We start from the raw sequence: 288,358 nt of genomic DNA, 5'->3' as shown, positions 1-288,358 counted from the left end.
TGGACATCAAGATTCCCCGTTTATTTCATACCACAAGAAAGATACAACATCTTAACCTATTTGAGACTACCTTTGAATCTCTGGGCTCCAGAATCTGGAATAAACTACCCCTATATTTACTAAGTCAACTTAGAAATAGAAGAACAAGGAACTGACACTATTATGAAAAATAGAGATCCATAATGAACTACATGAAATATTTGAAAGAACTCTTATGAAATATAACTGTTCAAATATGAATATATTAAAAAAAATTATACTTATTTAAACCCCAAATAGAAACATAGAAACATGATGGCAGATAAAGGCCAAATGGCCCATCCTTGGTTCTTAAAAGTAGTGGCTGAGAAGGTAAGGAATAAGAGGTTAGCTTTCATAAACTACAAAAGATCACAGAAAGAGGACGACAGGCAAAAATATCTGGAAAAGTTAAGAGAGGCTGGTTGTGTAGTCAGGAAAGCAAAAATGCAAATGGAAGAAAAAAAATAGCTGACGGTAACATGGGGAGTAAAGGCATTTTTTTAGATATATTAGTGATAGGAAGAAGTGCAAAAGTAGCATTGTGAGACTCAAAGGTGAAGGGGAGAAATATGTAGAAGCTGATAAAGAAAAGGCCGAATTGCTTAACAAATACAGTATTTCTGTTCTGTGTTCACAGCTGAAGCACCGGAAGTAGGACCACAGAATACAAACATGAATAGGGATAGAGGAGTGGTAGACCGTGATCGATTTTCAGAAGGTTGTGTTCATGAGGTATCATAAGGCGTATGGGGACAGACATAACAATCTCAATCTCTATACTTTGGAGGAAAGGCGGGAGAGGGGAAATATGATAGAGATGTTTAAATACCTATGTAATGTAAATGCGCATGAGTCGAGTCTCTTTCATTTTAAAGGAAACTGCAATGAGAGGGCATAGGATGAAGTTAAAAGGTGATAGGCTCCAGAGTAATCTAAGGAAATACTTTTTTTACAGAAAGGGTGGTAGATGCGTGGAACAGTGTTCTGGAAGAGATGGTGGAGACAGAGACTGTGTCTGAATTCAAGAGGGCCTGGGATAGGCATGTGGGATCTCTCAGAGAGAGAAAGAGATAATGGTTACTGCAGATGGGCATTTTAGTAGCCTTCCTCACATTAAGCCTGTACTGTTGGGCACCTCTAGAAACATAGAAACATAGAAAGATGACGGCAGATAAGGGCCATAGCCCATCAAGTCTGCCCACACTATTTACCCACCCTCTTAAATCTACTGACCCCCTAAAGAATAATTGTAATTATACTGTCACTCTACTGACCCGCTCATTCAGTCCTAGTGACCCTATCCCTTGGCATGACCTCGTAGGGATCCCACACAGGTATCCCATTTGTTCTTGAAGTCTGAGATGCTGCGTGCATCCTCTACTGATGCTGGAGAGGAACCCCGGCATGGAGTACAAAGTTTCGCTGATCTTCCAGCGCTCTGCTGTTCTTCTGAGACCACTCAGCATGCCAGGAGAAGCATCGAAAGGGATGTTGGAATGCGACAGCCTCCAGCTGCCGATGTGGTTATCACCGGCGATTGAAGCCCTGGAAGGCTCTGCTATTCCCCCAGCCGAGATTGCATCGAGATGCTTGGTGACGATCCTCAATCTGGAGCTACGTCTGCTATGGTTGCAGAAAGCACACCTGAGATGAAGCCATTGGTGGAGCCACCTGAGATCAGCTTGGAATTGGTTTGGATGGAAGTGGGATTTCTCCACAAGGTGTGTTTTGACTTTTATTTATTTTTTTGCTAACTCCGTGTCTAATGCCTCATCAATTAGAACTTTAGATTCTCAAATGAAGAAACATCAGGAAAAGAATATTAAACAGATGGCATTTTCTGTCTCCCAGGTGAGATAGAGATTAAAGGGCTGCAAGAAACCCATTTAGCATGTCATAACACTGAGAACCTTTTGAATTTTCCATCCATTACATTAAACCCCACCCAAGACACTTTTATAGATTCTTAAAGGAGGTTTTTAAATATCCAGAAGATAGCTTACCATCTTTGCAGAAAATATATTTTTACCATCTTCATCCATCCAGGGGAGAGAGCTTGGAAGAGCTGATGGCCACAGAACTTTCTTCAGACAGCTTAACTATTTCAGCTCTTCTGAAAAGATTGTGGGAGGAAACGGCCTTTACAAGTAGGGTTATGCTCCTGGTTTCCTTCCTTCGTTGCCTTGCAAGGTAAAGAAGCAATGCTTAGGCTTTATTTTAGACCAGCTTCCTCTCATATGTTCCTGGGCGATAAAATATGAATATTTACAGATGTTTCCAGAAGGAAAATATTTTTTCTAATGAGACAAGAGGTTTTGGCATCGGGGGCAAGATTTCAGCTAAAATTTCCTTGTAAATGTGTTGTCAATTTAAACAATGCCATGATAAGAACAGCACTTGTGCCATTCCAGGTCTCCATCTAATGCAGCTTTATATAAGCTTCATCATGTTGAATATAAGGCCGCTGTGGTTCAGTCAATACAAGTCTATCATGCCAGACTTCTCTACCCATTTGGAAGTCATGCCAGGAGCGTGTCTTGACTGGTTAGTGAGTTATCAAATGTCAATCAGCTATCAAAAGATAATCCTTCATTAGATGTTTTTTGGAAGAGGGGGAAGGGGATCTGGTCCAGGTCACATGGGGGGGGGGGGGAAATGGTGATGGCAGAAAAGACCCTTTCAGAAAGCAGGATAATCAGGTGAGAGAGAGGAGGATGCCGTTAAACATCTACTTCTCTCAAACTATCCTTCTACGCTGCCCTGATCCTGGTGAAAAGATTCACATACTAAACTCATATGAAAAATGTTTTTCTGCATGGTTCTAGAATTCGTATTGACTCTACAATCCCTAGTGGACTAGTGATGTAATCAGGGCAGTAGCTATGCCCCAGTTGTGACTTCCATTTTGAGAACAGAGCCAGAAAGGGCAGGAGTAACTGGGGACAGCTCCTGCCCCCAACTACAACCACAGACCATCAGGGATTGTGAGAGAGGCCTAGTGGGTCTATGGAGGGAGGAGGGGGAGGGGTCTTGTTCAGCAGGAGAGGAGGGAAAGAGAAAAATTGAACAAAGCACAACATGTGGACATTTTCAGCTGCAACTGAAAACAAGGACAAAAATTAAATTACGTTTTGGTTGAAACTGAGCAGAAAAAGGATTTTGGACGAGTTTTGACGCTATATGCAAAACCAAAATTTGGTTGTTCTCTATCCCCCAAATCTTTTGGGAAAAGGCAGACAAGTCAAAAGTGGAACTCATTGGACAACACAAATCCCATGGTGTCTGGTGTAAAGCAAATACAGCATTCCACAGTAAGAACATTATACCAATAGTTACACATGGTGGTGGTGTGATGGTGTGTGGATGCTTTGCTGCCTCAGGACCTGGAAAACTTTCCATTATTGAAGGAGCCATGGATTCTGTATTATACCAGTAAATTTGATTCTTACGGAGAATGTCTGGTCATCTGTCCGTGAGCAGAACCTGAAGTGTAATCGGGTTATGCAGCAAGACAATGATCCAAAACACAAAAGCAAATTTACTTCTGAATGGCTGAGGAGAAACAAAATTAAAGTTTTAGATTGACCTGAACCCAACAGAGGTGCTGTGGCAGGACCTGAAACATGTAGTTCCTGCCGGATTCTCTAAATGGTGTCAATGTCGACGGCCACCTTATAAAGTGGCCACCGATCGTGTGTCAATCATGCGACAGTGCAGTTTAGAGCAGTATTCTTCAACCTTTTTACACCTATGGACCGGCAGAAATAAAAGAATTATTTTGTGGACCGGCATCGGTCCGCAGACCGGCGGTTGAAGAACACTGGGCTAAGTCATGGGCCAGACCCTGCCCATCTCTAACCAATCTCCACCCCAGACCCTGCCCCATAGTCCTAATTGTAACACTATTTTTTCCATTCATTTTTCATATATACACACAATATAATCTTATTAACAACTGTAGCGGAGCCGGTACCTGAGCTTTCAGGGGTTCCGGACTCTGCTCACTTTAGCGCCTCTTTGACGTGCTTCCTTTAAGTAGGAAGTCCTGCTGGATCCCACGTGACAATATATAAGACATAATTGGCACAATAGTCAGTTTATGGTTCAAAACAAAACACTTTATTGTGTTCTTGAAATGGGAGTCTACTTCTAGGCAGTCCTGACTCCAATATAAAAAAAAAAAAAGGTTAATCCACAAACCAAAAATATAGCTGAGCCTAAACAGTAGAGCTCAGCTGCCACCTTAATACAGGTAAACAGAAAAAGAAATAACACAGTCCAAAACTCATTGTTGTCAAATGGCCAAAAATATAAGTCCAAAAATACTGCTGTCTTAAATTTCACTGGTCCCACAGCAATATGACTAGCACTCCTAGCAGTGCTCTGCCCAAGCCCTGCAGTGCAACAGGCTTGTTCCTCAATCAGTTTATCTTAGCTGATGAGAGGGGGAAGGGAGTAAGCGAATCCACTATTAAATGTTCTGCTAGACAGAACGCCACGAATGGCCCCACTAACCCACCTATATGGAAAGTGGATTCTCCCCAACTTACTTACTTCCCTCAGGCAAATTATATCAGCTTAACAACCAAATAAACTTCAGTAAGTCAGCTACTTAAAGCTTATAATAAAAACGTTTTTTTTTTTTCTTTTCTGTTCTAACTGAGCCCAGCAGTCCCTGTCTCATTCAGCTCACTAAGCAACTTGCTTTGAACAACATACAGAGTGATTACTACTGCTATATTGCAAACTAACCAGACCTGCCACTTAACTTAGGTCCATGCAGGTATCTTCAGGCAGTCCATTAGTTTGTACCCAGTCCATGGGCTCCGGCACTGTTTGCTGGCTGGCCCCACAGTCAGTATCACCTTCACTCATCTCAATATCCTGAGACTCCAGAGCCCCATCAGGTGAGTACTCTCCTGGAGCTGACCCAGGCAAGACTGCCCTTCTCCTCCTGAGAGCAGCCTCTAAATTGCACAAACGAACCCGCCCTGTTCTCCGAGGAGAAGGAGCCACCTGCCCTGTCTGCTTAGCTTTTCCTGGATTTTTAATTATCCCTTTCAGCTGGGGACTAGCAGAGGGAGAAGTATGCCTCAGAGGCTGTTCCCCTGCACCTCCTCTACTCCCTTCAGATTGTTTGTTTCAGAATTAAAGGGGTAGTCAGTAATTCCTTTTCTACTGTTATCCACTCTATCACGTTGGTTAGTCTTTTGTATCCTTGGGCTAGCTTTAGCACTAGAAAAGCTAGGCACGAGTCCAACTTTGGGGCTAGGATCGTGACACAACGCATCGATCGCACCGCAGACTGGCAGTTGAAGAACACAGTTTTGGGCCTGATGCACATGCCGGCCCTATGTACCGGCAGGAAATTTCTGTGGACCGGCACCGATCCATGGACCGGTGGTTGAAGAACACTGGTTTAGAGAATCACACCTCCGGGAAAAATAGGCTCCAGAAATGTAGGCCAGAATTTCCAAGGCCTACACTTCCAGTGCCTACCTTTGATGTGAATCGCTACTTGATGCCGCTTCCGGCTTTAGCCATGCCTATGGTGGCACTAGGCACTGGTATGCACCTCGAGAGGTGCAATTCTGGCACCTTTTGTGTAGGTGCTGGTAGGCATTTTGAATTTAAATTTAATTGGGTTTCAAACGATGTTTCCGTGTTAACTTAGGTGCCATTTATGGTATTTCCCCTTCCTTGCATAAAAACCTAGGAATGTGACTGAATTAAAGTTGTTTTGAAAAGAAGAGCGGGCTAAAAATCCTCAACAGCCTTGTGAAAGATTGATATCAAGTTAAAGGAAGAGTTTGGTTGCAATTATTGTTGCTAAAGCTGGTGCGACCAGTCAGTGGCGTAGCGAGGGTGAGTGGCGCCGGGGGCGGTGGTGCCCCTCCCTACCCTCTTCTCTCCTCTCCCCTGCTCCTTCCTGACCCCCTTGCCGTGCACGTATTCCCCTTCCCTTCCCCCGTACCTTTCTCATTCTCCAGGTGTGAGCAACATTACGGACTTTCTGCCTGCGTCATGTCGGCTATCCCTCCGATGTCACTTCCTGGGGCCCGGAAGTGATGTCAGAGAGAGGTGACACCGATGCGGCCAGCAAGTTCATAATGCTGCTTTCACAGGGAAGGGAAGGGGCGTGCGCAGCAGGGGGGATGGGGAGGACAGGTGCTGGTGCCCCCACCAAGACTGCTCCCCCACCAAGACCAAGGCGGCCTCCCCCCCTTAGTACACCACTAAAACCAGTTAAGGTTTTTTAAAAAATTTGATTATTTATATACAGTCATGGTGGTTTATATATACAAGTATTATATGCAGGTACTTTCCCTGCCCCTAGTGGGCTCATAATCTTATTTGCTGTGCCCGGGGCAATGGAGGATTAAGTGACTTGCCCATAAAACATTCCGGAAAAAAACAGAAAACCTTCCTCTTTGACAGCTGAACCTACATGACTTTTCAGAAATGAACCTTTCCACTTCTTTCTCTAGATCAGTGGTGTCAAAGTCCCTTCTTGAGGGCCGCAATCCAGTCGGGTTTTCAGGATTTCCCCAATGAATATGCATGAGATCTATTTGCATGCTCTGCTTTCATTGTATGCTAATATAACTCATGCATATTCATTGGGGAAATCCTGAAAACCTGACTGGATTGCGGCCCTCGAGGAAGTACTTTGACACCCCTGCTCTAGATGAAGCTCCTAGTAGAGAATGACACGGGGAAAAAATTTGTCCCTATAACCGTCCTGTTCCCGTTACCACTGTCCCCGCCCCCGCAGCATCCATATAAGCCTCAGTACTGCAATATTTAGCTTATTCCTTATAAATCAAAGTTCTGGCTGCTGAACTACAGAAAGAAATGTTCAGGTGGCAAGGCTTTGTTTATAAATTTTTATCAACACAACTAATATACTACTTTATCCTAAAGCAAATAAATAAATAAATACATTTTTTTCTACCTTTGTTGTCTGATTTCTGCTTTCCTCATCTTCTCCTCATTCATTTCCTTCCATCCACTGTCTACCTTCTCTGTCTCTTCCATATTCTCTGTTACTGTGCTTCTCCCTTTCATCTCTCCCTCCACCCCCCCCCCCCCAATTGGTCTGGCACCCATCTTCTTCCCTCTGCTCCCCCCTTAGTCTGGAATCTCTCTCTTCCCCATTTCCCTTCAGCATCTGTTCCTCTCCACCCCCACCTTCCCTCCCTCTATCTCTCCCCCAGTTCCCTTCAGCATCTTCTCCCAACTCTCTCTTCCCCATTTCTCTTCAGTGTCTGTTCCTCCTCACCCCACCTTCCCCAGTTCCCTTCAGCGTCTGTTCCTCTCCACCCTACCTTCCCCAGTTCCCTTCAGCGTCTGTTCCTCTATACCACACCTTTCTCAGTTCCCTTCAGCGTCTTTCCTCTCCACCCCACCTTTCTTTCCTTTCTCCTTCCCTGCCCCTTACCATCGCGGCAGGCAATTTCTAAATTTGCTTCCTATGAGCAGCCAGAGCGTTGAAATTGCGCGTGGCTGCAGGAGAGGTTGTCTCTGATGCAACTTCCGGTTGCGTCAGAGATTACCTTTATGGTAGCCACATGCGATTTCAATGCTCCGGCTGCTCATAGGAAGCAAATTTTGAAATTGCCTGCCGTGATGGTAAGGGGCAGGGAGGGAGAAAGGGAGATGCTTAGGCGGTGATCGGGCGGCAGTGACAGGAGGAAGGGAGGGAGATGCTTGGGCAGTGGCGGCGATCAGGCGGTGGCGGCTATCAGTAAGGAGGGAGGGAGTGCGATTGGAGACTGCGCACATTGTCGCTAGCCGGGGTCCGCGGAACAGTTGTGGCCCACCCAGCTAGGTGGCATAAACCTTTCTGAGGTGTGCTTCCAATATGGGATAACCCTATAGGGGGTGCTTGGCTCAGAAAAAGATCCAGAAGAAAAAGATCAGAAGATGGACAGGGATGACATCCAGCACACAGAACAGAATACCACTTGAGTCAAAATGGCTTGAATGCAAAAATAATGATTTATTGTCCAGGTCTTATAAGACAAAGCAAAAGTATTTTTCAGGAAAAGAAAACACAAAAGCAAAACCATAAGCTGCAAACTTTCAATAAAACAAAATGCTTTAAGCACACCACAGCAGTACTCTGGGATCCACAGGCTTTTCACAGCAGGAGAGTTGCCACGCCTTGGCTGGAGTAAAGCCACAGCTGTTTCAAGGCTTTTCTCCCAAACTCTCAGGCAGCATTCCCTCTCTTAACTGCGGAGACAAGGCCATTCACTGCTCCACGGGGCAGTGAATGACCTTGTCCCCGTAGCCGCGGTGAACACTGGGTTCCCCCCCCCCCCCACCGTTTTAGCAGGTTACCCGTGGCTTACCGCGGGTAACAGCCACCGTGTCATTCTCTAGCTCCTAGACAACTGAGATTTCTCGCCCTCTCTTACCCTCCCCCCTTTCAAGGTCCCCCCTTTTATTTCCTCCTCCTGATCCCCTTTCAACCCCTCTCTGAAAGTCGCCTAGAGTTTGAATAGGTATGTGCGACACACAAATAGAAGATTAGATTAGATTCTCCAGGTTTTCAACCCACGGTACTAACCATTAGATATTTTACATGAAGCCTTTTCTTGCATGTTCCGCCCACATTAGGGCTTAGCACCCTTGATTAAAGGGCTCCTGAATTTAAAAATCAGCATAAAAGAAGCCTACCTCTATGGTGGGAACCCAATAATATGTGAGTCTCCTAACACTCCAGTAATCTAATAGCTCACATGATGGAATGCATATAAAAATCAATGACCCTTCAATCAGAGGACACAAACATACAGGAACCAGCCATTCCAGCGTTCTGCATGAGAACATCAACAGCCTCATTAACAAGACTACACATCTGTCATAAAAGAAGCAGGAATAATGCAAAACAGTAAAATTAAGGCTAGTAACTGCAGTGCAGGGCATGTCTAAAAAGAAACTCACAAATTAAAGGTGACTTGAAACAGCAAGTCTGTCATCCTTCCGAATCAATAGCTGCCAGCACTGACTATCTCCAGGCAGAGCTCTCTATTGCTTTAGGCTAGCCCTGAAAAACCCTTTCAGCGTTGTTTTTTAAAAAAAAATCTAATAACAGAGGGTGGTGGCTAAGATTTTCATTTAAGAATATAAGAATTGCCATACTGGGACAGATCAAAGGTCCATCAAGCCCAGTATCCTGTTTCCAACAGTGGCCAACCCAGGTCCCAAGTACCTAGCTAGATCCCAAGTAGTAAAACAGATTTTATGCTGCTTATCCTAAGAATAAGCAGTGGATTTCCCCAAGCCATCTCAATAATGGCCTATGGACTTCTCTTTTAGGAAATTAGGCAAACCTTTTTTAAACCCTGCTAAGCTAACTGATTTCACCACATTCTACTATGGCAACAAATTCCATAGATTAATTACATGTTGTGTGAAGAAATTTTTATTTTATTTTTTTTGTTTGCTTTAAATCTACTATTTAGTAACTTCATTGCATGCTTCCTAGTCCTATTATTTTTGGAAAAAGTTAACAGGTGGTTCACATCTACCTTTTCCACTCCACTCAGTATTTTATAGACCTCTATCATATCACCCCTCAGCCGTCTCTTCTCTAAGCTGATAAGCCCTAACCACTTTAGCCTTTCTTCATAGGGAAGTTGTCCCATCCCTTTTATCATTTTTGTCACCCTTCTCTGTACCTTTTCTAATTCTGCTATTTCTTTTTTGAGATATGGCGACCAGAATTGCAAACAGTGTTCAAGTTGTGGCTGTACCATAGAGTACTACAAGGGCATTATAACATTTTCATCTTTGTTTTCCATTCCTTTCCTGATCATTTCTAACATTCTATTTGCTTCCTTAGCTGCCGCCACACACTGAGCTGAGGGTTTCAACATATCCTCAACAATGACACCTAGATCCTTATTCTTGAGTAGTGACTCCTAACGTGGACCCCTGCAACACGTAGCTATAGTTCGGGTTCCTCTTTACCACATGCATCACTTTGCACTTGCTCGCATTAAATGTCAGATCCTAATTTGCATGTTAGCCTACACCAGGGGTAGGCAATTCCGGTCCCCGAGAGCCGGAGCCAGGTCAGGTTTTCAGGATATCCACAATAAATATGCATGATATAGATTTGCATCTCAAGGAGGCAGTGCATGCAAATCCATCTCATACATATTCATTGTGGATATCCTGAAAACCTGACCTGGCTCCGGCTCTTGAGGACCGGAATGCCTACCCCTGATCTACACCAAGCAACTCTGCCTTCTCCCTTAAATAGGCAAGAACAAAACCTCTAAAAAGCTAGACTTAATGGGATCAATATTCAAAATGTTTTCAAAAGGCCAGAAACGGCTCCTGCAGTTTAAATCGTTTGTTCAGGGCATTTTCAGTGGCAGTTATAGGGAAGTTCCTCTAATGTTACCATTCCATCTCCATATAGCAGGGGCTGCCAGCCCAAGACTGAGCGGACTACATGTCCCAGACCATACTGGGCTTTACAGCTCGGTGCTGAGCTGCCTTAACAAGGTAACCCTGCTGGGTAAAGGGGTGGGGTTCAGCAGGGAAGTATTTATCTGCCAAAGAGGGGAATCATTGGAGAGAGGTCCCCGCGAGAGGGAAAAGTGTCCAAGGAAGGAAGGAGCCCCCGGGGAGAGAGAGATTTCCCTATTCCTAGCTGTAGGCTGAGGGAGCCTTGGAAAGGTTTGGGATGTGTGCAAGAACCTCCAGAGATAACTGGTCTCTACTGAAGCAGGGTAAGCCAAGCCCATAAGGAAAATAAATGTGGAAGTGACTTAAGGCCATGAAAACTAAGTTATTGTTTGTGCCTTTCCTGAGTCTTTGAGGAAACAGACTCAGGTCTCTAGAGAAATAAAAGCTTTCTTGCCGCACCTTTTTACAGTGGTTGTTTGTGCTGTTTTGAGCGCATATGGGCAGTGCCCCCAGGTGAGTCTGGACTCGGCTCTGCCACAGGCATCTAAAAGTTAGGTACTGAGTTGTGTGGCACTAAACACAATTCTTTATGTTAGGCACGCTTTATAGAATTGTGCTTAGTGGTGCCTAAAGTAGGTTTAAAAGACCCAACAGCAAGGCAAGAAAGGTCAAGGGTTCCGTGAGTGGTTGCAGGACGGAAAAACACCAATACTCCTCCCTCTCTCCAGCCAGCCTTGGTCCGACTTTGAACTTTGAATCATGGGTTCCTGAGGAAGGGACGCTGTTCCCGAAACCAGGCTTGGTTGAACCTGGTTCTGCGGTGTGTCATCTGTCTTGTTCCCGCTCCCTTGGCCGTCGGATGAAGATTCACTGTAGCTAAGTTGCTTCCTTGATTTTTGGGGGGAGTTGGCTGGGGGGGGGTTCCCTGAGTGATTGCAGTTCGTGATTTCACTTTATGTCACCTGTGTTCATTGTGCACTGTTTTTGGTGATAGTGTTATTTCATTTGAAACACACCCTTGGTACCCCATGATGGTGTGTAGGTGGGGGCTAGCTAGCCTCTACCTTTTCGCATGAAGCGTTGGAGTTCACTCCCGTCGCTGTATTTGCGCACTGAGGGTACCTATCACTAATTTTCCTCTATTTGAGTCAATTTAATGTTGTTTAATGTTGTCAGCATTGAGTATTGGTGTTTTTCCGTCCTGCAACCACTCACGGAACCCTCGACCTTTCTTGCCTTGCTGTTGGGTCTTTTAAGTTTCTGTGGCAATTTTCTTTTTTTTGGAGCTAGTTATAAAGTAGGTTTAGGCATCGGTAGGCATCCTAACCTTAGGCGCTGCCTATAGAGAAACCTATCGAGTTTAGAACTGTTTGTCTTGTTTCATCATATTGTACGGGCAGAGTCATTATGTTCTTTTCACATTTGCATTATTCATCGAATAGACTGTTCTATCACTTAAATTTGTTTTGTTTTATTTTTGATTTTTTTTCATTCTTTCTATTTTCTATTTTTTTGATTTTTGATCTTGGAAATGTATTATATGTTGTTATTACTTATTTTACTTTAGCCAGATTGTGAGCCTTCGGGACTGTTCTGCCACTAATTTCTGTCAAATGGGATGATCAGTGACACTCAGAAAAGCACACAGACAATATAAAGCATAAACAATAACACTTTATTATACTTATATACAGTGGTGCCTCGCATAACGGCCGCCTCGCACAGCGAACGCTGCGCACAACGAACTTCTTGTCTTGATCCGTACAACGGACTTCGTTTCACACAACGAAGTCGCCCGAGCTGCATCGCTTAACTGGCGCTACATATTTTAAACCTCCCCCCGCCGCCACCGCATATGTTTAAACCTCCCCCCGCCGCCACCGCATATGTTTAAACCTCCCCCCGCCGCCACCGCATATGTTTAAACCTCCCCCCGCCGCCACCGCATATTTTTAAACCTCCCCCCCGCCGCCTGGGCCTGCGCTGATCTCTGAATGGCTGCAGTCAGCTCTCGCGAGACTCACAAGAACTAACTGCAGCCAGCTCTCGTGGGACTCACAAGAACTAACTGCAGCCATTCGGAGATTGGCATGGGCCCACACAGGCGTGCAGAGGAATTGCTCCTGATCTCTGCGCTTCTGGCCTGTACGCCACTGGCTGGGAAAGATGGGAGGAATTAAAAAAGGTACTGGGGAGTATGTGGGGGGTGATTATAATACACAGCAAGGATCAACAAAACCCCTGTCTCCCCTCCCCTTCACATATATCCCCTCTATATCATGCTAACAGCTCTAACAAGGTAAATTTATCTTTTTTTATGTCATCTTAGCATATTTTATGCTACAGAACGAATTATTTTTTTTTACATGTATTGTTATGGGAAAATGCGTTTCACATAACGAACTTTTCGCATAACAAACTTGCTCCTGGAACGAATTAAGTTCGTTGTGTGAGGCACCACTGTATATAGATAAATATAAGAATAAAATAGCATCACCGTATCTCAGGTAAACACTCCCTTCACAATTGGGAATCCCTCAATAGATAGGCGAGTAGACACGGGAGACTGCCCCTTTAGACATCTTTTGGATTCTGTTCCTGGAGACGTCTTGGATTCTGATTTTAGGAGCAGAGTTCTGTTCTTATATAGTTCATAGTAATACAGCTGATCTTGCAGTAATCAGCGTCCTTCACTACGATTCAGGCACACCCGATCCTGGTCTTTTGTTCTGGTGTTTTGACAACACCCAGGTCAGGATGTCAGATAAGCAGACTTGTGGATTCATGTAAGTAGTATGCTGAGTTTCAGTTACCCCCCTGGCCAGTCCCTTTGATGTTGTTTTTGGCAACATTCAGGTCAAGGAGGTCAGAATGTCAGTTTACTGTCCTTTGATGTTGTCAAGGTAACACTAAGGTTAAGGAGGTTAGATAAGCAGACTTGAGGAGACATGTCACGTAGTGCTGAGTTCATTTACCCCCGGGCCCTAGGTATAACAGTCCACCCCTGGATTCTCAAGTCTGCTCCTCCCAATAAGAAGTCCTCCGAATAAAGGGAGAGAGTGTCCATTTGTATACACAATAGGTAAACCCACAATTAGAAATGTTAACATAAGGATAGCTAAACAAAATTATAGAGTAAGAAATGAAGAAACACCTTTTGTGCCATAGCACTGCCTCTAGTAAAAGCATCCCACCAATGGAGTGCAGTGGTAGCTTCAATATGATCTGCCACAGAAGGCAAGTTAGTATTTTTTTTTTAATGCCGTAGCAAAGTAAGGTTACATTGCTGTTTTGCTTTATTTAGAATTGCTATATTTTGCATGGCTTTCTTTATAGATGGCAATAAAATACATCGGCAAAAGAAAAATTAATATTTACATTTGATATACACATACTGAAAAGGGAGCTTGAATAGCATGAATCACAAGTTTAACAGTACTGCTAGCAACAAAAACATTTTTATGTGATATTTCTTGTATAAAGGTATAACCTTGCGGTGGAATGGTCCATTGGCACAAATTGTAAAGACACGTTTGTTTTATTTTGTTCATCTATTTGCTGCCCATGATAAGTGGGAAACCCTAATTGGGGTCCCAATGTCAAAGGCATCACCGTAAAAGGACACATTGTTTCATTTCAAAATTACACCATTTTCTATCTAAGGGTACAGAATGTGATGTGGTTTTAAATCAATGAGATAAAGTTAATTCTTTGTGATATAAAAGACAAAACACGAATTTCACAAATAGTCCAATGTAAGGCTGAAGAAACATTACTATCTAAAGTATATTGCTGTATTATAGTATCATTAACAACATGTCGTAGCATTAATTCATAATTATGTACAGTATTTGCACCCATTCACCTTCCCATCTAAATACTCTGGAGCCAAAATATGCTTGTTTGCCAGCCAGTATTTCAGAAACAATAGTATTTATTCTACATTTAGGTAAAGGTAAAATGGGAAAATTAATTTTCCCTTCATAAATTATTTCCTTATGTTCTAAACCTGGTATTCTTGCATTCCCTAATATTTCTTGCTAATTAGGCATTTTACTTGAAAGTATCACGTATAGGGAATCATGAAAATTAATAATCTTATTAATATTATATTTGTGCTCTTACTCATGGCTTACATACATTCAGGGTAGCTTCATATTCACCATCGATCACTGCAGTTATCTGGTATCCCGTTTTTCTTAGCAGCTTTGGTTAGGGTCTGGCTATGCTCCAGTTTCAATAGGCTTGCTATGCCACTCACATGCCTTCACTCACGTAAGATTCACGTGCACCATCCCCAGAGACCAGCCCTAATGTGAAGTGGCAGGATATAGGCTCACTTCTATTCCCAAGTCGGTGCCACATAATAGCGTCATGGCACGGCACTGTATGTCTGGTTGCATGTCATCATCTTCTTGATCTGGTGAAATTTTCTCTTAACCCAGCATGTTAGCCAAATCATCAGAATAAGAGAGCAGAGCTGACCAATTTTATCACAAAAGGATGAAAGTCTATATGGAATAACATTTCCCAGTACGTGATTTTCCAAGGAAAATATTTCATCATGACTGTTTAGCTTCAATGCTTTAGTTACAATAAACACCCCTAGTGGTAAAAGAGAAGATAAAAAAAAAAACCCTTTATGTACAGAATGTGATAACATGTGACACAATATTGGTGTGTAAGGTAGTATTTGTTTGAGATAAAAGAAACAACACTAATGCACTTAAAGGTATTCTGTAGGACATTCAGAAAATACACCTTTTTATGTTTTGGACATAATTATTATGTCACTTAAAAGAGACCATAAACACGTACTGATGGTAATACCAAAATAATTTATGTCAGAGATGTGCACTGCACTGTTTATACCTGGTAAGTTAAATAAAGAGAGACCATTTTTTTTAATTTTATTTAGCAAATATCAAATACCAATGAGCACCATTTTACCAGGTATAAAGCTTTCTAATTTTTTCTCTTCAGATATCCTCTTATAATATAACCCCTAACTAAAATATAATTGGGCTATATGAGCCATAGCATAAAATCATTGTGAGCATGGTTTTCATAAGATACTTTCTTGTAAGTGGGGGAATCTTTTTTGGAAAGGGAAATGGTACCATTTGGACTAATAGAAGGGGTGGAATAAACTCTGGAAATGGCCAATGTGCGATGTTGGGGTACCCCATAAGCTAAAACAGACAACACATAACAGAAACAGACAAACACAGAGCTCCGGCATGCTTTCTTCCATCGGTAATGATTCAGGGTTGAATTTAATCTGTAAATAAGCACACTATTAATCAAAAGAGTCATAAACAAATTTGGTATCCATTGGATTCCCACTATCAGGTCATAGTGCTGGAAGTATTTTAAATGTGGCACAGTGAAATTGGTTCTCCTGACCATGTCTGGATACTAAGCTTCTAAAAGAAAGAGAGATAGAAACTTAAGTTAATTGCTCTATATAGTTTTACTGGTCTTCTTTTCTATTTTCTTCCATTTCAAAGCTCTGTCACACAATCGTAAGAGAATGCAAGCAGGGAAGTTTTAATCTATAAAATATACAAGAGAGGTTTACGTGCAGGTACAGTGGTTCACAATGTTAGTGTTTGAGGTAAAAGACACATTTGCAAAATTACTTGGAGTGCAACTTCCTTATACTATCTAACAAAACTTTATACATTATAAAGGTCACTTAGCAATATTTCTACTTTTTTATTGTCCAACCTACCCCATATGTTACCCCAGATGTGAAATATGTTGCCTCCAGAATCCAAAAAGGCCCAAGTCTGTTTTTTACTTTGGGGAGAAGGGAAGTTTACAATTTTCTGTTTAACTTTCTCTATCACCTCTCGGCATCCTTTTGCCCACTTTCTGCTATAATCTTGTGATAGAAAGTGGGACTATGTAAGTATTTTTGTGGTAGTCTGGTAGATGTATATTGCCTCCTTTGCCAAGTGAATGCAAATTGTTCTGGACATTGCTCCACTATAGGAATAGTAAAAATGCATTGATTCTCATAGGAATGTCTGGCAATTTACCAAAACTATAGATTCCATCGGAAAGCTGTAATGTTAACCTTTAAAATTTGTAATATGTTTTTTTGTTTTTTGTTTTTTTTTCTTCCTGCTTGTATAATTTTCCCCCCAATCCTGATATTTATATTCCTCCACCCCAGTGTCCATTACAGCTTGTACCTTTTGCTCCCCAGATTTCTACTAAATATTTATCTCTACCTGCGAACGCTGTTCTAATTTGGTCCAGGCAAACACTGAGGCTCGGCATTCACATTACTGATCCTCCCAACACTTCCACCCTTTTAAATCAGGATAAAGAATGGAAGCAGTTTCCTCAGGGGGAGCCGTTGGCACCAAAATATCCTCCCTCTCTCCTTTGTTCACTTGTGCTTGTGGCATAGATTTCTTTCCCAGTCCTCTACTTTTGTACATTCCCCATAATGTCCCTGTATCTTTTCCATCTATTTCTTCCCTCTTTACACCATCTTTTATTAATGCCAAAAACATATTCCTCCGAGACACCCGCTTAGCCCTGTTTGAATTGGATTGTCCTTTTCTCTTTTTATCAAAAGTATTTTGAGGTCCCCAGTCCCCCCGATCTCCTAACTGTCGAACCGCTTCTAAGACTTCCAAAATAGTCCTGTCTATTTGATTGATCAACAAAGTTATCATTACCTGTTTGTATGCCGGTGCAGCATACTTAATAATTTTATTTCTCATGGACATAGTAAAAGGTAATGACATATATGTGTCAGCGTGACCTATTACTAAGGCTACCTTCATAGCCTCCTCCATAATTCTCATTTGAGCATCTTTTAATGTATACCAAATTTTATCATTTGAGGGCCAATCAGATTCAAGTGGATATCGCCTCGTGACACCCCTACTAATTATCTCTAATAAAGACCATTGGGCATATTTTGCAGGATAAGGATCCTCCCGCAACGCATTTTGCACTGCTACTTCTTGACTAATTTGAACAAATTTAGGGGCATCTGTGGCATCCAACATAATCCCTGCTGCGCCCAGCTCCTGCACCCGAATTACCCATTGTATTAATGATTCCCCAGGCTGCTGTGTAAAGCGTGCCATCGTATCCATGATTTCATGTGGAGTAACATCCTCCATATCATTATTTCTAGTTAAATTTTCTCCTGCTTGCAGACTTCCCTGTAATCTTTGTCTCCTCACAGGCTCTGCTTCTAAACTTTCTGCCTGTTCTCCTTCAACACATATATCCTCCTCACTGTTATTAGAATTTGAATCCCAAATTTCCCCATCCCGTTTGTTTGGATTCCAATCATCCGGCAGATGATAAATTAAAATTTTAACTTTTCTGTAACTCACTTTCCACCTCCGTTTCTTGTATTTATATCGTGCACATGGCCTAGCTGCCTTTTCTGTTACATTTTGATAGGTGTCTACCTTATCCATTAACAACTTATTCTGACATTGTAGCATTTTAATGGCATGCTGTTGATTATACCTTTTCTTTTCCAGCTCTCCTAATTTCAATTGTAATTCCTGTTTAGCTTCATGCAAATTCCTCCAGTCTGACAAAATCATCCTTCCTTGTCTAGAAATTCCTTCTTGCTCTTCTCCTTTTGAGATTTTCACCTTTTGTAAGGAGGCACATAATTCATGTGGATCCCCACTTCCAAAAGTACAGGATTCACATAATCCTGCTTCTACAGACCACTCAGTGGCCATTAATTTACCTGTACTGTCATTCCTATTCGGAATGGAGGGATTGGGAGCCTGCTCCTCAACCCCCTGTTTTCTAGGTAGCTTTTCTGACCACATTGATCAACCCTACTTCTGGTACCAATTTGTTCTGCCACTAATTTCTGTCAAATGGGATGATCAGTGACACTCAGAAAAGCACACAGACAATATAAAGCATAAACAATAACACTTTATTATACTTATATATATAGATAAATATAAGAATAAAATAGCATCACCGTATCTCAGGTAAACACTCCCTTCACAATTGGGAATCCCTCAATAGATAGGCGAGTAGACACGGGAGACTGCCCCTTTAGACATCTTTTGGATTCTGTTCCTGGAGACGTCTTGGATTCTGATTTTAGGAGCAGAGTTCTGTTCTTATATAGTTCATAGTAATACAGCTGATCTTGCAGTAATCAGCGTCCTTCACTACGATTCAGGCACACCCGATCCTGGTCTTTTGTTCTGGTGTTTTGACAACACCCAGGTCAGGATGTCAGATAAGCAGACTTGTGGATTCATGTAAGTAGTATGCTGAGTTTCAGTTACCCCCCTGGCCAGTCCCTTTGATGTTGTTTTTGGCAACACTCAGGTCAAGGAGGTCAGAATGTCAGTTTACTGTCCTTTGATGTTGTCAAGGTAACACTAAGGTTAAGGAGGTTAGATAAGCAGACTTGAGGAGACATGTCACGTAGTGCTGAGTTCATTTACCCCCGGGCCCTAGGTATAACAGGGACAGATAGGGTCGTTTTTCTCAAGTACCTAATTCAATTTTAGTTTGATACATTGCAAACCGCTTAGGTCAGTAAAATGCAGGAACGGTAGATCAAATCTTAAATAAACATAATACATATTTATTGCAGTTTTCCCTTTTAGAGGTATACGTTTTAAGCGTCAATTTAATTCTTCTTTTACATACGCTGCTATTGTTGTTTGGAATGATTTACCTATGCAAATAAGGACAGAAGTTAGTTATTGGAAATTTCGCAGAGTGTTGAAAACATTTTTCTATGATAGTGGTAGAAAACTGGAAGGCTCTTCCGGAGTCTGTCATAGGGGAAAATACCCTCCAGGGATTCAAGACAAAGTTAGACAAGTTTCTGCTGAACTGGAACGTATGCAGGTAGGGCTGGTCTCGGTTAGGGCGCTGGTCTTTGACCTATGGGCCGCCGCGTGAGCGGACAGCTGGGCACGATGGATCACTGGTCTGACCCAGCAGCGGCAATTCTTATGTTCTTATGTAAAGTTAGTACTTTTAGTTAAAGAATTGTAAGGGCATCTTTTTATCCAAGGAATTGTATTTTCCCTTAGAATTATGATGGCTTCTTTTTGATGTAAAAATCGCCTTGATCTAAGTGGTATTAGAGTGATTCAGAAATCTTGTATTTGTTTAGAATAGATTAATGTCAAGGTTTTCTTGGCCTAAATAAGTGCACATAAGTTAGATACCTACTGGCACCTAAGTCCAAAATAGGCGCCTACGTGAAAAACACACCCATGACCCGCCCCTTAACCATGCCTACTATCTGGTAGGCGTGTTGGAATAGGCGCCTACCACCCAATCAAGCGCAATTAAGGTCAATTACGAGTTGTTAATTGCCAATTATTGGCACCACTTATAGGGCTACCAGATGTCTGTATTTCCCCGGACTTGTCCTCCTTTTGAGGACATGATTGGGAGTCCGGACGGCTTTTCAAAACCTGGCACTTTGTCCAGGTTTTGAAACGCCTCCTCAAATTGCGTCGGGCAGGAAGGAAGTCATCACTTGGCATCTGCGCATGCACGGACTTCCTCCCTGCCCGACAAGGGCAGGACTGGGGGCAGGATTAGGGCATTACAGGGTGGAGATGGGCTGAACTGGGTGGGCCTGGGGGCGGGTCTAGGGGGGTTCAGATTTTCCGATTGGAAAATCTAGCAACCCTAACCAATTAAGCCTTGCATACAATTAAGTTAGGAGCCTAGATTCGCTAGACGTGCCAATCTAGGCGCCTAACATTAGGGGTCATTTTGAAGATACAGCTCCTGATTATTCTTTTTGGCAATGTCAGATGATTACTCTTTTGATGTGGGAACGGAGAGATGTGTCGGACTTTTCTTTTCTCCCAGGCCGGATTTTTCAACGGACTTAGGAACCCTTTTGGACAACAATGACCCTGCTAGCCCGAAGCCGCTTGCTAAACTGTTGAATTTCTGTATTTTGTTTTTCTTTGTTTCACCTGGTTACCTGGTTAAATTTTTCTAGGTTGAAATGTACTTGGAAGGAGGACCCTGGGAGGGAGAGGGGTTATTTATTTTGGGGTGTGGGTTGTGTTGGGTTATTTATAGATACAGATTTTGTTATTCAAAATACTGAGCTTGCTTGTTTTTGCTTGTTACTTAGTATTGTTGAGCTCAATAAATATATTTGAATACATTAGGCGTCATTTTTAGAACTGGGGCCTTAAAGCCTAAACTTAAGCCGGCTACTTCTTAGTTGGTCCAGGGGTGGAGTCAGCATTTAGCCAGCTAAATACCAATATTCAGCACTTAACCGGCTACACAGTTCATTGTAGCCAGATGCTCATCATTACTGAGCATCACACTTAACCAGCTAAATTTTAGCTGGACACATATGTCCAGATGTTTAGTGCTGGAGCCTGGACATGGCCAGGCATTGAATATCTAGGAACAAATTCAACAGCAGCCTACAAAAAGCTGACCACTGCTAGCTAGATAGCAACCCCAATATTTAGAAGTGTGAGTGGAACTGAATATTTTCAGCCCTACATACTGCGTTTTGCTGGAATTTCTTTTGGCACATTCATTTGCTGTGTGTTCTGAATTTTGGACTTGAATTTGATGCACACACACACACATACACCAGTAGCCTAGCCAGACCCAGGAGTTTGTATGGGCCCTTCCACACACCTCTCCCCCTCCTGAAGATATTCTAAAAAATATATAGTTTTTTTTTCATCCATCCCGCTGCCGCATCCAACATCTCTCTCTTCCATGGCATCCTGGTATCTACCCTCCTGACTCTGAACCCTGACCCTCCCCGATGTACTTTACAGGCCTCCCCAACACCTGCAGTGAGTCATTGTTGTTACCTGTGCTTGATCCACATGCTTCCCTCTGCCACATCCCACCCTCACTGATGTCACTTCCTGTTTCCTGTCTGGTCGGACATGACAGAGGGAAACCTATGGGGTTGGCAGCTAAAATGAATCTTTGTGGGCACTGGGTAGGCCTGTAAGGCACACCAGGGAGGGACAGGGTTCAGAGAAAGGAGGGCAGATGCTAGGATGCCACAGAGGAGAGAGGGGAAAGGGTAGTGTGGTGCTGTTGCTGGGGGTGGGGTGGGGGTAGGGTTACTATATGGCTCCAGAAAAAGGAGGACGGATTGAGGCATCCAGATTTTACTTCCATGGAAAGCAATGGAATTAAACCCGGATGTCTTAATCTGTCCTCTTTTTTCTGGAGCCATATGGTAACCCAAGGGGATGGTCTTAGCCAACAATGGGTGGGCCTGTGCCAAGACAAATTTTCATGCTGGTGAGCCATTTCAAACAGAGAAATATTCCATAATATCCAATCTAAAACAACTGATTGACTTCACTGTAGTACATTTTGTATTGCACAGAAGCGCCAAACATGCACTCTCACTGAGGTCATTTCTGCTTTATCCTGTAAAACTCAATTAGAAGCTACTTCCAGATAACCAAAAGAAAATCAATCCACTAAATGCAACTAATACGCTGCAAGCAAGGAGAAGGGTAATGGGTGTTTCTAACATCTTCCAGTGCTGGCACAGAAGCTGCATTGTCAGCTCCATACTTTCAGTTCAGCCTCTTCCATAAACTCTGCTGTTTCAGGGCACATGTACTGAACAAATGTCCATTTCTTCTACATAGTCTTTGCTAGATATATCAACGACACACTCCTGTTAAAAGAAAACTGAAAAAGTTACTCACACACATCCTAAAGCTTACATTTGTTCCGCTGCACATCTGTATAAGGAGGGTTCCCTCGAGAGCAGCCTGCTCAACTGGGCCTTTAGTCCAGGCAGGTAAATTATCTATTGTATGCCTTTTGGTGATAATATGAGGAATTTTGAGTGTGAAAGCAAAATGGGGGTGAGAACCCTGAGGGAAAGCTGTGCTTTGTGAGTGGATTGGTTTATCTTTTCCTTATGTTAATTATGCCCACCAAAGCGAAAGGGAAGGTTTGAATCAGTGGCGTACCTAGCATATATGACACCGGGGCCCATCATTTTTTGACCTCCCCCACCCCCCCATCTATATAAAAAATATTATTTTTAGTAACAATCCACATATCGCACAAGAGTGTACCTAGGAAAAGGCAGCATCTTAAACACTGCAGTGAGCACTAACACCAATACATACATTGTAAAACTAAACAATCCAGATCCCACACAGTCAATTGATCCTGTAGTCAATGCCAACTGAAAACTATGTCCTTTCATACACACAGAACAGAGATACACCCTCGCCCGATATGGAATAATCACAATATGTAGACAAACGTTAAACTGAACCACCAAGAAGCCAGACTCTGCATACAATGCGTCACCACAACACCACAAAAACAGTGACACATGTCCCCTAATACTGTGCAAATTATAAAGACAGTAGATGTAAATTTGAAAAAGCTGATACATAACAATCACCACTTTACAAATTAACAAATAAAAATAAAACAAATAATGAGAAATAAGAAAATACCATTTTATTGGACTAATCCATTTTTCAATTAGCTTTCAGAGGCCAAATCTTTCTTCAGAACAGTACAGTATACTGCTGTTATGGTATCCTGTCCTGAGGAAAGGGGTTTAGTCCAAAAAATTGCCTTATTTCCATTTCCTATTTATAAACTTTTATCAATACAGTTACAATACTACTTGATTCTAAGTAAAGCAACAAAAAAATCTTTCTACTTTTTGTCATTTCTGCTTTAATCATCTTCTCTTTGCTCTCTTCTTTCTATACAGTGTTTGTCCTCTCTCCCTTCCATGCAACATGTGCCCTCTCTTTGCCCCTTTCACCCAGCTTCTGCCCTCTCTCTCTACCCCTTTCATCTACTTCCCACTCTCTCTCTTCCATATGGCATCTTCCCTCTTTCAAAAAACTATATATTTGGGGTCCCTTCTCTCCTTTGCACATGATTCATTTCAGCTTCACCCCCTCTCCATTCTTCTGTCTCCACCCCCTCCCCTATGCTTTGACATCTTTCTCTTTCTCTTCTCCTTTCCTTCTTTCCTTCCTACTCCACACCATGGTGTGGTATCTCTATCTCCTTCTCTTCCCTCATGCCATGGCATCTCTTCCTCCCCCTCCATGGTCTGGTATCTCCTTTCCTTTTTTTCCTTTCCCTCCTTCCCATGGACTTGGCATATCTGGTTCCTCTCCCATGTCTTCCTTCTCCCTCCTTCCCTCTCTCTCCCCAATTGGGTGCTGCAGCAGCAGCAGCAGCATTTCTCTCCCCCCTCCCTGTGCAGCAGCATTTCTCCTCCTTGCCTGTGCAGCATTTCTTCCCCCCTTGCCTTTGCAGCATTTCTACCCTCCCCTTTCCCTGTGTAGTATTTCTACCCTCCCCCTTCCCTGTGCAGCAGCAGCATGTCTCCCCCCTTGCCTTTGCAGCATTTCTCCCCCCCCCTTGCCTGTGCAGTATTTCTATCCTCCCTCCTTCCCTGTGGAGCATTTCTACCCTCCTCCTTCCCTGTGCAGCATTTCTACCCTCCACCTTCCCTGCCCAGCATTTCTACCCTCCCCCCCTACCCAGCATGTCTGGCTGGTTCCCCTGCTGAAAGATGTGGGCGTCTACACCTCACCGATCCGCGGCTGTGTCGGAAGTCAGAGAGAACACTTCCAACACAGCCGCGGATCGCGCGAGGAGCGGACACCCACGGCTTTCAGCAGGGGAGCTGTCCAGAAGCTGAGCAACGCCGGTGAGCACCTGCAGACACCCCTGTTTACTGCCGCTGCTGCTGGTTAAGGAAAGGCAGCAGCGGCAGAGTAGGGAGGATGGCCGGCTGTGTACCCCCTTGGGGCGTGCACCCAGGGCGGGCCTCCCCCCCTTGGTTCTGGTTTGAATCTATTCCTTGGAGCAGGGGTGTCAAACTGCAGCCTTGGAGGGCTGCAAACTACAGTAGTCCGGTTTTCAGGATATCATTAGTGAATATGCATGAGATAAATTTGCCTACAATGGAGGCAGTGCATGTAAATATAAATTGACTAGAATTGAACAAGGTATTCTGTAAATACTTCCATGCCTCGTGTGAACTTGATAAATGCCCTCTGTACCTACTGAAATCTTCCTCAGTGCAATTTTGAGCCCAACTTATGGACTGGGTCCAAACTCTGCTCTCAGTGGGGCAGTTTCCCCTGGAACTCAGTGAAGTAAATATTACCCCAATTGTAAAAGACCCAAAAGCTTCCATAGCTTCACCCTCTAACTACAAACCCATAGCCTCCATACCTAGGGTTACCAGACATCCGGATTTCACCAGATTTCCAGGGGTCCGGACGGCTTTTCAAAACCCGGCACTTTGCCCGTGTTTTGAAAAGCTTCCCAACAGAATCGTGTAGGGAAGGGACATCCATGCATGCGCAGACGCAACATGATGATGCCACACACGCGCATGTGACATCATTGTATCATATCTGTACATGCGCGGATGTCTTCTGGGGTGGGGATGGGGCGGAACAGGATGGGAAAGAGGCGTAACTGGGTGGTCCTGGGGGTGTGGCCATGGGTCCGGATTTTCCCAAAGGAAAATCTGGTAACCCTATCCATACCTATCTATATCAAGATCATGGAAGGCTAAGTAGCCTAATATCTTTCAAATTATACAAAAGACCACAATCTATTATACCTTTCACAATCCAGGTTCAAGGCCAAGTTCAATACAGAGACATTATTAGGGAACTTACTTGCCATTGCAAAACAATTGCTGAGCAAAGGAAGAAAGATGCTGATTCTACAATTTGACCGGTCCATAATCTGGTAGATCATGCTATTCTATTATAAATACTGGGAGCATAGTTCCAAGGATTCCTACAATCAAGAACATACCGAGTTAAAACTAAAAGAGAGAAATCAGAGCCATGGTCCAACCCCTGCAGCGTACCCCAAGGCTCGCCGTTATCCCCTGTGCTGTTCAACCAATATATAGTTTCTCTGGGTAGCATCTTAGATAAACAGCTATGCCGATGATATTACCTTCCTTATACCTATTGACCACTCTACAACTACAACAAAAACGTTGCTAAAGATTTTTGAAATAATGGAAGACTGGATGAAATCTCACAAGCTAAAATTGAACATAGAAAAAACCTAAGATCTTACTGATGGAAAAGGAGAGATTTCCAACTAGAGAATGGCACGGTGACAAAATTCATCACTGTTCCCATCCCCGCGGACAACCGCAGGAAACAATCCCTTGTTATTCTTTAGTGTCTATCTCAACCTCAGTCCTTCTACACCAGCATTCTTCAATGCAAGGTTTGAAGGTCAGTGGCTGCGCCCGTTCATACTCTGATTCTTCCTGCTCTCCTTAAAGAATGACATGAAGATTCACGGTTATCCGTAGGAATGGGAACGGTGATGAATTTTGTCACCATGTCATTCTCTATTACCAACCATAACTAGCATAGAGGTAAACTCAGATACTTACCCACTATTGTCCTGTCTAAAGCTATTAGGGGTTGTGATGGATAGATGCTGTACCTTCCAAAAGTAGATCAACAAATTTGTTCAGAAATCCTTCTTAGTAATGCAAAATTTGCAAACTATACGAAATTTTTTGAAAAGGCGCAATTCCACCTTCTGGTTCAGTCACTAATCTTGGAAATGCTAGATTATTGCAACATCTTGTTCTTGCCATGTCCCTCTTCAATGATAAAATAGCTCCTGACTATACAAAAGTCTGCTCTTAGACTGATCTTTTCTCTAAGTAAATAAGACCACGTATCCTTTGCCTTCCTTGAGACACTGTGGGGCTCATAATTGAAAGAGAAATACGTCCAAAAACCGGCCTAAGTCGGCACTTGGACAAACATTTCTCAAAAACGTCCAAGTGCCGATACTAAAAATGGGTTTTGGACATATTTCTAAACGACCTAGGCCTCCATAGTGCAGCTGAACAACCAAAGCTAAATGGGGCATTTCAGGAGGAGTGTCGAGGGCACGAGTTGGGTGGGACGTGAGCCGGCTTAGACTTAGTCATACAGCATGTATAACCGAAAGTTATACAGCCGACGATCGACGGAACTTGGACGTTGTGACTTAGACCATGTAAAACATGGTCTAAGTCACAAAAAACCACCTAAACTCACCAGATAAGCACTGAAAACACATAATACAGACCCCCACACACTACCCCAGTGATCACCAACCCCCCCACCATAAAAATATTAATCACATCTTTAAAATTCAGCCTCCAGACCATCATCACCTGGCCGCCTGGCATAGGAAAGCCTAGTCGTCCAGCACAGAGGCAGCTTAAGTCATCTTGGGGGTGGATTAGGGACCCATGGAGAGGAGGACCCATGCCCATAAGCCCCTGTAATCACTGCATTGATACTTAAACATGTGCACTCCCCTATACACCCCCAAAACCCTTTTTTACTGGCATATAAGTGGCTCCTGCAGCCATAAGGGCTATTGGGGTGGTAGATAAGTGGGTCTAGGGGATTCTGGAGGTGGTTTGGGGGGCTCACCGTAACCTATAAGGGAGCTGTAGGGAGAAGAACACATGGCACCCTTTTTGTGAAGTTCACAGCAGTGCCCAGTAAGGTACCCCACTATTTAGGTGCCATGTCTGAGTATGCAGTCCATCACTTTGTAGACCCCTCCCATGTCCAACAGGGCTTGTTCTAGGCGTTTTGGACTTGGACAAAAAGTTGTTTGAAAATGTGGTATAAAGACTGACAATTTAGCGACTTGAATGATCAGATCGGCAGGACGTATAATTAGCCGATTTTCGAAATGGAAAAAAAGTTGGACGTATTTTTCGAAAATGTGTCTTAAGCTGGTTTTTACTTTGGACGACTTGCGAGATGGATGTAAACGGACTTAGACATCCCTTTTGATTATGCCCCTCATTGGCTTCCAATACAGGCACAAATCATTTTTTTCAAATTTTACTGCCTATTATTTACAGTTTTGAACGGCTTCACCCCAATCTACCTGAATGAGCATTTCAATATGACATTATGAGCAGATCGAGGAAAGTCAAAAATCCATTTACCTACTGTTCAATCAAAGGTATTAAGCGAAAGAGAACACTCGACAGCCTTTTGTCATTCCCAAGTAGCAAAACTGGACCATGACATCATCAGAATTCTGTCTGCGCTATCAGATTATAGAACTTTCCGAAAGGAAATAAAAACTCTGTTATTCAGGAAATACAAGTATTAGGATGAGCTGATGCCATCATATATTACTTTAGTTGACACCACTCTTTAAACTGTTGCTTCCATCAAGATACTGGGGGTCATTTTAGATCAGAAACTATCTTTTCACGAATACATTAGTAGTGTAATTAAATCCACATTCTTCAGATTGAGACAAATTCGATCAGTATGTAAATGGTTGGAACACAAATCTCTTAATATATTAATTCACTTGTTGGTCATTTCAAGAATCAATTACTGCAATGCCTTGTTCATAGGAATCTCCCTGAAAGAGATCAGATGGTTACAGCTTGTTCAAAATGCTTCAATTAAACTCATATGGAAAGCAAAGAAATTCAATCATGTTACTCCCACTTCTTGAGAAATCTCATTGGCTCCCAATAGCCCACTGAATAACCTACAAGATCTGCCTATTAGCCTTTAAATCAATTCTCCATAAAACCCTGGCCTTTATTGAGCGAGTTTTAATACCTTATACTTCTGTTCGATCACTTAGATCTGATAACCAACACTTGCTGGTTATTCCTTCTTTGAAATCTATAAATACCCGTAGGCAATACATTTTCTCCGTCGTTGCTCTGCAACTATGGAATTCCCTCCCAATATATATAAGGGAAGAGCGTCTCATAGACAGATTTAAAAGCAAATTGAAATGCTTTCTTTTTTTTTTTTTTTGAAATAAATTTTTATTAGTTTTGAAAATATAAAATACAAAAGAAAACACCAACATAACATCATAAAGCACACAAAGCCAAATGTCATAGCTCCTCATCTAAACAAATATCCTTTAGCTAAATACAGCAGACATATTATTCATCATATGGTAAAACAATCCAAACCTCAATATATCCCCCCCCCACCCCTACCCCCTTCCCACCTAATCCAATGTTAGGCTCATGTGGAGTGAGGAAGACCTCCAAGCAACATAACCAGACCATACAGTCCTATAAGGCTCCATGCGCATCTGCCGCATGGCAGTCAATTTACACATCAACTGAATCGTATCCAAACGATTAAGCAAGTATTCTCGCTCAGGAACCTTAGCGGAACGCCAACAACCTGCCAAAGCCACCCTTGCTAAGGTGAGCACAAAAACAGCCAAACGATGTTCCTGGGAAGAAAACCCCGGAAAAGGCAAATTGAGTAAGCAACACTCCAGCAACAACGGAATATGCTTCCCTACAATTTGAACCAATATCTGCCTCACCATATTCCAATAGTCCCGAACCTTAGGGCAGGACCACCAAATATGCCTAAAAGAACCTACCTGACCACAACCCCTCCAACAGAGATCTGAAAGAGTGACCCCAAAAGAAACTAATTTTACTGGTGTCAGATACCAACGATAGTAAAGTTTATACCCATTTTCCAAAAGTAAAGAAGTGAGAGGCAAAGAAAAAAGACTCCGATAGCAAAAACCCCACTCCTTATCATCCAAAACTCTTCCAATTTTCCTCTCCCAAATAGAACGATAACTATCCTCCGGATCCTCCCTCAATAATAAAGCCTGATATAAATAAGAAATCCCTCCCCTCCCAATCCCTTTCTGCAAAGCCACTTCTAATTTTGTATCCCCCAAGAGCAAGTCCCAATATGCCTGTTTATATAGAAAGGTGCTCAATTGCGCATACGGTAACACATCAGTGTGACTAAGCCCATACTCATCCTGTAGTTGTGTAAAAGGGAGCAAAGCTCCATCCTGCCAAATTTGACCAACAGTACGCAATCCTGCTCGAACCCACCTATGCCGAATAGGGTCCACTCCCCCTGGAACAAAACCCTCCAGTAGACTTATGGGAGACAAGGAAAAATGTCTACGCTCCGGAAACATCTTTCGTCTTAACTGATACCAAGTATTTAAAATTACTCTCAAAAAAGGATTGTCTATTTTCAAATGTGCCCTTAAGATGGAAATTGGAGCCCACGGAAGCCTCCACAGCGATATATCAGGCAAACAAGCCTGTTCCAAATACATCCAAAGACGGTCTTCATAGCCAATCCATGCAGCCACTGCTTGTAATAAAGCCGCTTGATAGTAAAGGCGGAAATTAGGAACTCCCATCCCTCCCTGCTGTTTACGCTGATATAAAAGGGCTCTCCGTACCCGCGGAGGTTTACGTTTCCAAATGTAAGCAAACACTTTACGATTCAATATGCGAAAATACCCCATCGGTATCTCAATTGGTAAAGCCATAAATAAAAATAAAAGCTTCGGAAGCAACATCATCTTAACAGCTGCTATACGACCCATCCACCCAATAGTCATACCTTCCCATTTATCCAAATCTTGAAAGAGTCGTTGCTGCAATGGAGGGAAATTAACCGCAAATAACGAATCTGGTCTAGCTGTCAATTGCACTCCCAAATATTTAAGAGATTTCTTCGCCCAACGAAAAGCAAATTGATCCTGAAGTAACTGAACCTGAACCGATGAGAGATTAACATTAAGAATTTCAGACTTATCCATATTTACCCGAAATCCAGAAACCCGCCCATAATCATCCAAAGCCTCAATCAAATACGGTAAGGAATCCATAGGATTCCGCAAAAACAAAAGAACATCATCTGCAAACAGCAAAATCTTATAAGACTGGTTATCCACTACCAACCCCTGAATATGGCCATGCTGCCGTATCAAACATGCAAAAGGTTCCATTGCCAAAGCAAACAGCAAGGGTGATAAAGGGCAACCCTGCCTTGTTCCCCGACCCAATTCTATAGGGTCCGTTAAAAATCCATTGATCTTAAAGCTAGCTAATGGAGCCCTATATAACAATCGAAGCCAAAAAAGAAACTTTTCATCAAACCCTAACTTAAACATAACACCAAACAGAAAACCCCAAGCCACCCGATCAAAAGCTTTCTCAGCGTCCAAAGAAAGCAATATCGCTGGAACATTATAACGAGTTGCATACCAAATCAAGTGGAGGGAAGTTTTAATATTATCGAACGCTTGGCGTTTACAAATAAAGCCTGCCTGTTCTACCTTTATCAAAGTCAGTATCACACGCTGTAACCGCTGCGCCAAAATTTTTGTAAAGATTTTATAATCAGAATTCAATAATGATATAGGCCGATAAGAACCACAATTCTCACTATCCTTATTTGGTTTTAATAACAATGTCACAGCTGCCAAACGCCAAGAAGCCGGTAAAATAGATTCCTCTTCAAAAGCATTAAAGACCCGAACCAGTACTGGGGCAACAATTCCCTGAAACCTCTTATAAAAAACATTTGTAAAACCATCCAATCCCGGTGAAGAGCCCACCGGCAAAGCCTCAATCGCCTCCTGAACTTCATCAAGGGTGATAGGTAAAGAAAGCTGACGGGCCTCTCCACCATTCAGAGAGGGCAGCTGCACCTTATCCAGAAATCCCTCAATCTCACCGACCGACACATCAGCAGCCTGGCCATAGAGAGAGGCATAATAATCCCGAAACTCATGTCCAATGTCCATAGAGCCTGTAACCCGACGACCCTCACCAGTTCTTATTGCGGGTATAAAATTACGATAAACCCTTTTTTTAAGTTTATGGGCCAAAAGGCGGCTTGATTTATTGCCAAATTCAAAAAAGGTTTGCTGGACCGCTTGCAAAGCACTCCGTATCTCCTCTAATTCCAACGCCCTAAGTTGAATTCGCAGTGCCTGCAACCTCTCTCGTTCCTGAGACGTTAATTCCACACGTTTCTCCCTCCTCTCCAATACCTGAATCTCCCCTTGGAGCAAGCATTCCACACCCTCCTTCACTCTACGCTCTCGTACAGTCAAACCTATCACCTTACCCCTAATTACTGCTTTAAAAGCTTCCTACAACAACCCCGGTGAAATCCCATCCAGATCATTAAACTCTAAATATTCCATCATAGCCTTGCCCAGCCATTCAACATTCACAGGATTTAGCAAAAGCCCAGCAGGAAAACGCCAAGGCGGACGTGGGCGCCTTTCTCCACTCCGCTCCAAAATTAAAAGCACTGGCGAGTGATCAGATATTGTACTTGATTCTATAGAACATTGCCTCAAACGCGACACTAAGCCCTCCTCACCCAGCCATAAATCTATCCTAGAGGCCGTATTATGTACTGAAGAAAAATAAGTATAATCCCTCACCGTGGGATTCGCTTTCCGCCAGAGATCACATAAATCCCAATGACACAAAAGAGTTCGTAAACTCTTCCTCTCCATCTTTCCATAACGCACACCTGAGGCAGAATTATCAACCAAAGGATCCAAAGTGAGATTGAAATCCCCCCCCATCACTAACGTTCCTTCCACACAAGTCTGAATTCGAGCCTCTAGCCTACTAAAAAAGCGACTTTGATGTTCATTGGGAGCGTAGACATTGACCAGTGTATACCAGTCTCCATCAATTTGAGCTACCAAAATTAGATAACGACCTTCCCCATCCCGAATGACCCGCTTGCACACTGTGTGAACCGTACTCGCAATCAAGATCCCCACCCCCTTACTTTTCTTATCAGCCTTATTAGAAGCTAAATAAATTCCTGAAAAAAGAGGATTATGCAATAAATGTTCATGACGTGAACGAAGATGCGTCTCTTGCAAAAAAAGAACCTGAGGTCTCAGTCTTCGAGCCTCCCTAAATAAATGCCGCCACTTATATGCTGTATTTAGGCCTCGCACATTCAACGTGAGAAGTCTAAACTCTGGAACAGACATCAAATCGTATTAACATCCATAGCTGCTTATAATGCCAAAGAACTCCACCTCCACTAGCCCCAGAGGTCTCCCCACTCCACAGCTGCCACCAAAAAACAAAACAACTGCCAGCAATCCCTCCCCACCCCAAACCCATCCCCTTCTCCTCCCATCCCTCAACCCCCCCAAACTCCATACCCAGGCCTATCCCCAACTGAAAGACCTAGGTCCAAGGAAGAAGAAAGAGCTACCGCAAACCCCACTCATATAAAACCCAAAATTCCCAACATTCCCAAACATTCACATCCAAATCCCTCCCAAAACACCCCCTTCCTCAAAAGCATAGCAATCCAGCAACAACACAATCACAAATCAAATCCCAAAAGGAGGATCCCCAAATAAAATCACTCCCCACCAACCCAACACACCTGAGAAAGCCCCATATAACCCCCCAACCACACCCCTTCCCAGCAGCCTAACTGACCAAACAGAACATAAATACTCTCCCCAGTAACCCCTCTTATCATAGATGAACAGAGCCCCTGAAATAAACCAAATCTCACTCATATCTCCAGGATATAATATCAGGGTCCAGCAACCAAACTGGCTGCTGCCCCTGGCGAATTCCTAGTGAGACGACCCCCCATCCGGGCAACCCTTTGCCAACGGGGTCGCTGGGGACGTTCACCCAACACAGGAGCCTGTCCCAGCCGACTACTGGATGATGGTATCTCCCCAGTGAATTGAACCGAAGGGAAAATTTGAGCTGCATCCTCCAATGAGCGCACTGTGCGTAATCTTCCTTCTAGATAGAACAATAATGCAAAAGGATATTGCCAACGATATTTAATAGATCGCTCCTTCAGATAGCGAAGTACTGGACGCAACTCCGCTCGACGTCTCAATGTCACAGCAGCCAAATCTTGATATATCTCAATGTCGAAAGAGTCCAATTTCAAATTAGGCTGTGCCCGAGCTGCTCGCATGACCGCCTCTTTAGTTTTAAAGTCCACAAAGCAAGCTATTATGTCACGGGGTTTGTTCCCCCTGGGCGCCATCAATGCTCTATGTGCACGTTCCAAATGAATACCATCAGGAGCCATGACCACCGTATCTGTTGACAATAGCATGCTGGCCACCTGCTGCACCACTCTCTCACTATTAGCATATTCCGCCAGCTCAGACACACCTCGAATCCGCAAGTTAGAGCGCCGTCCACGATTCTCCAAGTCCTCCAGCTTATCAAGCACAAAGGTTTGGTGAGCCTGTAAATCCTTCGTTTTAGTATCCAAGTCCAGCAAATGCTCCTGATGTTGTTCTAATCCCTCCTCCGTCTCAGCCACCCTATGTCCCAGCTCCGCAATCTCACCTCTCAGGTCTGTTGCCAGGGTCGATAATTCAGTACGAACAGATTTAATATCAGTGTGAATGTCCTGAAGCATTAACTTTAATTCTGCCAAAGTCTCCGCTGCCGAGGGCCTCCCCTCCTCTCCAGCTGCAACAGAGATTACCTCCATAGGCCCCGCTGCACTTCCTGTCTCCGCAGCCGCCATTTTAAGCCTACCCCCGTCATGCGGGAGAAAAGAGTAATCTTGCAGAGTTTTTTTCGGCTGTCCCGCCATCAACCTCCACTCGTCGCTCACTGGTTCCAAGATAACCACTTCGGGGATAAAACACGCAGCGAAAATGCTGGGAAAATGCTAAATTATCGCCGGGGCTTGCGGAGCACCCACCTTAGCCGACCATTCGTGTCGGTGACGTCACTTCCTTCTTGCTTTCTTTTTAAAGATGCTTTTAATTGCTAATTTTCTTTTTTTTAAAAGAATTTTATCATGGTGGCGTAGCTTGGAGCTGTTACTGCATGGACGTGTAGCTGTGAAGCTCCTGCCCCCAGGCACACTTTTTTGACGATTTTCAGCTTAAAATTATCCCTCAGTGACAAGAAAACTACGTATAAAATGGCTGCAAGACAGACAAAGGTTGAAACTGGAGGGAAGGCAAAAAGATTAAAGGAAGATCCACTCACGCTATCTGCCGGCTGATGCGCTTGATATGATAGAGTTACTTGAAGAGCTAAGAAGTATTAAAGCTGTGATGAAGGAAAACGGATCAGCTAGCAGAGGTGAAAGGGGAGGTTGTGAATCTGTCTCAGAAGATTGACACGATAAATAACAGAATGGAACAGTTTGAATCAAGAGTGGAGAAAATGGAAGCTGAGCAGGTGCAGTGTCAAAAAGATCACAGGACTTTACTGGATATGGAAAAAAGGATGGCGGAATATGAGAACAGGTCAAGGAGGACCAATGTAAGGGTGCTGGGACTTTTGGAAGGGGGAGGAGGGGAAAGATGCAGTGACATTTCTGGAGGATTTAATACCTAAACTGCTCCCCCTTAACCTGAAGGTGCCACTAGAAATTGAAAGGGCATACAGAGTACCAGCAAGGAGATTCCATGATTCAGCTGCCCCTCGCCTGCTAATTTTTTGTGTCCTCCGTTTCCAGTAGGCTATGGATATTTTAAGGGTGGCAAAAGAAAATAAAAGCTTGAAATACAAGGGAAAAAAAATCATATTTGTCCCGGATTTTGCAAGGGCAACAGCGAATCTCCGGAGGCAATTCTTATCAATGAGACCACAGCTGCAACAAATTCAGGCAAGGTACAGGCTTTTTTACCCAGCAATTATGCAGGTGACATATAATAATAAAACTGTCCAGTTTGATGATCAAGCGATACTTATAGAGTTTTTGTTTCAACAGACGGCACCAATGTGCTGAGGAATTTGAGCACAAAATATGGTGTTTATTGGACAGTGTTGTGGTGTTTGGATGTTCTGGATTTTGATGTTTTTGTGTGATTTGCTTGTGTGATGCCTTGAAATGTTTTAATAGCAAATTTCAAGTTTTATTTTAATTTGATGAATCGCTTAATTTAATTTTTACTAAGCGAGTTACAACATTGAAAAAAAATAACATTTATTTTAACATAATGTTTAAAAATTTTAAAACAGTAGTTAAGACCAATAGACTTACAGATCAACCGAGACACTAGGTAAAAAAAGGGAGGAACTACAATTCAATATTTTTAGAGTGCAGGAGAGAACCATAAATGGAAAAAACATTAGGAGGGGGAAGTGGAAACCTAGAAGGTAATATAAAAGTTTTGAACATAATTTAAAGATTAAAAGCATCTTTTAAAAAAGAAAGCTTTTTAAGTTACTTTTAAAATGACTCAAATTATTTTCCTCTCTCAATTGCTGAGGTAAAGTGTTCCAAAGTTGTGGAACCATCACCGAGAACATATCTTGTCGTCGAGTTCCAATAATTTTCAGGGAGGGAACCACTAAGAGTTTTTGGTTAGTAGACCAAAGGGAACGTGACGTACTATAAGGAATGTGATTTATTGATAAATTGGGGTTTGTTACAACAATAACAATAATAAAGTGAATTGGAAGTTAAAACCCTAACTGTCAAGATGCACAAGGATATACAGTTTGCTTTATTTAAACCTGCCCTGTGATAGGAGCAAGTTCGTACTTTGCTTGGCATCTGACCAATGGCAGGGGTTTGAGAGATCCAGTTTCCATCCTCTGAAGAAACGTATAGGAGCATGATTAATGGGTGTTTTTGCTTCTGACGAATGAGCTTGGTCTAGGTGGATAAGTCCCTCCCTAGGAATGATTCAGGAGCTCCAATCAGAGACAAGTTAAGTCTTCCATTAAGCTACTGAGTTCAAGTCGGCATTGGGGCACAACACGAATCAGTGGGGCTGAAGGGTCATAACTGCACATGGTCTCTTTGTTCAGATGGACCTGTAGCCTCATTGCAGTGATTATTTGCTATTGCTGAGCTTTTTAAAGATTTGCATCATCTGCAGAGAAGTGAAAGTGGTTTGAGTTGCTGCTATGGAGGTAAACCACGTGAGAGTTCCAGTTTCTACAAACGAACTGATTGAGTGCCTGCTAGGTGTATCTGTTGTGTTCAGATTTCTTGGAAATTGCCTGTGGTTTGGAAAAGAATTGCCGTTTTAGCCACACCAGTGGGACTGCATATCTGAGGAAATACAAATTGATTGGAGCTGGATACATTACAGCATAAATCTTTTGCTCAAGCCTGGGGTTCCTGTGTCTGGAGGAGAGCTGCATGATACTTGATATCTTAACGGGAGGGGATATTGAATGTATAGATGCAAGAAGATGGAAGAAAGATGAACATAGAAACATAGAAAAATGACGGCAGAAAAGGGCCAAAGCCCATCAAGTCTGCCCACTCCAGTGACCCTTCTCCCTGAGTTTGCTCACCAACCTACTGCCCTTACCTCATTAGAGATCCCACATGAATATCCCATTTATTTTTGAAATCTGCCACGCTGTTGGCCTCAATCACCTGCCGTGGGAGTTCATTCCAATGATCGACCACCCTCTCAGTGAAGAAATACTTTCTGGAGTCACCATGAAATTTCCCTCCCCTGATTTTCAGCGGATGCCCTCTGGTGGACGAAGGTCCCATAAGACGAAAGATATCCTCTTCCACCTCAATACGACCCGTGATATATTTAAATGTCTCAATCATGTCCCCTCTCTCTCGTCGTTCTTCAAGTGAGTACAGCTGCAATTTATTCAGCCTTACTTCATACGGAAGATCCTTGAGCCCCGAGACCATCCTGGTGGCCATCCGCTGAACTGACTCAACTCTCAGCATATCTTTCCGGTAATGTGGTCTCCAGAATTGAACACAATATTCCAAATGAGGTCTCACCATGGACCTGTACAGTGGCATTATGACCTCTGGCATCCTGCTGATAAAACCTCTACGGATACAACCCATCATTTGCCTTGCCTTGGAGGAAGCCTTTTCTACTTGATTGGCAGTTTTCATGTCATCACTAATGATTACTCCTAAATCCCGTTCTTCCGTGGTCCTAACTAAGGTCTCACCATTTAACGTGTAAGTCCTGCATAGATTTCTTTTACCCAGGTGCATCACTTTGCATTTTTTAGCATTGAAGTTGAGCTGCCAAGTCGATGACCATTGTTCTAATAGTAGTAGGTCCTGCGTCATACTGTCAGGCATAGTGCTTTTACCTACTATGTTGCACAGTTTGCAGGATAACGATAGACTTCGGGGTGTCACATAAGCACTTTAAAGGTTCTTTAAAGTGTTTTTATTTTAGGATTTTAAAGGAGTTTTATAGATTTTTCCTATTTGGATTATGAATTTGAATATTTAAATATAACATAATATGATTAGCATATAAAAAGAAGATATGTGGTCCTAACTAAGGGTTGGTTTTTAAAAAAATAATTTAATAATTCAATGAAGTTTCATTTGGATAAGAATAAGGGGAAAATGTGTCTTAAAATTCAATATTATAATTAATTAATTGAATTAGCTGCTCAGTATTTATTAAATCATAATAGATTTTTATTTATTTATTCTATTTAATCATTTAACTATTCAGTTATTTATTTAAAATATTATATGTTGGGGGAAAATGTTTATTCCTGGGGGAGGGTTCTGGTTGCTAGTCCATATGTGCACCTTCAAGCAGTCACATGATAAAGGGGTTAGGGATTTGGGGGGAGTACAGGGGGGTTGTATTATGAGATTTTGGTCATGTATTCAGATAAGGATGGGAATGGGGAGGGGTTTGGGGTGGAAAACGGATGGGATTAAATTGGGGTCCTGGATGTGGATAATGAATGTATTGAATAATGGAATTATAGGGAAATCGAGATATTATTTTTTAAGGTCCCTTTGTGATAAAATTATACAATGAGTTTAAAATTATTTTCTTTAAATGCCAATGGGCTTAACCATCCAATTAAGAGGAAAAGAACACTACACTTTCTAAAAAAGCAAGATGCGGATATATATTATATCCAGGAAACACATTTAAATGCCATGGAATCAAAGAAGATGGAAGGGGGTGGGTTAAACAATATTTGTTTGCTCCTGCTCTAGGTAAGAAGGCTGGAGTTGCTATTTTAGTTAATAAGAAATGCTTAGCTACTTTTAATTTGAATTCTGCTGATCCCTCAGGTAGATGGATCCATGTGGACATGAACTTGGAGAAAGATACGCTGGCGCTCTTTAACATCTATGCCCCTAACTCAAATCAAGCTGAATTTTTTTAAGGCTCTTCAGCAGTTGATAATATCACTGGCTGCTTCTAATGTAGTAGTGGTGTGGGACTTTAATGCTGTTATGGATCCATTATTGGACAAGAAACCAAGTAAAATAATAAAATCATTAGGGTTAGATAACTTGGTACAATCCTGTGCACTTAAGGATATATGGTGGATTCTCCATTTTAATGATCGGGAATTCTCTTTCTGCTCCCAGGTTCATAAATCATTTTCACAAATAGATTATGTTTTTGTATCAGATAAATTAGTACAGCAGGTAACAAAAGCCATGGTGGAGTTTGGATTGAATTTAAGTTTGCTGACTAAGATTGTAGTAGACCTGTGCTTGCAGACTCAAACTTTCTAGAAGAATTTCAATTAAAAATGAATGAATATTTTCAAATTAATGCCTCAGAGGAAATCTCATTAGAAACATTGTGAGATGCTTTCAAAGATACCATGAGGGGGCAAATCATACCATGTTCGGTACATATTAGGAAACAACTTAAAATGGAATTTACTGATCTGGAACAAAATATTAAAGACTTGGAGTCACAATTGGCCTCGAAATGGGAACAACCTACTTTACAGGCCCTCTTAAAAGCTAAATATAAATACAGTACAATGAGATTTCCTCTCAACTGGCCAGGAAAGAATTGTTTTCTCAACAGGCTCTGTATTATGGAAACTTGAATAAGGTGGGATGAGCATTAGCTAATTATCTTAAAGCTAAAAAAAGAAAAGTAAAGATTGTAGCTATTAAAGATGAGAAGAGTGAAAATCATTCTCAAATTGGAGATATTTTAAAACAATTTTTGAATTTTTATAAAGCTTTATATTCTTCAAATAAAGAACTAGAGGGTTTAGAGTTTTTAAAGTCAATCAAGGGACCAAAAATTCCTGATCATATAAAAGGAAATTTTGAGGTGCCTATTTCATTGAAAGAACTACAAGCAGCGTTGAAGTCCCTTAGAGTTGGATCCGGTCCAGCTGGGGATGGTTTCACTGTAGAGTTTTATAAATCATTCCAAATTTCTCTATTACCTCATTTATTAAATTTATATCAGGCTCAACTAACTAAAGATTGTAATGCTGGTACTATGGCAGAATCTTTAACAATTGTTTTGCCAAAGCCAAATAAAGATCCTACGTTGGTTTCAAATTAAATGCCTATTTCTTTGATTAATATAGATGGAAAACTTCTGGCTAAGTTATTGGCTTTACGCTTGGCCAAGGTTCTCCCTTATATTATTGTTATGCACCAAACAGGGTTCATTGCTCATAGACATTCTTCAAACACTAGACTGGCTTTCCCCATGTTACATTTGACAAAAGCCAGGGAAGATCCAGCCTTCTCTGTATCCTTGGATGCAGAGAAGGCCTTTGATCATGTAGAGTTGGACCTTCATGTATCAAGCAATGGATTAGTTTAGTATTGGATCCGGATTCATACAAATGATTCAAACCTTGTACAGTTCCCCTTCTGCCAGATTATATATTAATAATACTTTTTCAGAACGCTTCTGTCTGGAGAGGGGAGTTAGACAAGGGTTTTCGTTATCTCCTTTGCTTTTTGACATTGTACTGGAACCCTTGTTATTGACTATTCAGCAGGCAAATGAGATTCAGGGTATTTAGGTATTTGGATACAAAAAACATTGGAAGAGACAATGAAAGTAAATGAGAAAGTCACAGAACTGTGTGAGCAATGGAACCCGTTACATCTGTCTTGGTGGGGGAGAATTCAAACAGTTAAGATAATGATTTTGCCTGTGGTTTGCTACCAAATGGGTATGTTGCCAGTGTTTATTTAGGTGTCCTTTTACAAAAAAAAAAATATATAGTATACTTATCAAATTTATTTGGCTGGGTAAAGCAGCTCGAATTGCTTTAGTATCTTTACAAAAACCAATTGTGGCGGGTGAAGTAAATTTCCCAAATTTTTATAGGTATCATCAGGTCTATATACTGCATCAGGGTATGTATTGGATCCTTCCAGAGCTCATGGAACATCTTCCGGATTGGCTGTACTTAGAGTGGCAAATTATTTCCCCATTACGATTGTTTCATATATTGAGTATCAAGTTACCCAGATATGTTAAGGACAATAGTATTTTATTTGACACTTGGAAAACCTTGAAATTTATTAATAAATTAACAGATATTCCAATAGAGAAATTTAATTATCAATCCTTGTGGCTAAACTCCAAGATTCAAATTGGCAAGTCTGGGATCTTTTGGAAACACTGGATGCAGGCAGGCATTCGTACACTAGATGATGTTATATCAAATGGGAAAATGCTTGATTTTTCATGACTGCAAAATCATTCAGCATTTCAAAGTCTCAAAATTATAGGTGGTTGCAGTTGAAGCAGGCCATTCAGAGTGGGTTCCCTGATTGGCGAAATCTAAAACATCATTATAGCTTGCAGGTCCCATGCTTCCAGACAAGACATCAGGCCACCTGGTGGTATAAACTAATTTCTGAATTCTTGAATAAAAAACCCCCAAATAGTCTTAGAGACATTTGGAGCATTGAGATAAAGCAGTATATTTCTGCATCATGATGGCCACAAATTTGGACTTGGAGGATGAGATGTACAACGTCAGCAACTATGAGACAAACCTGGTTTTTCTTATTGCATAGGATTTTTTGGACCCCCAGTTCGTTTGCAAAAGATAGACAGTTCTAATTCTAATATCTGCTGGCACTGTCATCTAGACATTGGGACACTGGATCATCTGTTGTTCTATTGTCCTTTGATACTCAACTATTGGAAGTCAATATGGGGACAGATTAATATCATATTGGAATCAACAATTCCATTGACATTTGAGGTAGTCATATGTGGAATATTACTGCATATTAAGCCCCCCATGGACTGCTATAAATGCTGGCTTTTCCTAATTATGACAGGGATAGCCATGCAAATGGTAACTTGCAATTGGAAAAATTACGATCGCCTTAACTTTCCTATAGGTATGAGAAGATGAATGCTGATATGTTGGGGCATAGCAATTTTATTTAAATTGGTTTGGGGCCTGTTGACATCTTTTATTACTTCATTATAATTGTCTTTTATTTTTGTTTATTTCCATACACATCCAGGACAGAGTGGGGGATATCTCTTTGATTGAATGTGTTGGAAGGGAGAGGGGGATTTTTCTCTCTGCATTGTTATTGATTGAATATAAGTGCTTATTTTGATTATTAATGTTTGTATAATTTTATCACTATTTTAATTTTTATAAGACCTTCACGTGGTCTTTTCCCCTCTATCGTTTTACCCCTTTTCATCTTCTTTACTATCAAACATTGTAGTTCTTCCCCCTTTTGGTTCTGTTCATTGTTTGACTTATGTTAATAACGTTGTTGCCCCTTACTGAGAAATGTACCACATGTTTTAAGATTTGTTCATTACTTTGTTTTATAATTAAGCGATCCATCAAATTTTATTAAAACTTGAAACTTGATATATAAAATACTGAAATGTGATCTGACTGGAAATGATTAGTATATCTCTCATTGTAATCTGCCTAGAACTGCAAGATCTAATCTAATCTAATCTAATCTTTAGTCTTATGTACGGGGTCATTCCCAGAGGGACTTGATCTGGTTAACTAGTATTAAGACCATGCGGGGGTCGGCAACCTGCGGCTCCAGAGCCGCATGCGGCTCTTTTCCACCTTTGCTGCGGCTCCGGTAGTGTGTCACGCAGGCATGCAGCTTAAGTCCGGCGTCGCGGCGGGAAATAGCCATGCTGAGCAGTGAGCTCAGCACATACACAGATGAAAGCCTTGCTTGCTGATTGGTCCGGCGGCCCCGCCCCGCCCCGCCGGACCAATCAGCAAGCAAGGCTTTCATCTGTGTAGTGCTGAGCTCACTGCTCAGCATGGCTATTTCCCCCGCGACGCTGGACTTGTAAGGTGCCTGAAAAAGAAATCATCCTGGCCGGGGTCGGTGTCATGCTCCGGAGATCTACAGCCTTCCTATCTCCCTCTCCCTTCTACCTGCTTCCGGCCACATCCCCTGCTCCGCGGCTCTCTTCGGCAACTCAGCAGCAGCTTCTGACGTCGGGGCCTACCCTCTGCGAGTCCCGCTTGTTTCAACTTCCTTTTTCCACAAAGGCGGGACTCGTAGAGGGAAGGCCTCGATGTCGGCAGCTTGTCTTGATCACTGCTGCTGACGAGTTGCTGAAGAGAGCCGCGGAGCAGGGGGGTGTTGCCAGGTGCAGGTAGAAGGGAGAGGGCCAGATGCAGGACTCGTGGGTGAGGGAGGAGAAGAGAGAGAGAAAGAGAGAGGGGAGGGAAACAAAAGGAAATATTTCATACTGGGCTGGGCCGGAGTGGAGGGAGGGTGGAAAGATTCTAGCTACAGGGTGCAGTAACAAAGGAAAAGGGGGGAAAGCTGAAAATGGAGATAGTGACACAAAGAGGAGAAAGGGTAAGCAGGACCTACAGAATAAGGATAGAGATACAGAGGGAACATGAAGAGGAGGTGAAATAGAGACATAGAAGTAATACTGAAAAAGTGTGTGGGGGGAGATAAAGACATTGAAAGGGCAAATGGTGAACATGGCGTAAAGATAAGGACAGAGACAAATGAAGATTCTGAAAAAGTGGTGAGATAGGGATATAGGTGAGATGGACACAAAGAAGGGTGATGCTGGAAAATAGGTGGAATGGTAATTCTGACAGACACAGAAGGGAAATGCTGGATCAAGGAGAGATGGGGCTCAGGCTGGATGGAATGAGGAGAAATGCCTTGTTGGCCCGGAACTTCCTCTCCTACGTCAGAATTGACGTCAGGGAGCGGAATGCTGGTCAGCGCAACACTTCTGCAGGGAAAGCTTGGGACGGCGGTGGCTTGGGGGGCTGTTCCCCGATTGCGGTGGCAGCAAACCGAGTGGCTTGGGGGACGGCACGGAGACAGAAAGAAGGGGGAACAGGGAGACAGAAAGAAAAAGTTGGGGGAGAGAATGAGGTCTGGAGGAGAGGAAACATACAGGAGGCTGAAAGAAAGGAAGAAAGATTGGATGCACAGTCAGAAGAAGAAAGTGCAACCAGAGACTCATGAAATCACCAAATAGCAAAGGTAGGAAAAATGATTTTATTTTCAATTTAGTGATCCTGTATATAGCATTAAGATAAGAAACAATATATGCAGTGTTAGATTTGTTTTATAATGGTTTTGCGGCTCCAAGTTTTTTTTTCTTTTCGAAAACGGGTCCAAGTGGCTCTTTATGTCTTAAAGGTTGCAGACCCCTGCCATAGATAAACAGTCATAAAAACGAAGAATCAGTAAATATCAACAGAGTTGTCAGTTAGAGAATTCTATCAATTATCAGTAAGGTATTTTGTAAATAGATACGTTTTCAAGGTTTTTCTAAAGCAAGTCAGTGAAGAGAGAGTTCTAATAACTGACGGAAGCTCATTCCAAATTTTGATCATAGTGAATGGCAAAGAATGTGAAAGCCTACCTAAAGTTTGAATTTAAATTTATGTATATTCCTTGTAGACTGAGAACGATAGAAATTAAAAGAAAGATTAAGGCAGAATAGAAGTCAATAAACATAATGTAATGTAAATATTTCCTGTGAATATTCATTAAGAGTAGCCTGAAAACCTGACATGTTTGATATCCCTGCCCTAGAGACCTCACTACTTTCCTGTGCAATGCAGACTGTTTTCTCCTGGGGTTTGAACTGGCTCCAGTCTGGGACCCTGGGGACTCTGACTCCTAAGACATGACAGGGACCCCTGTATCCCTAGGACTTCCAACAGGCTTTATCATTGCGGAGGCTTGGAGACTTTTTTTTCATAATAAGATGATATAGCACTGCAGTGGAGGAGTTGGGGTTTGAACTGGCTCCAGCCTGGGACCCTGAGGACTACAGAGCAGGTGCTCTGACTGCCATGACAGTGGTCCTTGTAGCCCTTGCACTTCCAACAGGCTTTATCATTGCGGAGGCTCGGAGGCTTTTTTTCATAATAAAAAAAGACATTGCATTTGGATGGGATTTGAGGAGCCAGGGTTTGATCTGGCTCCAGCCTGGAACCTTGGGGACTATGGGGTGGATGTTCTAACTGATGAGCCATGACAGGGGTCCCTGTAGCATTTGCACTGCAAGCAGACTACATTATTGTGGTCTGGGTTGGTTTTTTTTAAATATAATAAGCATGCATTGTGTTGTATAGGAGCAGATGGGGTATGAACTGGCTCCAACCTGGGAGCTTTGGGGTCTATGGAGCGGATGCTCTGACTGATGAGCCATGACAGGGGGTCCCTGCAGCATTGGCACTGCAAGCAAACTACATTATTAAGGTCTGTTGGGGGCATTTGGCTTTTTTTTGTTTAAATAATAGAATAAGAATGCACTGTAAAGGAGCAGCTGGGGTTTGAGCCAGCTCCAGCCTGGGAGCCCTGGGGACTATGGGGCGGATGCTCTAACTGATGAGCCATGACAGGGGTCCCTGTAGCACTGGCACTGCAAGCAGACTACATTATTGGATCCATTCAAATTTTATCTCATGCATATTCATTGTGGATATCTTGAAAGCCAAACTGGTTTGAGTTGAGAAACCCTGCACTAAAGCAAAAGCTGCTTCCTGAAGTGCTCTTTTTATTAAAGTGAATTTTTGAACACTCCAGTCAGTCCCACCTATGTATGTGCACTCTGGCATTTCTATAGATAAGTGTTTATTCCTGACACTATACCAGGTGTGAAAACACAGGGACAAGTTACAGTTTTAAAAAGCAACAAATATGCAACTTTTCATTTATACAATGACCCCATTGGAAGTATTTGTATCTTCTCCCAGGCACATTCAACTTTGCCAGTCTATTTGATATGCATTTGTCAGTGGTTCCCAAACCTGGTCCTGGTTTTCAGGATATCCATAATAAGTATTCATGAGAGATATTTGCATGCACTGCCTCCACTGCTTGCAAATCTGTCTCCTGAATATTCATTTTGGATATCCTGAAAACCTTGACTGGCTGGGGTGTCTTCAGGTCCAGGTTTAGGAACCACTGGCTTACGTGCATATTTTATTTAAAAAAAAAAAAAAAAAGGCACATACACTTCCCCCTCCCCATTCGCGGTTTCAGCAATCGCGATTTCACATATTCGTGATTTTTTGGGAGGGGGAATAAAGAAAAAAACTCCATCGTTAAGTCTTCCCCCCGGCATCCCGGCCTTACCTGGTGGTCTAGCGGGCTTTCGGGGCAGGAGCAATCTTCCTACGCTCCTGCCCCGTGCAGATCGCCATTAGGAAATAGCTGTAGGGAGTTCCCGTCATAGTCTCGAGAGACTACGGGAACTCACAGCAGCCATTTCCTAATGGCGATCTGCACTTTGCCAAACTTCATTTTGGATATCCTGAAAATCTTGACTGGCTGGGGTGTCTTCAGGTCCAGGTTTAGGAACCACTGGCTTACGTGCATATTTTATTTAAAAAAAAAAAAAAAAAAAAGGCACATACACTTCCCCCTCCCCATTCGCGGTTTCGGCAATCGCGATTTCACATATTCGTGATTTTTTTGGGAGGGGGAATAAAGAAAAAAACTCCATCGTTAAGTCTTCCCCCCGGCATCCCGGCCTTACCTGGTGGTCTAGCGGGCTTTCAGGGCAGGAGCGATCTTCCTACGCTCCTGCCCCGTGCAGATCGCCATTAGGAAATAGCTGTAGGGAGTTCCCGAGACTACGGGAACTCACAGCAGCCATTTCCTAATGGCGATTTGCACTTTGCCAAACTTCATTTTGGGTATCCTGAAAATCTTGACCGGCTGGGGTGTCTTCAGGTCCAGGTTTAGGAACCACTGGCTTACGTGCATATTTTATTAAAAAAAGACACATAGATGCAAACCCCACCCCACGCCAGGATGCACAAATCTATGGTCCTCTTTTACGAAGGTGCGCTAACCGATCTGCGCGTGATAAATGCTAACGCGTGCATGTTAGTCTATGGACGCGTTAGCGTTTAGCGTGCGCTAGTCGGTTAGCGCGCCTTCATAAAAGAGGGGGTATGTGGGTATAGAGAGGAAGATATGCGCATAAATTTAAGTGTTTAAACCCCAGTAATGTTATAACAGACCATTTCCGTGTGCAAAAGCACTGCTTTATGCATAGAAAGCTTTTCAAATGAACCCCATAATATATAGAATTTTGCCAAACTGGTCTGAAACATTTCAGCAAAAACAGTATTTTGATATTTTTAGCCATAACGGGGTTTAGGCGCCTGGCGCTTCTGTCCAGATGGAATTTGAACATATTTTTGAACCAAATATTTCAAACTGTGCAGCCACCTCTGGAATGAATGGCCAGTCTGCACACTTCCGGTGCAAATGAAGTCTATGTGCTTCAGCAAGGGCGAGCGGGGAGCAGCGTACAAATAGACATTTTATGACTTGATCAAGGTCGCATTGAAAATATAAGTACAATTTGAACCTGCTAGCCAGAATCACTCCTTATTCAAAGCCCCACACTGTCACAGTCATCATGACCTCAGCTTATGTGAAATGAATCATGACAGCATAACCAAAATACCGAAAATATTGTTCATTAGACTGACAAATGCCTGATGTTTCTACCCTCCCTTGTGCAACATGAATACATTCCTCCCTCCCCTCCAATAATCTCAAACCAGACTCCCAAGGTGTTCTAAACTAGAGAATGACACGGTGACAAAATTCATCACCGTTCCCGTCCCCGCGGATAATCCCGGGAAACCATCTTCATGTCATTCTTTAAGGAGAGAGGGAAGAATCAAAGTATAATTGGGCACAACCACTGACCCGCAAGCTTTGCTTTGAAGAATGCTGGTGTAGAAGGACTGAGGTTGAAATAGACACTAGAAAATGACATGGGATTATTTCCCTCGGTTATCCGCGGGGACGGGGACGGTGATGAATTTTGTCACCGTGTCATTCTCTATTCTAAACCCAAGGCTGCTGCAAATTAAACTGGAAGAAAAATCCATGCAAATGTAAAATGAATGTCCTGAAATCACATAATGGCACTATTACCAATTTACTTGAATTCCATGTGTGTGCGTCCTTCCCCCTCTCTAGAAAATTTCCCCCCTTAAATTCCTTCTCCTCTTGTAATTTCTCCTAATGATTCAACTTTGTAACCAGCCCATTAAATTGTAATTCCCCCGAAAATGTCAATTTTTCCTCTGATGTAATCTTCAAACTTCTACCTATCTTACAATTTCTCCTCAAAGACTCAATTATGTAACAAGGCCCCCCAAATTGTAAATCTCCTGGAAATGTCCAGTTATCTTCTGATGTAATCCGCCTAGAACTGCAAGGTACAGGCGGAATAGAAGTCACTAATGTAATGTAATATTTAAGATCCACTGTTGCATTCAACTGAACAGTATTCATTTTGACTATCAACCAGATACAGAGCCGTGCAAAAGTTTTGCATCACCTCCGAGTAATACATTGTTCCGTCTTTCTTGCTGGATCACAGCAATATTCCTGATGCCTACTGCTGCATATTATATATTGACGTGTTCAGAATTTTATGCTCTATCACCCTGTAAATTTAAAACTGATTTAGGACTTCAGATTTAAGACTTGTAAAGCATAAACTGCAGAATGTCAAAAAATGTTGATATTTTGTAAATGGATTACATTAGCTATTTCAATACGTACTAAGTTTATTTGTATTTTAACTGTTACCCCCTTCGAGAGGAAGTAGCCCTGAAAAGGGCTGATTGTTTTCTGTTATTCTAATAACGTATCGGCCAGCCTTTGCTCTTGATAATAAGCTTACAGCTTTGAGGCATGGAGAGAACCGATTTTCGAAGTTCATCTGGCTGTACAACATGATGCCAAAAATTAACCAGTGCTTCAATCAACTCAACCTTTGTTTTGGGGTATTTTCTGAACACCTTGACAGCAAGATTATTCCACAAATTCTCAATTGGATTGAGATCTGGTGACTGCCCTGGCCATTCCAGTTGCTGAATATGGCTCGATGTCATCCACTTTGTCACCATCTTTGCCCGATGACAGGGTGCATTGTCATCCTGGAAGTCACCCTGGAAGAGACTCCTTGTGGATGGAACCATTACGTTTTGCAAAGTGAAGAGAAACTTGGCACTGTTCATCAAGCCATTGGCTGACATACAGCCCCAGACCATGATTTTTGTCAGATGCTTTACAGCATGCGGCCCAGTGAAGTATTTTGTGTGGCCCCGGTCAAGGGCGATGCAGTGTTTTCCTCTGCTGCCCCCGGGTGTTTACCGTCTTGCCGGCTCCCTCCTCTGTCTTGCTGCAGCGTTTGCACGTTTGTGCGGCCACAGAAACATTTTTTTTTGGCCAATGCGGCCCAGTGAAGCCAAAAGGTTACATAGAAACATAGAAGATGACGGCAGATAAGGGCCATAGCCCGTCAGGTCTGCCCACTCTACTGACCCACCCCCAAGTCTACTATCCTAGGGATCCCACTCTTGGTGACAGGTTCCCTTGGCTTAATCCTCTAAGGGATCCCACATGGGCATCCCGTTTGCTCTTAAATTCTTGCACGCTGTTTGCCTCGATCACCTGCACCAGGAGCTCGTTCCAAGGATCAACCACTCTCTCGGTGAAGAAATATTTCCTGGTGTCGCCATGAAATTTCCCGCCCCTGAGTTTGAGCGGATGCCCTCTTGTGGCTGAGGGTCCTTTGAGAAAGAGAATCTCTTCTTCCATCTCGATACAGTCGGTAATATACTTAAACGTCTCGATCATGTCTCCTCTCTCCCTACGTTCCTCGAGTGAGTACAGCCGTAAATTTGTCAGCCTTTCCTTGTACGATAGATCCTTGAGCCCCGAGACCATCCTGGTGGCCATCCGTTGCACCGACTCTACTCTCAGCACATCTTTTCGGTAGTGTGGCCTCCAGAATTGCACACAGTATTCCAAATGAGGCCTCACCATGGTTCTGTATAATGGCATTATGACTTCAGGCTTCCGGCTGACGAAACTCCTGCGGATGCAACCTAACAACTGTTTTGCCTTAGATGAAGCCTTCTCCACATGATCAGCAGTTTTCATGTCTGCGCTGATGATAACTCCCAAGTCTCGTTCTGTTGAAGTTCTAGCTAAGGTCTCACCCCTGCTTTACAGTCGAGTCCAGGCACGGTGGTTTGAAAGCCTCATTCTTAAATTGTCTTACAAATGTGTTGCACTGGCCTCCTAACCCACAGAAAGTACTCTCATCGCTGAAGAGAACATTTTCCCACACCTCTGGAGTCCACATGCTATACTTTCTGGCCCACTCAACCCGTCGCTTTCTTTGCATTGCTATTACCAACGGCTTCTTTCTTGCTATACAGCCATGTAGGCCAAACTTCAGGCACCGCTGACGTACTGTTGAGGCAGATACATTCACTGAACACATTTCCTGCCACTTGGCTGACAATTTTGGTGATGTGAGTTTGCGATCTGCCACTGAAATCCGACGAACAACCCTGTCCGCTCACACAGTGGATTTGCGTGGTCTTCCACTTCGAGCCCTGTCAGTCACATTTCCTGTCTCTTTTTTCATACTGAGCAAGTGTATGGCTGTACTTTGATTGCACTCCACCCTGGCTGCAAATTTTCTGGCTTCAATAGCCTTTTTCATTAAGTACAACATCACACGTTCGTTTGAAAGATTTCTAACTTTTCCCATGTTGCAATTATGCTGTCGCTGGAGTAGCAGACGGTTATGAAAACTGATTTTTCCACTTCGCCATATATGCACGTGAATGCTGCGCTGTGATTGGTTCCTCAAAACAAACGCCATTGGTTGAAAATGTAGTGATCTGATTGGACTGTTTTGATCCAGTTTTGATGCGAAATATCGACATTTTCAACATTCCGTAGTTTATGCGTTACAAGTCTTAAATCTAAAGTCCTAAATCAATTTAAAATGTGCAGGGTGATAGAGCATAAAATTCTGAACATGTCAGTATATAATATGCAGCAGTAGGCATCAGAAATATTGCTGTGATCCAGCATGAAAGATGAAACAATGTATTACTTGGAGATGATGCAAAACTTTTGCACCGCTCTGTATATTGGGGCTGACCTGATGGCATAGTATTTGTATGTGCTTCCCAAACACAGTCTCCAGTACCACCCAGGTTGGTGGCAATGCTCATATAGCCATTTTGAGGTAAAGAGTGATGAGGAAATAAATTCCATTTAGGGCACAATGGCGACACCTAGTGGGTACAGGGTGCACATGCATCAGGCTCTTGGATAAGGCAGTGGTTCCCAACCCTGTCCTGGAGGAACACCAGGCCAATTGGGTTTTCAGGCTAGCCCTAATGAATATGCATGAAGCAAATTTGCATGCCTATCACTTCCATCATATGCAAATCTCTCTCATGCATATTCATTAGGGCTAGCCTGAAAACCCGATTGGCCTGGTGTTCCTCCAGGACAGGGTTGGGAATCACTGGGATAAGGGGTTAGAGCCAGGAGGGGAAACTTGACGTACTGTGAATATAACGCACAAGAAACCAAGAAAAACTGGTGGTCAACAGAGCAGGAAGAACCTGCAGGCCAAAGAAAACAAAGTAAACATTTTAAAGATCTAGCACAGGGGTGTCAAAGTTCCTCCTCGAAAGCCGCAATCCAGTCGGGTTTTCACGATTTCCCCAATGAATATGCATATTCATTGGGGCAATCCTGAAAACCAGACTGGATTGCGGCCCTCGAGGAGGGACTTTGACACCCCTGATCTAGCAGAAGAAAAAGGAAACTACCACTGAGCTCTTATCAATTCCTGGCTATGTAAATCATGAGCCTGGATTGTGCGTGAATTCTCTCTCATTACCCAGCAAGATAAAGCAGCAAGGGGCAAAAATGTTATGAAATTAAAACTGAATTATAGAGCGTTTATCTTCTCTTAAATGAATTAAAACTGAATTGTTGGGCCCACCAATTCTACCAAATTTCCCCTTGCAGAGCTCTGGCTTTCCCTTCAGTTCCTCTTCCTCACCTTTCTGAGCTCAGTTACCATTTCTGTCTCCATCACCTCCTTTGACAGTCCATGCTAAGCTCTTACCACCCGTTCTGTGAAGAAAGAGATTTATTCACTTTTGCCCTGACAACTAAAGCACTGAGACTTCTTAATGCTCCCATCTATTGTGGATATACGGAATGCCATGATTTGCTAAGCTACGGGGCCCTAGCTGAATTTTTCTACATCTGAAGAAACAATCAGAAGGAATTTCATGAGATGAGAGAAAAGCAGCACGATAAAATCAAGACTTGCTGATATATGGCTTTCCGGAACACAAAAGCAGGAGCTAGATGTACCAAGAAGTGCTAGCGAGCGATCTCAAGGATGGCCACAGCCATTGTGGAGGAGTATCCTAGCAGTACAAGCAAAGCTGTAAATCAGGGAAGCCTGGGTTCAAATCCTACTTCTCCCCTAAAGTGCTCTACAGGCCCCTTTTGCAAAGCCGTGATAAATCCACTGAAGCCCACTGAATTGCTACGGGCTTTGGAGCGTGTACTGCAGCAGCATCGCTACCACGGCTCTGTAATTCCCCTCCCAAGTCACTGAACCCTCTTCTTCAGGCACACATTTAAGACTGCAAGCCTCATACTTAGCTAGGAAGCAACTTGCCTTGGGCGCACTGAGTACCTATTCTAAAAGCCAAAACCATCTGAAGAGGCTGAGGAATGACCTCAAGGGTGGGAGGCAGCAGCCACACCCATATATCACAAAAAAGGCTGAAGAGTGACCTAGGAGTAAGCACCCAATTGCATCAAAAAAGTGACCTCAGCAAAGATTTTGGAAATGGGCACAGCAAGCAATAAACACTTCTCTTTTACAATGAAGTGATATGCGTGAGGTCTATTTGCATGCTTACTGGATTGCGGCCCTTATTGCCCACCATCCCTATGGGAATAAGACATATGATGAATTTGTCTAAAGCCTTAAATGATCCAGTTTTTTCTGTATCTCTTGATGCAGAGATGGCTTTTGATCGTGTAGAATGGACCTTTATGTATCAAGCGATGGAGTGGTTTGGGATTGGTTCAGGATTTATACAAATGGTTCAAACGTTGTATAGTTCCCCTATTGCTAAACTGTATATTAATAATAATTTTTCAGAAGGTTTTAGATTGCAAAGGGGGGGTTAGACAAGGCTGTCCCTTATCTCCTCTGCTTTTTGATATTGTATTGGAACCCTTGTTATTAGCTATTCAGCAAGCAGAGGAGATACAGGGTATTCCTCATAAAGATCGGGAATATAAGATTTCGGCTTTTGCGGATGATATATTGCTCTATTTGAGAAATCCTGAGACAACCATTCCTTGCTTACTTGAAATAATTGAGAATTTTGGAAAATTTTCAGGTTATAAGATAAATTGGAATAAATCAGAAATTCTTCCACTCAACGTATATTGTACAAAAGGTTTGTTTGATTCTTTCCCTTTCTTTGGAAGGAGGATGGAATAAAATATTTAGGTATTTGGATTAAAAATACATTAGATGAAACAATGAAAATAAATGAAAAATCATTATTACAAAAGGTTACAGAAATGTGTGAGCAATGGAATCCTTTACACCTTTCATGGTGGGGGAGAGTCCAAACTATCAAAATGATGATTTTGCCTGTGGTTTGTTATCAATTGGGTATGTTGCCGGTATATTTTCAAGGGTCCTTTTATAGAAAATTAAATAGTATTCTTTTAAAATTTATTTGGCTGGGTAAAACTCCTAGAGTGGCTTTGGTATCCTTACAAAGATCAATTTCAGAGGGAGGGGTAAATTTTCCCAACTTTTATAGGTATCGTCAAGCCTATATTCTGCGCCAAGGTATGTATTGGGTCCTCCCAGAACTCATGGAAAAACTCCCTGACTGGTTGTGGCTAGAATGGCAATTCATGTCTCCATTGCGTCTATGCCATGTGCTCAGTATCAAAATGCCTAGTTACAGTAAGGATAATAGCATACTAGCTGATACATGGAGAACATTAAGATATGTAAGCAATTTAACAACTATTCCAATTTATAAATCTACAAATCAATCTATATGGGATAACTCCAAGATCCAAATTGGCGGAGAAAGGCTAGTCTGGAAGCATTGGATGAGAGCAGGAGTACGTATATTAGATGATGTTATTTCTAATGGTGCTATGCTTGAATTTTCAGAGTTGCAGCATAAATTTGGTCTTAACAATTCAGAAAATTTTAGATGGTTGCAACTGAAGCATGCCATTCAGGCGGGGTTCCCTGATTGAAAAAACCTTAATAATCATTATAGTATGGAGTTTCTTTGTTTTCAGACAGACTTCTAGGGTCACCAGGCCGCCCAGTGATATAAAGTATTAAGTGGATTTACTAAAAAGAAATTAAAAAATGGTTTAAGAGATATTTGGAGCATTGAGATTAAGCATGAAATTACTGCATCTCAATGGCCACGAATTTGGTCTTGGAGGATGAAATGTAGTGTCGGCATCTATGAGACAAACTTGGTTTTTTCTGTTACATAGAGCGTTATGGACCCCTGTTAGGTTGCAAAAATTAGATAGTTCTTTGTCTGATAGATGTTGGCACTGCCATCTAGAAGCAGGAACTTTAGATCATTTACTGTTTTATTGCCCATTTATTATGAATTTTTGGAAATCAATTTGGGACCAAATTAATAATTTATTAGATAATCCAGTGGCATTATCCTATGATACTGTGATATTTGGTATGGAAATGAGAGCAAAAAGTCAGATTTCTGCGAACAACAATAAATTATTACTTATAATGATTGGTATTGCCATTCAGCAAATTACATATAATTGGAAGGATTGGAGGAGATTAAATTATAACTTTTGGTGGAACTCTTTATGCCATATCTATAAAATGGAAAGATTTATTGCATTACAACGGGGATATTTTAAGAAATTTCAGGATGTGTGGAAACCATTAACAAAATATTGTAAGGATTAATTGAAATTGTTTCCCTTATATTTATTTAAAGGGTGGGGAGGGGGATATTTTATTATTGCATATTTTATATGATAATGGAATATGTGGTTGGGAGGGATGGGAAAGGGGAAGGGATAAAAATTTATGTAATGTACCAATGATTGTTTTAAAGTGATATATTTATTGTTAATGTGTATGATTATATTTAACACTTAATGTAATTTTGAAAATGAATAAAGAATTAAAAAAAAAAAAAAGACAGATAGCAAAAACTGCAGAGCCAAGCAAAAGCAACCTTCAGAGGGACGCACCGACGTCCTGTGCTTCAGACTTCCTGGATGGAGCTCTGCACACTGCTCACCCCAGGGGAGAAGCCTACGGCTGCATTAAGCTGGAGAGATCAAAGAGGTCAGTCAGTAGCAAACAACAGGCCCAGAACCTATCTACAAAGATCAATTTCTTTTCACTCTACTGAACCAGCAAACCAAAACTGCCTAATCCTAGGTTTATCCAATGGGAGTTTTACACTAGTCTGTCATTTACATCACACAAGTCCCTCAAAATAGCATTTTAAATGGCAGTTACTCCGACTCATAGAAAAGAAGGGGCATCAGTAGTATAAAATGTATCATTTTAATGGTTCTGGCAAAAAAGGGGGGTACATGTAAGAAGGCACAGTGTAAATAACAAGCAAGGATATTTTCAGCCCTTTATCTCTCTGAAAAGCATGTACAGGCTCTCTGGTTTTATAACAGAAAATACTGTAATATTGGCACATCCCTTCACTTTGGGAGGAGGCAAAATTTTCCATCAGCCAAAATTATTCCCTAGCTTGGGGGGGAAGACTGGGACATTCTTGTGATATAAAATTCAACAGAGCCTTCTCAAAGAAATATAATTTCCAAACACTAGTTCAGGACCCCCTGGTTTCTTGTGACAATGACTTAGAGGTAGGCAAACCTTATGTCCCAGAGTTCACACTGAAACCTGTTTCTGAGTTGGGTTTGGTGCAGTTCGTGGCCTCTGTCATATTCAACACACTTCAGAAAAAAAAAAAAAAATCGCTTTTTGATCCACCTCTGCTGCCAAAGCCATCTTCTTCCACACCGGGCCTACATCATCACATGTCCATCTTTTATGACACTTTGGTATTTGTGATTAAAAACAGACAGAGCTAGCACAAGGCTAGTGGGCACCCTAAGCAAAACTTCAGACTTACGCCACCCCCCTCCTCAATTTTAACTTTCAGACCACTAGTCTACAGCACCAATTCCCAAATGTGGGTACTGTAATTAAACTCAGCAGCCATGATCATCACACAATTTATCCTATAAAAATACAGGTTAAGGTAAGTTCTGATTGAATTTGTGTGGCTGTCAGGATCTGTTACAGTGGTACCTCGGAATCCAAACGCCCCAGAACTCGAACAATTTGGAATCCAAACTTAGTTTTAAATTAAATTTTGCCCTGGAATCCGAACGCTGCTTTGGAATCCAAACGTACGGGAACTGCAAGCGTTGCTCAGCCCAAAGCTTCCCCTCTGACGCAAGCTCCTGTTTCCGCCTGGGAGAGAAGCTTTGGGCTGAGCAACGCTTGTATTTGCCATAGCTGATCTTGCTGCCTATGCTGACGGGGGCCCAATCTTGCTGCCTCTGCCAGGGGAACTCGGTCTTGCTGCCTCTGTTAAATTTATTGGAAAATCTGAGTTTGTGGGACCAAGGAATGGATTAATTCAGTTTCTATTATTTTCAATGGGAAAAACTGTCTTGGAACTCAAATGTTTTGGAACTCAAATGGGGTTCTGGAACGGATTAAGATCAGATTTCAAGAACATAAGAACATAAGAACTGCCTTCTCCGGATCAGACCTTCGGTCCATCAAGTCCGGCGATCCGCACACGCGGAGGCCCTGCCAGGTGTACACCTGGCTTAATTTATAGTCCACCATATCCTTATATGCCTCTCTTAAGGAGATATGCATCTAGTTTGCTCTTGAAGCCTAGGACGGTCGATTCCGTCATAATCTCCTCTGGGAGGGCATTCCAGGTGTCAACCACTCTCTGAGTGAAGCAGAACTTCCTGACATTAGTCCTGAACCTGTCCCCCCTTAGCTTCATTACATGTCCTCTAGTCCGTGTCAAATTGGACAATGTAAATAATCTTCTCTGCTCTATTTTGTCGATTCCTTTCAGTATTTTGAAGGTCTCGATCATATCCCCACGCAGTCTCCTTTTCTCAAGGGAGAACAATCCTAGTGTTATAAGTCTGTCCTCGTATTCCAGTTTCTCCATACCCTTCACCAGTTTTGTTGCTCGTCTCTGCACCCTCTCCAGCAGTTTTATATCCTTCTTTAGGTAGGGAGACCAATGTTGGACGCAGTATTCCAAGTGTGGTCTGACCATTGCCCTATAAAGCGGCATTATAACTTTCTCCGATCTACTCGAGATTCCTTTCTTTATCATGCCCAACATTCTATTTGCCTTCTTTGCCGCTGCCGCGCATTGTGCCGACGGCTTCAGGGTCCTATCTATCAGTACACCCAGGTCCTTTTCTTGTTCACTCTTCCCCAGAGTTGCACCTGACATTGTATACTCGTATTCCTTATTTTTATTGCCTAAATGCATTACCTTGCATTTCTCCACATTGAACTTCATCTGCCATTTCTCCGCCCATGTTTCTAACCGACACAAGTCGCTCTGGAGTTTCTCTCTATCATCCTGCGATCTGATCGCCCGGCATAGTTTTGTATCGTCTGCAAACTTGATGATCTCACTGGATGTTCCTTCCTCCAGGTACCACTGTATTTTCCTTTGACTGCAGCTGTTCTTTGCTGCCCTAGGCAACACCTAGTCTTAGCTAATAAGAACATAATAGCCTTACTGGGTCAGACCAATGGTCCAGTAGCCCGTTCTCACGGTGGCCAATCCAGGTCATTAGTACCTGGCCAAAACCCAAGGTGTATCAATATTCCATGCTACCAATACGGGGCAAGCAGTGGCTTCCCCCATGTCTTTCACAATAACAGACTATGTATTTTTCCTCCAGGAACTTGTCCAAACCTTTCTTAAAACCAGCTACGCTATCTGCTCTTACCACATCCTCTGGCAACGCGTTCCAGAGCTTAACTATTCTCTGAGTAAAAACAAAATTCCTCCAATTGGTTTAAAAAGTATTTCCCTGTAACTTCAAATGTCCCCTAGTATTTGTAATTTTTGATGTCGTGAAAAATCGATCCACTTGTACCCGTTCTACTCCACTCAGGATTTTGTAGACTTCAATCATATCTCCCCTCAGCTGTCTCTTTTCCAAGCTGAAGAGCCCTAATCGTTTTAGTCTTTCCTCATAAGAGAGGAGTTCCATCCCCTTTACCATCTTGGTCACTCTTCTTTGAACCTTTTCTAGTGCCACTATATCTTTTTTGAGATAAGGAGACCAGAATTGAACGCAATACTCTAAATGAGGTCGCACCATGGAGCGATACAGGGGCATTATGACTTTGTTAGCTCTACCATTTTGCCCGGCCCCGAAGTGAGGCTTACCGGTCTGCAATTTCCCAGATCTCCCCTGAAGCCCTTTTTAAAAATCAGCATAACATTAGCCATCCTCCAATCTTTAGGTACTACAAACGATTTTAACGACAGGAAGCAAGGGAAGTGGTGGGGCCGTTGGATGACTGTGGAATAAAGGGAGTGCTAAAGGAGGACAAAGAAACTGAACACATTTTTTGCGTCTGTATTTACCAAAGAGGATATACACAGCATACCAGAACCCATCAGGCTATATGCTGGAAAAGAAGATGGGAAACTGATACGGTTGATGGTCAGTCTAGAAGAGGTATGCATGCAGATTGATAGGCTTAAGAGCGACAAATCCCCAGGATCAGATGGCATCAAGGAACTGAAAGGGACTATAGCTGAACTGCTTCAGCTAATAGCCAATCTGTCGATCAAATCGGGAAAGATTCCGGAAGACTGGAAGGTGGCAAATGGTTTGAGGGGAGATCCAGGAAACTACAGACCGGTGAGTCTGACCTCGGTACCGGGAAAAATGGTAGAGGCACTGATAAAGGACCGCATCATTGATCACCTTGACGGACACAATCTGATGAGGACCAGCCAGCACGGTTTCAGTAAAGGCAGATCTTGCCTGACGAACTTGCTGCACTTCTTCGAGGGAGTAAACAGGCGGATAGACAAAGGTGACCCAGTTGACATTGTATATCTGGATTTTCAGAAGGAATTCGATAAAGTTCCACATGAACGACTACTTCGGAAAATTGCATGCCATGAAATCAAGGGTGAAATAATCACGTGGATTAAAAACTGGCTGGAGCATAGGAAACAGAGAGTGCGGGTATATGGACAATTCTCAGACTGGAAGAGCGTCACCAGTGGGGTGCCGCAAGGCTCAGTGCTTGGACCTGTGCTCTTCAACATCTTTATAAACAATCTGGACATTGGTATGATGAGCGAGGTGATTAAATTTGCGGACGATACGAAGTTATACAGAGTAGTGAAGACACAGGGGGACTGCAAAGATCTACAATGGGACATAATCAAGCTCGAGAAATGGGCATCAACATGGCAAATGAGGTTCAATGTGGATAAGTGCAAAGTGATGCATATCAGGAACAAAAATCTCATGCACGAATACAGGATGTCCGGAAAGGGACTTGGGAGTTCTGATCGACAAGTCCATGAAGCCATCTGCACAATGTGCTACAGCGGCAAAAAAGGCGAACAGAATGCTAGGAATGATCAAGAATGGGATCATGAACAGATCCGAGAAGGTTATCATGCCGGTGTACCGGGCCATGGTGCACCCTCACCTGGAGTACTGCGTTCAGCACTGGTCACCATACATGAAGAAGGATACGGTACTACTCGAAAGGGTCCAGAGAAGGGTGACTAAAATGGTTAAGGGGCTGGAGGAGTTGCCGTACAGCGAGAGATTAGAGAAACTGGCCCTCTTCTCCCTTGAAAAGAGGAGACTGCGAGGGGACATGATCAAAACATTCAAAATACTGAAGGGAATAGACTTAGTAGAGAAAGACAGACTGTTCACCCTCACCAAGGTAGGGAGAACGAGAGGACACTCTCTAAAGTTGAAAGGGGATAGATTCCGTACAAACGTAAGGAAATTCTTCTTCACCCAGAGAGTGGTAGAAAACTGGAACGCTCTTCCAGAGTCTGTTATAGGGGAAAACACCCTCCAGGGTTTCAAGACAAAGTTGGACAAATTCATGCTAAACTGGTGAGACTGGACTCATTTGGAGCAATGGTTTTGACCTTGGGGCCGCCGCGTGAGCGGATTGCTGGGCAGGATGGACCATTGGTCTGACCCAGCAGCGGTTCTTATGTAGGTTACAGATCACTAACAGCAGGTCAGCAATTTCATGTTTGAGTTCTTTTAGTACCCTGGGATGTATACCATTCAGTCCTGGCGATTTATCACTTTTTAACTTGTTGATTTGGCTTAGTACATCTTCCAGATTCACTGAGATTTCTTTCAGTTCCTCCGCATCATCACCCTTGAAAACCATTTCTGGTTCAGGTAGATCTCTTACATCTTCTTCCATAAAGACTGAAGAAAGAATTCATTCAGTCTTTCCGCTATGGCCTTATCCTCCCTGAGCACCCCTTTTGCTCCTTGATCATCCAACGGTCCCACAGATTCCCTCACAGGTTTTCTGCTTCTGATATACCTAAAAAAATTGCTATGAGTTTTTGCCTCTTTTGTAAGTTTCTCTTCATATTTTTTCTTAGCTGTCTTTCTCATTGCTTTGCATCTAACTTGCCAGTGCTTGTGTTTCTTCTTATTTTCTTCATTCAGATCCTTTTTCCATTCTTTAAAGGATGTTTTTTTGGCTCTAATAGCCTCTTTCACTTCACCTTTTAACCACGCCAGCTCTCATTTCCTCTTCTTTCCACCTTTGCTAATACATGGAATACATCTGGTCTGGGCTTCCACGACGGTATTTTTAAATAACATCCATGCCTGGTTTACAGTCCTAATCTTTGCAACTGATCCTTTTAGCATCTTTTTAACCATTTTCCTCACTTTATCATAGTTGCCCTTTCGAAAATTAAACGCCCCTACAGTAGATTTCTTTTGCGACGTTAGTCCCGGTATCAGCTCATATTCGATCATGTTATGATCACTGTTTCCCAGCGGACCCAACACAGTTAACTCCCGACCAAATCTAAAATTGTACCCCCCTCTTGTCGGTGCCCAGACCAGATGCTCCAAGAAGCAGTCATTTATGACATCTAGGAATTTTACCTCCCTAGCACTCCCTGATGTAACATTTAACCAGTCAATGTTGGGGTAATTGAAATCACCCATTATTATATTGTTGCCCATTTCTCCAGCTTTCCTAAAATACACAAGAACAGATAAAGACAAGCTTGGTCCATTTAGTCTGCCCTATAAAGTGCCCTCTATGCTTTTTTGAAGTGTGGCCTTTATCTGCCATAAGAACATAAGAAATGCCTTCACCGGATCAGACCATAGGTCCATCCAGTCCGGTGACCCGCACACGCAGAGGCCAAGCTAGGTGATTCTTGATGAAGACCTTTGATTGCCCATATCCCTCAATGTGATTTGCAAGAAGGTGTGCATCGAACTTGCCCTTGAATCCTAGAATGGTAGTCTCCATCACAACCTCTTCTGGGAGAGCATTCCAAGCGTCCACCACTCGCTATGTGAAACAGAACTTCCTGACATTTGTCCTGGGCCTGTTGCCCCTCAGTTTCAGTCCATGACCTCTTGTATGAGTCACATTTGACAGTGTGAATAACGATGTTTCTTGCTCTATTTTGTCGAATTCTTTAAGTATTTTAAAAGTCTCTATCATATCCCCTCGCAGTCTTCTCTTCTCGAGGGTGAACAATCCGTTTTCCAAGGCGTTCTTTGTAGCTCAAATTCTCCATACCTTTTACTAGCTTCGTCGCTTGCCTCTGCACCTTCTCCAGCAGTGTTATATCCTTCTTTAGGTAGGGAGACCAGTGTTGGATTCAGTATTCCAAGTGTGGTCTGACCATTGCTCTGTAAAGTGGCATTATGATGTCCGCCGATCTACTCGTGATTCCCTTCTTTATCATGCCCAACATCCTGTTTGCTTTCTTTGCCACCGCTGCACACTGAGCCGACGGCCTCAGGGTCTTGTCTATCAGTACTCCCAGGTCCTTTTCTTGTTCACTCTTGCCCAATGTTACACCTAACATTTTATATTCATGTTCCTTGTTTTTCCTGCCCAGGTGCATCACTTTGCATTTATCTATATTAAACTTCGTCTGCCACTTTTCCGCCCATTTCTCCAGCTGGTTCAAATCTCTCTGAAGTTCTTCGCTCTCCTTTTGTGACCCAACCACTCGACATAGTTTTGTGTCATCTGCAAACTTGATTATATCACTTGTTGTTTCTTCTTCCAGGTCATTTATGAAGATATTGAATAAGATGGGCCCAAAAACTGAGCCCTGGGGCACACTGCTTGTCACCTTCTCCCAGTCCGAGAACTTCCCATTTATGCCCACCCTCTGCATTCTATTTTCCAGCCATTTGCCTATCCATCTTAGTATATCCCCTTCTATTCCATGGCTTTGTAGCTTCCTCAGAAGCCTTGCGTGTGGTTACTGTGGATGGGCATCATACCATCATGTTTCTATTTGTATTTTGCTTTGAGCAGAAATTCTCTAGAGATACCCACTTACCCAGTTCCAGGCTGGAGATTTTGGAATAGTCCTAGATTTTTGACCATCTCATCCTGGTGCACTACGGGATTTGAAGCATTGCTTTCAATTGGTGAGAACAGGCACTTCAAATTCAACCCTGCTTTGGGATGTAAGTTAAATGCTGGTCTAAAAAGTCTCCAGCCTTGAACTGGATAGCTTTGCATCTCTGAATTCTCTTCACTTTGATTCCCTCCTCCAGCTATGCAGGGGCCTCTGTATTTATCCTACACCTTTTTTAATCCCATCACTGGTTTTGTCCCTAATGCCTTCCCTAGGAAGGCATGCCAAGAAGCACCTACCACATTTTTCTGCGAAAAAGTATTTTCTGAGGTTTCTTTTAAATATTCCCCCTTTAAGCTTTGTGTCCTCTAGTTCTCTGATTTTTCCTCTGACACCTTGGTCTGCTAGATCAGAATTTAACATTGATGTTCTCATTAACATATGTGTTATAAACACTGCAAATTTAAGGCTGTGTACATATGTTCATCTAAGATCTTGTACACTGCTACCCATTAATAAAAATAAAAAGGTGGGCCTTCAGGGATAGACAGATGACACAGAAACAGAGAAAAATGAAGGCAGATAAATGGCCCGTCCAGTCTGCCTATCCATACCATCTATTATCCCTTTCTCTTCCTGAAGATCATCTGTACTTGTCCCAAGTTTTCTTAAATTCATATATTGTCTTTGTCTCCACCACCTCCAGGAGGAGGCCATTCCATAAATTTACCACCTTTCCATGAAGAAGTATTTCATTAGATTACTTCTGTGTCTACCTCCTTTCACCTTCATCCTATGCTCCCCCATTCTAGAGCATCCTTTCAATCGAAAGAGACTCACCTTCTGCACATTTATTCCACAGAAGTATTTAAAAGTCTCTTGTCATATCTCCCCTCTGAGATCTTAGATCTTTGAGCTCACTGTGGAGGAAGGTGTCTGCAGAGGGCAGTAGAGGCAGAGACAGATCAAACAGATGGTGGGTATTCACAGGCCATATAAGACGAGGATCATCAAATTTACACTGGGCAATGGACCAAATTTTCTGCACTGGTAGGATGGGTTTCGACTGCAGGCCGGTTTGTCCGTCTCTAGTCTAGACAATTTCTAAGAAAAATCTCCCTGCTCTTTGTGACCCTGGGCAAGTCACTTAATCTCCCACTGCTCCAAGTACATTAGACAGATTGTGCTTTGAGAGTGGTTGTAAAACTACAAAAAGGCGGTATACAAGTTCCAATTCCTTTCCCCCATTTTAAAATGGAGAGAGAAACATTTTCTTCAGATATTTTGTCAGAGAACTGTGAGGTCTACCAGGTTCCATGGATCAAAATGCATTTACATAAGAACCAACTGAACAATTTAAGAGTTGCACAGACAGGTACGGACTAATGAAAAACACATGAAGAACAGGGGCATTCTGAACTGAATCTACTGACTGAGAGGGTCCTGATTTTGCTCCCACTCACTATAGAAAGAAACCAACTGGGCTTTGGTGATTATATCGCTGCATCAGAGTTAATTCCAACCTGATATTAAGGAAATGGATGCCCTTAAGGGACCGATGAATTAAAAGAGATTTTCTCATTTTGTGCCTTATGTAGGAAACCATTTAGTACATCTAGCCTTAAATCACAAGAAATAGAATAGTGTAAGGAAGACAATAGCAGCTTTAAAATTTAGATTTCACCATCCATGAAAACAGGGGGGTTGGTAATGGTCTTGAAGAAACCCCAGGCAGGCCCCAAAGCCTGAGGCCTACCTTGGAAGGCATGATCATACAAAAGGAATGGCACCATCTGCTTTGTTTACCTGAGGAGTTTGTGCATTCAGAAGAAATGGCCTTGGGCCTGAAGGGAATTTTTAGGTATATTTTGCCCTAGAAGGAAATGGCTGCATAACAGAGAAAGGTAGTGGAGACAGCTTGGAGTGTTGAGGATTATGGCAGATGTGTTGCACTGTTTCCTCTAAGCTGAGCAGAAGTCCCCCAACTGCATTGCTGCCAGTGGGGGGTTCATGCTTCAATTTAGTGTTTCAGGCACTAGGGACAAGCAGGTTTCCTGGAGTCCTGCCGAGCTTGCCTACCTCGCACTAATGAAAATGTGAAATTGAAACAGTACCCCCCACTGGTAGGACTTTAGGTGGAGGAGTTCTGCTCAGCTTAGAGCAGTGGTCTCAAACTCAAACCCTTTGCATGGCCACATTTTGGATTTGTAGGTACTTGGAGGGCCACAGAAAAAAATAGTTAATGTCTTATTAAAGAAATGACAATTTTGCATGAGGTAAAACTCTTTATAGTTTATAAATCTTTCCTTTTGGCTAAGTCTTAATAATATTGTAATTTATAGCTAAAGAGACATAGGATCAAGAAACTGTTTTATTTTACTTTTGTGATTATGATAAACATACCGAGGGCCTCAAAATAGTACCTGGCGGGCCGCAAGTTTGAGACCACTGGCTTAGAGAGAACAGTGGCTGCATCTAATCTCTTAATATAGTCCTACTACTTACAAAGCCAAAACTAGAGTGAACAATGCTGAGTAAACTTGGTCCTGGGCAGCTTGTCTGAAATGTCCTCCTTATTTGTCTAAAGCCACCATTTGTTACCAGCAGCATCTGTCCCTATATCAGTGCTATCTGTCCTTGTACTGGGCAAACTACCTCACATAAACCAGTGGGGAGAAGCCATTTCCATGGTTCAGGCTACAGTGCAAAATATCAGGGTTCGGGACCTCTGTTTATTGAGACCAGTTGGACTTCAGTAAACCCTGGGAATGGTTCGCTCAAGCCTGGGAAAGAGATGACTGCTACTACAATTATGCTTCCTGACAGTGGGCTACAACGAGAGTACCCCTTAGAGCAGTGTATCGCAAACTGTGTGCCTCCTGAAATTTCAGGTGTGCCGCGAGACACTGGGGAGGAGAAAATGCGCTGGGTGCAGGCTGACTGCCTACAGGACGTGCCTCTTGCGGTGAGAGGCACATCCTGTAGGCAATCAGCTGGCGCCGGTGCCTCTCCTTCTCTCTGCATGTCTTCCCCTGCTGGCACCCCCCACTGGTGGCTCAGGGCCCGTCTTGAGGGCCTTCGCGCATAGGGTTACCAGACTTCTGGATTTCCCCGAACATGTCCTCCTTTTGAGGACATGTCCGGGGTCATGGACGGCTCTTCAAAACCCAGCACTTTGTCCGGGTTTTGAAAAGCTTTCCTTCGTGCAGGAGGGCATCCGCATATGCACGGATACAGCGCGATGATGTCACGCGCATGACGTCATTGCATCATATCCGCGCACGCGCAGATGTGCTGCCCAACGAGAATAGGCAGCAGGGGTCGGGGCAGGATTGGGGGCGGCACCGGGGTGTGACGGGTGGGACTAGGCAGACCTGGGGGCAGGTCTAGGTGTCCGGATTTTCCAGATGGAAAATCTGGTAACCCTATTCGCGCATGCATGCCACATCTTCGTGTCAGTGCCCGCAAACTTCCGCATGCCTCGAGCCTTGGCCACTTCATTAGAGAGAGTACTGTCCAGGCCCTTGGGCAGAGGTGAGAAATAAAATGGCAAGAAAAGCTATAATTTTAAAAAATTCTAGAGGAAGGAGAACTACGCACCTGCCAGCACTGAAACCGCAACTGTCTACTAGCCCGGAAAGTTAAAATATTTAACCATTGACAAGATGTAGTGTCATGTTTACAGGATTCGTTTGGCTGGCCTACTGGTTCTTCTCATGGCGCCTGCCCGTGAATAGTCTTTGTAAACCCTGCTACTGGAACTGGAATATTCTAAATTAACAACACTAAACCAGGACAACTGTTAAAATGCTCCTCTCAAGTCAAGTCTCTTGCCTTTTGTGGTCCGTGAAATGGACAATCTTTGGACCTTTTCTGTAATTAGTGCAGAGATTATAGCACAGCAGCCGTAGCACATGATGGGAGGTCCATAAGACTGTCCAGGACACCGAAAAAGATCTTTTTATCTTCCATTAGAATTCTCACCCCTCTGCTAACAGGTGAAATGACCTGCCTACAGTCTCGTAAACTCAATCCATTCTCCCAACCATGATGGCACAAAAGTCACTGCTCAGAGACATTTCTAGATGAGCCACCCTCCTAGAAAGAAAGAAAAAGGTCTCTGCTGTGTCCCTTCACACTGCCCGAGTGAGCAGAGGCCTTTGTCCTTGGTTGTACAATGATGTCACTGAGCTGGTGTCAGATGCCTGTCTGCCTGGGCACCCAGGGCTGTCCTGTCATTTAGATGGGCTCTCCACTGCCACCCTCCCGTCCTTCTCCTCTTTCTCCTGCTGAAAATTGAAGGCACTGTGAGGAGTTTCCGTACTCCCTCCCCTCCCCTAGTTGACCGCCAGGCTTTCATGGCGGCTTCTTATGGAGTCCTCAGCTGATCAAGGCTGGTGTAAACATCCTCGGTTTCACTGAGCTCTTCAAAGATAGGAATCAAGCTGAGGAGTTCTGTGTCAGACGTATCATCGAACCAGGACTGAACAGGCACCTGAAAACACAAGAATCCCATTAGCTAGGCAGGCCAACAACAGGGTAATATTTTGAATATATGAACATCAAGCTGAGACAACACTGGCAATAGATCTGTATACTTCCATGCCTGCATTCTGGATTTATTTTATTTATTCAATTTTCTATACCATTCTCCCAGGGGAGCTCAGAATGGTTTACAATGAATTTATTCAGGTACTTGAGCATTTTTTCTTCATCTGTCCTGGTTGGCTGACAATCTATCTAATGTACCTGGGACAATGGAGGGGATTAAGTGACTTGCCCAGGGGTCATAAGGGGCAGCGTTGGTTTGAACCCACAACCCCAGGGTGCTGAGGCTGTAGCTTTAACCACTGTGCCACACTCTCCGCCCTAACGCTGAGTGGCAAAGATTTCCTTGTCTACACATCATGTGTATAATTGTTCTACTGCCTCTAAATCAATTGAATTACAGAGCATGGGTGAAAGTTTCAAGCAGAGCAAGAAACAGCACCTTTGACACCATTAGGATATCTTTTCAATTGGTCACCAATCACGATTTTAATTTATTTTTTTTTTTTGTCAAAGCTATATCTTAGTAGAGTAGAGTTTACATAATCCGCACCAAATGCAGAACAAGCACCCCCTGTACCCTGGTATTAACTGGGGGCTTACCGCATTCTCCGGATGGAAGATGTAGGATGCAGGCGAATTGTCAAGGATGATTGTCTTCTTCAGGTCCCTCCCTAGGCGGCTGAGGTCTTTGACGTAGCAGCCCTGATGGAAAACGCAGGACTCCCGGAAGAGTCGTGCCCGGAAGACGCCACACTTGTCCAACAGGTCTGTCACAGGGTCAGCGTACTACAGAGCAAGCAAGAAAGTGATATGTCATTTCTGTATGAGATTCTTGTGGCTCAGCAGGGAAAGTTACAAAATTTTAAACGATTGAAATTATATCTATTTAGCAAAATGAAGTACGGGGGCTGAATATTTTGTTGTAGGATTGCGTGCTGGACGCCAATTAATGCTTTCATTGTTTGTGTGAGTGATGTTGCTATATTATTATGTATGTATTTGCTGTGTCCCACTTTGTAGAAAGCGGGATATAAACGAAATAAACTATAACTATAGGGTCCTTTTACTAAGGCGAGCTAACCGAATTAGCACATGCTAAAGATTAACACACACTAAATGCTAACGTGCAGATCATCAAGGCCAAAGAGAACACGAATTGCAGGTCAGATTGGGTTATATATATAATAATATGCCCGTGTCCCCTTGTTTACGTTGGTCGCACTAAACAGCCGGTCCATCTACGTCTGAACGAACATAAGTCCAGAATAATCACCCAACTCTTGACAGCGCCCTGGGTCCAGCATTGGATCTCTAAAAAGCACATCATAGAACAGATCAAATGGAGGGTGATTGAAAGGCAGACAGTACAGAGGGTGGAGGGCGACTTAGTGGCCAAATTAAATTACAGTGAACAAAGGTGGATTTACCGCCTGAATACTGTTTCACCCATTGGGTTAAATTTGGAATTAGAGTGGTCGTCTCTTATATGAAGTCTCATTAGGGTTTGCAAACTTTGATCTCCTTGATCTATAGTTTAGGAGTGCGCGTGATAAACATAGTATTCAGATCACACTGGCTTTCAGATAGTTGGGCTCCCCCGGGAGCTCGTGTCGTTGGCCCACCCCGGAGCCGACGTCATGATTAGCGGTGACTCCGCTTAGAGGCGGGCCCGACACCCGCATGGGGGGGTATATAGGAGAAGCTGAGCACGCCGCGGCCATCTTACAAGATTAGGAGTGGTCGCGTTGTGGGAAACAAATGGTGTATAGAGGTAAGATCCCTATTAAGCTTTTTAGGGGTATACAGATGAGGAATTTTCAATATTAGGTATACTTTTATTAAGAAATTGAACATTTTTATTATCATTTGAAGGGATTTGAGCTCTGATGAAACCCGTTCAGCGTGAAACATGTTGGCGGAGCAATCCCTTGAATGAACCACTTTAGCTAAGTATTAGCTTCATATTTAAAATTAATTTATGTGTAAGGAGTTGAAAGCACATCACTATTTAAAATACGTATAAATATTAATGACCCGGTGAGGATCCAATGTGTAAATCCAACCACTATGAAGTTTATTGGAGTGGATGGTGGCATTTCTGAGGGTCAGAAGAAAGTTATTGTTTGAGTGGATTTACAGATGGTGGCCTCCATTAGACCATTACCCCCTAGAAATTGATGTTATTGATCCTCTCTTGAACAACATCCTTTAATATTCCTGGGTACATATCAGTTCGCATATAATATAATGGGCGCATTAGTATTTAGCGTGCGCTAAATCGGTTAGTGCACCTTAGTAAAAAGACTCCTATCTTTTCTAAAGGCTTCCTCCAAAACATGCACTCATTAGACTTAGGGTGTTAGATCCTGTGTTCTTCTAATTCTTATGTAATCTAATCCACTGTTCTTCAACCGCCGGTCCGCAGACTGATGCCGGTCTGATCGGTGCTGATCTGGTGCTGTCTTCGGGCCGGCTCCCTCTTCCTTACTGACGCATAAAGATGCTCCTACGCGTGTCCCACGCCTGACCCGGAAACCTTCTCTCTTGACGTCGCAAAGTCAGAGGGAAGGCTTCCAGTTCATAGAAACATAGAAAAAGACGGCAGATAAGGGCCGCGGCCCATCTAGTCTGCCCACCCCAATGAACCTCCCCTATTTATCTCTGTGCAGAGATCCCACGTGACGATCCCATTTCTTCTTAAAATCAGGCACGCTGCTTGCCTCGATCACCTGAAGTGGAAGTCTATTCCAGCGATCAACCACTCTTTCGGTGAAAAAGTATTTCCTGGTGTCGCCGTGCAATTTCCCGCCCCTGATTTTCCATGGATGTCCTCTTGTCGCCATCGGACCTTTGAAAAAGAAGATATCTTCTTCTACCTCGATACGGCCCGTGAGGTATTTGAACGTCTCGATCATGTCTCCCCTCTCTCTGCGTTCCTCGAGTGAGTATAGCCGTAATTTATCCAGCCGTTCCTTGTACGGGAGATCCTTGAGTCCCGAGACCATCCGGGTGGCCATTCGCTGGACTGACTCAAGCCTCAGTACATCCTTGCGGTAATGAGGCCTCCAGAATTGTATGCAGTATTCCAGATGAGGCCTCACCATGGATCTATACAATGGCATAATGACTTCAGGCTTGCGGCTGACGAAACTCCTACATCCTATGATCTACCTAGCCTTAGATGAAGCCCGCTCCACTTGATTGGCAGTCTTCATGTCTTCACTGATGATTACCCCTAAGTCCCGTTCTGCAACAGTCCTTGCTAGGATCTCGCCATTTAGGGTGTAAGTCTCGCATGGATTTTGGCTGCCAAGGTGCATGACTTTGCATTTCTTGGCATTGAAGCTCAGTTTCCAGGTCCTAGACCATTGCTCCAATAGGAGTAGGTCGTGTTTCATATTGTCCGTTGTGCTCTTGCTTGTTATGTTACACAGTTTGGCGTCATCGGCGAATAACGTTATTTTACCGCGAAGCCCCTCAGCCAAGTCTCTTATAAAGATATTGAAAAGGATCGGGCCCAAGACCGAGCCCTGCGGCACTCCGCTGATCACTGCCGTCGTTTCGGAGGGGGTGCCGTTCACCACCACCCTCTGAAGCCTACCACCAAGCCAGTCCCCAACCCATTTAGTCAAAGTGTCACCTAATCCTATAGAACTCATTTTGCACAATAACCTGCGGTGAGGGACACTATCAAATGCTTTGCTGAAGTCCAAGTATACAATGTCCAAGGACTCTCCAACATTGAGCTTCCCCGTCACCCAATCAAAGAAGCTGATCAAGTTGGATTGGCAGGATTTCCCCTTGGTAAATCCATGCTGACGGGGATCCCGCAGATTCTCCTCATCCAGGAACATATCTAATTGGTGTTTGATTAGAGTTCCATTAGTTTGCTCACTATTGATGTGAGACTCACTGGTCTGTAGTTCTCAGCCTCTGTCCTGCAACCTTTTTTGTGGAGTGGAATGACGTTAGCCGTTTTCCAGTCCAACGGGACTCTACCTGTACTAAGGGAGAGATTGAAGAGCGCGGATAGTGGTTCCGCCAGGACGTCCCTTAACTCCCTGAGCACCCTGGGGTGTAGGTTGTCTGGCCCCATTGCTTTGTTAACCTTGAGTTTTGACAACTCACAGTAGACACTGCTTGTTGTGAACTTGAAGTTACTAAACGGGTCTACTGAGCCATCCTTTTTTGTAGTTGAGGGCCGGAACCTGGCTCCTCGCGGGTGAAGACCGAGCAGAAGTATTCGTTTAACAGTTCAGCTTTTTCTGAGTCTGCTTCTACATAGGTCCCGTCTGGTTTCTTAAGGCGTACTATCCCGCTTGTGCTGCGGTTTCTGTCACTAATGTACCTGAAGAAGGATTTATCGCCCTTCTTGATGTTCTTTGCTAAAGTTTCCTCCATTCGGATTTTGGCCTCTCTAACCGCTGTTTTGACGTCTCTTGCTCTAGTCAAATAGACTTCTCTAGAGTCCTGAGATCCCGTATGTTTGTAGGAGATGAACGCTTTTTTCTTCCCTTTTATGAGGTCCGAGATCTCCGCAGAGAACCATTGTGGCTTATTGTTCCTACGCCGTTTACTCCCTGATTTTATATAGCGATTGGTCGCCTCCTGAATGGTAGCTTTCAGAGTCGACCATAGTTCCTCTACGTTATCTGTTCCTGCTTGGTTTTGTAGTGCTTGATGGATGAAATCCCCCATACCCTCAAAGTTGGCGTTCTTGAAGCTAAGGACCCTGGTCAATGTGTTAGTTTTGGCGAAACCCTTCCTGAGCTTGAACCATATCATATTATGGTCGCTGGAGGCCAACTTGTCGCCCACTGAGACCTCAGTGACACTTTCACCATTGGTAAGCAACAGGTGCAGTATTGCCTGTTCCCTCGTTGGCTCCAACACCAGTTGCCTCAGTTTAGCTCTCTTCATAGAGTTCAATAGTCTCCTGCTGCTGCTGGATGCAGAGGAAAGTGTGTTCCAATCCACATCAGGCATGTTGAAGTCTCCTAACAACACTGTATCCCCACGCAAGGTGATATTCTCTATGTCACTGATTAGTTCTATATCTATGTCATCCTGTTGCCTTGGGGGTCTGTAAACTATGCCAAGATACAGGTATTTGTCATTCCCCCTGGCCAAATTTACCCAAAGGGATTCCCCTGTGTACCTGATATCTGTGATTCTGGTGACTTTAATATCATCCTTAGTGTATAATGCTACACCACCTCCCATTCTGCCCTTCCTGTCTTGGCGAAGGAGGTTGTATCCTGGTATCACCACGTCCCACCCGTGGGAGTCGGTGAGCCAGGTCTCAGATATCGCCACCACATCCAGGTCAGCGTTTCTCATTTCAGTCTCAAGTTCCAGGATCTTGTTGCCCAAACTATGGGCGTTGACGTACATAGCCCTCCATGTAGCATGTTTGCTATGCCTCCCTGGGGCTGTTCCTGCTTGAGCTGCGCGGAGCCACTTCCTGTGTCTTTGTTCACTGCGTCAGTAAGAAAGAGGGAGCTGGCCCATAGATAACACCGGGGGAAGCATAAAATGGCCAGAAGTTAAGGCACAGCATGGAGGGAGGGAGATAACAAAGGTAGGGGGAATGGTTTTAGTTTTTAATTTAGTGATTGAATTGTGTTAATTTTGAGAATTTACCTCTGCTGTCTGTATAATCTGTTTTGGTAGGAATTAATGTTGAGAAGCATATGTACAGTGTGCTTTGTATAGTTTAATTTTGTGGTTAACCATTATGTGTTAATAAGATAATGTTGTGTGTATATAGTGAAAAATGAATGAAAAAAATAGTGTTACAATTAGTACTATTATGGGGGGCGGGGTATGGGGTAGAGATGGGCGGGGTCTGGCCCACGACTTAGCTCAGTGTTCTTTAACTGCGGGTACACAAAATAATTATTTTATTTCCGCCGGTCCTTAGGTATCAAAAAGTTGAAGAACACTGATCTAATCTAATTTAATACAAGATTTCTGAATCCCTCTAATACCACTTAGTTCAAGGCGATTTACATCAAAAAGAAGCCATAATAATTCTAAGGGAAAGTACAATTCCTTGGATAAAAAGATATCATTAATTCTTTAACTAAAAGTACTAACTTTACAATCTATCATATAAAAATGTTTTCAACATTCTACAAAATTTCCAATAACTAACCTCTGTCCTTATTTGTATAAGTAAATCATTCCAAATAACAATAGCACATTTCTTAAGCTACTTTTAAGGGGAATTTTAACACAGGTATGCCAGAAAGAGGCCCATAACCCAAAGTCCTCCTGACGCATGTAGGACTGACTGAAATTATTATACAGACCAGAAGCAAAAGAGGGCACCATTCTTAACCACAATTAGGGACTATCTCACCCAAATGCAAGAAGATTTACCATCCCACATGGTTCTCGTCCCTCACCAGGCAGGGTATAAAAAGTAAAGAACACATGCATGTTGGAGACCCTTGGGGGTGCCATAGGCTTGAGAATTCATATAAGTCAGCTCTGGTACCTTGGCAAGGCTGGCAGTGAATAGCACACATTCAAAGAGCTCCCCCATCCTCTGCAGAAACTCATCCACATAAGGCCTCTTTAATACATACACCTGGAGTGAAGGAAGAAGAGTCAGGTAAGTACAGAGGATGATGCAGACACTGCTCCAAGTTCTTACATTGTAACATACATAGCACATGATAGCAGATAAAGACCTATATACCATACACTTTTAAACCCCACTCTTCTTATTGCAAAACCCAAAGGTTTAGTTCTCTTTTAATGGTTATATAGCCATTAAAAGCCATTATATAGCTTTGATCTAGCCTCTGTGTAGCCTTAATATTTATGGGATGAAAAAAACCCTCAGAATTTGGAGCTTTCCACCTAATCGGGGTTCCAGACATGATTACTCACTTTTGCTCCCAGTACAGTCATTGGCAAAAACAAAAAACAAAAAAACTTTAGTCTAGAACAGTGTTTTTCAACCTTTTTACACCCGTGGACCGGCAGATATAAAAGAATTATTTTGTGGACCGGCAAACTACTAAGACCGAAATAAAAAAACATATTTCCGCTCCATCTCCGCAAGCTCGGTCCCAACAAACCATCTGATCCCATCTGCACAAGCCTCAGTTATGATTTTATATTGAATGTATTTTATTAAAGTATAAAAAGAAACAATATTCTGTACAATTGTCATTTTATAAATATAAATATTCAGAGCAAGGACCAACAAAACCCCTGTCTCCCCTCCCCTTCACATATATAAGAACATAAGAAATGCCTCCGCTGGGTCAGACCCGAGGTCCATCGCGCCCAGCAGTCCGCTCACGCGGTGGCCCAACAGGTTCAGGACCTGTGCAGTAAATTTCTATCTATACCCCTCTATCCCCTTTTCCAGCAGGAATTTGTTCAAACCTTTCTTAAACCCCAGTACTGTACTCTGCCCTATAACTTCCTCTGGAATTGTATTCCAGGTGTCCACCACCCGTTGTGTAAAGAAGAATTTCCTAGCATTAGTTTTGAATTTGCCTCCTTTCAACTTTTCCGAATGCCCTCTTGTTTTTTTATTCTCTGAAAGTTTGAAGAATCTGTCCCTCTCTACTCTCTCTATGCCCTTCATGATCTTGTAAGTCTCTATCATATACCCTCTTAATCTTCTCTTTTCTAGGGAAAAGAGTCCCAGTTTTTCCAATCTCTCAGCATATGAAAGGCTTTCCATCCCTTTAATCAGTCGTGTTGCTCTCCTCTGAACTCTCTCGAGCAATGCCATATCCTTCTTAAGGTACGGTGACCAATACTGGACGCAGTACTCAAGATGTGGGCGCACCATTGCCCGATACAGCGGCAGGATAACTTCTTTCGTTCTGGTTGTAATACCTTTCTTGATTATACCTAGCATTCTATTCGCTCTCTTAGCGGCAGCTGCGCACTGTGCTGTCGGCTTCATTGTCATGTCTACCATCACCCTCAAGTCCCTTTCTTGGGCACTCTCATTCAAAAACTTCCCTCCCATCGCATAATTATACCTCGAGTTTTTGCTTCCCACATGCAATACTTTACACTTCCCAACATTGAATTTCATCTGCCATCTCTCTGCCCATTCCCCTAGTTTGTCCAAGTCTCTTTGTAATTCTTCGCAGTCCTCCTTTGTCCGAGCTCTACTAAATAGTTTGGTGTCGTCCGCAAATTTTATTATCTCACACTTCGTCCCTGTTTCTAGATCATTTATGAATATGTTAAAAAGTAGTGGCCCGAGCACCGAGCCCTGCAGAACACCACTCGTGACCTTTCTCCAGTCTGAGTAGTGGCCCTTTACCCCTACCCTCTGTTTCCTACCTTCTAACCAGTTTCTGATCCATCTATGCACGTCTCCGTCCACCCCATGGTTCTTCAGTTTCCGGAGTAGACGTTCATGAGGCACCTTGTCAAAGGCTTTCTGGAAATCTAGGTATATGATGTCTATGGGGTCTCCTCTGTCCATTTGTTTGTTAATTCCTTCAAAGAAGTGCAGTAAGTTAGTCAGGCACGATCTTCCCCTGCAGAAACCATGTTGGCTGGTTTTTAGAAGTTCGTTTCTTTCAAAATGTTCATCGATGTTTTCTTTTATCAGTGCTTCCGCCATTTTCCCCGGAACCGAGGTCAGACTCACCGGTCTGTAGTTTCCCGGGTCCCCTCTTGATCCCTTTTTAAAGATGGGCGTTACGTTGGCTATCTTCCAATCCTCCGGAATCACACCTGTTTTCAGAGATAGGTTGCAAATTTGCTGCAGTAGTTCTGCTATTTCCTCCTTTAGTTCCTTCAGAACCCTTGGATGGATTCCATCCGGACCCGGCGATTTGTCAGTTTTTAGTTTTTCTATCTGCCTGCGCACCTCATCAAGGCTCACTTCCATGGATGTTAACTTTTGTGCTTGATTTCCCTTAAAGATTTGTTCAGGTTCCGGTATGTTGGTTGTGTCTTCGCTTGTAAATACCGATGAAAAGAACATGTTAAGTCTTTCTGCGACCTCTTTCTCTTCCTTCACCGCTCCCTTCCGGTCTCCGTCGTCCAGTGGTCCCACCTCTTCCCTAGCCGGCTGTTTCCCTTTAATATATCTAAAGAACGGCTTGAAATTTCGTGCTTCCCTGGCTAGCCTCTCTTCATACTCTTTTTTGGCTTTTCGAACCACACGATGACATTCCTTTTGATACTTTCTGTGTTCTTTCCAGTTTCCCTCAGATTTGTCCTTCTTCCATTTTCTGAATGAGTTTTTCTTATTGCCTATCGCTTCCTTCACTATTTTAGTTATCCACGCCGGGTCTTTTGTTCGACTCTTGTTGCACCCTTTTCTGAATTTGGGGATATACAGATTTTGCGCCTCGCTCACTGTATTCTTGAAAAAGGACCAGGCATGTTCTACCGTATGCCATTTTTTGGAAGTGTTCCTAAGTTTCTTCTTTACCATTCTTCTCATTGCTTCGTAGTTTCCCTTCTTGAAGTTAAAAGTTGTCGCTATGGTTCTCTTTCCTTTCAGTATTCCTATTTCCACCTTGAACTTGATCATATTATGATCGCTGTTTCCCAAAGGTCCCACTACTTCCACTTCCTTTGCAGGTCCCCTTAGCCCATTTAGGATTAGATCCAGAGTGGCATTTCCTCTCGTCGGTTCTCTAACAAGCTGCTCCATGAAGCAATCTTGTACAGCCTCCAGAAAGTCTGCCTCCCTGGCGCATCTTGAGCTTCCAAGACTCCAGTCTATCCCAGGGTAGTTGAAGTCTCCCATAATAACTGTGTTACCGCTTTTACATTCTCGCTTCATCTCGGCTTCCATTTCTTCATCGATTTCTCTGGTTTGCCCGGGTGGACGATAGTATAGACCTATCTTTATTTCAGGCCCTTTCCTTCCTGGTATTTTAACCCATAGCAATTCTAGCTTGTTGGCCGTCTCTGCTATGTCCATTCTTGTCGATTGTATGTTTTCTTTTATGTATAGTGCTATTCCTCCGCCTTTCTGTCCTAATCTGTCTCGGCGATAGAGTTTGTACCCCGGCAGTGCTGTATCCCATCTGCTTTCCTCATTCCACCATGTTTCGGAGATTCCAATGATGTCTATGTTCTCTGCAATAGCCATGGCTTCTAATTCTCCCATTTTGTTTCTTAGGCTCCTTGCATTAGTATATATGCAATTTAGCTCCTGGAATTTTGTTGCCTTCATTTCCTTTCCCTGTGTTTTGGTCATTAGATTCTTCTCTTTGGTTGTGATCTTTCTAATCTCCTCTCCTTTGTTTGTCGACTCCTGTAATTTGTCCCTTGTCTCATCCCAGCCTTTTATCTCCTTAGTATCTTCACAAGATACCTTTTTCCGAATCATCGACGCTTGGTCGACTGTCGGCTTTCCCCTTCTTGTTAGTTTAAAGCCTGTTCTATTCCTCTCTTGATGTTGTTTGCTAGAAGTCTAGTTCCCTCTGCGCTCAGGTGCAGTCCATCTCTCCTGTAGAGCTTGCTCTTGCCCCAGAACGTCGTCCAGTTCCTCACGAAGTGGAATCCTTCTTCCTCACACCATCTCCTCATCCATGCATTTATTGATTGTAGTTCCTCTTGCCTTTTCACATCTGCCCTCGGCACTGGTAGGATCTCTGAGAACGCTATCTTCTGGGTCCTCATCTTCAGCTTCATTCCCAGAATCTTGAACTGTTCTATCAGTGTGTTTCTTCTATAGTCCCTCCTGCTGACATCGTTCGTCCCGATGTGGATCATTACTGTAGTCTCTTCCGTCTCCGCTCCTTCCAGGATCTTTCCAATTTTGTCCACGATGTCCTTGGCTCTCGCTCCCGGGAGGCAGGTCACCAGTCGGTCCTCTCTCCCTCCTGCTATGTGGCTGTCCACCTGCCTCAGGATCGAGTCCCCCACTAGGATCGCTGACCTTCCCTTCTTCAATGTTCGCTTTGGTCTCAGGTCGATGTCCTCGGTATGTTTCTCTCTTTCTTCCTCTGGGCATCGACTGGTCAATTTCTCGCCTTCTTGCGTTTTTCCTCCGTCGGTGTCTTCTTTGTGGTCTTCTGTTTCTTGCTCTCCCTTCGATGTTGCTGTAACTTCTTCTTTCATCTGAAGTTCGTTCTCTTCCACCCTCTTTCTGTATGCCTCTTCAATGAATTTCTCGAGTTCCCTGACTTCCTCCTCGATGTGCCTCTCGCTCATGAAGTCTTCAGTTGTCCTGATTGGGTCGTCCGTGGTGTAAAGTCCTTCTAGCTCCTGTATCCTGTCCTCTAGTCGCTTGACTTCCTTCTTCAAGCTTTCCAGCTCCTGACACCGACCGCATACATACGACTGTCTCCCCGAGGGGAGGTAGTCATACATATGACAGTCGGTGCAGAACACTGGAAAGCTCATCTTCTGGTTTCCCTCTGCTTCCATAGTTGTTCCTACTTTAATATAACACTTAAGACTACGTGTTCCTTGTGAGCCTGCTTCTTTCTGCACCTGCTTTTTGCCTTACTGCCTACTTCTTGTGTGTGCTGTGTTTGTTCTACCTTACCTTACTGTTGCTTGTGTGTGTTCGTTCCTTCTGCGCCTGCTTCTTCTGTACCCTTCAGTCTTTCTCTGGTGCTCCTGGGTGTAGTAACTTGGCCCTTCTTAAGGCCCTTCTTAAGGCCCTTCGCAAAGGCCCTTTCGCTAAGTATCCCCTCTACTATCAAGAAAACTGAACAAGCCAAATTATTACAGAATGCTATACAGAAATATCATGCTAACAGAATACTGCAGTCACACATGACAGGAATAGTGTTAGGCTTTGCAGTCCCGTTATGTCTCTAGCAGGATATATATTTCAAATCTGATATATTATATTGACAAAATAGAAATAAAATGATTTTTTTCTACCTTTTGTGGTCTCTGCTTTCATCTTCTTTTCACTCTTTTCCTTCCAGCGTCTGCCCGTTCCATCCACTTTCTGCCCTCTCCCCCTTCCATATGTATCTGACTTCTTTCTATGCCTCTCTCCCCTTTCCATCCAGCCTGTGCCTCCTCTCTCCTTTTTACATCATTCATTCCAGCTTCACTGCTTTCTTCATTTTTATCTCTCCTATACCAGATCTAGTATCTTTATCCCTCTCTCATTTCTCTGCTGACCCCCTTTCCAGCATCAATCTCTCTCTACTTTCTCATTCCTCTTTCTCTCCCCTTTCCCTCATCTGATTTCTCCATTCCACCCTGACCCCTGACCCCCTTCCCCTCCTGTAATCTCCCTGCCAGCTGTTTCCTTCCTTTTTTCTTTCTCCCTTCCCTCCTCCCCTCTATCCAACATTAACTCTCTTCCCATCCCTTTCCCTCCTCACCTCCCAGTAGCATATCTTCTTCTATCTCCCTCCAGGTCCAGTAGCAGCTCTTCCTTTATCCAACAGTTTCCCAGCCTCCAACAGTAGCTTCCTCTCCTTCCAGCAGCTCTCAGTACTTGCCTGCAGCAGTGATTTCCTGAGGCAGCCTTGGGTCCGTTGCTACCTCTGAGGAAAGGGGAAGTTGCCGAAGTGAATCACTGCCCTGGTAAGTACAGAGCTGCTAGGAGAGGAGACAGCCACTGTTGAAGGCTCCCTATGATCTTACTCCTGCTGTGCCCTGCACATTCGCGATCCCCCCAAGCCGGCAAAAACAGTGTTGCACCGCAGGCCCTGCCGCCCAAGATGAGCCGGAGGCGCCTACCCGCCGCATCCTGCACGTGGGTAGAATCTCAGCAGAGACGCTGCTGATGGCCCCAATTGACACGCTGACCTCCCCGCGCAAGCTGACCATCTCCTCTCTGCCTGCACTTTCCCCGCGGCCCTCTTCGGCGACTCGGCAGGGGCAGCGATCAAGACAGACTGCCGACGTCGGGACCTTCCCTCTCTGAGTCCTGCCTATTTTGTTTCAACTTAATGTTTCCGCATAGGCGAGACTCACAGAGGGAATGCCCGACTACGGCAGCCTGTCTTGATCGCCCGAGGCTGGGAGGAACAAAAGATTTCCACGAACACCACTGGGGCAGGAAATTTAACGGCGTCGATCTCGCCGGCCCTGTGCGGACCGGCAGGAATTTTCTGCGGACCGGCGGTTGAAAAACTGTGGTCTAGAAAGCTCCAAATTCTGAGGGGAGACTTCCAGGTTAGCGGCAGGCTGCATGTGAAAGTCACTGCCAATACCGTAACCTGAAGAAGCAAGCCTTAAGAGTATTGAGGAAGAGAGGAAGAAATGTTGTTGGAAAAAAAAGGAAGGGGTGAGAGGAAGGAAAGTTGGTGGCACAGGGAAGGGGAGGGAAGGGATAAGAGGAAAGAAAGGGGAAGGTGAGAGGAAGGAAAAATGCTGGCACAGGAGGAGGAAAGGGAGACATGCACGGTGAGAGGAGAGGATGAAATTGCATATAATGGAGGGGAGGAAGGGAGAGATTGTGCATGGAGGGGAATAGATAGATTTGACAGAGGGCACAAAGAAGGTAGAGAGGGAGAGAGGTGTTGGACATGGAGGTAGGGAGGGAGAGATACACAGAAGGTGGAAGGGGAGAAGGAGGGAAATGTTGGAATCAGGAGCAGAATGGAGTGATGGAAAGATGCCTGGAAATGGGAGTGAGGAAAGAGAGTGGAAAAAATGCTGGACCATGATGGAGAGTGCGGCAGGGAAGAGATAGGGAGATATCAGTCTATGAGGATGGGAGAGGGAAGAAAGAGAGCAGATGCTGGATTATAAGGGTGGAGGAAGGAAGACACTGAGAATGGTAGAATCCTGAGGGTGAGGAGAGGATGGCAAGGAAACAGATGAGAGGACTTAAATAACAGAGGGCATATATTACAGAATCATGCTTAGTGGTACCTAACTTAAACTTAGGCGCTTGTAATGTAGGCCAGGGTTTAAAAAGCCTACTCTATAGGCACCTAACTTCTTTAGAGCAGTGTTCTTCAACCTTTTTACACCTACGGACAGGCAGAAATAAAAGAATTATTTTGTGGACCGGCAGTTGAACACTGGGCTAAGTCACGGACCAGACCCCACCCCCATAATAATACTAATTGTAACACCATTTTTTCCATTCATTTTTCATATATACACACAATATAATCTTATTAACAACACATAATGGTTAACCACAAAATTAAACTACACAAAGCACACTATATGCTTCTCAACATTCATTCCTACCAGAACACAGATGACCCCTATGCAAATATGGGACCAAAAACTAAAAGTACTAATATATACACAGGAAACCCTAAGATTCAAAGCCTCTGCATACAGTACAACCCCAGAGAAATAGAAACAAATGCATTTCTTCCTGAGCAGTGCAAAATACAGACAGCAGATGTAAATTCTCAAAATTGACACTATTCAATCACTAAATTCAAAAATAAAATCATTCCCCCCACCTTTGTTGTCTCCCTCCCTCCATGCTGTGCCTTACCTTCTGGCCTGCTCCCGCATGGCCGTTTTATGCCGCCCCCAGTGTTATCTTCGGGCCGGCTCCCTCTTCCTCACTGACACAGTGCACAAAGCCGCGGGCAGCAGCTCCTTGCATGTCCCGCGCCTCTTCTAGAAGCCTTCCCTCTGACATTGTGATGTCAGAGAGAAGGCTTCCGGTTCAAGCGTAGGACACGCATAGGGGCCACTGCCCGTGGCTTTGTGCACTGCAGCAGTGAGGAAGAGGAAGCCGGCCCGAAGATAATGCTACATCGATTGCACTGCGGACCGGCGGTTGAAGAACACTGTCTCGGGCCTGATGCACATGCCAGCTTTGCGGACCGGCAAGAAATTTCTGCGGACCGACACCAGTCCACAGACCGGCGATTGAAGAACACTGTTTTAGAGAACTGTGCCTAGTGGTGCCTCCATTCCTAAACACTCCTACTTTGGTGCTAGACATCATGCAATAGGCACTATCTTTTGTAGAATCGAGCCTAAGAAGATAAGCGCCTATGTCCCAATTTAACTAATTACCTCCCTCCCTCTTATGAAGCTGTGTTAAGCTTTTTATTGCCGGCCATGGCAGTATTAGCTCCTATGCTATTAGAATTACTATGAGCACTGAAGCACTTCTCGTACCTTGCCATCCTGCAGTAGAAACCTCTAAAAGGGGGAATGTTAATATTCAGACTTAGTTGGCCATGAGTTAGCGCATAGAGATAGGATAGATACTTATCTGGTTCTATTTATGTTCTAAATCTGGCTGGCTATGTCTGAATATCAGGACCGAACCAGACTCTGCCCACGGATCGCCTCTGACACAGCTGGCTTTAATTTCAGCACTAACTGGTCATTTTCAGCCAGAATGACAGGTTATGTTCTGTGAAAATGACCGGAGAGCTGCAACCTAGTGAGTTAACTGATTGATACATGGCTGAGCTTAAATGTTGAAGCATAAATACCGACTTATTCTAGTATTCTATAACAGCAATTACATGCATTAATTGCATTCAGAAAATCTGCACTTGGTGCGCTACATCATAGCATTTAGAATTTACCCCCAGGTGTTTTTAATATACAATAACTCAAGATACACACTTTAAAACTGTTTTAAGTCTCCTATCTAAACTCATTCTCAAACAACCTCTGCTCCTATCACAAACTAGCTGCCCCCATCTCGATGAGAGTCTTTGTACTCTGCTGTGCACTGGCCGCCTCCCGGAACAAGTAATCGAGAGTAGGCCGCGTTGCCATGGAAACAGCCTATCCTGGATTACTTGAACCTGGCTGTGGTCACCTTTGAAGCTGTGTCTTTGTGTCCAGTCGTCAACTACTGACCTTCGGTACCGTCTGCACCTTCAGGAGTAAGGTGGAGGAGCTTGAGAAACAAGGCCACTTTGTCTTACCGGGACTGACAACAATCCTGCAATGTTTTATCCATATGTGGTTGGCCCATTTTCAGGAAAGAAGCAGCGGTCTGTTCACATCTTTATACATTAGAGCTAATGCAAGCAATCCCTCTATTGACTCAAAATATTACTGTCAAAATTATGTGTGTCCCCAATACACTTTCAACATGAGAACCTAGAGTAGCTAAGTTACCCAGTTCCAGGGTGGAGATTTTTTGGCCAGTTCTGGTATAAAGATCCTTTTCAGGACTCTCACTAGTCCAATATGCACCATGCTAATGCTACAAACCCCCCCCCCCCCCCCACACATCCCTGATGGGATGGCTGCCATGGTTCTGCCTGCATTGTGGTGGATTGTTGCATTAACTGTAAGAAGTAGTGTTTGCTGGATCATGAGCAGGGCTGGTGTAAGACATGATGGGGCCCAGGCAGATGCTAGGGAGGAAGCCCCAAAGCTTGCTTGCAGGCTGTCCCTCTTTAATCTTCAGGAAGGTATGGGGGCCCAGGGGAACTGCCCTGTTTGTCCACTCATAACACCAGCTCTGATTTTGAGTTAGTGTCCTTGTGTGAAGTGTGTGCGCCGGCCAGAGGTTTTGCCACCCCTCTGCCTGGCTGCCAGAATTCAAAGAGTGAACTGGAGAGCTTGGGCTACAGGCTGAGAGAAAGGAGCTTAACTGCAGGAGAAGCAATTGTGTGGAAATATTCCCACTGAGAGAAAGAAAGAGGGTCTGTGTGGAAATAGATCTCAAGGCAGAAGGATTGTGAAGTTTCAGTTAAGAGGGGACTAGTTGCCAAGCATGTGAAAAACCCATATTCCAGAAACCAACCATTATTTAATGGGATCACAGCCACAAGTAAAGGGACTGGGCAATCTTTGATTTTACTGTGTTCACTTAAACTATCTCAGAGAAACATTTGTTTTTGCATCAATCCTTCAGTAAAGTCCATGGTAGAAAGCTGCATGGGAACAGGGTTGGCAGGGATCCCACAGGGCTCACCCTGGGTCCACGGGGATGAAAGCACCTCTTGAGGGGCTCCCGCAGTGTATACCTGTATCCTGGCGGCCTCCTCCTCCTTCCTTCCAGACAGCCGAACATGTTTATTCACAAAGCCGTGGGCAGTGGTTCCAACATGCTGCCCACGGCTGACCTGGAAGCCTTCCCTCTGATGTCAGAAGGAAGGCTTCTGGGTCTGCTCGTGACTTTGTGAAGAAACACATGCAGCTGCCTGGAAGGCAGGAAGAGGAGGCAGCCAAGAGACAGTTATATACCACGGGAGGGAGGGCATGAATTTGTGCCACAGAATGGAGGGAGGGAGGGAGGGAAGGAAGGAAGGAAGGAAGGAAGGAGAGTGGCACGTTGGGACATTGGAGGGACACAGCGGAGGTGGTAAAAACTAGGACAGTGTGTGAATTCAGTGCCACTATAAACATAGCACATTAGCCCCGCTGAGATCTTGTTCTCCCTTTTAATTTTAAATATCTCAGAATACAATTGAAATTACATATTGTTTGTGTTTGGGCAGCGTCACACCACTTTTGGTTTGGGTTTGGCAATTTTTGATATGGTAATGGGTATTTCATCCTTTTCCTATTGTGATTTCAAGAAAGCCTAGGGATAAGTATATAGATGGTAGAACAGAGTAGTTGATGTGGATGGGCAGACTAGATAGGATAGGTATCTGCATTTATTTTCCATATTTGAGTAAATCTCATTCTCGTACTTGGGATCACAAAGCTCTTTTTTTTTTATCAGCGGTGTATGCTAACACATATAGGCCCTCTTCTACTAAGCTGCGGTAGAGGTTTCTACCGCTGCCCGGAGCGCTAAATGCTCCGTCGCTCATAGCATTTAGTGCTCCGGGCTGCCGCAGCTTAGTAAAAGGGAGGGGGGGGGGAAAAGTGATTGTGATTCTTCTTTTTCATTTATTTAATTTGCATGAAAATCTGGTGAATTTTGCTACCCGGTTTATGATGAAAATGATCAGTGCATGAAGAATATAGGTTTTGAGAGCAAGTTTTATTGTAGCTCAATTCAAGTATTATAAGCTTCCTAGAGAACTCTGCCCCTTAAGATGGAGCTGAAAAGCTATTTATTCAATTTTCTATGCCATTCTCTCAGGGGAGCTCCCAGGGGAGCTCAGTTTACATCAGTGGTCTCAAACACGCGGCCCAGGAGCCACTATTTTGAGGCCCTCAGTATGTTTATCATCACAAAAGTAAAATAAAACAGTTTCTTGATCATATGGCTCTTTAGCTAAAAATGGCAATATTATTATTAAGACTTAGCCAAAAGGAAAGATTTATAAACTATAGAGTTTTACCTCATGCAAAATTGTCATTTCTTAATAAGACATTAACTATTTTTTTCTGAGGCCCTCCAAGTACCTACAAATCCAAAATGTGGCCCTGCAAAGGGTTTGAGGCCACTGGTTTACATGAATTTATTTGGGTACTTGAGCATGTTTCCCTTATTCTGGTGGGCTCATAATCTATCTAATGTACCTGGGGCAATGGGGGGGATTAAGTGACTTGCCCAGGGTCACAAGGAGCAGCGTGGGTTTGAACCCACAACCTCAAGGTGCTGAGGCCTTAGCTTTAACCACTGCGCCACACTCTCTCCCATAGTAATCCATAGTAACAGTAATCCAAGCCACAAGACCAGAAGAACAATTTGACAGCAATTTTTACACATTACAATAACATTGTCTGATCTGTCAAATAGTAAACTGAACTTGAAAAATTGGCAGTGGGACAGAAGATTTGCAAGAACAGTAAAAGTGCTACTTACGCATGTGCATTATCTCTTAGTTCTAAAGATTTCTCTTTTAGACTTGCATAGCTTGAGGCTTTAACGGGGGAAAGGGAAAGGAATTGGGACTAGGGCTTGTCTAATGCCTTTTTGTAGTTATACAACCACACTCAAAGCGGTTTACATATATACTGGTAATTATTTTGTACCTGGGGCAATGGAGGATTAGGTTACTTGCCCAGGGTCACAAGGAGCAGCCCCAGGCATCAGAGGAAAGTCTTCCAGGTCAGCCATGGGCAGCGTGTTGGAACTGCTGCCTGCAGCTTTGTGAAAAAATATGTGCGGATGCCTGGAAGGAAGGTGGAGGAGGCCGCCAGGTGACAGGTACACTTCACAGGAAGGGGGGCATACAGTAGAGGGAGGGAAAGAAAGAGATGGTAAGGTGGGGAGGGAATAGAAAGGGAGAATTGTTGAGCATTAGTATCTGAATAATAGGGGAAGAGAGACGGTGGACATGGGGGAAAGAAGAAAGAGAAGAATTGTTTGGCATAAGGAGGGAGAGAGAATTATTGGACATAGTCGTAGGAGAGGAGTGAGGTAGTAATGCATGGGGAAGAGAGAGATGAGAGGGAGAAATGTTGAATGTGGTGGTGGAGAGGCAACAGTGGGACAGATGAAAAGAGATGCAAGACGAAGGAACATTGGGCATGGTGGTGGAGGGAATGGAGGGAGAGATGCGGCATGGTGCTAGAGAGGAGTGATAGAAGGAGGAATGTTGGGCATGGGGATGACAGAGGGAGAAATGTTGGATGTGGCAGTAGAAGGGATGGGAAAGATGCATCCTGGATCTATTTCTCTGTTTTTCCCCACTCCCTTTGCAGCAAGGGAGGGAATGAGAGAAAGAGAGATGGTGGACAGTGAGAGAGAGACATTGCACATGGGGGTGGAGGAAAGAGAGGAAGAAATGCTGTTTAGGGGTGGGAAGGAAAAAGGAGGGAGATTGATCTAGGAAAGAAGGGAGTAAGGATGCTATATAATAGGAGGGAGGGAAGAGAGAGGAAAAATGCTAGACAGTGGTAGGAGGAACCAATGGACAGCAACTAAAGAAGAATTTGCAGAAAAAAAGAGAAACTGGAGCCAACTTGATGGAAAAATAAATCTTCAGACAACTAAGGTTTAAAAAAAAGGAATTTATTGACTGAAATATATTAGCTTTGGTAAATGTAAATAGTAAATGTCTTTCGTATCATGTTCAACAGAAAAGGAACTGCATTTGGCTGGTAAGGATCCCCAAGCACTGCCAGCTGAGATTCTCCTCCAAAGGTGGCCAGAACTCCCTTCTACCAAGTGTAGCAGTCACTGGCAGCATTCTCGAGTCACTGAGGTGCAGTATCTATGGCTTAGAGACATTGCTGCTGCCTGCCAAGCCTGGTAAAAGGAATTTTGGGCACCTTCAGAGGAAGTCTTCAGCTGACATAGCCTGACGATCCTCATCAATTGGAGTATTTATATTTTATATTTACATTAGACAGGGGTGTCCAATGTCGGTCCTCGAGGGCCGCAATCCAGTCGGGTTTTCAGGATTTCCCCAATGAATATGCATTGAAAGCAGTGCATGCACATAGATCTCATGCATATTCATTGGGGAAATCCTGAAAACCCGACTGGATTGCGGCCCTCGAGGACCGACATTGGACACCCCTGCATTAGAGGATCTGGCAGAGACCCATTTACAAAATATGTATTCTTCCCAATTAATATTTCTAAAGTAATACAACGTCTTTACTTATTTGTAAATTGGTTTCTACCATAGCCTCTAATTCAGTAGCATAATTTATCAAATAACTACTTCTGAAATCTATGGAGACGGATTTAATTTCTGTCCCCGCACAACTCTCTAGTCCAGGGCTGCCCAAGTCCGGTCCTCGAGATCTACTGGCAGGCCAGGTTTTCAGGATATCCACAATGAATATTCATGAGAGAGATTTGCCTGCAATGCCTTTTTGGTATGCAAATCTCTCTCATGCATGTTCATTGTGAATATCCTGAAAACCTGGCCTGCCAGTAGATCTCGAGGACCGGACTTGGGCAGCTCTGCTCTAGTCCATTGGAGCACCCCATACCTGGACTTGTGAAAGGATCTTCTTCCCCACCATTTCCTCAGAGAGAACTTGCTCCTTTGCAGAAGAGTGTGTGCTGAGTGATGGAGGGGACAAAAGCAGGAGTAAAACATCCTGAGGGGCCCTTTGGAGTGAAAGCCACCTGAAGGACTTCTCCAAGACAGGATACCCTGTCCCTCATCTGGTTTTAAACTTACATCCCAATTCAGTGTCATACTTGTAGTTCCCAATTCAGCCTCTTGAACTCAGTGGTATAGGTCCCCATAGTGCATCAAGATGGGTTGTCAGAAGCCCTGGACTGGCCCCAAATCTCCCTCTTGGAACTGGGTAACTTGACAGCTTTTGAACATTCCAACTCATTTGCTTTCTTAGGGATCTCCATTTTGTGGTGCAGGTGTGATGGCAGCATATCCCACTCCTTACCAGACCACACCGACTTTACTGATGTCCTTCTACAAAATAACACAGTCCCAGGCACCTTACAGCCAAACCTGCACAGAATTATGCTTCCATGGGAAGATTAATTTCATTTTTTATTTTGACTTAAAAGGAGACATATTATAAAAATAAGTAATATATACGTTCTGTTCTGTAGGAGTGACATTTTATTTAAATAAGGTGACATTATAATAATTATATCTATAGCTATATGTTAATTATTTAATTTATAACATTTTTATTGAAGAAATCAGTAAATATACAATATTATAATAGAATTAAATAGTCATTAAATTAAAATTCATCATATTAATTTCCATCAAATATTTTTTATTTCTTCAAAATATATTTCCAAAATACCCATTACATCTCTCAATACCCTCCCCCTAATTCCTACCCCCCTTCCCTTTTCCTATTGACCTCTCCCCCCTATCCTCCCTATCTTAATTATTTAAAATGCTTATTTAAGTAAAATGTCACCCCTACACAGCAGAGCAGAATGTTTTGGTGGCTATACTCATCTGAAGTGGTGCCATTTATTTCACCACAATCCTCCATGGTAAGAACAGCAAGGTGGAGAAAGAGTTCTCTCCTGATAACTTTCTGATATGTGAGGTGGGGGTTGGCAAAGAAAACCATATCGTACAACATTCAGTTAGCAGTTCACAAAAATAAAATTAATATTCTTATTAACCTGTTCTTTTTTCATTCTAATTTACCCCCTCTTTTATCAAGCTGCACTAGAGGTTTTTAGCGCGGGCCGGCAAGGTAAGCACTCCGATACTCATAGGAATTCTATAAGTATCAGAGCACTTAACGCTCTGGCCTGCTTGATAAAAGCTGGCCTTACATTTCAGTTCTGTGGACATTTTAGCATTTATGTCAAATATTTTTATTGAACAGTTCAATAAACGTTTCAACAAACCATACAATGTCTCATTTTTCTTATATCTTACAAAACATTGTTAGTGCCTAATATACCCCTCCCAGCATCTTCAACCCCAACCCATATCCTCCCTTAAAGGTCACTGTGAAGCACAGACTTTGGTATGAAAACATCTGAAACATATACAGGAGCAGTAATCTGACACCATTAAATACAAGCATTGCAAAATATACAATATGAGGTAACCCCAAACCCAATCCAGAAAAGCAATTCTCTGAATCCTCTAACTCCAGAGGGGTAACCTGAACTCTTATGGGCTCCCCCATCCTACAAGACCAACTATAATCCTAAACCTCCCTAAAGGAATTTTAGCATTTAAAGACAGTGAGGGGCATAATCAAAACTTTGAAACGTCCAAAAACCATCCTAAGTCCTTGGATGTCCTAATAGCAGGGACATCCAAGTGCTGATATCAAAACCAACATTCTGGATGCGCAGAAGCACTTCTAAGCTGCGTACGTCCAGAGCTCAAAGGGGCATGTTGTGAGGTGTGTTATGGGCAGGAATCGGGCGGGCTTAAACCTGGACGTATAGCAGCGATAATCAAAGCTTTCCTAGAGGGAATTTAGACGCCTGCAGTTAGACCTGTTTTATTTGTGGGAGGGACCTAAGGCCTTGAATGGTTCAAAATCGCCATTTTGAGCCAATCAGGGTCTTAGGCCCCTCTCATTGCAGCCCAAGATGCAATGGAAGGGAGAAGGCCCATCATTCATAGCACACGTTCCTGTAGGCAGGAGAGAGTGAGCTTCCCTCCTGCCGATTTTGCAGCAGAAGGTACAGGGGTGTCGGGTGATGTGGGGAGGGGGGGAAGGTGTTCTATGATGTTGGGTGGTGTTAGGTGATGTTGGGGTGGGGGGTATTCACTCCCAGTCCTTGAGGCAGTATGCATGCAAATTTTTCTCATGCATATTCATTAAGGATATCCTGAAAACCCAACCTGTTGGCAGCCGTTGAGGATGGGGAGCAAACAGCACTGTTTCAAAGACTTTGAAAGCCCCTCCTGCTGAACTACTCTCTCCACTATCATTTAACTTAAACAGGAGATGTTGCTGTACTGATCATTATCAGAAAACATAACTGCCACTCCCTCTCATACAGTCATAAAGCAAAGATTAGATGGGCTTTGAGAAACAGTAGTTGCTATATACATCCATATGAGTCTGAAACCATCCAGAGACCTGGCAATCCTAGCTCCCGAGTCCAAAGTCCATCTAATCTTTTGGGCTCCAGGGGCTATTTAATAGCCACATCATCTGTATTCCGCTCTGGAATGAAGGAGGTCATCAGCATAAATATATTTAATGCTGTCAAGGAAACTGAGGTTCAGGTTCAATTTGTAGTGAAGGGAGAAAGTGTGTCATACATTCAGGGGAAAGTTTTCGAGAAAGAAACAGTGAAGCCTAAGGACTCCTGAGGAAGGCATAGGCTACCAAAACACGGACCGTGTTGGGTCCTTAGTATATCCACTCATCTGGATTTTGATGCCTTATTTTTTATAGTATTTTTAATAAAGTGACTTTATTTTGAACTCCTGCTCTCATCCAGCTAATCTGTGGCTTTTCCACTCTTTGCATTTGTAAGTATGAATACAGCACAGACAGCTGATAAAGAAAACAAAATGACCATCTGATACTTCAAAAATATTAAACATGTTAGTAATGAAATGTTAGAACAGAAAAAATGGAATAAGACCATAAGAGTTGGGTTACCATATGGCTCCAAAAAAAGGAGGACAAATTCAGACATCCGTGTTTTACTTGCATTGCTTTCAATGGAAGTAAAACCCGGATGTCTCTATCCATCTTCCTTATTTGCGTTGCTTTCAATGGAAGCAAAACCTGGATGTCTCTATCCATCCTCCTTTTTCTGGAGTCATATGACAACCCTACATAAGAGAAAAAAAAAAATCCAAATATCTGTTCCAAAATGCTATGCTGTCTGCATATGTGTGTCTCTGACTTTAGATGGCAGAGTAAGAAACAGAAAATATAAATAGATGAAATTCTATTACCTGATGTGTGGTCCCCTCTATTTCAACAGGCACGATAAAATCAGCATTACTGATGGGCTAGGAAAAGGCAGGAAGCAGACGCAAGAATCAGAGCCATGTGTGAAAGAGTTAAATTCAAAGACAAGAAAGCCAGCTGGAACTCTTGGACAGGGAAACTCCAAGGGCCAGCGGCAGTCACTCAGCATCCTCCTGAGACACTGACACAAGCTGTGAGAGCTACAGGTCCCCTTTTTATAAAGGAGCAGAAGGGCTCCATCGCCTCTTCTCTGTATTTTTAGCAACACTGAAAAACAAGCCTGCACTGCCAAAAATAACTGAGATTATGGGCAAATTTTCAGCAAATAATAGATAGAAGACGAGTCTTATTAACACAAGTTTCTGCTGTTGTGTCTTTCTATTGCAAATCTTCTCTCACCCCTCATCTTCATCTCTCAATGATTTTAGCAAATACCGATGTTGCTTCCTTGTATCCTTTGAATTTTTTTAAACTATTATGTCATACCCTTGCCTTCTATCATTTCTATGATGTCATTTTCTCCCCACCACCATTTTATGAACACTGTGAATGCACTAAATTATGGTGATATTAGATCCTTTTCTTTATCCAACAATGCAATCTCATTTCTAAAATCCTCTTTACCTTGAAATTTTTTTTATATAAATAATGTGATGATCTCACCCCCCCCTTATGTTTGATCTTTATTACATGATGTCATTTCCTCTTCCTGTTATCATGGCACCCTTTCCTTATATCTGGTGGGAGGATAGACAGAGAGAGAGGACATGGCAAAACTATTTTCAACAGTCCCTATGTTTCCCATCCATGAAGAACTCAAAGTCACATCATGTAGTAAATGAGCAGTTGAGATGTAATTAATAGGTTGAGATGGTATAATCTTATGATTTTTGCTGATGTATGGGATCTTTTTGTTGTGCAAATCCTGAAATATGTATGTAATACTGTGAGCAGCCTTGGATAAAGGCAGATTAAAAATGTTTTAAATAAATAAATTGCATGTGCAGGACAGATACTCCCAACCAGTGGCCTAATCAGAATGAAATTGTTGTGGCGCCCCAAATTCAAAATGGTGGTGGGGGCACTAAGCATAGAGATTTGCCTTTCTCTACCTCATGCCCCCTCTCCGCCATATCTGCCTTCTTCCCACCCCCTCACCCTTTTTATCTGATAGTACCAGCATACGGTGAAAAGCGGTGTCTCTGCTTCCTACTGCTCTGTTCTCCAGCTTTTGCAATGTCTGCATCTGTGCGAGTCAAAACCTTGCGGCCGCCACACCTCTTCAATGTTCTCACAAGATCACCAACTTCCACTGCACACACAGATGTAGCATTAAAGGTAGGGTTACCGTATGGCTCCAGAAAAAGGAGGACGGATTGAGACATTCGGGTTTTACTTTTATTGAAACCAATGGAAGTAAAACCCGGATGTCTCAATCCGTCCTCCTTTATCTGGAGCCATATGGCAACCCTAATTACAGGAGCCGAGGAACAGAACATTGGGAAATACTGAACTTGCAGTGCTGAAATATCTTCAGCTGGTAGTACAGCATTTTTTTTTCAAAAGCACCAAGGAGTCAAAAATGCAGGTGCCTGTACCCCAATGGCTTCCCCCCCCCCCACTACCCCCCTCCCCATAGCTAAGCCTCTGCTCCCAACACAGAAGAGAGCCCCAGACTGGCAGGTTTAGAGCAGACACAGAGAATGTAGTCACCTTAAAGGAGCTGTGGACCAGAGTCTCGTCCAGGTCTATCACGGCACAGATCTTGCCCACGTCCTGCTGATTCAGCTCGGGGAGTAAACTTGCACCTGGAAACTGAGAGACAGACAGACAGATCTATGATTCGGTGTACAAGGAGGACTACCCCTGTCTTCAGGCTTTTTTAAGGGGTTTTCAGCCACATTGTTCTATAGGTTAGCAATTGTTTGCCTGGCAGAGAAACCTTTGATTATGAACTGCAACCAACAAGTCTGTTTTCTTGGAATTCAGCATCTCCCCCCTACCAGTTGCAAGCTATTTTTGGAGAAGCTTGAACTGGCTGCTCCTTCTCTCTGTTCCATACACACACACACACACTGTGACAGACTGGAAGGGGGCAATGGAAACCTATTATAAACTGACACTCTCCTGTCACATATACCTGGACTCAGATCTCCTTCCTCTGCATCTCATACAGGCTCGATTTTAGTAAAAGCGCATCAAAATGTCAGTGTATCAAGAAAGAGAATTTTGGCTTACGATGAAATCCATGTCATTTTTAAAAGCCATTTCTCTGAGTTCTGTATATATTCAAATATAAACCCATTCGAATGTAAACCGAGGTAACTTTCTCCCCCCCCAAAAAATAAAAGGTTGACTCGCAGCAATTAGAGAATGACACGGGGAAAAAATTTATCACCGTTCCCGCCCCATCCCTGTGAGCTCGTCCCCATCCCTGCCCCGTCCCTGTGAGCTCGGTCCCTGTCCCCGCGAGCTTGGTCCCTGTCCCTGCCCATCCCCGTGAGCTCGGTTTGTAGTTTCCTGGATCTCCTCTCGAACCTTTCTTGAAGATCGGCATAACATTTGCCACCTTCCAGTCTTCCAGAATCCTTCCCGATTTGATCGACAGATTGGCTATTAGTTGAAGCAGTTCAGCTATAGTCCCTTTCAGTTCCTTGATTACCCTCGGATGGATACCATCCGGTCCCAGGGATTTATTGTTTTTAAGCCTATCAATCTGCCTGCATACCTCTTCTAGACTGACCGTCAACCCAGTCAGTTTCCCGTCTTTGTTTCCCGTGTTTAGCCTGTTGGCTTCCGGTATGTTGTGTATATCCTCTTCGGTAAATACAGACGCAAAAAATGTGTTCAGTTTGTCGACGATGGTTTTGTCATCCTTTAGCACTCCCTTTATTCCAGGGTCATCCAAAGGCCCCACTGTTTCCTTCACGAGACGTTTCCCCTTGATATATCGAAAGAACGGCTTGAAGTTTTTTGCCTCCTTGGCTACTTTTTCCTCATAGTCTCTTTTCGCCCCTCTTACCGCCTTATGGCACCTGCTTTGATGTTATTTGTGCTTTTTCCAGTTTTCGTCCGTTTTTGACCTTTTCCATTCCTTAAACGAAGTGTTCTTGTCTCTGATCACTTCCTTTACCGCTACAGAGAGCCAAGCCGGTTCCTTGTTCTTTTTCCTCTTTGATCCCTTGTTGATACACAATATATATTGATTTTGTGCCTCAGTGACCGTGTCCTTAAAAAGGGACCATGCTTGCTCTATGGTTTTTACAGTGCTTATCCTCTTCTTAATCTTCATCCCCACCATGAGTCTCATCCCTTCGTAATTCTCTTTTCGGAAGTTCAGTGCCGTGGCCGTAGTTTTAGATTGATGTTTTGCCCCAGTGTCCAGGTTGAAGCAGATCATATTGTGATCACTGCTTCCCAGCGTCCCTTCTACTTCTACACCTTGCGCCAGTCCTTTTAGAATTAAGTCCAGAATTGCATTTCCTCTAGTATTTTTCTTGACAAGTTGTTCTAGGAAGCAATCGCCTACAGCATCCAGGAACATGGTCTCCCTACCGCAGCTGGAGGCCCCAGAGCTCAGGGCTGCATCTCAGCATGCGCATTTGTCAACATGATGAGGTCACGCACATGCGTGTGATGTTATCAGTTGACGTCTGTGCATGCTCGGAGGCCCTCTAGATACAGTTCCAAAAAAGTTTGCGAGACACTGCTCTACTGCATGCACTAGGCATGAAACACATGCAACTGGAAGGGATCTTATGTGCATTAGCAGTGAGCCCCTCCTCTCACACACTGGAGCTCTACCACCAGAAGCCACTAGAGATTCCCAGGTCTCGCCGGCGCTGGGATTGGAGCAACCTGAGGTGAGTGTTGGGTGTGGATGATATTGCTGAGTGAATGGCAGAGGCTGGGGGGGTTGTTGATGTAGGCAGAAGACGATGCAAAAGAGGGGTGCTAGAGTGAGGAGGAGAGATTGATATTAAGGAGAATGATTAATGCAAAACTGTTAGTCTGGGAGGAGACATTGATAGTGGGGTGTTTGCTGGTATTGAAGGATAAGAACATAAGAACTGCCATCTCTGGATCAGACCTTCAGTCCATCAAGTCCGGCGATCCGCACACGCGGTGGCCCAGCTAGGTGTACATCTGGCGTATTTTTAGTCACCCATATCCCTCTCTAAGGAGATGTGCATCTAGAATGATGTCAACAGGGAATAGTGGGGGAGGAGGGAAGTCATTGATGTCATAAGTAATAAAATACTCAAGGAGGGAAGACATTGATTCCAGAGTGATAAAATACCCTAGAAGGGAAGACACTGATGCCAGAGAAATAAAATACTCAGTCTTTCCACGTTTAACTCCAGATATGCCACCTGAACAATCTCACTCTCTTGGTGGTACAGTAAACCTCCGCGAATTTGTAGTTCGCAAATCGCAGACTCAGGAATTCACAGTATTTTCCGACCGCCACTTCCTGGTACTAAAGTCATGGTTACACCAATCAGGAGCTGCTTTGACACGCTATCTGATGTGTCAAAGCAGCTCCTGATTGGTGTAGCCTGACTTTAGTGTCAGGAAGAGGCGGTTGGAAAATACCGCAAATGATTTTCAGCACCTGCTGGTGCCCCAGCTGCCCTCTCCTGCCTTTGATCATCCCCTTAAACCGCATTCGCGTTTTTTTTGAAATTCACGGGTGTTCCTGGAACGGAACACCCATGAATTTCGGAGGAGTACTGTACATGGTATTCTTTTGGATGGATCACCCATGCTGATCTATCTCATGCATATTCATTAGGAGTAACAGAAACAGCTCTTGAAGATTGCCATTCAACACCTTGGGTACACAGAGTAGGGATTACATACCTGGTAGAAGTGATATGGGAGGCACTGCAGCAGATCTGACTGAAAAAAAAAAGGAAAAATGAAACATTTATCCATACTGGAAAAGTCTGTACATCGAAAAAAAAACAACAAACCCAGGCTTTTCAATCTGAATAGATTCTATGGAATAAAACTATGTTAGGGATGTTTGTAAGTTTCCAAGACATACATGTTTTGTTTTTAAATTTGGGACCCATATATTCAAAATCTTTCCTCTAGAGCAGTGGTTCCCAAACCTGTTCTGGAGGACCCCCAGGCCAGTCGGGTTTTCAGGATAACCCTAATGAATATGCATGAGAGCGATCTGCATATAATGGAGGTGCCAGGCATGCAAATCTGCTCCATGCATATTCATTAGGGCTATCCTGAAAACCCGACTGGCCTGGGGGTCCTCCAGGACAGGTTTGGGAACCACTGCTATAGAGCATGAAGTATGATTGTTAATATTTTACACTGAAGCTTTGGAAACTTTTAGAACTTTGTAATACTTGGTAATATGTCTCATCTTCCATTCAAAAGAAAGGGGGGGGAAATTGGGTGGTGTAGGGGTAGGATGAAATAGGTCATATTGAAATGTATATTAAAGGAATAATAAATTTAATTTTATATTATAATTTTATTAATTACTTCAATACAATGTGAATTGGAGGGATAAAAGGGAGGGTGGAAGGGAGGTGGGGGGTTGATTTGGGTCATATGGAAATATATTTTTAAGGAATGATAGAAATATGTTTGTAAATATTATAACTGTGAATCTATTTGAAATGAAATCTATTTGTATTATATTATATTATTTCCTTCAATAAAATGTTATAAATTTTAAAAAACCAAAATGGTGGGCCTTCCCTCCTCGGTGCATCATGTGATGCACGGGAAGGGGTCCAAGGCCTTGATTGGCTCAGATGCCTTAGGTGTCTGAGCCAATCAGGGCCTTGGGCTCCTCCCTCTGTATCCCATGTGATGCACGAGGAGGGGCCTAAGGCCCTGATTGGCTCAGACGCCTTGGGAGGGGCCTTAGGCATCTAAGCCAATCAGGGTCTTAGGCTACTCCCTGTAGACTACAGACGGAGGAGTCCAAGGCCCTGATTGACTCATAGGCCTAAGACCCCTCACAAGGCATCTGAGCCAGTCATGGCCTTAATCCCCTCCCCATGCATCACATGTGATACAAAGGGAGGAGCCCCCTTCAGAAAGTCCTTAGGCATATGAGCCAATCAGGACTTTGGACCCCTCCCCATTTATCACATGATGCACAAAAGAGGGAAGGCCCACCATTTTGGATTGGCAGGCCTTGAAGGTAGAGGGAAAAAGATACCGGAGGGGTTCAGGGGGTTTGTGGGAGCATCTAGTGGCAGGATAGAGTGGGTATCCCTCCTGCCTTTTTCTGGATTGGGAAGGGGGAGGGTAGGGGATGGTTTGGGTGGGGGCTCCATTGGAAGGAGGGAAGTGGACATCCCTTCTGCTAATTTTATCTCACTGGAGGGGGAGTTGCCATGGCAGTAGGGTGTGTCCCGGTGCCAGCTTGCCATGGAGACTGGAGACGATGGAGAGGGCCACCTTCGGCAGAGGGGGGTGGTTCTGTTTGGTTTTTAATGGGGCAGATATTGTGCATGGGTAACACACAGCATCTATGCCCATTAAAAGAAAAAAAAAAAAGGTTTTTTTGCTCCAATCAGCTGAGTGGCAGGAGGCTGCTTTGGGGCTCCTCCTACTCGACTCTGCACATGTGTGAAAGTCATTCTCATAGCAATCAATTGGACAGGAGAGTCAGGGATTGTGATGAACCTCCGCGCACATCATTTGCATGCAAAATTTTTAGTGCATCAATAGCTCTTTTAGAATTGGCCAAAAATCGGTTCGGAGCAGACCCATGCGGTCTTACCGATCCTGTTTAGTGCATTTAGCTCTTAGAGACAGCAAGACACCTTAAAGTATTTGAGACATGCAAAATAAAAACAGGACGGTAGAAAGAGTGTCCAATCCAAGGTGGTATTTGGGCTCTTCCTTCAAGTTACCTTTGCAATGGTGCCATTTTTCTCCGTCTGTGGCACGTGGTCAGCTGTGCAGCCTGTCTGTCCGCCATTCCGTGTGCCAAGGCAGCAGAAGAGAGCTTTAAAGAGGCTTTTGCTGCGAGGTTTCTTGAGAGAGGACTTGGACACCAGCCCTGAAAGCAAAGGAGAAGCAAAGGATATTATTATTGGGGCTTCTATTCTTAGGTATTTATGAATGGTAAATTAAGGCATTTATTCTCCAGTTAACTAGGGGGTTCTTTGAGGATACAAAAAAAATTGTATTTAATTGGTGTTCTTGTACCACATGAACTATTGCTGAGTGTCTTTTCCAGTGGAATCAAATAGGTACATTTGTGTCACTTAGAAGTCATCAGCACAGATAAAGACACAGAATTGAGTGGAGGATACAAAACAAACCACAAGAGAGGGGAGATAGGGCTAGGAAAAGTAGTGTTTCTCTGAGGTTTATTAGATAAACGTTCAGTTTTCTGCATTGGGAATGTTTTACTGATGTTTATTAGTTAAAATCTAAAATCAGAAGCTCTTTGTGTACATTATAGACACAGGCCCAGTGCTGGTGTGTGTGTGTATGGGGGGAGGGGACTCCAGCATCATAATGGCCCCCTCCTTCCCCGCAGCAAAGTTGGATGATATTACTGAGGTAAACTTCCAGGGCACGATCCTTAGTTTCTGCCCTGAGCATGCAGGGGGGAGGGTTGGTGATGGCTCTGGGACACTGCTGCATGCTGCCCAGATTGGAAAAATTCTGGCAGGGAAGAGGTCTTTGGCTGGTGAGGTTTGAGGATCCTGCCAAGTACACAAAATTTTGGGTGGACCTGAGAACAAAGTGGGTGGGCCCTATGCCATTGGTTAATGGTTTAGACAGTGGGCTGAGAATTAGGGAATCCCAGTTCAAATTTCAATGTGGCTCCCTGTGATCTTGGACAAGTCATGTAACTCTCTGTAGTCTCTAACCCTGGATTCTATATAGGCCATTTAAATTTGGGCACAAATCGCATATCCACGTGCAAATTAATTAATTAGGCAGCATCAATCAATAATTGGAGTTAATTGGCACTTAATTGGTAAAATAAAGGATTTGCGCACGATATCTGCAGAGTGCCCATTAGTGAATACGGTCTTAGCACAGAACTTTCTGTCTGATAAGGTTTGCCTCTTTGCCAATGATACCAAAATCTTCAACAGAGGAAGGACCTAGCGAAGCTTGAAGAATGGTCTGAAATTTGGCATCTAAGGGAGAAGGGAACCCTCAACCTTGTGCCCACTTTGTCTCTACTTCTAGAATTTATGGGAGTGTATTCCCAACCCTCCACCACCATGCAACAGAGGATCCTGAGCGCAGTACATATCAACAATTTTTAATTTTTTACAGCCACCAAAGAGATCTTTCTCTTTAGTGTTTTTTTAGATCGCATATCACTTTTTTTAAGTGAAGTGATGTGGAGGCTGTGTTAGTCCACTCTTCAAGGTAATATGTAGAAATACAACAAAAACATAAAGGGAAAAAAATATATAATCCCTTTTTTATTAGACTAATTTATTCCCTCCCCCTCTTTTACAAAACCATAGCATGATTTTTAGCGCCGACTGCGATGGTAACAGCTCCGACACTCCCCATCTCACCCAACCAAGTCTCCCTATTCTTTTAGACTTTAATCTTTATTAGCACATTCAACAAAACAGTCCAACTGGGACAGAAAACACTGAGTAAAAAAAATCCAAACATTCATAACACCTTATAAGCCCACTGCCCAGCTCAAAATGGAACAGCAAATAAAAGCAGCAATAATTTTCAAGTTTTCCCTTGCTGCTTTATCCCTATCCCTCCCCTGATCCTTGCAAGTTACACTACACTGTCAATAGGGAAGGTTGACAACGAATCCAGATTTGCAGGACAGAGTTGATCCAGTCCTGGGTTTATCCCAGTTTATGCAGGGACCTGTAGTTCTTCTGATTTCCCCACTTCATTTCCTTTTAAAGCAATACTACAAGTTCCAGCATGCACTGGGGTAAACCCAAGACTGGATCAACCCTGTCCTGTGACTCTAGATCTAGTTGCTAACCTTATCCTGAGTTATAAAAAATTAACAGACCATCAATAACCAATTATACATATTTATTACTCCTGTATGTGTACAAAGGATATGTTCCCATTTAGAGAGGAATTTTTCCCTATGGCCGTGAAAATCTTACACTGTTTTCTCAAACAACTAGCTGGCCCATTAATGATGGGCCTTTTTCTTGCTTCCAGCTGTAAGGTATTGAAGTTTTTGCTGTTAGAATTAACACTGAGGCCACAGTATGCTCACATTTGTTAGCTATCTTAGCAGGAAGTAAACCTAACAGGTACCTCCCAGGGCTTCCTGTTCACTTGTCCAAGCACATATCTCATTTCTTACTAGCACTGGATAATTCTACAGTCCCACCACAGAAACTCAAAGGTGCCTATATCTCCACATAGCAGGTATCAATTCCTCTCATTTCCTTCTGCCCCAGCTTGGACTTTGTGAAAAAGAGTCCAATACAGTGCTCCCCAGGTCATTTGCAGTCGGCGGCGATTCGCGGTCCTGGTCATTCATGGTATTTTCCGACCGCGAATGATCCGGCAGGAATGTATTAATCAATAAGATCCAAGTGGTCCTCTTCCAACTTCACAAATCTTCCTAACTTGAATACACATCCCGCTAATAGTTTTCAAACACAGTTCACAGAAATAAACCATAGCATAATAATCCAGCCTCCCAATATCTGACTATGTGGATTTTTTCCTCCCCCCCCCCCCTATAATGAGCACTACTGGAAGATTTGTTAGTCAAAATAGTGCCTCATCTCAGAATGATGGCTGTCTTAATTTCCTGGCTACATTTTCATTTTGAGCAGATGCAAATTTTTCTTCTAATGGATTGACCTTAACCTAAAAGAGACAAAAAAGAAAATCCACAGTATAGTCAAACAGTACCTTATTCGTTCCACCTGATGGCGCCAAAGATTCACCCTTAGTACTAGCTTGCCACTGACAATACAGTTATCACCCACAAGGTCTTTCAATACAGTGGAACTAGGATTACCAGATGCCAGGATTTACCCGAACATGTCCTCTTTTTAGAGGACTGTCCGGGTGCCTGCCTTTTGGAAAGCCCTAGCTCTGCCAGGGCTCGGGGCCGTGTCTGAAGGGCCTCCGAGCATGCGCGGAGGCAATGCAATGACATCACATGCAGCATGTCTGCGTGCATGCATGCTCGGAGGCCCTCCAGACGCGGCTCTGAGCTCAAGGAAAGAGAGCAGATGAGGTTTGTGTGGGGGCAAGACAGGGCGGGCTGGGGGTGGGGCAGGGCCAAGTGTCCTATTCTTTACTTATACAAATATGGTAACCCTGAGTGGAACTTGCTGTACAGTTCTAATCTGAACTCCTTAAATATAAATCACTGATCTTCTCTTTAGAGGTTTCTATCAGCTGTACAGTGATATTCTGGTGGTAATGTGAGTGTGAGAGGAAGAATGAGCCTCAGTGTCAGAGAAGTAAGAAAGCTTGCTTATTCATCTCTCTAAAATGGTAGGCAGCAACTTCCCAAGGGCGTCAGTTGACTCCTTTCTCCCCACCTGTCCCCACTTTGTCTGGTCGCAGTGGGCCCAATAGATCCTGTGGGACCATGAAGCCCTGCAGGGGACAGACTACAGAGCCAATATTGCAAAAGGATTGGGAAAAACCTTTGCATCACCAAATTTAAATGAAGATGTTACATCAATTGTTGTAAATGATACAACTTATAGCATCCAGTCGACCATAAAGATACTTGGCGTAATTTTAGATCGTACTCTTACAATGAAAAATCAGGTTGACTTGTTGGTTCGAAAGGGCTTTTATACTTTGTGGAAATTTAAGAACTATTAGAGCATACTTTGATGTTAATTCCTTTCGATTGCTGGTTTAATCACTTATCCTTAGTCAGTTAGACTATTGCAACATTGTTCATCTTGTTGGTACCCAGAAAAACCTCAATTCAGAATGTGCACAATTCAGAATGCAGCAGTCAGACTGATTTTCAACTTGAGGAAGTTTGACCACATTACTGATTCTTATCGTCGACTGCATTGGCTTCCAGCTGAGGCGCGGGTTAAGTTTAAGCTCGGCTGCATTTGCTTTAAGGCACTAGAAACAGGGACGAAGTGCGAGATAATAAAATTTGCGGATGACACTAAACTATTTAATGGAGCTCGGACTACAGAGGAATGTGAAGAATTGCAAAGGGACTTGAACAAACTAGAAGATTGGGCGACGAGATGACAGATGAAGTTCAACGTTGAGAAATGTAAGGTATTACATGTGGGGAGCAGAAACTCGAGGTACAACTATACAATGGGAGGGATATTATTGAATAAGAGTACCCAGGAAAGGGACTTGGGGGTATTGGTGGACATGACAATGAAGCCGACGGCACAGTGTGCAGTGGTCGCTAAGAAAGCGAATAGAATGCTTGGTATAATCAAGAAGGGTATTACAGCCAGAACGAAAGAGGTTATCCTGCCGTTGTATCGGGCGATGGTGCGTCCGCATCTGGAGTACTGCGTCCAATATTGGTCGCCGTACCTTAAGAAGGATATGGTGTTACTCGAGAGGGTTCAGAGGAGAGCGACACGTCTGATAAAAGGGATGGAAAACCTGTCATATGCTGAGAGATTGGAGAAACTGGGGCTTTTTTCCCTGGAGAAGAGGAGACTTAGAGGGGATATGATAGAGACTTACAAGATCATGAAGGGCATAGAGAGAGTAGAGAGGGACAGATTCTTCAAACTTTCGAATAATAAAAGAACAAGAGGGCACTCAGAAAAGTTGATAGGAGACAGATTCAAAACAAATACTAGGAAGTTCTTTTTTACCCAACATGTGGTGGACACCTGGAATGCACTTCCAGAGGACGTGATTGGGCAGAGTACGGTACTGGGGTTCAAGAAAGGATTAGACAAATTCCTACTGGAAAAGAGGATAGAGGGGTATAGATAGAAGATTACTGCACAGGTCCTGGACCTGCTGGGCCACCGCGTGAGCGGACTGCTGGGCACGATGGACCTCGGGTCTGACCCAGCAGAGGCATTTCTTATGTTCTTATGTTAACAGGCTCAATTCCTGAGTATCTCATGGAATCTTTTATTATTACAAGTTCTAAACATCTTAGAAAATCGCATCCACTGTTTTCATTCCCCTCAGTTAAGGGATGTAAATACAAGAAATTTCAGGAACGACTGCTATCTTTTCAGGCAGCCTCAAGAACTAGGGATTTAACTCGTATATTTACATTTCCGATTTCATACCAACAATTTCGTCGTGCCTTAAAAACGTATCTTTTTAGGGAATCTTTTGGAAGTTAGAATCTGGATCCTTATTCATTTGTATTACTAATTTTTGTGAACCGCATAGAACTTAATGGTATCTGCGGTATATAAGTGAGTTTTATGTTATGGTTATGAAAGCTGGCGCTAAAATTAACGCTAACTGTCTGTCCCTGGACATAGAGAAGAAGTGTGCTCAAGACTGGGAGTGCTCAAACGTGGACTGAAAAGCTTCTGCAGCAACAGCATCAGGTGGGCAAACCCCATCCAGGCAGGTTCAGGATAGCCACAATGAATATTCCTAAAATCAATCTGCATACACTGCTTCTACAGTACGCAAATTATTTTATGCATGATCATTGCGAATATCCTGAAAACTTGACTGGCTCCCAGGACAGGTTTGGGAACTCCTGAGGTAGAGAGAAAAATATCAGTAGTCTCCCATGCAGCTCAGTAGGAAAACTGTCAGACAGCCAAAGGGAAAAAAACAGGCTAGACATTGATAAGAACAATATTCTATAAGTAGGTGGCATGTATCATAAGAACATAAGAATAGCCGTACTGGGTCAGAACAATGGTCCATCAAGCCCAGTAGCCTGTTCTCTCGGTGGCCAATCCAGATCACTGGCCAAAACCCAAGGAGTAGCAACATTCCATGCTACCAATACGGGGCAAGCAGTGGCTTCCCCCATTGTCTTTCTCAATAACAGACTATGGGCTTTTCCTCCAGGAACTTGTCCAACCCTTTCTTAAACCCAGCTACGCTATCTGCTCTTACCACATCCTCTGGCAACGCGTTCCAGAGCTTAACTATTCTCTGAGTGAAAATTTTTTTTCCTCCTATTGGTTTTAAAAGTATTTCCCTGTAACTTCATCGAGTGTCCCCTAGTCTTTGTAATTTTTGACGGAGTGAAAAATCAATCCACTTGTACCTGTTCTACTCCACTCGGGATTTTGTAGGCTTCAATCATATCTCCCCTCAGCCGTCTCTTTTCCAAGCTGAAGAGCCTTAACCATTTTAGTCTTTCCTCTTTAGCAATGTAATCCAGAAAAAATATACAGCCTTGATCAATTAAATGTAGGGTTACCAGATTTTACTTTTGTAAAATCCTAACCCATTCCACCCAGCCCCGTCCCATTCTACCCAGGTCAGGCCCTGTTCCGCCCCAGCCTTGCCACCCCCCCCAACCTCTCGTGCTCGGAGCTGCGTCGGGATGGCATCTGCACACCTCCTTTCCTTCCCCAGTTTCTCTAGTTGTTCACTGCTGCGAGCAATAAGAACTTTCACGTGCTCCTTGCAACCCCGTCGGCTCTCCTTCTGATATCACTTCCTGTTCACGGCACCTGGAAGTGACCTCAGCGGGAGAGATGATGCGGCTGCAAAGAGAATGCTTAAGTTGTTGCTCGCGGCGATGAACAACTAGAGGTATGGGGGAAGGGAAGGGGGCGCGCGCCTGGCAAGGGGAGGAGAGGGAAGAGGTGGGGAGTGGAGGAGAGAAGGGCTGCCGGCGCCCCCACCAACATGGCACCCGGGACAGACCAAACCCCCCCCTTACTACACCACTGTTTGTATGCACTGTCTCCACTGTATGCAAATCTCTTTCATGCATATTCATTGTGGATATCCTGAAAACTGACTGGGAAGAAGACACTCCAGGACCGACTTGGGCAGGCCTGCACAACTCCGGTCCTCAAGGTCCGAATCCAGTCGGGTTTTCAGGATTTCCCCAATGAATATGCATTGGAAGCAGTACATGCAAATAGATCTCATGCATATTCATTGGGGAAATCCTGAAAACCCGACTGGATTGCGGCCCTCGAGGAGGGACTTTGACACCCCTGCTCTAGTTGAAGAAGTTGCTCATGGCGGTCAACAATGCGACCCCATTGGCTCTCCCGCTGATGTCACTTCCGGGTGCTATGCAGAGGAAGTGATGTCAGAGGGAGAGCCGACAGGGTCACGAGGAGCATGTTATTGAACGCTGCGAGCAACAACTTCAACTAGAGGTGCGGGAGAAGGGAAGGGGGAATGCGCTGCAGGCAGGAGTAGGGAAGGAGTGGGTAGGGGGAGCGAAGACGAGGGCAGAGGGGGGGACGCTTCCACCCCGGGCACCTCTCACCCTCGCTACGTCACTGATCAAACCCAATATGGCTACTACTGGAGAGGGGTTATGTTGCTCATACTGAGATGAAACCAGAATCAGATTTTTTTTGGGGGGGGGATACGGTGATTTCTATGGGGGAACGCAGCTCTGCATGCATCATTATATGAAGAAAGCTCCTATGGATGCAGAATATATGCTTGCATTTAATACTGTGACAATGCAGAGTCAGAGGTCAGTATTTTTTTTTAATTAGAGTTCTTGGCAAGTAATTCCACTCAAATCATTTTTGTTGAGTATAATCACTATTAGCAGTTTGTTTTGTTTTTTTTATAGCTTGAGAGTAGAAATTGCATTCTTTTTTTTTATTGGGGACAATCGCCTAACTAGTGTTTAGAGTGAGGGGACTTCCTTATCTTCCTTCCTGAACAGAGTTTTAAGGGAGCCCTCTCTTTTGGGTGTCTGGGGAGATGCCAGTTCACCTCTTGCCTCAGGCAGCAGATTGCCATGAACTGCTCCTGGAGGTAGGTGCAGTCAGTGGAGGGGAACAAGAGGAAAAAAAAAGTTACGCCTGACAAGTAAGTGTTGCCTCAGGCCTAGGGGAGGGGGAGAGGGAAAGTGCACTCTCATTTTGCTAGTAATTCATGTGAATGTGAGGGGAGGGGGTCCTAATAAGAGATATTTACTATGGTGCTGGCTCATTTCAGTTAAACAAAGTTATCATATATCGTGTGTATGGGTTTTTTTTTAAAAAAACCATAATGACTATGTATGAGATGTATGCATGCAAATGAAAATGCTAATGCGCAAAGCCCCACCCCTTGTCTCCCCGCCCCCCACAAATGAAATAGTTAAACCCTTTTGAATGATGGCATGTCTCCTATTTGGATCATATTCAACAACTTTGCCCAGGTACAAATGAAAGCCACACCTTTCAGTACAGTAAGGGCTAGATTCTGTTAATGACACCTGCATTTGTAGGCATTTAGACGTGTCGATCATGGCACTGAGCATCTATAACAGAATCGCGCCTAGACTGTGTAGACACCTACATTGTAGGCGTCTCTAAAGTAGGCCAGGGTTTACCATGCCCACAATGTAGGCAAGATTCTGTTAGAGAAGCCTACCAACTCCTAACTTAAAAAACGCCCTGATCTGCCCCGAACCGCACCTACACAGTGGTAGGCACCTGGGTCTATAGCGCCTACCAGCTAATTAACCTTTATTTTTTCATCATTAATGACATCACTAACTCTAATTTTGAAACTGATTTTTACTACTGTAGGCACGACTTATAGAATTTGATTCACTTACTCTGTAGAAGCAGCTCTCCAACCCCCCTTTTCCTTCCGCTTTAGATTCAGCTAACATATGACCAGCAGATAAATTGATACCAAAGAGCTATCTGAGGACACAGGGAGGCTATCAATACTGAGACGCTTAATGCTTACAAAGACAGCACTGGTCTTCTAAAATTTGGAAAAATATGCTGTTTTGAAAAAAGAGGGCCCCCCCCCAATACACTTCTCCCTCCGTATTTGCGGTTTCGATTATTCACGATTTTTAGCTTGCTGGCTCCTCCCACCCCCCCACCCCCCCCCCCCAATTACATCAGCTTGAATAGAGAAATTGCTGATTCCAAGCATTTACAGAGAAAACCACTGATTCCTAGCACTTTCTTCACCGTATTTTGCCTCTCCTTCAGGAACAGGCCAGGTCTCCCACCATGTTATTCGTGGCTTCACCATATTCATGATGGTTTTTAATAGAAAATAGCGAATAACATGAAAAAGTTATTCACGGTTTTTCTGTATTTGCGGTTCTGTTAATCCCCTATCACAGCGAATACGGAGGGAGAAGTGTATTCAGCTGGCACCTCCCCTGACCTGCCCACTTTTTGGTTGGGTGGTCTGTGGAGATATTCAATGGGACTCTCCGGTTAAGTACCACTGAATATCCCCGTTTAAGTAGCGGGAAGCAATTTAAGCGGGCAGAATAGGCTCCTGCCCACTTAAATCGCTTTAAATATCATCCCGAATGCATTTAGAAGGACCAGCGGTATTCATTCCGAGTCCTCAAGGATTGCCATTGTGTCAGCTTTTCAAGATATCCCTTATGAATTTGCAGGAGAGAAACTGACATAAATGGAGGTAGCAGGTATGCAAATCTCTCCTGCATATATCTTGAAAACCTAACCCACTGGCAGTCCTCAAGGACTGGGATTGGCAGAGCCCTGCTGATTTAAAAGTATCTACTGATTCTGCTGCAGTTTTGAAGATGCAGAATGCAACAGGCTGAGGCACTCCTTCTGCCTCAGAGCGAACAGTCTTACAGTTGGTCAAAATCGGCACCTGACTCTAAGTTGACCCGATCCTATTTTCTCCCCCTCCTCTTTCAATGTACGTATTTTGCTTTGAGATAATGCTAGAGTGCCTAAGACAAGGCTTGAAAACCCAGAGACTAATATTAGAGCAGTGGTTCTCAAACCTGTCCTGAGTAAGCACCAGCCAGTTGGGCTTTTATGATATCCCTAATAAATATGCATGGTCATATTTGCATTTCTCTTACCTCCGTTATATGCAAATCTCTCTCATACATATTGATTAGGGATACCCTGAAAGCCCAACTGGCTAGTGGTCCCCTAGGACAGGTTTGAGAACCACTGCATTACGGTGAATAGCTGCCAAATTATCTTGGTCCAAGAGGGAGATTTTAGACCAGTCCTGGGTTTCAGGTAGCCCTATCCAGGTGCCATATGAGGCCTGTGGCACTACAGTGAATGGGTAGAACTAGAGACTGCAAATACCACAATACACTGGGATATATGCTCAAAACCAGGACTGGCAGGACTAAGCAGCTTTGAGGGTGCCGAATTTACCAGGCTAATCTAGTCTTGGTTTTATCCTACTGCATGTACAGAAATGTAACTCTCATTTCTCCATGAAAAACAGGAATATTAACCCATGCATGCCATGAAGTAAAATCAGGACTGCATCAACCTGTCTGTTTAGATTTGTAGGGTTACCATATGGCTCCAGAAAAAGGAGGACAGATTGAGACATCCGGGTTTTACTTCCAATGAAAGCAATGGGAATAAACCCCAGATGTCTCATCTGTCCTTATTGCTTTCAATGGAAGTAAAACCTGGATGTCTCAATCCATCCTCCTTTTTCTGGACCCATATGGTAACCCTTGATTTGGGTAAGGTTGACAACTCTACTGACACCATAGTTCCCGCAGCTACCAATGTTTCTTTCTGAACTGGCGTCAAGTGGTCAATCTAAGGCAGGGCTTCAAACACCTGCCCTGGAGACCTCACTGATAGTTTTCAGGATATCTATTATGAATATTTGTGAGATAATTTTGGATAGCTGCCATAATACCCAATTCCAGGAGGAAGACTTTTTTGGCCAGTCTGTGCCAATCAGGGGCGATATTATGTTATGTTGTTTGTACTTCCTAATTCAACCTGTAGTTCCTCATTCAACACTGTCCAGATCTCCCCCGAATTAACCCGCTCTACTTTGCAACTCTCCCGGAAATGTCCACATAACCTCTTGTGTAATCCGCCTTGAACCGCAAGGCAATGGCAGAATAAAAGTCAATAATGTAATTTAATGTAACCTGTTGAAATATCAGCATAATGCACCAGGATGTCACTGTTAGAAATTCGGGACTGGCCTAAAAACTCCCCCCTTGGAACTTGGCAGATCTGAATTTGCATATATTAGAAACCCAGAAATAAGCAAGCTTATATCTTACATGTTACATGACTAGTTGTGGAGTGTCCAGGACAGATCTGGGATGCCTGTCCCTAGAGGTTTATAAGTGCTGTAAAGGGGCTAAATTCATCAACATTTAGTAAGGGGAATTCCATGCACAGCTAATGAAGGGATGCTTCTCGATGATACCACTTCTTGTTTCTCTGGCTTGGTCACTCGGGCTGGGATGCTACACAGAGCCACTGTCACAGGATAATCCCCCTTCAGTCATTACTGTCCCCTGGGGCAAGCTTATGATTATTGTAACACCACAGATGAGATCTGCTATGTATAAACCTATCTGCCACACACAATACATTTCATAAGCAGCGGAGGCGGAAAAACATCCCTCCAAGGCCCATACAAAGGTTTCAAAGTCATGTACCATTTAGGTCAAATATTAACCAACAGTTTCAAAGAGTAAACAGTAACACAGAGGAAAAACCACCACCCCTGCCTATAACACAAACAGTTTGAAAAAGCCAAGGCCAATGTTCCCTCTGAACATTGAGAAACATGACATAGCATAGCATTTTTGATCCCGCAAAACCTTGCAGATCCATGCGGCTAACAATTAAGGAACAGAAGAAAAGTACCGTATTTGCCGGCGTATAAGATGACTTTTCAGTACCTTAAAATCCTCCCCAAAGTCGGGGGTCGTCTTATACGCCGGGTACTGTTTACATGCCCTTACTTTACATGCCCTAACATCTCCTTCCTTACCTCCTTACGGTGCTTACGGTACTAGTAAACCTGCCGGGACATCAGCGGGGCCATGGCGGGACATCAGTGTGACAAGGGTGCCAGCTCCTTCATCCTGCGCAGCGGGAAGCAGCGGCGCTCTGGCCCCACCCCTTTACGTCTCTCGCACATGCGGCCGTGTGTGGAGTCTAGCCCTTAAGGAAGTTGCGGGGGCGAGCAGGAGGCGTGCCGCTGTGTATGGCTGTGTAGGGCTGGCACTCCTGTCCCATTGATGTCCTGCAATTTTACAGTTTACATTAAAGGCAGTGTGTAATAAAATACATAGTGCAACTATAGTACTGATAAAGTACCGTATGGTATGGTACTATCCATATATGGATAAGGGTGGACCAGACTGCTGCTAGTGAGATGGAGACAGGGAGGGCACCAATCAAATCAGGTTTGTATACAGCCAACCACAGTACGGTACTTATTTGTTGTGCAGAAGGTGTGCGGAAGAAGGCGTAGTCTTATACGGCGAGTATATAACAAACTCTATATTTTAAGTGTAAAAGTTGGGGGGTCGTCTTATACGCCCAGTCGTCTTATACGCCGGCAAATACGGTAACAGCGAACTACCAATGAGCTAACATATTGATCTTTACAAAATATCTTTCATGCAAGGTTTCATAAGAACTTGCTGAATTGGACTTTAATGATTTCCTAAAATTCATGTAAGATGCTGATGTGATAAGAAGATTACAAAAATGGGGTCCCAGAGCGCTGATTGATAAGCAAGATTGTGCTGTCTTTTATAGTGGCAACCTCTTACGGAAGGGAAAGTCAAACACGGTTGAAATTTGCTGGGAGCGTCTTGAGACTGGAAAAATAAAATGTTCCACCAAATAACTGGGGACCATGCCATGCAAGACTTTAAACATAAACAGCCTAGTTGAAAAATCACTCTGGCCCCCATGGGAAGCCAATGCAGAATCCTGTAAAAATATAAGAACATAAGAATTGCCGCTGCTGGGTCAGACCAGTGGTCCTTCATGCCCAGCAGTCCGCTCATGCGGTGGCCCTCTGGTCAAAGACCAGCACCCTAACTGAGACTAGTCCTACCAGCATACGTCCTTATTCATTATGAACTTGTCTAACTTTGTCTTGAATCCCTGGAGGTTGTTTTCCCCTATGACAGACTCCGGAAAATAGTTCTAGTTTTCTACCACTCTCTGGGTGAAGAAGAACTTCCTTACGTTCGTACGGAATCTATCCCCTTTCAATTTTAGAGATTGCCCTCTCGTTCTCCCTGCCTTGGAGAGGGTGAGCAACCTGTCCTTATCTACTAAGTCTATTCCCTTCAGTACCTTGAATGTTTCGATCATGTCCCCTCTCAATCTCCTCTGTTCAAGGGAGAAGAGGCCCAGTTTCTCTAATCTTTCGCTGTACGGCAACTCCTTCAGCCCCTTAACCATCTTAGTCGCTCTTCTCTGGACCCTTTCGAGTAGTACCGTGATATGTTCTGATTTATTCAGTTTAAAGCCCAGGCGAACAGCTGTATTTTGCACTAAGAGCCTGTTTTACAAAGCCATGCTGCCGGCGGCTGCGCAGTAACGGCCCCAAAGCCCATAGAGATTTAAAGGGCTTTGAGGCTGTTGCCATGCGGCAGCCGCTAGCACGGCTTTGTAAAACAGGCTGTAAGTGTAGGCAATCAAGATTTTTGCATAAACCTCCTACCTGGATGAACAATGTTACAGTAGTCCAAAATGCTCAGTATCAATAATTGAACTAATCTGAAAGCACTGTCATTGAAAAATGGTCTGATTACCCTGAGTTTCCAAAGTGCAAAAAAAGCATTTCCGAACTAGAATGTCGATCTGTTTCATCATCGATAAATTTCCAACTCCCAGTACTTTGATACTTGAAATAATGGGATAGGGAATTGCGTTTATAGTTAAGATTTCCTCATTGTTTTCAAATGGGGAACAAAGACAAAACCTTAACTTCATTGATCAACTGTAGAAATGATGGAAAAGATGTAATGGGATGCTGCATGTAATTGAGAAGTTAAAGCGACGATGATAGTAATATCACCAGCATAAATGTATAGTTTTATTCCCTTGATAGTTTTTGTCCAAGTGAGGCAAGGTGGATGTTAAAAAGAAGTGGTGAAAGAGGGGAGCCCTGAGGGACCCCACAAGGATTGCTCCATGTTCCTGAGTAAATTTTGTCAAAACGGACTTGATAGGTTCTGGATTGGAGGAAATCCTTAAACCAGCTGAATACATTACCTGAGAAGCCAATATTGTCCAAACAATTCAATAATATGCTATGATCCAGAAGACTAAAAGCACTATTCAGGTCGAATTGTATAATGAGGGCTTGATGACCTATTGAAAACAAAGTTAGCAAATAATCCAACAGAGATGCCAGAATAGTCTCTGTACTATGTAAGGGACGAAATCCAGATTGTGATTCTTGCAGGATTGGAAATTGATCTAAGTATTCTTGTAGTTGCAAGTATACCAGTCCTTCTAATATTTTCACAAATAGTGGAATGGAGGCAATGGAAACAAGTATAATTGGTTCTTTCTGATTTTTGATGATCGGAGTTATAACTTTGTGCCCTCTGCTCTGTTGGAAATTTACCATTTTCCAAAATATGAGCTAACCAGTCAAAAAGACTTTTCTGAAAAGATAACACTGATGTTTTAAGTATTGGGGGGGTGGGGGGGGGACAAGCATCATGGGTCCCAGATACCATGATTCTGCATGTTTCTTGTATAAGAACTTAAATTGGCTCCACTCTGGGTACTTAAAAGAACTCCAATTGAGTTCTTCACTGGAGTTTACTATCATAGTAGGTTCAGCGACACATGGTCCCTGGCAGGAGTTTTTTTTAAAATAAGAACCTTGAATTTAAAAAATTGAGCTAAAGCCTCGGCAGCAGGGGAATATCCTGGGGTGCTTGTTCTCGAGGAGAAATATTGAAAAGTGAGGATACCAATTTGAACAGCTCTTTAGTATTAGAGTAAAAAATCTTTTGGGTTTTGTTTTATTTTCTTTTTATAGTTATGCACTTCTTTCCTCCATAATTCACGATCCTTAATATATTTAGGGCTCCTTTTGTCAAGCTGCGGTGGGCGGTTAACGCACGGAACACCGCGCCGTGCTAGTCGTTAACGCCTCCACTGATGAGGCGTTAGTTTTTTGGCGTGCCGCGGGGTTAGCGCGTGATGAAATGTCCAACGCGCTAACCCCCGTAGTGCACCTTGATGAAAGGAGCCCTTAGTTTTGTGCCATAATTTCTCTGATTTCCTTAGTGTAAGCTTAAGATCTGATAGTTCTTCATCAAACCATTGTTCTGATTTTCTAACCCTTCTTGTATGTAAATGTTTAGGGGCAATTTTATCTAGAATTTCAGTACTGATGATGTCCCATTGATAAAAGTCAGCTGGAGTTGATGTTCTACTATTCAGTTCATACTGAGCCCAGAAATCCATAGGATTTACTGACCCCCTTGACATAATCTTAAGTCTTAGCTTATCCTGATTATCTTATTAAAGAAATGACAATTTTGCATGAGGTAAAACTCTTTATAGTTTATAAACCTTTCCTTTTGGCTAAGTCTTAAAAATAATATTGTAATTTATAGCTAAAGAGACATATGATCAAGAAACTGTTTTATTTTACTTTTGTGATTATGATAAACATACCGAGGGCCTCAAAATAGTACCTGGCGGGCCACGAGTTTGAAACCACTGCTTCAGAGGGGGGGGGGGGGGGAAGGGGAGGGGAGTGGGGGGTATCAGACGTTTTGCAATGGGTCATTTGGAAATATATTTTGAAGGAATGATAAAAATATGTATGAAAATATAATAATTGTGAATCTAAATGAAATGAAAATCAATGTATATTATATTATGTTTAATTATTTCCTTCAATAAAATGTTATGTTTATTGAAAGTGAAAAGGTCACAACCAGGCAGAATACAAAATAGACGTCAGGAATAGAAATACATCCAAATACAAGCGTAAAACAGCAGTAGCATTAAAAAAAAAAAATGTTATAAACTAAAATCATATTTAAAGTGGTCAGATCAAGTAGTTGTGTCCCAGATATCATGGGCTCCTTTTACAAAGGTGCGCTGGCGTTTTCAGCGCATGGTCAGGATTAGCATGCGCTAGCCAAAAATCTACCGCCTGCTCAAGAGGAGGCGGTAGGGGCTAGTGCGTGCGGCAATTTAGCACGCGCTATTCCGTGCGTTAAGGCCCTAGCGCACCTTCATAAAAGGAGCCCCCATGTGTTATATTTAGAGAAGGGTAAGGTGCTTTCTTAGAGGAACAGTAACTAGGTCGAGATGATGGCCTTGTTCGTGAGATTTTGCAGTCTTTGGTATTTCATAGTCTAGGGCAGTGTTCTTCAATCACCGGTCCACGGACCAGTGCCGGGCCACAGAAATTTCCTGCCGGTCCACAGGGCCAGCATGCGCATCAGGCCCAAAACAGTGTTCTTCAACCGCCGGTCCATGGTGCGATCGATGCGGCGTTATCTTCGAGCCAGCTCCCTCGTCCTAACTGATTCAGTGCACAAAGCCACGGGCAGTGGCTCCTACGGGCATCCTGCGCCTGAACCAGAAGCCTTCTCTCTGACGTTGCAACATCAGAGGGAAGGCTTCTAGATGAGGCACGGGACATGCAAGGTGCAATTAGTACTATTATGGAAGCGGGGTCTGGGGTGGAGATTGGGTAGAGATGGGAAGGGTCTGGCCCACGACTTAGCCCAGTGTTCTTCAACCGCCGGTCCACGGACCGATGCCGGTCCACAGAATAATTATTTTATTCCTGCCGGTCCATAGGTGTAAAAAGGTTGAAAAACACTGGTCTAGGGATGCTAAAAACATTTTTAGGTCTTTCACTGCTTTTTAATCTTCGTTTTCCAAATGTAAGTTGATATTGCCTAGAAGAAGACAGTAGATAGAAGTGGAATTGTAAAACACAAAATTATAAAAGTCATCTTTAGCCTTTGGCCAACAGCCAGGGGGAATATAAAAAAAAAATACAAGAAAGAGAATCCTTTAAATTATGAGCTGACAATTGGCATGATAAGATTTCTAAGGGCTCCTTTTACTAAGGTGCGCTAGCGTTTTTAACGCATGCAGGATATTACCGCACGCTACGCAGCTAGAACTAACGCCAGCTCAATGCTGGCATTACGGTCTAGTGCGCGGGGCAATTCAGCAAGTGCTATTCCGCGCATTAATACCGTAACGCAGCTTAGTAAAAGGAGCCCTAAATGTTTTGATTATTTGGAATCCAAAATTTTAAATTCAAAATGGTCTTTAAAAAACATGGCTCACCCGCCTCCCCTTTTGCCTTCTCTATATAGTGTGGCAATTCTGTAGTCTTTTGGCAAGAGATCTATCATTGGATCATTTGGAGATGTCAAAAGCCATGTTTCTGTCAGAAAAAGACAACTCCATTCGTCTTCCTCTATCCCAGTCCCTGATAAGCTGAGATTTATCTCTTACTGATCTAGAATTTAAATAAGAGCACAGAAAATTAGAAGAGTCTATAGGGCAGTGGTTCCCAACCCTGTCCTGGAGGAACACCAGGCCAATTGGGTTTTCAGGCTAGCCCTAATGAATATGCATGAAGCAAATTTGCATGCCTATCACTTCCATCATATGCAAATCTCTCTCATGCATATTCATTAGGGCTAGCCTGAAAACCCGATTGGCCTGGTGTTCCTCCAGGACAGGGTTGGGAATCACTCTATAGGGGATTGATTAATTAATGGAGAGATGACATTTAACACCCTGGATCATTTCTTGATTTTTCGCTGATAATTTCGTCTGCCTGATATTACCTTAATAGGATGTGCGCCTCATTCACTGCAATCAACTAAAGTTCTATAAGACAGTAGAAATTTTACTCATCCTGTTCGCAGAATAAAGAATTTAGATTGCTAAAGATGAAGATGCATCTGTTACCCACCAGCCTGACCTAATCAGGAATAGTATTAGGCAGAAGTGTAATTCCATAATTACCAATAAATAAATAAAAATATAGATAATCCACTAAAAGGCAGCTCAATTACTTTAAAAGATTTCCAAGAGCTACAGCTAAAAACTAAAAAGTCTTACTAGGTCATTGTATGTTGACTTCAATAGTGAAAAGAATACCAGAGGATTACAGTCACCACAGCAGGTGCCACGCTAAGGTGTGCGCTAAGGCAGTGCGTAGTTAGGCGCTGTGTTTAAATCCCATAGCATTTAACCCGTAGTGAAAACGGAGCTGACTCACTCGCCCAGTCTACAGCAAAATCAGCTGTGAAGCGGGCTTGCAGAGGGAGATTGTCGAAATAGTTCTCCCAGTTACAACTTTGTACATTTTATAAGACCTACCTCTTATTATAGAAGACACAGCAGATCAGGCATGTTCAGGAAAGACTTTTTTTTTTAATTTTGTGGTTTTTTTTGTATATTCCACAGAATAAACACAGCACAGCAGTGCAAGCTTCCCTCAAACATAAACATATACACAAGAGAATTATTATTGAAACTTGAAACACACTACCCCCTACCATAGAACGGGTATAGCATAGGCAGCAGCATGCCAACTTCCTTCAAATACATGCCCACGCAGAGCTTCCACGTTACCCAGTTCCAGAAGAGAGGCTTTAGACCACTCCTGGATTTTTGTCAACTTCAACCTGATGCATTATGGGGACCTGCAGCACTGATTTCAATGAGTGGAATCAAGGACCACAAATCCCACACTGCTTTGGGGTGTAAGTTTAAAACCAGGGCTGGACAAAAAGTATCCCTCCTGGAGCCAGGTAACTTGGTAGCTCTCCTGCAGAAATGCAGGATATGTAGTATCCAATTCTGGCCATTGAATTAAGTGCACGAAGATGGGAGTGGTCAAAAATCAAGGACCGTCCTAAAAATCTCCAGCCTCGTACTGGGTAACTTGGCACCTCTGCATACAGACATGTACAACAGGCACAGAACAGGCTGCAGTAGTGCAAATATCCCAATTAATACATTATGAATAAAATACTCTTTTCCACCTTTGCTGTCTTGAGCATTTGTTTTTCTATTTGCTTTCGACCCAGTGTCTCTTGTTTTTTTCTTGTGTCTTATCCATTTGACATTTCTTCTCTTTCCATGTCCACCATTCTCCTGCATCCTTATGTGTTCGGTCCAATATCTCCCCTGTGTCCCTGTCCCTATCCTTCCTGCAGTTTCAGCACCTGCCATCAAAGTGTCCCATCCCAGCCTTTATACTGTACTAGCTGATGCCCCGGTGTTGCACGGGTATTTAATTATAGCAATAACACTGTAAATGGATTCAAATAAAGATACTTTATAGTGGTGAATGAAATTATTTTTTTACAGCTTTATAAAAAGTACAATATTCAAATTATAATGTGAAATATTTGACAAAATGAATACAATACAACTAACACAAAACTTGATTATAAACAACATTTTTAGTTTCAACTCCAGGAGCAAGAACATATAAATTCTTGGGTGAACCCACCCTTGAGCAAGCAACATAGTTGACCATGGGAAAAACAGGGGGATCTTAAATCCACTCCACAGTATGTAATAGTCTGTCCCTGTGATTTGTTGATTGTGATAGAGAATGCAAGTCTCACTGGAATTTGCAAGCTCTTAAACTGAAAAGGAAGATGTGTTGCAAGTTTCGTTCAAATCGGGCAAGCCGTTTTTTGCGTTGGCAGCTTTTTACAATTTTTTCCATTGACATGAATGGGTGAAATCAGATTTTCTGTTTGTAGCTCCGCCCACATGTGCAGGTGGGCCGCGAGACCCCCAGAACATATCACCCCAGGTAGTGAGGGATCTGCATACCAAGTTTAGTTCAAATCGGGCAAGCCGTTTTTGCGATGGCAGATTTTTACATTTTTGCCATTGACATGAATGGGTGAAATCTGATTTTCAGTTTGTAGCTCCGCCCACGTGTGCAGGTGGGCCTCGAGACCCCCAGAACATATCACCCCAGGTAGCGAGGGATCAGCATACCAAGTTTCGTTCAAATCGGTCAAGCCGTTTTTGCGTGATCGCGGCACATACACACACACATACATACACACATACATACCTCCGATTTTATATATATAGATAGATTTAGCAGTTTCCTCGCTGTGTCTTAGCCTTGCTCTGTCCTGAATGTTACTCTATGTTCCTAATCCTGCCTGTGGTCAGCATTACCTCTCTTTGTCCATATCTTCCACCTCCACCCCTACCTCATGTCCAGTGTTGCCCCTCTGTGTCCCTATCCCTTCTCTCTCCATACCTAGCATCCCTTATGACTCCCTGTTTCTCCACTTTATTTTTCCTTCTTCCTACTTCCAATCTCCACCTTGGGGCCAAGATCTCTCCCTCTCTCATCCCACCTCCCCCACCACAATTCAGCATGTCTCCCTCCTAAGTCTCCAAGGTATCTCCCCCTCTCTTCCAAGTTGGTCCAGCAACTATCCATGTCCCTCCAACAGCTCTTCCTATCTCTCTCTCTCTGTTCCTCCCTCCCTATCTCAGTCCAGCTAAACAGCACTTACGGTACTTCTTCCTCCCTCTCACCCGCAGGTCCAATGGTTCTCCCACTTTCCCCTGCAATTCCAGCATCTCTCCCTCCCACCAGCTCCTCATGGTCCAATGGTGTTTGCTAACCTGCCTCAATTGCTGCTGGCAAGGGCATTGCAGTGATTGAAAAGAGTTGCCATGGGGCCTCAGTCTTCCTTGTGACATGTCCTGCCCACGAATAACAGGAAGTCACATCAGAGGAGGCAGGATGTGTCACAGAGAAGACCGAGGCCCCAAAGCAGCTCCTTCAATCACTGCAGCGGCCCTGCTGGTAGTGATTGAGGTAGGTTGGCAAGCACCAGGGTTACCATATGGCTCCAGAAAAAGGAGGACAGTTTGAGACATGGAAGTAAAACCCAGATGCCTCAATTTGTCCTCCTTTTTCTGGAGCCATATGGTAACCCTAGCAAGCACCATCAGACTGCAGGGAGAAGGTAGGACAGAAAGGGGAAAGCTGCTAGCAGCCCTAGTGGAATGAGAGTCAGAGGGTCCTCTTGTGGAGGTCGTGATTGCTTTTGGGGCACCTATGCCACCTCTCTGAAAACACATAAAGACAGGCCAGCACATATCACAACACTGCAGCATGTGTAGTTCAAGGTCATTCCTCCTGGTTCTGATGAGGGAATGCTGAAAGTTTTCATCCCAACCAAATTCCTAAATTCTGAGCGTTATTTTGCACTGTAGCTGAAAAGAGTGTTATATTATTTTGCAAAGTGCCAATTTGCAGAATTGTAATGCTATGTTTTGACATTGTTTCAGATCATTGACTGAACCATGTCAACAAAAAGTGTGCAATTTTCAAGTGTGGAACTCCAAGCCGTCATGAAGTTCCTATTCCTGCAGAAGAAAACGCTAAAGGAAATCCATGAATGTATGATGCAAACATTGAGTGACAAATGCCCATCATACTTCATAGTGAATAAGTGGTGTTTAAACTTTCAGTGTGGAGATTTTGAGACGAAAGATGCAGCAAGGTCTGGGCGGCCTCAAATGGTGTCAACTCCTGAAATTGTTGACCATGTCCATGACTGTATTTTGGCAGATTGGCAAATATCAGCTAAAACAATTGCTGAGACACTACAGATATTCAGGAAACATACTGGATGTATAATCCATGAGCAGCTGGGTATGCAGAAGCTGCTCAAGTGGGTGACCAAATGTTTGCATGCTGATGAGAAACAAGGTTGAGTGGACACTTCCAAGTTGATTTTGTAGCATTTTCAGCAAGCTGGTGCCAAAGTTTTAGAATGACTAGTTACAGTGATGAAACATGGTTACATCACTATGATCCTAAGACAAAATAACAGTCCATGCAGTGGTGGCACTCAGGTTCTCCAAGGCCAAGGAAACTCAAGAACAAAAAGTCAGCAGGAAAGGTCATGGACACTGTGTTTTGGGTAATGATTGACTATCTTCCAAGGGGCCAAACAGTTAATGTAGAATACTACTGTAACTTGCTGTACCAATTAAAGGAGGTATTGAAAGAAAAATGGTGAGGGGAGCAGAAAGGAGTTTATCTTTTTGCAAAGCAATTCACCTGCTCTTAAGGATGACAAAACGATGGATGCTTTGACATAGTTGGGGTTACAGTGCATAGACCATCCACCCTACTCTACCAGATCTTGCTCCATCTGACTATTTTCTGTTTCCAAACCTTAAAAAGAGTTTGAAAGGGTGACAATTTTCAAGCGGAGCAGTATTTCAGTGACCAGACATCAGAGTATTTTTTGGAAGGGTTACAGAAACTTCAGACACGATGTGCCAAGTGTGTTGAACTTAGGGGTGAATATGTGGAATCATTTGTAAGTTTTATGGTTCCACATCATTCCCTTCTTGGTTCAGGGACTCCCTCATAGATCTATTTTAGCCCCTGACAGCCTCATTCCAGCGCATCCTGTCTCGTTTCTAGCCCAACATCACGTCTTCATGGAAACCAATCCAAGTCACAAGAATCTGGCAAAAACCCCAAATAGTAGCAGCATTCCATGTTACCGATCCAGGGCAAGCAGTTGTTTCCCCCCATGTCTGTCTCAACAGCAGACTATGGACTTTTCCTCCAGGAACTTGTCTAAACATTTTTTTTAAACCAGCTACATTAAGCACTCTTACCACATCCTCTGGCAATGCATTCTAGAGCTTAACTATTCTCTGAGTGAAAAAATATTTCCTTCTACTGGTTTTAAAAGTATTACTCTGGAACTTCATTGAGTGTCCCCTAGTCTTTGTAAATCTTGATGCAGTAAAAAATTGATCCACTTATACCCATTCTACACCATTCAGAATTTTGTAGACTTCAATCCTATCTCCTCTCAGCTGTCTCTTTTCCAAGCTGAAGAGTCCTAACCTTTTTAGTTTTTCCACATATGAGTGGAGTTCCATCCCCTTTATCATCTTGGTTACTCTTCTTTGAACTTTTTCTAATGCTGCTATATCTTTTTTGAGATAAGGAGACCAGAACTGAATGCAACAATCAAGCGATACAGAGGCATTGTAACATTCTTAGCCTTGTTAACCATTCCTTTTCTAATAATTCCTAGCATCCTGTTTGCCTTTTTGGCTGCCACCGCACATTGGGTGGAAAGCTTCAGCATATTGTCTATCTACAATGATACCCAGATCCTTTTCTTGAACGCTGACCCCCAAGGTGGTCCCTAGCATCTGATAACTATGATTTGGATTATTCTTCCCAATGTGCATCACTTTGCATTTGTCCACACTGAATTTCATCTGCCATTTGGATGTCCAGTCTTCCAATTTCTTAAGATCTTCCTGCAGTTTTTCACAGTCCGCATGCGTTTTAACAACTTTGAACAGTTTAGTGTCATCTGCGTAGGTCCAATTTCTAGATCATTTATAAATAAGTTAAATAGCACCAGTCCCAGCACAGATTCCTGTGGCACACCACTATTTACCTTCCTCCACCAAGAAAAATGGCCATTCAACCCTACCCTCTGTTTTCTGTCCGATAACCAGTTCTTAATCCACAACTGAACATTGCCTCCTATCCCATGACTCTAATTTTCTCAGGAGCCTCTCATGAGGAACTTTGTCAAAAGCCTTCTGGAAATCTAGATACACTGCATCAACTGATTCGTCTTTATTCACACCTTCAAAGAAGTCAAGCAAATTGGTGAAGCAAGACCTTCCTCAGCTGAACCTATGCTGACTCTGTCTCATTAAATCATGTTTATATACATGTTCCACAATTTTATTTTTTTATAATTGTTTCCACTCTTTTGCCCAGCATTGAGGTTAGTCTTACCAGTCTGCAATTTCTCAAGTCTCCCCTGGAAACCTTTTTAAAAATTGGTATAAAATTTGCCACCCTCCAATTTTCAGGTACTACAGACGATTTTAACAACAGGATACATATATGATGGTATTAGCACAACTTTCTATAAAACATCCCCCCAATGTGAGCGGCCAAAGAAAAAGAAAGTTTAAAACTCCAAAAATTCATTCTTATTATTCAAAAAAAAAAAAAAAAAAAAGGAAAAAAGGGAAGGTTCTGGTCACTGTTCCTGCTGCATAGACCTTGATTCAGGACTTCTGTTCCCTGGGATGGCCAGGGACACTATGGAGACAGAGTACAAGCTCTGGGAAGAGGGGATACCTCACATCACACAGGAAGAGGAAATTAAACAAAGGAAAACTCCCAGTGAGTTGGGAATAAAGATTAATGGTACCATAGTGAAAGCAGCCAACTCACTGATGAAACAGGCTTATCCAATCCTGGTTTTTCCTATGCAGGGAATTAGCTAAATTTTATCAATGAACTACAACTCCCTGCATGCCACGGGGCAACTCTGGACCAGGTCAACTTTATCAGATGTCCAAAGTTCATGAAGGAACTGCAGGAAAGTGTACAAGTAGAAAAAAATACATAAAGAAAGAAAGTGATGACAGGATTACAGGTTATCTCTATTTTAGTAGTTTATAATCTTATGGAATTGTAGCTAAACTGAATCCCATAATAATTTACATTTCTACTTAAGTCTCTTTAGATAGCTCAGTGTCAGACAATTGAATCCACTCCTGGTTTTACCTCTAGGGTTGTAGTTCATGCTGTTAATTTATAACATTTTATTGAAGGAAATAATATAATATAATACATATAGATTTCATTTCAAACAGATTTACAATTATAATATTTACATACATATTTCTATCATTCCTTCAAAATATATTTCCATATGACCCAAATCAACCCCCCTACTACCCCCACCTCCCTTCCCCCTACCCCTCCCTTCCCCCCTTCCTTTTATCCCTCCAATTCACATTGTTTTGAAGTAATTAATAAAACCATAATATAAAAAGAAATTTATCATTCCTTCAATATACCTTTCAATATAACCTATTTCATCCTACCCCCAACTCCCCCCCCCCCCTCTCATTTGAATGGAAGATGACACATATTATCAGGTATTACAAAGTTATAAATATTTCTAAAGCTTCAATGTAAAATATTAACAATCATACTTCGTGCTCTAGAGGTAAGATAGTTCATGCTGTTAAGAAATTTACATTTCAAGTTTCAAGTTTCTTTAAAATATTTGATATGATCACAATATCCAAATCCAAGTTTAGGACTACTATATGGCTCCAGAAAAAGGAGGACGGATTGAGATATCTGGGTTTTACTTCTATTGAAACAAATGGAAGTAAAACCCGGATGTCTCAATCTGTCCTCCTTTTTCTGGAACCATTTGGTAACACTACTATAAATGCAATGGGGGTATACCCACATCTGGTCCAGTCTGCCCAGGATATGTTTATTATATGGCTCCAAAAAAAGGAGGATAGATTGAGACATCTGAGTTTTACTTCCTCCTTATTTCCATTGCTTTCAATGGAAGCGAAACCCAGATAATTCAATCCGTCCTCCTTTTTCTGGAGCCATATGGTAACCCTAGCCCAGGATGACCTTTAACCTTCTGCTTACCCTGACTATTCATTTTCAGAAACATCACCAAACCATAATGAAATAACACTGCCAGCAGCAGGGCACAGGCATACAGTGGTTTCAAGTGCTCCCTGCTATGGGACCACACAGAAGAAAAAGCCTGGAAGGGAAGCAGGATAAATTAAGACCTTATTTATTCTCTTGTCTGTCTAACTTGGCTAGATTAAGTATTCCCTCACAGAACTGGAACCAAGGTGCAGGACAGAGGTTCTCAAAACCACATTTAAGATCTTAAGTAGATACTCTGATCTGAAGAAGAAGGGTTACCTTCGATAGCTCAACATAAAATGCATTGAGTTAGTCCAATAAAAAAAGATATTTACCTTATTTCCTTTGTTTTGTTTTTTTTAATTATTATTTCTATATATTACCTTGGAAAGTGGACTAACACAGCCACCACAGCATTTTACTCATGTAGATACTTGAAATTCAAAACCTCCCAGGGCAGTGCTCTTAGAAATGCTCTCTATTCCATGTGCAAATCCAGAAGCAGGGGGAGCTCTAGAATCTCTGATGGTACAGGGAAGTTTGTTAGGAATGGGACAACATTATGGATAAGGAGGAAATTATTCCAAAATGAGGGACTCTACCTTAACTGGCATGGAGCACGGCTGTTAGTGCTATTTAAAAAGGACAAAGAATAACTTTTTAGATTTTGCATAAAGGTTGACAATAACTCAGGAGCACATTGTTTGGCATAAGGTGAGATACTGGCATATGGGAGATGTCCTTCATAACGGATAAGAAGTAGATCTTCATACTCTACGTCTTGGATGAAATCTCCCTAGAGCACAGATGTCATCTGCAGAAACAGCAGAAGAATCCAGCCTAATGGAATGTTGCAATTATATTTACAGTAAGAGACAACCTGTGCTATGCAGATAATACAACGCTCATCACCAACAGCAAAGAAGACATGCTGTATCTACCGAGAAAAGTCAAAGTTGAAAGTCATAACATGGGAATAGAATTGAACATAAACAGGATAAAGATCATGAACATGGAAAATGATGAAGATTTTGAGCTTGAAGGTGATAGAATAGAATTTGTAAAGGATTTCAATCTCCTGGGCTCTTTTGTAAACAAAGTCGCAACTAGCAGGGAAGAAATGCTCCACAGAATAGCACTAGGTCGCTCTTCAATGAAGGCTCTTGACAAAGTATTCAAAGGCAAAGAAATAACACTTCAAACGAAGATCAGACTTGTCCATGCGACTCATTTGAGCTTTGGCACTGGAGAAGGATTTTGTGCGTGTTGTGGACCACCAGAAGAACTAGCAAATTGATTCTGGAAGCGATCAAACTGGCTATGTCACTAGAAGCCCAAATGATGAAGTTACGACTGTCTTATGTTGGTCATAGTGTCAGAAGAGGAAGATAATTGGAGAAGGACATCATGTTTGGAAAAATTGAAGGAACCAGGCAGAGGGTGACCTGCAATCAGATGGCTGGACACATTGAAAACAACTATGGGGATGACACTGGAGGACCTTAACAGATTAACACAAAGTCAATTTCTTTTTAGATCTGTAATTCATCAAGGCGCTAGGACTCAAGCACGACTTGATAGCACCTAAGAAGAAGAAGGGACACACAGCGTCCCTATATCATGCAGAACTTAGGAGGAGGAAATCTATGGATACTGAGGTTAGAAAGGTGTGGGGAGCATGAATTTGGTATCCTCTCACTTACACAATTGAACTTTTTCTGGAGGAGGACAGTTTATCATTTCTAATCTGCCTCTCAGTCACTTTATTTTCTCACACATGGGGCACTATCACACCAGTTTGATCTTATACCAGTTTGATCTCTGTTACATGGGACCAAATTCTGTTGGTCCCATATAACACTACGCATATATGGCATGCCTTTTACCTCATATAAATACTATAATGATGAATAATACATAATAACCAACAACTCTGCACATGTACTGTGATATGTGAGTAACAAATGCACTCATGAGCACCTGAGCACCAATTTCACAAACTCCCGCTGAGCAGCATCAAGAAAGATAAGTAATTTATCATCACTTAATGAACTTATATAAAGTTAACCAGCTGAAGGGACTGAAAAGTGATATGATGGTCCCAAACATATTCTCCAAGCAGCTCTAGTGTGGGAGATAAGGACACTGAACACTTTTCACATATTACAGTACATGTGCAAGTACCAGTCTGTTATATGGGATCCAATATACTATAAGAGTACAGTATCTTCAAACTCTACTCATATATGGCATGCCTTTTACCTCATATAAATACTATTAAAATAAATAACAAATAATAACAAACAAATTATTTATTATTCCTCATTATACTGGCATTAAGACTGGTGGATGATACAGAAAATATTTTGTGTACATGTGCCCTTAGCATAGGAGATTGTGATTTCTCAGTTGGTATCAACGTAGATTAAACATTCAAATTACAAGATGTCATTCCCTGGATAATCTGTGTTCTTTCATGTGCTTCTGTACTGGAGCTCATATTATAATGCACCACTCAAGATGCCAATGCCAAGTTTTAAAAAGAGTTCCAAGGATTATCCAGGAAATTACAGACTTAATAGTTAAAACTATTATAAAACATAAAATTATGAAACAGGTGGGGGGCCATTTTCAATAGGAGTTCTGACTTTGGAGAAGTGGAGAAACAGCCATTTTCGAAACTGGCAACATTGCAAGATATCCATTTTTTTTTTTTTTTCAATCATCTACTTAGACCTCTTGGCCATCAGAACATCCAACCCTTAGGAAGTCTAACTTTATTCGCCATTTTCAACCACAAAACCGTCCAAGTTCAAAACATTCAAATCCAGGCCATTTGGACATGGGAGGGGCCAGCACTTTAATGGACTGACCACACAAACATGCCAATAGAGCAGTGGGGCACCTTAGAGGGCACTACTGTGAACTTCACATAAAGGGTGCCAGATGTACATCTCCCCATAACCCCCTTATAATTTATGCTGAGTCCTCCAAACCCCCCCCCCCAAACCTACTAAACCCACCTGTCTACTACCCCAATAGCCTTTAGGGCTACAGGTGGCACCTATATGGCAGTATAGTAAGTTTCTTTGGGCTCACACTTTCCACCATAAATACTATGATTAGTGGCTTATGGGCCTGGGTCTTCTTCGCTATGGCTCACTAGCCCACTCACCAGGCTACTTAAGTCACCTGTGTTACTTAAGACACCTGTGAGATGTTCTACTAGGATTTCACAAACCAGGTGCTACTGTTTTAGAAATAGGATTGTATTGTTTTATTCAGATTTTTTGGGGGTGGGAGGAGGTCAGTGACCACTGAGGGAATGTGGTAGGGTCATCTGGTCAGCTTGTGTATACTTTTGCCACTTAGATGCTCTTAGAACAGGTCTAGCTCATAACATCTAAGTTCCACCCAGGACGTCCTGGGAAAGGCTAGATTATCGCCGTAAGGCATCCAAGACAAAAGCCCGCCCACAGTGCGACTCCAAAATGCCCCCTTTACTCTTCGAAGCACAGTGGGAAGAACGTCCACAAAAAGACAGTTTAAAAAAAATGGCAATTAGGACATCCTAACTTAAGGCACCGTTTATAGAATATGGGCCTTACTTTTTATACCTGAGTAAATTTTTAATTTGTTTTTCATTATACTTTTCACCCAGAGTGTGGTGGAAAACTGGAATGCTCTTCCGGAGTCTGTCATAGGGGAAAACACCCTCCAGGGATTCAAGACAAAGTTAGACAAGTTCCTGCTGAACCGGAACGTACGCAGGTAGGGCTAGTCTCAGTTAGGGCGCTGGTCTTTGACCAGAGGGCCGCTGCGCACGATGGACCACTGGTCTGACCCAGCAGCGGCAATTCTTATGTTCTTATGTACTTAAGTATTAAAATATGAATTACCTTTACTTAAGCACTTTGACCTAATATGTTAAATAACACTGGTGTCACGTACATGCATGGATTGTGAAAGCGTGTCTGTTGTTTCTAGCATTTCTAGTCCTTCTTTATTTTGGGGGTTTTTTAAATTAGATTTTCAATTGTTACACAATATTTAAAAAAAACCAACACATTAAGAAAATGGATATCACTACAACAAAGAAAAAAAAATACATTATAAACAATCCATCAAGCCCTTGTTAAGAGAGAAGTTATTACCCCCCATCCGTAGTGTGACCATATGGCTCCAGAAAAAAGGGGACGGATTGAGACATCCGGGTTTTACATCCATTGAAAGCAACCAAGATGTCTCAATCTGTTCTCCTTACTTCCATTGCTTTCAATGGAAGCAAAACCCGGATGTCTCAATCTGTCCCCTTTTTTCTGGAGCCATATGGTCACACTACGGCCATCCCCCACTTTTACAAAAGCATAGCGCAGTTTTTAGCAACAGCCACGGCAGTAACTGCTCCAATGCTCATAGGAATTCTAAGAACGTTGGAGCTGTTACAGCCATGGCCGGCGCTAAAAACCACGCTAGCTTTAGTAAAAGGGGGGCTTAATAGAAAATAACAATTAGGCTTAATATTCCTTTAAAGACTGATTATTCTCAGTATCTTTCAAAGACTATTCTAGCTGCAGTGGATCCCCAAAAACATAATCTTTATTCTGAAAATTTATTAAACATTTACAAGGAAATTTAAGAAAAGAGGTAGCTTTCAGAGCCAATACTCTAGACTTCAGAGTTAAAAAATAAAAAAAGCCTTCCATCTCATTTGAGTTATTTTTTCTTTCTTTCTCTTAAACTTTCTTTCTCTTAAACTGCTTCCCTTATTTGTCTGTTCGTTCTTTCTTTACTAAAACATTTGTAGTTCCTCCCCTCCTCATTTTGTATCAGTTATGTTATTTATAAGTCAGTCCAAATTTCACTCTCCCCTGTTTTTAGATTTGTAATACGCTTTGAAATTATGACAATGCATGTATATCAAACTTTGAATAAAGCTTGAACTTGAAACTTGAGTTGCCCTACCTACATCAGGAAATAGCATTACTTTAGCCCCACAGAAAATCTCACCTTTAATATAGTCCTTTAGAATATCTTCCTGTATGAAAACGAGCTTTTCTGTTCTGTGTAGTGCCAAATTTATTGGCTTCTTCATCGGGCCTCAGCTAATTTTGTAAGTTACACATTTGCTAAGAATTTGCTGAAATTCTTTTTTGAATGAAATGACAAAACACTGGACAATTATATCACAATACAGCATTTTTGTGACTAACTGAATAAACCATCAGAACTTCAACAGAAAGAACCAATCAAATACTTCTACACCCCCCCCCCCCACACACACACATAAAGAGCATGCAGGACTCTATGGTTAAGATCAGCAGCAAACTGTCAAACTCTGGAGTCTTATCAGCCTAAGCTCCCCCCTCCCCTGAAGCCCAAAGTGGCACACTATATGAATCCTGAAATATATTGAAAACGTGTGGCTAAATATTTAATGAAATACTAGTGCAGTTTAGTTGCAGTACTTTTATGAAGTGTAACACCCCACATTTTTTTTTTGTTCTCTCTCATAACATTTTCACACCTTTCCTTCCCCTGGCTTTATAACATGGGGGCCTGTGTAAATGTATGCATCAGGCTCCCAGACCCTGTCCAAGTATCGTGCCAACATCCGCGTACACATTTATGCCTGCTCTAAAGAAGGGCTGTGGAATTGGCACACCAAACCTCTGACTCTGACCCCTCTCTTTTTCTATTAAAAACATAAGAATAGCCATATGGGTCAGACCAGTGGTCCATCTAGCTCAGTATCCTGTTTCCACAGTAGACAATCTAGGTCACAAGTACGGTACCTGCCAAAAACCAATATTCCATGCTACCGATCACAGTGGCTTCCCTCATGTCTATTTCAACAGCAGACTATGGACTTTTCCCAGCAGAACAGATAGGGAGAAATACTTGAGTACCTGAATATAAACCACTTAGGGCTAGATTCACTAAGTTTCCAAGTTTCCAAGTTTATTAGTTTTTAATATCCCGACCATCAAGTGAATATCTGGCCGGTTAACAATGTTTTGTATAGGCTAAATATGTTATAAGATAGAGTGAACATAGATGACATAGACTAGACAAACTGGATAGTGAGGAAAGTGAGGGGAGGAGGGGAGAAGTTACAAAATTTAGAGAGAGAGGGGGGGTGGGAAAGGATAGAACGAGAGGGATAGGGTGGCATTGTTGAAGCAAGTACTTATTCGCAGTAAGAGGTAGAAAAAGGAGAGGGAGAGACAAAAAAGAGAAGATTTGAAAGGAGATAAAAAGTGATTTAGGTTCAATTGAAAGCATCTTGAAATAAGAATGTCTTTAAGCCAGACTTGAATTTAATTAGATTTTGTTCGTCCCGTAGAAATTGTGGGAGAGAATTCCATAGTGTGGGGGCGGTTACTGCGAAGTTGGTTTTTCGGGTGTAGTAGAATTCTTTTAAAGAAGGAATAAACAAGAGTTTTTGGTCGGTAGATCTTAGTATACGAGGGGAACTTTGTGGAATTAGTAGTTTATCGAGGAATAGTGGTTGATGGAAAAGTTTAATTTTGAAAGAGAGTAGGATGATTTTGTAGGTGATGCGATGATTGATGGGAAGCCAATGGGCCTCTTTAAGGAGGGGAGTGACATGTTCAAATTTACCTTTTTTAAATATTAGTTTTATTGCGGAATTTTGTATTAATTGCAGTCGTCGTAGTTCTTTTTGAGGGAGTCCGTTAAGGAGAGAGTTACAGTAGTCTAACTGGGAGATGACTAGGGAATGGGTCAAGATGTTGATTGAATCAGTATTTAGGATAGGACAGAGTGATCGAATAATCCGAAGTTTAAAATAACAAATTTTAACGACCGTGAAAAGATAGTTCTCTGTCGAAGATGACGCCGAGAAGTTTAATTTTGGTTAGCATTTGTAAAGGTAAAGATTTGATTGAAATTGTTCCTAATAATGATTCAGATGATTTGATGGGAAGAAGAAGTCCACAAGATTTATCAATGTTGAGTGAGAGTTTGTTTGAATGTAACCAGTCGCTTATGGTGTTTAATTTATTGTTTATTTCGGTTATGTCTGATGCGTTAGTAGTATTGATAGGGTGAAGGAGTTGTATGTCGTCGGCATAAGCGTAGATAGTAAATCCTATGGATTGCGCCAAAGTAAGAAGTGGAGATAGAAATATGTTGAAAAGTAGAGGAGATAAGATTGAACCTTGAGGAATTCCAAATGTTTGGGGTATGGTAGGAGCAGTTTCGTTTTTTGCTTGAACTTTGGAGCAACGTTCGTGAAAATAGGATATGAACCAAGAGAGGGCACTTCCTGTTATACCACTGTCTTTTAATCTGAGGAGAAGAAGGGAGTGATCAATAGTGTCAAAAGCCGCAGACAGGTCGAGGGAAATTAAAATAGTAGATTTCTGATGATCTTGATAGTAGTGTATGGTTGAGATAATCGTGTACCGATCGGTTTGCGACCCCTTTGCGACCCGATTTTACTCCGGCCCAATTCACTTACCTCTGTGCCGATCCGATTCCGATCCGTGCATGCAAATGAGGGGAACGGCATGCAAAGTAGGCAGGGACGCAATTCACTAAAGAAATCTTGGAAACTGACTGGGCTGGCCAATCAACACAAGAAGCGACTGCTGGGGATCAGTCGCAAACGTCCTTTCCAACTATCCTCGGCCTGAAATCCCAGCCCTGCAGCCCATCTCTGCCGCTCTGCTCTATGCCCCTTCCAGCTGAGCCCTGCTTTTGACTCTCCTGCTCTCTGCCACCCTTCCTCACAGTGCGAGCCCGTCGTTTTAAAGCGGGGCTTCTCTGCGGGGAAGGGTGGCAGAGAGCAGGAGAGTCAATACTTGCCTGCTTTTAAAAGTCCCCTGCTACAGAGCGCATGGCCAGACCACTGCCCTGCTGCAGAGAGTTCCAGCAGCAACTTTTCCACGCAGCGGCCAATTGTCCGCCTCCTGCCGCCACAAGGAGGAAGAGGCTGCCGCCGCCAGGGATCGCTCTTCCCTGAGAGAGAAGGAGAGTCAAGGCCAGTAAAAAACCCCCCAAAAAAACAATCCAACCAAACGCATGCATAGACTACCTACAGGGAAAGCAGATATGGTCTGCGCATGCGTCAGGATTGCACACTAGCGATCCGTGCGGTCGGAGGGGGGCGTTCCTCCAAGCGCCCTCATTTTAATTTTTTTGTTTCATGAATTGGTTGGGCCTGCACGGTTCAGCCACAGATCAAGCACGGAGAGTCAGGTTAGTGCAGGGGTGTCCAATGTCGGTCCTCGAGGGCCGCAGTCCAGTCGGATTTTCAGGATTTCCCCAATGAATATACATGAGGTCTATTTGCATGCACTGCTTTCATTGTATGCTGATAGATCTCATGCATATTCATTGGGGAAATCCTGAAAACCCGACTGGATTGCGGCCCTCGAGGACCGACATTGGACACCTCTGGGTTAGTGAATCTAGCCCTTAGACCACTGGTTCTCAACCCTGTCCTAGAGGACCACTAGGTCAATCGGGTTTTCAGGCTAGCCCTAATGAATATGCATGAGAGAGATTTATATATAATGGAGGTGACAGGCATGCAAATCTGCTCTATGCATATTCATTAGGGCTAGCCTGAAAACCCGATTGGCCTGGTGGTCCTCCAGGACAGGGTTGGGAACCACTGCCTTAGACTATGTGGTCTATAAATACTAAAATAAATAAATAAATAAATCTAGGGCAAAAATATGTGCATGCATAAGTATAAAAAGACAAATTTACCATAACTGACCATCTCTGGAAAAGGGTGAGTAATGGTGAGGTAGCTGATTTTTCATGCCCTGGGTCTATAACAGTGGTTCCCAACCCTGTCCTGGAGGAACACCAGGCCAATCGGGTTTTCAGGCTAGCCCTAATGAATATGCATGAGAGAGATTTATATATAATGGAGGTGACAGGCATGCAAATCTGCTCTATGCATATTCATTAGGGTTAGCCTGAAAACCCAATTGGCCTGGTGTTCCTCCAGGACAGGGTTGGGAACCACTGGTCTATAAACAGCCTAAAAAAGTTACACATTTGAATTTCTACAAATTTTTTAATTTTTCGCCTAAAAGGAAGGGGCTTGGCCTTTTATTTTAAAAACTGTTTGCACTAACAGAATTCATTAACCACACACACACACACACACACACACACCCCTTTACAAAACTGTAACATGGTTTTTAGCGCTGGCCATGGCGGTAACAGCTCCGATGCTCATAGGAATTCCATGAGCGTCAGAGCTGTTACCACCATGGTGTAACGGACAGGGTAGAATGGTCTAGAATGCCCATATCCCTTGGCAAAATACTACAGTGGACCTGTATTACTTGCCCTGATAATACCAAGACATCTCAAACCCACACAGGGGGAAAACAGGCGGGCAAAAGTAAAGGTTCTCAAAGGAACAGAAAAGAGGCTAGTTGCCAAACCAAACCTTGGACTGCAGTTTCCCAGGGGAAAGTAAAAAGAGCAACACCAGAGCCCATAGAGGTGAATAGCAAAGCCAGATTCACAGCTGAGACTGATGAGAGAAAAGGTAAGCCTTTTTCAGGCAGTGCTCCATTACACCCTTGAGAGGGAACTTAAATGTAAGCCTAATGCTTTCAGGAGGGAGGACTTAGGAGAGAGCACCAGCCTTCCTGAGCAGACAGATGAGGAGATGATTGAAGCTCCTGAAAGTGCAGTGCAGTCCTCACCAGGTGAAGCCTTTCAGGAGGGAGTTGCTATGGAGTGTGAGGATAGCAACCAGAACGGGGAAGAAGGAATTTCTATGGAAGTTTGTTTGGCAAGTGAAAAGTAGAACTGGAAATTGCTATGTTCTGTTTAAAGTTTAAAAGTGAAGTGCTTTATTTTTCTGCACTGTGGAAGAAGTGCCACTGTGCTGCAGCCCGTGCTTCAAGAAGGAGGCAGGGATAGAGCTACTGAGACAATTCAATAGGGGCTGGTGGGAAGTTGAAAAGCTTGGGTTTAAATTCTATACCCTTCTGCCCTGACCTGGAGGTTTTGTAACAGTCTGCAAAGAAAGCTGAAGGAAGTAAAAGTAAGACTGTTCTAGCCAGTTGGAAATGGTGCAAAGTACAGAAACAGAAAGCTACAAGTGCCTTTTTGATGTGAAACCTGATTTGTTGTTTTGGACTATAAAATGCTAAGCTCCTTTCCAGGAAGGAGGGAGAAAAACCAAGCTGATTAAGAAGTGAAGTGCTGGAGCGCAGGGAAAGGCTGTTTTGTAAACTGAAGAAAGTTTGTTTTCTTTTTGCCACTGTCTTGAGGATTTAAAAGTGGTTTTGGACTTTAATTCACACTGGTAAACCACTGTGTTGTTCGGGTCCTATTTTGAAGATTTGGTGGATTTTTTTACACAAAAAATATAAGGAATTGTGTGAACCTTTGCCTTGGACCATTCTGACCACTTATTTCTATGTTTCCTGACTGAATTGAACTAGGGAGGTTCCTTGAGGAGAATAACCCCGTGCCCATCCAACGATTCCGAAGCTTACATGACCGCTGGCAGCACAGCAGCCAGCGTTAAAAAAACACACTATGATTTTATAAAAGGTGGGGAAAGCTTTTTTGGTGCTTTAGTCACCTTTCCCAGAAATGGTCATGTATTTGCCTGCTTGGGATTAACTGCTAATTTTCAGTGCCATTTAACTGATTAGGGCCATTGAAAATAACTGATTAGTACCAAACTGAAAACTAGCTATGTGATGTCGCTGACAGTGATCTCTTCTGATCACGTAAATATCACAATGGGACACTAAACATGTCATTTTTGACTGTAAAAACATTTATTCTTTTTACTCAGTAGTAAACTTAAAGCAAGTCAAAGAAAATACTTTTTCACTTAATGTGTAATTAAACCCTGGAATTTATTGACAGAGAATGTGATGAAAGCAGTTAGCTTAGCAAGGATTAAAAAAGGTTTGGATATTTTCCTAAAACAGAAGTCTTAAGCTATTATTATGTTGGACTTGGGAAAACTCACTGCTTATTTCTAGGATAAGCAGCATAAAATCAATTTTACTCTCTGGAATCTTGCCAAGTATTTGTGACCTGGATTGGCCACTACTGGAAATAATACTGGGCTTAGTGGACCTTTGGTCTGTCCGTACGGCAACTCTTATGTTCTCTTATGGTTAAAATATTTGGTCCAAAATTTCAGCAATAATGGAGTTTAATGAAGAGTTAATTTTTAAGTATATTATATGGAAATCTCTGTCACTCTTTTAGATGAGGAAGCCGCCTTACCCTAAAATTTCTATCGTACTGCAATTAATAATAAAGTACTGGAAGGATAACTTTCATCTCTTCATTTTCTTATGTTGTTTAGGAAATATGAAGATATTTCCTTAAACCTCACTACTCCATTTTGTAAGCATTAAGTGGCTCAAACTGGATAATTTTTGGTCTATGTCTAAATGTTATCAATAATTCATTTTAATTAGCCTATGTGTATGCTCATGTGTTTTTGTTAGTCTTCCTGCTGGAAGTTTCACGTAAGTGTACATTTACTCAAATTTGGCTCACTACATTTCATTGTAACTTTTAAATAAATTATAAAACAATAAAAATTATATTGGAAAATCAGCTATTTTGGGGGCATTCTGAGGGCCGATATTCAACACTTAACTTACCAGGCTAAATAAGACGGTCAGTCCTATCTTTACGCAGTTCGCCATAACCAGTTAAGCGCTGAATATAACAGTTAATCGTCTATGCATTAGCCGGCTCAACGAACCTGGAAATTCAATGAAAATGGTCTAGCACTGAATTTCCAGATTTAACAGCGGTGGTGATCAGCAAAATGCTGATTGCCACCAGCTGAATACTGGGCCTCTGGTGTAACTGCAGTTGCCAAAATGTGGCTGGAACATGCATAACAGGGAGCTCCGCCCATGCTTCACCCATAAACACACCTCCTTGCAGTGACTCACCATAACGAAATAGCACTTAGGCCCAGATTCTATAACAGATACCTAAAGTTAGGCATCTATATCAGCTTACTTAGATGATCTAGGCTCTTAACTTAGGCCCCGATGCTCTAAGCCTACTGTGCATTTAACGATCGACACTAAACCAGATCTAACTGGCTTAGCGACAAAATATTTCAGCCATAGGTGTGAGAATGGGGGTGGTCATAGGGGCCATAGCCCCACCCAAAAACTGGCAGTCGATCAGAAGAGATGGCTCTCCTGTCTCCCCCAGTCTCTCTCGTTTTAAATCTTCAGGCGGCCGCAAAGAGTGAGCCTGCTACCGTCGGCGTGCCCCGGAAGTCTAGTTGCTGCAGAATGAAGACTTCCAGGGCAGGCTGACGGCAGCAGACTCACTCATTGCCATTGCCCAAAGATTTAAAATGAAAGCAGCCAGGAAGGAGGTGGGTGGGGGAGCCAGAGAGAGAGAGATCTAGGGTGGAGCTTTTGGGCCTCCCCCCTAATAAAAAGCATTCCGCTGCCTATGATTTCAGCTACAGATGTCCAAAATGGCTAATCCCGGTCTTTTCTGTGATTTGTAGCAGCTTCTGATAATCGTATGTAAATGGATTACGAGTGCATCGATATTAAAATGAGTGCTCTGATCAATGCCCAGATGATACACAAAATGAAGCGCCAGCCTTTAGCAATCCAAAATTAGTGACAGGTGAGAAGGCGTTGATACCGTTGAAACGCGTGTGTTAGAAGCGTATACCAGCAGGCCTGGGATACTGATGGCATGTGGAAGTTCATAAAAATAATTTTTATGGGATTGGGGACCATATAATGTAAAGAGTACATCTCATGTGCGTATGTTAAAGATGCATCTCATGCGCAGCCGTTAAAAGCGTATACCAGCTGGTCTGGGACTGCCGACTGCATATGTCCTGCTGAAGCAGCGTAGAAAAAAAGGATATACAGTATATTTTGTGTTTTCACATTTGCATAGTTTGCTCTTTAGTTCTCCGCCCCTCCACTCTTATGACATGTGCCAACGATGCGTTTCAAAAAGGCATGCCTAAGATCCACGCTCACACCTCCCTGCGACGTAACTATTCTGCGCATGTGTCGGTTGCTTTCTCCTATGACTGATCGGATGGGATTAGGGTGGACCTCCACATTTGTATGTGACGTTGTTTGAACATTGATTGCCGTTTTCCAATCAAACAAATTTACTGGCACCACAGCGACTCGCAGCATTTTAACGGCAATTTTAGAGCATCGGGGCCTTTATTATTTTTTTTTTTATTAATTCTTTATTCATTTTATAACTTACATCAAGTACATCAACATTGGTATTATCATTTTAACACATGTATATCACTTGAAATTCTAGAAATAATCTTATCAAATTAAATTTATCCCCTTCCCTCCCATCCTTTTATATTGCCGGATCGTGGGGGGAGGGTGCCGGATCACGGGGGGGCGCCGCTCGCAAATCGAGGTACGCTCGGTTTCTGAGGCGCCGATTTTGCGAATGTTTTGCTCGTCATGCAAAACACTCGCAAAACGGTGCACTCGTAAACTGAGGTGCCACTGTACTTTTCATGCTCGTTTTATAAAATACACACGTGATCATAATTCTGTCTCAGCTCTGCCCCCAAATGGTCTGGGAACACCTGCACACAGGACCATACACAAGCATTCACCTATTTCTTATGGACGTGCACCTCTGTGCCAGTGCACAGTCCCTTTTTTTTTTCTAAAAACCTCAAGTTGAAAGTGAAGAAGAGCCTAGTGTGCTCTGGAAGTGCAGAGGCACCATCTTCGGCTAATTCTGGAACAACCTAATGACTGAGGTAAGCATACAGAAAACTCAATAAAAACACAATTAAACCATCATTTTAAAATAAGACAGAGACAGTTCACAAGATAAAGAGTGTGTCGCAGGGGGTTAAAGCTACAGCCTCGGCACCCTGAGGTTGTGGGTTGAAAGTCAAACCCAAGCTGCTCCTTGTGACCCTGGGCAAGTCACTTAAGCCCTCCATTGCCTCAGGTACATTAGATAGATTGTGAACCCACTGACACAGACAGGGGAAAGTGCTTGAGTACCTGAAAAAATTCATGTAAACCATTCTGAGCTCCCTGGGGAGAGTGGTATAGAAAATTGATTAAATAAGTTTGTACGCTGAATTGACAACAAAGACAAACCCAGGGTGCATGGACCTACTGGACAATTGGCTTGGCAGCAGTTAGTCCCCTCATCGATATGGCTTAGAACAACCCAGTCTAAGTCCTGAAGGATGTTGCCTGGAAAACGCAGATTGCAGAGAGTTCCTTCAGATTGAGCTCTCTGAGTGCTGAGGAGAGAAACAGGGAGAAGCAACAATAAAAACCAAAAACCTCCAAAGTACTCTAGCACCTCATAAATATTCTGCTCGATTAGGTATCGATTTCCTGAGGATAAATTAGCTCCCTACAATAAGCCATTATTGAAGAAATGTATTCGAAACAAGTTACTGTTCACCATCTGGAAAGTAATAACTCTCCTTTCCAATGTGACGAGGAAATGATCTAGGGGAGAGGGGGGGACACTGATAGGGAGAGAAGATCTGCACTGGACCCCTGGGTCAACAGCGAGAAATGTCAGCAGGAGGATGAGTCAATCCTGTGATCCCTTCCTCTCACTGCACACTTGTATCTGATACAGGAAAATTCACCCATAAAGGATTTTTTTTTTTTTTAAACACTTTTTCTTCCCAACAGTTTCAAAGAGTCTGCCAGAAAGTAGGACGCAAAGAAATTTCAGGGAGAAAATAATAAAAATCAGTACCTAAAGACCAGCCCAAATTGCTAATGTGTACAGAGTCACTGCCCCAGCCACCTCCCTCCAGATTCTAGGAACACCCCCTTTCTCATCAGCCGCTAGAAGGGCAAGGACTGTAATATTTTCATCACACAGAGGCTGCAACGCTCAGAATGCCACTTTACATAGATACACACATTGTCATCCACGGGACATGTGCAGACAATTGCAATCCCTACGTGTCCCCTTAAAAACATTATCCTAATTCTTATACATGGTGCGGATGACGCTGGAGGACATTTCCAGATTAGCACAAAACCAATTTCTTTTTAGATCTGCAATTCATCAAGTCGCTTGGACTCAAGCACGAGTCGATGGAACCTAACAGCAACACTCAACACACCAGGGACACTTGATAACCAAACATGTCACCAACATGTAACAATGTAACAACCAAAAAGAGCCCTCAAATGGTTATTAATTCAAATACAATGTAACATGTCTCAGAGCTCCAGCGGCAGGAAAAACTCTCCTTTTTCAACATAGCACATAACATGGCTTTGCATTTGATAAGTTATCAACATCTTGCAAGTTAAATCTTGCATCAGATACTGTAAAAAAAAAAAAAAAAAAAAACATCTGCACTGGAGCAGAACAAAGGCTTAGACGGGGTCTTGACGCATTTCAGATCCAGCTGCCTCAGAAAACCCAACACAGACTTTATTGGTGCTGGTCTCACAATCTGTTGCTTCTCTTCACTTCTCACACAAACACTGTCCACAACTAGAGGCACTGATATTTCCACCCGGAAGTGACATCATGCATCTGGGAGGAACCAATTCATTCAGAAATTAACTTCCTAACATTACTCCTCAATCTGCTACCCTGCAACCTCAAGTTGCCCTCTAGTTTTACCATTTTCCTTTCTCTGGAAAAGATTTGTTTCTATATTAATGCCTTTCAAGTATTTAAACATCTGTATCATATCTCCCTTATCCCTCCTCTCCTCCAAAGTATACATATTTAGGTCTTCCAGTCTCTTCTCATACTTTTTTTTGGCTCAAACGTGAAAAACTAGATTCTATAAAAAGTAGGCATCTAGCCCAAAGCACCTATGCTAAAAATGGCCATGGTTAGGGGGTGGCTCATGGGTGTTTTTTCGATTTAGGCACCTCATTGTGAATCAGGTGCCATTAGGCTCTGATATCGGTGCCTAACTTTAGGCATAGAAAATCCTGGCATAAATTGAGTACGCTTAAATGTTAGGATGCTGAGAGCTACCTAAATGCATGCTTAGGCAATGCTAAGTGTGATTCTATAATGGGCAAAAGAACATAAGATTTGCTGCAGCTGGATCAGACCAGTGGTCCATTGTGCCCAGCAGTCCGCTCATGCATCTGTCCTTAGGTCAAAGACCAGTATCCTATTTGAGTCTAGCCTTACTTGCGTATTTTCTGTTCCAGTAGGAATTTATCCAACCTTGTCTTGAATCCCTGAAGGGTGCTTTCCCTCCGGAAGAGCGTTCCAGATTTCTACCATTCTCTGGGTGAAGAAGAACTTCCTTACGTTTGTACAGAATCTATCTCCTTTTAACTTTAGAGAGTGCCCTCTTGTTCTCTCTACCTTGGAGAGGGTGAACAATCTCTCTTTCTCTACTAAGTCAATTCCCTTCAATATCTTGAATGTTTCGATCATGTCCCCTCTCAGTCTTCTCTTTTCAAAGGAGAAGAGGCCCAGTTTCTCTAGCCTCTTATTGTATGGCAACTCCCCCAGTCCCTTAACCATTTTTGTCACTCTTCTCTGGACCCTTTCGAGTAGTAGTATATCTTTTTTCATGTACAGCGACCAATGTTGGATGCAGTATTCCAGGTGGGGCGTACCATGGCCCGGTATAACGGCATGATAACCTTTTCAGATCTGTTTGGGATCCCCTTCTTAATCATTCATAGCATTCATTTTTCCCTAAACATGCATTTAGGGGAAAAAAAACCCCGATGTTCAGCTACAAAATGGGGGGGTCAGTGCTAGGGGAAAATAACCTTGAAAAAGACTTGGGTGTGCTGGTAGATACTACAATGAAACCAATGGCACAATGTGCAGCAGCCTCCAAGAAAGCAAACAGAATGTTGGGTATTATTAAGAAGGGCATTACAACCAGGACGAAGGAAGTCATCATGCCGCTGTATCGTGCGATGGTTCGCCCGCATCTGGAGTACTGTGTCCAGTATTGGTCACCGTACCTCAAGAAGGACATGGCGATACTTGAAAGGGTCCAGAGAAGAGCGACGAAAATGATAAAAGGTATGGAAAACCTTTCATACGCAAACAGGTTGGGAAGGCTGGGGCTCTTCTCCCTTGAAAAGAGGAGACTCAGAGGAGACATGATTGAGACTTTCAAGATCATGAAGGGCATAGAGAGGGTGGAAAGGGACAGATTCTTCAGATTATTGGGAACCACAAGCACAAGGGGGCACTCAGAGAAGCTGAAAGGGGGCAATTTCAGAACCAATGCTAGGAAGTTCTTTTTTACGCAGAGGGTGGTGGACACCTGGAATGTGCTTCCGGAGGTTGTGATAGGACAGAGTACACTACGGGGGTTCAAGGAAGGATTGGATAAATTCCTGAACGATAGGGGGATTGAAGGATACATATAGAGGTAGAGATAGGATTTAGATAGAGTATGGATAGAAGGATAAAAGGGATTAGAGAAGGATCACATTACAGGTCATGGGCCTGATGGGCCGCCGCGGGTGTAGACTGCTGGGCACGATGGACCTCGGGTCTGTCCCAGCAGAGGCAACTTCTTATGTTCTTATGTTTGCCCTTTTCGCCGCCACCGCACATTGCGCAGACAGTTTCATTAACTTGTCTACAAGTATTCCCAAGTCTCTTTCCTGGGGGCTCTCTCCGAGTTTTATAGAATCAGTGCCAATACTGGCGCCTAACTTTAGGTGGATTTACAGACTCAGGGCCTTAATGACAAAATTTGACAAAATGGTGTGGAGCTAAAGCAGAAGGGGGGACTTTTTCTTGATACAGCCTTCGGGCGAAACATGTCGGAATGGCAGGTCCCTTCCCGATAACTATTGACAAAGGGATAACTCAGAAAATGCAGAAAAAAAGATAAGTTGAAAGATTATTTATTTGTTTACTCAAGCACAGAAGTATAGAAGCACTTTATATAAAACATAATGGTCTGATGAGGAGGCTAGTGCCACATAGTATTTGGCCATTCAAACCAATTGGCTAATACTGGCACTTCTGAAGACCAATGAATAAGTAAAAAATATAAATGAATATGTTATGAAGTACTCTTTGTGGAGAACACGAGTGATAGCATAACAGTACAAAGGACTGCTGTACACATTACTTATTCAGGTAAGATTCTTGGGCACATTAAGTTTAAAACTCTTTTTTTTTTGAGTACTTCCTCTTTTGAAACATGCATTCCATATACTCCTATTCCCTTGTCCACTTATTCAATATTATCCAACAACCTGTCGGTCCTATTTATGTCGGATAAGCAAGTCTCTACTATACCCTTAGTTTTTGGAGCCTATTAGAGTGATAGAGTGGCCAACACACACATGTAACATGAAGGCTAGCATGTAATGGAGGGGGGGGAGGGTTAGAGTGGTGATGAAAACAAGTAGAGAAAGCATGCGGCAGGTTGTATGTACTGTATGTGACTTACAGAACACCTTCCAACATAGGAGTATTTATGAGGGGGGGGTTGTGATGGAAGTATGTTTGGATGAATAAAAGGTATGGGTGTGTGTAGGGTCATATGTATATGTGAGTAAATGAGGAACTGGAGATAAAATTTGTGACAGACATAGGAAGCAACATTGGGCAGGCTCCATCATCGTATCTAGCAAGAGGTAATTTGTACTGTGTTTGTCATTCCTCCATAATTTTGAAAATTATGGTGACAGAGGTGAAAGCACTTTTTTATGCCATCTGTCACCAAATATTTATTTATTTAAAAATGTATATACCGCCTAGGCTCTAAGCGGTTTCCAATAACAAACCATAAAAAATAATAAAATCATAAACAACACCTAGACATGATCTAACAGTGGTCAACATTCTACAACTTTAACTGTTTCCTATTTTAAAAAAGTGTATTCTTGGGGGAGGGAGGGGAGATTCTTGATTCTCTTAAAATCCTGATCTGACGTTTCTGGATTTCACACTTATCTGAGATATTAACACTGCCTTCTTGCATGCCAAATCTGGTAAATGTATATTCTCTTTTTTTTTTTTTTTTATAATCATCATACCTAAAGGCAGATGTAGATTGATCCATTTTATGTAAGTCCTTCTAACATTCCTTTTTCTGGAAAGCCAAAAGGGGCTTTTTCAGTGCAAAGGCTAATCTCCAACAAAATCCCTTTACTGGAAAATTATAGTCTGGGCCAGACATTTCTGGAAAGCCCCTTCTCAGTAAATACTGGCTTTGTCTGAGCTTTTCCGAAGATATAACAGGTCAGGTGGAATATGAGACACTGACGTGGAGGAAAGAGAGAGCTGATGCTCAACATCTTTCCCCTTATGATGGCTGCAAAGTAATGTGACCCATTTCACATGGTGACACCCCACTGCAAAGTCTACACTCTAGCAATGCATTTACACTATCAAATCTTCATAGACCTGGAGCAAGGAAGCAGGACCACTGAGAGAAGGGGCTTAGCTAGGGAAAACGCCCGAAACCTCTATGCCACAGGAGGCCTCCACTGGCAGAAACTCAAAATCCATGGTGTTAAGACACCCAACTGTAGGTTTCACGATCATTTCTGGGGATGCAATCATCATGGCAGGAAAAAGAGAGATCCATGGTGAAGAGAGAAAAGATATGGAAGGGAGGGGGAAACCTTAAGAAAGAGCCAGGAGCGAAGGAGGCAGAGAAAGAGAAGGAGGATTCAGTCTAGAGGCAAAGTATGACAGAGGGTTAATAGAGTAGAAAGTGGAGAGAGAGATGATGATGTAAAAGAGGTGAACAAAAGACGAAATGAGATGGGAAAGAGAAAGTGAGGGGGGGGGGGCAGCAGAGGGTTACAGAAAATGATGGGTGATTTAAGCATGAAAAATAGCATGCTGAGTTTGAGAGACAAAGGGGAGAAGGGAATGGTAGCTAAGTTTGTATAAGAAGGGATGAACGGGAAAGACTTGAGAAGAGAACAGTGTCACAGGGTTGATGGGATGAAACCCGCATAAAAGAGGGTCCAGTGACCAATGATAGAGAGAGTCTGGTAACATATGAGGATATTAAGAGAGAAGAACTGAGAAATGGGGGCAAAGTGTGACATGGCGATGGGGTAGATAAAACATGACAGAAAGCATAGGAGATGACAAGAAAGAGCGTTACCAGTGGGGTGCCGCAGGGCTCAGTGCTTGGTCCCGTGCTCTTCAACATCTTTATAAATGATCTGCACATAGGTATGACGAGCAAGGCGATTAAATTTGCGGACGATACGAAGTTATTCACAGTAGTGAAGACAAAGGGGGATTGTGAAGATCTGCAACGTGACATAATCAGGCTCGAGAAATGGGCATCGACATGGCAGATGAGGTTCAACGTGGATAAGTGTAAAGTGATGCATGTCGGTAACAAAAATCTTATGCACGAATACGGGATGTCCGGGACGGTACTTGAAGAGACTCCCAGGAAAGAGACTTGGGAGTTCTGATCAACAAGTCGATGAAGCTATCCTTGCAATGTGCAGCGGCAGCGAAAAGGGCGAACAGAATGCTAGGAATGATAAAGAAGAATGCTAGGAATGATCAGAGAAGTTTATCATGCCGCTGTACTGGGCCATGGTGTGTAGGGGGGGAGGGGACATTTCCAATAATGGTGAGATGGAAAGAGGAGATAGATAGTGCTATGAGGTATAAAGATGAGGGGGTGGGAGAGAGTAAAATCCAGATACATGGGGATATAGAAAAAAGGGGAAAGGGAAAGATCAAATAGAAAGGACAAAGCAGAAAAGAAACCAAAACCAGAGAAAACATCCAGAGAACAAAGGCAGAATAAAGTACTATTTAGTCACTGTAAGAGGGCTACTCATAAAATGATGAACAGTATACAGTGGGATGTAAGCAATGTCCAACTCACACTCCAAGTGTGTGCAAGTGATACATGAGCGTGATACATGTGTTTACGTGTGTAAGTGGGATGTGGATTACTATGAACGTGAGTTGCTATGAGTGTGGTTTTGGGGTGGAGGATAAGGTGAACAAGAGGAATATACAAAGCCCCACCATCTGCCCTTTGCGCTTTCCAGCCCCGGGGGTCTCTCATTCCCCAAGCCCATCTCCACTATAGCTCCCCTTCCTTTCCCTTTATCCTACCCAGCTGCCACTTCAACTCTAGCACCTGCATCACTGTTGGCTTCCTTCCTGTCCCACCCATTACTCACCCTCTCTGGTGTTGCCTTGGCGGGCAGATCCTCAGCATTCCCCCACCCCCACCACTCATTGCCTCCGTGGTCTTCGTACTTGTGGGCTGTACCTGCGTAGACCATCCTGATTTCGACAAAACACCAAAAGCACATCATGTGCCTTTTGTTATCATATTTTGTGGATGATAGGAGGTTTTTTTTAAAGACAAATCACTTTACACTTATTTGCTGACATTACCTTTGCAAACTTGGGCTATCTGCTGCTAGTCCAGAGGTAGATACATGGTCTTCGTAAGGGATGGATTAAAGGGAGAAGGATGTGCTGTCACAAGACAGACATGATCTGTGGTGAGATGGAGGTGGCAGCAATGAGCCCCCCCCCCCTCCAGACACTGGACTCCTTGGTGAGAAGCAGGTCCCTCACTTATTCTGTATTTGATTGCTGGAACTAAGCCAGCAGAATAAGGTAGGGTGAAGAAAACCAAAAGTGGAGAATCAGGGAAGAAAGGTGGGGAAACAAACACAATCTGCACAATCTGAGGATCAACTGGTGGGGTGGGGGAAGGGAGAGACTACTAGACTACCAGGGTTTTTCTGGGAATGAGGGGGAGGGAACGAACTACCAAGGGAATTTGTTTTGAAATGTAGGTAGAGGGAGGGGACTATTCTACCAGCCTGGTAGTCAGGGGATTTATTATTTTTTTGAATGGTGGAGGGGCTTAGTAAAAAAAAAAAAAAATAAGGAGGGGGGAGGTAAATTATTATATATATTCTGACTGGATAATATCTGGGTGGTCCTAAGAATTTCCAGGCTCTATTGGTATGATGAAGATGTATAGGGGCATAATCGAAAGGAACGTCTAAGTCCGCTTTCGTCTAAGTTGCAAGTCGTCCAAAGTAAAAAACAGCCTAGGACATATTTTCGAAAAATACGTCCCCAAATTTTTTTGTTTCGAAAATCGTCTAACTATACATCCTGCCGATCTGATCGTCCAAGTTGCTAAATTGTCCATCTTTATATCACATTTTCATCCAACTTTTCGTCCAAATCAAAAACGCCTAGAACAAACCCTGTTGGACGTGGGAGGGGTCTGCAAAGTGATGGACCGAACACCCAGACATGGGGTACCTTACAGGGCACTGCTGTGAACTTCACAAAAAGGGTGCCATGTCTTCTCCTCACTACAGCTCCCTTATAGGTCATGGTGAGACCTCCAAAATCCTCTAGACCAGGGGTGTCCAATGTCGGTCCTCGAGGGCCGCAGTCCAGTCGGGTTTTCAGGATTTCCCCAATGAATATGCATGAGATCTATTTGCATGCACTGCTTTCAATGCATATTCATTGGGGAAATCCTGAAAACCCGACTGGACTGCGGCCCTCGAGGACCGACATTGGACACCCCTGCTCTAGACCCATTTATCTACCACCCCAATAACCCTTATGGCTGCAGGAGCCACTTATATGCCAGTAGAAAAGGGTTTGGGGGTGTATAGGGGAGTGCACATGTTTCATTATCAATGCAGTGATTACAGGGGCTTATGGGCATGGATCCTTCTCTCCATGGGTCCCTAACCCACCCCCAAGACGGCTCAAGCTGCCTTTGTGCTGGACGACTAGGCTTTCCTAAGCCAGGCTGCCAAGTGATGATGGTCTGGAGGCTGAATTTTAAAGGTGTAATTACGATTTTTATGAGGTTGGGGGAGTCAGTGATCACTGGGATAGTGTGTGGGATAGTCTGTTTTATGTGTTTTCAGTGTGCTTATCTGGTGACTTTAGGTGGGTTTTTGTGACTTAGACCATGTTTTACATGGTCTAAGTCACAATGTCTAAGTTCCGTCGATCCTGGGCTGTATAACTTTTGATTATACATGCTGTACAACTAAGTCTAAGCCAGCTCACGTCCCACCCAACTCCCGCCCTCGACACTCCTCCTGAAACGCCCCGTTTAGCTTTGGTCATTCAGTGGCATTATGAAGGCCTAGGTCGTTTAGAAATATGTCCAAAACCCGTTTTTATTATCAGCACTTGGACGTATTTTGACAATGTTCGTCCAAGTGCCGACTTAGGCCAGTTTTTGGACATTATTCTCTTTCGATTATGAGCCCTGTATGAGACTATGATGGGAGCTCAAGGCAGCCATTTCCTGTGAGCGATCTGAATGGAGCAGGAGCGTGGGAAGATCGCTCCTGCCCTGAAAACCCACTAGACCACCAGGTAAGGCTTAAGGGGGGGCTTACAGGGCTTAAAATAGCCTGAAAAATGAAAATGCAAAACTGTGAATAAGCGAATCCGTAGATATGGAAACTGCGAATACAGAGGGGGAAGTGAAATCAAATTTTAATAAACTTGAAACTTGGACCATTCAAGTCTTTCTTTATATGCTGTCATTTATTACTTTCCTATGTTACTATTATGGATTATGCATGTCAGACTCCTTTACCCTATATTAAAGTAAGAATCTATAAGATTTCCTCAGTTAATCATACTTCTTTATATCATATGATTTATGATATAAAGCCAGCTATCTCCCACTGAATATCTGGCTCACCCTCTAGCCCTGTGACTGGCTATCATGCAACACAGCCGGTCAACACTGATTTTCATCGTCTGGCCAGCTAAGGCATGCAGCCAGATAGATCTTTCTAAAAAGCAGGTCCATCTTTGGCCGTTAGCCTTAGCTGGACAGCCAATGAAAATCAGCTTTGCCGGCTGTGAGATGTTGAACTTCGACCTGGATATTCAATGCTGATGACCTTAGTATTAGTTTTTAACCTTTGGTGACTTTTGGCTTCATTTTCTGGCTCTGTTTCTCTCTCTTTTTACTCATTGTCTGCCGTGGTCTATTTCTTTTTCTGTTTTCTTTATCACTCGGGCATCTATTTCCTTTTTCATTTCTGTTCTGTCTGTTCCTTTTTTCTTTCATTCAGTTTCAGATATTTTTATATTTATCTCTATCACATACTCCTCCTCCTTCCCTCTTCTCTTTCTCCTTGTTATCTCTTCTTATTTTTCCCACCTGTTCTCTTTTTCTCATTCCTCAATCTGCTTCCTCCTCTCTTCCACCCTAGGGACAGGGAAGTGCCTACAGATTACATTCACTTGATATATCGCTAATATACAAAAGCAATCAACGCGGTTTACAATAACAATTTAAAGACATTTCAGAAAGGAATTACAAAATTTAATAAGAACGACTAGGGTTACCATTTGGCTCCAGAAAAAGGAGGATGGATTAAGACATCCAGGTATTATTTCCACAATGGAAGTAAAACCTGGATGTCTCAATCCGTCCTCCTTTTTCTGGAGCCAAATGGTAACCCTAAAGACCACCCCCCAAAAAAAAAGATTTCTTAAAATAAATACATTAAAACATACACTCAAAAATTTAATGAACTAGAAAACGCCAACTGAAATAATTACATTTTAAAGTTGCTCATGAAAATGAGTTATGGAACGATCCTCCTGTAAATATACAGGGAGCGCATTCCAAAGCAACAGAGCTTGAAAAACCCAAAAACTTATTGTATGTACTCATTAAACGTGGACAGGTTCAGGAATAGCAAGGAGATATCTGCCACTAGATCGCCACTGACTAAACGTGGCTCACCTTAAGCTGCTACTGAAAAGGTGTGAGCAAAATCCAAATACATAAATAAATAAATAAATTCCTCCTCTTCCTGCTATGTTGTTTCACTGGATCCCATCGCTCTTTCCAACCTAGGTCCTTGTCCTCTCCATTCCTTGGACCTCTCACACACACTCCTTGGGGTTTCACTCCCTTCTCATCATCCTCACCTCTTCTGGGTCCTTACCCTCTCACATCTCCTTCCTGTATTCACAGTTCTCTCTCTCTCATATTCATCCTGAGTCTTCTACCTAGAACCAAAACCCAGTATTATTATTATTTTTCTTAAGTTCAAATATTTTAATCTTTTTTTAATATAAAGGCCAGTATTATCTTCTTCCATCCTGGGTCTTCTCTTTCTCTATTCCAGTTATTTTCAACTTTCCTTTCTCTTCACTACCTGGGTCGCCTCTCCCTTTTTAAAAGACAAAAGACCCTCAAGAAGGCCTGGGTACTACAGAGTCAAATGAATGTTTAAAAATCTACAAATCCACGCACACATTACAGCCTCATAATCTGAGTCATAGATTCTAGATAATGTTGAGTGGACTCCAGACCCAAACCAGAAGAGGTGGAGGAGCATAATCAAAAGGAATGTCTAAGTCCATTTTCATCTAAGTCGCAAGTCATCCAAAGTAAAAAAAAAAAAAACAGCCTAGGACACATTTTTGAAAAATACGTCCAAATTTTTTTCCATTTCGAAAATCGGCTAAGTATATGTCCTGCCGATCTGATCATTCAAGTCCATCCTTATACCACATTTTCGGCCAACTTTTTGTCCAAGTCAAAAACACCTAGAACAAGCCCTGTTGGATGTGGGAGGAGACTGCAAAGTGATGGACTGAATACCCAGACATGGCACCTAAATAGTGGGGTACCTTACAGGGCACTGTTTGACCTTCACAAAAAGGGTGCCATGTCTTCATTTCAATACAGCTCCCTTATAGGTCATGGTGAGCCCCCCAAACCACCTCCAGAATCCCCTAGACCCACTTATCTACCATCCCAATAGCCCTTATGGCTGTAGAAGCCACTTATATGCCAGTACAAAAGGGTTTTGGAGGTGTATAGGGGAGTGCATGTTTCAATATCAATGCAGTGATTAACTAGGCTTTCCTATGCCAGGCTGCCAGGTGATGATGTTCTGGAGGCACAATTTTCAAGTTGTGATTAATATTTTTATGGGGGTGGGGAGTCGGTGATCACTGGGGTAGTGTGTGGGGGTCTGTTTTATGTGTTTGCAGTGCTTATTTGGTGACTTTAGGTGGGTTTTTGTGACTTAGACCATGTTTTAAATGGTCTAAGTCACAACATCCAAGTTCCGTTTATCCTGGGCTGTATAACTTTCGGTTATACATGCAGTACGACTAAGTCTAAGCCGGCCCACGTCCCACCCAAATCCCGCCCTCGACACTCTTCCTGACACAACCCGTTTAGCTATGGTCGTTCAGAGGCACTATGAAGGCCTAGGTCATTTGTAAACACGTCCCAAACCCGTTTCCATTATCGGCACTTGGACGTCTTTCATTTATGATCATCCAAGTGCCGACTTAGGACAGTTTTTGGACGTTTTTTTCTTTCGATTATGAGCCCCTTACTGTATACACTCAAATATAAACCTAGAATTTTGGGGCCAAAAAATGGCCCAGAAATGGGGGTCTTGATTTATATTCAAGACTTCCCCTTCTCAGACCTATCGCAGTTCTCTTCCCAAGCCTATCTTAAGTCCTGCTGATCCAGTGGTGAGCCAGGGCAAGAGCCATTCTCCTATGCTCATGCCCTGTGCAGTCTCACTACTCAAAATGGCTGACGTGAGTTCCCACTGTGGCTGCTATATTTATTTACCACCTTTTCATGAAGAGATTCACCCAAAGCGGTTGCAATACATTAAATAGTAATCAGGTACTCTTTGAAATATTTTCCCTATCTGTCCCAGCAGCCTCACAATCAAACTGTGGTACCTGGGGCAATGGAGGGATTAAGTGACTTGTCCAGAGTCACAGGGAGTCTTGGATAGAACTCACAACCTATTAGGCCACTTACTCCCACATTTACTTTGCAAGACCGACATCAGTTTGGTTTATATTTGAGCCAACCCTTTTTCTCCCTTTTGGGAGGGGGAGGAAAAGGTTATGTTGGTTTATATTCGGATGGGCTTATATTCAAGTATATACGTTAATATTTTGGCCTGAGTTTGTCATCTCCAGAGCATGACCACAGGACAGTGAGCCTAGCAAGAAAAGAGTGACACATACTCCCATGGTCAGTGTTTATACACTGGGACTCAGGGCAGAAAGGAAGGAGTGGACCCCTTCAGTTGTGGAGTCCTTTTCCCCCTCGGCTACGTTCTCAAACCTGAACCCTCTAATTCCACATCCCCATACCTCCTGATCTGGATCTTCACCCTCTTCTCAGCTTATGTGAATCCTTCTCCCTCCACCCTTTTTCTCCTGTTTACCCTAATCCTGGGAATTCACTCTTGCCACCCTGATCCCAGTCCTCATCCTCCTTTTAGACCCTTTCTAGTGGTCATTATTAAACTGGGGTCTCTTTCCCTTCCTTCTACAGTCCTAAGTGTGGATTCTAGAAAAGGGGAAGGATGCCCACATCCAGAATAACCTCTACCCTCTAAAAACACTCATCCCTCCTACCCTCTCACTGTGATTTTACTCTCATTGCCCATCCCCCCTCCTATAGTAAATCACTAGTTTTTAACTTTATTAAATCCACTCAATTTGTAGCATCTTTCAATCAATGTTAACTGGCAGAACATTGTTAAATCCATTCAATCTGTAACATCTTTTAATTATTGTAAACCGCATAGAACTTCATGGTCTTGCGGTATATAAACTGTTATATTATTATTATTATAGTAATCCTCTGTGATTTTTTATGTATTCCTCCCCAGACCCCAGCAATTCCCAGTATAATTCTGCCTTTCAGATGACCCTCTTCGATTAGATCCCAGCCTCCAGGGATCACCCTGCTGCTTCTGGACCCAAGGTCTACCTTTGAAGCTGGACACTTGGAAAGAGATTTAGCCTGACAACCACTGTATAAACAGGCCTCACAGGAGCCTGGCCAATTCCTGCTTCTTCCACATAGGCTTTTTCTTTAAACACATGCAGGAGATTGCCACTTGTAAGCAAACACTAGCTGATGAACCTCAAGTGATTTCTTCTCACTTCCAGTTCTCACCACCATCTGAAAACATACCTTATCCCAGTGCCAATGAGCAAATTCAGAGTGAATCCCCAGAGCCCTTTGTGGAACTAAAGCCTGAGTGCTGCCTTTCCCTGTCCCCCAAAATGCCCTGGCAATATCCTGCTACCCAAGAGAATACAGCAGCAGGAAGACTGGTGACGCTGAGCCCAAAAGAATTCCCGGCTGGAGTACAGAATAAAAAGTAATCTTTCTGACCTAGAGTCCCAACATGACGTTACAAGCACTTTTCCCAATGAGCTCATTTCCCAGCATAGAGTTAGGGGTAGGGGTACCAGATTTTCAGAAGTAGAGACCCAGACATATGACCTCCACCCCATTCCCCCAGTAGCCCCGCCTTCTTCCAACTCCAGCCTCGCCCTGCCCTGCCCCACACAGCCTTGTCTTTCTTCTCCGACCTCCAGGCCACGTCTGGAGGGCCTCTGAGCATGTGTGAATGCATATGACATCATCCGCGCATGCTCAGAGGCCCTCCAGATGCAGCCGGAGGTCGGGGTTTTCCAAAACCCAGACAAACTACTGGGTTTTGGAAAGTCCATCCTTTTAAAAATAATCTTGAGTCTGAAATGGTTTCTTACTAATCAAGGCCCTGTTCCCCTAAGAATAAGCCAATAAAACATTCATTTTGAAGTGCTAAACCCCAGATTTACCTCAGAAAGAGAGCTCAGAGTACTGAGAACCCCTCCCCCCCCCCGCCTCATGTACACCACATCAAATATTGAAAGTACTAAAGATGGCAGGGATGAGGAGTGCTCTGCCAATCTTAAAAGCAGATTCATAACATGCCAACAACAAACAAAATCTTTTTCCTCAGACTTTTACATCCTCAGCACTACAGACTGCTCCATCAAGTAGCCCACAACCATTAAACCAGGTACACTGAACTCCTCACTCAGGAGGCCAAGCTCAAAAGTGAACTGCTGGCTAGAGCAGTGATTGCCCATTCTGAAAGGCCTGAGCATAAGTGCTAAAAACAAGCATTTTGTAAACCTAGGGCAAAAGCATCCACAAATAATTTTAGAATCTTTCAGTCGGAAGGGAGGTAAGTCCTCAGTGAGTTCAGGTGAAAAAGTCATAAGGAGCAAAACCCTTTGCATCTATATTGGATAAGAAGGTGATGGAGGTGCAGTGGCAGAGTAAGAGAAGATGGTACTATTCCCCACTCCCAGCAATGGGGTGGCCTTTTAACTGCCTTCCCCTCCCTCTTCCCGGTACTTCTTAAATCTTTCTGTTCTTCATTGGCAGTGAGCAGGATTCCTACCTACTGCTCATGCCAGCTCGAGCATTCCCTCAGATGTAACTTCCTGTTCCCACAAATAGGAAGGTACTTCAGAAGGGCTTGGTGCCTGCAGAGTGGGTAGAAGTCCCTGCTCATTCTCGGCAAAGGATAAAAGGATTTATGAGACTGGGGAGGGGGGCGTGCAGTTAAAAGAACTTCCCTGGTGGGGGAGGAGAGATGCCTGGCGTCTTCAGCTGGTGGGAGATTCCCACCAGCCACTCCTCAGCCTGTAAATCTGCACAAAAAAATTCAAGAATTGGGGCTAGACTGGCCTGGGGCTAGACTGGCCTGGGGCATCCATTATAGATGATCCTTAGGAGTTTTGAGGGAGGAAAAAGCACTTTGAATAAAAATCACTTAAAATCCAAGATGGCTGCTACCAGAAAATTTGCACAAATGGCCCATGGAAGCTCAACAGAAAAATAAAAAATGTCAAAAAAGGGGTTATGGAGGAACCTGACTCTAACCCCAGATACCTTTAAATTTGACTTTTTCAGACCCACCCAATTTTCTCCCTAGGGAATAAAGGGAGTACTCACTGTGACTTCTAGTGCCTGTCTACAGGGAAAGGATTTCTGCCTCAGAGAATGCCAGTAACAAGTCTGCCGCTGGAGATCTTCTGGCTGCTGTCCAGATGACCATGACCACAAACTCTCACCCCCCAAAATTCTATGTGATGCATCGAGGAGAGAAACTTTGCAGCCGGCTCCCTGATACCCTGAGGGTTGTTACACAGGGGCCCCACAGCCTGTGCTCAAGCCTCTAATAAATCAGCAGGTGATCAAACTTCCAGGGCAATGGACCATGAGCTCCTGAAGGGACACATGAGATTGGCCTGAGAGCAGTTGTCTTCCCATGAGGAACTGCATCCTTTCTCCAACAGAGTAAGCCTAAGAAGGGGACCTCCAAGCATCAAAGCCATATAAGAAAATCAAAAGTCAACAGCAAAAATACCCCAAAATAATAAAAGAAAGCAGAGCAGAATACACTTTCTGAGTTTGCTTGCAGAAGGAAAAATTGAAGAGGGAGCTGTTCTCCGCTGCAGAAGGGGAAGAGTTCAGAGTTATTGAGTGACATCCTTCTGCAGATTCACAACTAATAGGAAGCAACAGCTATGGTACAGAATCCTACGTCTTCACTACAGAATAATCAGTTAGTGCATCTATATCACCACATGCTATCTGAATAGCGCAGGATTACTGCACGATCTCTTACTGCTTAGCTATTATATCATAGGGCAGTCAGAGATACCTGCCTGGAAGCTGCTATAGCTCAATAAGTAAAAGCCCTCTGCTATTCTTCCAGAGGTCATAAGTTCAAAATCCAACCAGCTCTCCCAGCACTTATTTTAATTGTGGCATTCTACCTTGCAGGTGCACCTTGATGATCTCACAATGAGGTCACCATTGTGCAGCTTCAAACCTCCATTTGCAATGAAGTAGAAGCCATGCTAAGGTCTGTATCTGGTTTTTTTTCCTGGTTTTTAAGCTTTTGCAAATGAAGTTATGTATGCAATCTATATATTTTGTCATGTGCTTTCTTTGCTTTCAAGAATGAGCTGATTGGAGAACTGTTTAGTCAGGAAAAAAGGGTAGCTTTTTAGCATGGAAGCTCAAGCTATGTTTTTCATGTGCTGTGCTTCAGTTAATGGATCTTTTCCTCTAATTAGCAAATAGCATTGCTGTTTGTCCACAAAAATAGAAGGTTTTGCATGCAATATATATATATATTTTTTTAAATTTATTTTTAGGTATTTATATACTGCCTATCAAAGTTATCTAAGCGGTTTACAATCAGGTACTTAAGCATTTTTCCCTATCTGTCCTTGCAGGCTCACAATCTATCTAGTGTACCTGGGGAAATGGGGGGATTAAGTGACTTGCCCAGGGTCACAAGGAGCAGCGTGGGATTTGAACCAACAACCTCAGGGTGCTGAGGCTGTTGCTTTAACCACTAGGCCACTCCTTCCTCCCATATCTATTTTGATGTGCCCCGTTTATGTGGGGCCTTATTAAATGTATTTTGAGCTTAATAAAGCAAAAATAAATCCCAGAGTGCTATTTAGCAGATCGCATTAAGAACATCCAAAGAGTGTCTAAGTTCCATCCATAGAACTCAGATCTATTTGAAGCCCAAACTAAGCTCAAAAGTAGACCTGGTTTTCATTCGCCTACAATATAGGCATCATATGGATGCCCTAGGTCGCTCAGTGTTATGTAAATGAATCAAAGGATGCCTAAATTGAGTCATTGCCCAAACCACACCCATTCTACACCCATATCTATTGAGTTAGGCGTGAGTTTTAAACATGGGCGTCCATGAAATTGTGGCTGCGTCTACAAAAAATGTCATCTACATCCTTTGGATGCCTAAGTACCAATTATCACTTGTTAAGACCCTTAATTAGCTCATTAACTATTTAGATTGGATGCCTAAACATGCCTAACTTTAGGCATTACTTAGGTGCCCTTTATAGAATCGGGGCCTAAAGGTATACAAAGAAAGTGATTTTGAAAAGTCAACTCATAGGAAACCTTGAAAACACTGATGTTCTCTGTGCTATCAAAACAAGTTGTCTGCATTTTCCCAGTTGGTGAGATAAGAAGGGGGATTATTCATATTTTGTGTGTTGTAAGATCAACTGATGAGTTGTGTAACCCTGTCAGGATTCCTGTACCACAGGGGTAACTTTGGGCTAGATTCACTAAGCAAACCGATCGTGTACCGATCAGTTTGCGCTCACTTTCTGACTCTGGCTCGATTCACTAACCTTCCTCCAGACCCTATATGCTCCCGATCCAATCTGTGCATGCAAATGAGTAAAAAGGCATGTAAATTTCTTAACACGTCGATTCATGAAACCATTTCGTCCAAAGCAACTGGCCTTTCCTGTCCAAAAAGTTACGACTGCTGAGGACCAGTCGTTTACAGCCTTGCCGACTATTTCTGCCTAGCAACTGCCGCGTGCATGTTAAGAACCCCATTAAAAATATATATCTACCCCTCCAAAAATCCAAAATATATCAAAACTTTTAAATATATGTAAACTTTCATGTACATAAGCGTTAGAAATATTTTTTTTATTTTTTTGGAATGAGCATAGCGAGCGTGGGAGTGAATCTCAGATTTGTAATGCGCATGGCGAGAAAATCACGGATTAAACCTGTGCTCTCCTTGCGCATTGTACATTTCAAATATCAATGCCAAATAACAAAAAAAAATCCAAAATCAAATAAAACTTTTATGGGCCAGCTATCCCTCCCCTATCCTAAAGAGCTTGCGCATACATTATGAGCTTCAAAACCAAGAAGGATACAGTGCGTACGTGCGTCGATCAATGTTTCAGCGCTAATAGCGGCGTGTTTACGATTTACTGAATCGATCGCCTACAATGACTCGGAAACAGATAGGACACGAATCGGATAGATTTTCAGAACTTTAGTGAATTCTGCCCTTTGTTACTAGAATCAAACTTATTAAAGGACACTTTCTAACCAAATCAGTATCTCTTTCAGCTTCCTTATTTTTCCAACACATTAGTGTTGACGCTTTTCTCACTGCTACAACAAAGCTCTCTTTTCTCATTTAACACAATGGAGTAACTTCAGTCTCCCAAGAGAGGGCAAGCTACCCAGTTCCAGGCTGGAGTTTTTTTGGGACAGTTCTGGATTTCTGATCATCCCATCCTATTGCTTTATGGGTCCTGTCGCACTGATTTCAGTGGGCAAGGATTGGGTGTTACAAATCATACATTGCTCTGGGATATAATTTCAAAATCAGGATTGGCCACAATGTCTCCAGCCTGGACCTGGATGACTTGGCATCTCTGGTCTCCATGCTGCAGGACCAGAATTATTTTCCCATGGTGCAGGAAAAGAAGATTATTTGGCTGCATCCCATGGAGATGGACTCCCTTGGTGTGCTGTTTAAACAGACCTCTAAACTGTTCAGTTTGCAAGTAGATCCCACTGTGCGCTGGAAAAGGCACACATTTCCAAGGATAATATTCACAGACAGGACCACCAAGAGCAAATTAAAAAGCCACGAACATTGTGTGAGTGAGAAAAACAGTCATCAGCTTTCCAAAACCAACAATTCAAACTGAATTTGCACCAATGTGTTTCAAAAGCAACAGCACGCTGGAATTCAGACAGGCTCTGCTGATGACTGAAATTTTTCACTGCTTCTTTTTTTTAAGTTCCAAACTTTTTATTGAGGAATGAACATACACAAGAAAGACATTCGAGAACAATCAAAGTTCATAAAAGCCAGAGAACTTGAATTTGTAAAACATAACAGACAAAAAAGAACATGTTATATCGTATATAGCGAAATAGTTACAAAGATTGTAAGTACACGTCACAATGGGAGACCAAAGATTTGAGTCAAATCAAAGTCTGCACTTGTGATTAAAACAGTGCTGTGGGTAGGGGAGTTCTGGGGGGGTGGGGAGAGTGAGGAAGGATGTAGGGTCATGTGTTCAGACTTCTCGTGGAGTCTTTTTTGTAGGGTTACCAGTTGTCCGCATTTACCTGGACATCTTTTTAGACGACTGTCCAGGTGTCTAGACAGCTTTGAGCTCGGGGCCATGTCTGGAGGGCATCTGTGTATGAGCAGATGCAACGTGAGGATGTCACACACGCATGCATGCATGCATGCGATGTCATCGTCTCACACGCTCGGAGGCCTCCAGACGCGGTTCCAAGCTCAAGAAGAGGTTCGGGACGGGACTGGGGTAAAATGGGGTGTGACTTGGGCGGGGCTGAGTAGGGTATGAATGGGGCAGGGCCACGTGTCCTGATTTTACAATCGTAAAATCTGATAACAGTGTCAGGTCAAAAGCGCGCCGGGACAAAGGTGCGCCCAGACAATTCAGCGCAGCGCGCGCTGCTGCGCCGCTCTAAATTACTGTTTTTAGTGCTCCGACGGGGGGGGGGGGCGTGGGGGGGAACCCCCCCACTTTACTTAATAGACATCGCGCCGCATTGTGGGGTGTGTGGGGGTTGTAACCCCCCACATTTTACTGAAAACTTCACTTTTTCCCTGTTTTTAGAGAAAAAGTTCAGTTTACAGTAAAATGTGGAGGGTTACAACCCTCAAACCCCCATAACGCCGGCGCGATGTCTATTAAGTAAACTGGGGGGGTTCCCCAACAAAAACCCCCGTCGGAGCCCCTAAAAACTGTAATTTAGAGCGGCGCGATGGCACGCGCTGCACTCAATTGTCGGTGCGCACTTTTGTCTTTCGCGCCGTTGTCTATGAACCTCTGATAACCCTACTCTTATGTTCCCCCTTATTTGCATAAGTCACTGGGGTTGAAATGAGGGGCCATGAGCAAAAAAAAAATGTAGCTGCTCTTTGCTAGGGCTGGTCCTCCTTGAGTGCTGTGGCACAGGGGATTTGTGTTCTATGCAGATTAAGCAGGCCAGGGCATGCCCTAGAATCCATCAGGAAAAAGGTGACGGTGCCTCTGTGTAAGTCTCCAATGAGACTGTGGAAGATTCTGGAGACTTACACATATACTGTAAACAGAATAGAATCAGTGGTCTTTGTCATAAAGCATATGGGGACAGACTTAAAAATCTGCATATGTATACTTGTGAAGAAGGCAGGAAGCTACGACAGAGATATTTAAATACCTTCATGGTATAAATACACAGGAGGCAAGTCTCTTTCAACTCAAAGGAAGCTTTGGAATGAGGGGGCATAGGATGAAGGTGGCAGGGCACAAACTGAGAAGTAACCTGATGAAATATATATATATATATATATATATATACACAACTGTATATATGACAGTAGAGAAATTTGCGCAATTTCAAGAAATTGCTGAAGAAACATTTGTTTTGCAATATGAAATACAGTGGTACCTTGGATTACGAGCATAATCCGTTCCAGGAGCATGCTCGTAATCCAAAATGCTCGTTTATCAAAGCGAGTTTCCCCATAGGAAATAATGGAAACTCGCTTTGATACGTTCCCCCCCCCCCCCCCCCCCCGCGTGATCCGGCACCCCCCGTGAGAACAGGCCCCCCCCACTCGACCAACTTTAACTCACCCCCCCCCCCGTCTGGCACCGGCACGAGAACTGCTCCCCCCGCTTGCAAAGGCCCCCCCCCACTCGAATCGGCACCCCCCGCGAGAACAGGAACCCCCCCACCCGACCAACTTTAACTCACCCCCCCTTTGGCACCTGCACGCAGCCCACAAGTGCCAGTGCCGCTTGAAGATCTCCTTCTTCCCAGTCTCTGCCGGCTTTGAGCATGCATCTGTGCATGCTCAAGCACTTCTAATTCTCCCTCTCGCCGAGATTGGAGGTGATAGAGAAGTACAGAAGATCTCTAAGGAGAGAGGAGGAGATGACATGTTTGGGCCAAGTTATGTTATATGTGGTCTTATATCCCTGCCAAATCCTCTCGAGTTGGATTTTGAGATGGGAGTTACAATTAAAGGGGAATAAGTTATATGGTCAGTGAGGGTCAGGAATGATTCTTAAGTTAAAAAGACTAGGGGGACACTTGATGAAGTTCCAGAGTAATACTTTTAAAACCAACAGGAGGAAGTATTTATTTTTTTTTACTCAGAGAATAGTTAAGCTTTGGAATGCATTGCCACATGATGTGGTAAGAGCGATTAATGTAGCTGGTTTAAAAAAAGGTTTGGATATGTTTCTGGAGGAAAAGTCTATAAACTGCTGTTGAGACAGACATAGGAGAAGCCACTGCTGGCCCTGGATCGGTGGCATGGAATGCTGCAACTCGTTGTTATTTTTTTGCCAGGTACTTGTGACATTGATTGGCCTCCGTGAAGATGGAATACTGAGCTAGATGGACCTGTGGTCTGACCCAGTGAGGCAATTCTTATATTCTTACATGGTAGCAATTTACAGTCATGGATCAGAAAAAGATAGATTTATAGATCTGTTACCTAATAGATGGATACTTTGTAACATACTTTAGTAGATGTGGTTAGAAATGAGTTTCATATGTTACATATTTGCAATTATAGTGGTAGATTAGAGAATGGTTTTTAACATTCCATCCTGGTTTTCTAAAAGACTAACAGATTGTTTGCAGTCTTTATCTGCCTTCATTTTTCTGTCTCTGTGTTCTTGCACCTGGAAAACAAGGAAGGGGACCGTACGTAGCTGCCATTTTCATTTTGGGGCAATATTTGTGCAGGATCACTGAACAGGCACAACATTTTTCATCAAGCAATATTAAGTACTAGTCTTTAAGCATTAACGGGTGCTAGAATAGATGTGTGTCTGTCTTTCTTTCTTTCTCTCTTCTTGGCCGTTGTCTGTCTGTCTTTCTTTCTTTGTTTCCCCGGCTGTCCACCACCACCCTTTGCTTGCTCCCCCTGTCCATCAGTAGCCCTTCTCCCTTCCTTTTACCTCCCCCTGTCCAGCAGCACCTCTTCCCTGCCCCCCTGTCCAGCAGCAGCCCTTCTCCCTTTCTTTTACCTCCCCCCTGTCCAGCAGCACCCCTTCCCTGCTCCCCCTGTCCAGCAGTAGCCCTTCTCCCTTCCTTTTACCTTTTACCCGGTTTTCGTGGTGGTCTGCAGTGGTTTCGGGGTCGCAGCATCGTGGAAGAAAGGCAATGTTAAAACCTCCGCAGACTCCTACTGATGGGGAAACTGCCCACACTCTACTGCGCATGTGGAAACCGCCGAACAAAACAGTCGCACTCTCCTTCTTCTGCCTCCTTCTGCCCCACATGCCGCAAGCCGTCCCACGCGACTCATATCGAATTTGGCACGGAAGCAGAAATCACAGCGGCAGGATCACGTCGTTTCAACAGCGCATGTGCGGGTAAGGGTTTTATTATAGAGGATTAGTGCACATCGCCAATCACACAAAGGGTGAGGGGAAACTATTTCTAAGGAAAGAACAATGAAGGTTCTGGGGATAATACTGGACCAAGGCCTAACCATGAAAGACCAAGTGGGCTCTCTAGTCAGAAAGGGTTTTTTTTTACTCTCTGGAAGGTCTATTAGAGCACAGTTCTTCAACCGCCGGTCCGCGGACCGGTACCGGTCCGCAGGAAATTTTTGCCGGTCCGCGCAGGACCGGCAAGATTGACTCATTTGAACTTCCTGCCGGTCCGCGCAGGACCGGCAAGATCAGCATCGGAAGCGTGCGCTGGGCCGGAGAGATCTTGGGGAGCCTCCGACAGTGGCTTTCTCCCCTCTCTGCAGCTCTCCTTTACTTCCCAGCGCAGCGATTCACGAAGGCAGCCTCGGGGCTTTTGCTGAGTCGCGGCTGCCTCTGATGATGCAACTTCCTCTTTCCTCAGAGGCGGCGCGACCCAACAAAGGACCCGAGGCTGCCTTCGTGAATCGCTGCGCTGGGAAGTAAGAAGAGCTGCTGGGAGGGGAGAAAACCACTATCAGAGTCTGGGAAGCTGCTGGGCAGGGGAAAAAAGGGACAGCTGCTACTGGAAAGGGAGAAGGAGAGATGCTTCTGGGAGGGGAGGAGGGAAAGGAATCTGGGAAGCTGCTGGGCCAGGAAAAAAAAGGGACAGCTGCTACTGGAGAGGGAGAAGGAGAAGGAGAGATGCATCTGGGAGGGGAGGAGGGAAAGGAATCTGGGAAGCTGCTGGGCCAGGAAAAAAAAGGGACTGCTGCTACTGGAGAGGGAGAAGGAGAAGGAGAGATGCATCTGGGAGGGGAGGAGGGAAAGGAATCTGGGAAGCTGCTGGGCCAGGAAAAAAAAGGACAGCTGCTACTGGAGAGGGAGAAGAAGGAGAGATGCTTCTGGGAGGGGAGGAGGGAAAGGAATCTGGGAAGCTGCTGGGCAAGATAAAAAAAGGGACAGCTGCTACTGGACAGGGAGAAGAAGAAGGAGAGATGCTTCTGGGAGGGGAGGAGGGAAAGGAATCTGGGAAGCTGCTGGGCAAGGAAAAAAAGGGACAGCTGCTACTGGATAGGGAGAAGAAGGAGAGATGCTTCTGGGAGGGGAGGAGGGAAAGGAATCTGGGAAGCTGCTGGGCTAGGAAAAAAAGGGACAGCTGCTACTGGAGAGGGAGAAGGAGACGGAGAGATGCTTCTGGGAGGGGAGGAGGGAAAGGAATCTGGGAAGCTGCTGGGCAAGATAAAAAAAGGGACAGCTGCTACTGGAGAGGGAGACGGAGAGATGCTGCTGGGAGGGGAGGAAGGGAAGAGAGTTGGACAGGAGGAGGAGGGAAGGGAGAATGAAAAAAGGAAGGAAACAGCTGGCAGAGAGATTAGAGGAGGGGAAGGGGAGACACAGGCATGAGAAAGTAGAGAGACTGATGATAGGAAGGGGTCAGCAGAAAAATAAGCAGAGGGACAACGATGATAGATCTGGTGTAGGAGAGATAAAAATGAAGAGAGCAGTGAAGCTGGAATGAATCATGTAAATAGGAGAGAGGGGCACAAGCTGGATGGAAAGGGGAGAGGGACATAGAAAGAAGACAGATACCATATGGAAGGGGGAGAGGACAGATAGTGGATGGAAGGGGCAGATGCTGGATTGAAGAGACAGAGAGGGCATACGCTGGAAGGAAGAGAGTGAAAAAAAGATTGAAAGCAGAAACCAGAGACGACAAAAGGTAGAAAAAAATAATTTTATTTCTATTTTGTGATTAGAATATATCAGATTTGAAATATATATCCTGCTAGAGCTGGTGTTAGACATAACTGGGGACTGCAAAACCCAGGCAGTGCTTCTTTAGCTTTCAACTGGCTTAGGGCGCTCTCTGACCAGGGGGCAGTTGCCCTAGTTGCACTCCCCTAAAACTATTCCTGTCATGTGTTACTTCAGTATTCTGTTAGCATGATATTTCTGTGTAGCATTCTGTAATAATTTGGCTTGTTCAGTTTTCTTGATAGTAGAGGGGATATATGTGAAGGGGAGGGGAGACAGGGGTTTTGTTGATCCTTGCTCTGAATTATTTGTATTTATAAAATGACAATTCTACAGAATATTGTTTCTTTTTATACTTTAATAAAATACATTCAATATAAAATCATAACTGAGGCTTGTGTGGATGGGATCAGATGATTTGTGGGGACCGAGCTTGCGGAGATGGGGCGGAAACGGGATTTTTAAATTTTAGTCCTAGTAGTTTGCCGGTCCACAAAATAATTATTTTTTTTCTGCCGGTCCACGGGTGTAAAAAGGTTGAAGAACACTGTATTAGAGCATACTTTAACGCTTCATCATTCAGAATTCTCGTACAATCCCTAATACTAAGCCATCTCGATTATTGTAACATCGCCCATCTGGCAATCTCCCAGAAGAACATGCAGAGACTGCAACTGGTGCAGAATGCGGCGGTCAGATTGATCCTTGGGTTGAAGAAGTCAGATCACATAACCCTTTCCTACCGACTCCTGCACTGGCTGCCAATGGAGGCACGTGCGAAGTTCAAGCTGGGATGCTTTTGCTTTAAGGTACTAACCGGTTTAGCCCCTCAATATATAACTGACCTCTTCCACTTCTCAACCAATAGACACAAGAGAGGTACGCACCCGAAGTTCATCTCCCCACCGGTTAGAGGATGTATCTTCTCTCTTACCAGGCGGCATTATGGGGCAAAGACTTGGTGAATTTAGGAAACACCTAAAGACATACCTGTTCTCGAAATACCTAGGTAGCGAATCTGCACAATCTCCCACCTTAATCCCCCCCCATCACAACTGTTCCCTTAAACTGCATAACCACTATTCTTCAACTGTGTAAGTTCTACTCTATTTGTAGCACCTTTCTAATCATTGTAAACCGCATAGAACTTCACGGTCCTGCGGTATATAAACTGTTATTATTATTATAGCCCTACTAGGCTTTTAACTCCTGTCTCCCATTCACTTCTAAAGTACCCATGTCTGTTCTATCATTCCCTCTATGAGAAATTCCAGTTTGCCTGTTTTAATTAGATTGTAAGCTCTAATGAGTCAGGGACTGTCTCTTAACGTGTTAATGTACAGAACTGCATATGTCTAGCAGCGCTATAGACATGATAAGAAGTAGTAGTACTGGGCAGACCACAAGGGAGACACATGGAGGCAGTTAGGGACAGCAGATTCTCATCAGAGGAGAAAATTAAGAAAACAACATCTCTACACTAGAAAACTTAATTTTCCGTTGTAGCTCCAACCTTATGGAACGCCATGCCACCTCAACTCTGCCCTGAAAATTCACTCGATAAAGTCAAGATTAAACTAAAAATGTTTTTATTCCAAGATGCATACCATAGCATTTAAATATTTCCTCTCCAACAGCTAGAAAAAATAAAAAATAAATAAATATGAACTGCTTTTAAGAAGCGATCCCCTTTCCTGATGTTTATATCCTCCCCTCCTTCCTAACTTTCCCCTCCCTCTTCACCCTCAAGCTCATGTTCGTATTTGTAATTTGTCCATTTAATGTTTCCCATTTAATGTTTGTCCATTTCCCTTCCCCCTTTCATTTTTAACTTTGTAAATCGGCCTGGTGCTCATCGATGGTCGGTACTTTAAAATTAATTAAACTTGAACTTGAAACTTGAAACTCTGTTTGCAAGCAATGACCGCAGTACTTAAGACTTTGCTATCCAACTGTGAGTGTTAATAATCAAGAACAAAAAAAAAAAGAGTCTTGTATTGTCTAGAAACAGATTTTTTTCTGAAATTAAAAATAAATATATCAGCAGTAAAAATATAAATTCAGCATAAATAAGCAGATGCTCAGCCATCAAAGTTTGAGTTGAGAAACTGGCAAACTGAAAAAGAAAGGCTCTCCAAGGTACAACTTGTAAGGTTCCAATTGCCTCTTTTGAAAATGTAACATGATACCATGGATAACATGAGGAAGAACTTAGCAAAGCTTGAGGAATGGTCCGGAATTTGGCAGCTAAGATTTAATGTTAAAAAATGCAAGGTCATTCATTTGAGCTGCAAAAAAAAAAAAAAAAGAGGAACTGGTACAGCTTAGGGGGGTGAAGAACTTTGGTGTACGAAAGAGGAGCGGGACTTAAATGTGATAATCTTAAGGCAGACAAACAAGTAGAAAAGGCGTTGCTGAAAGCTAGAAGGATGCTTGAGTACATGAGGAGATGAATTGCCAGTAGGAAAAAGGAAGTAATGATGCCTTTGGTGAGACCTCATTTAGAATATCGTGTACAATCCTGGAGACTGTACCTTGAAAAAGATACAAACAGGATGGAGTCGGTTCAGAGGAAAGCAACTAAAATGGTTAGTGGTCATCATAAAGCGTATGGGGCCAGACTTAAAGATCTCAATATGTATACCTTGGAGTTAAGGAGGGAGAGGGGAGATATGATAGAGACATTTAAATAAAAAAATTCCAAAAAATGTCACTCACCAGCAGTGGGCAACCTCTCTAAGATCCAACATTGAAATTCCAAAAATGGGTGGAGAAAAAGCCTCAAAAACGTTTTTAACATGCAGTTATTCTGTGCCGTTGTGCACGTTTGAAGCTGGTGTTAAACTTTCTGGCTGTGGAAGCTGTTTGGTGAATTTCTAAAGACGAATATTGTGACTGTTGGAAGCTTTTTGAGAATCCCTGAAGAAACCAAATGTGTTGGTGAAACGAGGGCTTGTTGGAGGCTTTGTCTCTGTCGTGGACTTGACTGTGTACTGTGAGAGTTTTTTGTCTGCCGCTGAAAAAAGAAGTAGTAATTCTTACCGGTGGATTTCCTCCAGTTCCGTCCTCTGGCGCCAGAGCGAAGTATTTTGCTTCCTTATTCAGCGATGTTGCATCTAGAACTTTATATTTCATATATTTATTTATAAAAAGTTTAAAAAGTTTTTACAGAAAAAAAAATATATATATATATATTTATATATATATATATATAGGTGTCAGGTCAAAAGCGCGCCGGGACAAAGGCACGCGCAGACAATTGAGCGCAGCGCGGAGGCGCGTGCTGTAGAAAATTACTGTTTTTACGGCTCCGACGTGGGGGACGTGGGGGGGAACCCCCCCACTTTATTTAATAGAGATTGTGCCACGTTGTGGGGGGTGTGGGGGATTGTAACCCCCCACATTTTACTGTTTTTAGGGAAAAAGTTAAGTTTACAGTAAAATGTGGAGGGTTAAAACCCCCCACACCCCCCACAACGCCGGCACGATCTCTATTAAGTAAACTGGGGGGGCTCCCTAACAAAACCCCCTGTCGGAGCCCCTAAAAACTGTAATTTTCTTCGGCGCGCACCTCTGTCTTGCGCTCAGTTGTCGGCGCACGCCTTTGTCTTTCGACGAGTTGTCTATGAACCACATATATATATATATATATATAAAAGAATTAAAAATACTGTGCACAGTAGTGGGGTTTCCCCTTTTAGATCTTTTTACATTGTGATGTGGGTGTGAGTTTTTTGCCTGTGATAAGAAAAGAATGCCAGCTGTGAATCATCAATGATTGCTGCATGCTAAAAACATTTTTGAGGCTTTTTCTCCACCCGTTTTTGAATTTCAATGTTGGATCTTAGAGAGGTAGCCCATTGCTGGTGAGTGACATTTTTTGGAATTTTTTGGTTTTACTGTCACTACTTTTTTTTGATCTTGAGAGACATTTAAATACCTACATGGCATAAATGAAAATGAGGCGTCTCATTGAAAGGAGGCTCTGTAATAAGGAGGCATAGGATGAAGGTGAAAGAGGACAGACTAAGAAGTAACCTCAGAAAATACTTTTTCATGAAAAGGGTTGTGACTGGTTGGAATGACCTCCCAGTGAAGGTGGTGAAGACAAAACGTAAATCTGAATTTTAGAAAACTTGGGACAAGTACGTTGGATCTTTAAGGGAGAGGAGGGAATAGTAAATGCGGTTCATAGACAATGGCGCGCGCCGACAATTGAGCGCAGTGTGGAGGCACGCGCCGCACAAAATTACAGTTTTTAGGGGCTCCGACGGGGGGTTTTGTTGGGGAACCCCCTCCCAGTTTACTTAATAGACATCGCGCCGGCGTTATGGGGGGTTTGGGGGGATGTAACCCTCCACATTTTACTGTAAACTGAACTTTTTCCCTAAAAACAGGGAAAAAGTTAAGTTTTCAGTAAAATGTGGGGGGTTACAACCCCCCACACACCCCACAACACGGCACGATGTCTATTAAGTAAAGTGAGGGGGTTCCCCCCCCACACCCCCCCATCAGAGCCCTAAAAACAGTAATTTAGAGCGGCGCGCGCCTCCACGCTGTGCTCAATTGTCTGGGCGCGCCTTTGTCCCGGCGCGCTTTTGACCTGACACCAGTAAACGCACCAGAGACTTTTCCATTCTATGGAAAAAAAAAAGACACCAACTGATTTTTCTCCACCAAAATTCAAATTGGTGACCAATGGACTGGCCTGTTCCCAATCAGGTCAGTGGACCTACTATTTACAAAAACAAACTGCGGACCTCACAGCATACCCTGAAGAAAGCCACAGCATGATGGCTGAAATGTTGGTTTCTTCCTGACAAGATGCAGCGAGACCCGTAAACCTGCAACAAGTGGGATAGTACCTTGTAGATGGCATGGTTAGGCAGACTAGATAGACCATATGGTATCTGCCTTTGTTTTTCTCTGTTTCTTAAGTAGCAGCATTAGAAATGACGCTCCACCCATGCACTTCTACAATCCGTTCTCATTATTCATGCTTCCGATGTGCGATTTTGCATATCCGCGGTTGCATCCATTGTGACAGATATTCCCCATTTGCGCCACTGTGTTTGCATAGTCACAGACAAGCAAAACATTCGCAAACTTGGTGCCTCATAAAACGAGCTTGCCTCGCTGTATGAGCGCCCCGCCCCCCCGTGATCCGGCATCCCCCCAGCGATCTGACATCCCCCCCCCGCTCGCGTTGCCCCCCCCTCCACCGCGATCCTTCTTCCCTCCCCCCGAGCAGTCAATGACACCCTTTACCCGACTTGGCACCAGTGCCGGTGCCCGAAGATCCTCCCTCTTCTGGCGCGGCCTGGGCTGGGCGGTGCGTCGGAGATCCTCCTTCTTTTGGTCTGGGCTGGGCTGGACTGGCTTTGAGCATTTGCGCATGCTCAAAGCCTTCTGGTCTCGCTCTCAATCTTGGAGAAAGCGAGACCAGAAGGCTTTGAGCATGCGCAAATGCTCAAAGCCAGTCCAGCCTAGCCCAGACCAGAAGAAGGAGGATCTCCGACGCACCGCACAGCCGCGCCAGAAGAGGGAGGATCTTCGGGCACCGGCACTGGTGCCAAGTCGGGTAAAGGGTGTCATTGACTGCTCGGGAGGGGGGAAAGTAGGATCGCGATGGAGGGGGGGCAACGCTAGCGGGGGGGATGCCGGTTCGCAGGGGGGGGAGCTGGATCGCGGGGAGGGGTTTGGAACAGCGTCGGATTCCTCAAGGGGGGGGGAGAATGGAGCAGCACCGGTAGCCTCGTGGGGGGGGGAGGAGGTGGAACCAATCAAAGCAGTTTCCCTTACTTCCTATGGGGAAACTTGCTTTGATATACAAGCAATTTGGTTTACGAGCATGCTTCTGGAACGAATTATGCTCGTAAACCAAGGTTCCACTGTATATCTAGTACCGCCACTGTGAAACGATAGAACAGGTGACAGAAGAAATCAGTTTGTGCACCCCACTGAAAACTACAAACAAACACACAAAGAGCAAAACAGCAACAGTGAGGCACCAGGGATAAGTAATTATGTGGAACTGTGTCTATGGCAAAATCACACTTCTATAATACTTTTAGGCCCCCTTTTATGAAGCCACGTTAGGGGGTTTTTTTTATCAGTGGCCGCTGTGGTAAAAGCTTTGACGCTCACAGAATTCCTATGAGTGTCAGAGCTTTTACCACAGCGGTCAGCGATAAAAAAACAACCCTAATGCGGCTTCTTAAAAGGGGGCCTAAATTGACAGCTTCAAGATATCTCTTCACTGGACATCCTTCATCTCCAACAGGTAAACGACATAAAAATAAGCTGATTTAAACAAACAAAAAAAAAAAAGGATTACAACAAATAAAGCAACTCTTTGAAATGTATAATCTCTCATGCATACTCCCCTCGTGTGAAAACACCACAGATTTCATCTAGGAAACGTTTATATCCACAAATTATAAAAAAAGATTTAGGAGTCTAAAACATTATGTTGTCTCTACAGACTCTAGAAACCTCAAATACAGTTATGCTCTAAAAAAAAAAAAAAAGTTTTCTACATTATTTGTTTTTGAAAATCTCTAGACTAGAGTTCACTGAATGTCACATTTACCATTTTAATGGGTTTTGCTTGTTTTTATTTTTTTATTTATTTAATTTTATATACTGTTCTCCCAGGGGAGTTCAGAACGGTTTACATTCATTTATTCAGGTACTCAAGCATTTTCCCTTTCTGTCCCGGTGGGCTCACAATCTATCTAATGTACCTGGGGCAATGGGGGGATTAAGTGACTTGCCCAGGGTCACAAGGAGCAGCGCGGGTTTGAACCCACAACTTCAGGGTGCTGAGGCCGTAGCATTAACCACCTCGCCACACTCTCCCCCACAAACAATTTTCGCACCTACTAGCTGACCTGTGCTTTATCTGCGCTGGGGATTTTCTGCAAATGAGTACTCTATTAGGATTTTTCCTCCCCTTTTACAAAACTGTAGCGCAGTTTTTAGTGCTGATCGCGGTGGTTAACAGCTCCGACGCTCATAAACTTCCTATGAGCTTCGGAGCTGTTACCGCCGCGGCTGGTACTAAAAAAAAAAAAAAAAATGCTACGGTTTTGTAAAACGGGGGATTGGGGTTTACAAATTAAAATGTATGCCCAGACGGGAATCGATGCTGAGAGTTTGAAACTGAACTAAATTTTGATGGTTAAGTCTGATGCCGGTGGAGGCCCACTGTGAAGCAGGTTCTAGCGATTTCCACTACTGGTTCCTTTATCTGTGGTTCCTAATTCTCACATTTCAGAGTGTTTTAGCAAGACTAAGGCCTCCTTTTACTGAGGTGCACTAGCCGTTTCAGCGCGCCCTAAATGCTAACGCGTCCACAGTCTTATAATGGGTGTGTTAGCGTTTAGCACGAGTGTATATTTAGAACACGCTAAAACGCACAGCGCACTTTAGTATAAGAGCAACTTCTGTTTGCAAAATATTTTCTTATCTATGCATATCTGTTATCCTGTATTTATCTAGCAAATCAAAATGCAAGAATCAAGTTACCCATAATATAGGCAGGGCTGGTTGCCTAGGGCAAGGGGTGGCATAAAGTAACAGTCCAAGCAAATGATGGGCCTTGACATTCGCACAAAGAACTATCCGCGTGTCCTTTTAGCTAAAGGGAGGGTAGGTAGAAGTAGAAACATAGAACATAGAAAAGTGATGGCAGAAAAGGGCCAAGGCCCATCAAGTCTGCCCACTCTATTGACCCACCCACCATCCTAACTACCCTGTGAGAGATCACACTCTGATGTCCCATTCCCTCTTAGAGATCCAACATGAGCATCCCATCTGTTCTTAAAATCTGGCATCTAAAAGTATATCCCCAGAGGTATATATTCAGACCACAGGAGGGAGGCCAGCTAACGCCTGTGGTCAGGCACTGAGCCCGAATATTCAATTCTAGGTCATTTACGTTGACTGGCATTGAATATCCAGTCTATCTCTGGCTGGCACAAACTTAGGCGGCTAAGTCAATTTTAAGTGCCAGCTGGTTAAGTTACAGTGACCAAAGATAGACCAGCTATTTGTGTGGCCTGATTGGCTGCTAAACCTGGCCTGTCAGCACTTAAAACCAGTTAAGTTTTAGCTGCTAAACGCTAATATTCAGCAGAGATAGCCAGCTCTCACCTGCACAAACACATTGCAACATATATCGAAACTGATTGAGGATCTAAGTGCATGGTCGCAACGAATCTTCCTCAAACTATACAAAGAGAAGATGAAAGTGCTCTTGTTCGGCGACCACAACTCACTACCACACTCAGAGTTAACTCTATCCTCAGGCGAGAAACTAACGATAAACAAAACATTGAAGGTACTAGGCATGGCACTCGACTCTGATCTTGCCATGGAAGAGCAGATCACCTCACTGGTCAAAAAATTTCTCTTCAGACTGAGACAACTGAGGACAATAAGATCAGCTAGCTTTAGGATAGTAGCTCAGGCAGTCCTATTTCCATATCTAGACTACTGCAACATCCCAATGAAAGGTCTTAAGTGACTGCAGTTACTCCAGAACACAGCAGCTAGACTGATCCATCGCAAGACCCGATTTGAAAGGGCCAGCCCACTATTGGCAGAGCGACACTGGCTGCCAGTTAAGAGCAGAATCCAATTTAAGTCGCATGTATAGTCCACACTCCAGAAGGCTATATATGGGGAATACCCGACCAGACTAACTTCTGCCATTCAGGTCACACATTCTTTCTACAACTCAAGAACAACCCAGCGCTTCCCTCTCCACACCAAGTCTGGAGAAAATCTCTCTTCGAGTCCATCTTTGAGTTCCAAGGCCCCAAAATTTGGAACTGCTTCCCAACCTGTTTACGCCAGATCCCTTCCTACTTTCAATTTAGGAAGGCATTAAAAACACATCTCACTGTAGTCCAAGACTTAAGCTCTATACTGTCTGATTCATAATGTTCCTGTTTTGAATCCTTATTAATCTTATGTAAGCCACAATGATGCCTAATAGACAATTGTAGAGTATAAGAAACAATATGGTCTGGTATCTCCCGCTGAATATTAGTGCTTAGCCGGCCAAACACTATTTAACCAGCCAGGAGCCATTCTGGCCAGTTAAATAGCGCTGAATATTGGGCAGTCAGATTCTATAAATGTTGTGCAAATTTCTTCACGAAAAACTGCACATTATCCTGAGATGCGCACACAATTAAGCTGGCTAATGAGTCAATTGGCGCCAATAACTGGGCGCCAACAATCAACCGTCAACGTTAATTGGCAACAATTTAAATCTGCATGTGCATCTCGTTGAGCGCTATTCGACAAAGATCTGCGTGTGAATCTTATGGCATGTAGCTCAAAGGGGGAGCATGGCTGTGGGAGGGGCACGGACGTTCACTCAAGATGCGCACAGTATTACTGAATTTCAGGGGATCTGTGCCTAAACTACGCGCCAGGATGTGCACCAGGTTTTGTTTGGCTTATATCCTGGTACCCAGAGTTTAGCGTGGGAATGAGGCCCTAAGCGCTGTTCCATAAACGGCACCTAACTCAGAGCACGGTTTATAGACGGCGCTCCATGAGGATTTTTCCCAGCTCCATTTACTGAATCTAATCCATAACATTTCTACAGGATTACATAGTAACACAGTAAATAACGGCAGAAAAAGACTCCCGTGGTCCATCCTGCTTGCCCAATGAGGGGACCAGAGCCCTGCCCACCACTCCTTGTAGGCCCAGGTCACCCATATTTAAAATGCCGGCTATGAAGTCACCACCATGTCAACCATATAGGCAGCCAAACATGATGGGGATGATAAGAAGAATACTGCCAGCAGTAAAGCACATATCAGTCATGTTGCCTTCCCCTACCCCCTAGACTGCACAGTCCCCCCCCCCCCCCCCGCTCGCAGTATGTGACAATAAAATGATCAGCACGCAGGAGTTGTCCAACATTCACCTATCTCTCACCACGTGCAGGATACAGACTGTAAAAGTCTGCCCAGCATCGGCCTCCGTTGCCCCAGTCTGGATTTGGCTCCCCCTATGGGAATGGTGTTGTAGGGCAAAATCTCAGTGGAGGAAAAGAGGAATAAGACTAATTACCCTTGCAGCGGACATTGTAATCCCCATCTCCCCACCCATCTGAGGGCACAAACCACACCACACCCTTGATGTTTGGGCCACGGTCTCTTTGGTCAACATACCATAAGCCTTTACTGTGGCCAATATTTTAACCAGCAGATCCCTCATCCATCCCCAGGTTCTCCTCTCAAGCCGGTATCTGGGAAATCACTCTGCCACAGCCCCCATCAGCTAACTGCCTTCAAGGGCCGCGATTTCAGTGGTTACCAGTCAACTAAGCAGGAAGTGCATGCCACCACCCAGCGTGCAACCCTCTTCCCCAGGGCCACGTCTCACTGCTGCTGGCTATTCCTTAACGCCTATTAAGCCTGTTTTTCTGCCATCTGAGATCTAACACAGCCATTATAACAAACCATGCTGGGTGGGAGCGAAGCTTGTAGCGAATCAGAGACATTGCTGGGGAGGGCTTCATTGGCTGGGAGGGTGTAGATGGACTGGAGTAGGTTTTAACGGAAATTTCGGCAGTTGGAACCCAAGCACAGCACAGGGTAAAGCTTTGGATTCTTGCACAGAAATAGATAAGAAGAAAAAAATTAAAAAATTTAAATTGAATCATGTTGGGCAGACTGGATGGACCATTCGGGTCTTTATCTGCCGTCATCTCACAGAGCTACTGAACAATCCCCCAGCTGCTCAGACATCCCCCCCTCCTAATATACTTTTCAAAAATATACCTAATATACTTTTCAAAAATAAGCCCCAGACCAATTGCATAGTAAGGGTGAGAGGCGTCCGGGGCAGTGGCGACCCTCCCCTGCCCCTCTCTACCATGAGTGCCCCTACCCTCCCCCATCTGCACCTCTTTAACTTTCTCAGCACGAGCAGCATCATGAATTCGCTGCCCGCATCCACATCGTTTCTCCCTCTGATGTCACTTCCTAGGCATGGGACCCGGAAATGATGTCAGAGGGAGTGCCGATGCTGGCACAAGCCGCAGGTTGGAGTTGCTGCTCGTGCCAGCGAAGAGCTAGAGGTATGGAGGGGGGGGGGGGGAGCGTGGGAAGGAGCGAGAGGTGGATGGGTGCCCAGACCCTTATTGGGACGCTTATCCTAGTGGTTAGAGCAGCTGCCTCAGTAGCCTGAGGTTTTGAGTAGAGAATGATATGGGGACAAATTTTTCCCCGTCGCCCACGGAAACTCATTTTCACATCCCGTCCCTGCGAGTTCTTTTCCGGCCCCATTCCTGCAAGCTCCATCCTCATCTGCCCAAGTCTCAAACACTTTAAAATCATAAGCATTCGAGGCTTGTGTGGTTAAGGCTGAGCCTTGGACAGCGACAAAACTCACGGGGACGGGATGGGGAACCAGAGTTCCTGTGGGGATGGGGACAAATTTGTCCCTGTGTCATTCTCTAGTTCCGAGCTCAATCCCACTGCAGCACCTTGTGACTAGAGGTCTGCACGAGAACGGGAATCGCGGGAATCCCGCAGGTCCCGCGGGAATCCCCCCATAACCCACGGGACTCCAAGGGGATCCCCCCTCTGGCCAACGGGACTCCCACGGGGATGGAAGGCTTTGGAAGAAGGGTTCGTCCATATAATATAATGGACACATCAGCCTTAGTAAAAGAGGGGGTTTATAAGTTAATTACCTGAACAGAAAACAAAAAAAGGATTCCACCAAAGAGATTCCACAAGGAAAACAGCAAAAGAAACTGTGGAATTGATGATCCTGACAGAAGTAATTGCTGCTTTTTATGGGGCGGGCGGGGATGGAGGTAATTCCTTGCGGGGATGGGTGGGGATGGAGAGGATCCTGACGGGGATGGGTGGGGACGGAGAGGATCCTGGCGGGGATGGGTGGGGACGGAGAGGATCCTGGCGGGGACGGGTGGGGATGGAGAGGATCCTGACGGGGATGGGTGGGGATGGAGAGGATCCTGATTGGGACGGGTGTGGATGGAGAGGATCCTGATGGGGACGGGTGGGGATGGAAAGGATCCTGACGGGGACGGGTGGGGATGGAGAGGATCCTGACGGGGACGGGTAGGGATGGAGATGATCCTGATGGGGACGGGTGGGGATGGAGAGGATCCTGGCGGGGACGGGTGGGGATGGAGAGGATCCTGATGGGGACGGGTGGGGATGGAGAGGATCCTGATGAGGACGGTTGGGGATGGAGAGGATCCTGGCGGGGACGGGTGGGGATGGAGAGGATCCTGATGGGGACGGGTGGGGATGGAGAGGATCCTGATGGGGACGGGTGGGGATGGAGAGGATCCTGATGGGGACGGGTGGGGATGGAGAGGATCCTGGCGGGGACGGGTGGGGATGGAGAGGATCCTGATGGGGACGGGTGGGGATGGAGAGGATCCTGGCGGGGACGGGTGGGGATGGAGAGGATCCTGATGGGGATGGGTGGGGATGTAGAGGATCCTGGCGGGGACGGGTGGGGATGGAGAGGATCCTGATGGGGACGGGTGGGGATGGAGAGGTTCCTGGCGGGGACGGGTGGGGATGGAGAGGATCCTGATGGGGACGGGTGGGGATGGAGAGGATCCTGATGGGGACGGGTGGGGATGGAGAGGATCCTGATGGGGACGGGTGGGGATGGAGAGGATCCTGGCGGGGACGGGTGGGGATGGAGAGGATCCTGATGGGGACGGGTGGGGATGGAGAGGATCCTGATGGGGACGGGTGGGGATGGAGAGGATCCTGATGGGGACGGGTGGGGATGGAGAGGATCCTGGCGGGGACGGGTGGGGATGGAGAGGATCCTGATGGGGACGGGTGGGGATGGAGAGGATCCTGGCGGGGACGGGTGGGGATGGAGAGGATCCTGATGGGGATGGGTGGGGATGTAGAGGATCCTGGCGGGGACGGGTGGGGATGGAGAGGATCCTGATGGGGACGGGTGGGGATGGAGAGGTTCCTGGCGGGGACGGGTGGGGATGGAGAGGATCCTGATGGGGACGGGTGGGGATGGAGAGGATCCTGATGGGGACGGGTGGGGATGGAGAGGATCCTGATGGGGACGGGTGGGGATGGAGAGGATCCTGATGGGGACGGGTGGGGATGGAGAGGATCCTGATGGGGACGGGTGGGGATGGAGAGGATCCTGGCGGGGACGGGTGGGGATGGAGAGGATCCTGATGGGGACGGGTGGGGATGGAGAGGATCCTGGCGGGGACGGGTGGGGATGGAGAGGATCCTGATGGGGATGGGTGGGGATGGGTGGGATTTCTGTCCCCGCGCAACTCTCTACTTGTGACTGGGCAAGACACTTAACACTTCATTGCCCTAGGTACAAAATAAGTAAACTATAGAAAAAGCAGTACACTCCCCCCTCCGCATTTGCGGTGATAGGGGAAAAGCATAGCAGCGAATACCGAAAAACCGCGAATGTTATTCAAGGTTTTTTGGTAACACACCCCTAAAAAAGATTAAAAACCGTGAATAACCTAACATAATTTGCTCCGGGAGCAGCGATTTCCTCCGTACAACGCCGGGAGAAGCGATTTCTTCTGTTCCACGCCGGGAGCAGCGATTTACTGTGATGTAAATTTGGGGGTGGAGCCAGAGAATGAAAAACCCGTGAATAATCGAAACCGTGGTTAACAAAACCGCGAATACTGAGGGGGAAGTGTATATTAAGACCCATCCCCCTTTACCTCTCCACTAGGGGGAAGGGACAGGATCAATGCCATGTTATGGCCATCTGAGGGATACCAGTCCCTCACCCACCTCAACCCCAGAAATTTACTGATTAAAAATGGGTGGAAAAATACCTTTTAAATTTCCTCTATTCTACAATATTTTCTCTAAAATGTGTTTGCATGATGTGAGAGGGTTGGTTTTGTGGGGTTTTTTTTTTAAACTGATTGGGAAAAATAAAGGAGTGCAGAAACAAATAACAAGACAAGTAAAGGGTGGATTACTGCAGCTCCCAAAGGAGGAATGCTTAGGAGACAGGGAGAGGCCAAAAGCATAGGCTGTTTAGGAAGAAATAAGATGCGTTTCTAGAAGGAGAAAGTGGCTTAAAACGACAGCTGGCAGGAGAATTTGCTGCCTGCATTTCTATCCTTAATTGTAGGGAGGGTTAAGAGCTCAGGCAAGGGGTTTGTCCCCTCATCATCGCTTTGACACTTGCTCCCTTCAAAAGACCTTATTATGCTGATGAGGTGTGGAAATCCTCCATTCTACTGAGCTTGACAAGTTAAAATGGTGATCACTTCTGCCCAGGGGCCTCTCCTTTCTGTATCCTAAAGTTCAGGTCAAACCTCTGCAAAAAAAAAAAAAACAATCTCCCAAGAGGGAAGCCAGCAGAAGGCAAACAAGGAAACCTCTGTGCCAGATGAAAAGACTCCACCTCCTCTCCCACCCCAGGCCAAGATCAAGTTATCCTCTCCTCACACAGTCGACCTGTTTCAGCTCCACAACATAGCTCAAGCAACCACAAATATGGCAGCAAAGCCCTCGTCATTCGAGCCTCAACCTTCCTTCCACAGAATTTGTGGATTTCAAGTGCTGTACTCTGGCCTCTACCGCAAAGCCTTAGCTAAAGAACACATCAAATTCTTATCCCCCACAATCAACAAGTTTTGGATGGTAACAGCATCCCACAAGCTTCAAACTTCTGTAGGTTTGTTAAACTAAGGTAGGGTGGCTCCAGGATCAGACCTGGGTTCGACTCCTACTGCATCTATGGACTCCAATATGGGAGTCACTCAAGCTCTATAAACAGCACCAAAAACATAGGCGCAAAGGAACACTACACTTAGTACATGTCAATCATAAGTTACCGGTAGGTGCTGTTAATAGAATTGCAGCTAATGGCGCTTAAAAGTGGACTTAGCACCTGCAGGCATCCTAACTTTAAGCACACCCTATGTGTCAGGCAGAGAATGACACGGGGACAAATTTTTCTCCGTCCTCGCAGGAACTCACTTTCCCGTCCCATCCCCGTGAGTTCTTTTCCTTTCCTTGCCCTATTCCTGCAAGCTCTGTCCTCATCTGCACAAGCCACATTTTAAAATCATAAGTAACAACATACTAGAGCTCAGATAGTGATGTCATAATGCCTCATTCCACCAATGCCTAAGCTCTGTCCTCATCTGCACAAGCCTCAAATACTTTAAAATCATAAGCAACAACATACTAGAGCTCAGATAGTGATGTCATAATGCCTCATTCCACCAATGCCTAAGCTCTTTCCTCATCTGCACAAGCCTCAAACACTTTAAAATCATAAGTGTTCGAGGCTTGTGAGGTTAAAACTAAGTAATAGGTCCCCTAAAAACTAAAAAAAAGGAGGGAGGAAAACCAAAAACAAATGTCCTAGGTGAGAGGGATGAGAAAAGGCATCTAAGCTAAAGCAGGAGTTTAAGCGGGTGAAGCCTAACTTGAGATAATAATTTTCCAGTCAATATTCAAAGCAATTTAAGCTGGGGGCTGGGTAAAATGCGGACATCGCAGACCCCAAGGGCCTCATGGATCATAACCGCACACCCTTAAAAATGTGCTCACCCTGGGGGTGAGCGGGATCCGTGAGGTTTGCGGGAGTTAAAATGAGTATCTCTGCATTACTCATTTCATGGCTGCTTTCTAGTTAAGGCTGTTGCGCTTTAGCTTCACGCGACCCGTGGAGCCTCCAGGCAGAAGGCATTTGGGACAGCGGGGTGCAGAAAAGCTGGGCACAACAAAAGGGAGAACTAGAGTGAGACTCCAGTATTCAGTACCAGCAATCCCAACCACCAATTGAGATTGAATGTCTCACGTGTAACTATGTTTTCCTGTAGGGGCCCCCAGGAATGGAATCGGCTGCCTTTGTACATTAGATAGTAAAGCAATTTAAGAAATTACTGAAGAGGCATTTATTTTGCATGATGAAATATGGGCATTAAGAAACTTGCATTCGTGAAAACTCTGGTCACTTACCTTGTTTGTTTTATATGCATTTTATGGTTTATTTTATTATGTATGTTAATATTGTGAGCCACCTTGGGGGAAAGGCGGGTTATAAATAAAAATTTATTTTTTTTTTAAACCAACAACAGAAAAGAAGCCAGCAAAGGTAGAAGTTAGAAAGAGGATCTCACGGACCCTTCAGAACTAAAAGCGCATGGCCTTAATAAGAAAGTGACGTGGGGTCTGCAGAGATCCCTGTTTTAACTCCCTCGGACCTCGCAGATTCTGCTCGCCCCTGAGGTGAGCAGATGTTTAAGGGCATGAGGTTAAGATCTGCGAGGTCCGTGTTCTACCAGGTCTCTTCAAGCTGTTTTCTCTGGGACAGTTGTCTCAAACTTGCGGGCCGGGGGCCACATGCGGCCCGCCAGGTACTATTTTGAGGCCCTCGGTATGTTTATCATAATCACAAAAGTAAAATAAAACAGTTTCTCAATTATGTGTCTCTTTAGCTGTAAATTACAATATTATTATTGAGACTTAGCCAAAAGGAAAGGTTTTTAAACTATAAAGAGTTTTACCTCATGCAAAATTGTCATTTCTTTAATAAGACATTAACTATTTTTTTCTGAGGCCCTCCGAGTACCTACAAATCCAAAATGGGCCCTGCAAAGGGTTTGAGTTTGAGACCAGTGCTCTGGGCTATCTGCTGATATTCAGCAGCGCTTTACCTGGAGGCAGAGTTGGCACTTGCGCGGTTCAGTGAATATTCAGGTCATGACGGCCTACATTAAGCGGCCAAATCGGACCACGTAAAACTTTGTGCAGCGTCGCTCAAATGGTTGATTGCTGAATATCACAATTAATCACACAAGGGGATAATCAGCTGCGCAAACTCTGTCATTTAATGCCAGTGCCTGGCCCGGCTATAAAACCACACTCATTGCCGCTGACTGAATATCAGCCCTTTCGAAGCCAGTCTGTTATCCGGACATCAGTGGACAAGCGGCAGTTTTATAAGGGAGATCAGATGGAAACCAATAATGCTGTGAATTTTACAGCCCCAGAGAACGTTACAGATTTAGGGCTCCTTTTATCAAGGTGCGCTACGGGGGTTAGCGCGTCGGACATTTCATCCCGCGCTAAACCCCCGCGGCAAGCCAAAATACTAATGCCTCGTCAATGGAGGCGTTAGCGACTAGCGCGGCAGGCGGTTTAACGCGCGTTAAACCCCCCCCTACCGCACCTTGATAAAAGGAGCCCTTAGTAAAATTCTTCTCCCAGTCCATATTTCTGCGATCTGAGATTGCGAATCTTGAAAATGCCACCTGACGTACAAGGGCTAAAGACTCACAGTCACAATCTGGAGCTGTGATTTTCACCCCCATCTCTTATTTTCATCACTTTCTTGTTCTTGTAGTTGTTATGATGTGTTCTGGGAAAGGATGCTGTCTTTTAAAACTTCTACATTTTCTCAAACCTTAAAAAAAATGCATCCAGTTATTTCTTTGAGCATAACTTGGACAGTACAAGAAAGTCCTTATTTGAATTAAATCTGTGCAATTGACTACCTTGCTCCACACCCCCCCCCCTGACAAGAGGTGAAAAAAAAAAATGCTGGGATTATTCCATTGTAAATCACAAGGTTTACAAGTCTTGGAAAGTGAAGGTATTGGGGATTACAAATCATTTAGATATACCCAGAAGCCTGTAGAACTGAAAAGGCAACAGATACCAGGCATAACTCAAGATCTGACACTGACCTGACTTTCTCTTTCATAACCATGCCAGCTTTGGCATTTATAACAAAAAAAAAAAAAAAAGAAAATCTCTCCATTCAAGAAACACTGCCATTTTCCAAATGAGGATATTAAGTTTATTAATCATCAATTTACATAAATAGTCTCCACCCCTTTAATTCCATTGCCTTTTTCTGTGAGTGCAAAACGCCAGAAAAACAAACCCCTTACTCTCTAGTTGTCAACAGCATGAACACATACAAAAATATCAAAAGCACTAACTGAGCTACAATAATAACAAATAACGATTAAAATTTCACCAGATACTACGAAGCTGGTGGGGTTGTTGGTGAATTATTCTCCTTCAACCTTCCAGCAAAACATGCTGGAAGGAACTAGCTTGAAGCCAGAATGTCTGAGAAAAACAAGCAGCGCCAGCACCACCCACCATGCCAAGCGTCTCCCTAGTCTGACTTTTCATGTTGACCAATAAAACAAACGGCACTGAGATGTGCCGAATAAACGCAAAGTTTCTGTGACAGAACTCTGATTGCGATTTACAAGTTATTTTCTTCTCCTGGTCGAGTTCCTCCCCCCCCCCCCAAAAAAAAAAAAAAAAAAAAAATATGTCTAACCACACTTTTATCTACAAACTTCAGAGGCATATTTACTGCTGGAAATCAAACATTTGGAACACCACACGGAATTGTGCCTTTTCCCCTCCTCTCTCTGCCAAATAAAATTTGGAACACTGCATAAACAAGTCAAGTAGGAAGTAAATACGTATTCTTATTTCGGGGGGGGGGGGGTGAAATCGCGCTTATCCGGATCGAAACAAAACAAGAACCAGGAAAAAAAAAATGGAAAAAGACATTTTAAGATAGTGTATGCGGATCTTTCTACAGAGCAGATATAGAAGCTATTAAACATAATTGGTATATTACATTGTTTATCATTACTCATTGTATGCACACAGACGATTACATGCAAACGCTTTATTTGGCTAGCAATATCTGAGATACAATGATCCCACGATTCCATTTTTTTTTTTTATAATACATCAACTTTTATCATGAATTAAGGGGTGAATGATGACATTTGTAATGCACATAAGAGTAGCTTCCAAACAAGAAGCATAGACTAAATAAAGCCTTAGGAAACCAAGCAGAGATACTGTTGCAATAAAATATTCTCCGATTTATGGCGGGGGGGGGAGCATTTTGACACGCAAATTTGGGATAAATGAGGTGAAAAGCATGGAACACAGTAAATAAAGGAGGGGAAGGTAGGGACAGACTGATGTTCAGGAAGACATGGACACTTTTTTTTTTTTTTTCTTGCTGCACAACTTTGAAACTTATTTTTCCTACCTTGTTTTGACAACACAAACGCTTCTTGCTTCTGCACTTGAGAGATGATAGAACTTCTGTCCATCTAAGAGCTACAGATCCAAGGCTGGTCCTGTCTCTCTCTGTTGGGTTTATTCAATTTCCCCCACCTTAGACCCCCCTCCCCCTTCCTTAGTCTGCAAAATCAGATCGAGGGGGGAAAAAAAAAACCAAAACAACCCTCGCTCTTGGAAAGGGGGGAGCTGGATTTTGTAAAAGGCAGGTCCCCGTCTTACAGTTGGTCCAACATGGAGAATCCAAGCTACAGAAGCAAAACAACAGAGGAAATGGGACACGGGCGGTTTCAAGATCCCCCTACTATAGATAAACAACCCATCCCCAGCAGCTCTTCTTAACCAGAAATCGGCATTCTTCCTGCATTCCCGACCTGGCTGGGCTATGCAATGTTGGCGAAAGGACTCAGGGTAAGGCAAATGCGGGACTTTTCATTTTTATAACCCCCTTTTTCTTCTTCTTGTATTTTTTCTTCGCAAAAAGTAAGCATTGTTTTTGCAGTCTAGGGCTGTACAAGGGGGCGCCTTGAAACTGCCCTTCAGCTCTGATTGGCTGGCAGGGCAGTGGGCGTATAGAAAGGGCGGGGTTTGAGCGGGCACACTGTTACCTAACTGCATTCCAGTGTACTGTCTGCCTTGTATTTAAGGCATTACTATGCGGGGTGGTTCTTTCTCACTACTCTCTGACTTGTTTTTTTGTAGCAGTCCTGTAGATGACAGTACGTTCAATTCCCCGAGCTTGGTTGGAGACACGGGAGTGCACTGAAAGGGAGCTATTAAGATGGGGAAGGGAGGGCTCTTTAAGGCAGATGCATATGATATTAAAGATCTAAAGTCCTGCTTTGCAGTTTGTACCTGGAAGGGGGGCTGACATCAAGGGTGGTCCATCCCAAAGAAGGAGTTTTACCATCTCAAAGTCTGAGATTTCTGTCCCAGTGCTTAATACTTCGTGCAGTTTTTCCCACTCAGAGTATTGTATTGCTTTGCAAATTAAATGAACAATACAAACTGATAGCTTTCTTTGGTTTTATTTCTATCATTATTTGTTTACCCTATATGAAAAATGGATAAAGAACAACACAAAGCGAAACTCGCCCAGTCGTCAGAGACTGTCAAATAACTCGGGGAGGGCTGAAAAGTTCTCAGCCCAACCAACCAACTTCCTGAATTCCCAGCGTTCTTTTGCCACTGTAGCTGAAAAGAGTGTTATCTTATTTCTTTAAATGCCTATTTGCAGAAATGAAATTCTATTATTTTGACATTGATTCAGATCATTGATTGAACCATATCTAATTCTCTTCTTCATCGGGCTGAGAACTTTTCAGCACCCCCCTCATACTCTCCTCCCCCCAGCCAGTGATGATCATTGCTATAATGGTGGCCTTGCTACCATTACCTATCACATCAAATCCTGTGTTCCACTGAAGACTAGGATGGCATATCTACAAACAGGTGCCTCCTTGTGGATGTTCTGCCTATTCTAGAAAAGCAACTAGGCACCCAGATTCCATTATACCGGGTGGGCCACGAAAAAATAGCCCGCCTCTAATACCAGTGGCAGAAAGATGGTGTTCTCCCTGGAACAGCGAAATAGTGATTGTGGAAGGCTATAGACGTGAACGGGGTCCACTTCCACCATCTATTGTAACTTGTGGGTAAGTGAATAAAAACAATCCACTTGCTCGCTCATCTTGTCATACTATCGCCGGAGGTGGCCTACTTTGCTTTGGCCCACCCTGTAGAATACTAATGTATACTTGAAAGATATTAACATAGAACAAAATCTTTTCCAGAGAAAGGAAAATGGTAAAACCAGAGGACATAATTTGAGGTTGAGGGGTGGTAGGCTCAAGAGCAATGTAAGGAAATTCTTCTTTACGGAGAGGGTGGTGAATGCCTGGAACGTGCTCCCGAGAGAGGTGGTGGAGAGGGAAACGGTAGCAGAGTTCAAAAAAGCGTGGGATGAACACAGTAGATCTAGAATCAGAAAACAATAGTAAATAGTGAAGAACTAAGACCAGTACTGGGCAGACTTGCACGGTCTGTGTCTGTATATGGTCATTTGGTTGAGGACGGGCTGGGGAGGGTGTCAATGGTTGGGATGGTGTAGATGGGCTGGAGTGAGCTTTCACAGAGACTTCAGTAGTTGGAACCTAAGCACAGTACCAGGAAGAGCTTTGGATTCTTGCCCAAAAATAACTAAGAAGATAAAAAACAATTTATTTTTTTTTTTTTAATTGAATCAGGTTGGGCAGACTGGATGGACCATTCGAGTCTTTATCAGCAGCCATCTACTATGTTATTATGTAATCTCGCATCAGTGCACCTAACATTTTGGTGCCCGCAATTCACCAGTCTTAGAGACAGAATAACCGAGGGCACCAAAGGAACACAGGTTTACCTAAATATCAGATCTGGCAAAATACTGAAGCCACATTTTTATTTAATGCAAATAAATTTGATCACATTACACCTTTGTTTCTGAAATATCACTGGCTTCCCATTCAATTCCATTTTCAATTTAATGTTCTCACTTTAACACATCATGGGCTGGAGTAAGCTTTGACAGAGACTCCAGTAGATAGAACCTATGCACACTACCGAAAGATAACTTAGTAGAAGACCTGTGAGAAGCACATTGCAGTAATCCAGGCGAGAGGTGACGAGAGCATGGATGAGGGTTTTGGCAGCATGCTCAGATAGGAAAGTCCAGATTTTAGTGACATTGTATAGAAAGAAGTGACAAGCTTTGGTAGTGTGTTGGATAAGTGATGAGAAAGAAAGCAATTAGTCGAAAATGACCCCGAGGTTGCGTGCCAACAAGACAGGGAGGATGAGAGCATTATCCACCAAAATAGAGAATGGAGGAAGGGGAGAGGCAGGTTTAGGAGGAAAAATAAGGTATTCAGTCTTGGCCATGTTTAATGTTTGATAGAGGCGGGACATCCAGGTCAGCCAGGCAGGCTGAGACTCGGGTCTGGATTCCTGAGGAAATTTCGAGTATAGAGAAGTAAATTTGCGAGTCATCAGCATAGAGATGGTACTAGAAGCCAAGGGAGAAGATTAGAGCCCTGAGGGAAGAAGTGTAGATGGAGAAAAGACGAGGTCCCAGGACAGAGCCCTGAGGTATGCCGACCGATAGTGGAATGGCCGTGGAGGAAGATCTTCCAAAGCATACACTAAAAGCATGAAGGGAAAGATAGGAAGAAAATGATGAGCTAACAGAGCCCTGGAATCCAAGCGAGGACAGCATATCGATGAGTAGGCAATGATCTACAGTGTTAGATGCCACAGCTAGATCAAGGAGGATGAAGACAGAGTAGAGGCCTTTGCATTTGGCCATAAGTAGGTCACTGAGACTTTAGCAAGGGTAGTTTCTGTAGAGTGGAGAGGGCAAAAACTGAATTGAAATGGATCGAGAACAGCTCAAGAGAAGAGGAAGTCAAGACAATGGCGGTGAATAGCATGTTCAAGTAGCTTGGATAAAAAGGGGAGGAGGGAGATGGTGATAATTGGAGGGAAGGTGGGTTTTTTAAAGAGCAACATAACTATGGCATGTTTGAAGGCATCAGGTACAATCCCATGGAGAGGTTGAGGATGATAGTGATCAGTAGACAGGTGGGAATGGGATCAGAACAGGTAGTGAGTTTGGAGAAGAGAAGATGTGCAGTTTCCTCAACTGTGATTTCAGAGAAGGAAGAAAAGGCAGCAGGGGACAGCAGAAGATCGGTGAGGCAGATGGGAGGAGGGAAAGGCAATTCGGTCAAGAACTCAAGGTTAATCTTGGTCTGGAGTTGGAAGTGAGGGAACATTGATTAGAGAGTTGAGCATGGCAAAGAGACGGCGAGGGCTGGATCCAAGAGAATCAGTCAAGCGGGCATAGTAGTCTTTATTTACTTCAAATTTCTGCTGACCTCCTTCCAAACTACCCTTCAAGGTTCAAGAAAGATGGAGAGCCAGGAGTCAAGGTCAGTGAGAAAGGAAGATAGGGATTTCTGAGGAGGTCAATAAATGACCGTTATATGGAGATGAAAGGAAGTGAATAGGCAGACAAGGTGGACTTCAAAGGAGGAGAAGCAGTGAGACTAAGGTAGGTGAAGAGGTTGAAATCTACAGGCGGCTGAGAGTAGCAGCCCATCTCCCTCTTCGCGCCCTACTGGGTGAGGTGTATGGGATAAGTGGTAACCTCCATGACTTAGGGCAGTGACTGAAACAGAGTCTTCAGGGCAGAGCCAGGTTTCCATTAATGCAAGCAGGTAGAAAGAATGAGAGATAAAGAAGTCATGGATATAGGTAATTTTGTTGGAAATAGAGTGGACATTCCACAGGGCACATGCGAAAGATAGAGAAGAAGGGGAGAGGAGAGGAACAGAAATAAAGTTAGAGAGGTTGTGATATGAACTGCTTGAGTTTGGTGGGAGTTGAACAATTGAGAAGGAACTGAAAGGGGCTATAGGTGAACTGCTTCAACTAATAGCCAATCTGTCGATCAAATCGGAAAGGATTCCGGAAGACTGGAAAGTGGCGAATGTTACGCTGATCTTCAAGAAAGGTTCGAGGGGAGATCCAGGAAACTACAGACCAGTGAGTCTGAACTCAGTACCAGGAAAGATGGTAGAGGTGCTGATAAAGGACTGCATCATTGATCACCTTGATGGATACGATCTGATGAGGACCAGCCAGCACAGCTTCAGCAAGGGAAGATCTTGCTTGACGAACTTACTGCACTTCTTTGAGGGAGTAAACAGGCAGATAGACAAGGGCGACCCGGTCAACATTGTATATCTAGATTTTCAGATGACGTTTGACAAGGTCCCGCATGAACGACTACTTTGAAAAATTGCGAGCCATGGAATCGAGGGTGAAATACTCACATGGATTAAAAACTGGTTGGTGGATACGAAACAGATAGTGGGGGTAAATGGACAATACTCAGATTGCAAAAGCATCTCAAGTGGAGTGCCGCGGGGTTCGGTGCTCGGACCCATGCTCTTCAACATATTTATAAACGACCTGGAAATTGGTACGACGTGCGAGATGTTAAAATTTTCAGACGATATGAAGTTATTCAGAGTAGTGAAGATGCAGAAGGATTGCGAAGACCTGCAACGGGACATAAACATGCTCGAGAAATGCGCCGCGACATGGCAAATTAGGTTTAACGTGGATAAGTGTAAGGTGATGCATGTCAGTAGCAAAAATCTTATATATGAATACAGAATGTCCGTTGCAGTACTCGGAGATCCCCCAAGGAAAGAGACTTGGGAGTACTGCTCGACAAGTCGATGAATCTGTCCGCACAATGTGCGGCGGCGGCAAAAAGAACGAACAAAATGCTTGGAATGATTAAGAAGAGGATCACGAACAGATCGGAGAAGGTTATCATGCTGCTGTACCGGGCCATGGTACGCCCCCACCTGGAATACTGCATCCAGCACTGGTCGCCGTACTTGAAGAAGGACAAGGTACTACTCAAAAGGGTCCAGCGAAGAGCCATTAAAATGGTTAAAGGGCTGGAGGAGTTGTCATACAGTGAGAGATTAGAGAAACTGGGCCTCTTCTCACTTGAAAAGAGGAGACTGATAGGGGACATGATCGAAACATTCAAGCTAATAAAGGGAACAGACTTAGTAAATAAAGAAAGGTTATTCATCCTCTCCAAGGTAGGGAGAAAGAGAGGGCACTCTCTAAAGTTAAAAGGAGATAGATTCCGTACAAATGTAAGGAAGTTCTACTTCACCCAGAGAGTGATGGAAAACTGGAACGCTCTTCTGGAGGCTGTTATATGGGAAAACACCCTCCAGGGATTCAAGACCTATGAAGAGGGTGGGCAATAGAAGGGATAGTGAGGTAGTGAATTCAAATAGGAAGCAATGTGGGCTTGAGTGTAGTGATTTCGGAGAGAGAGATTGGGTAAGGTCAGTAATGAAAGAAGAAGGTGTAATGGAGCCATAGACTAGGAGAGGGAAATAAAACCTGGGGAGAGGTTGATGTTGGTGGGTCAATAAAGTTAGGAGGCCAAGATTACCCCAAGTAGCAGAAGCTGTCCACTGGTGTGATTTTATTGCCAAAGAGCTAAAGTGGCTCGATTGGGTTTTGAGAGGGCACCTGTGAAAGCGTTCATGTCTCTAGTCTGGCAGACTAAAGTGAAATGCTAAATTCAATTATTATTAGAAATAAATCCAGCACCATGTAGAAACTGAAACATAAAAGATAACAATATGCTAGACGAAATCTGCAGATCAGAATTTGGGAAAAAGCTTGCTTTGTTGAGCTCTTCAACATGGTCCAATAACAATTTTATATTAAAAGATTGTTGAGTAACCATATGAATGGGCAAAGTAGGGAGCGCAAAACAGTTGAGAGCCTGAAAATATGAAAATTGAGCTGTCTCTGTATTTCTATGTGATGGGTACATGGGCACATGTGTGATCTTTATTGCTGTTTGTTATATGACAATAATGAAAAGCTTTAAACTTACCCTCCCCCCTCTTTTTTTTTTTAATTAAGCCATGGTAGAGGTTTCTACTGCAGCCTGGGGCGCTAAATGCGTCGACGCTGCTCTGACTGACGCTTATAGGAATTCTATGAGTGTTGGGAGCATTTAGCGCTCCAGGCCCCATGAGAGAAACTTCTACCACGGCTTTAGTAAAAGTGTGTGTGTATGTGTGTGTGTGGGGGGGGGTAGTTCTGGAAAAAAAAAGAAGACTGAGAAGAGGAAACTACATTTAGAAAAGTAGGTCAGCTGATGAATATGTGGCTTAAACCAGGAGAAAAATGACTGGATATACTGGATAAGCAGAGGCCCCTTTCAAAAAGGATTGGAAGAATATTTGGGGGTCTCCCTATCCATGAGTCTGAAAAACTTATCAAGTGCAAGGTTTGTGTCTTCAAGACCCAACTGTTTGAAGTGTACACAGAAAAATCCTTTGCTGATTTTTTTCTCTTCTTTTACTGCTGTTTATTATGGAACCAGTTCAACAGTAAATCAGTTTTTGTTTTGAACAGCCAAACTCATGTGTGACTGGATTTTGTTTGGACTTGACTAATCAGGATTTAGTATTGTTAATTCCAGAAAGTTAGGGCCCTTGAACACAGTGTTTTCTCCTGGTCCAGCAGTGACCCATTGGGGTTGTGTGAGAAATAATTTCTTCAGACTTGGTGAGCAAGTAACAGCAGGGTTACATCAATTAATGCGTGAAACTTGGCATGTCTGCATCTTTCTTTCTGTGCCCCACCCATAAAATCATCCTTCCATCTTATATACCTTGTTGGTCTTTTCTCCATGGTCTCTCTAATTAGGAAGAACCAGAAGAAGGCAGGTGGCGTAGAAGTGATGTACCCTATCATCTGGAAGGTGAGAGTTACCCCTAATTTTTACTGTGAAATATTTTTATTGGTTTTCATATCCACAAACAAACAGTGGCGTACTTGGTGGGGGTAGGAACCCGGAGCAGAGTACTCCCTTCTCTGGCCAGAGCACCTCCCTCCTTCAAGCAGTGGGAGGGTGCGTGGAGCAGTCGCAGGGCCACACAGCTGCCAGCACATGGCCATCAGTTCTGCTGGTTCCCCACTTCAGAACAGGAAGTTGACATCAGAGGGAAGAGAGGCCTATGGACCTCAGCTCCATGACCACACCAGCATCCCCAGCTTCCTGTTCCCGAGGCAGACTACCCCGCCCTTGGTATGCTACTACAAGCAAATATCACATGCAATACACTTCAACAAAAGACAGTAAGGCATTCTTTCCCTTCCTCCCCTGCTTCCCTAAATCAGACTCCCCTAATCCTTCAGGAAAACACTATAAATCTGTTATCACTTTTAGCCTGGTTTTCTTATGGCTTCTGGTGATTATGGTAGGAATAATGAAGGAAAAGATAGAGGTAAGGAATTATGAAGAGAACAAATTATTATTGGACCCTTATTCCAATTTAATATAATAAAACCCTAAGCCGCGCATGTATACTCCCACCTGCGTGCTCCCATTTTCCGTGCGCTGTAGGGCACCGCAGGTAGGAGTGCGCATGCGCGCTTAGCTGTGGCAGTGGCCAATTGACAGAGGCAGCAAACACGCCGCGACTCCCCCCTCCCGCCCTCACTCACCCACCATCAGAGAAACATCACTATGGCTGACCGCATTGGACTGCGAGGAGGTCATTAGGAGTGCTGGCGGCGGACACATGCACTGAATTGGCGATTGGGGCAAGTAAAATGGGAGATGGGCCTTAAACTGCTGGCCTACCTGCTATCCACCTCGTGCAAATCTAAATCCAGGAAAAGCGGCACTACCGGTAGAAGTTTATTGTTAAGATTAAACATGCTGCAGCGACTCCTCTCACGAGCCGCACCTGCATCAGAGAAGGCTTCCGACGCAGGCATCAATCGTGAGAGGAGCCACAGCAGCAACTTTAAACTTAAAAATAAACTTCTACTGGTAGTGCCGTTTTTCCTGCTGTGGCCTCTCAATCTCCTTGACCACTGTGAGTGCGATGGTAGGCCACACTGCGGGAAGCAAAGGGGGGGGGGAGGTTGGGGGAAATACTGCTGCACAGGGACCTGCTGCTCAGAGAAATGGATGCAGAGGGAAATACTGCTGCTGTTGCTGCACAGGGAAGTGAGGTCGGGGGAGGGAAATGCTGCACAGGGAAATGAAGGGGGAGGGAATGTTACATATGGAGCAGGGAGAGAGACAGATAGAAATAAAGACAGACAGACAGTGGGAGGGAGGGAGACAGAAAGAAAGGAAGAAAGACACAGGGGCAGGAAGAGGGACAGAAAGACAGACAGAGAAAGGGGGTCAGGGAGAGAGAAATACAGCAGGAGGTAGAGAGACAGAAAGAAAGAAAGACAGACATCTATTCTAGCACCCGTTAATGTAACGGGCTTAAAGACTAGTCAGATTATAAAGCATTTAGAATAAGGCTTCTACCCCTTGAAAGTTGTTTAATTTTTATAATATAGGGTCAGCATTAGCATTTGTGGGGGAGCCCACTTGCATGGCTACTTTCATCTGTCTCTCATGTATGTGTTTCCCCTCCATTTTACCTGCCACTTGCCAAGGAAGCACTGAGAGTTAGTCCCTCTGATCCCTTCCCTACTGCTCCATTATCTGTTAAAGTGCAGGCACTGTAACAATCTCCAGTTCTACAGGGTAGGGCTTCCTCTTTTTAATGTGTAATACCTTATTCTGTAGTTGCATGAGGGTTTGTATGTATTCTGCATTATGAAGGCAATTCTATAAGAGGACACCTCCATTTATGTGGCTGAATATCATGGGTAGTGAACCAGTTCTATAAGGATGCTTGCAAATGTCTTTGTAGACCACTAGTGTAAACTAGAGAGCTGCATGGGAATGGGGATTGTGGGGATCCCATGGAACGTACAGGATTCCCACAGGGATGCAAGAAATTACTGTGGGATTCCCACAGGGTTTGAAGAAGTCTCTGTTGTATTTTCCTGGAGTGTAGTCAAAATCTCTGGCAATACCACAATGAGTTTGGAATGCTCCAAGAACATAAGAATAGCCTTATTGGGTCAGACCAATGGTCCATCCAGCCCAGTAGCCTGTTCTCACGGTAGCCAATCCAGGTCACTAGTACCTGGCCAAAACCCAAGGAGTAGCAACATTCCATGCTACCGATCCAGGACAAGTAGTGGCTTCTCCCATGTCTGTCTCAATAACAGACTATGGGCTTTTCCTCCAGGAAATTGTCCAAACCTTTCTTAAAAACAGCTACGATAGCCACTCTTATCACAATCTCTATAAGAACAAAGATAAGCATGTACTTACCTGTGCAGATGGCAGTACTATAAATGTAGAAACAAAAAAAAATGTGGAGAAATGATGTTCCTGAGATGGACTTTATTAATATTAAAATAAAAGTACACGTGAAATCAGCACATAAATTTAGTTGACCTGTTTTAGACATAAGAACATAAATGTTGCCATATTGAAACAGATCAAAGGTCCTTGAAGCCTAGTATCCTGTTTCCGACAGTGACCAGTCCAGGTCAGAAGTACCTAGCAAGATCCCAAAAGAGTAAAAAACAGATTTGATTCTGCTTATCAGAGAAATAAGCAGTGGATTTTCCCAAGTCTATCTTAATAATGGCTTATGGACTTCTCTTTTAGGAAATTATCCAAATCTTTTTAAAACCCTGTTAAGCTAACTGCTTTAACCACATTCTCTAACAACAAATTCTAGAATTCATTTATACTTTGAGTGAATAAATATTTTCTCAAGTTTGTTTTAAATCTACTACTTAGTAACTTCAATGCAAGTCCCCTAGTCATACTAGTTTGGAACAATACCCTAAGCAACCTTCTGAATTCGCCATCATACCAATCTTTCAGAAAAAAACAGGAAAACCCACCTGTTCGACAAGTTTGTCTGATTTCCAACCTCACCTTTCAGACCAATTCACCCTTCTTTCCCTCCTCTCTCTCCCCTCATCTATGGCCCACCCTCCCCCTCTCTAAGCCTACCCTGTAACTTCACTGTTCTCATGTACCTTATTCCCCTCACATGTATCACTATCTGTATGGACAGTGCCCACAGTGCTCTCCTTTATTGTACACCGTCTTGAACTGAAAAGGTATGATGGGATATAAATAAAGCTATTATTATTATTATCATATACAAATGATTCACATCTACCTGTTCTATTGCATGAGTATTTACAGACCTCTATCATATCTCTCCTGAGCTGTCTCTTCTCCAAGCTGAAGAGCCCTAGCAACTTTAGCCTTTCCTCAGAGAAGTCATCCCATCCGCTTTACTATTTTCAGCGCCCTTTTCTAATTCTGCTATATGTTTTTTGAGACATGGTGATCAGACTTGCACACAGTAATCAAGGTGTGGTCGCAGCATGGAGTGATAAAAAGGTATTATAACATTCTCATTTTTGTTTTCCATTCCTTTTCTAATAATTCCTAGGATTCTATTTGCTTTCTTAACCACTGCTGCACATTGAGCAGAAGGTATCAACGTGTCATCAACAATGACACCTAGATCCTTTTCCTGGGTGATGACTCCTAATGTGTAACCTTATATCACATAGCTATAATTTGGGTTCCTCTTTCCCACATGCATCACTTTGCACTTGCTCACATTAAACATCATCTTCATTGGGATGTCTAGTCTCCCAGTCTTTTAAGGTTCTCTTGTAATTTTTCACAATCCTCTTGTGATTTAACAACTTTGAATAGCTTTGTGTCATTAGCAAATTTAATTACCTCACTAGTTATCCCAACTCTTGATAATTTATAAGTATATTAAAAAGCAGTGGGCCCAGCACAGATCCCTGGGGAACCCCTCTATCTATTCATTCCAAAAATACCTCTCCTTTGTATATTGTAAATATACTCATTATCAGGGAGAAAATGGTAGCAAAATATTTTCTTACCCACCCTGTCTTCAATGTGTGTCAATATGTATAATATTTCAAATAGAGGAAGGAGCCTCAGATCCCCGTGCGTTGTGAAGTGTGTTAACCCCTCTATCTACCCTTCTCTATTGATAATACCCATCATTTTTTAAAGACCACGGCGGTATATGATGGTTTCTTTTATTTTATTCAGATTATTATTGTATTATTCATATTCTTTATACACATCCAGGAGGGGTAAGGGGATTAGATGGGAGGAAGTTTGGGTTGTTTTAAGAATTTGATGTAGTATGAAAGTGCTGTTTGTTTAATTTTATTATGATATTTTCTTGCACTTTGTATAAGTTATTAAAATTATAAATCTTAATACCCATCATTTAACCCCACTCTCAGTTTTCTATCCTGTAACCAGTTCTTAATTCATAATCCTATCTCATTACTTTCTAATTTCCTCAAGAATCATTCATGACATACTTTGTCAAATGCCTTTTGAAAATCCAGATATACAATATTGACTGACTCACCTTTGACCAACTCAAAGAAATGTATCAGATTGATGAGGCAAGATTTCCCTTGACTAAATCCATGTTGGCTTTGGCTCATTAATCCATGCCTTTTTGTTCTTTATAATAGTCTCTACCATTTTGCCTGGCATTGACGTCAGGCTCACCAGTCTATAATTTTCCAGATCAGCTCAGGAACACTTTTTAAAAATTGACTTTGCATTGGCCACCCTCCAAACTTCCAGTACCATGCTTGATTTTAAAGATAAATTACATATTACTAACAATAGCTCTGAAAGTGCATTTTTCATTTCTATCAGTACTCAGAGATATATACCATCTGATCCAAGTGATTTGCTGCTCTTCAATTTGTTAAATTACCCCGTTACATCTTCCAGATTTACAGAGATTTGTTTCAGATTCTTTGACTCATCAGCATGAATGAGGGAGTAGATGCCATGGTGGAGGATTCTTACAGCAGAGAGTTTCTGTGTAGGGATCTGTTAGTCTGGTATGTTCTGTTCTTCCTGGGGAGAGGTTTATTGGTGGATTGCTGCACAGGCAGTCCCCGAGTTACAGACGCCTGACTTAAGTACAACTCGTACTTAGGAACATGGATGTGGCTTCATTCGATTTCACTGAGTAGTATTTTCAGTGGCATGGACTCCTGCACTTCTCCTGTAGCAGATTCAGGAATTATACATGGCCACATTAAGAACAGAGTGTGGTTGTTCATGCTGTACCTTAGAAAGAACACTGGTAGGGACAGTTGGCCCTTTTGTCAGCTGAGAGCTGAGGTAAGCAGCAAGAATCTTAAAATCTACAAGTTCTGAATTACATACAAATCCGACTTAAGAACAGCTTAAAAAATGTAGCTCGTTCTTAACCCGGGGACTGCCTATTTATAGTTAACTATAGGAGTTGATTCTGTATTTAAGTCAATGGCAATTTTGGGACTGAAAATCACCAAAATTTATGTAGTATAAGTCAAGGCCGCATACCCAGCCAAACTTGAGCCCAAGATCTGCTGCAGAACACATCCTTTTACTCATCCCGCCCCCTCTGACTCAACTTTCTGTTTCCGCACAGATAGGACAGAGGGCATGCACTTGAGCAGAACTCAGGTGGTATACCATTGTAGTGCTGGTGCTGTATGCCAGACAATTGAAGATATACACCAAGTGGGTGGGTGGCCAGGCTGGAGGTTGGTTTGCAATGCCGCTCATGTCATCGACAGGGGGGGGTGGGGGCAGATTACCCCTAATTTTCTTACCTTAGACTGGTGTTACCCATAAATAAGGCAATCCCCCTTTTTTAAAAAGGGATATTTTGGCCTAAATTTCTCAACTTATATTTTGAGAATATACTGTATAGCAGGTCCCCGTATAATATTTGCAGTGTTGTCTTTGCATGAGTCTTAGAAGTTAGTGCTGTTTGGGAATGACATGTTTTCTACCTAGAAATGGAGTGCTTTTTTTGTAGGGGTTTCACTAAATATTTTGATTGTTACCACAGCAGTGCATGACATACTTTGACATACGGTACTTTGTTAAAATACAATACATGTCACAATAATTGATAGTTTCACTTCAGAAGATGACTGTACTTTTAAAAAATTTAATATTTATAGCAGTTTTAAAGATATAATTAACATTCACAACTGACTCACAAGTCAGTTCAAAGATAAAGGAATGAAGGATCCATTCCAATTCAAATATAGAGGAAACAAAGACATGTAACTCCCATTCTAATAAGAAAATCACAACAGCATTCCCTGGCTTCAAAAATAAAATGAGGAGAAGGGAACATACAAAAGAAAATATAAATAGAAGAAAAAAATATTTAAACATAAATCCAAAATATTCTAAACCCCCAAATGATCTCTAAATCTCCTCACTAACATTGCTAGAAACTATCTACTGGGATTGAATTAATGCCTTTAATTAGACAGGATTAAAAAATATATATTCCTTCCCAAACTTCCTAGAGAACCCTACAAAAAGTCATATCCAGAACCAGAGCCTGAGGTTGTAGCTATAAAAACTCCTTCTTCAGGCACTGAGTTCCAGGAGACAAATGAGATAAACATATATTTTGGCACTGATTCTATGAAGTCCGCCTAAAGTTAGGTGTCAGTATTGGCACTGATTCTATAAAACTTAGGCACCTATTATATAGTCAAACTTAGCATTCCCTAAGCATACAATAGCATACATCCTAACACGTAAGAGTCTCCAATTTATGCCAGGGTTTTCTATGCCTAAAGTTAGGCACCGATATCAGAGCTTAATGGCACCTAATTCATAAAGAGTGTCAAAATCAAAAACACCCCTAACCACATCCAATTTTAGTGTAGGTGCTTCGTGCTAGGTGCCTACTTTCTATAACATCTTTGCTGGGTGTTTAGTTTTCATTGGGTGTCTGAGAGTCTTGTTTAGAGAGCTTATTGTGGCTACGCAAAGAAGTACACTAAGAAGCGTGCCTGTGGCTTGCGCCATCCAAATAGGTGGACCTGGTGATATAAGCAGGGGGTAGAGTTTTGACTCCCACGCCTGTCTCCTGCCTCATGGGCCCATTGGGGCAGCTCCAATGTGAACTGGAAATGCCCTGAAGAACTTAATTGGGGATTACTGCGACCTGAGAAGGTGTTGTGAATCTGTTTATAAAACTGACCTCGCAACAACTCAATTGCTGTATATAATATAGGTTTATTAATAATAGACAAATGTCAGCTTAAATGAAACAACAAAGTACAGCACATTGAGCTAATGGATAACATATAGAGTGGCCATCCTAAAGTTCATGGATCCTAAAGTTCATGGATCCATCCTAAAGTTAAGTCAATTGGTATGCCACTTATGTACTTTAGTAGCCTAGAGTAGCACCCAGTTATAGATTACATACTCACTTTCTATTGGGTTGACACATCTAACATATCTATTGATTGTATAGTCTGCATATTTATCTCGGAGCCATATTGAAGCATGATGTCATCTAGTGTCAAAATCTGATTCCTCTCTATTTCCCTGAGAATACATTCTTAATACTAAGTTCAATAATTTCTGAGAGTAGGCCCCCCCTACCTTCCTAAGCTTGATTGTCCTTCATTAATAGTTTAGATAACTTTTGGTAGGACCTCTTGTCCTGCAGTACTGGTGCTTATCTTCTTGCTTGGGTTTGTCTTCTTGAAAAGTCCCATAATGTCCAAGGCTGTTACCATCAGCAGATAACCAATGTTGTATTAGTCAGCAGATGCTTGCCAGCTTTCTGGGACAAAGATGAATCTCTTACAGAGCATATTGTTTCTTGCTGACAAGGAGAGATATGATTGTTCAGAAGCTTGAATTCATAAGCACAGTGTCTCTCTTAAAAATATAACTTTTAGGGTCTCATAGGGGTCTTCACCTTCATTCTCATGAAGGTCTTATTTCTTATTCTTCCTCATCCCCTCATGAAGCCTAAGGAGGCTTCACCAATCTAGATCAAGGCATAGATAAGGTTTATTGTTGCTCCCATGAAGTCGTCCACATCCAGGAGGAGGAAAGGAGGAAGACCCATTACTCAAGAATTAAGCTTAGTAAAATTAAGAAGACAACTGTCACTACCACTCCCAAACTAATAGGATACCAGCTTCATTAGGACTCAGGATAAATCATGCATATGACAATAATACATGAAAGCAAAAGAAAACAACCAACAAAACAACATTAAGCATAGACAGCTAACCAGAAAAACATCTGGAAAATTCTTACATTGATTGTACATTTGACATTTAAAGGCTTCATCCTGTCAAGAAATCTATCAGGGTTTCCCCTCTAGGGGAATAAATTAACAAAACTTTTAACTGCAATCTTTTCTGGACCTTTCCAAGAGAGCTGAGAACAGTGCAGATCTGGCTGACTGCAAACATTATCAAGGCATGCTCACAGGTTAAGATGGAAGTCCAGGTAAACACATTAGATCTCCTTATGCTATCATATTTCATATTATACTGTTCAATACAGAAACCTCTACCCCTGGATCAGAAAAAGTAGATGGGTTAAAGTCATGAGGCAGCATCTGTAGCATCAGGCATGGTCCCCATTCTGTATCAGCCGATGGTATCCTCATCCTTTCTGCACAGCACTACATTCTAATTGGGCCACAAGAAGGGCATAGGAAGAGCCCCATGAAGTAGGGAATGGTAGGGTACAGTTCAAGATTAAAAACCAGGATGAAAAAAACATATAGGCATTCTAAACAGTACACCAAAGAAACACATATTGCTTTCAATAGGTCTAGCACTTTCCCGATAATGCACATACTTAGGTATATAAATAAATAAGTAAATCAGTACTTCAAAAGGTCCATAAAAATCTAAATCAGCAACAAGTCCATAGTTGCAAAGAAAACAAAACAAATTAAACTAAAACTTTAAAGTCCAGTCTTATGCATTTCACTCTGCCATTTTGGGCTGATGATTCCGGTGGCAATAATAAAGCAGGCAATCAGTCCTTTTGTGGTGGCCAAGGAAGAAAAATCCTGATGCATTGTGTCAAACCAGTACTCATCTATGGACAGTCTTTCCAGAAATCAGGCAGTCGTTAAGCCTCTTTCTTTGCAGCTCAGTCTTCTCTATGTGGAAGAACTCATTCTTCCTTTGGATAATCAATGATCTGATGCGCATTTGTAGCTTTCAGACCCATCAAATCTGGAAGCTAGTCTATGATGATCTCTCGTTCAGCGGTGCGCTTTTGCACACGCTCAATGCTACGCCTCTGCCAGTCAGTCCAGTAAATATCTCCTAGCAAAGTGAATCCAAAGGTATTTTATTTATTTATTTATTTAGATTTTTATCCCATCCTCCCAGTAGCTCAGAACGGTCTACAAGCAAACATTCATAGTGGAGTACATTTGGACAATACAAAGACTATACAGTAGTTTAAATACAAGGACTATACAGTAATTTAAGTACAGGTTAAGAATGGACTGTACAGCAATTTAAATAGAAGTTTTGAATGGAGAAGAGAGGGTAGAGGGGAGGGGGTCTGGGGGGGGGTGAGGCGTAGACTGTGGTTTAATTTTAGTTGAAGAAGAGGGTCTTTACCGCTTTCCGGAAGGTCATCAATGAGTTCTGTAGTCTGATTTGTGGGGGAAATTGGTTCCAGAGTTGGGGGATGAAGTGGCTGTAGGAGCGTTTGTGGGCGGTTTCTGACAGGAGGGACCTTCCTGGGGGGATGCATAGGCGTTTCTCCATTTCTGAGCGGATGGGGGCAGGTGGGGGTGTACAGGGTTAGCTTGGATTTTATGTAGGTAGGGGTGGTGGCGTAAATTCTTTTATGCGCTATTACCAGGGCCTTGAATGCACAGCGTTGGTTAATTGGAAGCCAGTGCTCAGCGCAGAGGGCTGGGGAGATGGGATCGAGTATCGACCAGCTGTCATCGATGATATCCAGGAGTACTGACTCTGTGCTGTGGCCTATTCGGAAGCCATGAGGCAACTTAAGGCAATATGAGGCAACTTGTCTTCTACCAATACTTTCCTCCCAGTTCCATTTGTCATCATGACCTCAATTTTATCTGTCTTTGCATCACCCCAATAAATTTTGCCTTCTGCATAATCCAGTGCCAATCCATTCGGCCAACCAAGTGAGGTATTCACCAGCACAAGGCGATCAGAGCCATCTAAAGCAGCACGCTCTGTCTTCGGAATCTCTCCCCAGTCAGTCCAGTACATGTACCCAACAACAGGATCCAGTACTATGGCACAGGATTTATCCAGGTCTTCGGAGATCAAAATTTTTCACATTGTCCCATTGAGTCATGTTACCTCAATAGAAGTTCCTTGCTATCCAGTCAACTGTAATGCCTTCAGGGTGGGCAACCTGTGTTGTAACAATAAATTGGCTGCCAGATCCATCAATAAAAGAGCGACGAATAGCTCTCACTTCAGAATCGGTCCAATAGATGTATCCTTCCACTGGATCATAATCAATGGCAATAGAATGGTGGATATCATCCAGCTGCAAAACAATGCTAGTAAAATGTGGTGTGTCCAAGGAAATGCGCCTCAAGTCTGTCCGGCGAGCAAGAAGCAGCAATTCAGTAGCACCATCTTTGCAGGTTTTTCCATTATCCAGAAGCTGCACTCCTGTCGGACAAGCACGCCAATAAAAAGGCTTCATTGGTGATATCAAACACAAATGTGAACAGTCACCATTATGATTACCACATGGGTTTGAGGCATTAGGCTGCCTCTGCTGGTTGAAAGCATGGATGTCCATGGAAGAGAAGATGTTTGAATGAACTTCACGACAATCTTCCCCAGTATACTTATTACAAGCCAAGATAGAGTGTGTATTCCTGTCTGTCCAATACAGAGTATCCTCAAACAAAGTTAAGGCAAAAGGATGCGGGAGTGATCCCTTAACCACAGCTTGCCGATGTGATCCATCCAGGTTTGACTTATGAATAAAGCTCAGTTTTGCATCAGCCAAGTACAATTTCTGCTCTTCATAATCTAGTGTCGGACCATTTGGCCAAAAAATGTCCGAGTCAATGATGACTGACCGGCTTGAGCCATCCATCCCAGTTCTTTCAATCTTTGGCACTTCTCCCCAATCTGTCCAATACATGAATCCTCTTCCAGGATCCAAGGCGATGGCTCTAGGTTGATCCAGTTATTGCCAAAACAACACTTTCCTCAGAGATCCATCAAGATTAGAAACTGCAATCCGATTAATATAAGAACTTGTCCAGTATAGTTTTTCCCCCAGCCAGTCGCAAGCCAGCCCATTAGGCGACACAAGGCCTGAATCAACCACATTCTACAAACTCCCCGTTTTGTTGAATTCTATCCTTTTAATGGCTTCTTCACTAACATCGTTCCAGTATATTAAGCCCTGTACAAACACATAGTCCACAGCAGCGGCATCCTCCAAACCACTGACAACAACCGTGGCATTTCCTTTCCCACCAGCTGCATCCACCAACTGAAGATTGCGTCGATTGGCATACATCAAGAGAAGTGATGCTTGCAGCAGACAGGACAGGCTCCTCAGCACGGCGCCCATGGCTCGTTTCCTTCAGTGGCCCCGGCAGGGCATGTCACTCCTTTTGCTCGAGGGCTTCTTTTTCCTTTTCAGAAGGTCCGTGGACTTCTTGCGGCTGCGAGCAAGAACAGCTGTTTGTGTCCCAGAGCTCCTCCATGGCTACTGCTGCAACGGCATTTACCCATGCCTCGGCTCCCATCCACCACCCTCCTTCTATCCATGGCGCACGAAGATGGATGGAGCAGGGGGGGAGCTCACAAGGAGTCCACGGACCTTCTACAAAGGAAAAAGAAACACTAGAGCGAAAGGTGATGTCGGAAGTGGGCAGAGCTTCAGCTCCCATGCCTCTCTCCTGCCTCGTGGTCCCATTGGAGCAGCTCCTGAGTGAATGGGAGCTGTCCTGAAGAACTTAATTGGTGATTCTTGCGGCCCTGGTAATGTTATCGAGAAGGGGGGAGCATCAGCTCACATGCCTCTCTCTTGCCTTGATGTCCCATTTGGGCAAGAGGGAGGAGTGTCCAGTACTTATGATGTCACTGTGGGTGGGGCTTAATACCCCACAGTTGGCTTCCCGAGGTTAGCTCATCTAAGTGGTGATGATGCAGGTAGTGAGGAGGGTAGAAATAGTTACCTCTCTCATTTCAGATGGTACTGACTAGTGCTGCCCGATTTCTGATTCAAATTGATTCACTGATTCACTTCAGGTGAATCGATTCAAATCGATTTGTTGGGGTTGTTTTTTTTTAAAATCGGCTTCCTGATTCGGTCACTGACCATCCCCCCTCGCCCTCTAAAGCAGGAGTGGCAGCACTGCCTCTTGCTGGCCAACTGCTGCCGCTCCTGCTTTAGGGGGTAAAGGGGGGAGGTTCAGTTGGGAAGTACTGCAGTGTCTTCTTCCCTGGCCTCCCACTCTACAGTGCAGACAGCATGGAAACTAGCTATCGCAGCAGCCCTAGAGCGAGCATATGCCCCGCCAACAGTGCCTATATGACCACCATCACCTTTAACCCCCAGGGACAGAAAGAGCCAAAGAACTGCAAATGCCTTTTCGGCCGCATCTGCACCAAGCAGGGCGCTCTCCTATAGCAGATCCTGGAAGTGGACCTCACGGAACCCGCCCCATAGTCTGTTGGCTGTACCGCATAGCATGCGGCCGCTCTTGCCAGTGAACGTCGTCAGGTACTCCATGACGGTGGTGAAGGGGGGCCGTCAAGGTGAGAAAGTGGGGATGAGCTTAGAAACGTGAAGAGTTCCCGAGACCCAGACAGACTCAAAATTAACTCCGCGATTGTTGGTTAATAAGCTGAAAGCAATGGCGTGCCCATGTTTTTGTAGCTACCGCCGACTTCGGTCTCTCTCTCGCTAACGTTTCACATCTCGTACACAAACAGTACAGTAGAAGGAACAAGGTAAAACCAGGATTTCCAGGAGCGCGAGACACAAACTTTACTCACGCAATCATGCCCCTTCACCCTTTAAGAGAATGCGTCTCCTGTCCCGTCTCCCCCCCCTCAAATGGAGAAACTCCAGTCCTGCTGTCAACAAAAGTCAAGCAGCCACCCTGCCCATCTGCGCTCCAACCTGTCAGATTTCTCAGAGGCCCGTGTAGTCCTCCGGTTTCTACACAGAAAAAGTAGAGAAATCTGACTCGTGCCCACCACTTCCCTCTTTGGGATTATTTGGGCTTGGCTCTCCTGTAAGTGGTTGCAGAAGACGGGGCATGTTAATTTTGTCGCAGTTTAGTAGAAAGTTCATTTATGTGTACAGCAGGAAGAAGCTCAGTGCAAAGCCAGGGCCTACTATTGTGTGTTCTAGGGCTAGGCCAGCCCTCAACTTTATGCTGGTTTCCCACACTGTTTCTCAATTAGTTGTGAGATCCCTAGCCTAGCTCATCTGCTCCTTCCTCCAAGATTTGGAAAATTGAGCTCCACAATCTTTATCTCTCTAGGACAGTTCTATATAGAAAATAGAATTAGATGGATGGTTAGCATGGAGAAAGAAGGAGACCCTGATTAGAAGACAACCAGAGCCTGGGACCAACATGATCTGAATAATGACGAGACAACAAAAGGTAGAAAAAATAATTTTATTTTCTATTTTGGGATTACAATATGTCAAATTTGAAATGTGTATCCTGCCAGAGCTGGTGTTAGACCGTAAACATGAGCTAGGATTTAACAGAGAGAGAGAGGAAAAGTCTTTTTTGTTTGTTTATTTTGTTTACACCATAGCGCCAATGTGGGTAGGAGAGGGCAAAGGAGGTGAAGAGGCTATAAAATAAACCCACCAGGATGTCTGTAAAAAAAAAAAAACAACCCCACCCAATTGGGCAGGAAAATCGAATCGGAAAATCAATTCAATAGGCTAAATTGAATCGAAATTTTTTCCCCTGAATTGGGCAGCACTAGTACTGACAGATTGACTGCTTTAAGCAAGTTTGAGAAACAGATCTTTACAGCTGTAAATTCAGACCAGGTCTAGGAGATCAAAGCCTTCTAAACAACTAAGAAACAAATGATGGTACTTTACACTTATGTGTGAATTTCTCTGGAGACTTGATGTCGAGGTGGTTGATAGCAGATTTTAGCTTCATAGAATAGAATCTTAAAATAGTTATATAGTTAAAATAAATCTCAACTCACAGCAGTTATGCACTTTGTAGTTTCTGGTTCTGATATCTTTTGATGGTCCAGTTGAGGTAGGCTACTGTAGGCTTGTTTTTTATTGTCCAAGAGGAGGGTGAAATATAAATATAGATCCAGTTCAAATCACAGGACATGAGGAGAATTGTTTGTAATATGAAGAGAAGATAAATTTTTCCTTTCTCCAGACAAAATAAATGGAATAAGTTTGAAATAAAACCGAAGAATGGTGTCTCGACACAGACTGAACAAAAGCCTGTAAAAGTTTTAAGTTGTAAATAAACAAAAAGTGTGATGTTTAATTTGAATTACAGGAGCCTGATGTGAACACAGTCAACATCCTTTTTAAGAGATGTACAATACAGTAAGCATAAAAAGTGACAAATTACTGAATAAATGCTATCTTCATGATTACCCTGGTTTGCTGGGATCTGAACTCATTACTTATGTACCAAGGACCAATTAGAAGAGCAAAATGTTTTCTGTGTAAGCAAAGGCCCTACTTCACATGAGCAAGAAAATCTCCATTATATTGCCTTGTGATAATCACACATATGATTATATTCTGTCTCTTAATCTCTCTCTCTCTCTCTTTAGATAAAGATATATATATATATATATATATATATATACACACACTGTATCAAAAAATTAATTGAACTAATATAATAATAATAATTTTATTTTTTGTATACCGCTATACCAGAAGTTCAAAGCAGTTCACAACAAGAGAATACATACAATCAGTAAATAGAATACATGATAAGACAGTCATAAGAACATAAGAACATAAGAAGTTGCCTCCGCTGAGGCAGACCATAGGTCCATCCTGCTCAGCGGTCCGCTCCCGCGGTGGCCCATCAAGCCCATTGCCTGAGTAGTGGTCTATATCTATCTATACCCCTCAATCCCTTTTTCTTCTAGGAATCTATCCAAACCCTCTTTGAAACCATTTAATGTGTTCCTTTCTACCACAGCCTCTGGAAGCGCGTTCCATGTATCCACCACCCTCTGAGTGAAAAAGAACTTCCTAGCGTTTGTTCTAAACCTGTCCCCTTTCAATTTTTCCGAGTGCCCCCTTGTACTTGTGTTGCCCCATAATTTGAAAAATCTGTCCCTGTCAACTTTTTCTATGCCCTTCAGGATCTTGAAGGTCTCTATCATGTCTCCTCTAAGTCTCCGCTTCTCCAGGGAGAAAAGTCCTAGCTGCTTTAATCTGTCGGTATATGGGAGATTTTCCATTCCCTTTATCAGTTTAGTTGCTCTTCTCTGTACTCCCTCAAGTACCGCCATGTCTTTCTTGAGGTACGGCGACCAGTACTGCACACAGTACTCCAGATGCGGCCTCACCATTGCACGATACAGCGGCATGATGACTTCCCTCGTCCTGGTCGCTAAGGTTTCGGCGGCGGTTCCACTCGGACGGGAGGGGCGGACCCTGGACAAGTTTGGTCGTCGCCTCTATTCCAACTCATTGATGGCTACCAGGGTCCGTAATTATGCCTTTACATTCTCCTTTTATCTTCGAAGCATGGTCAAGGACTTGCCCCGTTATCAAGGGGTCATGCCGGATTCCCACAAGGAGGGTTTTGCCACGTTCATGTCCAACTTATCCCAGCTGCGTCTGTACCTGTTTCACGCTGTCTACGACGCATTTGAACTGGCCTCCAGGGTATCCGCCTTTGCTGTGGCGATGCGCCGGCTCGCCTGGCTACGTACCCTGGACATGGACCCGAACTTGCAGGAACGTCTGGCCAATCTACCCTGTGTTGGCTCTGAATTATTTGATGAGTCCCTGGAGGCGGCGACCAAACGTCTGTCGGAACAGGAGCGCTCCCTTGCCTCCTTGGTCCGTCCTAAACCTCGGGCCCCGCCGCAGAAGCCTTTCCGGCCTCCCCCGAGGAGATACCCCCAGAAGTCCACGCCGGCCTTCTCGAGACCTCCGCCCCGGCGCCCTCCGCAACAGGGCAGGGGAGTCCAACAAAAACCTCAGGCGCAGAGGGCGTCCAAGCCAGCACCGTCTTTTTGACGTGATGTGCGGATGGGGGCGGGCCCCCTCCGCACTCTCGCCGAACCCCCTTCCGATCGGGGGTCGGCTCCGGGCCTTTTATGCGGCCTGGACGGGAATCACATCAGATGCTTGGGTGCTTTGGATTATCTCCGAGGGATACTCGCTCAATTTCTCAGCCACACCGCCGGAACATCCGCCGGGGGCTTACCCATTCCGTCAGGTCCAACTTCCTCTTCTTCTCGCGGAAGCAAGGGCCTTGTTGAGCCTTCGGGCGGTGGAACCTGTACCCTCCGACCAACGAGGGCGAGGGTTTTACTCCCGTTACTTTCTGGTCCCAAAGAAGACCAGGGACTTACGCCCCATTTTGGACCTCCGGAAGCTCAACAAGTTCCTGGTCCGGGAGAAGTTCCGTATGTTGTCGCTTCCGGTGTTGTATCCTCTTTTGGAGGAAGGGGATTGGATGTGCTCCCTAGATTTAAAGGAAGCGTATACTCATGTTCCGATGCATCCTGCCTTCCGCAAATTCCTACGGTTTTAGGTGGGGGAGTTGCACCTTCAATATCGGGTCCTCCCCTTCGGACTGGCTTCGTCCCCGCGAGTCTTCACGAAGTGTATGGTGGTGGTCGCTGCAGCCCTGAGATCTCGGGGGCTACAGGTCTTTCCCTACCTGGACGATTGGCTAATCAAGGCGTTGACCAGAGAGGGGGTTATCTCAGCGACCCAACAGACTATCATCTTCCTTCAACGTCTGGGGTTCGAAGTGAACTTTCCCAAGTCGCAATTGTTCCCAACTCAATCCCTCCAGTTTATCGGAGCCGTGCTGGACACGGTTCGTCTTCGTTCGTTCCTCCCCTCTCCTCGGTTGGAGGCCCTGCTTTGATTGAGTCGCCAGGTTTCGATGATGCCCGTGGTGTCGGCTCAGCGCATGATGGTTCTTCTGGGACACATGGCATCGACGGTCCACGTCACTCCGTTCGCCCGCTTGCATCTGAGGCTTCCTCAGTGGACCTTGGCCTCGCAGTGGCGTCAGGATCGCGACCCAGTCTCTTCTCCGATAACGGTGACTCCTTCTTTGAGACGCTCGCTCCGTTGGTGGACCAACTCTTCCAATCTTTCCGGGGGTTTGCTCTTTCTCGTTCCTCCGCATCGCAGGGTCCTGACCACGGACTCCTCAGAGTACGCGTGGGGGCTCATCTCGACGGCCTACGGACTCAGGGTCTATGGTCGGCAGAGGACCGTCTTTGTCACATCAATGTGTTGGAGCTTCGGGCCATTTTTCTGGCGGCTCAAGCGTTCTGCCACTTGCTACACGATCAGGTAGTCCTCGTGCAGACGGACAACCAGGTGGCAATGTATTATGTGAACAAGCAAGGAGGAACGGGCTCTTGGTCCCTGTGCCGGGAAGCCCTGTGCCTTTGGGAATGGGCGGTCTCCCAGAACATCTTTCTACGGGCGGTTTACATTCAGGGAGAGAGGAACTGTCTGGGAGACAAACTCAGTCGTCTCCTCCAGCCGCACGAGTGGTCGTTGAACTCCCGGGTTCTGCGAGAGGTCTTCGACCGCTGGGGGACTCCTCAGGTGGACCTGTTTGCCTCCCCAGTGGGCAAGAAGGCATGCACATGCGTGGTGCAGTGTAGCAAACTTGAAACTTCAATCAAGTTTGCTTGAAAAGCTCTCCGCGCTGGGGTTCCGTAGATGACATCACCCACATGTGAGAATATATGCCTGCTGTTCCTGGATAACACCTGTTACGGTAAGTAACTGTGCTGTATAGGTTTTCCAAGCCAAGTATTCAGTTTGGCGGCCTGGAATGAGAGAATTCTGTCGAAGAACTTCTAACTAAGTTACAAATATGTCACCTCATAGAATGCGTCAGGGGTCTGAACAGAATAAAAATGTACAAATGTAAAACATGCATATTCGCATGACCCCCTTCTCTCTTACCCCCATCATTCGATCATCCAGTGTCTCACCTATCCAGGTGCTGGCAACGCATACCTAACCTCAGGCCAGCTTATGTCTGCGCCCAAAATGCAACCAAATAGTGCAATATTCATCCTGCTACACCAGTGGTCTCAAACTTGCGGCCCGGGGACCACATGCAGCCCCCCAGGTACTATTTTGAGGCCCTCGGTATGTTTATCGTAATCACAAAAGTAAAATAAAACAGTTTCTTGATCATATGTCTCTTCATCTATAAATTACAATATTATTATTACGACTTAGCCAAAAGGAAAGATTTATAAACTATAAAGAGTTTTACCTCATGCAAAATTGTTATTTCTTTAATAAGACATTAACTATTTTTTCTGCGGCCCTCCATGTACCTACAAATTCAAAATGTGGCCCTGCAAAGGGTTTGAGTTTGAGACCACTGTGCTACACAGGCAGTGGGCTGAATAACAGGTTTTCTATCAGGTGGTGCTCCTCCCAAGACCCCTCCAAGAACCTTTCCTCCTCCTGAATCCCCTCACAAAAGCTGACTCCTTTCATTAATACACCTTCAAGATCAGCATCTCAAGATCGAACCACTCTCCATACTTGCCCCTGCAATCCTTACTACAGCGACGATGCCATAAGTAAGCTGCGCAGAAGGAAAAATAGTCATATATTAACCAGCAGATGGATCACCACCAGCCAGAGTAGGGCAGCACTAATGATCAATTTACTCCCTTTCAACTTACCAAATACCAATAGTAGGGTCACCATATTTAATGACGGACAAACCCGGACTAATGGCCCTGGCCTGTTTCTCTCCAGCCCCATCTCATTCTGCCTCCAGCCCTGCCCTATTCTGCCTACAGTCCTGCCCTGTTCTGCCTCTAGCCACGCCACAAAAAAGTCTTGCCTCTTTCTTCCCCAACTTCTAGGCCACGTCTGGAGGGCCTCCAGCATGCGTGGATGAAGGCGACATCATCCACGCATGCTTGTTGAAGGCCCTCTAGACGCAGCCAGAGCTCAGGACTTTCTAAAACCCGGTCAAACTGGGAACCCAGACATGTCCTCTACAAAGAGGACATGTCCAGGTTTTCCCAGACGTTCGGTAATCCTAACCAATAGAATGCTTCATTTAATCTAAACATTTTATTCTATGCTCTGATATACTAAATTTAAAAAAAAAAAAAAAAAGTCACACCATTCTGGCAACACTGAGGACCTCACCCTAAAGAAAGTAAATAAACATTTAGGGCTAGATTCACTAACCTTACTTTCCATGTACGATCCATGTATGATTGCATGCAGGCCAACAAATTCACAAAAGGCCTGCATACAAATGGGGGCGATCACTGGCACGCCCCCCCCACCGACCGCACGGATCGCTGGAGAGCAATCCTTGAGCATGCACAGACCATCTTCCTTGACTGTAGATGGTCTGCACATGCACTGGCCAGTAATACATTACAGTTATGACAACCATCATAATATCAACACCTTGTACATTTTTTACTGAGTTTATTTTAAGATGAAAGGCTGTTGTTTGTGTGAGGAGGGGGATTCCTGTGTTCCCTGAATGTAAGTGCAAATACTCAGGAGAAGGCAGGCCTCTGATGTCATGGCAACAGTGAAGCACTGTTTAGGCTCCTCCCACTGCCAGGGGCAGAGAGATACTATTGGCTCAAACAGGCCTTTGATGTCATGGCAACAGTGAAGCTATCACGCACACTGTGTGGACTCCTCCCACTGCCAGGGGCAGAGAGATACTATTGGCTCTTTTGAAAGAGTCAGAGTTTTTTTCTGCTTGATAAATAGTGTAGAGAAAAGCATAGAGAGGCAGAAGGGGAAGGGAGTAGGGAGAAACACTTTGGGCTCCTTTTACAAAGCTGTGCTAGGGCCTTAACGCGCGGAATAGCGCACGCTAGATTGCCGCACGCGCTATCCGCTACCGCCTCCTTTTGAGCAGGCGCTAGATTTCCGGCTAGCGCATGCTATAGCGCGCGCTAATCCGTTGCGTGTGATAAAACCGCTAGTGTGGCTTTGTAAAAGGACCCCTTTGTCTCTCTCTGGCTAATAGCTTTGTGGGAACTGGCAGAGAATTTCTCTAACCAGCAGGCTGCCTCTATGCATATAGCTCTGGGGATCAGCATCCCAGTACCCTGAATATACTGGCAAAGGAGGAATTTTCTATTTGTTCTTTTTACTCTCCTTTACCTGATAGTGTTCTTCTGGCCTGCCTCCTGTGCACATAACCAGCTGCAGGGTACTATAGGAGGCCAGGGGCTACATTTGTTTATATGGGTGATCACGAAAGCTAGAAGGACGCTGGGGTGCATAGGGTCTGGTCAGTAGGAAAAAGGAGGTATCGATGCCCCTGTATAAGACTGATGAGACCTCTGTAACCCCAAGGGTTGATTTATGTAAAGTTCAGCATCTTTTGTGAATTTTAATTTTATTTGATAGGCTAGAGACTTAGACTGTCTCTTGAATTAATGAGAACAGTCTATTTAAGTCTAGTGACTGTATTTAAAGAAATATTGGAATTCTTTTTGGTTGCTTTGGTGATTTGTAATTGCTACAGGTGGTTCAGTTTAGGGTCCCTTAATTATTTGTTTATTTTTTAAGTAGAGTTAGTAGAACTATTGTTTAAAAGTATAAAAATATATTTTAGGGCAGACATAGGGTTTTGCCTTAAAGATTTTTTAAACATAGGTCAGGAGGCATCATCTTTGAAGAACTACAATCAAGCAGGTACCCTCCGCAAGACAAACAAACAAGGAAAGGACAACTTACCGGGTCCAGAAAATCTGCCAACTTCCATCTTCAGCGGCACCTGCAAAAAATTAAAAAATAAATAAAAATAAATAAATATATATATATATATATATATATAACAGAAAGAATCAGATTCTTACTGGTATAATTTACTCTTTTGAATTCAGTACTAGGAGGAAGTGTAAACAATAGAATAAAATTTAAGTATTTCTTATCTGAGTTAGATTTTACTGAAAAGAGCTGCTAATTCTGAACTTTCAAGGTACTCTGTAAGAACAAAGAAAGCAACTTTAAAATTGTTATTACTATATTCTGAGAATATTTTGTTTATAAACAGGATGAAGTTGATCCAGAGGAAGGCTACTAAAATGGTCGGTGGTCTTCGTCATAAGGCATATGGGGACAGATTTAAAGATCTCAATATGTATACTTTGGAGGAAAGGCGGGAGAGGGGAGATATGATAGTGATGTTTGAGAAGCGAAACAAGGCACTTGTTGGATCTGGGCATGGTTTCTGGACGCTTCATCTCATAGCCGCTGTGTTGTTTCATCAAAGTCTGGCCAAACATTTCCAGCAACGGTGATTTCAGACCATGGTTCTCAGCTAAGTAAAACTTTTTGTTTTCCATGTGCACAGTGATGGGTGCAGTACCCTATTACATTTTTGTGGTGGTGGAGTTTTTTTTGCCAATGATATGAAATTAAGCAGATTTAAAACATTAAATCATTATTGATATGTGACTGCTGAATGTTTATGGAAATTTGGAGGCTTTTTCTCCGCCTTTTTTGCATGAAATGTTTATCGGAGGATCACAGCCCATCTCTGGCAAGTAATATATATTGTTTGAATTATTGAGTTTTTCTAGTGATGTTTAAATACCTACATGTCATAAATGCACAAAAGGTGAATCTCATTTGAAAGGAAGCTCCAGAATGAGAGGGCATAGGATAAAGTTAAGAGGTGAAGGGCTCAGGAGTAATTTAAGAAAATACTTTTCTACAGAAAGGGTAGTAGATGTGTGAAACAGGCTCCCAGCAGAGATGATGGAGACAAAGACTGTTTGAATTCAATAAATTATGGGATAGGCACATGGCATCTCTTAGGGCGAGGAGGAGATAGTGAATGCTGTGGATGGGCAGACTGGATGGGCCATTTGGCCTTTATCTGCCATCATGTTTTATGTAATTTCCTACCTCAGCTGTCCTGTTTGTCTGATTAGATTGTAAGTGCTGTTGAGCAGGGATTGTCTCTTACATGGTTAATGTAATGTACAGCGCTGCGTGCATAGAAATAAGAGGAGGAGGAGTACTAATGGATGCAAGATGCTAAAACGGGACAAAACGGCAGAACCATATGAAAACACACTTACACACCCATTTATACAATAGCGTCTCAGTGTTTCTGCATAGATCTGCAAAAGGAGCCTGGCTGTTGGAGGAGCATGGGCAGGGCAGAGGCAGGTCAGGGGCGTTCCCTTAAAATGCAGTGTTATAGAATAGTGTGGATACACACACAACTTGTGCACTGGGGTTTATACCTGATTTAAGTTGGTGCAACTCCTTACGTCCAAAGTCGAGCATGGATCCTGGCGCCATTCTATAAAGGATGCTGATCCTGAAATGCCCATTCTACTACGACTTCTATTTATCACTTCCATAGCGCTGAACATTTTGACCTTAAATAGAGATGGACCCTGCTCGGAAGAGCTTACAATCTAACTTGGACAGACAGACATGACATAGAGGGTTGGGAAAGCAAAGTCCGAGGTGAGAAGAGTTAGGAGTTGAAAGCAGTCTCGAAGAGGTGGGATTTAACTTGAACTCAAACACTGCCAGAGACGGAGCCCATCGTAGGGATTCAGGCAGTTTGTTCTAGACATATGGCGCAGCATGAGAGAAGGGACGGAGTTTGGAGTTGGCAGTGGAGGAGAAGGGCACGGATAGGAGGGACTTACCAGTTGAGTGGAGCTCGCTGGGGGGGGGCATATGTGGAGATAAGTGAAGAGAGATAATGAGGGACAGCTGAGTGAATGCATTTGTAGGTCAGTAAGAGGAGTATTGTAGAATACTATTCAGCTGCAATTTTTTTGTTCCACACCTAATTTTGAATGCCATTTACTAAATTCAGCTCTATAGCCTCCTGCATTAACCAGTTAGTGTGCGCTAGTGAAAATGCACTATCTGGTTAACACTTCCACGTCCACTCTCTGCCATGACACTCTCCCAGCAAAAAAATATTTTTCCAAAAATAGCTAACACATGAGTTAGCATGCACTGACAGGCAAACTACTGCAAAACACGGTAAGCTTTTTTACCCATGTTAAGTATTTAGGCACTACCTTATAGAACAGTGCTTTGTGCACACAGGCACCTGTCTGTTAATGGCGCCTTTGATGTGCCTAAGTGGCGCTTACCTTTAGATAGCAGCTTAAAGAATTACCCCACATATACTTTTAACAATTCAACTACAGCAGTACTTTGAGCTATCGGGGTAGTATGGCTGACTAACTCTGTGATTTCTAAACACACTGGTCCATTAGTGTGCCAGTCACAATGGTTTACTGTAAACATAAGATTTTAGATGTGAAAACAAACTGAGAAGACAATTGACAAAGACAGGGGAAAACAGAAAGGGAGCCCCACGCATGCTGTGGTTAAATGGCCCAGTTAAAAATGAAGATATTTGCAGGATTTTAAGAGATGTTCAAGGGCCCATAAAGGAAGTAGCCCAGAGTAAGTGAAGAACAGGATTTCCATCTACATACTTCTAAGGTCACTAAGATCCTCCCAAGGAGTATCCCTAATCATACCCTCTCCAAAGGACATCATGGGGATGCGATACCCACCAATGAGCCTTCTCTGGAGTACCCCACCTTGCTTTGGCATATACTTCTTGAAAAGACAAGACAACAGATGCCGGGATGCTGTGGAGGAGAAAGGGAAGAGATGTTGGATATGGTAAAGGTGAAAACAACCTGTAGTTTTTATATATCTGGGAGGGTGTGTGGAAGGGCTCATCCAAGTTCACTCTGGGCTTGTCCAAAATACTGGGTCTCCCTACTCCACTGGATATAGTATATGCAGCCTGTGCCACTTCTTGTGTTTGTGTGATTAGCAAGTTACTTACTTCTTCCATTAAAGGCCTGGTTGAACAGCCAAGTTTCCACCTGCTTCCTCTGTTAAACGAAGCCTTTCTGGGATTGTATTCCAGAGTGTGAGGGCCACCTTGGAAAAGGCTCACTGGTGGGTGTCATATCATGTGATGTCCTTTGGGGAAGGTCGGTTAGGGATACTCCTTGGGAGGACCTTAGTGACCTTAGAGGTGTGTAGAGGGAGATCCTGTTCTTCAAGTACTCTGAAGCATTTCCTTTGAGGACCTTGAAGATCAGACACAGAGTTTTACATTTCAACCTGTATTGTACTGGTAGCCAGTGAAGTTTTTGCAAAACTGGTGTGATGTGATCATGTCATTAACAACCTTCTGTTAGTCTTGAAGCAGTATTCTGAATCAATTAGAGCTGGTGCAGACTCTTTGTAGTCAGATCAGTGTAGAGTGCATTAATCCATATTGGCATTCTTTTCCTACTTTATTGAAACAGTTTTTAGATTGCACGTACAGAAATTGCAATATAGCAAATGTTAAATAAAACAAATCATGGCATGCACAACTGAGACAAGATGTGCCTTAATGTAAGGAGAGAGGCCGCATAGTTGTCACAAATGATAGAAACAGCTCTTAAAGGTTGTTTGGATTTGAAGGATTAGAGTAAGAGTTGAATATATATGACTGAATAAAGACAGTATTTCTTCATATGATCTGCTTCTCTTCTATTTTCCACATGGGATCTAAAGGACTATCTGCTTTATTGTTTTCTTACTCCTGCTGAAAACCTGGGCAAAATGTAAACACTGCAACAAAGAAATGCAAGGCCTGGTGGCCCGAATGGAACATCATGAGAAGTGCTTTGATGAAGATGATAAAAGGAACGAGTTTGAACAGACAGGATCTTCAGATTGGTAAATGTTTCAATTTCATCATATTTCTTAAAGACTGCCTTGAAGAATTGTCATATTTGAGCAAAAACATATTTGTTATTATTATTACACATTACTGTCATTTTGATACAGTTGTCATGAAGAAATAAAGAGTTGAAACAAGCAAATATTCCTTTTTTGGGCAGTACTGAGTGGCAGTGAATACAATGAGTAATACTATATAAACAGAAATAGTATCGATAATACAAGGGATCTTCAAAAGTTTCCACACTTATTTTTTTAAATACTGTTTATTAAATATCTTAAAAGCAAATTACATCACTGTTCCACATAATCATTCTGTTTTGTGATACATTTTTCCCAGCATCCTACTAACCTCTTAATGCCATCAGAAAGAGGACTTGTATACCGCCTTTTGCATTCAAAGCTGACATTCAAAGTGTTGGGCACTGAAGGATTAAGTGACTTGCCCAGGGTCACAAGGAGCTGCACTGGGATTTGATCTCCCAACTTCTGGGTGCAGAGGAAACAGCTCTACCAGTGAGCCACACCTTTTTGAGTGGGTGTGTAGCCACTGATGCACCGCCACTTTCACATCATCGTCACAGGAAAATCTTCTGCCCCTGCAAATAACATCAAGTCTCCTTTATTGGCGTTAGCCTTGGATGCTGAAAAAGCATTTGACCGGGTTGAATGGCAATACCTATTCTCTGCTCTAAAATGGTTTGGATTCGATGAATCCTCTATGGCTATGATCATAGTCCTCTACACATCTCCTACTACTAATGTTCGGATCGATGGTATGACATCTACCTCATTTCATCCCACACGTGGTACAAGACAAGGTTGTCCACTATTACCGCTCCTTTTCAACCTAGCATTAGAACCCCGTCTCCATTCCATACGGAATAACGCTAACATAAAAGGAGCACAATGTGGTAATGCAGAAGTTAAAATTCTCAGCATACTCGGATGATGTGCTGCTATACACTACTCCTGAATCGCTGCCAGCGTTAATGTCTATTAAAGACACTTATTCTACCATTTCAGGCTACAAACTTAATAGCACTAAAACTGAACTCATGCCTTTGAACTCCTGGGTCCACCAATTTGAACTCAATCAATACAAGTTTCAATGAGCTGGTAATAAACTCAAATATCTAGGTGTTAATTTTGGCAACACTATTGACTTAACCGTGGAACATTGTTCTGCTCACATCTTAAAGTTAATTAAAGAACAACTTGTTAGATGAACTCCACTAAATCTATCATGGTGGGGACGTCTAGAATCAATTAAGATGGTTCTAACCCCGAAGATCACATATACTCTAAGTATGCTACCAGTGTTATTGCATCCATCACTATACAAGAAAATAGATTCAGCCTTAACTCAATACATATGGAATAACAGCTCCCCTAGGATTGCACTTAAAAAATTGAAATGTTGCAAAAGTGATGGGGGTGTAAGTTTCCCTGACTTCTTTGATTATCATTGCGCATTTCTACTGAGGCACATTGGCTTCTTTCGGATCCTACCTCGCTGACCAATAATATCTGGTTACCCTTTGAAAGCAATCGTTGTCATCCTCATGCCTTACACTGTCTGCCGTTCATGGAATTCAGCAATACTAACAACGATAGGGATCACATTTTACTAACCATGAAAACGGTCTTCAAGCATATTGAAAAGTCGCTTGGATGTCATTGGTTGAACACATTCCAAGCACCATTATGGAACAATGAGTTAATCAAGATCCAAACTCATATGGTCGATTGGAAACCCTGGCAAAATGTTGGTATCTGGCAAATAAAACAACTACACGATGGTGATAGCTGGATATCATTCAACAATTTATGCAATAGTTCAGGTCTGCCCTCAAATAAACAATACCAATGAATACAACTTAAGCATATTATACATGGTTTATTACATTCCAAAAGAATATCTAATGTGACATCGGATGTACTTAACTTATGTCATGCCTTTGCGTTCAAAAGGAAAGAAGCATCTCAATGGTATACCATGAAACAGCAGGAGGACCAATGAGATTCTGAACTTATGTGGCTGATTTAATGTGGTTTGCAGCTACTGTATTGAGCATAACGCCTCTTGGTAACATCTATGAGCAAGTTATTCTCATCAAACACCTTATCATAGGCTAATCTCTCCTCCTCAACCCACAATAAATGTCAATATGTTAGGCTGACAAATTTATGTTTCAAGTTACAGAAATACTCATTAAACCAGTATCAACCACTTTTCTGATTGCTGATGAACACAAACAACTGTGCATTTACCTGTGGGAAAGATAAATCAGCAGATTGAAAAGTATCTGTCAAATCTGTACTCAAATTTCATTTTTGAATTTTGGGTAATGGCGGAATAGAAATCACTAATGTAATGTAATTGCTTATGCTATAAACCATTCTTTTTCTTGGGAAAACAAGTACAGTCAAACCTTGGTTTGCGAGCATAATTTGTTCCAGAAGCATGCTTGTAATCCAAAGCATTCGTCTATCAAAGCGAATTTCTCCATAAGAAATAATGGAAACTCAGATGAAAATACAGAGCTTCCATTGCATTCAAAAACATATCACTGGGACGGACAATGGCAAATCTAATAAATGCAGGTAAAAATCTTCAAATGCAATTTATTCAAATCTATGTTCACATTAAAAAGTCTGCTCACAAAATCTAACAATTGCAGTTCAGTAACTAAAAAAAGAGTGCAGTCTCAAAAACTAACATGCTAAAATAAGCAAAACAGGACTCTACAAAATTCAATTAAAGGCTGTTTGAAGCAGAAAAGCTTTAAGCAGTTTTTGAAAATGCAACTTGCTCTTTATACTATGTAGTTCTCAAGAAAGTGAATTTCATAATCAAGTACTCTGCATGTAACATATTGAAGATCCGTATGCTTCCAACTGGATATGCTGATAAGAAGAAACATCCAAAATTAATTTATCTGCTGATTATGTGTCAGGTCAAAAGCGCGTCGGGACAAAGGCGCGAGCAGACAACTGAGCGCAGCGCGGAGGTGCACGCCGAAGAAAAAGACTGTTTTTAGGGGCTACGACAGGGGGTGTGGGGGGGAACCCCCCCCCACACTTTACTTAATACAGATCGCGACGCATTGTGGGGGGTTTGGGGGGTTGAAACCCCCCACATTTTACTGAAAACTTAACTTTTTCCCTGTTTTTAGGGAAAAAGTTACGTTTTCACTAAAATGTGGGGGGTTACAACCCCCCAAACCCCCCACAACGCTGCCACGATATGTATTAAGTAAAGTAGGGGGGCTCCCCAACAAAAACCCCCGTCGCAGCCCCTAAAAACAGTCTTTTTCTTCGGCGCGCGCCTCCATCTTGCGCTCAGTTGTCGGCGCGCACCTTTGTCTTCCACGTTACTGTCTATGAACCGCTGATTATAGTGGACAAGGAGGACAATAAATTCATAGTGGAGTGGTTAAAGGTAAAGAAACCTCATTATTCAATGCTATAAGCACAAGTTATTGTATGCTTTACTTAACTAGATTCCTTGAATGAATGGCTATACAGAAACTGGAATTAATATATAAGTTATGCCAAAAAAGAATATTCCAGTATAATAATACTTATACACTCCAAAATCATAAGGAGGAATGAGATACGCGATCCTCAGAGGGTCAAAATACCCGGAAGTTCAAATGGGTAACAACCCATAGAACCCGATCTTCATGGGATCCAAATGTATCTTCTTTAATATATTTTTTCTTTATATGCTTAATCTTCTATCCAATAATAGATCATGAATAATTTTTACTTAGCTTGTATTTAGTTTATAACAGGGAGCGCCTCCACCAACATGTCCATGTTTCAGACACTTTCCTCAAGGTCGAGGCTCCCAAATCGTACCTATAAAACATTTGAATATCAAACATTACTCCTAGGCTATAGTTGATTTGTTTTCATTTATTTGATTAAACAACACTTGACTATACTGTAACATGTCTAATCAAGACTATTTAAAGCCGCAAGCAACTTACTCATGCACACGGTAGAACTCGCTCCATTCGAGAAAATTTCATAGTGAATTGGGAGCGTCTGATGTCAGTTCCGGTATTTAAACCCTAAACTAGCTTACTCAGCAGCTCTCATACCGGAAGCGACCAGAATAACAAAAGGACACGTTGTTCCATTCAAACTAGAGACATCCAGTCGATTTCCTCATTTAACCCATTGGGTGATAAAGCATTCAATTCATATATCCATCTTTGCTCCTTAATATTAAGAGCTCTTTTATAATTCCCACCCTCCTTCCCTATTATTACTAAATCAATAATGCGCCATTTAATATCCTGCCAAGAATGTTGTTTTTCCCGCCAATGATTTACTATAGGTGCTGTATCAGTTTCCGTATGCACTCTCGATTTATGCTCATTCAAACGCGTCTTGATGGATCGCTGTGTTCTTCCAACATAAATTTGATCACACGGACATTGGATAATGTAAACAACATTGGTAGTATTACAGTTGGTAATGTTCCTTGCATGTATGATTCTTCCTGTAGAGGGGTGAATCCAAGTTTCCCCTGCCATAGTGAGAGTACACCATTGACAATTCCCACAACCTTCGTGATATTCTTGTTGGGGAGAAGGAATCGAACTCCGAAGTATTTCTTCAATGTTGCGATGTCTTTGATAGGCAAACATTGGTCTGTCAGGTATACCCTCCAATAAACGGACCACATGCCAATGTTTGAGTAAGATATTTTTTATTTGCATAGATAGAATAGTATATTTCTGAACATATACTAAATCACTAGCATGTTGTTGTTTTTTAGGAATTAGCAATAACTCTCGGTTAGCAAATTTGGCCCTAGTATAGGCCCGCTTAATGATATGCAAGGGGTAACCCCTATGTACAAAACGTTGCCACCTACTTAACTAGATAGCAATGTAGTCCACACAGCAGTGGTGAGATGTTATTTAGTGACAGAACAGGGGCAGGAGAAAAGACTCTCTCAAAAACTAGGGCCTTAAATAACCTAAGGAACCCCCTAACTCCTTCCTTGGGTTAGTGGCGTACCTGGCATGCTGGCTTTCCAAGGAGGAGTACCCCCTCCTCCAGGCAGTAAGAAAGTGCATGGAGCGGTCATGAGGCTGCAGTCCACATGCACGCAGCTTCTGGCTCTGCCGGTCCTCCATCCTGGAAAAGGAAATTGACATCATAGGGGATAGGGGTCGGTGGAGCTGACCAACGCATGCACCCCAACTCCCTGCACTTGGGGTGGACTGCCCCCACAACCCCGTGGGCACACCCAGTTGGATACCTAGCTAGAAAAATCTTGGATGTTTATCTCTCTCTGTTGCTTCCAGGATAGTTTCAACCCTGGGTCACATTAGCAAATAGGTCCCATTGCATAAAACAGGACCACTTTGGTAATACCTTTAAGTAAATCTAGCACTTAGGGCTCCTTTTACTAAGCTGCGATAGCAGTTTTAGCGTGCGCTTAACGCGCACTGAATTGACACGTGTGCTAGATAACGCCAGCATTGAGCTGGCATTAGTTTTAGCTGCGTAGCGCTGGTTTAGCGCGTGCTAAAATCCTGTGCGCGCTAAAAACGCTATCGTAGCTTAGTAAAAGGAGCCCTTAGATTATTTCCTTCTCCATAGCAGGTTTACACTTACTGGACATGAAGGTAAGCCGCCTTGAACCAGCAATGAAAAGGAATGAGCTAAATTCAAATACTTTCCATCTATGCTATTAGGCCAGCAAATAATTTATTTTATAATCCAGAACAGCTGATGGGTGTGAAAAACTTTGAAAGTGCCTTAGCAATTAAGCTGCTAGGACATTCGTGACCTAGTTTCTGGCCTCCCAAGTTCTAAAAAAATTCAGTCAGCCAACCCTTCCAGATTACAACATATTAGGGAATTTAAGGAGATTTGTGCTGTATACTTCAGGAAACCAATTCTCATCATTATTTTGATATTTAGTTCCAAAATTTTACTAACAGCAAATGTATGCAAGTCGGTATAGAAACCAATGCCAAAGATTCAAATTGTTCAACAGAGCCCTTCAGTATAGTGAACATTTCCCCTTCCTTCTCAAGTCTGTACTGTTCAAGGAAACACTGGAAATTGAAGTTTCTGGTTGCTAGGCAACCATCACATGAGAACACGCATAATGCATTCACGATTTCATAGCTCAAGAAGCTGAGATGGTGGCCCGTGTCCTAAATAAGTCACAGCGTTAGGGAAAGCAGAGGGGATCGTGGAGAGGCCTGCAAAAGGAGGGAAAGGGAAATAATTTTTTTTTTTTTTTTTAAATCTTCTTCCAGCAGCTTAGGACCAGAAGCATTCTCATCTGAATGAGATTTGTTTTTACAGTTTTATTGAACAAAAAATGAGAAAGTACATGTGGAGGGGCATTTTCGATATGATGTCCAAATCCGAGTTTGGACATTTTGCAGAAGACACATAAAAATCCAATAGCAAACATGACCATTTTTGAAACTGCAAAACGTCTATCTTGGGTTGTTTTGGGGTTGTTCTTTTTTGGGGTTTTATTTTTTTTTTAAATAGCCATTTTTCAGATATGCATCCATCTCTTTGAACCATTTTTAAAAAACCACACACATCCAAAAGAAAAATGCACAAACTAAGCCATTGGGATGTAGAAGGGGCCAGCATTTTTAATAAATTGGCCACACAGACATCCCAGCAGAGCAGTGCGGCACCCTAGGGTAGGTTACTAGAAATCTGGGAAAACCCAGACATGTCCTCTTTTTGAGGACTGTCTCGATACCTGGAGGGATTTCCATAACCTGGCAGTTTGTCATGTGATACGTGATGTCATCGCGTTGATGTCCATGCAAATGCCATCCAAATGCGGTCCTGAGCATGGGGAGGTTCCTATGGGGGCAGGGCTGTGGCAAAACAGGGCAGGACCATGTGTCCTCTTTTTTTCATAGAGGCAATCTGGCAACCCTACCCTAGGGAGCACTATAGTGAACTTCACATAAAAAAGCCCAGGTACACATCTCACCATAACCCCATTGTAGTGTGTGGTGAGCCCTCCAAAACCCACCTAAAACCTATTGGACCCAACTGTACATTACACCAATAGCTCTTATGCCTGAAGATGTCACCTATATGTAGGTACAGTGGGATTTGTGTTGGTTTCGGAAGGATCACATATTCCACCATAAGTGTAGTAAGAGTGGGATATGGGCCTAAGACCCCCATCACTATGGTTGACTACACCACCCACTAGGTTACTCCAGGAACTTGTGTGCTGCTGTATTAGGACTGGAAATAATATCTGAAGCTATCATACAGGCAAGTACATATTGTTTTATTCACATCTTTGGTGGGGAGGGGGTGTTGGAGTGGTCAGTGACCACTGAGTGAGTGTGGGAGTTCATGTTTACGTTTACATACATACATCCAGAGGTCATCTGGTTAGTTAGGACACCTTTTTGGCACTCATTTGTTATTAAAACAGTTCTAGCCACAAACGTCTAAACTGTGCCCTAGACATATTCCTAAATGTTTGATTATGGCAGAAAAATGTCCAAAATATACAAAAATTGAAGACCATTTGCAAAAAATCAAAAATGGATACTGCTTCTAAATTCCAATCTTCCATTAAAATTACTACTTAGACAATTAAATTTATAGGTCAAACTATTAGCTTTTAATCAAATTAAGCTAGCTACATTCAAATGGGGCAAGCCTCAGACTTAGGAGAATGTGTTTCCCAAAAAGGGATTACTCAAAGAGAGAAATACATTACTCTCTTGCCTCCTTATAACATCACCAGCTATTACCCCCACCTCCCTACCAATATAGATAAATTAAGTCAATATTTAATTATCTTTTTTTAAAAACTACATTAAAAAGATAATTAAATATTGACTTAATTTATTTATATTGGTAGGGAGGTGGGGTAATAGCCGGTGATGTTATAAGTAGGCAAGAGAGTAATGTATTTCTCTCTTTGAGTAATCCCTTTTTGGGAAACACATTCTCCTAAGTCTGAGGCTTGCCCCGTTTGAATGTAACTAGCTTAATTTGATTAAAAGCTAATAGTTTGATCTATAAATGTAATTGTCTAAGTAGTAATTTTAATTGAAGGTTGGAATTTAGAAGCGTATCCATTTTTGATTTTTTGCAAATGGTCTTCAATATTTGTATATTTTGTGAATATAATACCATTTGAAGTTTATATTGTTTTGTAGAAAAATGTCCAAGTCATAAGCCTGCCCTAGTTCCGCTCATACCATGCCTCTAACACGCCCCCTTGAGATTTAGATAAGAACATAAGAATTGCTGTTGCTGGGTCAGACCAATGGTCCATCCTGCCCAGCAGTCCGCTCATGCGGCGGCCCCAAGATCAAGACTAGTGCTCCAAATGAGTCCAGTTTCACCAGTTTAGCATGAACTTGTCCAACTTTGTCTTGAAATCCTGGAGGGTGTTTTCCCCTATAACAGACTCTGGAAGAGCGTTCCAGTTTTCTACCACTCTCTGGCTGAAGAAGAATTTCCTTACGTTTGTATGGAATCTATCCCCTTTCAACTTTAGAGTGTCCTCTCGTTCTCCCTACTTGGAGAGGGTGAACAGTCTGTCTTTCTCTACTAAGTCTATTCCCTTCAGTATTTTGAATGTTTCGATCATGTCTCCTCTCAGTCTCCTCTTTTCAAGGGAGAAGAGGCCCAGTTTCGCCAATCTCTCACTGTAGGGCAACTCCTCCAGCTCCTTAACCATTTTAGTCGCTCTTCTCTGGACCCTTTCGAGTAGTACCTTGTCCTTCTTCATGTACGGTGACCAGTACTAGGCGCAGTACTCCAGGTGAGGGCGCACAATGGCCTGGTACAGCAGCATGATAACCTTCTCTGATCTGTTCGTGATCCCCTTCTTGATCATTCCTAGCATTTTGTTCACCCTTTTCGCCACCACAGCGCATTGTGCAAATAGCTTCATGGACTTGTCGATTAGAACTCCCAAGTCCCTTTCCTGGGAAGTCTCTCCAAGTACTGCCCCGGACATCCTGTATTCGTGCATGAGATTTTTGTTCCCGACATGCATCACTTTGCACTTATCCACATTGAACCTCATCTGCCATGTCAATGCCCATTTCTCGAGCTTGATTATGTCACGTTGCAGATCTTCGCAATCCCCCTGCATCTTCACTACTCTGAATAACTTTGTATCGTCCGCCAATTTAATCACCTCACTCATCGTACCAATGCCCAGATTGTTTATAAAGATGTTGAAGAGCACAGGTCCAAGCACCGAGCCCAGTGGCACCCCGCTGGTGATGCTCTTCCAGTCTGAGAATAGTCCATTTACCCCCACTTTCTGTTTCCTATTCTCCAGCCAGTTTTTAATCCATGTGAGTATTTCACCCTCGATTCCATGGCATGCAATTTTCTGAAGTAGCCGTTCATGTGGAACTTTGTCGAATGCCTTCTGAAAACCCAGATATGCAATGTCAACTGGGTCACCCTTGTCTATCCGCCTGTTTACTCCCTCGAAGAAGTGCAGCAAGTTCATCAGGCAAGATCTGCCTTTACTGAAACCATGCTGGCTGGTCCTCATCAGAAGGTGATCAATGATGCGGTCCTTTATCAGCGCCTCTACCATCTTTCCTGGTACCGAGGTCAGACTCACCAGTCTGTAGTTTCCTGGATCTCCCCTCAAACCTTTTTTGAAGATCGGCGTAACATTTGCCACCTTCCAGTCTTCCGGAATCTTTCCCGATTTGATCAACAGACTGGCTATTAGCTGAAGCAGTTCAGCTATAGTCCCTTTCAGTTCCTTGATGACCCTCGGATGGATGCCATCCAGTCCTGTGGATTTATTGCTCTTAAGTCTATCAATCTGCATGCATACCTCTTCTAGACTGACCGTCAACCCTGTCAGTTTCCCGTCTTCATTTCCAGTATATAATATGATGGGTTCCGGTATACTATGTATATCCTCTTCAGTAAATACAGATGCAAAAAATGTGTTCAGTTTGTTGGCGATTTCTTTGTCCTCCTTTAGAACTCCCTTTATTCAATGGTCATCCAGCGGCCCCACCGTTTCCCTTGCAGGTTGTTTCCCCTTAATATATTGAAAGAACGGCTTGAAGTTTTTCGCCTCCTTGGCTATTTTTTCCTCATAGTCTCTTTTGGCCCCTTTTACCGCCTTATGGCACCTGCGTTGATGTTGTTTGTGCTTATTCCAGTTTTCATCCGTTTTTGACCTTTTCCATTCCTTAAACAAGGTTTTCTTGTCTCTGATCGCTTCCTTCATCTCTACAGTGAGCCATGTCAGTTTTTTGTTCTTTTTCCTCTTGGATCCTTTGTTGATACGTGGTATATATAGATTTTGTGCCTTGGTGACTGTGTCCTTAAAAAGGGACCACGCTTGCTCTAGTGTTTTTACGGTGCTTATCCTTTTCTTAATCTTCTTCCCCACCATGAGTCTCATCCCTTCGTAATTCTCTTTTCGGAAGTTCAGTACCATGGCCGTTGTTTTGGACCGATGTTTCTCACCTGCATCCAGGTCGAAGCGAATCATATTGTGATCGCTGCTTCCCAGTGTCCCTTCTACTTCTACATGTTGTGCCGGTCCTCACAGGTCAACAACATATTCACAGATCAACAACATCGATATCAGTCTAGAAAATAGGTTTTAAAAATAGCAAATTAGAAGTGTTTGGTGAGAAAAATGTCCATATGCCCCTTTTTGGACTTTTTTCTTTATTGAACATGAGCCCCATATACTTCAAAGGTAAGAGGGTGGTAGCACCCTCCCCCTCCCCCCCCCAATATTAACAAAAAACAGAAAAAAATCTTTAAACTTTACCTTTTGGTGCTGACTGTAGTATTTATTGCTTTACAATGCCATACAGAGAACCTAAGTTCAGGTCCTGACTATGGCTTCTGCTCCCTATAGCAATTCCCATTGATTACACATAGGATGCAATCACTATACACTCCCTCCCTTGGGGAACCAGTGTAGGCCTCCCCTTAGGCATACCTTAGTCTCTGGTGGTCCAGCAGGCTGAGTTGGGACAGCAGCGATCCTCTTACATTCCTGCCCTTGCAGTCTTGCTGAAAAAAATGGCTACTGTGAGTTCCTGCAGCAACCTCACATTGACAACCTGGCTAGAAGGTTATAAAACATGCTTCAAGAAAGACCTGGTGCAGGCAAATTGAGGCTAAAGTAAAATGGCTCCACCTCTGCATGAGTAATTTTACTGCAGCTGCTTTGGACCAACTGCATTGGAAAATACTCACTGTGATGTCCTTACCATGGCCACCAGAGCATCTACAGGACTGCCCTACCAACTAAGGGACCACCCTACAGGGCTAGAACTGATTCTACAAAGCCAGCTTATAAACATCTAAAAACTGAAGAACATACATCTGGCACCAGTTTCCAAAATGGCGCCCCCCCTGCTTCCTAGCATTACAAGGAGACAAAGGCACCATCTTGGATCCTAGTTCTGTCCTGGGCAGCAGAGAGGGGAACTGCTGCTACTTGAGAACACTGGTACAAGGTATTTACACCTTGGGTAGGTCCCAGGAGCTGAGGGAGATTAGGGCCCTGGGGAGCCATGGCTGATGTGCCTGGAGTGGGATTTGGTGTCAAGAATATCAGAACTTGGGGTGTGTGGAAGAGGAATCAACTTACATGGAGAGGTGGAGGGGGAGCAGAACTAATGGGGGGGTCAGAAAAGGAATTAAATTCTTGGGGGGGGGGAGGAGGCTCAGGAAATTTTGATAGGAAAGTCACGTGTCAGTTTGGGCCAATATGAACATCTATGTTGCTATTTTCCAATACAGATGTTCATGTACTTACTTCTCTCGTCCATAATTTGGACGTAGCTGGCACATAGATATCCATTTCACCATGTATTCTAGAATAGGCTCTGCATCATCTGATCTTCTAAAATACTTGTAGAATTTCAGATATTCCAAAATGGATATCTAATTTCCGATCTGAAAGCCCTTCTAAAATGCAACTCCACATGTTAGGATGAATTAATGCAAGTACCTTCAGAAAATCCCTACCATTCCTCTAAAACCCAAGTCATACACTCTATCAGCTGCCATGATCAATGTCAGATCAGTGAATAGCAAAGACATTATACTAACAGATTCCCTTACAGATTATAAGTGAGATATTCTCCTGATTACTGAAACATGGCTAAAAGACAATGACGGTGCTCTAGGTATACTATGCCCACCAGACTACCAAGCACGTGCCTGCTCCTGCCCCAACAAAAAATGTGGAGGAGTAGCTGCCATTATTAAATCCAACACAAATCCTTGAATCATCAAGTCAATTGTATTAAATGCTCTTGAATGCCTTATCTTCTCAATAGGGCATGACAAGAAACCCATCTTTGCTCTAATCTACCAAGCTAAGAGCACTCTAGAACAGCTACTAGCTATCATTAGTAAACTGGTGGTATCATACAACCAGATAATAATCTTAGGTGATTTCAACTTCCAAGACTACCCCGACAATTCTATTGGATTTAGGCTTTTCCCAGATGGTGAGCTCACCACGCATTCATCAAGGTACATGCTAGACCTGATCTTCACCCTTGACGTTCTCCCATAAGACCAAATACCAACCACTAACATCCCAGTACCATGGTCTGACCACCACCTTATCACATTCAACCTACCAGCCAGAGTTAAACTAACAATCCTGGCTCGGTCAACCTTGAGTCCTTTTTTTCTTGGCATTTCCAAATTGATTAAGGACTTGGAACCTATTGGAAACATAGTAACATAATAGATGACGGCAGATAAAGACCCGAATGGTCCATCCAGTCTCCCCAACCTGATTCAATTTAAATTTTTTAAATTTTTTCTTCTTAGCTATTTCTGGGCAAGAATCCAAAGCTTTACCCGGTACTGTGCTTGGGTTCCTACTGCCGAAATCTCCATTAAAACCTACTCCAGCCCATCTACACCCTCCCGGTCATTGAAGCCCTCACAAGCCCATCCTCCACTAAATGGCCATATATAGACACAGACCAAAGGGCCACCAAATGGCTACCCCAGCCCATCCTCCACCAAATGGCCATATACAGACACAGACCGTGCAAGTCTGAACAGTACTGGCCTTAGTTCAATTTTTAATATTTTCTGATTCTAGATCCTCTGTGTTCATCCCACGCTTCTTTGAAGTTTTACTCTCTACCACCTCTCTTGGGAGCGTATTCCAGGCATCCACCACCCTCTCCGTAAAGTAGAATTTCCTAACATTGCCTTTGAATCTACTACCTCTCAATCTCAAATTATGTCCTCTGGTTTTACCATTTTCCTTTCTCTGGAAAAGATTATGTTCTACGTTAATACCCTTCAAGTATTTGAACGTCTGAATCATATCTCCCCTATCTCTCCTTTCCTCTAGGGTATACATATTCAGGGCTTCCAGTCTCTCCTCATATGTCTTCTGGCGCAAGCCTCCTATCATTTTCGTCGCCCTCCTCTGGACTGCTTCAAGTCTTCTTATATCTTTCACCAGATACGGTCTCCAAAACTGAACACAATACTCCAAGTGGGGCCTTACCAATGACCTGTACAGAGGCATAAACACCTTCTTCCTTCTACAGGCTATGCCTCTCTTTATACAGTCCAGCATCCTTCTGGCAGCAGCCACTGCCTTGTCACACAGTTTTTTCGCCTTTATATCTTCGGACACTATCACCCCAAGGTCCCTCTCCCCGTCCGGCATATCAGCTTCTCTCCTCCCAGAATATATGGTTCCTTCCGATTATTAATCCCCAAATGCATTACTCTGCATTTCTTCGCATTGAATTTTAGTTGCCAGGCATTAGACCATTCTTCTAACTTTTGCAGATCCTTTTTCATATTTTCCACTCCCTCTTCGGTGTCTACTCTGTTACAAATCTTGGTATTATCTGCAAAAAGGCACACTTTTCCTTCTAACCCTTCAGCAATGTCACTCAAAACATATTGAACAGGATTGACCCCAGCACCGAACCCTGAGGGACTCCACTACTCACCTTTCCTTCATTCGAGCGACTTCCATTAACCACCACCCTCTGGCGTCTGTCCGACAGCCAGTTTCTAACCCAGTTCACCACTTTGGGTCCTAACTTCAGCCCTTCAAGTTTGTTCAACAGCCTCCTATGAGGAACTGTATCAAAAACTTTGCTGAAATCTAAGTAAATTACATCTAGCATATGTCCTCGATCCAGCTCTCTGGTCACCCAATCAAAAAATTCAATCAGGTTCGTTTGGCACGATTTACCTTTTGTAAAGCCATGTTGCCTCAGATCCTGTAACCCATTAGATTCAAGGAAGTACACTATCCTTTCTTTCAGCAACACCCTAGAAGAAGTTGCCTCAAAGTGGCACAAAGGAGGACAAACCTGTTATGAAAAACTACTGAGAACAAAGAAACTCAAATTAATTTCAAACCAAAAGACATCTCCATGGTTCACCAAAAAGCTGTGACTGAAAAAAAGAAAGGTAAGAAAAGCTGAAAGTACATAGTGTAAAACAAAAAGTCAAGAAGACAAATCCCTTTGGAAAAATCTACTAAATGACTACAAAATGACTACCCTACAACAAGCAGATCTAGAAGAATTTTTGCATTAATAAATTTCTTTATCTCTTCTCAATGCAAACCTCTGCAATCAAAACTAGACAGCGAAACATTATCCACCTTCTTCCATGAGCAAATACATAAGATTCACTCCAACCTAGATTCTGAGGTCAATTCCCTGCAAAATACCACTGCCAACAAAGCACAGGGTACAATAACAAGGACCGGCTCTAGTCCAGATACAGAGGCCAAATAACTGCAAATCATTCCAGTCGGAAATGTTTCTACCAGCTTTGACTGATACGTTCTCTAGCCAAGTTGCTCAACCCACCATCATTAAATATCCTCATCCATTCAATGGTAATCTCATATCTGGACTACAGTAACGCCCTTTATAAAGGAATCATGTAAAAAGAAATCATACAAAATTCCGCTATAAAAGTCATTTCCAAAGCAAGAAAATTTGACCACGTCTCTCCCCTCTTGTATAACGTGCACTGGCTACCCATTGAGCATCGAATAACATATAAGATAATGCTGTTGTCATTTAAAACAATAGCTGCAGGCCAACCAGAATTTATTAATAAACTCCTGATCCCTCACTCTACTCAGCGTACACTCCGATCTTCTAATCAAAATTTGCATTCCATTCCATCAATACCATGAGAACTAATATATTTTCCATTACCGATCCCTCACTTTGGAACTTGGCCCCAAAGCATTTAAGAGAGATAACGTCTTTAGATAACTTCAAGTCCAGTCTAAAAACATTTCTTTTTAAAGATGCTTTCGAATCTTGACTATCTTTCTAAGGACATGTTAAGACAATATTTGAGCTAGCCTTTTGGCTGTTCCTCCTGGTTACTCATCCTTTTCGTTTTTCCCTTTAATTGTTCTTTACTATCCAAATATTGTAGTTCTTTCCCCTTTTCCCTCTCATTCCAATTAGTCTTTGTGATTTTCGTCAGTCTATGTTTTATATCTTTATGTTTGTTGAGTCTATTTTTCCCCCTTTTTTAAATTTTTACTTATTGTTGTAAACATGCTATTTTATTTTTGTAAAACCGCTTTGAATTTGGATAAGGCGGGACATCAAATTTTAATAAACCTTAAACCTATCGACGGAACACAGGGCACCTCATCAGGGACCAGTAGCCTCAACCTCTTTAAAACAGTTTCCCTTAATGACCTGAGCAAGATAATAGACTCACTATAACCCAAAAGCACAACCCTAGACCATTGTCCAACTAACCTACTAATATCAGCTAAAGTAACCTTCCTACAATCAATTCTTCCTTTAATCAATGAATCTCTACAGTGTGGAGTAGTACCTTTGAGTTGGAAACTAGCCGTAGTGCAACCTATCCCAAGGAAACCCAAATCTGACCCCAACTAGACAAGCAGCTTTAGACCTATCTCTAATCTCCCATTTGTATCAAAGGTCCTGGAAAAAATCATACTACATCAGCTACAAGATTTTGTGGATAAACAAAAAGCTCTGTCCATCTACCAATCAGGATTCAGGAAATTCCACAGTATCGAAACAATATTAATTGACATTATTGACAACTGCTGAAAATTCTTGGACAAAGGAGATGTACTGCCCATTCTCCTTGACCTAAGTACAGTGTTTGGATAAGAGAAGAGTGTGGTCGATGGTGTCAAAGACTGGCAAACATTAGACAAAATATCACAGATGGTGTTACTAGGGTCAGACAACTCACAACCCAAACCACTTAAATATGATGTACTCCAAGGCACTTTATTATCATCGCTGCTTTTTAATCTGTACATTAGATCAATACTCGACATCTCCTCAAGATATGACATTAACCCCCCCATTCACAAAAGCGTGGAAGAGGTTTTTAGCACCACCTGGCATGCTGAATGCTTTGCGCCGCTCCGATGGTCATAGAGTTCCTATGAGCATCGGAGCAGCACAGAGTATTCAGCATGCCGGCCAGAGCTAAAAAAAACTCCTCTGTGCTTTTGTAAAAGTGTGTGTGTGTGTGTGTGTGGGGGGGGGGGGGTTAAGATTCACTCTTTTGCTGATGATATCCAACTTTACTTTCCGCTGGGAAAGAACCGAAACACTCAAATCACAAAACTACAACACTGCCTATCTGAAATCAAGGATTTGATGACAGTAAACAAACTACAATTAAATGCATCCAAAACAGAACTGCTATGGTTTCAAAAGAAAAGCTGTACCTACCCTCGTCCTTCTCTCCCCTGGGATAACACAACCCTTACAGCTAAGGATCAAGTACGCAGCTTTGGGGTTATACTCAACTCTGATCTATCACTTATGCCCCATGTCTCCCAAATAGTATCAACCTCTTTCTACTATCTATGCCAATTATGAAAAATACAACTATATTTCTCTGAAGCAGAATTCACTCAACTACTTTATGCCTTTGTACTATCCAGCATGGACTACTGCAATTCACTATTCATAGGGCTATCCTCAAAGCACCTGCAATGACTACAACGTGTGCAAAATGCGGCAGTTCGCCTACTCAAAAATCTGAATATCTGCGATCCCATCACTCCAGCACTGGCTGCAGTACACTGGCTGCCCATTTGAAACCAATGAATTTTCAAAGCCCTAACATTAGCTTTCAAATTCTTTGACAATATGATCCCAGCCTATATGCCTGAAAAATTATCAACATACATGTATATCCCAAACCAACCTCTAAGATCACAAGCCCATAGAAAACTCTCTACTCCTCCAGCACGAACCCTCCAACTAGAAAGCACCTGCAGGTGCACTTACTCCAACTTCCTTCCCAGATTATAGAATGAAATCCCACCTACTATCAGATCACTAACTAGACTACTTAACTTCAGGAAAGCAGTAAAAACCCATCTCTTCCCTAGTACAGTCACATAGACTTCTTCCACCTGTAAACCAATGCAGACCAGAGTCTCCACACATCCTAACCCACAAACCAAATGCCTATCAACTGTATGAAACTACCAAACCTGTCTTGCTACCATAAATAGTACCAGCACCTATATTGTTATGAAAAATTGTTTAAACCAATTGGTTTGTATTGGTACTGTATTTATAAGAAATTGCTAATAATGGGAGAAGTTGCCGAACCTATCCTGTTCTGTAAATAGTCCCAACACCCATGTTCGTTCACAAGGAATTATTAAACTTCCATCTCTTATTATGTATGTAAACTTGTAACCCATTCTGGGCTCTTCTGGGAGGATGGGCTAAAAAATTGAACTAACTAATATATAAATAAATAAACAAACAAACAAAACCCACTGTACCTACATATAGGTGACATCTGCAAGCATAAGGGCTAGTGGTGTGGTGTAGAGAATGACACGGTGACAAAATTCATCACCGTTCCCGTCCCCACGGATAACCGCGGTAAACCATCTTCATGTCATTCTTTAAGGAGAGAGGGAAGAATCAAGAGTATGAATGGCCACAACCACTGACCCTCAAGCTTTGCTTTGAAGAATGCTGGTGTAGAAGGACTGAGGCTGAAATAGACACTAAAAAATGACATGGGATTATTTCCCGCGGTTATCCGCGGGGACGGGAACGGTGATGAATTTTGTCACTGTGTCATTCTCTAGTGTGGTGTACAGTTGGGTCCAGTAGGTTTTGGGTGGGTTTTGGGAGAGCTCACCATACACTATAAGGGGGTTATAGTGAGATGTGTACCTGGGATTTTTTTTTATATGAGGTTCATTGCAGTGCCCCCTAGGTTGCCCACTGCTCTGCTGGAAAGTCATTATGACCAGTCTACTAAAAATGCTGGCCCCTCCTACATCCCAATGGCTTGTTTTGTGTGCTTTTCTTTAGGACGTGTATTTTTTTTTTTTTTTAAGGTTCAAAAAGGTAGATGTGCTGAGGAGAAGCACATCTGAGAAACAACCATTTTTAAAACAAAAAGATAAGGCCTTTTTCTGTTTTGAAAATGGTCATGTTTCACTATTGGACTTTTGTGCGTCTTCCATAAAACATCCAAACTTGGATTAGGACATATCAATAATGCCCCTCCACATTATTTCTAAATCTATCCAGTTCATACTTTAAAAAATTGTAATTTCCATTTGGGTAGAGTCCTCACATTCCATTCCCCAGGGTGATTCCTCCCTTTCCTTTTCTTCCTATAAGTCTCAGCTTTTTTTTCTCCTTCTTCACTTGGGAATTCAGTAGTACACTTATCACTACAGCCCCTACTCCCTGAGGACATAGCACAGTCCTTGTTGATCCAGGCAATGACTGAGCCACCATTTCCTTTTTCTTTTTTGTATTTTACAGCAGTGGAGTAACCTGCCAACCCTCCTCACTTTATCTAGGTTTGGGTTCAGCAACTAACCTCGCTCATAAGGAGTTCAGCTAGCAGGTGAAGTTGTCTTTCTCTGTACCCTTTCTAATTACACCATAATATTTTGAGATGTAGCGACCAGAATTGCACACAATAGTCAAGGTCATACTCAAGGTCATAGCAAAATCTCCAAAACATGAATAATGTGAAAAAATATGCAAAAGAGCTTTTTTTACTTAACTTAGCAATATCAGGGTTCCAATGATTATGGGGCTCCTTTTACGAAGCTGCGTTAGGGCATTAACACGTGGAATAGCGCGCACTACATTGCCACGCACGCTAGACGCTAAAGCAGCATTGAGCTGGCATTAGTTCAAGCCACTTAGCGCGCGGTAATATCTTGCGTGTGCTAAAAATGCTAGCGCACCTTAGTAAAGGGAGCCCTATATCTTGAGCCTAAAGTTGAGACTAGCAACGCTTTTGCTGTCTCTGGGCACACTTATAAATATTTTTGTATTCTATGCATCCTTTTGATATGTCTGTGTTGTTCCCATATTCCTATGCTCCTGATGGGTATCATTGAGGCCCCTATCAGTAAATGTCTCATGTCTGCCATTAGCTCTGCTAGACTGGCTGCCTGTGCTCTTTAAGAAGGGAGGCTCCCTTTTATTCATAAACAATGCCATATGTATATTTTCCACCATATCATTCCCAAACGATCTTTGGCTCTCCACCAGTGTACTTCAGTGGTTTGCAGTAGACATAAAAGGACTGAATTATTTAAGAAAGGGATGTGGATTTTGACCTGGCAGTTTTTTCCTGCTCTTTTTTCTGTCCTGTTCAATCAGAATCATGCTGGGAACTAGCATTATGAACCTTCAATTGCAATATCCAGAGATTTATTCCCTTATTTTATATTCTCTTTCCCATTCCTGCTCTCCTCCCCCCCCCAAATATACTCAGTTTGTTCATGGCAGCATCTATGATGTCACTGACCCTGAGAAGTGGATAACAGGCAGAAGGAATGCAATAAGAAGGGAACAGATGTAAAAGAAGAAAAAAAAAAAAAGAAAGGAACAGGTAAACAGGCCAGAGAAAAATGAAAGATAAGCCTGGAAAGTGTGATGGAGTCACTGAGAGAGAGAGATCCAAGAACGGGAAGAAGGAAGAGAATAGGAAAAGTAGAAGTGAACTAAAAACTGCCTCTCTCTCCTCTTGGTTTTTATTTCACTGCCACATTTTCTTTTCTTCTCCTCTTAAAGATCTGAAGCTTGTTTTGTACCACAGAATGTAAAAAGGGATAATGCAGTTACCCCGCAGAGCTGATCAGAGAGGGAGCCAGCAGTGTCATTTAGCCCAGCTGGGCCTCACACAGAAAAAGGTGCCTCTGTCTGGGGGGAAAAAATGTTTATCTGTTTAATATTCTTTCTAACAAGAGCACAAAATTAATTTGGCTACTAGATTTTTCTTTAATTATAAACAACTTTGTACATTCCTACTGCTAAAAATTTACTTTAACTGCTTTTACATCTACTTTTTAAATGACTTTTTTTATGAGTTCCTGGTCTCTGTGATTCTCTGACAGTTTGGTTCCTCTGAGACAGGGGCATAAAACAAAAGCAAACTGAGACAAATAAGAAAGAAGAGTGCAGAGGCTCCAGAGAGCCTATTGGCAGAATCCCTGGAATGTCTGATAACCTATACCAGAGAGGTCACGTGACATCATACCCCAAGAGTCAGGAGTGAATATAGCAGCACACAGCTGCCTATCTCCTAAAAAGGGAAGCCCTAGCACCAGATAAGGTTACCCTGGCCCAGGCCCTGTTTGATGTGTACACTTTATCCCAGGCAGACCCCAGCATATTTGTTATTGACGTGCTACTGTAATACAGAAGCACTCACCCCGTGTGCTCTAGATCAGGGGTAGGGCACTCTGGTCCTCGAGAGCCGTATTCCAGTCGTGTTTTCAGGATTTCCCCAATGAATATGCATTGAAAGCAGTGCATGCGAATAGATCTCATGCATATTCATTGGGGAAATCCTGAAAACCCGACTGGAATACGGCTCTCGAGGACCGGAGTGCCCTACCCCTGTCCTAGATCATGTGAGCTTCTTGGGAAAGTCCTGTCACCCACAAGCCTTTTTTATATTCTATGAAACTGAGCAGCTTCCATCCTGTACTTGTATGAACACCCCACCCTCACTTTCTTTGCTTATTTACCTCTCTGTACAATGAGTGCACACTGTTTTGAGAGTAAAGCTGAAATTAAAATATCTCATTAACTTCCAATTGAATTTGGGAATTAATTATTTGCCTTTTCAAAACCTGAGCTCAAAATGGGTTATATTCAGGTATTTTCCTATCTACATTTGTACCTGAAGTACCAGAAAGTGAAATGGCTTGCCCAAGATCACAAGGAGCATCCACGGGCACTAGGCATTAATTCCTCAAAAATGATCTTAGTTCAGCACCTAAGGGGCCTCTTCATGCCAGTCGCTGTTTCATTATAAACATCATGGCAACACCTTTAAATAAATCCCATTGGCATAGTTTATGTGCTTTATTTGAGATAAATCAAGGGTAGGAGGTCAGATTAGTGTGTGTGTATGGGGGGGAGGTAAACTCCTTTTCTTCCAATCCCCTTAAATTGGCATGGATTAGCTTTTTTTTCCCCCTTCATTCTCCTGTGACTCCACTCTCTCTTTCATACATACACATTATCACTCTTTCACCTCTCACATAAACTACCAGCTGCAGTAGGGTGACACAATAAAATATTTTCAGACCTTTATGTTTCTTAATCTATTATTATTTTCCTTTGTGATTCTTTGTAGTCTGTTATTTAGATTTAGATTTATTTTTGTTTCTCTAGCCTTCAACAGAACCTTCAATAGCCATACTGGGTCAGACCAATGGTCCATCTAGCCCAGTATTCTTTTTCCAGCAGTAGCCAATCCAGGTCGCAAGTACCTGGCAGAAACTAAAATAGTAGCAACATTCCATGCTACTGATCCAGGGCAAGCAGTGGATTCCCCCCATCTCTGTCTCAATACGAGACTAAGGACTTTTCCTCCAGGAACTTGTCCAAATCTTTTAAAAACTTATCTAAGTTAGCATTTTACTTTTCCCACATTTCATTTCCCATCTCATTTCTAAGGGCCTAACGTTTAACTATGACAGCCAATGGTTAAGCAAAACGTCACTTTAGAACAACAGAATGAAAATGGAAAAAAGACTGAACTCTGGCATCACTATCATTCTTTAAATCACGAGCATCCCACTTTAAGTTGGACATCCAACAGGCTAAAAAGAAATATTATTCATCTCACATCGCCAAAGCTGGGAACTCTTCAATCTTATATTCCATCTTGCATTCACTCACCACCACACCCATTCTTTCTAACCTTGACTTTCTTCCTACTGCCTTCACAAATAAGATCCTTGCAGTATTCTCTACACTGCTCCCTTCAGTTAAGATATCTCAGGCTCACCTAGACAAGTCATCACAATCTGGGAGTACACTATTGGTATTCAATATGCCCTCCTCCAGCATAGTCAATAAAGTCATATCCAACATGTGACTCTCAACAGCCCCTCATGATCCAATCCCAGCTTTGATAATCAAACACTTTCTAACAATCTTCAGTCCTTACATTCCCTCCATGATTGTAACCAGCCTCTCCAGTGGGGAGCTTCCAACAGTTTGGAAACATGCCACGATATGGCCATAACTCAAAGACACTAAATTGTCAAGTGCTTGTGATAATATCACCCTATTGCCAATCTAAGTTTTTAGGAAAAAATAGTCAAAAAATAGACTTCTAACACCTTACAGATTTCCTAGAAAAAACAAACATGCTTTATCCACACCAAACAGGATTCCAAGTTTATTTAAAATTTTATATCCCACAATATGGTTTATAACCATCTAAGCAGCTTACAATCTAAAACATCACAACCCAAGCATAGTACCAGGTAGTTGGAACCCAAGCACAGTACTGAGTAGAGTTTTGGATTCTTGCCCCGAAATAGCTACGAAGAAAAAAAAAAAAAAAAAATTAAATTGAATCAGGTTGGGCAGACTGGATGGACCATTCAGGTCTTTATCTGAGATTGAGAGGGGACATGATCAAAACATTCAAGGTACTGAAGGGAATAGACTTAGTAGATAAGGACAGGTTGCTCACCCTCTCCAAGGCAGGGAGAACGAGAGGGCAATCTCTAAAATTGAAAGGGGATAGATTCCGTACGAACATAAGGAAGTTCTTCTTCACCCAGAGAGTGGTAGAAAACTGGAATGCTCTTCCGGAGTACGTCATAGGGGAAAACACCCTCCAGTGATTCAAGACAAAGACAAGTTCCTGCTGAACCAGAACGTACACAGGTAGGGCTAGTCTCAGTTAGGGCGCCGGTCTTTGACCAGAGGACCGCCGCATGAGCGGTCTGCTGGGCACGATGGACCGCTGGTCTGACCCAGCAGCGGCAATTCTTATGTTCATATCTACTATGTTATAATAAAGAGGGGATCATGGTAAGAACTACAATTTTATAAGATAGGGAAGAAAAACACATAAGTAAATTCCACAGTAAAGGTCCTTGTACTGAAAAAATTGTGGGACATGTTCATGAATAATTATTCTATGTGATGGATTTCGCCATTGCTATTCCACAGAGGTCACTTTGATAGGGATGATCACAAACATGCACTATCACCTTGACCACCGCCAAGCCGCACTTTTATTATCATTAGACCTTTCTGCAGCTTTTGATACTATCAATTATGATCTGATTCTATCTAGACTGAAAAACATCAGTATCTCCGACACAACCTATCAGTGGTTTGCCTCTTATTTCAGTAGTCGTACCTACCAAATTCTCTTCCAGAGATACCCATTCAATGTCTTTTCCCTGCAGAGTACCGCAGGGGTCCATCCTTGATCCAATACTGTTTAATATATTCCTTGCCCCACTTCTGACACTTCTGACACTTGCACAATCTTTAGAATTTACCCCCTTTGTATATGCAGCGACATCTAACTGCTGTGTCCCTTCAAACCCTCAAGCGTCACAGAAATCTTAAACATGAATTGCTTACTCATTCATATAATGTCATGGATTAAAGAGAATAAACTTTCCCTCAACCTTTGCAAATTAAAAATTGTTATATTCACTTACACCGATCCTTTGGACTTGGTATCCCTGAATCAGCTAGACAACTGTATGATCCCACAAGTATCCTCCACTAAAGTTCTCAGCTTCACTATTGATGACAAATGTTTTCCACAGTTCAACATTGCTTGTATAAACTTTGTATGATCCAGTCCATCAGCACCAAACATTCTTATTCACTCATTGATAATAACACACTTAGAGCTAGATTATCAAACAGTGCCATAATCTGCAACCGCTTACTTAAGCGGCGCCAGTCGTGTGTGAATCATGTCATGACGCTATTTGGAGAATTGTGGTTATGTGAAAGGTAGGCGACTAAAATGTAGACTAGAGTTTTAAAGTCCTACATTTCCGGCATCTACCTTTGACAAGAATCACGTCTACAGAAGTCATTTCCGGTGTTAACCATGTCTACAGTGGTCTTAGGTGCTGTAAGGCACCTCCTTAGTCTGGATAATGACACCATTTTCAATGAAGGCTTTTGAAAATGTATTCAAAAGCAAGAAATAACTCTCCAAAGATCAGATTTGTCCATGCACTCATTTTCTCAGTAGTCAATTACGTATGCAAAAGCTGGACACTACAGAAACAAGACAGAAAGATGATTGACTCATTTGAGCTTTGATGTTGGAGAAGGATTTTATGTATGCTGTGAACTGCTAGAAGAACTAACAAATCGATTCTGGAAGAGACCAAACCAGCTATGTCACTCAAAGCCCACATGATGAAGTTACGACTGTCTTATTATGGTCACACCATCAAAAGAGAGAGATGACTGGAGAAAGACATCATGTTTGGGAAGATCGAAGGAACCAGGCAAAGAGGGTGACCTGCAATCAGATGGCTGGACACGTTGAAAACAACTATGAGGATGAAGCTGGAGGACCTTACCAGATTAGCACAAAACCAATTTATTTTTCGATCTGTAATTCATGTAGTCGCTATGACTTGAACACGAATTGATGGCACCTAATCAATCAAATCAATCAATCACAGGTGCTTCCATTTTTTTTAACAATGTCTTAATAGTTTTTTAATTGGTGCTGTCAATTACTGTGCCAATTGAACCAATTAAAACAAGTTAGGCATCAATAGAGCACCTACTGCCGCCTATTAGAATCAGGGCTTTAGACTATTGTAACTCTATCTACTATGGACTACCACAAAAAGAACTGCACAGACTTCAACTAATACTAAATACATCTATCAGACTGATAACAGGAGCACACAAATTCAACCACATTACACCTTTGCCAAAAGCCTCACACTGGCTTCCCATGAATCACAAAGTAGCATACACAATTCTTCTTCTAGTATTCAACATTAAACAAACTTGTACATTCTCCATCCTAGATCGATACCTTATACCCTACACACTGCATTCATCACAACAAAACCTTATTTATTTATTTAATACAGGTTACAGGTTACAATTTGCCATAGTTACAATGCAAGGTTTTTCAATATAAGTTTTTATTCTAACTCGACACATACCGAGGATCTAGTACCAATATACATTTCTTTGTAATCCATCAGTTGTAGGCAGGTAAGTTAGGTGAAGAGATATGTTTTTATTGCTTTCCTAAAGTTGAGGAGTCCTTCAAGGGATCTGATCTGTGGGGGCTGTTGATTCCAGTGGCTTGGTAAGAAGTAGAAGTAGGAACGTCGTTTGGTGGTTTGAAGTTTAAGGGCTCGACTAAGGTGTGTTCTGAGGCCTACAGCCAATGCCCCTCCTTTTTGTGACTGGCCTAACGCATCAACTATTTCCTTTCCCCAGGACCTGGTGTGGCTTACAATGCTGGGCAGACAGCTTTCCCCTCTCTCCCTCCCATCCCATTATCCTATCAATGATTGTAATTCTCTCTTTTACCCTGTATTATTTCCCATTTCAACGCTGCTACTGACTCCTCTGAAACTTTACCTAAATTATAATTAAACTAGTTTTTTAGCCCATTACATTAACAGGTGCTAGAATAGATGTGTAGACTTAGGCATTTCTTTATTTATTTATTTCTGTATGTCTGTCTTTCTCTCTCCCTGCCCCCTTTCTTTCTTTCTGTCTGTCTTTCTTTCTGTCTCTCTACCTGGCCCCCTGTCTGTCTTTCTTTCTGTCTCTCTCCCTGCCCCCTACCTGTCTGTCTTTCTTTCTTTCTCTCTGGCCTCCTGCCTGTCTTTCTTTCTTTCTGTCTCTCCCCCTGTCCAGCAGCATCCCTTCCCTGCTCCCCCTTTCCAGCAATAGCCCTTCTCCCTTCCTTTTACCTCCCCCCCGTCCAGCAGCACCCCTTCCCTGCCCCCCTGTCCAGCAATAGCCCTTCTCCCTTCCTTTTACCTCCCCCCTATCCAGCAGCACCCCTTTCCTGCTCCCCCCTGTCCAGCAGTAGCACTTCTCCCTTACTTTTACCTCCGCCCTGTCCAGCAGCACTCCTTCCCTGCCCCCCCCATCCAGCAGTAGCCCATCTCCCTTCCTTTTACCTCGCCCCTATCCAGTAGTACCCCTTCTCATCCCTAGCCTGGGCAGCCTCGGGGCTTTTGCTAGGCTGGCCCGCCTCGCATTATCGAAGTGGGCCGGTCTAGCAAATGCCCTGCGGCTGCTTGATGAAACCACCGCTGCTGCCACTACTGGCCCAGAGGTGAGAAGAAGAGGCATCCTGGCAGCGGCAGCATAATCAAAGGAAGAAAATCAGCCGGCATCAGAGAACGGGGCAGGAAATCAGCTAAGGCAGGCACTGCGCATACATGGCACGGAGTCACGGATCAGGAAAGCGCTGAGTTTGAAGTGTGCATGCACGCTAAGGGTTTTATTATAGCGGATTGTAAACCTCAGACTTCTCTCTATGGGTGGTATATCAAATCTAAATAAAATTTGAAAACTTGAATAATCAGTGCCAATACCCAGATACCAGCTGACATTGAAAATCCAGATTCAGTGTTGACCCAGAACTGCTGTCTAGTTAGGGGCCTTATTCAGACCCTTAATCAGATAGCCTAAAGTTAGGACAACCTTTTTGCTTATTTTGCTTAAGTTCCAGTTTCCATTTCTTTTGTTTTCCTTTTTTCTTGTGTTTTTCTTTATCCTGATCTCTTACACAGATCCCTTGCTCCTGGCACACATTCTGCCTCTCCACTCACTTACAACTGCCCCTGCTTCTCCACAATTCCCTCTTTCCCTTCTCTTGGTCCACATCTCCTTCCTCTCTCCTCTTCATCCTTTCCCTCCTTTTTCTCTCTAGTTCTTCCCCTTCCCATTCATTTTTCCTCCCCGTCATCATCTTAGCTCATCTTTCTCCCCTCTCAGCTCTCTTCTATCCCCTTACTTTTTCCCATCTCTTTTCCCTCCATTTCTCTCCCTTTCCCTAGCTATTTTGTTCTCTCTTCATCCTTTCTCCTCTTCCAGTTCTCACCACCCCCCCTTCCCAGCACTCTCTGCTCCTAGGGTACAAAAAAAAAATCCAAAGAATTAACTGCTATAAGAAATGGTTATAGGAATTGACTTTCACAGTATTCTCAAATATATTTCAATAATTTTGCCATTCATACTAGTGGCATAGCCAAACCTATCATTTTGGGTGAGCCTTTCAAAACTCTCCCTCCTTTTTGTCCTGCATCTTTTTCCTTCTTCTCTGCACCCAGATCTGCCATTTGTCCCCTGCCAGTGGCCTGACTTGACGCATCTGCTGCCTGCACCAGCCTTGCAGGCTCTCTGCCACATCCTGTCAGAGAGGAAACAGGAAGTGACCTCAGTGAGGGCAGGACACAGCAGAAAGAAGCCTACAGGGCCAATGCAGGCAGTAGACATGTGTTGCTGCTGCACTGATGATGATGCTGAGGTAGATTAGAGAAAGTGAGGTGGGAGTTGCCAGGTTGCAGCAGTGGGGGGGGGGGGGGGAAAGGGAAATGCCAGATCTGGGGGCAGGACAGAGAAGAACGAGGTGGCTACTGTAAAATACTTTGGTGGGCCAGACAGGGTGAGCATGAGTCAAAAATGGATAGGCCTGTGCCCACCTAGGCCCACCCATAGCTACTCCTTATTTCCACTAAACCAAATCACTGTCTCTTAACATAACCTTTTTCAATCAACCTCACTGGCTCATATAACATTTAACATATTCTTAAAACAATGCTTCCCAATCTTTGTGGCTGTGACTCATGACTGCAGCCAAATAAAGCTGTGTGACCTCCCCACTCCATAGAAATGCAGAATAATGATGCACTTATGGAGAACCCATCTATGTTGTGACCTAAATATGGGTTTTGTGATCCCTTTTGGGGTTCTGACCTAAGGTTGGGAAGCTTTGTCCTTTTTTGTGGTGTTTTAGCTATTATGTATGTACATATTTGTAAACCGCCTAGGAATTAGATGGTATAGAAATGTTTAAAATAAATAAATTAATGCAACAATGGAAATGTACTGAAACAACTGGGAGAATGAAAACTCTGAGGAACCTACTTCTAAGGACGTATTAAATTTTATTAACCAATTGGATTATAGTATACCTAGCTTCTCCTCTACTCACTGTAAAGGTCATCACTCAGACCTAGTAACACTATCCTATATAATAAAACCCTAGAGTGCGCATGCGCTCTTGAAATTTTGTGATACCTGCCGCTGTGATTTCTGATCCGTGGCCGCGTTCCATTTTAGAACGAGAAGGCAGGGATCACTCTAGCCACTCCCCTCCTCCCGCCCTCACTCACCAACCGCTGGAGGAAGCGCAGGCAAGCTCTCTCCCTGCCCGCGTCCTCGCCGCCCCAATTGGTGCTGGCAGCGGCTGCCGGGAGGAGGGCTTCGTGGAGCGCCGCCACACACCAACACCTTCACAGTTTCCTGAGCCGCGTCCTCGCTACCCCGATTGCCGGCGTTCAGTCTTCACGCTTCCGCGACGCAGGCGGGGATCGGAAAGGGTAAGGGAGCCGAGTAAGTGGGGGTTGGGCTGGGAGGGAAGAGAAGCGGTCTGCCTCAGGTTTTTCAAGGCCTGGCTTCTTCGGGCAGCGGCAGCGTTTACAATTCGCTGCTGTTGCCGGCTTCAGGCCTTCCTCTCAGGCGGGTCCTGCCTACTTTCTGTTTCAGAAAGACGACCCGACAGAGAGGAAGACCTGAAGCTGGCAACAGCAATGAATTGTGAATGCTGCTGCTGCTGCCCGATGAAGTTCAAGGAGGAAAGGGAGCAGAGGGGGAGAGAATGGCTTGGAGGGAAGAAGAGATGGCAGGGCATGGAGGGAAGGAGGAATGTATGCCAGACCAAGGGAAAAGGAAGAGGGAAAGGAAGGAGGAGATGCCATATGGAACAGAGAGAGAGAGGGCGGTCACTGGATGGAAAGAGAAGAGAGGGAAGTAAATGGAAGGGGCAAGACAGAGGGTGAACAGTAGATAGAAGGGGTAGTGAGAGGGAGACAGACACTGAATGGAAGTATGGGGGAGAGGAGGGACAGCCACTGAATGGAAGTCTGAGGGACAGTGGGAGCAGACGTTGAAAGGAAGTGGGGAGGAGAAAGAAAAAAGGGCATATGCAGGATTGAGGGAAGAGGATAGAGTTAGAAATAAAGATAGACAGACAGGGGGCCAGGGAGAGACAGACAGAAAAAATGACAGACAGACAGCATCCAAGGAGAGAGAGACAAATAAAAAAACAACAACAGACAGACATGTACTCTAGCACCCATTAATGTAACGGGCTTAAACACTAGTCAAGGAATAATTCCCCTTTTCCTGCTATTTCAATATCAAAGGGAATATGGACACCATCCTTGTACTCAGATCATTATCAATATCAGTTCAATCTGAATTGGCAGCTAACCAAGAAATGTAACCAGACCAATACATGGCAAGTATTCACAAGATCATTTTGGAATAAATATGATTCAATCTCCACTATTGTGCCCACAGCTAATTTCAACGAGCAGTGGAATTTCATAAGTCATAAAATACTCAATATCATCCCTAAACGTAAACATTTATGTACATAAATCAGATAAACAGTTCGATTTGGAATTGTTAACATTAAAATACTCAGTAAGAAGAGTGGAGTGAGCATAGTGTAAAGATCGATTAAGTGCTGTTGAAAAACAATGGAGCAATTTAGCCCGAGATTATAAACAATTGCTAAAGGAAAAATGCAGAGCATATTATTCTGCCCAAATTGAATCAACTGTGATAGACACAAAGTTATTGTTTAAACTGGGCACTGATTTGACAAGTGTCACTTCATATCGTTGCTCACAACACAAAAATCCACCGTCCCCGGATATGCTAGCTAATTATTTTAAAACAATAGTATGCAATATAAGGGACTCTTGTAATCCTAATTTATGCTATTCTGGCAAATTAGTTAATAGATAGGATGATTCATGTTTAGTGGACTCGTCTTGAAACACATTCAACAAACCAGATTGGTTTTCTTTTATTAGATTATATAAGAAGTACAGTACTCATGGTCTTATTGCCCTTTAGATAGCTGCAGTCCAGCAATCATGAGCAAAACTTCTTCAAAGCTTTTAATAGAGCTCTATGAATGGATTGTACTGCTCGTAGATAAAGGTATTTTCCCAAAAGTATTAAGTCAAATAATTGTCACTCCTATTGTTAAAGATCCCAAAGAATCTATTAGTGAAGTTTCAAACTAGTGACCAATAGCTTTAAACCCTTTAAGAACATAAGAACTGCCGCTGCTGGGTCAGACCAGTGGTCCATCTTGCCCAGCAGTCCGCTCACGCGGCGGCCCTCAGGTCAAAGACCAGCACCCTAACTGAGACCAGCCCTACCTGAGTACGTTATGGTTCAGCAGGAACTTGTCTAACTTTGTCTTGAATCCCTGGAGGATGTTTTCCCCTATGACAGACTCTGGAAGAGCATTCCAGTTCTCTACCACTCTCTGGGTGAAGAAGAACTTCCTTATGTTCGTATGGAATCTATCCCCTTTCAGCTTTAGAGAGTGCCTTCTCGTTCTCCCTACCTTGGAGAGGGTGAACAACCTGTCCCTATCCACTAAGTCTATTCCCTTCAGTATCTTGAATGTTTCGATCATGTCCCCTCTCAATCTCCTCTGTTCAAGGGAGAAAAGGCCCAGTTTCTCTAATCTTTCACTATACGGCAACTCCTCCAGCCCCTTAACCATCTCAGTCTCCCTTCTCTGGATCCTTTCAAGTAGCATCATGTCCTTCTAAACTGTTAGAAGGGCTGGTCAACATTCAATTAGATTATTTAGATCAATTTACATTACTATCTAATTTTCAGTCTGGTTTCAGATCACTCCACAGTACAGAAGTGTACTTGTTTAGAATTCATATGGGTGTCAAAGTGGTGTCAGAGCATTTAGCGCCCCAGGCTGTGGTAGAAACCTCTACTGCGGCTTTGTAAAAGGAGCCCTTAGTATTTTATCTTCGGGATGAAATACCTTAATTTTACAATTAGATTTGAGTTGTGCCTTTGATTTAGTTGATCACGATGTTTATTGCACTGTCTGGATTCATTGGGTCTATCAGGTAATGTCCTCTGTTGGTCTTAACAGTTTTCTGCGATCTCGGATATATCAGGTTAGAAGAGATGACATTTTCTCTCATAAATAGAGTATACTATGAGGAGTTCCTCGGGGTTCTCCCATTTCTCCTTCCCTCTTTAACATCTGTCTTTTTTCATTGAGTAAGGAATTAAGCCCCCACCCCCTTTTACAGAACCGCGCGAGAGGTTTTGAGTGCCGGACGGTATGCTTTGGAACTGGAAAGCATTACCAACTAATATTAACCAGCAATCTAATTTTAAATGTTTCAAAAAAGGCCTAAAGACCTATCTATTTCATGAATTTGTTACCAATAATTCCTAAATATTGTAGCACTAGTTTTTAATTTGTATCACTGTAATTACTTATGTAAACTGCTGTGAACTTCATGGAGGTTTTGGCGATATACAAATAAAATAAAATTGCATTGTATTGTATTGTACTTTCCTACCAAGTGACCAAATATTCTATAACTAATCTTATAGCCAGTTACATTAATGGGTGCTAGAATATATGTGTGTGTGTCTGTCTTTATTTTTTTCTCTCTCTCCTTAGCCGCTTTCTGTATTTCTGTCTGGGTTTTGTTTGTTTTTTTTCCTTGGCTGTCCACTACCACCCCTTGCCTGCTCCCCCTGTCCATTCTCCTTTCCTTTTACCTCCCCTTTGTCCTCCACCACCCCATCACTGCTCACCTTATCCAGCAGAAGCCCTTCTCCCTTTGTTTTACCTCCCCCTCTCCATCATCACCTCCTTCCTGTTCCCCCTATTCCCCCTGTCTTCATTTTTCTGCCCCCCTCCCTGTTCATCAGCACCTGTTCCCCTGTTCATCAACCCCTTTTCTGCCCCTCCATTTCCGTGTGTTGCAGCATTTCCCTCCCACCCCACTTCCCTGTGCAGTATTTTCCTCCCCCATACCTTCCTGCTGAACTCCATGGCCTACTTATGTTAACGGCCTGCAGCCGCCGACAGCAGCCGCCGCAGTCGACATCCGCCTGGGGGGGAGGGAGGAAGATAGAGAGCGAGTTTCGGGCGGCCAGCAGCCACCGCGGCCGACATCCGCCTCGGGCCGCCAGAGAGAGAGCGAGCTTGGGGCAGCCAGCAGCCGCCATCGTGGCCGACATCAACTTGTCTTGCCTTGTGAGGCCAGACCGTAAGCCGCGCATGCGCACTTCCTATGTGTGCTACAGCTCACAGAAAACGGACGCACGCTTAGGAAATGCGCATGCGCGGCTTACCGTTTTATTATATTAGATTTAACCATTAATTTCACTTTCATTCTCTTACATACATTTTAGAAGATTAATGAAAACTTATTTATTTAGTATATTTGGAAAATGATTACTGTATGGTTTTAATTGTAAATTCAACAGTTAATGTGCTGGTTTTATGTTTATATTATGAGTATGTTATGTTACAGCATTAATTTTTCTGCAACCTTTGAGAAATTTTAGATCTGCTATGATATTATGATTGAGGACTTTTATAAGACTTACAGTTCTGGCTGTGGTCCCAAATATTATTGAGATGAGTATTCAGGACAAAAATGGCAGAATGCTTTGCCAACATTTGGTTCTATTTGGATTTATTTTATTTAAATATTCATATCCTGCATATTCCTAAGCAGGTTACAAAATAAAATATATATATACATTATTAACACATGAACATAATCCAGTTATCTCACAAACATCAATATTCACATCAAATTCACATCTACATTCCTCTTTTCCATATACAATCCAATAATCCAAAAAGTGAAACCTTCCCAAATAACTAACCTCAGCTACCCCTCTGAACCCACCCTTGACCTTCCCTTTGCCCATGTGTTCAAGCACTAAGTAGCCAAAATCTACACCTAAGAAGGAGAGGGAGGGGGTAGATTTCACCCCCACTACCTATCAGCCCCCCAGAAAAAAATAACAATGGCTGGTTATACTCACTTTCTGGGAACTCTGGCCCATGGGCTTCCTCTAATTCAAGCAGCTGCAACCGCCTTCCGTTCCCTCAACACATCAATAATCACACATACACTTTGTCATTGGTTACACAAGGTTTACCTTTATTGATCCATTTGGTGATATCCAGGAGAGGCTTTGATGACATCTGGTTACCTTGTCCTTCTGGACATTCCTGCCCAAGGTCATTCTCATACCAATGTAGATGAGAGAGCGTGACTAGGGAAAGTAAATGGGGAAACAGAAACAGCCCATCACTGATTCCAAAGGGTGGAGGAGAGTCATAGTCTACCATGAATAACCCACTCACTGATGAAATCACACATGATTCCACCTGTGAGTTTATGTGTGTATGTGTGTGTGTGTGGGGAGGGGAGGTAATATAAAAAAGCCTCCCAGAGGAAGAGTAATAGTTTAGAGTGGCATTAGGTGGGGGTTAGTATATTTGGATCGGGCTTAAGTCAAATTAATACCCGAGTACTAATTCTCGGTTTAGGGTTAGGATACTTGGATCGGGCTTAAGTCAAATTAATACCTGAGTACTAATTTTCGGGTTAGGGTACTCAGATTGGGCTTAAGCATTGTTTGCAATTATGAGGGGACAGGTATACCCCATTTTGAACTCTCTCTTGCTGTTTAGCCCTGATTACAGCATGTCTCCAGCTTGGGGATTATGGAGTGTGACTCATTTCAGAACCTCAAGTCTGGCCAATATTTGTTGCCATTCTGCAGTGCCCTACGCTTTTACCCCCTCCCCATCTTTCTGGAACTATGAGCAGTACCTTCACAGCATCCCTAGTCAATCCCAGAGAGCAGTGGCAGGGACCTGTGAGTGTATACAGCGTGTCAAGGCTTTAACTGTACTTAAACATAAAGCTCTTGGCTCAGGGGCACATCCAAATTCATTGCAGTAGTTTTATACCCTTCAATCAGGCTTGCTATTAGACATCCTGGCACCCAAGAAAGAACCAAGGAGTGGCCCCGCTGGTGCCAGGGGCTCTGAAACTCTGTCTCAGTGACTATTCGGCTTTGCTAAGGAATCATTTCTGGGCAATGACAGAAATCATGGGCCCACCAAAATCAGGGAGACCATTTTGGAAGATCTGAGAACTGCTGCAAGTGATCCTCTTTCTTCCCTAGGATTTCCCTGTATAAGTACCACAGGGTCACTCAAGCATAATTTTTCCTCAGACAATTGCCCTATGTGCTTCCCTTCACCCAAACCAGCCACCTTGCATAAACCTAGCAAACATAGAATAAATCTAGTTCTAACATGTACTTCTCAAATTTCTACAAAATCTTGGAGAAGGGGAAAATGAACTATGAATGGAAAGTGTCTGCATTTTCATATTTTTTGCAATTGTTTCTAAAGATGGCAGAGCTATATATATATTTATTTCTACACAATGCAGTAGTGTGTGCATGCCTCTGTGCACAGAAGCATGCCAGAATATGTCTCCCAGTAAATATGGGTGGTCTGTAAGTATCCATCCATGTATGAATGGAGGTGGTATGAATGGAGGTGGCATGAATGTAAGAGGTGCAAACTTTTCAAAGTCCTTTTTAGGAAGGGAAAAAATGGGTATCATGAGATTCCTGAACAACATTTCTAAAGGTTTCTCTCTCTGATACACTTCAGTGAAAATTAAGATTTTTTTATAGTGCTGAAAGGCGTACACAGAACGTCAACATTTAAGAGTTAAAAAAAGGTAGTTTTTTTTAGCTACACTGCTCCCATGGGTGTATAATGATCAAATCCAGCAGTTTACACCAGCAGAAAGAATCCATTCTGCATTTTAGCACAAGTCTGTGGCAGGACTTGTTAGAGCCTCACTGACTGAGATCTTGGGATAAGTTTCCAGGCACTGGAAAGTACAGTTCGGTGAATTGAACTCTTCAGGCTTTCAGCCCTAAATTCTCCAAGTACTCCCCCACGTTCATGCTACAGAAGAGCTAAGAACGAGGCGGAAAAAAAAAAATCTCCAAGAATGTGAAAACATGACACCCTCTACTTCCCCAAACTCCTACGGATGGTGGCACGGCTGTTTACATTTCGTCTGCCTCTGAATTTGCTCGCCCCCTGCTCAGGCCCCTGCTTTAATCTCTGAGGTTACTTCCTATTGCTGGCGTATTGGCTATGCATTCCTGACTGTTGAGAAACAGCATTCCCCTCTGCAGGCAGATGTTATGGAAGTTGGCCGTTGGCCGCAGATTATGAAAAAGGCCATTTTCCAACTCAGTATAGGAAGAGTCTGTACCCACCCGGCTCCATTTGAAAAGGAGCTGCTGGCTGAACCCAGTCTATTCTCAGAGAATGCAAAGAATGAGCCCTAGTCATTTTATAACCCAAAGCCAACTGGAAGCAGAACAAATAAGCTTTTTAAAAAATAATTTACTGAAAAAATTAGATAAAGGCAGTGTCTTGTTTTCAACTGGATTCTGAAGGTCCCAGTAGAAACTATTACTCTTCCTCTGGGACACAGCATCAAAATGGCAGTTGATGTTTAATTCGAGAAAGTGCAAAGTGATGCATGTGAGAACGAGGAACCCAAACTATAGCTACGTGTTGCAGGGTTCCACGTTAGGAGTCACTGCCCAGGAAAAAAGATCTAGGTATCATCGTTGAGGATACATTGAAACCTTCAGTTCAATGAAAGTAAACAGGAATTATCAGGAAAGGAATGGAAAACAAAGATGAAAATGGTATAATGTCCTTATATTGCTCTATGGTGGGGCCGCACCTCAAATGCTGTGTGCAATTCTGGTTGCCACATCTCAAAAAAGATATAGCAGAATTAGAAAAGGGTGACAAAATGATAAAGGGGATGGGACAACTTCCCTGTAAGGAAAGGCTAAAGTGGCTAGGACTCTTCAGCCTAGAAAAGAGACCGCTCAGGGGAGATATGATAGAAGTCTATGAAATACAGAGTGGGGCACAACAGGAAGATGTGAATTGCTTGTTTATTGCTTCCAAAAATACTAGAACTAGAGGGCATGCAATGAAGCTTCACTGAACATATACTGTAATTAAATTCTGGAATTTGTTGCTAAGCAATTAGCTTAGCTTGGTTTAAAAAAGATTTGGCTAATTTCCTAAAAGTCCATAAGCCATTATTAAGATGGACTTGGGGAAATCCATTGCTTATTTCTAGGATAAGCATTATAAAATCTGTTTTACTCCTTTGGGATCTTACCAAGTACTTGTAACCTGGGTTGGCCACTGTTGAAAACAGGATATTGGGCTTGATGGATCTTCGGTCTGTCCCAGTATGGCAACTCTTATGTTCTTATGTGCTAGCCACACAGAGTCCAATGGCAGAGGGGAGTCTCCAGGATTGTATGGCTCAGGAATGGCAAACTCCATTCTTCAAGGGCTACAAATATATTTATTAAAAACAAAACAAAACATAGCAATGATGGCAGATAAAGGCCATATGACCTCTTCAGTCTTCTCATCCATTCCATCTATTATCTCTTCCTCTCCCTTACAGATCCAGTTTACACTTTCTTCATACAGTTCTTGTCTCCTCCACCTCCACCAGGAGGCTGTTCCATGCATCCACCATTCTTTCCATAAAGAAGTATATCCTTAGATTGCTCTCGAGTCTGGTCCTTTTTAACTTCACTCTTTACCTTTCAGGATTCCATTATCTAATCTGGCTTGGTTTCTGCATCCAGAGTAAGAAAATCTATCTCATAAAGGGGCAAAGAAGGACATTCTAGATGTGATGACACTGCAGAAAATGCTGAAAATCAGAACTGTTTATGGCCCTTGAGGACTGGCATTCACCATCCCCCATTGCAGTTTAATGAGCTAACCACTAGGGGCGCAATTCTATCCATGGGCACATGCTTTTAAATGCCCTGGTGCCTTGAGGCACACCTAATTTCACCAGATTTTCAGGAAATCCACAAGACTACTACACCCATCTGACTAACTCTCTTGGCTCCAACCCTCGCCATCTCTTTGCCACACTAAACTCTCAACTCAAAGTGCCCTCACCTCCAATTCCCTCTTCATTTTCTCCCCACACTATGGCTGAGTATTTCTATGACAAGATTCACAAAATTAATCTTGAGCTCTCAACCAGGTCACCTCCACCTCACCTTTCTCCAGTCCATTTTATCAACCTTCCTTCAACCCCTGCCACTTTTTCTTCCTTTTCTGAAATCACTGAAGAGGAAACTGAACATTTTCTTTCCTCCTCCAAATCCACTACCCATTCCTTTGATCTAATTCCTACTCATCTACTCAGCACTATCTTTCCTACTGTCATCCCTTCTATCTGTCATATTCTTAATCTTTCACTTTCCATCACAGCTGCTCCTGAGGTCTTCATATATGCCAAGGGTGCCCACACTTTTTTGACTCGCGAGCTACTTTTAAAATGACCAAGTCATAATGATCTACCAACAATAAAATTTTAAAAAAACACAACGCACACTGTACGCATAGAATTGTTAATTATCATTCCTATTCCGGGGTTTTTTCAAAGAGGTCAAAGCAGATGACTCTATGCACTGTCACCTCAGTAACAACCATACAAAAGTAGACAAATACCCACTCCCTCTCTTTTTACTAAACCATAATAGCAGTTTTTAGCACAGGGAGCTGCGCTGAATGCCCAGCACTGCTCTCGATGCTCATAGGCTCCCTGCGCTAAAAACCACTATTGTGGTTTAGTAAAAGGGGACCATATTGTAAAATATAGACAGCAAATATAAATTCAGACACATTTTGATCACTAAATTTAAAATAAAATCATTTTTCCTACCTTGTCTGGTGATTTCATGTGTCTCTGGATGCACTTTTTTCTTCTGACTGTGCATCCAATCTTTCTTTCAGCCTGTATGCTTCCTCTCCTCCACACCTCATTCCCTCCCCCAACTTTTTCTTCCTCTCTCCCTGACCTTTCTTTCTTTCTCTCTTCATGCCCCCTTTCTTTTTTTTCTGTTTCTCTTCTTTCCTTCTGTTTCCCTGCCTGCCCCCTTTCTTTCTTTCTCCCTGCCCATCCCCAAGCCACTGCCACTGCCATCGGGGAACAGGACCCAAACGCCATCAATGGATAACGCCGCAGCCGCCCCATGCTCTCTCTGCTTCGGGCCGATCAATGTTCCTCTCCCCGATGACAATTCTGCCGTCGGAGAGGAAGTTCCACCCAGCCAGGCAGCGATTGGCTGGCCCGAACTTCCTCTCCGACGGCAGAATTGACTTCACGGAGAGGAAGATTGATCGGCCCGATAGATCGCCAAGGCAAAGTGAGTCCTGGATGATCGACTCACTTTGCCTTGGCGAGCTACCCGATCGATCGCGATCGACCTATTGGGCACCCCTGATATATGCCATAGTTATACCATTTTTCAAAAAAACCTCACTGGACTATTGCCCCATCTCCCTCCTCCCTTTTTTATCCAAGCTACTTGAACGTGCTGTTCACTACCTTTCTTTTGACTTTCTTTTAACTCAAGCTATTCTTGACCCTCTTCAAGTCTCTTCATTCACTCTATCCATTTCCACACACAGTTCAAACTCCTTTTATCGATTTACATTTCATTCATTCTGCAGCTCCTCAGTGGCTCTCCTCTCTATCTCTCCTTATACTCCTCTCTGAGAACTCTGTTTATTGGGTAAGTCTCTCTTATCTGTACCCTTCTCCTCTACTGTCAACTCCAGACTCTGGGTTCGGCGGGGGCGTGCGGGGGCGGGAGGGAGGTGCGTCGAGGGCAGGAGGGCCTAGGATCCCTCCTGCCCATATCTTAGTGGGGGTGGGAGGTAGGGGGTTCGCCTAGGCAGGAGGGGTTGGCCCTCCCCTCCTGCCCAGATCTTCGTCGGGGAAGGTCGCGGCTGGTGGGGCAAGAGGGCTTGGGCTCCCTCTTGCCCCGATCTTCATCGGGGAGGGTCGCGGCTCGCAGGGCAAGAGGGCTTGGGCTCTCTCCTGCCCGGATCGAGTCGCGGGGGAGGGCTGATCGCTGCAGGAGAGATGGCTCATCTCTCCTGCCGCGATGGTGATCGCCCACCCCCTCCGAACCACGGCACTTCGGGGTGAGGATCTCCGGCAGGGGAGATGCCCTCCCGCGATGCTAACCGCGAAGTGCTGCGGTTCAGAGGGGGGTGGGTGATCACCATCGCGGCAGGAGAGATGAGCCATCTCTCCTGCAGCGATAGTTGCAGTAGGTGGTAGGCAGGTTGCTTGGGCTGCTGAGTTGCAGCGATCAGCTCAGCGGCCCCTTTTTCAGCACTTATACCTGTTTTGACTTGGTCTAAGTCAAAATGTATAAGTGCCGACTAGACAACCTGCCTAAACTTTTGGTTATACCTGTTGTACGCCTATGTCTAGGTCAGCCCATCTCCCACCCTTTCCACTGCTCTAAAAACGTCTCTTTTCACTCTATGCGTTTAGAGGCAGGGGAAAAGCCTAAGCTGGTTTTAGATATGTCTAAAACCAGCTTTGATTATGGGTACTTGGACGATCAGGCTTTTTGATCGTCCAAGTACCCATTTAGGCCACTTTTTAGACTTTTTGTTGGGTTTTTTTTTTTATTATGAGCCCCATATCGTAGCATAGCATTTCTATCTCTGCCCCAGGACCATACAACTAGGTTGTATACATATTAGAGCCAGTGGCATGTGGTCAGGGCCTTGAGGAGATTTGCCTCACCCACTAAAAGCCCTGAGCAACTGCTCTGAATTTTATTGGTTGAGCAGGCAACATGCAGATGCTGCTCAGCCAATCAAATTCACAGCAGGCAACAGGCAGATGCTGCTCAGCCAATCAAACTCAAAGCAGTACTGTCAGGGCCTTCAGGGGTTCAGAAAATCCCTAGCCCAAAAGCCCTGCCTTTTTTGTTGTTTTTGTTGTTTACTTTTTGTTTGATGCAGTTTGTCTAGTTGAGCAGGCTGCGTACTCAATAAATCAAACTGCATCAAGCAAAAAGTAAACAAAAAAATAAAAGGCGATAGAGCTGGGGATTCACTGAATCCCTTGAAAGCCCTCACCGCAGACTACTGATTAGAGTTATAACAGTGAAATGAAAAGAAGATGATATCACACAATCGACTGTTACATGCTGAAGAATAGGGGTGCCATCACTATGTAACCAAAAACTACTAGACTGGTTTTCAGTAGGAGCAAGCTGGATAAGTTTTAGGCAGCGAAATTTAAGCAAAATGTCAGTCACAACCTAAATAAGAAGATAAGATTAGCCATACTGGGTCAGACCAGTGATCCATCTAACCCAGTATCCCTTCATAGTGGCCAATCCAGATCACAAGTACCAGGTAAAACCCCAAATAGTAGCAACATTCTATGCTACTCATGTCTGTTTCAATAGCAGACTATGGACTTTTCCTCCAGGAACTTGTCCAAATGTTTCTTTTTTTAAAACCGGATACTTTAACCACTCTTACCACTTCCTCTAGCAATGTGTTCCATAGCTTAACTATTCTCTGAGTGAAAAAATATTTACTCCTATTGGTTTTAAATGGCCATATTTTGCTATTCTACAGGGTCATATTTTCAAAGTGGCTAATCTACTGTAGCTGCCTAGCTCCATAGTCTTTTTAGGAGATTAAGGTGTTTATTTTCAAAGCATAAAGATGTCTCAAAATGCCAGAACAAATGTCTGTTTATTTAGTTATTTAACCTACGTTATGAAGGAATTGACCTGACGGTGTTCTTGAAATGTACAAATCCTGATTTTATAAAGGCACAATAGGGAAATCCAACACTGCAGTACATCCAAATAGTAAGTAGATGTGTTCTGGGTGTGTTTTGGGCGGGACTAAGGAGAACCTGAAATCTGGACATCCAATAGCAATAACCGAAGGGGAAGAAACATTCAGATCACCAGATCTAAAAAAAACAGGGCATCCTTGTATATACCTGTTTCCGGAATGTCCATTTTACAGAAAGGTGTTCTGTGATATAGGGACTTTGGATCATCTGCTATATTTTTGTCTGTTTATATTTATATTTTGGAAGTCAATTTGGGGACAAATAAATTTAGTTTTGGATTCAAATGTTCCACTATCATATGAGGCTATAATTTGTGGAACGATATTACTTGTGAAACCCACTCTGGATAAATATAAGAGTCGTCTATTTATGATCATGACAGGTATAGCCATTCAATTGAGAACGAGTAACTGGAAGAACCATGACAGAATAAGTTATACTTTTTAGTGGGTGAACGTGTGTACCACTTACAGATATGAAAGAATTAATGCAGAGTGTAGGGGATTTAGTGGTGTGTTTAATAAAGTTTGGAGCCCATTGACTAAATTTGTAAAATTATAATAAAGTATATTTATCTTATCTTTTCTTTTGTTCATTCACCTTTACACATCCATGGGGGGGGGGGTTGGAGGGAGGGGAATAAATATTGATGGGGACATTTGGGTAACTTTATTCTTTATTTATATAGAAAATAATAGTAAATATTGAAGAACTAAGGCCAGTACTGGGCAGACCTGCACAGTCTGTGTCTGTATATGGCCGTTTGGTGGAAGATGGGCTAGGGAGGGCTTCAATGACTGGGATGGTGTAGATCAGCGGTCTCAAACACGCGGCCACTTGTGGCTCTACAAGCTCTTTTTGCGGCCCGCTGTCTGGACTGGATCATTCCCTTCCTTTTGGAGCAGCAGCAGGTCTGGCCGGTTCGTTCCGTTCAAAGCCGCGGGTTGGCAGCTCCTTGCGCTATTCACTCCTGCATCGGAAGCCTCTCTGACATCACAACATCAGAGAGGCTTCAGACGCAGGCGCGGATCTCGCAAGGAGCCACCACCCGCGGCTTTGAATGGAATGAGCCGGCCAGACACGCTGCTGCTCCAGTGGTGTACCAAGGGGGGGGGGCGATCCGCACAGCTGGTCACCCTCCACTGTTCTTCCTAGAGTGCGGTTCGCGGCTCATCTAGAGCATGGGTGCCCAACTGCTTCCCTTCCCTTCTTACCACCGGCACCATGCTTTTTGATCTCCCTGCTTCTCTCGCCGCCCGACCTCAATTCTGACGTCGAGAGGACGTTCTGGCTAGCCAATCGCTGCCTGGCTGCCCAGAACGTCCTTTCCGAAGTTAGAATTGACGTCGGGCGGCGAGAGTTGGTCAGCCCCGTGGAGATCTCGGCCTGTTCCCGATGGCGGCAGCAGCAGCAGCCTATTCCCCGGCGGCGGTGGCATGGGGGAGGGCAGGAAGGAAGAAAGAAAGAAGGGGGGGGCAGGGAGCCAGAAGGAAAAAAGAAAGAAGGGGGGGACAAGGAGCCAGAAACAAAGCAAAAAATGGGACAAGGAATCAGAGAAAGACAGACATAGAAAAATAAAGAAAAAGTTGGGGGAGGGAATGAGGTCTGGAGGAGAGGAAGCATACAGGAGGCTGAAAGAAGAGAAGAAATATTGGATGCACAGTCAGAAGAATAAAGTGCAACCAGAGACTGATGAAATTACCAAACAAAGATAGGAAAATGATTTTATTTTCAATTTAGTAATAGAAATGTGCCAGTTTTGAGAAAGAAAAGATATTAAACTTTAAATGTGAGTGCTGCAGAAAAAATTGAGTACTTGGAGGGCCGCAGAAAAAATAGTTAATGTCTTATTAAAGAAATGACAATTTTGCATAAGGTAAAACTGTTAAAGGAAAGTTTTATAAACTATAAAGAATTTAACCTCATGCAAAATTGTCATTTCTTTAATAAGACATTAACTATTTTTTTCTGCGGCCCTCCAAGTACCTACAAATCCAAAATTTGGCCCCGCAAAGGGTTTGAGTTTGAGACCACTGGTGTAGATGGACTGGAGTGAGCTTTGATGAAGACTTTAGTAGTTGGATCCTTAGAACAGTACTGGGCAGAGCTTTGGATTCTTGCCCAGAAATAGCTAAGAAGAAAAACACCCCAAATTTTTAGATTGAATCAAGTTGGGCAGACTGGATGGACCATTCGGGTCTTTATCTGCCATTATCTACTATGTTACTATGTTCTCATTTTAATTTAAAATAACTTTTCAATTTTTTCTTCCAGATCACATTTCAACATTTGGCATCAGAGACATTTTAACTCCTACCAACACCAAGATGAAGAAGTAAGTTTGTGATGGACTCTTCCTCTGGATAGTGTGAAAGTATAATATCAGAATAAAGGAACGTGGGTAACATTATGCTATTAGGGCATTTTCAAAACACTATCCCCCCTCTTCTACGAAACTGCGCTAGCAGTTTCTAGCGCAGAGAGTAGCGCTGAATGACCCGCGCTGCTCCTGACGCTCATAGGAACTCTATGAGCGTTGGGAGCAGCGTGGGCCATTCAGAGCGGCTCCCCGCGCTAGAAACTGCTACCGCAGTTTCGTAGAAGAGGGGGGCTAGTGTTTTGAAAATGCCCTGATAGCGTATAAGTGACCATGTAAAATATGGTCTAAGTCACAAAACCCCACCTAAACTCACCAGATAAGCACTTCAGACACATAACACAGACCCCCACACACTACCCCAGTGATCACCAACCCCCCCCCCACTCCCATAAAAATATTATTCACAACTTTAAATTTCAGCCTCCAGACCATCATCACCTGGCCACCTGGCATAGGAAAGCCTAGTCGTCCAGCACAAAGGCAGCTTAAGTCATCTTGGGGGTGGGTTAGGGACCCATAGAGAAGCGGACCCATGCCTATAAGCACCTGTAATCACTGCATTGATACTTAAACATGTGCACTCCCCTATACACCCCCAAAACCCTTTTTTACTGGCATATAAGTGGCTCCTGCAGCCATAAGGGCTATTGGGGTGGTAGATAAGTGGGTTTAGGGAATTCTAAAGGTGGTTTGGGGGGCTCACCGTGAACTGTAAGGGAGCTGTAGGGAGGAGAAGCCATGGCACCCTTTTTGTGAAGTTCCCAGCAGTGCCCTGTAAGGTACCCCACTATTTAGGTGGCATGTCTGGGTGTTCAATCCATCACTGTGCAGACCCCTCTCACGTCCAACAGAGTTTGTTCTAGGCGTTTTGGACTTGGACAGAAAGTTGGACGGAAATGTGGTATAAAGATGGACGATTTAGTGGCTTGGATGATCAGATCGGCAGGACGTATAATTAGACGATTTTCGAAAGTAAAAAAAAGTTGGGCATATCTTTCGAAAATGTGTCTTAGGCTCTTTTTAACTTTGGACGACTTGCGAGATGGACGTAAATGGACTTAGACGTCCCTTTCGATTATGCCCCTCCACGTGTATTCAGGTAAAGCTTGGATATTGCTTGGTATATAACACACTTCTAAGGGGTGTTGAGGCTGGGGCAGGAATGGGTGATTCTGAAAGGCATCAGACCAGGTATGACGCCGGGCCTATGGCGTATTGTCGCAGGGCACAGGCGGCTGCACCCTGGGGTATTGACAAACTATTGGCACAAAATCAACAAGCGCCCCAATACATCCACAGGCAAGATTCCCGCAGGCAAGGAAAAAGACAGGCAAAGGATCAGCAGTGGCGGCAAACCCTCAGCAGATGACCTGCCGGCACAAGCTCTCTCCTAGCGACGGGGCGAGCTGCTGGAGAGATGGAGCCAAGTGGGGCTGGTGATCTACCTCTGACCCTCTGTGATCTACAGGTAGATTGCAATCTACCTGTTAGACATGCCTGCTATAAGATATATATGTCTCTTGTCACAAACACCCCTCAGAGCGGAGTTGCAAAGTGACAATAATCTTTGACCTGGCATGTCCCCTACTATCAGGGGTATCCTCAGGGCTTATAACCGACCCTAGGCACCTGCCTGGAGTCTGGGAGTACAGGTAAGTACTGGTTGCATTCACAAACTCAAACTCAGTCCCAAAGTCAGAAATCACCATGGCTTTTCAAAATAAAGGCAAAAGAAAATATATGCTCTGGCAAACAGCACAAATGATGTTATGAGCTTTAAACCAGCTCCAGTCCAGCACTACAGTAATTATTAACCAGCATTCAGTTCCTTGCATAAAGGCATAGACCTCAGTCTTGCATGAGACAATACACTCTGGCTCAGCATTCAAATTAAAGCTGCTCTCAAGAACCAGAGCTACTTCTCTGTGGCAGTTATTTCCAAGCAGAAAAAGATATTCGCAGTATAATGCATACAGGAGTGTTATAATTCAGTAGCTGACAGTTTGTACATTCTTTGAGGCACCAAGAGACTGCGAGGACCGGCATGAGATGTAGAAGTAGAAGGGACTCTGGGAAGCAGCGATCACAATATGATCCACTTCAACCTGGAAATAGGGGAGAAACATCAGTCCAGAACGACGGCCACGGCTCTAAACTTCTGAAAAGGGAATTATGAAGGGATGAGATGCATGGTGGGGAAGAAGATTAAGAAGAGGATAAACACTGTAAAGACGCTAGAGCAAGCTTGGTCTCTTTTTAAGGATACGGTCACCGAGGCGCAAAATCTATATATACCGCGTATCAACAAGGGATCAAAGAGGTAAAAGAATAAAGAACCAGCGTGGCTCACTGTAGATGTAAAGAAAGCGATCAGAGACAAGAAAAACTCATTTAAAGAATGGAAAAGATCAAAAACGGATGAAAACTGGAATAAGCACTGACAACATCAACGCAGGTGCCATAAGGCAGTAAAAGGGGCCAAAAGAGACTACGAGGAAAAAATAGCCAAGGAGGCAAAAAACTTCAAGCCGTTCTTTCGATATAGGAAGCAGAGGGACCGTTGGATGACTAAGAAATAAAGGGAGCGCTAAAGGAGGACAAAGCAATCGCTAACAGACTGAACACGTTTTTTTGCATCTGTATTTACCGAAGAGGATATACACAGCATACCGGAACCCATTAGGCTATATGCTGGGAGTGAAAACGGAAAACTGACAGGGTTGATGGTCAGTCTAGAAGAGGTATGCAGGCAGATTGATAGGCTTAAGAGCGATAAATCCCCGGGACTGGATGGCATCCATCCGAGGGTCATCAAGGAACTGAAAGGGACCATAGCTGAACTGCTTCAACTAATAGCCAATATGTCGATCGTATCGGGAAAGATTCCGGAGGACTGGAAGGTGGCGAATGCTATGCCGATCTTCAAAAAAGGTTTGAGGGGAGACCCAGGAAACTACAGACCGGTGAGTCTGACCTCAGTACCAGGAAAGATGGTGGAGGCGCTGATAAAGGACCGCATCATTGATCACCTTGACGGACACAGGCTGATGAGGACCAGCCAGCATGATTTCAGCAAAGGCAGATCTTCTTTGACAAACTTGCTGCACTTCTTCAAGGGAGTAAACAGGCAGATAGACAAGAGCGACCCGGTCGACATTGTATATCTGGATTTTCAGAAGGCATTCGACAAGGTTCCGCACGAACAACTACTTCGGAAAATTGTGAGCCATGGAATCGAGGGTGAAATACGTGGATTAAAAACTGACTGGAGCATTGGAAACAGAGAGTGGGGGTAAACGGACAATACTCTGACTGGAAGAGTGTCACCAATGGGGTGCCGCAGGGCTCAGTGCTTGGACCTGTGCTCTTCAACATCTTTATAAACGATCTGGACATAGGTACGACAAGTGAGGTGATTAAATTTTTGGATGATCCGAAGTTATTCAGAGTAGTGAAGACGCAGGGGGATTGCGAAGATCTGCAATGTGACATAATCAGGCTCGAGGAATGGGCATTGACATGGCAGATGAGGTTCAACGTGGATAAGTGTAAGGTGATGCATGTCGGTAACAAAAATTTTCTACACTAATACAGGATGTCTGGTGCAGTACATGGAGAGACAACCCTGGAAAGGGACTTGGGAGTTCTGATCGATAAGTCGTTGAAGCTGTCTGCGCAATGTGCAGCGGCGGCAAAAAGGGCGAACAGAATGCTAGGAATGATAAAGAAGGGGATCACGAACAGATCGGAGAAGGTTATCATGCCACTATACCGGGCCATAGTGTGCCCTCACCTGGAATACTGCATACAGCACTGGTCGCCATATATGAAGAAGGACACGGTACTACTCAAAAAGGTCCAGAGAAGAGTGACTAAGATGGTTAAGGGGTTGGAAGGGCTGCCGTACAGCAAAAGATTAGAGAAACTTGGCCTCTTCTCCCTCGAATAGAGGAGATTGAGAGGGGACATGATCGAAACATTCAAGGTACTGAAGGGGATAGACTTAGTAGATAAGGACAAGTTGTTCACCCTCTCCAAGGTAGGGAGAACGAGAGGGTACTCTCTAAAGTTGAAAGGGGATAGATTCCGTACAAATGTAAGGAAGTTCTTCTTCACCCAGAGAGTGGTACAAAACTGAAACGCTCTTCCGGAATCTGTCATAAACGAAAACACCCTCCAAGGATTCAAGACAAAATTAGACAAGTTTTTGCTGAACAAGAACGTGCGCAGGTAGGGCTGGTCTCAGTTAGGGCACTGGTCTTAGACCGGAGGGCCGCCGCGTGAGCGGACTGCTGGGCACGATGGACCACTGGTCTGACCCAGTAGCGGCAGTTCTTATATTCTTAGATATGTTGTAGCAATAAGTAAGCTTTGCACAAGGATCTCTGATTCCTATAGCAACCAATGGTAGGCAGCACAGCTGAATGGTGTACTGTGAGTGCTATCAGCAATGGCAAACACAGTATGTTTTGTCCAGCATTCAAAACCAGTAGCTTTGCACAGAGTTCTTTGATAAAAAATCAAACATGAAATTGGCAGACTGCAAAAGCCCAGGTAATTAAACTGCTTAGCCCCCAAATAATTCCAAACTCAAAATCACAGAACAAAAACAGATCATACTATGCTAGAGAAAAACCACCAGCTGTTTTACAGCTACTCACAGCTTTAGCTAATTTCCATTTGCTCTGACTGGCTTTCTGAGATAGAGCAGGCTTCCTGGATTTCCATTTCTTCCAAAGCCTCTTGAGCAGGGGTCTCCAAAGTCCCTCCTTGAGGGCTGAATCCAGTCGGGTTTTCAGAATTTCCCCAATGAATATGCATGAGATCTATGTGCATGCACTGCTTTCAATGCATATTCATTGGGGAAATCCTGAAAACCCAACTGGATTCAGCCCTCAAGGAGGGACTTTGGAGACCCCTGCTCTGGAGTATGAAAATTAGAAGTGGGGAAACTTTCTTCCACTTCCTGCATGGGCCAGTCCAAGACCTCAGGGTCTACCTGCTCTCTCCAAGGCTCCTGCTTCAGCCTGCTGGAGTGCTTTTGATATGTCACTCTCCCCTCCCCTCACTGCTTCCTTTAGCCTGCCTTTAACCAGACCAAAGCCACTCCCCTTCAGCCTGTAGAGGGGATGGGCTTTGGCTCCACAGCAGGCTGTGTTAGCTCAAGCCTCCCCTGTCTGTTCTGCCTTATTCTTTAAGGCACAGCCACCTTGGCTTTAGCTGCCCTTGATGATATACTAACAGGGTAAAAATGTTGTCTTTCTGTTTGCTCATAATCAACCTGATCATGTTTATTACTGTTTCTACAGCATGGGCAAGGGAGGTCAGTCTCAAGTTGCTCACTAGAGCTGATCTAGTCAGCTCTTCTGCACCGAATCTTATTGCCTGCTCTAGGGGCAAAACCAGTGCGGGGATTTATTGTACACTAATTCTAAAGCTGGCATAGGTGTTTGCACCTAAGTACATATACACATGGTTACACCAGTATTCTGTAAAGAAAAGTAGGTGTCTAGGAGGAGACATTCTATAAAGCCAAAGTTAGGCAAAGTAAGGGTTGATCTACGCTAAGCTAGTATTTGCATTTTCACACCTAACTTTGGGCGCAAACATTGACACTTGCCAAAGGCTGGTGTAAATGCTCACACCCAACTAATGGCAGGTAGACACAGAAATGACAGTATTGTCTGACTCTGTACCTAACTCTAGAGATGCCCTAACCTATCCCTCTACCCATTACTTGGCTGAACTCCAATTGGGGTTACACACGAGAAAAGTTACTGTAGGTACTTACAGGGATGTAGGGCAGATCCATGTGTAACTACTAACGACTGTCAATCAGTGCTTGTGTATGTCAATAATTGATTGATCTCACCTAATTAGCCAATTAATTTGTGTGCAGATCTGCACCCAACTTTTAGCAACCAATACAGAATCTGATGGATACTATACATCCCTTTATAGAATATGTACCAATGAGATGCCCAATTATCAAATTATCCCCCTTATTGTGCATTATTTGCTGGGAAATGCTATAGGAGTAAATCTTACACTTTAGTAAAAGGAGTCCAAAGTATTTTCTTCTAGCATCTCTTCTCATTTTACTTTTACTTCTATAAAGGGACTATGAAGTGATATGTGTTCTCAATGAAATCCAAGCCCTGAAACAACTTGTGGTGGAAATGAAGGCAGAAATTGCAATTCTAAATAATAATTTGAAGGATGTTGTCACCCAGACTGTTGAAACTGATATGCAGAAAGCTCAACCTGCTGAAATTCTTTCCAAAGAGGTAAAAATGTGCAGCTTGTTCTTGTCTTCTACCAATCTTCCTGCCCAATCATTCTACAGCTTATTCCTCTATTCCTCTACTGGAAGGCAGTCTCCGGGTTAACAGTGGGGTTCTGTTTTTTAAACCATTCTTAAGTTAAATTTGTATGTAACTCGAATCCTAGTATTCTTCTCACCTTCTCCATCTCCTTGAGATCCTTCTTGCATCCCTTTCCATCCATCCCACTGTTCTCTCTCCTCCGCCATATCCAACAATACTGCCTCTCATCCCTCTCTTCCCCATGCATCTCTACTTCACTCCTCTCCCATCACCAAGTCCAATAATTCTCTCCCTCCCTCCCTCCCTCCCTATGCCCAACAATTCTTCTCTTTCTTCATCTCCCCATGTGCACCATCTCTCTTTCTCTCTCACTCAGACACCCAATTCTCCCTTTCTATTCCCCCACCTCAGCATCTCTTTCCCTCCCTCCCTCCATCCTGTGTCCCAAGTTCATGCCCCCTTCTTTCCATTCTTTATCCGAAGTTTATGTTTCCTCCCTCCATTCTGTCCCCAAGTATGTGCCGCCCTCCCATAGGTGTTTACCTTCTTCTTGCCAGCTCCCTCCTCCTTCCAGCAGGAGTAGTTTCTATGTAGAAAGCCACAGGCGGCTGCTCCTATGCGCATCCCACGGCTGAGCCGGAAGCCTTTCTTCTGACGTCGGAGGAAGCTGCCCATAGCTTTGTGCAGATAAACAACTGTGGCTGGATGGAAGAGGGAGCTGGCCAGAAGGTAAACACCCACGGGAGGGAAGCACATACTTGGGATACAGAATGGAGGGAGGGAGAAAGAGGGGTGCATTGGGAGGGAGAGGGGTGCGTTGGAACTCAGGAGAGAAGGAGAGGGGCGCATTGGGACTCGGGAGAAAGGTGCATTGGGATTCAGGAGGGAGAGGATATTTGTGGCTTTATTTGTAAATCTTTTCCTTTACTCATTTTTTTCAATTCACAGAAGCGTAGAAAAATGTTGAGGATCACACTTTAAAAACTTGCTGAAGATCATATCCAAGTAGCAAATTATGCCCTACAATCATCAGGTATGTAAACATAGAGATAGAAAACACATAACACATTTAAGGAGCTTGGGGTCTCTTTCCTCTTCCCAGTTTGTCCTTTTTATCCAAATCTTGCATTTTTGCATTCTTTTTTCCTCTCTCCTTTTGACTATCCTTCCTTTAGGAATGGACAGCCAGAACTTATTTGTTTCTGTTTTTTTCTTTTATCATTTTGAAATGAATGTCATCAGTAATATGCCAAAGAGGGTGGTTGTAGGTGGAGATGTTTTATTATGGGAGTCACTAACCTTGCAGTATCCCAGTAGTGCAGATTGATGACTCTCATGGTAAAAGATGCAGTTAAGTACCTGATTAACACACTCCACCCCAAATCAAAGGCCTACTCCCCTACCCACCTTGGGCCTACCAATGCAATTCCTGGTAGTCCAGTGGGCAGGGCCGTTTTTAGACATACTGGGGCCCAGGGCAGAAATTAAGGAGGGGGCAGGGCACCTCTTCTACCTGCCCCTCTCCCAATTTCCCTACCCACCATTACTACCACATATGAATAAAACAACTTTAAATAGCTCCTTCACACAAAAGCACAGACAGACCTACACCAAATATAGAACAATGGATCACAAATAGAAATAGAAATATGAATACCAAAACTGAACTGGAAACCCCAAAACGTTAAACTCAGCAGCTACTTCATTTTGTACTAAACAATCAGTGGCATAATCATGAGAGGGGGCTGGGCCTCTAACTTTGAGCTTAGGCCCTCCTCAAAATGAACATCTCCCTTGCTGTAGCTGGTGGGGATCCCTAGCCTCAACAGCTGATGACCACCTTCTCCCCCTCCTCAGGTCCAGCGATCAGAACTTTTCCAAGTTCTACAGCTTGCAACAGTATTTCAGAGCTGCTGCAGCTGCCTCCTCACCCCATTGACTTTCATGTATGCATGAAAGCAGTGGCAGCTTGAGGCCACTAGCTGCCAAGTTTGGAGATTTCTGGTTGCCAGACTGGAGGAGGAGGTCTTCAGTTAGCAAGGCTTGGGGATCCCCACCAGCTCAAGTATTTATATTTTGCATTCAGACGGGAAGAAAATTTGGTGCCCATTGACCCATTTTAGGCTCCAGCCCCTCCCCCCCCCAAAAAAATTAGCTGTGTGACTATGCCACTGAATATTTATTTATTTAAAACTTTTTTATACCGTTTATAAAAAAAACTAAATGGTTTACATCAATTAAAATATACATAAGATAAAATCAAAACATATCATAGAATCTACATAATTAAACAATTTCTTCTCTTCAAATGTCAACTAATCAATCAGAGCCTTAGGCCTCTCCCTGGTGCATCCCAGGATGCACTAGGAAGGGGAAGGTCCACTATTTTGAAGAGGCGGGCCTGCCGGCTGGAGGGAGTAAGCATCTCTTTGGCTGGACTTTCTCCTACAAATGTATGGGGGGGTGGAGGGGTTCAGAGGCTTGGGGAGGAATGTCGGGGGTCTGGATGGGGGCCTATGAGAGGGGCCATAGGCATCTGAGCCAATCAGAGCCTTAGGCCTCCTTCCTGGTGCATTCAGGGATGCAATGGGTGTGGCCAAAGACTCCAATTGACCCAGAATTACAAGAATGCACAAGAATTACAATACATTATTAAGTTTAGTGGTAGTTTAAAAAAACAATAAGGTGGTGCGACCCCTAAACTTTGTGTGTTAAGTAATATTTTTGTGTTTTTCATTTTTATATAAAGAAATAAATTTAGCCTTGTGGACAAACAAAATGTGTTAATTTTTTTAGACCACCCTACTTTTTTAGTGCCCTTTAAGTTAGATTAAGGGGCAAATAACACAGGTTATTTCCTAATGCAGCTTGATAATTTCCCACTGTTTACACATACTCCCAATTTCTATAAGGTTGGACACCCAACTTTCCACTTACCCTCGGAATCTATAGAGGTCAAAGTTGGCCACCGAGCACAAATGCACGTGTAAACTAAAGAAAGAATTAGCTACTGACAATCAGTTATTGGCATTAATTACAGTTAATTGGCACTTAACTGGCACTAATTCTGTTCTATAATGCTGTACACCGAAACTCCCAAATTCTATAAAGTCTGCCTATCCGATATAGGCACCTAACTTTATTGAAAGTTAGGCGCACAACTCAGTAGGCACATAGCACGAAGTGGTACGCGTCTAGTCCAAACGACCTACCTAAAAGTGGGCATAGTTAGGGGTGGATTGTGGGCCTCTTTTCAGTGTATGCGCCTCTTTTTGACTTAGGCATCTTTGTGCGCACAACTGAGATGTAGGCATCTAGACCAGTGTACTTCAACCAAAGGTCTGCGGGCTGGTGCCGGTCCGCAAACATTTCCTGCCAGTCCGTGAAGAATTTGAAATATGGAGTTTTGCAACTTTTGCTTTTTTTCTTTTACATTTCATATTTTTAAGTTTATCTTCATTCTTTCTTTAATTCTTTTTAGTTTTTTGACGGTTGAAATTATCATCATCATGTTCTGATGACGTTGTATTTTTGGTGCAAGGAGAAGAGCTTTACTAGTTTCATTTTCACACGCACTTTCATTTAAATATATCCCATACTTTTGATTTAGCATTTTAAGGTATCACGTCAGGCAGCAGGCCATAACAGGATATCAAGAGGTAATTTTTGCCTTTTTTTCAACTTTCAAGTCAGTTTTTTCTGCCTGGGCTTACACATTTTTTCATTCTTTTTCTTTTTTCTTTCTTTCTCATTGGTTCTTTGTATGCTATGTTCTAATTTTTGTGTAAAACTTATGCATTAATTGGACGCTTAATTTTATACACACTTACATCTTATATATTTTTGCCGATCCACAAAATAATTATTTTATTTACGCTGGTCCAAAGGTGTAAAAAGGTTAAAGAACACTGATCTAGACTAAGAAAACGCTGGCATAAATAGGGTGTGCCTAAAAGTTAGTATGCATAGTGACATCTAACGCCACTTAGACGGTGTTAAGCATGATTCTATATTGTGCGCATATAGGATCATGCGTAGTGCCACCCTAGTTGGCACCAAATTTAGGCAGGGTGTTATGGAATACCAGGAATGTGAACCCAACTCGTGCATCAGGATTTACATCAGGCTTCAGCAGCTATAAGCCCTCATACCCTAAACGGAGCATGATAATGTATGCAAAGCACTATTCTATAAAAGGTGCTTAGCCCAGAACACTCCGTATAGAATAGAACTTTGCATGAATTTTCCATGGCACCTAAGTTTGCCATTTATAGAATCCACCCCCCCCCCCTCAGTTTATAAAATAAAATAAGCTGTATGTGTAACTTAATATAATGACAAGCTAGTTGGTAATTGATAGAAGCTAGCAATAATTGGCACTGAGTATTTATTCACACTAATTGACATGCATTACTGGTAGCATTTCTAAGCACAACTGACTTTAGTCCGTATGTTATAAGATGTGTATGCAAAATGCAAAGTGCACAATAGCAAGGGGGCTTGGACTGATAAAGGGCATTGTGGGAGTCGGACACCCAAGACTTGCACAACACATGTGCTATAGGATACATGCATTTATGTTTCTAAATGCTACAATTAGGCACAAACACTTATACCGGCCTTTGAGCTGGCGTAAATGCTTGTGCTTTGAATTAGGTGTGTTGATGCAGATTTATGCTAGTATTCCACCAATTCAGGTTTTTCCTCTCATTTTGAAGTAAAAATTTTGCTTTGAAATGATTGCACTTCCCTTGTATTTAGAGAAGGATTTTTCTCTTCTAAACTTTAATAGAAAGCTGTTCCCATAATAAGTCGTGCATCTCCTCTTTCTAACTGTGGGCAAATGTAGTTGGTCATTGTATCGAGAACTTGGTATCCAAATAGCTTCTGCTCAGTTCAGGTCTTTAGAAGTATTTCTGCGTTTCAGGCTCTCATTTTGAATATACAATTTTTAGGTGCCAGGATTGTTTTAGCTAGAACCACCAACAGCTTCACAACAGCATTCTCATCATTTCCGTGGAACTATTTCAACCTTGGAAAATACAAATCACACCCCTGAACGGACACGTATCAGAACTTTAGTAAGTGTCCTTAGGCATATGTTGTTTAAAGATGCAAAGGTAGGCCCTGTTTATCTTTCCCTTCTTTGAAGATGGTATAAGGACATCTATGTTTGTCTTTCTTTCTTTGACATGAATGTTTAAACAGAGTTGTAGTGAAGTGAATTCAATTGTTTTGTTAAGCCGTATTTACAGACAGCTTTAGTTAAGAAGCTCTGCTGGTCAAGGCTTTTTCTTACCTTTTGGACTTCAATCTCTAGATAGGAAAAATGCTGATGTGTTTAAAGTTTCATGTGACCTTACGTCACATGCCATCACATGCTGGCAAACCTGATTCGTATAAATATGTGAAACTCATAGTAAAAGACGGACATATTTGAAAGATGGTTTCTGGTCTTTAAGATGTGTCCCCAGGTACCTGACTTACATATGACAGAGACAGAGAAAGTATGGGGCAGGAATTGGGACCTGAATCCTTTTCAGTTGGGGGCTTGTCCGCGATGGGCAGATGATATCACCGGTATTTTGTGAGTATTTCTGAATTTTTTCTGTTCTTTAATACTCACTGGGTAGTGGTGACCTGTACCCACCCCTTTATTTTAAGTTCAAGCTTTGGGTTCTATTATGGAGTTTTTTTGGGAAAAATCTCGGGGTACTTTCGGTAAGCGCCCCTCATATATATAAGCAGCTGCCATTCTTTCGGAAAGAATGAAATTATTTATAGAACCCCCCTGCCCACTCTGTCATTTGTAAGGTTAACACTTTTATAGAGTATAAGATTTTATTGTCTCTTATTACTGTACCTCGCTTATAAGGTAAGATAAGCGAATATTTTTGCATTGTTATATGGGTTTTGTAATGAGTCATAAAGGCACTTACTCCTAGACAAATGAGACTTGTACGGCTGTGTGTGTGTATGACATTTTTCCTTCAGCTCCCATCTTTCTGTGTCACCAATGTTTACTACTGAGGTAGGACATGCTGTTATGTGGAATGAATTGAAAGCGCTGTTTGAATCAGTCTAAGATCTTTCCCTTGTAGTTTGTACACAAGCCCTAATTTTGTGCGTTTTTTCTACCGGCTGCTTTCTTTGTGTTCTGTGCTGGATCATAAAAAAAAAAAAAAAAAAAAAAAGAAAAAGAAAAAATTCCGTTTTAAAGGTTTTCTTTCTTGTGCAGAGCAAAGCTAATCTGTTCTTTGCTTTCATTATCAGGGTCTGTGCATGAATGTTTTTGTCCCTTCCCCCAGACTTCTCTGTTTGGGCTTCCACTGACCCCCTATAGTGCTTCTTTGAAGTTACTCATTCTTGGTTTTATAAAGCAGTAAGGTGAGATTCCACTGCTTGTCTCTTGACTTTTCTCCGGCATTATCAAAACCACCATCTCTTCTTATAATACGCCCATCGCTCTTGTTGCCAAAGCTGATGGCATTCCCTGTTTCGTCCTAGATTTAGGGCTGTTAATGTTTTGGTAATTCTCATTGCACTTATGTTTCTTCCACCATTCCACCGGCAGCCAATGATTTTTTTCTGTCATTATCCTAAAGAATGTTTTATTTTAGTCCCTTTGGTGAGGCTTTTCAGCTCTTTTTTTTGCCTTCACCTTTAAGCAACAGTATACCTAGTGTGGAATGTCCTTCGGGCTATTCTACAAGTCATGCACTGCCCCTCATGGTCCTATTCTCATTTTGTACAACTTTTTGTGTTCCATAATTCAGGAGACCTGTCAGGCTGATAGTTTGTACCTTTTATAATGATTGTCTGTGTGTGGTCACAAGGTGTCATGAAATAAACTGCACTGGTGTACATCTGAAGTGAAATACCTGGGTTTTGTCCTATCTCATGGTCAAAGGAAAATCTGCACTTTCTGCATTGCTGCTATTTTGGGTCGGCCCCGCCCAGCTACCAAGAAAGACATGCTTACTTTTCTTGCTATGATTGGTCACTGCCGCCAATGGATCTCTGCTTGTTCCTTCTATGACCAGATTTTGAGACAGACCCTGGTTTCTGAAATGACTGCTCTTATCAGATGGACTTATGAAATGTTGGACATTTAAGATGTGCTTTGGTTTCTAGCTCAAGTTTGGGTTTTCCTGCTTATGCCCACATGTTTTATCTCTTTGTTTGGGACTATTGTAACACCATGAAGGGAGAACATGGCGGTAAATTACGCTCTGTTGCCTTTTTTTATAGTCACTCCTGTTCAAGTTCCCTGGCTGCTTGTGCTATGGTGGTAGAGATGGTTACTTTTCTGATCCTAGGTCACCCCATTACCCTTCATACTTTTCACGATGTCCAAGCCCTTCTTTTAAATGGGCTTTTGGGTCTCACGGGTGAACAGGATTCTCTTCCTCTCTTTTTTCACAGCTTCCTCTGAATTTGATGCCTGGCGTTTGGCAGGTGCCCAAAGCCGCCCTTTTGGACGGACTTTGGTGCAAAGAGGGGAAACCCTGGATACCAGCTGCTAGCTCTCCCTTATTCATTGCCCAATATCATGGTATTGGTTATCGTAGTGCTCGCTCGACATTTTAACTTCTTGCTAGTGATATCTTCATTCTTGACCTTTTGCTCCTTGATACAGATATATAGCTCAATAATTACAGCTGGCACGGTTGTGAATTGAAAATAAATTGGAAAATACAATTCCTTTCTATTGTTTTAGCTGAAATTAGGATGTCGCTAATTTAAAATGTTTTTTCCGGATTTATACATAGCCATCCCAGATCCGTTTTGGCACAGATATTTCTAATGTTTTCCACGGGTCCTCTTTATCACTGCAGAGATAGAGACGCTCCAAAGAGACATTAGCTTTATGCCTTTTTCCAAATATGAGATGGTTATGATATACATTATTTGTAGTTTTGGTTTTTTTATATCAATGTGTTTATTTGCAGTTAAATTCAGCCCTGCACACTTGACAGATGGAGAAATAGCTCCACGTTTAAAAAAACTTTATGTTTTGTCTGTGTCATGTCTACTTGTCTTAGTTTAGTGGGTACCCCAGGATACATAATATTGGCCATTTCTAGAGCTCTTTTTCCACTTCTTACTAGCCTAACTGCGCAATGTTCTTTTACTTTTAGCTTTTATATTCTGAATATAGTTTAGTTAGGGGTTATAAGAAAAAGCTTTACTTTATACAGCGTTTATTTCGTGGTGTTCCCTACATATGATCCATTCAATATACATTTCTGAATACATTCAGTACATCAGTATGGTCTCTCTGAAGTGCATAATAGTTATATGAAGCACGAAAAAACATATCCTTTTGGATTGTTCAATTAAGAACCTTAAGTAAGTGAGTATTGTCTCTCTTTTGCCATGGCTATGCTAAGTGAATGAATTGGTATTGTTGCATGTTGCCACATTCAGTACAGGCAACATGGTTTCTCTTGTTTTCTATCTCTTATTTGGATCACATTGGAGTACAGCTGCTGAATGATATTTGGAATGCTTTCCAAGCATTTCTTTTCAAGTATCTCTTTCTGTATGCACAGACATCTGGCTGCTCTCCCTTTGAGATTCTCACGGGATGACCTTTCCCTGCCCCATGGGTAGATTTTCCCTTGATACAGGAGGAATACGTCCAAAAGCTAATTGAAATATTAGGGCTTGTTCAAAGAAACGTGTCTTGCACTTCTCCTTTCTCTCCACAGATTCCTACCCATTTTTTCCAGCCTGGTGATTATCCAGCAGCTTTCCAAGGATCGGAAGCAGACGGATTTCCCCTTTGGCCTTCCCACTACTGTGATCGCTGTGCCCAGGCCCGCTGCACTCACTGAGGAGTTTCCTGTTTGGATCCACGCAAGTCGCTTGAAGAGGGTTAACCTAAAACCCTAGAAGCAAGTCTTCCCTGCGCAGATTTCACCTCCTCCAGTGGAACAACATGATGATCTCATTGCAGCATTCTACCAACTTTATCATTCTCTTACTGGCACCGCTGCTGCTAGTTTTTCTCCCTGTATGGATCATTTCTAACTGGGTCTACAGGGATGATGTGTTCTGGGTCCACGACACTTTCTGCCCATACCCATCTGTAAATGACATTCCTGCTGTAAACAGCACCCCCGACACCTCTTTGCGAACACGACGTCAAGCTGGACTACTCCCTCGCAAAGGCTGTCCTTCAATTGGAATCCAGAAAAGACCGATAGTATGCTACCCTTTGGTATAATTCCAGCAGTGTGCAAGTTGCCACCTTCTCCTTTGAGTATTGTGACATTGTGGACTGTTCATCAATTGATATCCCAAGGCTGTGCCATTGGTCCTCAGAGATTCCTAAAACTAAGGACATATATATATATGTTACTGACTTACGTTGGGGGGATAAGTGTGCATTCTGGGGAGTGGTAGGGTGGAATATTAATACTGACTGGGCTTATAAACTAGAAAATACCCTGAAAAACAGTGGACCAAAATGGTAAATCACTGCTTACTTGTATGGCCCTTCATAAGGTTGGACACTGTTATAGGAAAAGTGTTCCTGCACAAATTATTAAGCTTTCTCTTACTATTGACAACCCTAGACCTACTGATGAAGGTATGTACATTATGGACATGTGGTTTAAGGGTGGGTCTAGCTATCATCAGTTTTCTTACGGGATCTATCTACCTCCACTCATCCTCTCCCGCCATCTTGTGGGGACCCCAAAAAATACTAACCCACTGGCCCCTACATTCAATAAACTTACTGACATGATGGCTATTGCCAATCCCACTTTTGAAGATATTGTGGCTGTTGAGGTAGGGTTTTCAGAACGTAACCTTTGGTTAGAATGGATGAAATTCACTGCTGATCAACATAATAAGAGTAATTGTTACATATGTGCTCAAGCTAGACCCCATCTAGGAACCGTACCTCTGGACCTCCCTCCTGGTATCCAACCATGCCTTTTTGGGTTATTTACCTATCCCCTTTGTGCACTGCAGTGTTCTAAATACCCTTTGTTGCCAGGACAGCAAAAGCTTGATATTGCTGTTATCATCTATAAGGGCAATTACATATGTCATGTTTCTAATCTGACACAGGGTAGTTTTGTAGGTAATTTACCCCCAGGTTATTGTTCTGTCTTGGCTCATAGGTATGCCCTATTGTTGCTGCATCAGATTTGATATTTACTGGCTTTATGGAGACTTTTGGCTCCCTGTTAAGCTACCCAGCCAGTGGATAGGCCAGTGCACTTTAGTTAAGGTTACTATGCTTCTGCATATTGTTTCTGAAAGGCATCCTTCCTATTCACATGGTTTTTCCTTTTATTTGTCTTGATATAAATCTGATCACATGTATACATAAATGCTATAGGGGTCCCAAGAGGGGTCCCAGATGAATTTAAGGCCCGAGCTCAGGTTAAGGCTGGGTTTGAGTTCCTTATTCCCTTTATTACTATTAATAAGAATGTTGATCGGATTAGTTAAAATTATTATAATCAGCAACGCTTTGTGAACTATTCTAGGGACGCCTTGCAAGGTATTACTGATCAATTAGGCTCCACTTCTCAGATGGTTCTCAAAATCATATGGCCCTAGATATGATTCTAGCTGAGAATTCTGAAAAATTCTCCTCAGTACTTTAAGCTGTTGTACTTTTCTTTCTGACAATATAGGTCCTACTATGGACATTCAGAAATTAGCAGACCTCTTTGCTGAGTTCAAATGTAACTCTGATTTATCTAATTCTTGGGATCAGCACTTTAGTTGAATGCATAATCTCTTATTATTTGCACTCTTGTCTTGACTGCTCATGTATTGTGTTATTCGTATTACAGCTCCTAAAAAGACCCCTCCTTGAGAGACATACCTAGAGTATCACTCCCTTCCAGCTCATGCTGTGTATTTGTGACGTCATTTACATGACGTAAGAGGGGAATTGAACGGACACGTATCAGAACTTTAGTAAGTGTCCTTAGGCATATGTTGTTTAAAGATGCAAAGGTAGGCCCTGTTTATCTTTCCCTTCTTTGAAGATGGTATAAGGACATCTATGTTTGTCTTTCTTTCTTTGACATGAATGTTTAAACAGAGTTGTAGTGAAGTGAATTCAATTGTTTTGTTAAGCCGTATTTACAGACAGCTTTAGTTAAGAAGCTCTGCTGGTCAAGGCTTTTTCTTACCTTTTGGACTTCAATCTCTAGATAGGAAAAATGCTGATGTGTTTAAAGTTTCATGTGACCTTACGTCACATGCCATCACATGCTGGCAAACCTGATTCGTATAAATATGTGAAACTCATAGTAAAAGACGGACATATTTGAAAGATGGTTTCTGGTCTTTAAGATGTGTCCCCAGGTACCTGACTTACATATGACAGAGACAGAGAAAGTATGGGGCAGGAATTGGGACCTGAATCCTTTTCAACCCCGATTCCATTTTGCAGGTAAAAATGTGCTGTAATACATAGAACATCCTAAGGAATTACATTTTCATTTTATAGAGACTTCTTTTGATAATGCATAAATCAACACTCACAAATTCCTATTACCAATTACTTATAATCTACTAGGAAATAGCCTTGAGCTGCAACTGGAAATGTCTGTGCATGCATGAAGGCCCTCCAGACGGGCCCTGAGCTGCCAGTGCGGGGTGCCGAAAGGAATGATGGGTAGAGAGGAGAGGCACTAGTGTCGGCTGATTGCCTACAGGATGTACCTCTCACCACGAGGCACGTCCTGTAGACAGTCAGCTTATATTGTGTGTGTATATATAAAAAATGAATGGAAAAAATGGTGTTTCAATTAGTACTATTATGGGGGCGGGATCTGGGGCAGAGATTTGGTCGAGATTGGGTGGGGATCTGGCCCATGACTTAGCCTGTGTTTTGGATTTCGGCCCCTTAATGTGATTGAGTTTGACACCCCTGGCCTGTACCCACCCAGGCTCACCTGTAGATATAGCACTGAGAAAATCTAGAGCCACATGCTCTTTGTCCCAGCTAAAATAGGTTTGTTAGTTGGGTGCCCATAGGAATGTAGCTTTGCCCCTCATCATTACCATCACTGCATAAAGTTTGGGAACATTTAACAAAACCATATATGTTGGAATGAGTATAGAACATACTGTAAATGCAAACAAGGATTGTTTCTGCCCATTCACAGGGTGATAGATAGCAGTACTAGTCTCCTATAACAGTGGTTCACAACTGTGACAAACCCAAGTCCGGTTCGGGTTTTGTCACAGGGATAAGGAAGAAATACACTATACCCCTATGCAAGAGAGCTGACCAAGTAGAATCACAGACTACAGAGCTAGCTGACTACTGCTCAGACATTGAAGTGGTGTCAGAAGAGGCAGGGCAGGAAAAGGTTAAGCTTGAAAGCTGCACACAGTTCAAACATGTCCCCAAGCATGCCAGATTACTAACTTTCCAGCAGCCTTTCCATGGAAGAGTCAAGGCTGGAAAGGAACCTGCACTTAGCCAGATGGAACAAGCCTGTGTGTGGAAGGCCCTTCCCCCACCTAGGCTGAGGGGGAGTGTCTCTCCACAGCTTAAATGAGGCAGTGCAGAACACTAGGGGGGCAAGCAGAGTGGAGGCAAACCAGAGAGAGGAAACATGGGGAGAGTCAGCCACTCTCTCTCCACCCAGAGGAGTCTGATAATACAGACTGGCATATGATAGATGCAGAGGAGCAGTGCAGAACACTAGGGGGGCAAGCAGAGTGGAGGCAAACCAGAGAGAGGAAACCTGGGGAGAGTCAGCCACTCTCCACCCGGAGGAGTCTGATAATACAGACTGGTATATGATAGATGCAGAGGAGCTTGCTTCTGCCTCTGAGGGTTGGGAAGAAAACCCAGGGGAGGCAATGGACACACAGGAAAGTCTGATAGGACCTGAGGCTTTTCCCACGGATATTGAAATGCAGTGAGAGATATGTGTTGTGGCTTTGCCTACAATCTCTGAGCCTCCAGAGAAGACAGTGTTTGCTTTTGAAGGGGATTTGTATTTCTCTCTTTTATATTGAACTTTAAGTTTGTGCCTGAGAGCTTTAATTTTGAGCCTAACAAATGTTTGGGGGTATTTTCCTGTTAGCTGCTAGGCTGAGCCAGGTAAGTTCCTCCCCCACAGCTGTGCATAATTAATCACAGTAACATCTCAGCAGGGAAACGTTCTGAGAGCCCTGCATGTTCCCAGGGCCAAGGCTATCCAAAAGAAAACTTCTCCACAGACTTGGTTGTGCTAAGTTTTCCTTATAAAACCTGTGCATGTGAGTGTTATGCCTACTTACAGAACAACAGTTTGTTTGGGGAAATGTTGAGCTGGAGATAAACCATGTGACATGCTTGCCTGTTTTGTTTGGAGTCTTTTTTCTTTTCGGGGCTTTACATGCCCATGAACTGGCACAGCTGCTGGAGCATAAGCAGCTTAGTAAATGTTCTAAACCAGGGGTGCCCACACTTTTTGGGCTTGCGAGCTACTTTTAAAATGACCAAGTCAAAATGATCTACCAACAATAAAATTTAAAAAAAACACAACGCACACTGTACGCATAGAAAATGTTAATTATCATTCCTATTCCAGGGTTTTTCAAAGAGGTCAAAGCAGATGACTCTATGCACTATCACCTCAGTAACAACCATACAAAAATAGACAAATATACCCCCCTCCCTTTTTACTAAACCACAATAGCAGTTTTTAGAGCGCAGGGAGCTGCGCTGAATGCCCAGCGCTGCTCTCGACGCTCATAGGCTCCCTGCGCTAAAAAAACTCTATTGCAGTTTAGTAAAAGGGGACCTTAGTGTAAAATATAGACAGCAGATATAAATTGAGACACATTTCGATCACTAAATTTAAAATAAAATCATTTTTCCTACCTTGTCTGGTGATTTCATGAGTCTCTGGTTGCACTTTCTTCTTCTGACTGTGCATCCAGTCTTTCTTCCCTTCTTTCAGCCTGTATGCTTCCTCTCCTCCACACCTCATTCCCTCCCCCAACTTTTCCTTCCTCTCTCCCTGCCCTTTCTTTCTCTCTGCCTCCCTTTCCTTTTTTTCTGTTTCTCTTCTTTCCTTCTGTCTCCCTGCCTGCCCTTTTTCTTTCTTTCTTTCTCCCTGCCCTCCCCCAAGACACTGCCACTGCCATCGGGGACCCAAACTGCCATCGGGGACCAGGACCCAAACCGCCACCAATAACAGGCCCGAAAGCCGACGCCAATAACACGCCCAAAAGCCGACGCCGCCCCAACCTCTCCCTGCTTCGGCCGACCAGCATCGCGAGGAACTGTTGGGGGAAATGCTGCCGGGTCCTGCCTTCGCGGAAACAGAAAGTAGGCAGGACCCGGCAGCAAGAAGAGGAAATGCTTCACTGACCTGTCTCCCGCCTTAGCCCGTAGCGAACGCTTGCTTCAGGGCTCTTAACATGTGCGTGCAGGCTTCCCTTCTCCCCCCCTCCCCCTCCCCGGGCATAACTTCCGGTTTCGGAGGGAAGAGAAGAGAAGCCTGCACCCACACGTTAGAGCCCGGAGCATAAGTTCGCTAGGGGCTGAAATCTCCAAGCCGGTTTTTTTGTTTTTTTTTTAAATGTTCAGCAGCGGCAGATGACAGCTGGGCGGACCGCCCAGCTAAAAGGCCCTAGGGAGAACACTGGAGAGGAAGGCTGATCGGCCCGTAGATCAGGACGGCAACACGAGTGCGATCGACTCGAGTTGCCTTCCTGAGCTACTGGTCGATCGCGATCGACGCGTTGGGCACCCCTGTTCTAAACTGATGCTCTTAAACTATCTGCTCTGGTGAAGAGGACTGTGTATCAGAATACTGAGAAAGTCCAGAGGCAGGGGACTGAATGATAAGGCTTTACTTACAAAACCTAGACACTGGATTTGAGGGTTTTGCCTCTGATTGAGAAGCTTATGTTTGCCAAAGGTGAATGATTGTTTGTTTTGAAACTGCTGAGCTAAAGCCTATCTTTTTGCGTGGTGAAACCAGTAACCATAATAAAGCTAAGATTTAATGCATTCTGACTTGGACTCTTCCCTTGCATGCCCTTATTAGGCTGATAAGAAGCCAAGCAAAGTCCTGAAGGGTCCCTTGGTGGTAAGGGACACGCTGGGCCAGAGAACTTTGTCATGATCCCGGGGGTTTGCAACGCAGCTCAAGAGCGCGGGTGTGACACAACCCTGTCCTGGAGGACCACCAGGCCTATCGGGTTTTCAGGCTAGCCCTAATGAATATGCATGAGAGAGATTTGCATAGAATGAAAGTGACAGGCTGGCAAATCTGCATATTTATTAGGGCTAGCCTGAAAACCCGATTGGCCTGGTGGTCCTCCAGGACAAGGTTGGCAACCACTGTCCTATAAGTTTCCTTAAGTTTTGATCAGTATGCCTTTATAAATCAGTGGTCTCAAACTCGAGACCCACCAGATACTATTTTGAGGCCCTCGGTATGTTTATCATATTCACAAAAAGTAAAATAAAACAGTTTCTTGATCATATGTTTCTTTAGCGTAAATTACAATATTATTATTAAGACTTAGCCAAAAGGAAAGATTTATCCTCTATAATAAAACCCTAAGCGCGCATGCGCACTTACAACGCCGGGATCCCTGCCTCTGTGATTTGTGCCTCCGTGGCTGTGTTCCATTTGCGGCGCATGCAACTGTTTGAGGCGAACGGCGCATCTGGCTGTTTGCACCACACGCAACGGTTGGAAGCCAGCCTCAACGAAAAAAAAATAAATAATGCCGGCCTACACACACAAAAAAAAAAAAACGCTGTCCACGGAGACGAACAGGAAGCGAAGGACCACCGCACGCAGTCGCACAATCAACTCTAACCCATTATCCCTCCCTCCTCTTCTTCACCCTGGTGTCCTGGACTCCCTCTTCTCCCTCACCCACCCCCATCCGTTTTGGGGGGGGGGGGGAAATCGAGCACCCTGGAGCAAGAGGACAGGGAGAGAGTGTGAGCTTTGGAGATAGCTCCACATAAGGCGGCGCTGAAGGCACCCCAGCAATGGGAAGAGGAGGAGAGGGCCCGATGATCTGGATGATAGGGAGAGACCGCTGGAATTTGGAACAAATGGTGCTGCTGGACAGGGGGCAGGTAAAAGGAAGGGATAATGGCTACTGTTGGACAAGGGGTGCTGTTGAACAGGTGGGAGGTAAAACCAATGGAGAAGGGCTACTGCTGAACAGGGGGAGCAGGGAAGGGGTGCTGCTAGACAGGGGGGAGGTAAAAGTAAGGGACAATGCCTACTACTAGACAGTGGGAGCAGAGAAGGGGGGGTGTTGCTGGAAAGGGGGGAGAAAAAAGTAAGGAAGAAGGGCTGCTAGCACCCGTTAATATAACGGGCTAAAAAACTAGTAAACTATAAAGAGTTTATGCAAAATTATCATTTCATTAATAAGACATTAACTATTTTTTCTGAGGCCCTCCAAGTACCTACAAATCCAAAATGTGGCCCTGCAAAGGGTTTGAGTTTGAGACTACTGCTTTAGATAGAATTATTCTCTTTGACTAATGTCCCTTTGGATCATCCTAAACTGACAATTTGAGCTGATACTTTCCTGTGTAATGTTCCACCATTGGAACCGATGTTAATTTGTTTTGTGTCATGTTCTGGTTTCAGCCAGATGTCTACCCAGGCAATTGCTGGTCCTTCTCTGGGTCTCAAGGTGAAATTGTCATTGAATTAGTCACTACAATCCAACCAAAGGCCGTTACAATACAGCATATCCCAAAAGCAATTTCACCAACAGGCCACATAAAGAGTGCTCCCCAAGAATTTGCTATCTATGTAAGTAATAAGGAAAAGGATGAAATCAATGTGTTACTATTTCTTTTTTGTACAACTGCCCACTCTGTATGTTTTGACACAAATTTTGTTATATATGATTCACTTTTGCAACCTGTGAATATCCATACAACTGTCTTGCATGTATTAAAAGTAAATTCCATGTATATTTTATTGGTTCTTTACCCTTAAGGATTGAAAGACCAGTATGACTTTGAAGGAACACTTCTGGGACAGTTCACCTATGATGCATATGGAGACCCCATTCAGTCATTTCATCTGAAGGTACCATTACAGCAACAGGGGAGAACAGTAATTTTATCTATAGACATACAGTGGTACCTTGGATTACGAGCATAATCCGTTTCAGGAGCATGCTCGTAATCCAAAATGCTCATTTATCAAAGCGAGTTTCCCCATAGAAAATAATGGAAACTCGCTTTGATACATCCCCCCCCCCCCCCCCCGTCTGGCATCGGCACACAGGCACAGATCGTGCCGGTGCCTAGATTGATGCTCATGTAATGAAAATTGAACAATATGAGCAAACTAACAAATGATACCAAGTATAACATGGGATGTATAGCAATAAGCACCTTGAAGTGTAGAGCAAAGCAGGACACTAAGATGCATGCCAGGAGAAGACAAGGCACAATGCAGTGAAGAGAACACATTAGTAAAGTGAAGTGAGGTGAGTTTAAAAATACTAGCAATGTGTCATATAACTAGTTAGGAGAATTATTTTACTAATGTTGAAGAGTAAGTAGTAACTGGTATTACAACACCATAACAAGAAAGCATTATTGTTAGGTTTAACATGAGAACAGTAGAGTATCATACTACAATCCCTACATAGGAGATAAGCAAAGGCTTGGTGAGTAAGAAGGAAGCAAAGGAAAAGAGGTCAAGTACAACAATGAGAAATGCCCCAGACATAGCATTAATTAACCAGAATATAAATAACACTGAGAAGAATCAGAAAAAGCCAAATATGGCAGGTGATGTGAAAAGGAATTTATGCCAAATTATAACATAGATTAGCAGTACAGGCAGCGAAAAGGGTGAACAGAATGCTAGGATAATTAAGAAGGGGATCACGAGCAGATCGGAGAAGGTGATGAGCCAGAAGGAGGTGACCCAGAATTAGTGTCTATATGGTACATTTTAATCAGATTTTCATGGGGGCGGGGGTTAGTGGTGGTTATGTGGGAAGGTTTCTTTCAGCTTCTTTTTCTTCATATCTTTCCATTTGATCTCAACTTTTTAATCTTAGTTTTTGGTCAAATATTCCCATTTGGTGATGCACTAGTTTTTCTTCACAAACCGTTTTTGTTTGGTTTTTTTTATTTCATATCCTAGTTTGTTTTTGCCTGGATAGTATCCACACATTTTGGACACATACGCTGGCTTTTACAAAACAGCAGTAGAGGTTTCAATTTCAGACCAGTGAGGTAAATGTTTTAATGCTCATAGAATTCCTATGTTCCAATTCAATTTCCAAGTTCCAAGCAAGCAAACAGCAGTCCTGGCTTGGTAATTTCATCAATGGAGCCAGGCTGTCCTACAGTGCCTTTCGGAGAGAAATTAAAACTGTACTGTTTGACAGATTCATCTCCTAAACAGAAGCCTCACTAAACTTCCTAAGTTTTATTTTCCCTCTGTCTATTTCTTGTGTAATATATTGTTCCCTCATTTTCCACATTCTGCAACTCGTTAATTGTCCTGGGTTGCATACATGAGAGCCATATTTCTTACTTAAGTTTCATATTTTCCTTTTATCTATTTCTTGTGTAATAAGTGTACCCTCACTTCTTTCATTCTGTAATTCGCTGATTGTCCAGCCTTCTTCGATGTGAACCGCCTAGAAGTCATCTGACTATGGCGGTATAGAAGAATAAAGTTATTATTATTATTATTACCAGCCTACGACAGAAACTTCTACTGCAGCTTTGTAAAAGGAGCCCATAATTTGTGTGCACACAAGTGTATCTAATTCAAGTAGAGATATTACTGAGAATAAGATTTTCAGGTTAGTAATACAAATACCTTAGAAAATGTGTGCATATTAATAACACGAGTTAATGTATGCAGGTACTTCCAATGGAATAATTGATGTAACATAGGTAGATGCCTACTAAAAAAATACTCTTTATATTAATGTATTGAGCAAACATTATCCATTATAATAATGTATTCTCATTTCTTTCCAGGGAGAAGGCTCATTTGGCTTTATTCAATTAAAGATTCTTAGCAATTGGGGGAATGAAGAATATACATGTCTGTACCATGTCCGTGTCCACAAGGAGGTGCCCAACTCTTCGATCATCTAAGGTCACAACAGATGCCTGAAATGTAGGCCAACAAATGAAACAATGAATGGTCAATCAACTAAACAGCAAGACCATAGAAAGAACAAGACCATAATACAAGGGACAATGGCTTCTACTTTGGAAATTCTTGTAAAAGGGGGGGATAAAAAATAGAAAGGTATATAAAATGAAAAAAATAATTATAGAATAGAAACCCTACTAGAAAAATATAAAATATAAAAAAATATAGAAAAATAATAATTAGAAAAAAATTAAAAATATATAAAAATCAAAAAATTAGAAAATATATGGAAAAACAAACAAAAATATAATTTTTAAAAATCCACTTTGGAAATTCTTGTAAAAGGGGGGATAAAAAATATAAGGGTATATAAAAAAATAATTATAGAATAGAAACACTACTAGAAAAATATAAAATATAGAAAAATCAAAAATATAGAAAAATCAAAAAATTAGAAAAATAAAAATATGGAAAAGAAATTTTAAAAATAATTTAAAAAATCCACTTTGGAAATTCTTGTAAAAGGGATAAAAATGTAAAGGTATATAAAATAAAAAAATAATTATAGAATAGAAACCCTACTAGAAAAATATAAAATATAAAAAAATATAAAAATAAAAAATTAGAAAAAAAATAAAAACAATATATGGAAACAAATAAAAAATATGGAAAACAATTAAAAAAATCAAAATATAATTAAAAAAATATAAAAATATAATTAAAAAAATACTACAATATTTTGAAAAACAAAAGAATACAAAGAATAATAATAAATATAAAGATGAAAAGAAAAAAATCTAAAAAATAAAAAATATATAAAAATCCCCCCCTTTTACTGGCAGTGGTGGTAAGAGCTCTGAAATTATTTTGTTTGTACCTCTATATTTACTTTTTAAGCATTTTTATTGATTACTTCATAATTATACAACAATAAACAGAATATAACAGTACCTTTCTGGTCATCTATTTTTTATTGCATGACCTGCCTCCCCCTTCCCTCTTACTGTGAAACAATGCTGTATTGATGCTATTGGAAGAACAGAGCAGCATAGAAACAAATACAAAACTTGGTGGTCCTTTTATCAAGCTGCGGTAGGGGTTTAACGCGTGTAATTTTTTCCACACACTCTTGCCACACTTTTTCAATATTAAGGGAAACTGCATCAACTTTAGCAACAAGTGCCTCCATATACTTTGGGGATTGTAGTTCTAATGAAAAGTCTGCATTGTTTACTGTAATTCTCAGAGTGTAATGCGGGTCAGTTAAAGGTCTTAGCCAAAGAAATTTGGTTTTGTTCTTATTTAGTTTGAGGCAGACAAAAAGGGATGAGGAGCAGCAGCCATCATAAAATCAAACATCATCCCAAGACTCCAGGATAGGCGATCAATCAAATTTTAAATAAAACTTGAAACATTGAATGCCTCAGCTTCTCCACTGGTCAAACCAGAAACCACACCTTTGCCCTGATCTACAGAGCCCCAAACTCCCCCATGAATGCCTAGATCGGTGGTATTCAACCCAGTCCTCAGGGACCATCTGGCCAGTTGGGTTTTCAGGATATCCACAATGAATATGGATGACAGTCTGAAAACCCGACTGGCCAGGTGGTCCCTGAGGACTGGGTTGAATACCACTGCCCTAGATGATTTATTTATTCATTCAATTTTTTAGCCCGTCCAGAACAGGTTACAAAGTACATCCATAATAATCGAGACAGGGAGATGACATAATTTACATAAATTACAATACAGACATGACAGTAATTTACAATATAGACATGACAATAAAACATATACACTAAGAAGCATCTGGTGATATTAGGTGGCATAGGTGCGTTGACTGAGTGGCATTTCTGGGTGAATGACTTTAAGGTGCTGGGTTTGTAAAGAGGAAGGTTTTCACGGCCTTCCTGAAGTTCCAGAGTCCATCTAGTGATCTAACAGATGGGGGGATGATGTGCCAAAGTCTGGGTATGAAATTTGAGTAGGAGCGTTTGCGGGCTGTTTCAGTTTTGAGGTAGGCCAGGAGGTATGGTCAGTTGTTTTTCTCCTTGGGACGTCAGTGGTTGCTTTGGGAAGTAGATTTGTAGTTTATTTTTCATGTAGTATGGAATCGTTTCATGGAAGGTTATGAAAGCGAAGACCAGGGCCTTGAAGGTGCAGTGTTTTGAATGGGCAGCCAGTGCATGAAAGCTAATGCAGGGGTAACATGGTCGCGGATGCCTAGGTCATCAGCAAGGTAGTTATCTCTTACCAATGAATCACCATCCTTGGTGACTTCAACTTTACAAACTACCCCAATACAAATGGGGACCAGCCTACTTCATAACAACAATATCAGACATAGGCTTCCATCAGATCATCACCTCAATACAGCAGACCCTACTTTGGATCTAGTCATCACACAAAAAGACTAACCTGCCGACCTTCACATCCAGCACTACGTCTCTGAACCAGTACCCTGGTCTCACCACTACCTCATCACATTCCATCTCATGAGCACAGCTACAGAACCCCCAATTAAGAACACCACCCCACTCAAGAAGACACTCAACCCTAACTTGGTCAACCTAGAAAAGTTATCATCTGGCATCGTTAAAATAGCCGAAATGACTGGGTCTGAATCAACACTCATTGAAGAAGCCATGTCAAACTGACATATGCAAGTCAAGACCCTATATGAAAACCTAGAGGAAACTAAGAAAATAAAACCTAACATCCACAACTTCTTTTGCCCCTGGTTTACAGTCAACCTCAGGAAAAAGAAGAGAGAATTAAGAGAAGCCAAAAGAAATTGGTACAAATCCAAAGACAAAAAGGACAAAGCTCACTGGAAAAAACTGCTGCATGAGTATAAACTATCCATCCATGTTGCAAAAAATACCTACTATACCAATCTCCTACAAAAAGCTCCAAACAGATCGAGGAACCTCTTCACATTGACATAAAGCTTGCTCATTGCCTCACAAGGCCTCAAAGCCCAGCAAACGCCCAGAATGAACTCCCTACATGAAAGAACCTGGAACCAAAACCCTCGATTGCTTTGAACTGACCTCCCATGACGACCTAGCAAAAACAATCACTACACTATGACCGTCTGGATCCATCCTTGACCTATAACCTCCTAACAGCCACAAAAGATACCTTTGTCAAATCGATCCTACCACTAATAAATTCCTCCCTACGTTTAGGAACGGTACCACAAAGCTGGAAATCAGCTATTGTCAGACCGATCTTAAAAAGCCAACTCTGGATCCTAACAAACCCAGCAATTATAGACCAATCTCCAATCTTCCTTTTGTCTCCAAGGGGACGGATTTTCTGGGGATGGTTTATGGTTTATTAAGCTTGTTATACCGCTCATTCATTTTACTGGTCCAAGCGGTTTACAAAATATAATAAAAGTAAAATAAAATAAAACAAATGTAAAAAAGAACTCCATTATTAGATAGTATAGACCTAACCCATATAAACAGCAGGCATACTAAGGAACATTCACTCTTACAAAAAGCATTCACTTCTAAATAAAATCATATAAATACCACTAAGCTTTAAAATTTCCCCAGACTGCTAACTGAAGATCTAAAACATTCAGAATATAGGAGTAATATCAGATTGATTTAAATCTTGTCCGAATGCTTCTTTTAAAAATACTGTTTTAACATAATTTTGAAAGATTTTAAATTTGCCTCTAGTCTCAGCTCTCTTACCATATGATTCCATATATTTGGAGCTGCAAAATAGAATGCTTTATTTTGAGTAGACTCCCATCTAGCTCTATGAAAGAGGGTATTACCATTCTATTATCCTGGATAGATCTCAAAGTTCTTAATGGCAAATAGGGAATCAAATATGTATGTAGGTACGCAGGCTGTAGAGAATAAAAAACTATGTGCAAGAAATAAAGCTTTAAATTGGATTCTATAATGTTGGCAAGCTGTGGAGACTTATCTTTAAAGTCAATTTTAAATAGGAGATTTGGAGATTGTAGCAGTTGCTTGAGGAATAAAAAGATGGGAAATATAGGTGTGGTCAGTGGGATCGTGTTAGATCCTGAAGTATCCCAGTGGGTCCTGGAAGATCCTGTGCTTTTAGAGGAGAAGTAGAGCGTGATCCTCTCAGATCCTGGCATATTTTGGCAAAGCCAGGAATATCCTGTGCTTTTGGAGGGGAAGGAATGCTGGATATGGCCGTTGGCAGCTTTATTGGTGGGGATGAGAGATGAATGCTGGCAGATACAGCCATTCTCGGGGAGGCGACATTTGGATCCTGGTAGATACTGGTATATCCTGTTGGATTCTAGAAGATCCTGTGCTGTAGAGAGGAAGGAATGCTGGATCCTGGCATATTCTGAAATATCCTGGTGGATTCTGAAAGATCATGTGCTTTTAAATATGAAGGAGTACTGATTCCTGGCATATCTTAGTGGATTCTGTAAGTCTATATGGGAAGGATTCTCTCAGTGTTTGAAATATCCTGGTGGATCCTGGAAGATCCTGTGCTTTTGATGGGGAAGGAATGCAGGATATGGATGTTTTCTGCATTATAGGTGGTAAAAGGTGCTGAATCCAGGAGGTTACAGTCCTTCTGGGGGGGTCAGAATTACACGTCTTTCTGGAGGTCAGAATTACAGGTTCCTGGCTTATCCTGGCACCTCCTGCAGGATCCTGGCAGGTTTTATGCTTTTGATGAGGAAGAAGTGCAGGGTATGGATGTTTCCTGCCTTAATATTTTTCTCTTCATTATGTTTTTATCTCTTTTTATCACTTGCTGGCATGCTTTTTATTCTGATGTACTATTGAAATATATGTAGCTTCAAAGGAAATGAAAGTAGTGGGACCGTTGGAGAAACAGCGATCTTAATATGATCAAGTTCAAGATTGAGGTAGGAATACCGAAAGGAAAGAGAACCATAGCAACAACTTTCAACTTCAAGGAAGGAAACTATGAAGCAATGAGGGAAATGGTAAGGAAGAAACTTAGGAATACTTCCAAGAAATGGCAGACGGTAGAACATGCTTGGTCTTTTTTCAAGGACACCGTGAACGAGGCGCAAAATCTGCATATCCCTAGATTCAGAAAGGGGTGCAAAAAGAGTCGAACAAAAGACCCGGCGTGGATAACAGAAGTAGTGAAGGAAGCGATAGGCAATAAGAAAAATTCATTCAGGAAATGGAAAAAGGACAAAACTGAGGAGAACTAGAAAAAGCACAGGAAGTATCAAAAAGAATGTCACCGTATGGTTAGAAAAGTCAAAAGAGAGAATGAAGAGTATGAAGAACATAAGAACATAAGAACATAAGAAGTTGCCTCTGCTGAGTCAGACCAGAGGTCCATCGCGCCCAGCAGTCCGCACCCGCGGCGGCCCATCAGGCCCATGACCTGTACGGTGATCATCTGAACCCTTAAATCCCCTTGGTCTCTATCTAAACTCTCTCTATTTCCCATCTCTACCTCTATCTGTATCCCTCAATACCCCTATCTTTCAGGAATTTATCTAATCCTTCTTTAAAACCCTGGAGTGTACTCTGTCCTATCACAGCCTCTGGCAGTGTGTTCCATGTGTCCACCACCCTCTGAGTGAAAAAGAACTTCCTAGCATTGGTTCTAAACCTGTCCCCTTTTAGCTTCTCCGAGTGCCCCCTTGTACTTGTGGGCCCCATTAGTCTGAAGAATCTATTTCTGTCTACCTTCTCGATACCTCTCATGATCTTGAAAGTCACTATCATGTCTCCTCTGAGTCTCCGCTTTTCCAGGGAGAAGAGCCCCAGCCTTTCTAACCTGTCTGCATATGAAAGGTTTTCCATGCCTTTTATCATTTTCGTCGCTCTTCTCTGGACCCTCTCAAGCATCGCCATGTCCTTCTTGAGGTACGGCGACCAATACTGGACACAGTACTCCAGGTGCGGGCGCACCATCGCTCGATACAGTGGCATGATGACTTCCTTTGTCCTGGTTGTGATACCCTTCTTAATAATACCCAACATTCTATTTGCTTTCTTTGAGGCCGCTGCACATTGTGCC

The 288,358-nt window shown here is 43.2% G+C and overlaps 2 protein-coding genes across 3 annotated transcripts; both read right to left on the bottom strand.

The window, feature by feature from the left end:
• Positions 1-65,191: 65,191 nt before the first annotated feature.
• Positions 65,192-181,383, bottom strand: CTDSP2 (CTD small phosphatase 2). 2 transcript variants are annotated; one of them, XM_033939038.1, is made up of 9 exons: positions 180,980-181,094; positions 179,225-179,350; positions 97,579-97,727; positions 95,546-95,584; positions 92,396-92,497; positions 90,667-90,723; positions 73,107-73,199; positions 67,205-67,390; positions 65,192-66,548 (listed from the first exon to the last, which is right to left on the bottom strand). In XM_033939038.1, exons 2-9 carry the CDS (start codon positions 179,256-179,258, stop codon positions 66,423-66,425), a joined length of 786 nt encoding a protein of 261 aa, XP_033794929.1. In that variant the 5' UTR covers positions 179,259-179,350; positions 180,980-181,094; the 3' UTR covers positions 65,192-66,422. The 2 variants fall into 2 exon arrangements, with proteins under 2 accessions (XP_033794929.1, XP_033794928.1); XM_033939037.1 differs by lacking the exon at positions 179,225-179,350 and having other exon boundaries at positions 180,980-181,383.
• A 16,147-nt stretch (positions 181,384-197,530) lies between these two features.
• LRP5L (LDL receptor related protein 5 like) lies at positions 197,531-199,468 on the bottom strand. Its single transcript, XM_033937614.1, is given in 3 exon segments — positions 197,531-197,705; positions 198,392-198,715; positions 198,717-199,468. Coding segments are annotated over 3 exon segments (1,251 nt in total).
• Positions 199,469-288,358: the final 88,890 nt, after the last annotated feature.

Source organism: Geotrypetes seraphini, chromosome 3, assembly GCF_902459505.1.
Source record: "Geotrypetes seraphini chromosome 3, aGeoSer1.1, whole genome shotgun sequence".
NCBI lineage: Eukaryota > Metazoa > Chordata > Amphibia > Gymnophiona > Dermophiidae > Geotrypetes > Geotrypetes seraphini.
The sequence above is the reverse complement of the archived record's forward strand: the minus strand, read 5'-3'. Positions and strand labels throughout refer to the sequence as shown.

Excerpts from the sequence above, each read along its gene's own strand:
- CTDSP2 (XM_033939037.1), bottom strand. The coding sequence starts at position 181,043 with ATGGACAGAAGTTCTATCATCTCTCAAGTGCAGAAGCAAGAAGCGTTT. Across the intron at positions 95,585-97,578 it reads AAAATGGCACCATTGCAAAG|TCAGATCTGCTGCAGTGCCT; the intron begins GTAACTTGAAGG and ends TTTTTTTTTCAG. Across the intron at positions 90,724-92,395 it reads TGGTCCACAGCTCCTTTAAG|CCCATCAGTAATGCTGATTT; the intron begins GTGACTACATTC and ends GCCTTTTCCTAG.